Below are 240,288 nucleotides of genomic sequence, written 5' to 3'. Positions count from 1 at the left end.
ATATTTTTGTACAAACTTAAGCTGAGTAAGGACAAACCCCAAAATCGTTGTGTTCATTTTGAAATAGTTTCTGCCAACAAAAATTTTAAAATAAGCCTTTTAAAGGGGATATATGTAGTTGGAACTTGTACTTTATTAAGTTATTCTTTGTCTCACAGTTTATATTTTCTGTGATTTTTTTTTTTCTTGGTAGCTTAAAAACCCTTTATGGGTGCTTCTTGCTCTAAATATCAAAAGTCTTACATGGTCTGTCCCCTACCTTCTTTTCCACAGGCCTCAGAATGGGCTTTCCTGTGTTTTCCTCCCAGTCTCTTAGGCATATGAGTTCTTTGAAAGCCCTACGGTTATTTTTGCCTTAAGGCTTCCCCCACTTTCCACATACACACCCTTGCTTCATACTAGGTCCCCAAGTTATATTCCTTTATTGTAATATTCTATATGGAGCCTTCATAAGTGTTTTTCACAGTTTGTATATGTCTCCTACCAAACAACCCTATGAGGGCAGAAATTGGGTCTATTTTGCTTACTACTGCATCTAGAATCCAACACAACATCTAGCACATTAGTAAGGCACTGAAATACTTGAATAGACTTCTTGTGATAAGTACCTCAAACTACAGTACTTAGTTGAAGCGTGAGTTTTGCAAATAATTTAAATGAACTTGTACAATTCTAATTAGGACTATTTTCACATTAGTAGAAATAGTTTAGGATCACTAGATTAGGATTCTTGTGCTCTTAGGTTTGCTACCTTCTAACGTGACTACAGAGAAAACATTGGAACCTCTTGAGATGTCAATTTGTTCATTTGTACGTGAACTCCATAGTAACCATACCTTCCTAACATTAGCTTTGGGAACCTCAAAGGATTACAAAAATTTAGAAATTTGTAAAATACAAATGTGAGGGATGATTAATACCTGTGTTCTCTAGAAGAGTCAAATCCAGAATAATTAAGCCTTGCCAGAGGGGAAAAATGCTTAAAGGCTACAACAGGACTTTTATTTTTATTTATTTATTTTTTAAAGATTTTATTTCTTTATTTGACAGAGACACAGAGAGAGACGGAACACGAGCAGGGGGAGTGGGAGAGGGAGAAGCAGGCTTCCCGCGGAGCAGGGAGCCCGATGTGGGGCTCGATCCCAGGACCCTGGGACCATGACCTGAGCCAAAGGCAGACGCTCAACCAGCTGAGCCACCCAGGCGCCCCTACAACAGGACTTTTAAAATATGCTGTGGGTGCCTGGGTGGCTCAGTTGGTTGTCTGCCTTCAGCTCAGGTCATGATCTTGGGGTCCTGCTTTGGGCTCTCTGCTCAGTGGGGAGCCTCCTCCCTCTCACTCTCCCTCTAAATAGCCCTCTCTCTCAAATAAAATCTTAAAATATGCTTCTAGCAAGATCAAGGATGGAAAAAATGCAAAGAATCAAGTATTTAATACTTTATCTCTCTCTTTTTTTTTAAGATTTATTTATTTATTTGAGACAGAGAGCACCTGAGAGGGGGGAGGGTCAGAGGGAGAAGCAGACTCTCTCGCTGAGCGGGGAGCCCGATGTGGGACTCGATCCAGGGACTCCTGCATCATGACCTGAGCCGAAGGCAGTCGCTTAACCAACTGAGCCACCCAGGCGCCCTCTATCTCCTTTCTCTCCTAACCTACTCCCAACTAAAAAAGCCAGCTTGAAGGGTCTTAAAGCTCTAAAGTGTAAAATAACTTGTCTATGATGAAATTAAAATCTGAGATAGTTAACTGACTTAAAGGATTTAAAGGTGCCAGGTCCAAATGAGTTACAACCTTGGTGCTAAAAGAACTTCTAGATAATGATTTCAGAAATACTGTAGAAAACTAGAAGATGCCAGAGGAGTGGAAATGTGCAACTTCCCCGGTTTTTTATTTTAAAAAAAGTTAGAAACTACTAACAAATTTACCTCACTTTTATGACAAGATCTTTAGAAACCAGCATAGTTTTACTAAAGCACTGTTTTAATAGACTACTATAAACTAGTTATGAGATACAAACCTTTGACCTTTAGCCCTAGTCTACTGAGAAACATACTTGTATATACATAATTAGTACCATGAGCCTTCTAGAGTGATATGAATAATAGTGTAGTACATATACAAGAGAGAATAGAATAGTTGAAATCAAACTCCACATTTCATTTTGACAGCATTAACAAACTGATAGAGTATAGAGATGCATATTCAGGTTATTTAATAAGGTCTCATGAGATCATTACACTTAAATCATTAATTCAAACCAGTATTAAGTACCATACTGTGCCAAGGGCAAAGAAATAAAATATAGGTCCTGCCCTCCAACAAGGGGTTTTTGTTTTTTTGGTTGGTTGGTTGGTGTTTTTTTGTTTAGGGGAGACAAGTTTTAACAGTGTAGTGCAATATGTGAAGTACTATGATGGAAGGAAGTAAAGGGTGTCTTGGGAGCATCAATGAGACATACTTAAATCTAATGAAGATACAGGTGGTTTGTCAAGGAAAGATTTCTTAGCAAGGAAACACTGGAAGTGAGACTTAAAGTATACATAGGTACTACATAAAGAGAATAAAGGAATTCAGACAGAAGGAACGGGGGGTGGGGGTGGAGAAGGCCCATGAGTAGCATGAAGGATTTGGAAACAAGCAGTTCCAACAGACTAAAACAGAGGTGCTTATGGTGGGATAGATAATGCAGGAGTTCAAGACAGAATTAAGAAGTCAGACCATGAAAAACTCTTAATTTTGAGTGCCACCTTAGGGAAAATGAACTTTATCCTAAAGCAGGGAAGTGTTACAGTAGTTGGGATTATTCATAATTAATTGAACAATCATACCAAAAAAGTCTTGATTAATAGGGCTATATCAACCCGGAGGGGTGTCTCTAATCTTGTGCTATAGAATCTTGGCTGGACCCAATTCTATTCAATATTTTATCCATAAAATTAATGAAGATAGATCTTCAGATAGAAATGGTCATGAGCCTCAGTACCACGTTGGTCTTAAAAGGGGGTTATTCCCTCAAACATTTTATATCACAAAGGGTACACCATAATTATATAAGATACTCCTTTAATAAAGTTTTGTGGTTTATACTCCTTTAATAATCAAAGTTTTTTGTGGTTTATAGGCAACTAAATGTTAGGACTACTTTACCCTTCTGTAAGTTCTTAATCTGTCTAAACACCAGAGCTGCAAAGTCTTTAAAAATTGATTTTAGTATGTTTGGGAATGAGCCTCAGAGGAAGCTGATCTAAAACTCAGAAGTTCATGAGTAAATCTTTTTTCACTAAGTTCTATATGATTGTCAAAATGACTTCACTGGCAAACATTACAATGTAGATTTGAAATACTCTGACTACATGGATATGAGTGGGGAGAGGCTGGAGTTTGGGATGACTTCCAGGTTTCTGGCTCTGAGCAATTCCGGGTAGTGGATGACACTCACTGAGATAAGAACTGGAGGAGAAGAACAGGATGCCTGGGTGGCTCAGTTGGCTAACTGCTTCTGCAGCATCACAATTCTGGACCTCAAGCTCTATTAGAAAGCTGTAATCATCAAGACAGTATGGTACTGGCACAAAAACAGACACATAGATCAATGGAACAGAATAGAGAGCCCAGAAATGGACCCTCAACTAATCTTAGGCAAAGCAGGAAAGAATATCCAATGGAAAAAAGTCACTTCAACCAATGGTGTTGGGAAAATTGATCTGCTGATCATAGACTGAGATGTATCTGCATGTTGTTTCTCCATTAATGATTACAGGATCATAAACTAGAGTTGGAAGAGATCTTAAAAATCACTTAGTTCACAACCCCTTTCTCCTCTTTCACCCCTCAAAACAGTCTTTGATTTCTCTTCATTCTCCCCCTGTGAAATGATCATCCAGGGAGATTAAATTGTTAAACCGCTCTCAGTCTTAATTTCCCCACAATTATAAAATAGAGACTATTACCTACCTCAGAGAATTAAATCAGATAAGAGATATAAAATACTAGTGCCTAGCAACTGTCCAATAAATGTTCTTATTAAATATCTGCTTAAAAATGACAATTTACAATTTGTAAGTCTCTTGACTATGAAATCAGTTTTAGTGTGTAGTGACCAGCAATTAAAAAAAATTTTTTTTAGGGGCGCCTGGGTGGCTCAGTTGGTTAAGCATCTGCCTTGGGCTCAGGTCATGATCCCAGGGTCCTGGGATCTAGCCCTGTGTTGGGCTCCCTGTACAGCCCTGTGTTGGGGAGTCTGCTTCTCCCTCTCCCTCTGCCTCTCCCCCTGCTCATGCTGTCACTCTCAGATAAATAAATAAAATCTTAAAAAGAAAAAGAAATAGAACATGTAACATGTGGAATGTGTATTATTCCATAAAAATTTTGTTCCATTTAAATGTGGGTATAGGGGTGCCTGGCTGGCTCAGTTGGTGAAGCATGCAACTCTTGACCTCGGGATTGTGAGTTCAGACCCCGTGTTGGGTGTAGAGATTACTTAAGAAAATAAAATCTTGGGGCACCTGGGTGGCTCAGATCATGATCCCATGGTCCTGGGATCGAGCCCCACATCGGGCTCCCTGCTTGGCGGGAAGCCTGCTTCTCCTGCTTGGGTTCCCTCTCTCACTGTGTCTCTCTCTGTGTCTCTCACTGTGTCTCTCTCTGTCAAATAAATAAATAAAATCTTAAAAAAATAAAATCTTAAAAAAAATGTGGGTATATATGCACATGTGTGACCTGGGTCACAATAGGAAATGTATTACTGTAGGTCAGGTGGAAAAAAGTTTGAGAAACACTGCAACACACATTAATTCTTTTCTTCCTTTGCTGATTTATTTTTAATGTTGAAAGCAGACTTTATTAGATTATCACTCTATGCAAGCCTTGGAAACTATACAGTATGAAGTTGCAGCTCTGTAAAATATTTTTGCTTCCAGCTTGTAGCACAATAGCTGGTAAAGAGAAGGTGCTAAATGCACGCTGCTTGTACCAGGAACTAGAAATAGTATGAAAATATATAGAGATTAGTAGTTCTTAATCTTTTCTGGGTGCTTAGACTCCCTTTGAGAGGTTGTTGAACGTTTTGGACTCTCCTTCCAGAAATGCCAAGCACTCACAATTTTGCAGATTCTAGGGAATTCCTGAAACTCCATCCATCACTTTCTAAGGATCTATGGACCCTAAGTTTTTGGTTTTTGTTTTTAAAATGGAAGTAAAGTTGACATACAATGTTACATTAGTTTCAGGTGTACAATATAGTGATTGGACAACTCTATGTTATGCTATATGCTCACGACAAGTGTAGCTACCATCTGATAGGTATTACAATACCACTGACTATAATTTCTATGTTGTGAGGGAGTTACTCATCCATAACTAGAAGCCTGTACCTCCCACTCCCCCCTCACCCATTTTTCCCATCCCCTAACCCTTGACCATAAAGTACAGAACCCTGAAAGTAAGATGTTTAACTCCCGACCTTGAGGGTGTGAGGTCAAGAGCGGAAGAAAGCTCAGGAAAATATTAGTTTTTAAATTCACCCAGAAATCCTAGGATTCTAGAACTTTGGTGCTAGGAGGGCAGAGGCAGAGATGGAGATAGTACTGTCTGATTCCATTAAGTGTTCCGGTCAAAGAATAGTGGAAACAACTTTAACATTTCTTTTACATACGTTACTTCATTCAAGCGCCACAAAAATCCTGTGACGATGAAACTGTAGCTCGGAGAGGCTTAAGGACTTAATCCAAAAGGACACAGGTACTAAGTACCCTCTGGAGAAGCACCATTCTAAATCTCCGAGTCGAGGGTGGTGTAGTTAGGCTGGGCAACTGCGGGGAGGAAGGGGTGGGGCCGCGCACGCGCACCGTTGCATCAACGCCGACGTCTCTGGGTTTCCTTTCGCAGCCTGCCGTCCTCTCAGTTCAGTACGGTGGCCGACGGGAGCCAGAGGCTGGGGATGAATGAAGGTGCTGGCTGCAGGTTGAAACAGCCCCCTCCGCTTTCCCCTCCCTTCAGCGCGGGTTCTTCCTTTGTGCTTGTGCGGTGTCCCCATACAGTCTATCGCACTGCCAACCCCATTGGTCCCGGCGTCTGGGTTTTTGGTGCCTGGGACGACTCAAGGCATAGCTAGGGTTGGCGAATCGGGATTTTTCGCCTAGGCCCAACTTCGGATCGCGCTCTAGATTTCTACCGCGTCCCGCCTCTAGGGCGTGGAATCCGTGTTGGGTCCCGGGAGGTTGGAGGGCAAATCTTAAGGTATGAAGCTTCCGCCTCTCAGGCTTTAGCGCGTTTCCCGGTCCACGTCGGTCACTGGCTTTACATTTCTCTGCCAGAGGGACTGGTTGGTTCTCGTTAGGCTGAGGGCGAAATCTGCGAGCACACACAGGCTTGGTGCCTCCGCTCCCTCAGCCCGCCCCTCTGTTAAAAGGCCAGCGCCTCTTGCTGAAAAACAAAGTAACGTTTCTGACCACGACTCTGTTAACCCACGATTTTGTTAGTCTGTGGGTTTTAGAGGGGATGGCTTTGCCACCTACTCCCTGCCTTTTTTTTTTTTTTTTTTTTTTGGAGGGGGTGGCTTCTGAATACTAGTGAAGACAAATGCTCAAGCGGAATTCATCTTTCTCCCATAGCTAATTGCACCTCCACAGCTGTTTTTCTTTTTCCCCAAGCAACACAAGGGACATTAGGATAGTGTTATGGCCTCCAGAACGTTGATTCTGGCATTGCTTTTGGTTAGTGAGGAGATTTTAGCGTCCATTGACTCGTGGAGGGTGGGAAAGAGAAACCTAACAATTCTTTACATTTGTTGAGTAGGCATAAAAAACTAAAGAGGTGCGGAAGAAGAACATTCTTTACTACTCATTTTTATTTGCATTTTGGTGCTCAGATGATTGATGCAGTGGAGAAAGTCTTGGACTGAGATTAAGCAGATGGGGATTCAGCGTTGGATTTTGCCACTAGCTAGTCATCACTATATGCCTCTTATTTAATCTCTCTGAGCTTCATATTTCTTTGCAAAATAAGTATTAGAATAGAAGATCCCTAGGGCTGGAGGAGATATTAATGTACTCTGTTTTCTTTCTCAATTTTTAGGTGGGAGTAAAAACACAGGGAGCCTTTAATTGTGCCAGAAACCTAGCCAGCATAGGGGCCTATTAAAGATAAACCACGTTTCTCTGAGTTTTTAAAAAGAGGGGCGTTCATACATGTAGGAATTATACCTGCTTTCTTTTTTTTTTTTTTTATCATTAGGATCAACAGTGATAATGGCTGAGTGTACAAGTCTTCAGTTTGTCAGCCCTTTTGCTTTTGAGGCAATGCAGAAGGTGGATGTTGTTCGGTTAGCATCTTTAAGTGATCCGGAATTAAGACTTCTCCTGCCCTGCTTGGTGCGGATGGCGCTCTGTGCGCCTGCTGACCAGAGCCAGAGCTGGGCTCAGGATAAAAAACTGATCCTTCGTCTTCTCTCTGGAGTGGAAGCTGTCAATTCCATTGTTGCGTTGTTGTCTGTGGACTTTCATGCCTTAGAACAGGATGCCAGCAAAGAACAGCAGCTTAGGTAATGTGTTATATAATATGTGGATTGGGATTTACTTAGATTTATCAAAGAACAGGGAATCAAATATTTCTTTGGAGCTTTTAGGACTTTTTATTGGATGCACTTTCCCAGAAAAGACTGAGAATCTAAACTTTGGAGAGCATTTTACCTAGTTCTTTTCTATTTATAGTTAAAATTTTAGGATCTTTTGAGTTCTGTATTCTAAAATGTGTAGAGAGAAGTTTGGCTACATATACTGTTGTATTCATGCTAAACTGATTAGATCAATTACTCTCAGTGGGAAGTGGGTAGGGTAAGTTCCCCTAGAATAGAAGTATTTATTGGAATCACCCGGCAGGCTTTTTGAGCTTACATTGATTTCCCAAAAATCTGGAGAGTTGTTTGGTTCTTCCCTACCCATTGTGAATCCCAATAGCAAGCCATTGTTGTTCATCGAAGTAGGTGTTAACTATCAGTTGGAGTCTTTATATAGGTTGTGAATCCCTGAAATAGGCAAACTAAATAGTATTTCAGAAGTATTACATTCATGAAATGTATGAAAAGAATTCACACATTCTTTTGTAGATTATTTCAACAAAAGATAATTTTATTTCTGTGTCAGTGTTCTCATGATAGTTGTTTTACACATTTGTACTTTATTAGGCATAAACTTGGAGGAGGCAGTGGAGAGAGCATCCTGGTATCACAGCTTCAGCATGGATTGACGTTGGAGTTTGAACACAGTGATTCGCCTCGTCGATTGCGTCTTGTGCTTAGTGAACTGCTGGCAATTATGAACAAGGTGCATTTATTTTAATCACACATCAGAATATGCATGATTTGTTGTCTGCACATAGAAAGTAGAAACAGGGGACGCCGGGGTGACTCAGTGTGTTAAGCACTTGCCTTCGCCTCAGGTCATGATCCCCGGGAGCTGGGATCGAGTTCTGCATGGGGCTCCTTGCTCAGTGGGGAGCCTGCTTCTCCCTCTGCCTGCCACTCCCCCTGCTTGTCCTCTGTCTCTGACAAATAAATACATAAAATCTTAAGAAAAAAAAAAAAGAAAGTAGAAACAGGCTAGAAGGCAGGCAAGTTGCATCCTCCTTTACACGTATTTCTATTCGTTTTGAACGTATTTTCTGTGAAAGGCTTAAAAGGCTGTTAAATGCCTGTCTTTCTCTACTATTTTCTCTCATTTATACCTATTCTGCATTTTCTACTGTAGAGATTTTTTTTCTGCATGGACTCCATACAATGGCTTTTTGATATTTAGAAGGGTATATAGCTCAAGACTTCTACAAATTACCAAATTTGATAATATCTTTATAGGGTATGATTTTCCTCATAAAATATTATAAAACATAACTGAAAAATGTATGTGATTCCTTTAGACACTGAATGAGCATTCATTATCTCACATAATCAATGAATAGGGAATATCAAAGCTAAATTGGATGTGGGATCATTGGCTAGGCTTACTCACTATATGACTGAATTGCAGCTATACACTATTGAAAACTATTCAACTTTGAATGTCAGCAAAATGATAGATTACTTAGTTCATGGACTTTTGGGTAATTATGATTAATTGAAACTCTGAATTTTAATTTGTGCATGTCGGGGTTCTACTATAAAAATAATTAAGCTGGATCTTCATATTAAGATGGCTTATATATTAAGCCCAGAGTTTCAGAGGCAAAAATTATTTACTCTTAGAATTTCAAGGTCAGTTACTTTATAATAAATAAAGTTTAGTTTTATAAACTGCAGACTGAACAACTCTAAATTCTGTTTCCAAGGAAAATACTGGTGGTGGTTGGGGGGTGCAGTTGGTGCAGTCTTTAAGATATGTTAGAAATCTTTATTTTTAAAAATTTATTTATTTATTTATTTTAAAGATTTTATTTTTTTATTAGAGAGAGAGACAGCGAGAGAGGGAACACAAGCAGGGGTAGTGGAAGAGGGAGACGCAGGCTTCCCGCTGAGCAGGGAGCCTGATGCGGGGCATGATCTGAGCCGAAGGCAGTTGCTTAACCGACTGAACCACTCAGTCGCCCCTATTTATTTGTTTTTTTTAATTCAAATATATATGTTAATATCTTTTAGAAAATGTTTTTGTATTACAAACAGTTATTTCTTTCTATTCTTTTCTACTATATTGATAGCCTTAATTTCAGTCAATATTTTTCCTACACCTTTTTCTTAATATCTAACTTGATGGATCTTGTAAAATAAGTGACCTTTCTCCCCTGGGAGGTTTCCAGTATTTTGGTTCAGAACTCTTCAAATGGGAAGTGTGATGAAGCTGCTGTAGGAAATTTTTAAAAAAGTTAGTAGCTACTTCTGTTGATCTACATGTTTAGTTTTTGTTTTTCCTACAGTTCATTTGCAATTGAACATAATTTATATCTGTTATACTGCTTTAAGTTTACCATTTCTTGCCTTTTTTTGAGCTATAACTTTAAAAAAAAATTTTTTTTTAATTTTAATTTATTTGTGAGAGAGAGAGAGAGAGTACAAGCAAAGGGGGGGGGCAGGGAGATGGAGAAGCAGACTCCTTGCTGAGCAGGGACCCTGATGTGGGACTTGATCCCAGGACCCTGAGATTATGACCTGAGCCGAAGGCAGACACTTAACCCGACTGAGCCACCCGGGCATCCCGAGCTGTAAGTTTTGTAGGTAGCATTCCTGGTTCATTTGTTTGGTTTGTCTTATCTTTAATTCCAGATATCTCCAAATATTTATATAGAAATAAATTATTGAGACCCATATTGCCATGTCTGAATAATAATTAATGTGACTGTGATTAAAGCGGCTCAAATTTATGAAATACTGCATATTCTGCTGCAGTATATTAATAACATATTTAGAAACGTCTGTAAGCTCAATAAATAATTATAAAAATAGTAAGGGATTTAGTACATTATCTGAAATTAATAGAGTTCATCATTTCTTTTTTCTTTTTCTTTTTTTCTTTTTTAAGGTGTCTGAGTCCAGTGGAGAATTTTTTTTTAAGTCATCTGAGCTGTTTGAGAGTCCAGTGTATTTGGAGGAAGCTGCAGATGTACTTTGTATTTTACAAGCAGGTACTGTAATGACTGCTAAGATACATTACCTTCATAGTTTCTTGTTAAATGGTACTGTGTAACTTCTTAACTTGGAAATTGTGTTATTTTATGTAAATATATATTTTATAAAAATGCACCTTAAAATGTTAAGACAAAAATGGCTAGTAGTATGACAATGATTAAGTGAATTGTACTATTTCCATAGTATGGCATGTTAAATAGCCATTAACATAGTGTGTTTGAAGGAATTTAATGATCTTTTGGAAAATGGTCATAATCTGTAAGTGAAAAAAACAAAAGGTAAAATGATAAGTAGAATATAATCCCAATTTTGTTTAAAGTTAAGACAAAACCTGTGAGGGGATTGAAATATTTCAAATTATTAACTTTGAATGATTGGATTAGAAAGAGGACATAAAAATGCAAAGATTTTCATGAAAATCCCTCTTGCCCACACTGTCCAGTGTCACAGTGGCAGTGGTGCGTGTTGTGCTTTCCAGTGTAGTAGTAGCCACTAGCCACATGTGGTTACGGATTGCTTGAAATATGGCTAGTGGGATTGACTATTTTTTTTTAATTTAATTTGAATTAATTTAAAGATTTTATTTTTTTAAATTTTATTTTTTTTAAAGATTTTATTTATTCATGAGAGACAGAGAGAGAGAGAAGCAGAGGGAGAAGCAGAGGGAGAAGCAGGCTCCCCACTGAGCAGGGAGCCCGATGTGGGACTCGATCCCAGGACCCTGGGATCATGACCTGAGCCAAAGGCAGACGCTTAACCATCTGAGCCACCCAGGCGCCCAAAAGATTTTATTTTTAAGTTATCTCGGGGCACCTGGGTGGCTCAGTTGTTAAGCGTCTGCCTTCGGCTCAGATCATGAACCGGGGTCCTGGGATCGAGTCCTGCATTGGGTTCCCTGCCCCTCGGGAAGCCTGCTTCTCCCTCCCTCTCCCACTCCCCCTGCTTGGATTCCCTCTCTCGCTGTGTGTCTCTCTCTCTGTCAAATAAATTAAAAAAAAAAAAAATCTTTAAGTTATCTCTACACCCAGGGTGGGGCTCGAATTTGAATTTACAACCCTTAAGACCAGGAGTTGCATGCTCCATCCACTGTGCCAGCCAGGCACCCCAGTTAGTTTAAATAGCCACATGTGGCTGGTGGCTATCCTACTGGACAATTCAGCTCTAGACTATGAAAAGAAAGTACCTTAATTGCTTTTAGATGACATCTGTGAAATGTCCAAAAAATGCTTATGTATAATACAATGAAATATCACTCCTTAGTAGTAACATTGACTTTATTTTCTTGTAGAGCTCCCTTCCCTGCTTCCTATAGTAGATGTAGCTGAAGCCTTGCTACATGTTAGAAATGGTGCCTGGTTCTTATGTCTGTTGGTGGCCAATGTTCCTGATAGTTTTAATGAAGGTAAATATTACTTTAAAATAGGATATTGAAGAAATTTTTTTGGGCAGATACAGGACCTGCTTTTTGAGCTAAGAAGAAATATTTATGTGCTTTTATTTGAGGTTTTATCTTTGGAAAATTTATTAGTGATTATTCATTGTAGAAATGTTGAGAAGATTTCAAAATTGTTTTGAGATTACAAATTTAAGTACGGTGAGTGTGCAAGAAAATTTTTTTGTCACTAGACACCAGTACTATAATAGGAGAGTAAAAATATTAAAGAACTAGAAGCTATAACCCTATGTTCATGGAGCAAAGGGAAGAAGACATATATCTGTGAAACATCCAGAGTGCAATGCAAGATAGCATGTAATCAGAAATAGCAGCAATCAAACCCTTTGTGTTTTAGCCTTATTGCTGTCAGTTTGCAGAAAAGTTGAAATTGAGAAAAATCAACTAAAATTTTCACCTCTATTTCAAACTACTACTGATTGGAGATTGTTGTTTGGGTCTGTGTGATATAAAAATAAAAGCATTTTTGAGCAAGGTTGTGAATTGGGAGCTAAAGAGGAAAAAAAACACTGGATGTGGCAGTCATAATTTCTAGTTTTGTCACTTCCTTTTTGGGTAATCATCAAGATACTTATCATATATAAAATGAGATATTAATAATAACGTTTCCCTTACATTTCTAAGAGATTTATTGAATATCACAAGATATATAAAAGTCTTTTGTAAAAACTGTGCTAGTGCTGATTTTCTGTCTATGTGTTTTGTCAGTTACTGAGAGAGGAGTGTTGATGTCTCCAAACAATTTCCTCCAAACAAAATCTCCTTTCATTTTGTCAGTTTTTGCTTCATTAATTTTGGAGCTGTGTTTGGGTCCATGTACATTTAGGATTGTTATATCTTTATGATGAGTTGAGCCTTTTTCTTTTTCATTATGATATGTCCTTCCTTATCCCTGGTAATATACCTTCTTTTGAAGTCTGCTTTATTAATACAGCCATAGCAGCTTACAATTACTGTTTGCATGGTATATATCCATCTCTTTGAAAAATCTGTATCTTTAAGGTGGGTTTCCTGTAGACAAGTATAGTTGAATCTTTTTTTTAAATTTAGTTATAGTCTCTGCTTTTTAATTGGAGAGTTTAGACCCTTTACATAGACCATTTAATGTGATTATTGTGGTGGTTGGATTTAAGTATATCATATTGCTATTTGTTTTCTATTTGTTTCCTTTTCCTTTCTTCATTTGGATTGAAATTTTTAGGATTCCATTTTATCTCCACTATTGTCATATTAGCTATACGTCTTTGCTTAATTTTTTCTTTTCATTTTTATTTCTTCATTTGTTGTTGTCAGGTTTAAAGTCTGCATCTTTGGGGCACCTGGGTGGCTCAGTCAGTTAAGTGTCTGACTTTTTTTTTTTTTTAAGATTATTTATTTATTTGAGAGAGAGAGTGTGAGTGGGGAGAGGAGCAGAGGGAGAGGGACAAGCAGACTCTGAGCTGAGTGTGGAGCCCAAGGTGGGGTTTGATCCCATAACCCTGAGATCATGCCTGAGCTGAAATCAAGAGCCGGTCACTCAATTGACTGACCCACTCAGGTGCCCCAAGCGACCGACTCTTGACCTCAGTTCAGGTCTTGATCTCAGGCTCATGAGTTTAAGCCTTGTGTTGAGCTCCACGCTGGACATGGAGCCTACTTAAGAAAAAATAAATAAAAAAAAAAAAGTATGCATCTTTAATTTATGGCAGTCTACTTTCAGTGATTTTCTACCTCTTTACATATAATGTAATATACTTCTATTTCCCCCTCCTGTCCTTTATGCTACTGTTGTCATAGATTTTACTTTGACCTGTGTTACAAGACTCAGAATACATAGTTACTACTTTTGCTTTAGCGATTAATTATATATATGTATAAAATTTTATTTTAGAGTGAGAGTGTGAGTGAGGGGAAAAGGACAGAGGGAGAGTGAGAGTGAGAAGGAGAGAGAGAATCCTAAGTAGGCTCCACGCTCAATGAGGAACCTGACATGGGGCTCAGTGTCATGACCCTGAGATCACGAACTGAGCCAAAATCAGGTCTGACGCTTCATAGACTGAGCCACCCAAGTGCCCCACTTCCTTCCTTTTTATAGCTTCACATTTCCATCTGGTATAATTTCCCTTTAACATGTCTTGCAGGTCAGGTTTGTTGGCAACAAATTTTTCCAGCTTTTCAAGTTTTATTTTTACTTTTTAAAAGATTTTATTTTTAAGTAATCTCTACACCCAATGAGGGGCTTGAACTTAACCTGGAAATTTTTTTTTTTCTTAAAGATTTTATTTATTTATTTGAGAGAGAGAGAGAGAGCGCACATGAGAGGGGGGAGGGTCAGAGGGAGAAGCAGACTCCCTGCTGAGCAGGGAACCTGATGCGGGACTCCAGGATCATGACCTGAGCCGAAGGCAGTCGCCTAACCAACTGAGCCACCCAGGTGCCCCTTAACCTGGAAATTAAGAGTCATGCTTTACTGGTTGAGCCAGCCAGGTGCTGCTTTCCAGTTTTTTTTTAATCTGAAAAAAACAAACCTGATTTTGTCTTCATTCTTCAAAGATATTTTTCACTGGGTATAAAATTTTAGGTTGACATTTTCTTTTAGCTCTTTAAAGATGTCATTCTGTTGTCTGTGGTAGTTTTGATTTCTGCTCCTCTGTGTATGTTTGTTTTTTTCTCTGGCTGCTTTTATTTATTTTTTCTTTCTGCTACTTTTAAGATTTTCTCTTTTCCACTGATTTTCAGAATTTTGATTATGATTGGTCTCAATATGATTTTCTTTGTATTTATCCTGCTTGAGCTTCTGTGATTATAGTTTTCATCAAATTTGAAAAAAATTTCTTCAAATATATTTTTGTCCTCCATTTTCTTTTTCTTTGAGACTGTAATTATATTTGACTACTTGATATTGCCCCATAGGTCACTGTTCATTTTTTAAGTCTCTTTTCATTCTGTGCTTTATTTTAGCCAGTTTCTATTGCTGTGCTTTCAAATTCCCTGATCATTTTCTTCTATAGTGTCTATTCCACATAAATGATTAATTCAAAGGCTGAAGAAATTGTTTCTAACATCTTACTTGAAAGCTTAAAGTAATAGTGGCTATTAAATGTTCAGTTTGCAGGGGTCTGATAAAAAATGGAGAACGACAAGATGAAGAAAGTCTTGGAGGAAGGCGCAGGACAGATGCACTACGCTTCTTATGTAAAATGAATCCCTCTCAGGCCCTCAAAGTTCGAGGGATGGTGGTAGGAGATCTTATTATTTTTATGACACAAAAGCCTTTGTATTATGATCAGAAACTTTCCCAGGGTGGTTTTAGAATCTTGTAGCAATTTGGAATTATATACTGGATATATTATTACCATCCTCTCTGGGTTTTTATGTTTTGGGATATGCCTTCTTCTAAACTTTAGAAGCTTTAAAACATCTAAACACTGAAGTGTCCTGGCCCCTTTCCTTATGATTCTCAGTTCAGTTTGTTTTCTTTGCTGTGTTAGGTGGAAGAATGTCACTTGCCAGGGCTTGGAGTGGCTTTGACGTTGGATCATACTAAAAATGAAGCTAGTGAAGATGGAGTGAGTGACTTGGTTTGTTTTGTTAGCGGTTTGCTTCTTGGAATAAATGCGAAAGTCCGGACTTGGTTTGGAACTTTTATCCGAAATGGACAGCAGGTGAGGGTTTAAAGATCTTATAGGCTAAGAATCAGGATATTTTGGCAACTAGTAAAAGAGAAAGAAACACCTTTAGAATGATGTCATTAGAGCAGTGGTTCTCAATACTTCTAGTCTCAGGAACTCCTGACTTTTTAAATCCTGGGGGTTACTAAAGAGCTTTTGTTTATGTGCTTTTATCTGTTGATATTTAACATATTAGGAACGAAAACTGAGGGCGCCTGGGTGGCTCAGTCATTAGGCATCTGCCTTCAGCTCGGGTCATGGTCCCAGGGTCCTGGGATCGAGCCCCACATGGGGCTCCCTGCTTAGCGGGAAGCCTGCTTCTCCCTCTCCCACTTCCCCTGCTTGTGTTCCCTCTCTCACTGTGTCTCTGTCAAATAAATAAATAAAAATCTTAAAAAAAAAAAAGAAACGAAAACTGAAAACTTTGAAATATTTACTTAATTCACTTATTTTTATTTTTTTATTTTTAAAGATTTTATTTATTTGAAAGAGAGAGAGAGTGAGAAGGAGCAGGGAGGAGGGAGAGGGAGAAGCAGACTCTCTGCTGAGCAGGGAGCCCGATGTGGGGCTTGACCCCAGGACTCCGGGATCATGACCTGAGCCAAAGGCAGACACTTAACCGACTGAACCACCCAGGCACCTCTACTTAATTCATTTAAAAATAATAACTGTATTAAATATGAACATATTTTTAATGAAAAATAACCATATTTTCCAAAAATTTAGTGAGAAGAGTAGTATTGTTTTACATTTTTGCAAATCTCTTTAATGTCTGGCTTAATAGAACCTTTGGAAAGCTTTATTGTACGCTTGTGAGAAAATGAGAATAGAAGCGGCCAATAATGTTTAAGGAAATGTTTTTGACCTCTGGACCCTCTGAAAGAGTTTTGGGAATCTCTAGGGTTCTGGGTTAGATTTGTCATCAGAATAAGTTATTATAGTCTGTAATTTTAATATATATTTTTTATTGTAAAATACACATGACATGAAATTTACTGTTTTAATCCTTTCTAAGTCTGTGGTTCAGTGGCATTCACAATATCTTGCAACCATCATCACTCTTCATTTTCAGAACTTTTTCATCATCTCAAACAGAAACTCTGTACCCATTGAATAATAATTCCCCATTCCTACTTCCTTCCAGCCCCTGGTAACTTTTTTCTACTTTCTATCTCTATGAATTTGACTGTTCTAGGTACCTCATATAAGTGGAATCACACAGTATTTCTCTTTTTGAGTTTGGCTTGTTTTAGTTATCATAATGTTTTCTTTTTTTTTTAAATTTTATTTACTTATTTGACAGAGAGAGACACAGCGAGAAAGGGAACACAAGCAGGGGGAGTGGGAGAGGGAGAACCAGGCTTCCCCACAGAGCAGGGAGCCCGATGCGGGCCTCGATCTCAGGACCCTGGGATCATGACCCGGGCTGAAGGCAGACGCTTAACTGACTGAGCCACCCAGGCACCCTATCATAATGTTTTCAAAGTCCATGCATGTTGTACCATATATCAGAATTTCTTTCTTTTTCAAGGCTGAATATTATTCCATTGTATGTATATACAAGTATTATTTGTTTATTCATCTATTGATGAATATGTATTATATTTTGCAACAGTTTTTAAATTATAAGAAATTTTACTTTTTCAAAGAACATTTCGTGGTGGAGCACCTGGGTGGCTCAGTTAGTTAAGCGTCTGCCTTTGGCTCAGGTCATGATCTCAGGGTCCTAGGATCGAGCCCCACATTGGACTCCCAGCTTAGCAGGGTGTCTGCTTCTCCGTCTCCCTCTGTCCCTCTGTCTCAAAATAAACAAATAAAATCTTAAAAAAAAAAAAAGAACATTTCATGGTAACTCTGTAAATAGAGTTCCTATGAAGGACTCTGTGCAGACTGATTTTTATCTTGTTGAAATCAATGAATTAGACAGTACTGCCTGGTCCTCCAATCATTTTTTTATGCTACTGGCTCACCATACTTTTCTATATTCCAAATTCTACTTTATTTCTAGCCCATTTGAGAACAATTTTTTTTTTTTGAGAACTAATTTAAGCTTTGCTTAAGGGAAGTGAACATTTATTGTACGCTTTCTATATGTCAGGCACTGTGTTAAGCACTTTGGTATGTTCATCTTGTTTGTAATTGTCCTTTGTGTGCAGTAAATTTCTCTTATTTATACCTAATCCTATTAAAAATGCAGGCTTATTATATTTTACTTAGAAACATTCTAAAAATGACTAACGTTTGCCTGGTTTTTTACAGTTTAGAACTGCTTTCATATGTATTTTTTTGTTCATTCATCAGTATAAAAGATACTGAGTGCTTGCTATGTGTAAGGCACAGTGGTAGGCCCTGCCAAGTAATAGATGACTAAGACATCCTTGCTTGAAGAACTGTGAGGGTGATAGATTTGTAAACTCCTAATTACAACACCCTTGGGAGTTAAATATTATTAATAAAATACTCACTTCCTTGTCATTAAGGAAAGTGGGGTTCAGAGAGGTAAGCATACATAATCAATGACTAAGTTATTGTTTAAACCCAAGATGTTCTGTCTCCAAAATCTGAGCACTTTCTACTGTATCAGAGATGACTCCTTTAGTCATTATGTATTTGCAAGTTTAATGTTTAACCATTTAAATGATAGTTTACAGTTCAAATTGTCATTAATTTAGTGTTTTCTGTGCAGCCAATCCAGATTAAGGTGAGTATTCTTCAAAGGAATCAGTGAATTTTGAGTTTGCTCATTTGGTTAAAATGAGATTCTGCAGTTCTGACAGCCTCTTCAAATGGGTCGGTTTTAAATGTTTAACGGGGGAGTTTCGTTTGAGCATCCTTAAGTGCTCCATGCTTCCTTCCTTTTGTGGTCCATATTTTTACAGAGAAAAAGAGAGACCAGTAGTTCTGTCCTTTGGCAAATGAGAAGGCAGCTTCTTCTGGAGTTGATGGGCATTCTTCCCACAGTAAGAAGTACCCGCATTGTGGAAGAAGCTGATGTGGAGATGGAGCCCAGTGTGTCTGTGTATTCGGGGCTGAAAGAAGAGCATGTTGTGAAAGCCAGTGCGCTCTTACGTCTGTACTGTGCTTTGATGGGGATCGCTGGACTCAAGTATTCAATAATTTGATATTTTACCTTTTTATCATTTTACTTTCTTGTTTCTAATCCCAAGAAAGTGAGCCAAAGGCCTTTTATTCTGAGGATTTGGGTTTTCTGTTGGGCTTAGGCAGTGGGCTGGCCTATATTAAGAATAAAGTCCTAAGGCAAAAACGTTCCCGGGGGGATGTATCCATCTATTTTTGTCGGATTGTAAATAGAATTATGTGGATATGGGAGGGGCCAGAGCAGTTTAAGAAAACCTGTGACTTTACCACAGCTTGACATGACTAAAGTGAATGATATGTGAGTGATACTTTATTGAGCCCATGCAGCTAGTTGAAGTAAATCTCTCCTGTTTCCTTTCACAACTGAGATCACAGATTATTTAAAATTGATATGTAGTGATTATTAAGCACAAGGTTTCTTATGGAGTCACTGCACTACATCCTTTTGAATAATGACCTCAACCGTTATACATACAGTCCTCACTTTGCATGTCTCTGAATTTCACTAACTTAAACTTAGCGTTGGCTTAGTTAAATAACACTGTTCCCTCAACAGCTAATATATCAGTTACCGTGATACATTGACCAAATAATTGTATGATATACAAATTTTGCCGAGAGCCCTTCAAGCCACAAGACGCTCTGTGAATAGCAGACGCACCTCATTTCTTTTAAAGTTGTTGGGGACCAGTCACTGCCAATCTATTACTCAGCTGATGAACAGACAGGAAAGTGCAGAGTTGTACTGTTGCCTTGTCTCAGTGATAGATCCATGTGTCATTTGACAAAAATAATTGAAAGAAGAAATTGGCCAAGAAAGATGAATGTGTAGCAAAGAAACGATGGTACGGTGGTAACACTGGAAGTGGCATTTGAACCAAACATAAATGGAATAGCTGATCATGACAATGTCGATGCAGCTGCCATTTGAGAAACCCTAGATACATAGCAGAAGAACTTAGTGAAGGTGCCCTTGTCAACATGATTGAGGAAAGTCATTGTGAAAAAAAGGATGAAGCCCCAGAGGAGGTGATTCTGGCAAAAATCTTCACATGAAAGGAACTCTTAGATATTCCATGACTGAACATAACAAAGGATAAAATGTTGGAATTAGATCTGAACTTAGAAAGGGAGATGACAGTTCATCAAGGCGTGAGAAAGAGGTTCACTCCACATTATAAGATATACAATGAGAGGGGCGCCTGGGTGGCTCAGTCAGTTAGGTGGCTGCCTTCGGCTCAGGTCATGATCCCAGGGTCCTGGGATTGAGCCCCGCATCGGGCTCCCTGCTTAGCAGAAAGCCTGCTTCTCCCTTTCCCTCTGCCTGCCCCTCTGCCTACCTGTGCTCTCTGTCTTTCTGTCAAATAAATAAATAAAAAATATCTTAAAAAAAAAAAGATATACAATGAGAATAAAGCAAGGGCTTTTCAAACTATTCTTGATAAATTAAAAAAAAAAACCACTTTAATTCCCAGTGTTTGTAATATTTTCAACTATAGAGCACTATATAAATATTTGCTGTTTTTTTTTCACTTCCCTATGCCTTATGACTGACAGAGTTTTTGACGTTTTGGCAAATTTTAAAGGTCATGAACATTTAACTTTCCCCATTGGTTATTTCAATCAAGATGCATAGTTTCAGGTTGCATGGTTATTTTTATGGTCCCACACTACTGTGCCAAGTGAGGATTGCGTGTATTTGTGTCTGAGGAAAAGCCCTCATTGTAAGCTCAACAGTTCTGCTTTTAATGATTTAAGGTATTAAAGATTTTATAAATAGGAAGGTATCATTATAAAGCTCAGAATTTATATCTGAAAAGTTAAACTCTTGGGAAGTTCCTTTTTCTCCCTTCCTCTCTCAACTAACAAAAGTAAAGCCTAATAATATATCCCTTTTTTAGACCAACTGAAGAAGAAGCTGAGCAATTGCTGCAGTTGATGACAAGCCGTCCTCCTGCTACGCCAGCTGGAGTTCGCTTTGTTTCGCTTTCCTTTTGTATGCTGCTGGCCTTTTCTACACTTGTCAGGTACCTTTCTATATAGGTTGCTCTGTTTTCTGAGGGTCTGCTTTTGTTTATTGAAATGCACGTATAGCATTAATTGAGAGCTTACTAGAAAAATTGGTCTAGGAATGGTAGGTGGTATTATCTTTTAGTAAATGGCCTCAGTAGCATCTGCTGTATGCCAGTTGAAGGAGTCATTCTAGTTCTTCAAGATTTGGTAATGCGAGGAGCAGTCCCTATTCCCTTCCATCCTGTTGCCCTTCCCTCAAGGCGACTTCAACTTTCTTCAGTTCTTTTAGCTGATTCTTTTGGTTTTTATTTCCACATCTTTAAATAACATGTTCATATTTGCCATGGTTTTGATTTTTCGATTTTAGGAGTAATCGTTGATTTCCTACAATGAGAGATGAGGAATTAGTTGTCTCCTTCTTGTCTTCCCCCCAGAGTATCTACATATCCTTCCCATCTTCCCGTTGTCCCAGTACGGTTATATTGCAAGTTTGCTTTGACAAATATATAGTTGTTCAGATTGTCTCTCCTGGGGGCTCAGCCACGCAGTAGATGATAACTTTTCTTCTGCAAAACTTGTTTTTTGTCTTAATAATTATCCTGTGTTTTGTTTGTTTGGTTTTCATTTGCTCTTTATTCTATGTACTTACTTTGATGCAACTTCAAGCTCTGCCAGTCTGAACCTCCTCTCAAGATATTCAGGCTCCTTCTCTTTTTTTTTTTTTTAAGATTTTATTTATTTGACAGAGAGAGACACAGCAAGAGAGGGAACACAAGCAGGGGGAGTGGGAGAGGGAGAAGCAGGCTTCCCGCGGAGCAGGAAGCCCGATGGGGGGCTCGATCCCAGGACCCTGGGATCATGACCTGAGCCGAAGGCAGCCGCTCAACCGACTGAGCCACCCAGGGGCCCCTCCAAAACCATCTCTTACTTGGATATTGGACTTTCTGAAATGATTATCTTATTTTCTTACCCTTTCCTCTTTTCCTTATCTTTGTCTTGTTCTACTTTTTAAGAAACAGCTTACTTGAGAGACCATTTACATACCATACAATTTGCCCATTTTAAAATGTACAATTCAGTAGTTTTAAGTATATCTACAAAGTTGTACAACCATTACCACAATCTGATTTTAGAACATTTTTATCACTCTGAAAAGATACTGCTCATTCTACCTTCAAGGATTTGTTTTCAACTTCTAATCCTCTGTCACTTCTGATATCTAAGAGCTCTTTTTTGTTTTCTGGTTATTTCTTCTGTACGGTAGCTGTTGCTTCATGGTGGCATGATTTTTCTGATATTAATCATGATGATTGAAGTTTTATTAGTATTGTTGCTTTTCTCTAAGTTTTTTTTTTTTCCTGCTTTTTTTGGTCTCTATTTTTCAAGTTAGAAATTTTTTTTCAGGGCTTTGATCATTCTTGATTGTTTATATTTAAGAGTAGGAGGGGTGCCTGGGTGGCTCAGGCAGTTGAGGGTCCGGCTCTTGATTTCAGCTCAGGTCATGATCTCAGGGTTGTGAAATACAGCCTCACATCAGGCTTTGCGCTCAGCGGGGAGTCAGCTTGAGATTCTTTCCCCTGCGCCTCCCCCTCATTCCTGTGTGCTTTCTCTCTCTCAAATAAATAAATAAATCTTAAAAAAAAAAAAAGAGTAAGGAACTAAAAAGCAGATTGAATCTTTTAATGCATAGGTGGCTCTTTCGGAAACTCTTGGGCTTATCACATTCTTAGAGAAGACTTTTGTCTTGCCTGGGGAGTAAAGTCCTGAAAAGAAACCCATAAGCAAAGTTAAAAAGTGAGGGTTAAGGGCTAGGGATCTAAACCTGCAGTATAATCATTCACTTAATTCTACTTTTAGAATGGTGTCCCAGATATCCCTGGTTGATCCTCAGTTCAGAGACATCCTCTTTCACCATCTCCAGAGCACAAATCTCCAGTCTTCTCTCTGCTGGGGGATGGGGATTCATCTAATTGTGTCAAATGGAGGAGGTGATCTGGAGGTCTACTCCTATATAGACTGTTGATCTTTTTAATTTAGTCTGTTTTCACTCTCCCTCCCAGAAATGCCTGGAGCTGTCAGTTCCTGAGCTCTCTGGGGATGCTGTGGTATAAAGTGGATTAGCTTTTCCCTCATGTTAGTTTAGTATTCTGCTTTCTTGAGTCTGCTGAGTTAGTTACCACTCTTCAGAATGTGCTGTCGCTCCTAGTAGTTTGTGTTGTCCTCCCTCAGTATCATCTTATGCATTTATGCCTTTTGGGAAAATCCCTTTAATGTAGTTTGGAGTTTTAGGAGGGTGTGAAATTAGGTAATAGAATCAAGTGCTTTCCTTTCTCTTTACCTGAAGTAATTGCTAAACATTATCTTTAATCTTCATTACTTCTAGAAGGTGGGTATTTCTATCTGTATTTTTGGATAGGAGAGTTAAAGTTTAGAAGGATCATTTAAATTTTTTGTTTGAGATCTCATTACCAATAATTAATAGAGTTAGGATTCCTCCTGAGCTCTGCCATGCTCTAAAGGCTGTTATCTTTCTATTATGTAATGCTGTCTTTTATTAGTGGAATGGTTTAGCTATAGTTGAGAATGACCTTTTAAATTTTCTTAGCATGGGATAGCAGGCTTTTCAGTTACTTTTTGTTTTACCCATTTACACTGCAGTAAAGTAGAAGAAAATCAAAATTATTTTCACAAGTCAAAGTTGACTTGTACCTTTTAATGTAAGTCTTGGAATTCCTTTTAAAAACATTGTTAATCATTTTTTATGTCTCATGAACCCATAGATCTTTTTTCTTGTTCTTTGAATAGTGATCACTTACTTCTCTATAATTTTGAGTTCTGCTCAAAATGTTTCTGTAAGGGGCTCCCGGGTGGCTCAGTTGTTAAGCATCTGCCTTCGGCTCAGGTCATGATCCCAGGGTCCTGGGATCAAGCCCCGCATCAGGCTCCCTGCTCAGCGGGTGCTCAGCGGGAAGCCTGCTTCTCCCTCTCCCACTCCCCCTGCTTGGGTTCCCTCTCCCGCTGTGTCTCTCTGTCAAATAAATTAAAAAAAAAAAACTTAAAAAAATGTTTCTGTATATTAAATTTTATTTTCCTTGGGTGCCTGGGTGTCTCAGATGGTTAAGCCTCTGCCTTCAGCTCAGGTCATGATCCCAGAGTCCTGGGATTGAGTCCCACATCTGGCTCCCTTCTCAGCGGAGAGCCTGCTTCTCCTCTCCCTCTGCAACTCCCCCTGCTCATGCTCTCTCTCTCTATCTCTCTGTCTCAAATGAATAAAAAAAAAATTTTTTTTTTAATTTATTTTCCTTGGAACTGCTCTACTACTCAGTTTGTGACTTCTTGATGACTGCTTTAACTCTAGATTTTTTTCATATGAAATATTAACCGTTAATACAGTTGTTCTACCATTTTAATCCCAGAAGGTCTTTTCTAAAAAATGAGAGGAATTTCACTCCAACTTGCAGATGCAGTAATTAAGCCTTTGAGAGGGTTTTACTGTTCACATTCATAAAGAAAAGCAAAAGGCCCTTATTCTTCATCTCTGGAACTACTTCATATTTCATTGACAGTTAATGGCCACTTCAACAAGCAATTAATTTGAATTGATATTTCAAAATAGGAAGGAAAAAATAATTTCTGCTAAAAATAATTCCAGAATGTTTTCTCATTCTTATGCTAGTATACCTGGTTTAAGCCAGTGACTTTCTTGTATGTTTTATATAGTACACCTGAACAGGAGCAGCTAATGGTAGTGTGGCTAAGTTGGATGATAAAAGAAGAAGCATATTTTGAAAGGTAAGATGACTTAATTTGTTGCAGTTAGTGTTTCTTATCCTCTTTGGAAATTCATATTTTCTTTTTTGTTTCAACAGTACTTCTGGTGTCTCTGCTTCTTTTGGGGAGATGTTGTTATTGGTTGCTATGTACTTTCATAGCAACCAACTTAGTGCTATCATTGACTTGGTCTGTTCCACTTTGGGGATGAAGGTAATTTTCTTTTATCTTCTTTCTAAGGAAGGTAGTTCTAAGCTGGGTGTTTTTTTTTTGTAGTGTATAGTACATTTTGTTTCCATTTTGAAGTAATTTTAGTTTAACAGTTTAAAATTTTGTCAGGAGCTCTTAGAAAAAATATATATTATGAAAACATTTATTTACAAGAATAAAAGATGTTCAATATAGAAAGTTGTGAAAACCCAAAATATAGAAAGCTTGGATAACACAAAAGAAAGGAAGAATATTATTTCATTGTTCATTGTTCCAGATATCAAGTATACTACTGTTAACATTCTTGTGTCTGTTCTTCCTTTACACTGGTATATATATTTTGTATATATTTAAAGAACTTAACTAATATATGATGACATTTCCTCAGTAAATGTTCTTTAAAGATTTTTATTTATTTGGAGAAAGAGAGCAAGAGAGAGAGAGAGCACGAGCAGGGTGAGGGGCAGAGGGAGAAGCAGACTCAGCACGGAGCAGGGAGCCTGATTAAATGTTCTAATACAATATAATTCTCATTGATTGTATCGTAGTCCATCTTATGCACCAATCATGACTTTCTTAATGGATCCTTTCTTATTTGCTATGTAAATTTTCTAGTTTTTGAATGGTGCTTAGATGGTTATCCTTATTTACATAAATATATACAGAGGCACTCACATATGTTTATCTTTAAACAGGTTTTTTTTTTTTTTTTTTTTTTTAAGTAATCTCTACACCCAACGTAGGCCTTGAACTCAGGACCCCGAGATCAAGAGTTGCATGCTCTACCGACTGAGCCAGGCGGGCGCTTCCTTTAAACAGTTTTTGGATTAGCTCCCTAGGAAAAAGTTCTAGAAGGCAGTTACTAAGTAAAAAAAAAATATAATAATATTAAGGTGTTTAATGAGTATTGCCATATACCTTTAAGAAAGATTATACCAGTTTAACTGTTCTCATCAGTGAATGAGAGTGCCAGTTAACTGGACTCTCACCATCACTGGGCATTACCATTCTTTTTAATCTTTACAATTTTGATTGATGAAAGATGATCTCACTTATTTTGCATTTCATCCATTACTAGTGAAACTGTAGTTTTAATTATTATTCTTTTTTAGTTATAGTTTATAGTGGGGTTTTTTTGGTAGTTTTCAAAATCTGTTTTGGCTGTTTTTTTTTTTTTAAGATTTTTTATTTATTTATTTGAGAGAGAGAGAGCATGAGCAGGGGGAGGAGCAGAGGGAGAGGGAGAAGTAGACTCCCTGCTGAGCAGGGAGCCCACTGTGGGGCTTGATCCCAGATCATATTTCATTGATTTCAAGACACACATTTTATCCAATATTGAAATGGGGCTTTATTTTATAGTTGACTTATAATGTAATATGGTTGTATTCCCTCCCCCTGATTTTTTTTCTTGAAAAGTTACTATTTTTTTTTAAGATTTTATTTATTTATTTGAGAGAGAGAGTATGAGCAAGAGAGCATAAATGGGGGGAGCAGCAGACTTCCCACTGAGCAGGGAGCCTGATACTGGGCTCGATCTCAGGACCCTGACTGAGATCATGACCTGAGCCGAAGGCAGCCGCTTAACCAACCGAGCCACCGAGGCGCCTCTTGAAATGTTACTATTAAATCAGCATATATTATAGTCCTTAGTGTCTTTAAAAGTGAGAAGTATACAAATGTTGCAGTTGATTCCTCTGAGTCTTTTTGGCTATGTGGAAATTATTTTTATGTGTATTTAGTATTTCCTTTATGGTTCCTACTTTGCTGTTACACTTAGAAATGTTTATTTTAAAAAAAAAAAGTGGTACCTGGCTGGCTCAGTTGGTAGAGCATATGACTCTGGATCTCGGGGTGGTGAGTTTGAGCCCCATGTTGGACATAGAGATTACTTTTTTTTTTAAGATTTTATTTATTTATTTGACAGAGAGAGACACAGCGAGAGAGGGAACACAAGCAGGGGGAGTGGGAGAGGGAGAAGCAGGCTTCCCACGGAGCAGGGAGCCCGATGCAGGGCTGGATCCCAGGACTCTGGGATCATGACCTGAGCCGAAGGCGGACGCTTAACGACTGAGCCACCCAGGCGCCCCTAGAGATTACTTTAAAAAAAAATTTTTTTTAAATGAAAAAATGTTTTTCTTCAGGTTTAAAGAAACAGTTACCTATATTTTCCTCCAATGTTTTTGTGGCTTCGTGTTTCACATTTAAATCTTCAGTACGCTTAGAGTTCATTTTGGATATAGTATCATGTGTGCAGGTATATATATATATCTGTATGTATATATTTGTTTATTTATTTATTCCCCAGAAAGGTAGCTATTTCACCTTCATTTATTGAATAATCCACTTCTTCCCACTGACTTGAAAGGCTGATAGTAATATTTACTAAGTACTTTTGTATGTTGGTTCACTGTCTGAGCAAAAGCACACTTAAATGTTGGGTTTGAGAAGCTACTTTTGAAATAGAGTATTTGAACATTAATGTTACATATCACAGTCCTGTTAGATAATACATTTATCAGAGAAAAATGTGCTTCATATATTTTTACATGCTGTTAGAATTTTTTTGGTTGTTTTAGATTGTAATTAAGCCAAGCTCCTTGAGCAGGATGAAGACTATCTTCACACAGGAAATTTTTACTGAGCAGGTACTTCTTTTCACGTTATTCTTAGGTATTTCTTTAACTTTCTTTTACAACATTCTTTGGGGGAAAACTTGTATATCTCAGTTTAAGAGAATACTATGGTCTTTTTCTATTCCTTTTTAGTTTCCAGTGATGGTTTCTTTAATCTTTATTTTTTATTAAATATTATTTTATTTTAAAGATTTTATTTACTTATCTGAGGAAGAGAGAGAGAGTGCCCAAGTAGAAGGAGAGGGACAAGGAGACTCCTCACTGAGCAGGGAGCCTGATGCGGGGGGCCGATCCCAGGACCCCGAGATCATGACCTGAGCCCAAGGCAGACGTTTAACTGACTGAGCCACCCAGGCGCCCCAGTTTTTTAATCTTTAATATATCTGTAAAGAATAATCCCATGTACTTACTACATACAAACGCATGTTTTAAATTTATATATTTTGGAGATGTTAAATAAATGCTTAAGAATATGGTCTTCAGTACTGATGGTAGGGATCTCACATGGGGTGATCATTTGGGTTTGTCAGGAGAAAAATAAAATTGAGACCTGTTAAAACTTTTAGGCTGTAACATTCATTTCTAACTAAATTATAAGCTACAGTCTAAATTTTTTATTCTTTAAAAAAGTTTTTTTAAGTAGGCTGGGCATGAAGCCTAACCAGGGGCTTGAACTCATGACCCTGAGATCAAGACCTGAGCTGAGATCAAGAGTTGGATGCTTAACCGACTGAGCCACCTAGGCACGCCTAAATTCTGTATTCTTGTATTTACATGTTCTTATTTGGCCCCAGCACTTCTGTCCATAGGTAAACCTAAGGATATTTTATTTTTTCAGCCAAAGAGACAATTCTGAAATTTAAGATTAATTCCCAGATTAATTTGTCAATTTAAACTTCAGATTAAAAAAACAATTATTTCTGAAAAAATGACATATTTGAAAATGCTCATGGATGCATAATTGTTGCTTCTTTTAGGATAATATTCTCATCCCTTTACCACGCTCTCCTTTCTCCCCTCAATATACATACACTCCCACAAAACAGACACAAATAGTACATAGGAGACTTGTAAGTTATTTTTTATGTTTTTATTTGAACTCACTGGACAACTTTGGGGAGGGTCTTTGAAAACCATTAGAAGTCTATGCATGACACAATGAGAATCACAATAAAAATTCTCTATCACATAGAGAATTTATGTCACATATAAAGATTTGATACTTTATAATTCACATATGTTTTTCAAACATATTTTTCAGTTTTTTTCCCCTCACAGAAACCTTTTGAGGCAGATAAGACTGTATTGTCCCATTTTGTAAATGTGAAAATAGGCCCAGAAGATAAAGTGACTTATCTAAAATCACTGAGTCCAGATTTTATGATTCCAAATTTTATATTTTTTTACCTTACTACATTACTGTCAACATATCTATGTTTAAAAAACAAATTTAAAAAATTAGAGTGTTTTACAAATCCCTAAATGTATGCTGCCTTATCATCTAGAAAAAATTAAATCATGTAATAATTAGTTTTTCTCATTCATTCCTAAGGACTACATTTGTATTAAGTATTGACACTACCTGCTAATCCTCTTTCTTTCAGAATAATTTTATATTTGGTTCTATCATATGTATTCATACTATTTTTCCCTTTTAGGTTGTCACAGCTCATGCTGTTCGGGTCCCTGTCACCAGCAACCTGAGTGCCAACATTACTGGATTTTTGCCTATTCATTGTATTTACCAGCTTCTCAGGAGTCGTTCCTTTACCAAGCACAAAGTGTCAATAAAAGTATGATCTTACATTTATATTTCAAGCTACAACCCAAGTTTGTTTTTTTTTCTAGTTCTGTTTCAGTTTATAGGCTTCTACTATGGATTTTGTGTATGAAATATGTCTAATTACTAATCATTGATATATAGTAACTAGGACTATAATTAATTTCAGATTTTTTTAAACAATATAACTCTTAAGTTATTGACAAAATGTACAGTATTACTAATCCATTTAAAATTTCAGTAATATCATGGGGCTATTTCATTAAAACTTGGTAAGAAATTGCCATTTTCTATACTTTGGTTTTGTTCACCAAACTGAGAAAGTTGCTTGTCAGCCATGACCAGTATTTGTACTTTTGTCACAAGGACAGCTAACACTTATATACATATTTTGACATATTTTCCATTAGTTATAGTTGGCTATATCAAACAGTTAAAAGGCCTTCTAAAGAGAAAGATAAGTCCTGGAAGGTAGAGAGATATGAGCCTTTTCTAGAGGCTCTTCTATTTATAAAGAACAATGAACAATATATGCATTGATATATCACCTTTAACAATCCTTGTTTTCATGATTTAGTGAAGTTATTTTCCAGGTAGATTGTATCTTCTACTTCTTTATGTTTTTAGTAAGTGAAATAGATAAGAGTTCAGAGTCTGAATGCACACCCAATGTATCCACATATCCTCTATCCATGTATAGTTAAGTGATGGTCTCCCATAAGAGGTTGCTAAGGCCACTTTCTTAATCTATCTGAGGATTTGCTGTGAAGAACTATCCCTCTCCCTCAATTCCTCTGTGCTGTGGGGTCTTCTACAACACAGATGGTACTCTAAATAGAGATACAGTAGGGACTTAAAATATTTTTCCCTACCCCTTAAAAACTAAGAGATTAAAAACCCAAAGTCCAAATTCAAAACCCAAATTCATCATTATAGATTTATCTTCCACTGGACAATAGTCTTGATTAGGATATAAAAGTAATCATATATTTTTAGATCAAAGACAGTTGTGAAACAGGGTAATGTATTTGTAGCGGCTAGAAGTTAATAGTTTCACTGATTCATAAATTATGTAAATTTTATGTTTTTACTAAATTTCACTTTTTCTTACTGCCATAATTGACTTAGTGCCTATAACTGTCTTTTTTAGGACTGGATTTATAGACAGCTGTGTGAGACCTCTACTCCACTTCATCCTCAATTGCTTCCTCTGATTGATGTGTACATAAATTCCATACTTACTCCTGCATCTAAATCTAATCCAGAAGCCACAAATCAACCAGTCACAGAACAGGAGATTCTCAGTATTTTCCAAGGAGTCATTGGGGTAAAATAGTAGTTCCTGTACATTTATTAGCTGATTTTTATTTTATTCTTCTGACTTGTTCCATATTTTTTCTTTGATTATTAGAGGGCTTCTAGGTGGTTCTGAATCTGAAATGGGATTACATTTCTTCAGATCACTTACGAAATTTACAAGTATGGTATTAGTTCCAAGTAGTTTGCTGAAGAGGCACTTTCTGAGGAATTCTTTAAAAGAGCTCCATTTTAAAGTCTAAAGAGTGCCCCGGAGAGTGTGTGCTTAACAAAGGATTATGTGACATTTCAACACGGTCAACAGAGCTTTGTTTAGCTTCTTGAGAATCTAAGGTATACTTAGATTCAAATGGGAAATTTGAAGAAAATCTTTCTCTCTCCACCTTTTAAGAAGGAAAAAATGGTTGTATTTTTCACAAATGTATTCAAATGTACACTGTTTTTTTTAGGAGTTATTTTCTTCATTCCAGGTAATACTTGAGACTCCTGTAAACCTTTTTCAGAAGCAGCCTGATGGAATTGCTGTTAAGGAACAGCTGAAGTCTTTTTTTTAATCATAAGGACTGTTAAGCATGTTGCCTTTGATCTCCCATGCCATCTCAAATTTAAACTTCAAGTTGTCTCTTTGAGTTTAATGCAAACATGGCAGTGTTTCTCCCATTTTATCTGAGCTTGGGAACAGTGACACTGAATAGTCTAATTTAAGTGCATTTACCATCAAGAAAGCACTCATGAAATTTAACAGTATTTTAAAGTATTTATAATATTACTTCCAGGGTGATAACATCCGCCTTAATCAACGGTTCAGTATCACAGCACAGCTTTTGGTGCTTTATTATATACTGTCTTATGAGGAAGCTCTCCTAGCAAACACAAAGACTTTAGGTAAGTTGTACATATACATGGGGGAGTGTTTCTAGTGATAGTTCATTTTATTTGTTTACATTTTGTTACTTTCCAAGCTGTCATGTGAGAAAATAAGGTCAGATATTCTAACAAGCTCCAGTATCATTCTGTAATCTTTGTAGTCTAGGCATTATATACTCTGTTGTGTAAATACATATATGTGTGGGCACATAACCACCCCTTGAGGCTCTCAGCCCTTTTCTTAGTAGGCTAAATTAATAACTGAATTGTCTGTATTTTAATAATTTTAGGGACCTTACTAAGTGCTGATAAATTAAGAGATAAACCTGAAGGAAGTATAACTGAAAATTGTTTTGCTTGATTTCATTCTTTGCCCTGCCTCCCTTCCATTAGGTAAAGAATGACAATCTAGTCAAAAACAGTAGAAAAAAATAACAGAGTTTCATTTTGACATTAAAATTATCATTGAACTGGGCTTTCAAACACAGCTACTTTCTATAATATCAGAAGGTCATGGGCGCCTGGGTGGCTCAGTTGTTAAGCGTCTGCCTTCGGCTCAGGTCATGATCCCAGGGTCCTGGGATTGAGCCCCGCGTCGGGCTCCCTGCTTGAGGGGAAGCCTGCTTCTCCCTCTCCCACTCCCCCTGCTTGTGTTCCCTCTCTCTCTGTGTCTCTCTCTCTCTGTCAAATAAATAAAATCTTTTAAAAATAATAAAAATAAAATGTAATATCAGAAGATCAGATTTAACATAGAAGATATCAGTATAAAGCAGTGTGTTTTTCTATATTTGGAAAAGAAAACTCACTTGTCTTTTAGGCTTGCTAAATGCATGTAGTTCCGTATTTGAACAAAAACGTCATTAGAAAGCTGTAGGCACTGAGTATGTACATGCAGGAAAAATTCTTCAAAGGGTTGTTATTTTGCCACAGCTGAGTTATTTTACTTCTTGAAAGCTATAAATCAGAAGTTACTTTTCAGTGTTTGGCAGATCAGTTTCTTTTATTGATCTGAAGTATTATGTTTTAAATATACTGTGAATTTCTCAGCTGCTTTCTTTTCTGACTATAATTGTTAGAGTTATACAGATGATATCTCATAACTATAATTATAGTCTTTGTCGTATTAGCCAAAAGATGGGCTAATAATAAGCATTAGATAATAGTCTCTCACTTTTATCCTCTTGTAATGAATTCTGTTAAAGAATATGACACAGATAGTGGAAGAATAAATTACAAGGAGGTGTTCTGGGGAAGAATTCAGACCATGAATACTGTAGCAGGGACCAAGATACACCCTTATTTTTTTACATACCTGAATATCTAGCAAAATTTGTTTTTTAACACAGGAAAGTACAAAGAGTAGTATAGCCAACCCTTGTGTCTATACCATGAGGAAATAACAAGGACTCAGAGTTTTTTAGGGCTGGAAGAGTCTTTAAAGATTATGTTTTCCAGTCCCCAATGACATGCTTAGTTCAACCCAGTGTTCCTGGTTGCTGCTGTCCTTTTTATTTTTTTTTATTTTTTATTTTTTAAGATTTTATTTATTTATTTGAGAGAGCGAGAGAGAGAGCGCATGAGCAGGCAGAGGGGCAGAGGCAGAGGCAGAGGGAGAAGCAGACTCCCCGCTGAGCAGGGAGCCTGCTGTGGGGACTTGATCCCAGGACCCTGAGGCCATGACCTGAGCAGAAGGCAGACCCTTAACTGACTGAGCCACCTGGATGCCCCTCCTGTGAAGCTGCTGTTCTTTATGTAACAGTCTGATGGATCTCAAGTGGGAAAGTTAAAGATTTTAGGTTAGGAGTACAACTCAGCCTAGATCGAATCTTGGGAAAAGAACTGAGGGGTTAGAGGAAGTAGTTAGTAGGTTTTTGTAAGATTCTAGGCGAAAGGAGGTGGTGGTTTGGACTGGTAGCAGGGTATATGCGTTTTGAAGGTAGAGTTGAGAGGTTTGCTAATGGACTCATGAGGTTTGAGAGACATGAGCCAAGGTTGATGTGGAGGCTTTTGGCCTGAGCCTAAGGACAGAATGGCTGTCAACTAAAATAAAAGAGCCTGGGGAAGGAGCAGACTTGTGGGGGATCAGGAGCTCAGTTTTAGACATGTTAAGTTTGAGATGTCTGAAAGACTTTCAAGTGGCAATGTTAAAGCGACAGTTATATATATCTATATACATATATACACTGTTATATACATATATATACTGGCCTGGAATTCAGGGGAGATACCTGGACTGAAACTTTGAGATTCTTTAGTATATAATAGTATATATATATATATATATTTAAAATCACGACATTAATTTGGATCACCAAGGACGGGCGTTTGGGAGAATCAGGAGAATATGATGTTTGGATGCCAAGGGAAGAAGAATGTTTCGGAGGATACAGTGATCACCTATGTCAAATGATGTTGCTAGATCAGTTAAGGTTAGGACAGGCTTAGCTGATGACTGCATATTGCTTGCTGGAGGTCATTTGACCTTTACAGTTTTACTAGTAAAGTGGTAGGAGAAAGCTCGATTGTAGTGAATTGAAAAAATTAGAGGAGATATACTGAAGACAATGAGTAGAGACAGCTCTTTGGAGGAGTTGTAAAGAAAGGAAAGCAATGAATGTGGTAATCTGAGAGGGAAATGAGGTCAGGAGAGGGCTTTTTTTTTTTTTAAGTGAAATAGCTGAGAGAATATGTGTTGTTGGGAGTAACTTACTGGAGAGGTAAGGTTGGTAATGCTTAAGGGAGACTCCCTGAACTGATGTCCTTGGGAGGCAATGGGATGTAGAAGACAAATGGAGAGATTGGCCTTCCCTTGGAGAATTTTTTCCCCTGGTTGAGGAGACCTTTTCCTAGTCTAGTTTCTCATCCCCAAGGAGAATAAATGACTGCAGAATATGTCACAACATGAGAGAACTTTGCTCTTTCACAGTCAAAAAAGGTGATTATTCTGCCTCACATTTGTTCTTATATGTGAAATTGTGTTGTAGTTTCGGTACATTGTTAACTATTCTGTGGTTTTGGCCTTAGAATAAAAATTATTAGCAGCCACCAGGTAGCTGTAGATGCTCACATATGGAATTCTAAAATTTGAGTTAGAGCCAAGTATTAGAATGTCATAGTCATTTAAAAAAAAAAGTGTGTATTTGTTTACATATATGTATTTTCATATGCACATATATTTTTGGTTTAAAAATATTTATATTTATTTATATTTATATTATGTCAATTTTAGTTAAATATTATATTGATCCAAAAGAATATGTATAAGAAATAGAGTACTATAATAAATTCTAGTGTACTAATACCAATTAAAATGTGAGCATTACCATTATATTTCCAGTGTTTAGACTTAAAACGTGTTGCCTGTTTATTACATCTGAAGATTTTATTATTAGGTATAACAGTTTATTTTTAGATAGTTTTGAAGATAAAGACAGTAGTAATTAATATTGAACATATGAGTAAACTATTTATCTGTTCCTAAAGGAGCCAATGGATTCTAAATGCAATCTCATTCTGAAATAGCTGAAAGTACTACTTGCTTAACTCTTTCCCTCAAGCTTAACTTCATTTAAAAACAGTTTGGCCTTTTTTTTCTGCTTTTGTCTGTTACATGTAAAATTTCCTAAATTTCCTTCTTGGTCACCTGTAGATGACACATCCCATGGTACTTGGGAAACTGTAATGTTCTCTGGCTTTAAATTCCTTGAGCTTGAAATTTTTCTTTGCACTTTACAGTTAATTATTTTCTTTCCAGAAGAAAGTTAACTCCGTCTGCCTCTTTCAAAATGCAGTAACTTTTAAGTAAACATTGACCAATGTTATTTTTTGGCAGCTTCAAGTTTCAGAGCTTTAAAATAAAGTTTTGACGAAAAGCGATTCTAATAGTTTTATGACCATATTTTAGAGTAACACTATAAGAATTTTAAAAACTTATTTCATTATTTACCTAATTATATCTTGCTTAATCCAAAGGAACTGGTTTTTAAGATAAAAACATGTATTAGAAGGTGTGTTTACTGGAAAAATATCTAGGAAATGAGAAAAGTAAAAAGATCGAAGTATAAACCACCCATAATTCTACTGCTAATCACCATTAGAATTTTGCTAGAAAACCCTTCAATCTTTGAACAGATGATAGCTTTTACAAAGTCAGAATCATAATACCTTTTTTAAAAGATTTTATTTTTATTTATTTTTTTAAAAGATTTATTTAATTATTTTAGAGATTGAGAGCACGTGCGCTACCGGGGGAAGTGGCAGAGGGAGAGAATCTTCAAACAGACTCCCCATTGAGCACTAGCCTGACACAGGGCTCGATCTCGTGACCAATGAGATCATGACCTAAGTGGAAACTAGGAGTCAGGTGCTCAACGGAGTGAGTCACCCAGGTGCCCCAAGATTTTATTTTTAAGTAATCTCTACATCCAATGTGGGGCTCGAATTCACAACCCCGAGTTCAAGAGTCACCTGTTCTATCTACTGAGCAAGCCAGGCACTCCCAGAATACATGTTTTTAATCTACCCTTTCTCCTTAATAGCACATTTTAAACATTTGCCTATTATAGTAAATTTTTAAAGACATCTCTAAATAGCTGTATAATATTTCTTTATAAATATGTCTACTTAATGTATTATGTCCTTATTGTTGGACATTGAAATTATTTCCAAATTTTGCTGTTATAAACAGTGGAGGAATGAATATCCTTAGGGCGAACTTTGTATATAGGTATGATTATTTCTGTCCTTAGGAGAGATTCCTGGATATAGAAATACTAAGTCTAAGATTTTGAAAAATTACAAGATTTAAAAAATGAATTGCCATATTGCTTTCCAGATAGGTTATACCATTATAGACTCCCACATTTGTATAAGATGTGAGTGCCTTTTTATAATATTGACTGTTATCATTTATTTATGGTGTTTTTTAATTATAGAATTTTATGGGGAGGAAAATCTTCCAAAGCAAGGTACTAACGTTAATATAACTCATCACCTATATATTATTTTAGGACATTATTATTTTATTTTTAAAATTTAAGTATGCCTTTAATTTTGCTGTAAAGTATGGAGTACAGATCCAGTTTTATTTTTTTATAATTGGTTATTTGTCAACATCACAAAGTGAATAATCTATTATTTTCCTATTATTTTGGAAAGTTGCTTTGATGTATACTGAAGTTTTATTACAAACCTATGTCTGATTTTGGATTTTCTTTCTTAAGTCAGACATTTCCAGTGCCTTCATCATAACCATTCTTATTCAGTATTTCTGTCTATTCTCATATATTTAATCTTTCACATGAACTTAATAATTTTGTCAAATTTCAAAGAAGATTATCAAATTAGGATTTTGATCAGAATTATGTTAAACAAAGATTTGAGACAATTTACATCTTTACAGTATTAAACCTTCCCATCTAGATACATGAAATAATTTTTTAAAATTATTAAAATGTAAGCTTTGGGGCATCTAGGTGGTACAGTTGGTTGAACGTCTGGCTCTTGGTTTTAGCACTGGTCATGATCTCAGTAAATATTTTTTTTTTTGGCAATTATTGAGATGATTTTGTTTGGTCTATTTATATAATTAGTTATATAATTAATATCTTTCTATTCCTGGAATGGGTCCTACTTGCTGAGCACAGAGCCCCCTGGGGGGCTCAGTCCCACGACCCTGAGATCATGACCCGAGCTGAAACCAAGAGTCAGATTCTTTACCAACTGAGCCACCCAGGTGCCCCTACCTTTTCATTTTGTTGATGGTTTTCTTTCCAGTGCAGAAGCTTTTTAGTTTGATGTAGTCTCACTTGTTTATTTTTGCTTTTGTTTTTGGTGTCAGATTAAAAAAAAAAATCACTGCCAAGACCTAATCAAGGAGTTACCATCTATGTTTTCTTTCTTTTTTTTTTTTTTTTAAGATTTTATTTATTTATTTGACAGAGAGAGACACAGCGAGAGAGGGAACACAAGCAGGGGGAGTGGCAGAGGGAGAAGCAGGCTTCCCGCAGAGCAGGGAGCCAGATGAGGGGCTCGATCCCAGGACCCTGGGATCATGACCTGAGCCGAAGGCAGACGCTTAACGACTGAGCCACCCAGGCGCCCCTATGTTTTCTTTTAATAGTCATATAGTTTTAGGTCTTGTGTTCAAGTCTTTAATCCATTTTGAGTTAATCATTGTGTGTTGTGTTAGATAGTGGTTGAGTTTCATTCTTTTGCATGTGGCTGTCAAGTTTTTTTAACACTGTTGAAACTTTTTCAACACTGTCCTTTTACTCTTTATATATTCTTGGCTCCTTTGTTGTGGATCAGTCGACCATGCAGGGATTTATTTCTGGGCTTTCTCCTTTGTTCCATTGATGTGTCTGTTTTTATGCTAATACCATACTGTTTTAATCACTATAGCTTTGTATTATAGTTTGAAATCAGGGACCATAATGCCTCTAGCTTTGTTTTTCTTTCTCATGGTTGCTTTGGAGTCTTTTGTAGTTTCATACAAATTTTAGTATTATTTGTTCTAGTTCTGTGATAAATGCCATTGGATTTTTGATAAGGATTGCATTGAATCTGTAGATTGCTTTGGGTGGTATGGGCATTTTAACAATATTGATTCTAACAATCCATGAACATGAAATATTAGTTTGTGTCGTCTTCAATTTCCTTCATTAATGTCTTATAGTTTTCAGTATTCTGGTCTTTCACCTCCTTGGTTTAATTTATTCTTAGGTATTTTATTTTTGATGTAATTATAAATGGGATTGTTTTCTTAATTTCTCTTTCTCATAGTTCATAATTAGTGTATATAAATGCAACAGGTTTTTGTGTATTGATTTTATATCCTGCATTTTTACTGAATTCGTTTATTCTAACAGTTTTTTGATGGAGTCTTTAGGGTTTTCTACATATGTCATCTGTAGAGTGTGACACTTTTACTTCTTCCTTTCCAATTTGGATGCCTTTTATTTCTTTTTCTTTCCTAGTTACTCTAAGACTATTTCCCTCAGTAGTAAGTGTTGGAACCAGGATTTGACTATCATTGGAACCTATTTTGTTTAACTGCCTTCTGAAACATGTTCTTACAGAATTCATACAAAATTGGTGTGGAAAACTAGGATGCTAATTTATTAATTTTCAAGAGGGGGTTATGTTTAGTCAAAAGGTATATGGTCTTTGGGGCGCCTGGGTGGCTCTGTCATTTAATTCCTGCCTTCGGCTCAGGTTATGATCCCAGGGTCCTGGGACCGAGCCCCATGTCAGGCTCCCTGCTTAGCAGAGAGTCTGCTTCTCCCCCTCCCTCTGCTCCTTCCCCCTGCTTGTGCTTGACTCTCACTCTCTCTCTCTCAAATAAATAATAAATCTTTTAAAAAAAAAAAGGTATATGGTCTGTATAGGCAATGATTCTCAACCTTTATTTATTTATTTTAGATTTTATTTATTAGAGAGAGAGAGAGCATGAGCAGGGGGAGGGGCAGAGGGAGAGGGAAAAGCAGACTCCTCGCTGAGCAGGGAGCCTGCCATGGGGCTCTGTCCCAGGACCCTGAGATCATGACCTGAGCCGAAGGCAGATGCTTAACCGACTGAGCCACCCAGGCACCCCAGTTCTCAACCTTTATTTTAACACTTGCACTTATGTACTTCTTGTCTTCAACCAAAGAAAAAAAATTGAGTCATTTTATGGTTTGTATTTGAAAAAGAATAAGTATATTGCATATGCTTTTTCAAACTATGAACATCCTTGTTGAAATTCTCATATAGTCCTATGGTATACAAATAAAATACCTTGGAATGAGATGAAGGTGCCATGCATATAGACTGTGATGGAGGTGAGGGACTCCTGGGTGGCTCAGTTGGTTAAGCTTCTGCCTTCGGCTCAGGTCATGATTCCGGGGTCCTGGAAAAGAGTCCCGCATCGGGCTCCCTGCTCAGCGGAGAGCCTGCTTCTCCCTCTGCCTGCCGCTCCCCCTGCTTGTGTGCTCTCTCTCTCTCTCTGAAAAATAAATAAAATCTTGAAGAAAAGAATATGATGGAGATGAGACAGAGAGAGATAGTGTTGATTGGCATCTACCTTTACTCTGTAGGATATAGGAATCTACTGAAGGTTTTTGAACATGAGGTTTTTTTATTTTTAAGTAATCTCTACAGCCAATGTGGGGCTCAGACTTCTGAGATCAAGAGTTGCATGCTCCACCAACTGAGCGAGCCAGGCGCCCATAAGATGGACTTGTCTTTTTAAAAAAGGAATTGTTTGCTGGCTGAAGATGGAAGTTGTGAGAGAAGGGAGTCAAATTCATATTGCCCAACTTCCTTTAAAAAGAGTCACCACTATAACATGTAATTAAATTAAGACTGTTGGAGTCATGAAGCTTTAAGCCATATGGCCATGACTGAATTTAGTCTTCTAATTAGATTTGGGAGAGTCTTGACTTACTTATCAGGGGTTTTGTTTCATTTTGTTTTGTTTGTTTTTGTGTTTTAGTGTAGGGCACGTCTGCAGATGGCTTCTCTCACTTACGATATTTCTCCTCACTAGTTTCAATTTGGGGGCATTTTCCAGATCCTGCCTTTAGATATGTTCTTGCTTTTCCTGTGTATCCACTATTTCTTCATTTTTTTGTGAAGTATATTCACAGGTTAAGTGAATTAAAAGTCACCTAATGTTGTTTTTGTTCCATTTAGGTTGAAGGTTAAGATTTCTGTTGTTCATTACCCTGTTCTTACCTTACACTTTGTATCTTTGACAGCCGCCATGCAAAGAAAGCCCAAGTCCTATTCGTCATCTTTAATGGATCAGATTCCTATCAAATTCCTTATTCGACAGGCTCAAGGGCTGCAGCAGGAGTTGGGAGGTATGTTTTCCTTGTTTTTTATTGCTAGCGTTTATTGTTAAAAAATACCTTACTTTATAGTGTTATGAAGTGTAATATGTGCTCAGTGGTTAAAAAAAAAAAAAAATCAAACCATTCAGGTGTGAAATTCCTCTTTATCCCCCTCACTATCTTACTACTTGCATTCCTCCTTCCCCAAAACCCAGTTTTATTTTGGTATGGAATTTTAGACTTTTTTTCTATTAAGTTGAACCATATGAAATTGCAGGTATTCAACTTTTTTTGACCCACAAAAATATAGTTTCATATGGTTGAAGCTAATAGATACACACATGAGTAAAAAATTGTTTTTTTAAACTATGAATGGCATTATACCCTATTTCTTCTGAGGCTTGTTTTTTCCTCTTCAAGTCTTAGAAATCTTTTTATGCCAGTACGTGTAGATCTACCTTACTGCTTTTAATTCCTCCACAGTATTCCATAGCGTGGAATTACTATATTTTTTACTGTAAAATTGTCAAGTAGATATATAGTAATATTTTTTGGAAATTAAGTTTTCTTAATTTGACAGCTCTTTTTATGATGTTTGAGTATGGGTTTTTTGTTTGTTTCTATGAAGTTGGAGTTTTTGTTTTCTTTCTTTGTTACGGTTGATTTCAAGCAGGAACAAAGATGACCTTCTTTGGTCACCTTTAATCGGTTGTATGCATTTATTTACTTATGTCTTTGCATAAACTAATGTTATATTTGGCAACGTTTGGCAACTAACATTTTACTGAAGAGATTATGAAATGTAGATTAGTTTTCACTATGGTAAGGAGTCATTTTGTGACTGTTTTGAGATAGTCTTAACTATACATGTAGTTGCTGCTTTTAGATATTTAAATGTGTAATACTACTTTTGCTTGTTGCAGCATTTTTTCAAACAGAAATATTAGTTTTAATCAGTTTCTATGACAAAGGAAGTAGATACTCTCCCTACTGGGACTAAGTGGTATGATTTGATCTAAGTTGCATAATAAGGAGATTTTTGGATGAAAAGTACTTTTATTACAACTAATACTGTTACTACTACTCTTACAACTCTGATGAGGATGATAATATAGTAACAACAATATTTATTAGGTATTTATGTGCTAAACACTTAGCATAGTGGTACTTCATATATCTAAGTAGACATTTTTTACAGAACCATTTATCATTAAAAATAATAGTCATGAATAGTCAAACTGTGCTAAAAGCACTGTCTTGTAGGTAACATCCATACTTGCTTTGGTTGGTTGACATACTTAGCTGTGTGACTGGGAAATTTAATAAATGCCTTTCAGTCTGTTTCCTTGGAGTAGAATGGAGACAATATTGCTTACTTTGAAGGGATGTTAGGGAGAAATGGAAAGCTGTACATAGAGTGCCTGAGATCTTTTTAAGCACTCAAGGTGGCAACTTTGATTTTCCCCGTCTGTAGCAGTGATTCTGAACTGGGTTGGAAGGGAACACGTGTTCTTTTGTAGAAGCCTATCAGAATTTCTGAGTAAGGCCTTTCTCAGACCATATATGATCTCTCTCAAATGGACATTCTTTTCTCCTTTTTTTCTTTCCTCCCCAGTCAACTCTTGAACTACTGCTATGTAAAACAACGTTTCCCGATTGGAGACTTTTATGTTGGGATAGGGTGGAAGAAAGTTTGAGAACTTTTGATAAAACTAGCAGTTTCCACCTATTTGTGTATCAAATCATTTGAGGATCTTTATTTAAGCAGATTCTCTGGCTGAATTACCAAACAGAAATCCTCAAAGTGTCGTGTGCATGCACAAGATGCGCACGTTCCTTTGGTTTGCTGTAAATGAAAGGGACAAGGGAGAGGGGAAGTGAGGAGAGAAGATTTTGGTATTTGAGAATGAAGAATCCAGTTGACTTCTTATAAATTTTCAAGGGCTGCATTCTGCTTTACTACGTCTCCTTGCAACTAACTACCCACATTTATGCATTGTGGATGATTGGATCTGTGAAGAAGAAATCACAGGGACTGATGCCCTGTTAAGGCGAATGCTACTGACTAATAATGCCAAAAACCACTCTCCTAAACAACTCCAAGAAGGTATAGTAAATTGGATACTCCTTTTACCCCTTTAGTAGTACAAAGAGATGTTAGGCTCATTGAAGTCTTAAAAACATGTGGAATTTTCCTGGGTATGTAACAATGTTTGGTCAATATATTGAAATCTTAAAATCATGTGGAATTTTCCTGGGTATGTAACAGTGTTTGGTCAATATATTTTAAGTAATTTTCTTTGAGTTTAAGGAGTTTTAACCTTTTCAAAAAAATTATTTTATTTATTTGAGAGAGAGAGAAAGCGCATGTGTCGGGGAAGGAGCAGAGGGAGAGGGACAAGCAGACTATGCACTGAGGCAGGGGAGGGGAGTCCTACTCGGGGCTTGATCTCACGACCCTGAAATTGTGACCTGAGTGGAAATCAAAAGTTGGACACTTAACTGACTGAGCCACCCAGGTGCCCAGGAATTTTAACCTTTTCTTTCTGACTTGATTGTGTCTGTTTTATCATAATTTCTGCATTATATGGTCATGTAGTTTTAGGAAGGTCCTAAACTGGTCAGAAATAAATGCTGTGGAATAGAGCAATGTACTTGCGTTAATGGATAAAGTTCAAGCCCTATCAAATAGAAATATGATACGAGACACACATAAAATTTTAAACTTTTTATAGCCACATTAAAAAAGTAAAATCGGGGCACCTGGATGGCTCAGATGGTTGGGCATCTGCCTTCGGCTCAGGTCATGATCTCCAGGTCCTGGGATCGAGTCCCACGTCCGGCTCCCAGCTCAGCGGGGAGTCTGCTACTTCCTCTCCCTCTGTCTTTGCTTCTCCCCATGCTTGTACTCTTCTCTGTCTCTGTCTCTCTCAAATAAATAAATAAATCTTTAAAAAAACATTATTTAAAAAAAAGTAAAACACAGGCAAAAGTAGTTTTAATTATTTTATTTAACCCAATATATCAATATATTATCATTTCATGTAATTAATATAAAAATATTACTGAGATATTTTGTTTTTCCACAGAAAGTCTTTGCAATCTGGTATATATTTTATCCTCACAGCGCATCTCAGTTTGCACTAGCTACATTTCTTAAGTGTTCAGTAGCCAGATGTGGTTAGTGACTATTCTATTGAAAATCACAGTTCTAGAAATTTTTTACTAACAGCAGTCTGCTGGATACTTACATGCTATAAAGGGGGCCACCCAGACAGAAAATATCAAGAAGTTTGAATCTTATTGAATGTTACTACTAAAAGCATTACTTGGGTATATTTTCATGTTTCAGTCAATTTTTAAAATTAGTCTGAATCACCAAGGAAATGACATTTGTCTTTGGGTCACTAATGTGTTTTTTAAAATGGGATTTTTATTACTTTGATCTTTATGATTATTCTTATCTTTATAATATAAGTATGCTTAACATGAATTTTTCTTAGGTCCTTATTTTAAGTGTAGCCAAAACTTGTGGCCAGGATTGAAAGTTTTACTCTTTTTCAGCAACAATGTTTCCTTGATTTGTGTGGTATGTAGTCTGATAGGAAAGTATTACCAAATATTATTTGGTAAGTTGTATAGAATTTAGATCATGACTGCTAAGTTTTCCTTTTAGCATTTTCAGCCGTCCCAGTAAGTCACACACAAGTGATGCAGATTCTAGAACACTTGACTCTACTCTCTGCCAGTGAACTTATACCTTATGCAGAAGTATTAACATCCAATATGAACCAGCTATTGAATTCAGGGGTTCCACGGCGAATTCTTCAAACTGTCAATAAACTGTGGATGGTTCTTAATACTGTGATGCCTAGAAGGTAATTTCAGTGTATTGTTTCATGTAATAAATAAGCATATAGCAGTGATTGTATACAATAACCTAAACTTAAATGTTGAAAAAATTGTTGATTATCTGACAATATAAGGCAATTCTGAAGACCACTAATTAAAGAGCTGTTATAACTCTAAGGAAAAGAATAAACTTTAAGAAGCAGAGAAACCTTAAAGTATTTCCAACTTGAGAAAGTTCTTTAAAAATGAGTTCTCACATAAGTCATTTGTGTCTAATTGTGACTTAGATCACCATGTGTCTTGCAATCCTTGCGGTGGCTTCAAATTTTGCTGCACATTAAAATCACCTGGAGAGCTTTTAAAACTCCTGATCTGCAAGTTGTAACCCATGCTAATTAAATCAGAATGTCTGTTGGTGGGAGTTAGCCATTAGTTTTTTTTTTTTGTTTTTTTTAAGGATTTCCTGAGTGGTTCTAGTACACATAAAATTTAGAGAACACTGGGTTAATTATTTTGCCTTTAGGAAGATGAGTCTCTCCTGTTCCCATATATTGCATCAAAAACACCTGTTCTAAATAGGTGATGGATTAAGGAGTATACTTGTGATGAGCACAGGGAGTTGTATGTAAGGGGTGAGTCACTAAATTGTACACCTGAAACTAGTATTACACAGTATGTTAACTAACTGGAATTTAAATAAAAATAACAAAAAAACCCTTTAAATAGAAAAACAAACAAAAAACACCAGTCTGCTCTAAAAAAACCCAGAATACTGGGCTGGACTTAACTGAGATTTTGATTCAATAAGTCTGGGAATATTTATGCTTTTTATTTTTATTTTTAAAAATTTTTTTACAGATTTTATTTATTTATTTGAGAGAGACAGAGCTGCACAAGTGGGGGAGGGGGAAAGGGGCAGAGGGAGAGGGAGAAGCGGACTTCCTGCGAGCAGGGAGCCTGATGCGAGGCTCAGTCCCAGGACCCTGGGATTATGACCTGAGCTGAAGGCAGACCCTTAACTGACTGAGCCACCCAGGCTTCCCATATTTATGCTTTTTAAATTTAATTTTTACTTATATCAAATAAATTAATGCATATAACTTAAGAACTTAAATAGTATATTCCTTTCCATTTTAAGATTGTTGCTCCCCAGAGACAGCTGTTTTCAGCTCTTTAACCTTTTTATTCTGGCATTTATATCCCCCCGTCTATCTCAGTAACATACCTATAATGACTGTGATTTCCTGACTTTCCAGTTTAGAAATCGTCTGTGACTTTGCACTATACAAGATGAAGTGGTGGCCCTCTTACCGGTTTTCCTCCCCTGTGAGTCCCTCTTCCCCCAGCACACACTTTCCATTCCTCCCTTTCTCCCAACAGAGTAATACCACAATTTTTGGTCCAAGCATATTCAGTGTGCCTATTATTATGACTACAACAGTGCTGTTTTTATAGTTGACACATGCAATATCCTTTGATTACAATTTCTTTCTTATACAGCTGCCTTCCTTCCTGCCTCACACACAAACCCTGAGTTCATACTTCCCTCTTCCATTTACTTTGGGGTTTTTTTGGTTGTTGTTCTGTTTTTGTGTTCATTTGGTATCAATAACTAATTCATCCCTAAACTCTGTTATTGAGGGGACATTTATGTTATAATTGTTACAACACATCAGGTAACATATCAGTAACATTTTTTTCTTGGAAACATTCCTTTCATAGCTTTCCGTCCTCATGTTTTAATTTGGGACATGCGCAGTAGCCATCCTGGAGTTGGTTTTGTCTCTCTTCTTTGTTGAATTCCATGTTTTTCTCTGTCTTAGTGTAGTTCCTCATTTTAGTGAGTGGAACTCACACTTAAGTTGCTTCCTGAGAAAGGGTGTTTAGGGAACTTATTTATTTGTCATTCTACTGAATGATTTAAGCTTCCCTTGTTGCTATTAATTAATCCAATGATATGTCAATTCCCACTCCTTGGTATGTGACCATTGTTTTTTCTCTCTTAAATTGTAGGGTTTTTTCCTTTCACTGTTTTCTGGAATTTCATGATGTTGTATTTTGGTGTGGTTTTTTTTTTATTCATAGTGTTGAGTGCTTGGCCTTTTTTTAGTCTGGGCACCAATGCCTTAATTTCTGAGAACATTTTCTTATGTTTTTTTTTTTTCTTCAGTGATCTCTTTCCCTTTGTTTTCTGTAATTTTTTGTAATTTAGCTTTTAAACCTCTTATTTAAAAACCCCAGATTTTCCAATTTTTTCTCTTCTTTTTAAATTTGTCTTTTGAATATACTTTGAGTATTCTTCAATGTTATCTTCTGATCTTTCTTTTGAATTTAAAAGTTTATTATATTCTTAATCTCTAAGAGTTCTTTCTTAACTGATATTTTTAGTTTTCTTTTTTCTTTTTTTTAAATTTTATTTTATTTTATTTATTTATTTGAGAGAGAAAGAGAGGGCACAGAGGGAGAGTGAGAGGGAGAAGCAGACTCCCTGCTGGGCAGAGAGCCCAATGTGGGGCTTGATTCCAGGATCCCGAGATCATGACCTGAGCTGAAGGCAGATACTGAACCGACTGAGCCACCCAGGCGCCCCATCTTTTTTTTTTTTTAAGTAGGCTCCATGCCAGCATGGAACCCAACATGGAGCTTGAACTCATGACCCTGAGATAAAGAGTTAGACGCTTAACTGACTGAGCTACCCAAGTGTCCCTTACCTGAATATTTTTAAATGCCTCCTGTTCTTGTTTCATATGTACAATATTCTATCCTTTAAGGATATTAATTATAGACTTTAAAAAAGTTTCTCATCCCTACATTCTCTGTTTCTTTAAAGTTTCTATTTGCATATTTTAATCTTTTTCAAACTAGATGCTTTCCTTAAATGTCTGATGACTCTTGGCTGACCACTCATATTTAAAGAGTGGGCAAGCTCTGTGTGCAAGTGGGGCTGATGGACTCCTGGGCTTCACTGAAAGAGATCAGGTACCCTTCCTGTTGGCATGTCCCTTAGTAATTCTGATGTGCAGTCAGGTTAATAATCACTTTTAGAGTTTATTGATGTCTAATCTCAAAGTGGCTTCTCACATTGAGATTTTGTGATGATAACAGATCCATGGCTTATTTATGGGGCCAGATACAGTTTCAAAGTGCTAAGGTTTTAATTCATACTTTCATTTTATATGCCATGACTATTCCATTACAACTGTGAGGATTTTTTTTTCTTTTTTTTTAATTTTTTATTGTTATGTTAATCACCATATATTACATCATTAGTTTTTGATGCAGTGTTCCATGATTCATTGTTTGTTCATAACACCCAGTGCACCATGCAAAACGTGCCCTCCTCAATACCCATCACCAGGCTAACCCATCCCCCCACCCCCCAACTGTGAGGATTTTTGAAACTACTTTGTGTTTACAGTTTTATCTTCATTTGTTTTAGAGACATCATAATAAGTTAGATTTCTATAATTCTTAATTTTTCCAAGTTCATTCACACCTGTTTTTTAATTTTTTTCTGAATATATCCTTCTGAGTTAGGACTGGATGGCTGCAGGTTTCAACTATAATATAGCTGTTTTTGAACATGTGATTATTTTCTCGTCAGGCTGTGGGTAATGACAGTTAATGCACTTCAGCCTTCAATAAAGTTTGTACGACAACAAAAGTATACTCAGAATGACCTGATGATAGATCCTCTCATTGTCCTAAGATGTGATCAGAGGGTACACAGGTATGTGTCATTTGAGTTTCATTTTTATTCTGGAGTTATACTTTGGCGAGCCAAAAGAAATTGAAGAAATTCAGTTTAAACATCTGTCTTAGTGTTCTTGCAGGTGATTGGTAGTGTGTGCTCTGAGGTTTTTTGTTTTTGTTTTGTCTACATCCAAGAACTCTTCAGTTTAATATTTAATATGTGATTAGTAAAATCTAGCCTTGTTGCTAGCATTTTTTAAAAAGGCTTTTAAAAATTAGCTTATTATGAACCATTACATGCATTAAAACTGTGTTCTTTTCTGCATCCTCAGTTGTGATATTAGCTTCATTGATTTCACATTTGTCTGTAATTCCTTGCCAATTGCTGAACTTAATCAATTGCTTTGAAGTGGCTTCACCTCAAGAGGCTGATTTAATTAATTCACATCATTAATATTTGAATTTCCTATTGCTGTGCTAAGTAATGTCAATGATACATAGGTTAAAGTGATTATCACCTGTATGGAGAAATAAGGCAAATACATGAAAAGTTAAATAATATGGTCATATGCAGATGAATGGTTTAGTAAGTGGATGCTATTAAAGGTTCAGGAAAGATATAGAGGAAGTGGGGACCTGAGTAGTTTTTAAAGGATAGAAATGGGGTTTGGATGAACAGACACTATAATGATGGGGGTAAGGGGTTAAGGAAGGCATTGTGGGGGGAAAGGAAGTGTGAGCAAAAGTATAGAAGCACAAATGAAAAAGGCTTGGAATGGAGGGATAATTTGTTGAGAGGAGCACACTTTAGAATTGGAATCTCAAGGTAGGGGTCAGACTATGGAGGGCCTTGAATGTTAGGCTGAAGAGGTCATTTAGGTGGTAACTTAAGAGAAGCTTTGCATTAGATGGCTTAGGGGAGAAAGAAATTGGAATTAAAGAAGACTTAACTAGGATACACACTCTATGAATGTAGTCATCTGTCCTCAACCCAAGGGATGACATTCATGAAGTGACAAAATTTGCAGAATCAGCTATGTATGGTTTGGTGAGATCAAGGTCTCATAGGAAATAGGAGTCAGGAGAATGAACAGTTTAAATGACATTAAGTATCTAGTAAAAGAAAAATAACATTAAGTAACACTTCCAGAAAAGAGCAACTTCTAAAACAATTTATCAGTGTTAAAAATCTGTTTAAGTAAGTAACCTTTCACCTGAATTGCCTCCAGTTATTCAGGAAGTTGTTAAATTTTGCTATCATAATGTATGTTTTCGTAGCCTGGCTTTTCTCTTAACTTGCCAACTTTTCCCCTCAGTAATAGATATTCTGATATTAATTGGCTGCATAGTATTCCACATAGATATCTTTGCTTAGCCCAATCCCTATTGTTGGACATTTTGTTTATTTCTGTTTTTTGTTATTATCAATAGTACTGTGGTGACTATTCTATGTACTATTTCCTTAGAACAGATTCTTTTTTTTTAAATATATTTTTTTAAGTTTATTTATTGAAGTAATCTCTACACCCAACGTGGGGCTCGAACTCAGGACCCTGAAATCAAAAGTTGCATGATCTTCCAACTGAGCCAGCCAGGTGCCCCAGAGCAGATTCTTAAAAATGGAATTATGGGGGCAAAAGTAACATGCTCATTTTTTAAGACTTTTGATGCATATTTTTCATATTGATATTTTGATTCATATTCATTTTTTTCATTCTGCCATCTAGAAAGGCTGAACCAGTTTACATTCCCAAAGCAATGTTTGATATTGTACTTCACTACTTTATATAATATTTTCCAATTTGATAAGTGAAAATTTGATTCTCAGTTTAATTTCTATTTTAGATTGAATATTAATATGCTTATTCACTATTGATATCTCTTCTTTATATTTTAGTTTAGTTTTCTATTGAAATGTTTATCTTTTTGATTTGGAAAGAGTTCTTCATAAAGGACATTAGCTCTTTATATTACAGTTTTTTCCTTTGTTCTGTTTTGCCTTTTAATTTTGTTAATTTTTTTTTTAAAGATTTTATTTATTTATTTGAGAGACAGAGAGAATGAGAGAGAAAGCACATGAGATGGGGGGAGGGTCAGAGGGAGAAGCAGACTCCCTGGTGAGCAGGGAGCCCGATGCGGGACTCGATCCCAGGACTCCAGGATCATGACCTGAGCCGAAGGCAGTCGCTTAACCAACTGAGCCACCCAGGTGCCCTAATTTTGTTAATTTTTTAAAATTTAGTTTTTTTACCAAGTGATCATCCACATGATTTTTAAAAATATCAAACAATATAAGAAGATATACACATATATAATGTTTAGGATTTGCTTTGAATTAACCCATTGGTGGTGATGGGAAAGTGGATGGGGGTGTAGAGGAAATGACTGGCCATGTGTCGATAACTGTTGAAGGTAGGTGATAATTTCTTGGAGATCCAATATCGTATTTCCTTTGTTATGTATGTATGAAAGTTTTCATTATATACATTAGTAAGTGAAAAAACAAGAAGATCAACAGTAAGAAAAAGGTGTACAGTGAAAAGTCTTGTTGTTCTCTCTCATATCTATCATGTTGCTATGGGTAAAGCAAAGTTGCTCTGTGACCTCTTGACCAATCCCTGTTCCATCTCCAGAGGAAACTTTGTTGTCATACTAGTGTGTATGTAGCTTTACTTTCTATGTATTTACAAATTTATAAATAGAAATACTTACTTTTTCTTTCAGTGGTTTAAAAAAACATAAGTAGCATTATATTGTAGGCATTATTTTCTTTTTTTTTAAGATTTTATTTATTTGTTTGACAGAGACACAGCGAGAGAGGGAACACAAGCAGGGGGAGTGGGAGAGGAAGAAGCAGGCTTCCTGCTGAGCAAGGAGCCTGATGTGGGGCTCGATCCCAGGACCCTGGGATCATGACCTGAGTCGAAGGCAGACACTTAATGACTGAGCCACCCAGGCGCCCCTATTTTGTTCTTTTTTTAAAAAACTTACTGTTGTTCATATGTTTTCCGTATGATATGCATAATTCTAACTCATTTTTTTTTAACTGGTGCATAGTAACACATATGTAAATTACTAGGCTTATCATCCAGAGACTCTGATTCAGAATTTGGAGTGGAGCTTGAGATTTTTGGAAACATTGCCAGTTTTTTAATACTGACACATATTTTTTTTTCACTATAAATACATAGATGTTTATCGTAGAAAATATGGACATTTCAGAAAAACCATTGATGAACATTTAAGCTCTTTCCATCGTTACATGGTTATAAACACAGCTATACTGCCTGTTCATGCATGCTAGTTCCTTCTGTGATAGACTGAGACGTGGCATTATCAGGTTATTCTAAGGGCTTGGCTTTTTTTAAAAGATTTTATTTATTTATTAAAGAGTGTGCACGTGCACACACACGCAGAAGTTCAGGGAGGGGCAGAGGGAGAAACAGACTCCCCACTGAGCCCAGAGTGCAGTGGGGCTGGATCCCAGGACCCCGAGATCGTGACTTGAGTCAAAGGCAGATGCTTAAATGACTGAGCCACCCAGTCGCCCCAGGGCTTGGCTTTTTAAATTTTAGTGGTTACTAATTTATCATTTTTTTCCTTTTTTATATTTAATTCTTATATTTGTTCTTATCTCATTTAATCTGTAACAGTCTTTGACGTATGAAAAACTACTCTTTTTATAGATGAGGAAACTGAGGCTCAGTAAATAACTTATCCCAGATCAAGTGGATGAAGCACTTTTGGAATAGCAAGTTGTCTTGCTCCAAAGAAGAAACAGGAGTAGAAAGAATAAATATTCTGTTCTAGTCTCCTTCATCTTATCAGTAATAGAATATTTCTCTTCTTAGGACAGCTGCTTTGCAGGTTCCTATTTAAGAGACTTCCTGGTAGTGCCATTTTTTTTGCAAAAAAGGAATCTTTTCCCTAGGGCATTCATTATATTTGGTTTTAGCTGATAAGATGATATAGATAATATTTAATATATATTCAATATTCAATATAATCTTGAAATATAGAGGATAAGACAAATATTAAACTTTTATTTTTAGAATAAATATTTCAGTGGAAGAGTGTTACTACTCTTAGGTTTTTCAGGTACTGTTCAGGACTGATTGATCATATTCTGACTAATTTATAAATATATATTCTTTCTCATGTATTTTTCTTCTTTCTGTGTTAGATGCCCCCCACTGATGGATATTACTCTACACATGTTGAATGGATACCTTCTTGCATCCAAAGCCTACCTTAGTGCTCATCTGAAGGAAACGGCAGAGCAAGATAGGCCTTCCCAGAATAATACAATAGGTTTAGTCGGGCAAACTGATGGCCCAGAAGTTACCAGAGAAGAATTGAAAAATGCATTACTGGCTGCTCAGGTAATAAAATTTAGTCAAGAAATGCATGGGTTTCCCTGTTAATATAATTAGTTACATAGATGGCATATGATAGCCCTTTATGTACATTGGTGACATATTGTGCGTCTTTCATTACAGCATGTATTATAATGCTGTTTCCTTTGCTTCTGAAGATCAGATGGACTATATTACTTAAATTAGGAATAATCTTCATGATATTAGTTTAATAGCCATTTAAATGAGATTTATATTTTAACAAAATATAAAACTTTTGTTTTTTAAAATCAAATGGTGGAGACAAACAGAACAAGAAGTGTATATAATAAAATGTCAGGTAGTGGTAAGTAGTACGGCAACATAAAGTGTTCACTTCTATATTTAGAAAAGTTTTATAACAATGTAGAATTTTACTGAAGCCTTTAGTAATTTTTGAATAAGGCAGGAGATGTGAGATGATTAAATGTTAAGCAGTTTGAGGTCTTCAAAGTAGAAATGTTTTCTTAATTTGAAATATACCTTTTGAAATATTTTCATTGGCAATAAGGGGAATTAGAGCAATTATATATATCCACAATCCCTTATCTGTGATACAGAGATCAAAAATGAAAACTGAAGCATTTTTTTGGTAATTCAGTTGGCAGAAAGACCTGACCTGATGTGATCTCATTTGTGACAAAACTTGACCTGAATTGATACGAAGCTATTTATGGCCTTATCCCACTTATTGTGAATGTTGTTTTGCTGTAGAAATGTGAATATGTTTGACTGTACTGTGTGCTATCCTAGTCTCTGCTGGAGATATTATATAATATTACATGAAAAAAGACTTCTGAGTTCTAAATAAGTCTGGCCCTGAGAATTTCAGATCATAATAGCTACCATTTATATAATGCTTACTGTATGCTGAGTGCTATTGTAAGTTCTTTATATACATTAACTCATTTATTCTTTACAGCCAACTGATGAGGTAGGGAGTATTATCATCCATTTTTACAGATTAGGAAAATGAGACTTAGGGAGGTTAAGTCACTTGCTCAAGGCTACGCATTAATAAGTGGCAGAGCTAGTATTCAAGCCTGGGTAGCCTGGCGCCAGAGTCTACAAACAAAAACAACAAATCAACAACCCCAAACCAAAAACCCTTTGACCCAAGAATGATAATTATAAAATAAAGCTAACCTTACTTTATAATCAAATCCATCAAACAATTAGATGAAGTAATTGTTTTCTTCTATTCCAGGCAGTGGCTGTCTTCCAGAGATACATGTCATATATTCATTTTTTTGTTACCTTTTCCTGCTAGATAAGAGTGATTACAGCTCTCCTTTAAATGTAGGAGCTGCTACATTTAAAGGTGGATCACCCCTCAGGAAATTACTGTTCTATGAAATGACACTCAAGCTTGTAGACTGAACAACAATGAGTTGTACAGGTGGAATAGATGGTAAGGCAGAATTTTTCTTTGCAAAACCAGGGCCATAAAGAGCCCATCTTCAAATTAAAAAGGGAAAAAAAGCTTTAGGAAGTGACGTTTAGGCATTAATTATTAATCACCATCTTCAGAGGAATTAGTTAATTGGTGAGAAAAAAAAGCCAGGTGAGAAAAAGAGGAGAATACAGGAAAGGATCTTGGGAGATGTAGGAATTTAAGAGGAAAGAAAGAAGATTCTGGTAGAAGTCATTTTTTTGCTTAGGCCCTGTTTAGGATGTCACTGAATCAGAATACTCTTCTAGTACATGATTTTAAACTGGATCTGCTTTAGTGATATGTGACTACCCTGAAATTATGCAATATATTTGTTTGTATGTTAATTTTTGTACGGAGAAGGTATGTAGTTTTCTTTAGAGACTTAAAAGTTTTCATGACCCTAAACAAGGTAAGAACCACTGCCCTATAGATTGCTCACATTTGCTCTTAAAAGTACCTCCTTTTTTTTTAATTTAAGAAACAGTTATTTTACCACTTTTGTTCATGTGAGAACAAAATTAGATTTGGTTTTCAAACAAAATTCTCAGAAACTTCTTAAATTTACTGTTTTATTTGCTTGTAGGATAGTGCAGCTGTCCAAATTCTCTTGGAGATTTGCTTACCTACTGAAGAAGAGAAAGCAAAGGGTGTCAATCCAGACAGCTTGCTAAGGAATGTTCAAAGTGTTATTACTACCAGTGCTTCAAATAAGGGAATGGAGGAAGGAGAAGACAATTTGCTCTGTAACCTTCGAGAAGTTCAGTGCCTTATCTGTTGTCTGTTGCACCAGATGTACATTGCTGATCCCAACATTGCTAAACTTGTTCACTTTCAGGTGTGTTTTCAAAGAACAATGCTTATATGGTTGACCTTGGTTTTTGAGAGGGGGAGTGCTTTGATTACTATATTAATGGGGATCAGTTAGCAATCAGAGATCACACAAATGATCATAGTCCTTTGCAATATGGCCCCAAATCCAGAGTTTTTAGATTTTATTTCACACTAATAGATTCAGATAATTTACTTTTATTCTGGTGCACCAGAAAGGTGAAATGCCAGGAAACATGTAGGGCACTGTAGCCTTCTGAGCAACTTTTACATAAAGGAAGAAAATCTCGGGGTGCCTGGGTGGCTCAGTTGTTAAGCGTCTGCCTTCGGCTCAGGTCATGATCCCAGGGTCCAGGGATTGAACCCTGCATCGGGCTCCCTGCTTGGCGGGAAGCCTGCTTCTCCCTCTCCCACTCCCCCTGCTTGTGTTCCCTCTCTCGCTGTCTCTCTCTCTGTCAAATAAATAAATAAAATCTTAAAAAAAAAAAAAAAAGGGAAGAAAATCTCCCTGTGTATTTTTGTCTGTATTTGACTTACAGTTGTTTTTTTTTTTTTTTCTAACTCTTCCCCCCCTTTTCTTGTTGAGATAGGGTTATCCATGTGAGCTTTTACCTCTGACCGTCGCAGGTATTCCATCTATGCACATCTGTCTGGATTTCATACCTGAGCTTATTGCACAGCCAGAACTTGAAAAACAGGTAATGAGCATTTTGGAGGTTTAGGAAAATTTTAATCTCCCTCCAGTCTTGCTAGTTATCAAATATTTAAAAAAATTTAATACTTAAGGATTCTTCAGAAACATGTAACATTTTGATTTTGTATTGCAGATATTTGCTATCCAGTTGCTTTCTCATTTGTGTATCCAGTATGCATTACCAAAGTCACTCAGTGTGGCTCGCTTAGCTGTGAATGTCATGGGAACTTTGCTAACAGGTGTGTAGCCAACCAACATCAGTAACAAAAACTTCTAACATAAAGTAGTACATATTTTTACTGAATTTAGGAGTATGATGTTTCTGTGTCACTAATAGTTTAATTTACACCATCTTTTCAATTATTCTTTTGAAAATTTTTTTATTACAAATGTGATTTATAGTGTAGAGGAGATGAATAGGTAGGCAAATTGTATCTTTCATTTTGTGAATAATTATATATAGATTTAAGTAAATATAATAAGCTTTCCAGGGGGGCTTGGATGGCTCAGTTGGTTGAGCATCCGACTCTTGACTTTGGCTCAGGTCAAGATATCATGGTCGTGGGATTGAGCCCCACATTGGGCTCTGTGCTCATGCAGAGTCTGCTCCAGATTCTCTCTCCCTCTGCCCTTTCCCCTGCTCGCACACGTGCATGCTCGCTCTCTCTAAATAAATAAATAAAATTTTAAGGGAAAAAAAAAGCTTTCCATATTTTACAAATGAAAATCACATCTGCTTTCTGAATGTCATTAGGTCAGTAGAAGGCAAATTACAATTTATTACAAGGGCTTAGAGTTCCAGAAAAATCATGATGTGTAAATAAGAGATAAATATATTAGTTGTTTCCTTAAGTTCTAAAACATACCCTAATGTTTTAATCGCTCTCTGGTTTGTAGAGTAAAACAGTATGAAAATAAACTACTTTAAAAGATAGAACTATAATTCATTCTTTTAAAGTTATGACTTAATTTCATATTCTTTCATTGTGCTCCCATAATGCTTTGCTCATTTTTCTTTTCATCATATATAGATCATGTTATTATTTTTAGTGGTTAAGAGCTTTAACTGCCTGAGTTCAATCCCATCTCTACTACTAACTGGCTGTGTAGCCTTGAACAAGTTTCTTTCTTTCTTTCTTTTTTTTTTTTTTTAAAGATTTCATTTATTCATTTGAGAGAGAGAGAATGAGCGGGGCAGGGGAGAGAGAAAGGGAGAAGCAGACTCCCCTCTGAGCAGGGAGCCCGATGCAGGGATGCAGGACTCGATCCCAGGACTCTGGGATCATGTCCTGAGCCAAAGGCAGATGCTTAACTGACTGAGCCACCCTGGCGCCCCCTTGAACAAGTTTCTTAATGTATGGTTTATTTAAGAGTTTTTCTCCTCTATAGAAGAGGTGTCATAATAATACTTTCCTCATTTATAAAACTGTGAGAATTAATTAAATTAAATAATGCATGTAATACACTTACCACAGTGCTTCAGAATAAGAATTTATAGGTTGAATGATGGCTGACTATTAGATTGTAAACTCCCTGAAGGCAGGGATCAGATATATCAGACAACTTAGTAATCTCAGCACAGAGCATAGTGCTTAATATATTTAATAGGCCATGTATGTTGAATTTATATCTGTAAAGTAAAAAATTGTTTAACTTCTTTCCAACAGTTTTAACACAGGCTAAGCGGTATGCTTTTTTCATGCCAACTCTGCCGAGTTTGGTCTCTTTCTGTCGAGCCTTTCCTCCACTGTATGAGGATATTATGTCTTTGCTTATCCAGATCGGGCAAGTCTGTGCCTCTGATGTTGCTACTCAGACAAGAGACATCGATCCAATTATCACACGTAAGTAGGAACTGATTTTCAAACTTGCTTTAATATCTCAAACATAAAGGCCAAACTCCTTTCCAGATTCCTTGCCTTATTTTTTTTCCTTATGTTTTTAGGTCTTCAACAAATAAAGGAGAAACCAAGTGGATGGTCTGGTATCTGTAAAGATCCATCTTATAAAAATGGGTCTGGGGACACTGGAAGTACGGATCCTGATGTGCAGCTCTGTCATTGTATTGAAAGCACAATAATTGAAATAATAAACATGAGTGTTAGTGGAATTTAAAAAAAATGAAGCTGTTTGCTGCATATACTCAATACGAATCTGCATCTTAAAACAACTCTAAATTGAATGGGAACAGTAACATCTTGGAATCATTAAACAATTCAGTTCAACATGAATATAATTTAGAACTCTCTTTAAGAATTATGCTTGCTTGAATTTGATTGATAGTTCTTTGAATCTGCTTTGCTGGTATGTTTATAGTATAGCAGCAGAGCTTTGTTTTTTTCCTATTGGGAGCACATTTAAGAAACTCATTACTAGAAAGTGAATTTGGCCTTGTATTTAGTTTTTGCAATGAAGAAACAGTGCCATGCTTTTAATTTCTTATAAAAATGCATCTGTCGGTAGCCCTACTGTTTAATGTCAGCTAGTAACAGTGTGACAATGAAGCAATGATAAGAGGGAGAAAAAGGGAAGGGAGAATTCAGGAAAAATTAAGAGTTTAAGTACCCAATAGAAATCGCTAAAACTTGCAATGCAAGTAATAGTAATGCAAGTTGGAATTCTGCTTCTCAAGAAATAGTATTGAGAAGGCTTTAAAAACGGCAGGTAGCTTTTTGTAAATGATTTCCATGGAATTACAGATGAGAATTTTAAGATTTTACATATTTGCTTCAATTTTTACTAATATGGAGACATGTTTAAAGAGATACTTGAATAATTTGGAATTTTAAGATAATAATTTAGAAGTGTTTACAGAAACATCTTTGTGCAGAGAAGAACCTGAAAGGAGATCTCATTTATTTTTTTTTTAAGATTTATTTTTATAATATTTTACTGACTTACCTAATGGTCAGTGGAAGGAAATGCATTGGTATCTAATTAAAGTTTAGAGCAGTGAAACACACCAGATTAAAGAGCCCTTGCTGTGCCATCAGAATTATAATTCATGTCATAATTTTAGAAGATCTCTGAGTAAGAAAATATATACAGTGTTTGGACCTCAGGAAAAATTAAAAAGCATAAAGTACCATGTTGCTGAAGGATTTTGCAGTCCTCTGTTAGTAACTTCCATTGATTAGGTGGATGCATTCAGGTAAACCGTAGTCCTTATTTTTTCCCTTCAATTAAGTATCTAACATAGAAGTTACTTCTCCTTGCTTTCTGAGATATACCTGAATGACACACTCCTCCCAACCCCTTCAGTCCCCTGCCTTGAAACAGACCACTTGTAAAAGAAATTAGGTAGGCATAAGGAAGTGTGGTTTTTAAGAAAAGGAATTTTTCAATCTTCTCACTAGCATATAGGCACATGTCATTTTCCTCCTTTGTAAAATGGGATTACTACTGGCCCTACCTCATAAGGGTATTATATAAGAACTAATTTGTAGCTGTTTCAAATCATGAAGTACACAGTATCCTAGATGATAGAATATTTATAACTTTTATTAGATGCTTACTGTTCAATTAACTAATTTTGATGCAAAAAGTAAAAGCATCCACTTAAAAAAATACCATAAGAATTTTCATATTTTTAAACAAGGCAGTTTTATAAGTCTTTTAAGATTAAATACAACTGCTCCTGTTTTGTCTTGTTTAGTTTTTAAACTGAGACTTTGGAATATTTTGTGTGAGTAGGTAACCTCTAGGAAATCAGAAAAGGTTGAAATATGTTTTCTAACTAAAGGCAGTGCACATTCCTGGATCACTTTTCAAAGACTGGTCAAAACCTGCTGTGTTAAAATAACATATGCTGTTTTTCATCAGATTTGTTGATGATGTAAATGAAATGTAAATATATTAGTAAATGTTAATATTCATGTATTTTAAGTTAAGCTTATAAGATTTGTCACAATGTGATTTTTTTTATTCAAGTGAAAACAGATGTGTGCAGCTATTTTGAATATTGGTTTATAAACATTCATATTCTTTATTCAAATGAACTTGTAGTTTTTTGTGTTTTATTTCACTGCTACTAACTTGAAAGGGACATTTCAAGGGACTGGTATCCAGGACTGGCTCCAGAGTCTGTGTCCCTTTCTGTTGTTATGCCACATACATCAAATGGCAATACAAGGTTAGAGTCAGTTGAGAGCCTTAGGAATTTAGGAGAGGAAAATCAGAATAGTTACCCTGGAGCAGTTACTTAAAAGATTAGATATTTAAAAAATTTATAAATGCAGAATAACAATTTGGAAGGTGTTTTTGAGGACTTTTATAAATTACCCTTCACTGTCTAAAAAGTTACATTTTTAGTACTTTCTCTTCATCTTTGCTTATGCACACATATTGTCACATAATGGAATTCATAGTATCCATTTGGAGTCTGCTTTTTTTCATTTAATTTCATATGAAATTGTTTTTGCAAGTTGTTTAATTTTTATAATTATAGTTTATAGTAATTTATTTTTTATAATTTTATTATAAAATCATCAATCATCATGGCTTCATGATGATTGAATTAATATAACCATCTCCCCTGTTACTATACTGGGAAGTTTTTTTTTTTTCCAATATTAGGCACCCTTAAAAATTGAGGTATTACTACTTTTCTTTTTCTTTCTTTTAGATTACTTATTTAGGATAAATTTCTGAGTCTGAGATGAGTAAAGGGCAGAACTTATTTTCATGACTATGTTTTATCATTTGGGGACAATGTAGTAAAATTAAAGTGAGGCAAACAAATCAGCTCCCCTCCTGCTGCATCCTCTTGCCACAAACCTCTCTCCCAAACCAGTTTCTCGAATCTGAGAAAATGTCTCAGGACACTAGTATTTTAGCCAAGTTTAGGCTATACGGAACTCTTTAAAAATAACAATTCAGCGAGATCACGATTAACCTAGTTTTGAGGAAATTTAAGTGTACTTCTTGGCAAAGAATGAACTTGTCTCGGGAGGGACAGAGGTGGCTGAGCCTTAAGAGAGGTAGAAGTCATCTGGTGCTGGAAGACCTCGCGAGCGTTTGTCTGGTTTAATTTGGTATCTGGGAAAGACTTAAATATTATGAGGTCCTGTAGACGGTTGTCATCGAACCTTTTCGCCTGGTTTGGCTCATTCTGGCAATTCCCGCCTCAATCTTTTCGATAGCCTGCCTACTTGTAAGTTCGAATTTGAATTGAGTGGTACTGATGAATGCTCGGAGAACTCGGCAAGGCTTCTACAGACTTTACGAATAGAGACTTCGAATTTCCAAGAAATCTATGCACGGGTTAAATAACCGGTTGCAAGAAGTCAAACGGAGAGAACTCTCCCTTTAAACCCCTAAGATTTGGACGACTTTTTCCCTCTTCGGCGGTTCGCCTTCCGGTGCCGCCAAGTACCTCGGGCCCATTCTTATTACGAAGGCTTCCATTGGGTGCCAGAGTTCTCGTCCCCTAGCCTTGCGCCAGGATTGGTTGCTTGATATCTGGTCTTGGCAGGTGATTGGTTGTCTGAGCTCGTCCGGCGATTGGATGCCGGAGTCGAAGGGGTGGGAGGCGGGAATTCATCCGGGAGAGCGTTGTTGAGAGGACTGATGAGAACTGGAGGGGGAAGGCTCAGCACCCGCGACCCTGCGACCAGGCCCGGGTAGTAGCAGCCCGCTGAAGAAGAGAGAGGCCTGTGACCCTCTTTGCCAGAGCTCCACTGCATTTGCTTGCGGATATGTTTTCTTTTCTCCCGTGAGTCGGAGCCCAGTCCGCGGTGCTTCAGTTTTCCTCAGGACAGGCAAGTCTGTCTCCCCGGGGGAGAGCGCGAAGCCTGCGGGAAGACTGCTTTCTGCTTTCGCCCAAGCTCCCCGCTGGCCCCTCGGTGTGGACTGGATCACTAGGGACTCTGGGATCTCCACGGGCTGCGGGAGGAGGGAAGTGTGAGGACGAAAACCTGGGGAGAAGGGAGCCTGCTCTTCCCCGCCCCGGGAGCGGAGGCCTGTTAATATAGCCCGGGGCCTGGCGCTAACTCTTGGCGGCTGTGGGCGACGGCGGGAGGCAGATAACCGTGGTGTGTTTTTGTTTTTGTTTGCTTTATTCCATTGTAAGGGGGAAGCTACCCCATTTTGAGATGCCTGTTGCCACAACTGGGGCTGGGGTTGGATTGATTTCCGGGTTATATCCGAGTAACTAGGCCAGCGTTGAGTTGTTGGTTTAGATTAAAGGGTTGGATTCCACCAAATCTCATTCTCAGAGCTTCACAGAATCACAAAATATTAGAACTGGAAAATACGTTAGAATAGTGTTTCTTTTGGAACACATAGACTATGGTTAAGGTTATTACTGGCTTTCTAATCAGTTGCATTGGTATTTCAACCATCCCTGCATCCCCAGATTGAGTTTACAATTTTTTTTCACTTTTGCAGTGATACCAGTGTATATCATTTACCCCCCCCTTTTCAGTTTTTTTCTTTAGTGTATATTTCTGGGAATGAGAAATCTATGGACTCTCTTTTCAGAAGAATGCAGTCATGCACAGAAACTTCCACATGCAATAACAAGAGATCACAGTTGCTGAATTATATCTATGTATCTTAGGTTAAGAAAAGGTGGTTTAGAAGGGTGGGGGGATTAAAGTAGATGACTTCTGTTTTAGATCCTGGAGTTTTTCGCACATTTCTGTACAGAGGGAGAAACAGGGTCCCAGCTGAGCAAGGAGCCAGATAAGGGGCTCCATCCCTGAGCCCTGGGATCATGGCCTGAGCTGAAGGCAGACTCTTAACCAGCTGAGCCACCCAGGTGCCCCTCTACTTTATTGTTTTTTAAAGATTTTATTTATTAGAGAGTGAGCACTAGCGGAGGGAGGGTAGAGGCAGAGGGACAAGCAGACTCCCTGCTGAGCCGGGAGCCCATGCGGGGCTTGATCCCAGGACTCTGAGATCTTGACCTGTGGAGAAGTGAGAAGTTTTTTGTTTTTTTTTTACGATTTTATTTATTTATTTGACAGAGAGAGACACAGCGAGAGAGGGAACACAAGCAGGGGGAGTGGGAGAGGGAGAAGCAGGCTTCCTGCTGAGCAGGGAGCCTGATGCAGGGCTTGATCCCAGACCCTGGGATCATGACCTGAGCCAAAGGCAGATGCCTAATGACTGAGCCACCCAGGCGCCCCCCCACTGATCTTTAAATTAGAATTATTGGGCACCTACTTAGTGCCAAGGCATTTTCTCTCTCATAACAGTTTTTAAGTTAGGGGTTACTACAGATAAGGATCTTAGTTTAGAGAAGTGATAACATATATGAGTTGTTTTCAGAACCTGGTCTAGAGCTTATACTGTCTCACTTCTAGTCCACAGCTTTGGCACAGCAGGAATACAAATCCACATTTGTCAGATTCCAAGACATGCTGTCAACCACTGTGATTTATAAGACTAGGAAATTCTTTTACTTTCCCATTTGTTTTGCTTAAACACTTGTTCCAGTTTTTATTTCCAGACATCTGTCCTAGTGTTGGATATCTGGTTTTCTTTGGTATTGTTTCAATATTGATTTTCATTTCTGTTGCAGTTAGGAATCTGAAGTAAATAGTAAAGTATGATGTCTTCAGTTTGGTCTGAATATACAATTGGTGGGGTGAAGATTACCTTTCCTTATAAAGCTTACCCATCACAGCTTGCTATGATGAATTCTGTAAGTATTTTTCAATAGTTATTTTAAATCTTTATTAAGATACAGGTGCTTATAATTCATGAGACTGCATTCACTTTTCCAGATAGTAAATGGATTGAAAATATTTGCTGGGTTCATTGAAGAACATCTAAACTTGGAAAAATAATACTGATCACTGCTAAACTGTATCTGTCCATTGTTATAATGGAGACAAAGGAGAACATTCTGAAAAATGTTCTCATCTCAGTTGGAACTTCTATTTACTTTGCAGAATTAGTGCTTTCTACAAAATATTTGCTGTACATTACACAGAACAGTATATTTCTCACCATAATTTTTTGAGATAGTTGTCATATAGAAAATTAATATACAAACTTAAGTAAGCCAACTTTCCAACTTTGTTAAATCTGAATATTTTACCATATTTACTTTATATCTTGTTTGTGAGCAAGAGTATTTCACATAATTTAAATGTTGCATAATGATATGATACTATACCTACCTGCAGAAGTTGACTTTTTTTCGCTTAAAATTTTTAAGAGGCCTGTTGATTGTTAATCCATTTTACTTGCCGTATAGTATTCCATTATATGAATGTACCAGAATTTTTTTGTCCATTTTCTTTTGTTAGACTTTTAAGTAGTTTACATTCTTTAGCAGTTATAAACAATGCTGCTATGGACTTTCTTATACAGGTTTCCTTGTGTTCATGTGGGAAAAGTTTGGAGTATATACATAGGACTGGACTTGTTAGAGTTGGGGATCTTCACCTTTCCTAGGAATTGTTAATTTCTGTACAGAGTGGTTTTAACAGTTTACACTCCAATGAGCAGTATCCTCCGTTAAGTTTTCATCAGAGATATTCATGTGGCTACATTCTAGTTTTACAGAAATGATTAAGGCACAAATTACTTTTTTCATTTCTTTTTTGCTTGATATGCTTTTAAGGCCATAATAATTTTAGGGAGAGGTATAAAGGAATAAAGTTTAGGTTTAGCTAAATACTGGTTCTCCCTTCTGCTATTGCTGTGCTCCTGGAAGTGCAACCTTACTTCTCATTCTGTTTGTACTTCTGATGGAGAGAGACCCTAATGAAGTAAATTGTTTATTGATATTTTTATTGTTTTTGTGTCCATAGATTGTCAGAGGATTAAATAGTAAGCAACATTGTTTGTTGGAGAGCCCTACAGGAAGTGGGAAAAGCTTAGCCTTACTTTGTTCTGCTTTAGCATGGCAACAGTCTCTTAGTGGTAAGTAGTTGGTTGATACCTTCAGGTTCCTTAGTGGGACCAGAAAAAAATATTTTAATAAACTACTTTTTATCCAAAATGACTCAACCATGTTCTAGCTAGCTAATTTAAGTACAGATTCTCTTTTAAGGTATTTCTTTATAAGTTGTATATCTTCCTTTTTTTATTTTATATTATTTTATTTATTTATTTGAGAGAGAGTGAGTGAGCAAGGGAGCAGGGAGAAGAGCAGAGGGAGAGGGAGAAGCACAAACTCCCCGCTTGAACAGGGAGCCCGATGCGGGGCTTGATCTCAGGACCCTGAGATCATGACCTGAGCAGAAGGCAGATGCTTAACCAACTGAGCGATCCAGTTGCCCCAAGTTACAGAGCAAAATATGTTGTTAATTCTAAAACAGTTTTGAACATAATATCGTCCTTTATTTGATGATTCAGAGTCTAATAAGAATCTTGGATGCTTAGTTATTATGAAAATGATTATGATATTTTGTATGTAAAAGATGCAAGAGATGGGCCTGTCATGATTCTATAACATACACAAATAATTGCTTTGAATAAATCCTTTAATATATTTCCTTATCTGTCCCTTCTTTATAACATCAGACCATAAGATATATAAAGAAAATATTCTAATTGATTTTTCTACTTGATTGGATGCCGGATAAGGAAAAGTTTATTATAATATTGTTTTCATAAATACATATTATTTTGTATTACTTTTACTTTATTTGCTAACAAAGGCCTAGTAACATTCACTTTTATGAAAGACTAGCTAACATACCTAATGAATCTGAAATACAGTATTGGATATATTTTAGTTACATAATTAGATGGATTTGACCTAAAGTTTTAGGAGAATTTAAAGTTAACTGTGAGTGTATGTAGGTATGTACATATGTATTTTTATGTGAGTGTGTGTATATATATATATGTTTTTTAAAAGGAAATGTGCTACTGATAAGACTATTAAAAAGTAAATATTTTATAACTTTTGTTCATTTTGATTGTTAATGATGTTACTTTTTGGGGAAAAGTGAGATAATCTGTTAATAACTTAACAATTTAATGGGAGACTGAAAAATAGAATTAGTAGTATTCATGTAGTACAGATGGGAAAATAATGTCAATACTGTTCATAGAAAATAGATTATTCACTTTTTTTAGTATCTGTGAACTGTGTATTTATACATGTAGGCCATTGCTTCTTGGCCTTTTGGCTAAGATCAAGTGTAGTGTACATGTAGGCACACAATATAGACCTCTATTAAAGTTATGTAGTCTATTTAAGTATTAAAAATTATCTGTTTTATTTGAATATTGACCTTAAAATGTATTTTGATACGTGTATCAGAACTGATTAATCATGAAACATGTTTCTATTTGAAATAGTTACATAAAGTGGGAATGATTTAACCCTTATATATTTACATTATTTAATGTATTGAGCTTTGTTTCTTCAGGAAAATAGTAGTAATTAAGAATATACTTTAGGTCTTTATTTTAATCTTCCCTCCTTGATATTTTAATAAAAATATAAATGAATACCCAAGTGGTTAACATTATTATTCTTTGACTGTTATCAGATTTTTACAAATTATGTAAATTGATGATAATTTCTCTATAAGTGTTTCTGGTATAAGTGTTTCTCTCTTGTGATTTGTTGCTGGAGATAGGGTGACCGACTTGCTTATATCTGCCAGGTACTTTTCCAGTTTTCCTCCAGTTTTAGCACTGAAAATCTTGTATCTTAGGAAACCTCCCAATCTCGTGCAAACTGGGTGGTCGCTCACCGTAGTTGCAGAGGAAGATTAATGTTTTTTAAAGAGAAATATTACAACTTGGGTTCTTTCATTTTTTTTAGGGAAGCCAGTGGATGAAAGCTTAAATAAAAAAGCTGAAGTACCATCATCATGTTGTTGTGTATGCCATTCAAAGAATTTTATAAACATTGACTTGAGCCAAGGAACTTCACATCATTTCAACAGTCCAAGTACACCACCTTCTGAAAGAAATGACACTTCATCAACTTGTCAAGGTAGTTTATATTTTGCCTGGCTCTGTTGGTATCTGTAGTAGCCTTAATTATTGCTGTTGTGAGACTTAAATTTGTTTAGCATAATTGACTATCTCCACCTAATTTCTCTGGAATTATGTTTAGATAACACATAGGATAGTCAGATATCCTTGGACTGTTTTATTGGCTTGACTTTTAATTTATTCAGACACTTTGCTAGCTTAAATCATTTTTTGAAGAAGGCAATGCACAATAAATGATATTTAGAAATTGATCTTATTTGTAGGCAGTATTGTTAATTATATGTTAGAATTTTTGGGGCGCCTGAATGGCTTAGTCAGTTGGGCATCCAACTCTTGGTTTCCACTCAGGTGGTGATCTCGGGGTTGTGGGATTGAGCCCCTGGTTGGGCTCTGCACTAGGTGGGGGGACTGCTGGCTGGGGAGACTGCTTAGAATTCACCCTTTCCTCTCCCTCTGTTCCTCCCTCCATTTGCATGCACCCGTGCCTCCCTCTCTCTCTCAAATAAATAAATAAAATCTTAAAAAAAAAAATTATGTTAGAATTTAAAAACACACTGTTTTTTTTTTAATGAAGTATAGTTGACATACTGTATTACATACATTAGTTTCAGGTGTACAACATAGTGATTCAACAAGTCTAGGTGTTATTCTGTGCTCACCACAAGTGTTGTCTACCATCCATCACCTTATGCTATTACAGTGCTATTGACTGTATTCCCTATGCTGTACCTTTTATCCCTGTGACTTACTTATTCTGTAACTGGAAGCATGTATCTTCCATTTCTTTCTGGCAACCATCACTTTGTTCTCTGTATTTATGGGTCTATTTCTGCTTTTTGTTTGTTTATTCATTTGTTTTTTAGATTCCCCACATAAGTGAAATCATGGTATTTGTCTTTCTCTGACTTACTTTACTTAGCATAATACCCCCTAGGTCCATCCATGTTGTCACAAATGCCAATATTTCATCCTTTTTTATGGCTGAGTAGAGAATCAGGTATGTTTTAAATATGATCCTTAAACAGTTCTTACTAGATTTTTTAAAGAGAAGTGTACTAAGAATATCACAAGATTATTAATTTTTAAAAATATTTCTTTGGCTTTGAGTATATGGAAAGGATTAACAACCATTATTTACCTAAGCCAAAAACTGAGGAGACATCCTGTACACTTTGTTCTTCCTTATTTCTCCATGCAAACCTCTATCTCCATTGATACCTCCTTAGTCCAAAGTGCCATCTCTTGGTTAGAGCATGTGATAACTTGTTTTCCTGCTTTTACTCATGCCATCCTTTAATCACTGGCAGGAAGAAAAGAGGTTGCCATGATTGACTTAAGTCTAAAGAGTATCCACTTCTTTTTATTTATTTATTTATTTATTTATTTGGTTGGTTGGTTGGTTGGTTGGTTGCGGGGAGAGAGAGGGAAGAGTAGAGGGAGAGGGAGAAAATCTCAAGAAGACTCCTGATGAGCATGGAGCCCCATGTGGGGCTCCATCTCATGACCCTGAGATCACGACCTGAGCCGAAATCAAAAGTCAGGCACTTAACCAACTGAGCCACCCTGGTGCCCCTAAATAGTATCCACTTCTAAAACGAAGGATGGAGTTATCTTCTAAAACACATGACCATGTGTGGAGGAGGGTAGCTGCTTGAACTAAAGTATGATTCTGTTAGGAATGAGGAAGAGGTGGTTGAATATATGCTGGAGAGGTGACCAGTAGTGTTGTCTATACTGTTTCGACGCTTAGCCCTTTTGGCTTTCTTTCCGTTCCTTAAGAGGATCATGCTTTCGCCTGCCTCAGAGCCTTTGTTTATGTTAGTGTTTCTTCTGAGGAAAGGCCCATCTTCCATTTGTTATCCTGCATTTCCTTTAAGTCTCAGCTTAAATGTCATTTCCTTGAAGGAGCCATACTGACCTTTCTGTCAGATTAGATTTGGTTTCCCTATTATACTCTGTCCTCTCACTGTGCCTCTCCTTCATAGCACTTGTCACAGTTTGTATTATCCATATGCCTGTGTACATCATTTATCAAGCTCTGCTTCCTGTAGCAGACTATATACTCCTTGAGGTCAGGGACCATGTCAGTTTGCTTATCATTGTATTTTTATTTTTTTTAAAGCATTTTTTTTTTTTAAAGATTTTATTTATTTGAGAGAGAGAATGAGAGAGAGAGAGAGAGCACATGAAAGGGGGGAGGGTCAGAGGGAGAAGCAGACTCCCTGCAGAGCAGGGAGCCCGATGCGGGACTCGATCCTGGGACTCCAGGATCATGACCTGAGCTGAAGGCAGTCGCTTAACCAACTGAGCCACCCAGGCGCCCTAAAGCATTTTTTTTTTTAAGATTTTATTTATTCATTTGAGACACAGAGATACAGAGAGAGAGAGAGAGAGAGAGAGCATGAGGAGGGGGAGAGGCAGAGGGGAGAGGGAGAAGCAGGCTCCCTGCTCAGCCAGGAGCCCGATGTGGGGCTCGATCCCAGGACCCTGGGATTATGACCTTTGCCAAAGGCAGACGCTTAACCATCTGGGCCTCCCAGGCGCCCCTTATCATTGTATTTTTAGTACCTAACAGAGTGCCTGGCATATGGTAGGTGCTAGATAAATATTTGTTGTATGAATGAATGGAATTGACTTTGAGATAATTAAAGGAATTCTGGTTTATGTTTATATACAAACTGGTCTTTTTTAAGATTTTATTTATTTATTTGAAAGAGAGAGAGCACAAGCAGGGGGAGCAGCAGAGGGAGAGGGAGAAGCAGGCTCACCACCAAGCAGGGACCCCAACTGGGGGTCTGATCCCAGGACTCTGGGATCATGACCCGAGCCAAAGGCAGACGCTTAACTGACTAAGCCACCCAGGTGCCCCTACAACCTGTATTTTTTTTTTTAAACAGCCTTATTGAAATATACTTGACATAACTATACATATAAATGGTACACTTTGATAAGTTTTGACATAGGTGTACCTCCATTAAAGCATCAAGATAGTGAACATGTCCATCACTTTCAAAAGTTTTCTGTTGCCCCTTTGTTATCCCTCCTTCCCATGCCTCCATGACTCACTCTTTCCAAACAACCACTGATTTGCTTTAGATTAGTTTGCATTTTTTAAGAGTTTATTTACATGGAATCGTAGTTTGTACACTTATTTGTCTAGCTTCTTTCACTTAACATAATTCTTTTGTTGTGTTTGTTGTGAAACATAATTCTTCTGAAATTTATCCATGTTGCATGTATCGACAGTTTGCAGTTAATTTTTATTGTTGAGTAATATTCTATCGTATGGATATACTACAAATTGTTTATCCAGTCACCAACTGATGTATATTTGAATTGTTTCTAGTTTTAAGCTACTACATATAAAGCTACTGTGAATATCTCTGTATGAGTCTTTGTGATGGACATATGCTTTCATTTTTTTAGAGTAAATACTAGAAATAACCAGATCACTTATGTTTAACTTTGTAAGAAACTTCCAAACTGTTTCCCAAAGTGGTTTTACCATTTTACATTACCACCAGCAATGGTTGGGAGTTCCCATTTCTTTATATCCTTGTCAATACTTTGTATGGTCAGTCTTTTACCATTCTAATAGGTATGTAGTGGTATCTCATTGTGGTTTTAATATGCATTTCCCTAGTCACTTATGACAGTTGAGCATCTTTTCATGTGCTTATTAGCCGTCTGTATCTTTGATGAAGTGTCTGTTCAAATCTTCTGCTTGTTTTTTTGTTTTTTTTTTCTTCCTGTTAAGTTTTGAGAGTTCTTTATATATTTTGAGTACAAATTTTTTTTATCAAATATGATTTTAGCTTTTACTTTTAGTTTGAGATCTATTTCAAGTTAATTTTGTAGATCGTGTGAGGTATAGATCCAAGTTCATTTATTTTGCATATGGATATTTAATTGTTTGGCACCATTTATTGAAAAAGCTATTTTATCCACTGCTTTGCCTTTGTGCCTTTGTAAAAAATCAGTTGTCAATATATATGCAACCTGCATTTTAATGTGACTGTGAGTTGAAGTTGTTTAGAATAGTCTCTTGAAGAATCAGATGGAATCAGGGTTATATTTTGATACTCTGTATTTTTAAGTAAGTTCTTTAATATGATATAACCTAAATACAGAAAAGTTCAGGGATTGTAAATGTATAAGCTTGATGAATTTTCACAAAGTAAACAGTCATGTAACTACCACCTAGATGAAAAACATGGGACATAACCTATATCTTAGTAGAGGCCCTCCCTAATTGCTATCCTCCCGTCACCATTGATGATTTTTACATCCAAAGAAATGGAATTACATGTGTACTCTTGCACATTGTGCTGCCTGTCTGCTTTTGCTTAACATTGTATTTCTGAGATTCATTGGTGTTGTTGCATATAGTACTAGTTTTTGTATATTATTTCTACCATTTATTAATCTGCTCTACAGCTGTTAGGCATTTGAGTGGTTTTTATTTTTGGTCATTAATGCTATTATCAACATTCTTTTTTGGGGGGATTATAGAGATTTTATTTTTTTAATTTTTTAAATTTATTGTTATGTTAATCACCATACATTACATCATTAGTTTTTCATGTAGTGTTCCATGATTCATTGTTTGCATATAACACCCAGTGCTCCATGCAGAACGTGCCCTCTTTAATACCCATCACCAGGCTAACCCATCCCCCCACCCCCTCCCCTCTAGAACCCTCAGTTTCTCAGAGTCCATAGTGTTCCCCTCCGATTTCCCCCCCTTCATTCTTCCCCTCCTGCTATCTTCTTTTTCTTTTTTAACATAAAATGAATTTGTTTCAGAGGTACAGGTCTGTGATTCAACAGTCTTATATTATCAACATTCTTGTTCATTCTAGTGCAAATGGATATTTTTTACTAGATATATACCTAGAAATGGAATTGCTGGTCATAGTGTGTGCTTATGTTCAGCTATAATAGATATTGCTAACATTTTCCAAAGTGGTTGAACCAATTTATTTACCCTTCTGCCCTACATCTAACAGTATTTGAAAGTTACATCGTTCAACATTCCTGTTAACACTTAATATTTCCAGTTGTTTAAAATTTTAGCTGTTCGAGTGCATCTGTGGTGTTCTCCCGAGTTTTAATTGGTATTTCTCTGGTGACTGATGAGGTTGAGCATCTTTTTTTTTTAAATTTTTTATTGTTATGTTAATCACCATATATTACATCATTAGTTTTTGATGCAGTGTTCCATGATTCATTGTTTGTTCATAACACCCAGTGCTCCATGCAGAACGTGCCCTCTTTAATACCCATCACCAGGCTAACCCATCCCCCTGCCCCCCTCCCCTCTAGAACCCTCAGTTTGTTTTTCAGAGTCCATCATCTCTCATGGTTCGTCTCCCCCTCTGACATACTCCCCTTTTCTTCCTCTCCTGTTATCTTCTTCTTTTTCTTTTTTCTTAAAATATGTTGCGTTATTTGTTTCAGAAGTACAGATCTGTGATTCAACAGTCTTGCACAATTCACAGCGGAGGTTGAGCATCTTTTTATATGTTTATTGGTTATTTGAATATCCCCTTTAGTGAATTGCCTATTTAAGTTGTTTGTCCATTTTTCTATTAGGTTGTTTCTTAACTAATTTCTAGGAGGTTTTTTTTTTAATATATTCTAGATAGATCTTGTTTCTTTATACATTATATTTTAAAGACTTTGATAAACTTCCTACAAACTCCCCTGCTGTAAATATAAAGAACAAGAAGATAAGCCAGCCTTTTTTTATATGCATATAATGTGATTTTTTTTTAAGATTTTATTTATTTATTTGAGAGAGAGAGAGAGAGAGAGAATGAGAGATAGAAAGCACGAGAGGGAAAGAGGGTCGGAGGGAGAAGCAGACTCCCTGCTTAGCAGGAAGCCCGATGTGGGACTCGATCCCGGGACTCCAGGATCATGACCTGAGCCGAAGGCAGTCGCTTAACCAACTGAGCCACCCAGGCGCCCCTCTAATGTGATTTTTAAAAAATGATTTGGGATTAATCTAATTTTGGCACATGGCAATTCAGTTTTTCTAAAACTAAATTATTGTTTTGAGTGGATATTTCTTACCCTTTAGTGGGCCCATACAAATTTGCCCCTTGATTTATTTGGAGCAGAGTTTCTCAACAAAGACACTATTATATTTTGAATGGTATAATTCTTTGTTATGGGGGCTGTCCTATGCATTGTGGGATGTTTAGCTGCATCTCCTAGGTCTCAACCCACTAGATGCCAGTAGTATTCCTGTCTTTCTTGACAAACAGAAATGTCTATGCCCAATGTCCCTTGGGTTGGGACTTGGGGTGTTAAAAGTGCCCCAGTTGAGAACCAAGATCTAGATTCATTTTGTGGGTATTTTACCAGTTTGACAAAAAAATCACAGAGCTCAAAGTTACATGTCTTTTCTAAAATATATATGGAAACGCAAAGGACTAAGACATTCTTCAGGAACCAGGTCAAGGTGAGAGGACTTGATCTATGAGATATCCTGATTTTTTATGTATAAAGCTATAGTAATTAGAACAGTTTTATATTAGCACAGTGTTAGACCAGTGGAAAACAATAGAGAACCCAAATTCAGTTCCACATCTATCTAGAAACTTGATTATTTATAGAAGTAATGTCTAGGGGTGCCCGGGTGGCTCAGTTGGGTAAGTGTCTGACTCTTGATCTCAGCTCAGGTCTTGATCTCAGGGTTGTGAGTTTAAGCTCTGCATTGGGCTCCATGCTGGTGTGGAGCCTACTTTAAAACAAAACAAAAAAAAGCATGTTTATGAGCAGAGGACTGAGTAGGGACTTTTTTTTTTTTATAAGCGGTACTTAGATATCCTTATGAAAAAATTTAAGTTGGAGTCCTACTTTATGCCATACACAAAAATTCATTCCAGGCAGATTAAAGATTGAGGTATGAAAGGCCTTTTGTGGTTCCATACAAATTTTAGGATTGTTTGTTCTAGTTCTGTGAAAAATGCTGTTGGTATTTTGATAGGGATTGCATTAAATCTGTAGATTGCTTTCAGTAGTTTAGGCATTTTTAACAATCTTTGTTCTTCCAGCCCATGAGCATGGAATGTCTTTCCATTTCTTTGAGTTGCTTTGAATTTCTTTCATCAGTGTTTTATAGTTTTCAGAGTACAGGTCTTTCACCTCTTTGTTTAAGTTTATTCCTAGGTATTTTATTGTTTTTGGTACAGTTGTAAATGGGATCATTTTCTTATTTTCTCTTTTTGCTGCTTCATTATAAGTGTATAGGAATGCGACAGATTTCTGTACCTTGATATTGTATCCTGAAAATTTACCAAATTCATTTATCAGCTCTAGTAGTTTTTTGGTGGAGTGTTTAGGGTTTTCTGTATATAGTATCATGTCATCTACAAATAGGGAAAGTTTTACTTCTTCCTTACCAATTTGGATGCCTTTTATTTCTTTAGGTTGTCTAATCGCTGTGGCTAGGTCTTCCAGTACTATATGGATTAAAGTGATGAGAGTGGACATCCTTGTCTTGTTCTTGACCTTAGGCTCTCAGTTTTTCACCATTAAATATAATGTTGGTTGTGGGTTTTTCATATAAGGCCTTTATTATGTTGAGATATGTTCCCTTAGACCTGCACTGCAGAGGGTTTTTATCATGAATGGATGTTGTACTTTGTCAAATGCTTTTTTTGCATCTATTGAAATGATCATATGGCTTTTATCCTTTCTCTTATTGATGTGACATATGACTTTGATTGTTTTGCTTCAATAGCCAAAGCAGTCTTGAAAAAGAAAAACAAAACTAGAGGTACCACAATTCCACAGTTCAAATTATAGTGTAAAGCAGTAGTAATTAAAATAGTATGATACTGGCCAAAAACAGACCCACATATCAAGATCCACATATCAAGAAAACCCAGAAATAAACCCACAATTACATGGCCAATTAGTCTTTGACAAAGGAGGAATGAGTATACAATGGAGAAAAGAATATCTTAAAAAAAATGGTGTTGGGAAAACTGGACAGCCACATGCCAAAGAATGAAACTGGGCCACTTTCTTTCACCATACATAAAAATAAACTCAAAATGGATCAAAGACCTAAATGTAAGACCTGAAACCATAAAAATCCTTGAAGAAAGCACAGGCAGTAATCTCTGACATTGGCTATAGCAACATTTTTCTAGATACGTCTTCTAAGGCAAGGGAAATAAAAGCAAAAACAAATTACTGTGAATACATCAAAATAAAAAGCTTCTGTGCAGCAAAGAAAGCAACCAACAAAACTAAAGGGCAACCTCCTGAATGGGAAAAGATATTTGCAAATGAAATATCTGAAAAGGTTAGTATCCAAAATGTGTAAAGAACTGATACAACTCAATACCCAAAAAAATAATTCAGTTAAAAAATGGACAGAAGACATGAGCAGATATTTCTCTGAAGAAGACATACAGATGGCCAACACACATGAAAAGATGGTCAACATCACTCATCATCAAGGAACTGCAAATCAAAACCACACAAGATACTACCTCATACCTGTTAGAATGGCTAAAATCAAAAACATAAGAAAACAAGGATGTGGAGATAAAGGAACCCTCTTGCACTGTTGGTGGGAATGCAAACTGGTATAGCCACTGTAGAAAATAGTATGCAGGTTCCTCAAAAAATTAAACATAGGACTACCCTGGGGTACCTGGGTGACTCAGTCAGTTATATGTTTGAGTTCAGCTCAGGTCATAATCTTGGGGTCCTGGGATTGAGCCCTGCATTGGGCTCCCCGCTCAGTGGGGTCTGCTTGTCCCTCTCCCTCTGCCCCTTCACCCCTGCTTATACTCTCTTTCTGTCTGTCAAATAAATAAATAAAATCTTTAAAAACAAAGGAAGAAAAAAAACAACTACCCTACAATCTAGGAATTGCACTATTGGGTATTTACCCCCCAAAATACAAAAACACTAATTCAAAGGGATACATGCACTCTTATATTTATTGCAGCATTAATTGAATAGCTAAACTATGACTTTGTATCCATTGATAGCAGCCCAAGTATCCACTGATAGATGAATGGATAAGGAAGATGTGATATATATATATATATACAACGGAATATTATTCAGTCATAAAAAGAATGAAATCTTGTCATTTCCAACAACATAGAACTAGAAAGTATAATGTTAGGCCAGTCAGAGAAAGACAAATACCATATGATTTCACTCATGTGTGGGATTTAAGAAACAAAACAAATGAGCCAAGGGAAAAAAAGCAGAGACAAACCAAGAAACAGACTCTTAACTATAGAGAACAAACTGATGGTTATCAGAGGGGAAGTGAGTGGGGGATGGGGGATTTATAGGATGGCGATAAAAGAGTACACTTATGATGATGAAAAAAAGAAAGTCATCTGGAAGGATTCATTCTGAAAGATAAGTAGTGATTAGTTCAGAGAGGAAGAATTCGAAATGAGCAAGTTGGGGAGGGAGGGAGGGAAGTGGATGGCATTTTACTATTTCTTATTTATACTTCTAATTTGCTTAAATCTTTTTTTTTAAAGATTTATTTATTCATGAGAGACAGGGGGAGAGAGAGGGAGAGAGAGAGAGAAAGAAGCAGAGGGAGAAGCAGGCTCCCGAGGAGCAGGGAGCCCGATGCGGGACTCAATCCCAGGACCCTGGGATCATGACCTGAGCCGAAGGCAGACACTTAACCATCTGAGCCACCCAGGCACCCTAATTTGCTTAAATCTTTTACAGTGAGCTTATATTAGTTGGTAACTTTTTAAAACTTAAAGCTATTGAGGGCACCTGTCTGGCTCAGTGGGTAGAGCATGGAACTCTTGGTCTCAGGGTTGTGAGTTCAAGCCCCATGTTGGGCATAGGGCTTACTTTAAAAAAAAAAAAAAGTTAAAAAGGAGCATCTGGCTGGGTTAGTCAGTAGAGCATGCGATTCTTGATCTCTGGGTTATGAGTTCTGGCCCTATGTTTGGTGTAGAGATTACTTAAAAATAAAGTCTTAACAAAAAGGTTTTGGATTATGTTGGAAACAGGTTTGAAATCAATTCCATTGTTTACCTTGGGCACTTATTCCATTTTTCTATGTACTGTAAAATAGTAATTGCTACTTCATGGGATAGTAGAAGGAGCTGATCTGTGTAAAACTTTTAGCCCACTGCCTGATACTAATAAAATTGAATTGTATAGGTCAAAAAAAGAAAAAAACCCTAAGTATGAAAGACAAGACCATTAAGATTTTAGAATATAGTGATATTTGTTTATGTATTTATTTAGAGCACTCGAGTGTGAGTGGTGGGTGGGGGGGTGCAGAGTAGAGAGAATCTTTTTTTTTTTTAAGATTTTATTTACTTTGAGAGAGAGAGCGAGCATGAGTGGGTGAGGGGCAGAAGGAGAGGGAGAAGCAGACTCCCTGCTGAGCAGGGAGCTGGATGTGGGGCTCTATTCCAGGACCCTGGCACCATGACCTGAGCTGAAGACCGATGCTTAACCGACTGAGCCACCCAGGCACCCCTGAGAGAGAATCTTATGCAGGCTCCATGCCCAGCACAGAGCCTGATGCAGGGCTTGATCTCATGACCCTGAGATCATGACCTGAGCTGAAATCAAGAGTCGGTCACCCAACTGACTGAGTCACCCAGGTGCCCCTAGAATACAGTGGTATTTAAACTATGTTCCTAAGAGTCATAGGAAAAAAATATGGCCTGTGGGGGTGGGGGGCAATGAGTCAGGGAAGTTCTGGGTCTTTTATTATACTTTGGAAATTTTAAGCATTATTTCTTTAAGATATATAGTCCTCTCGGAAAAAACTTGAAAATCAATGCTGTGTGGCATAGATTTACGTGTGTTTTTACAGACTCAAACTTGGTTTTTGAAAATAGTATTGGACCTGCTTTCAGGGCTTTCTTCCCTAATAGTCTGTAAATCTATTAAGGCCAGAGGCTGTTTCTTTTTCACCGTTTTCCATGATGTCTGGAATTGTATGGACTCAGTAAAAGCTTGTTAAATGAATTCAAGCCCTTGGGAGTGGAGGGAATGTATAGAGAAGAGCTGAGAGGAAGGAAGGTACTTTTAAGAGCACTCACATTTAGGGAAAGGAGAAACCCATGTATAGGAACAGTTAAGAAAAGTGTTACAGAAATTAAGGAAAAAGGAAATGTGTGTGTTGTATTTCAAGAAGACAGTGTTATGTTTGGCTGTATCCCTAGAAGTTATGCTGATGGATTTTGGAGTCAGACAGTAGGAGTCACTCATATCCATGCTCTGCCTCTTACTAGCTATATGATATTGGGCATATTAACTTGACTTCTTAAAAACCTAGTGTTCACATTTATTAAGTGGGTTAATATTAGGTGATTAAGAGGTCACTGATGACCTTCAAGGTAGTGGGATTAAAGGACAGATTTTAGGAGCTTGATTCTGCTGTATTTTGAAGCCTAAAGAACATATAGAAGCTTAGTGGGGAAAAACATTGAGACACTGTAAAGAAAGATTTTTGTATAAATGAAATATGTTTTCTTGTGAGACCCTTACAGTTATATTTTTTAAACCACATTATCTGGAGTCATTTACAAAAACATAAACCTATTAAATCAGAATTGGACTTTCCTATTGAAAGCATATTTCTCAAAATGTTACATCTTTTTTAAGTAAACTCAGTGGTAAAGAAATGCTTTTAAACATGTTGAGCTTTTCATGTTTTAAAGTATGTTTTGAAATTTTGAGAAGTCTTAACATCTTGATTCTGATTTTTCCTAGAAAAATTGCCTAAGTTTTTTATGCTAATTTTTTATGACTTCTTATATAAGACTCTCCTGAAAAAACTACGCTGGCTGCAAAGCTATCTGCCAAGAAACAGGCTTCCATAAAAAGAGATGAAAATGATGATTTTCAAGTAGAGAAGAAAAGAATTCGACCCTTAGAAACCACACAGCAGGTAAACAGTTTATTGGCAGTGAAATAATACCGTTATTGCTGTACACGGGAGTCAAGTATCAATCAAGTTTTCAGTGGCACTTGTACAATTTAATTGGGTTGTATCATAGACATAAATGGTAAATTATTGTAAGTTCATTTTGTATAGTTATTCATTACAAAGGAGTTTGTTATTATAGTAGATTACTCATAACATGTCTTTAAAGTGAAACAGCATGGTGCTTTTCTATATATGAAGAATTTGATGGTAAAATATTTACTTAAGGCATATATTGGTAATACAGATACTTTGTACTTTTTAAGTCCTCTGTTGTTTTTACCTAATGATGGCATTTTCTTTTGGCCAAAGTATCTTTGATATGAATATTTTTGTTGATAGTTTTAGCATAATGACAAGGTTTAGTCTTATTTATTGAGTTTTAATATCAATACATGATAAATTTTTTTTTTTAAGATTTTATTTATTCACTTGACAGCGAGAGAGGGAATACAAGCAGGGGGAGTAGGAGAGGGAGAAGCAGGCTTCCCGCTGAGCAGGGAGCCCGATGCCGGGCTCGATCCCAGGACTCTGGGATCATGACCTGAGCTAAATGCAGACAATTAATGACTGAGCCACCCAGGTGCCTCGATAAAATGTTTATTTCTAAAAATTGCTGAAAGACCTGAATTACTAAATATTTTATATGAAATGTGTTTTTCATACATGAATACAATGTTTTTGTTTTTGTTTTTAAGATTTTATTTATTTATTTGACAGAGACACAGTGAGAGAGGGAACACAAGCAGTGGGGAGTGGGAGAGGGAGAAGCAGGCTTCCCGCGGTGCAGGGAACCCGATGTGGGCCTCGATCCCAGGACCCTGGGACCATGGCCTGAGCCAAAGGCAGACGCTTAACGACTGAGCCACCCAGCCGCCTGTGAATACAATGTTTTGTCATAGAGTTGATGGCAGTGAGGTAGGGAGATAGGCTGGGACTTTGATAGACTTAGTTACAAATAAAGAGATTATTATAATTAATTAGCATGTCCTTTGTAGATAATTACATATTTCTAATTGAATATACTCAAAAAGTGTTTGCATTCTTCTGTAGTTTATCTTCTCTTCTTACAATCTTTATTAACTTCCATAGTTAAACCTTGATTTTAGAAATAGAATGAACTAGTTTATTTTTGGAAAAGTAGTGATTACAAATGAAGTATGAATCTGTATAGATATTCTTCTTCACAATGTGTACATAGAGTTGGATATTGTGTGATAGGGCTCAACAAATAACGTTTATTCTCTGACTTAATTGACTCTCTTTTTTGGTAGGAATGGGATTATCAATAGAAATGCTTTTTTTTTCCCCTTCATAATTTAAGTAAATGGTTTTTGGCAAGTAGGAAAAGGCATAGACAGTTTGGAAAGAAAACTTAGCGGTATTTATAGAAGAAATTTAGTCAAGTACAATTTGAATTATCAAATATCTAGTAAGTAATAATACTAATAGTCAAATAATTTATTTTATCATGTAGGAAATCATAACTATTTACATTTAAAATTTTCTGAGTTTTTTCAAATTATTTTTTAAAGATTTATTTAGTTGAGAAAGATATAGAGTTTGGGGGCGGGGAAGGGTAAAGAGAGAGGGAGAGAGAGAATCCCAAGCAGACCAGTGTGGAGCCCCACACAGGGCTCTATCCCACAACCCCGAGATCATGACCCAAGCCAAAACCAAGAGTTGGACACTCAACCAAATGAGCCCCCACCAGCCGCCCCTGAGTTTTTGTAATTTAGAATGAAGTTTTATTTTTATTTACTTTTACTATCCAATTAGATATGTAATTGAACTTTGCTATAATACTATACTTGATATTCATATGGTAGGACTCTTTATGGGAAGATCATTTTAGAATACTATAGTTTTGACACATGACTAATTAAAGCTATTTTGGTTAGGATTTGAGAGATATAAGGTGCTCATTTGTGGGGCGCCTGGGTGGCTCAGTCGTTAAATGTCTGCCTTAGGCTCAGGTCATGATCCCAGGGTCCTGGGATCGAGCCCTGCATCGGGCTCCCTGCTCAGCGGGAAGCCTGCTTTTCCCTCTCCCACTCCCCCTGCTTGTGTTCCCTCTCTCACTGTGTCTGTCTCTGTCAAATAAATAAAATCTTTTTTTAAAAAAAAAGGTGCTCATCTGTATTTTTAAAAATTATTTGATTAGAGCGCCTGGGTGGCTCAGTTGGTTAAGCGACTGCCTTCGGCTCAGGTCATGATCCCTGAGTCCTGAGATCAAGTCCCACATGGGGGGGGGGTCCCAGTTCAGCGGGGGGCCTGCTTCTCCCTCTGACCTTCTCCCCTCTCATGCTGTTTCTCTCTCTCTCTCTCTCAAATAAATAAATAACAAATCTTTAACAAAAATAAAAATAAAAATTGATTATTGCCAGTTAGAAAAAGTCATCTTTTTTTTAATGCTGAAAACATATGGGAAACTATTTTGACCCTCAAGAATAACTGGCCTGCTCAGACTTTTGTTTACATTAAACTTCATTTTGGTTCTGTGTTTACAGATCAGAAAGCGTCATTGTTTTGAAAAGGAGGTACATCATTTGGATTCAAAAGTTGCTTCAGGAAAGACCACAAAACTCAACTCTCCATTAGGAAAGATAAACTCCTTTTCTCCACAAAATGTATGTATTTATGCCATTGTTCAGTTTAAAGAAGGAAAATGTGGAATTTGCTAAACTTAATAAAAAAAAAAAAGGAATAGTATAATGCAAAGAATAGTAGAAAACAATTCAGAAGTCCTCTAGGTGCTATCACATCTCTGCTACTAATATGTGAGATGGGAAATGCTAGTTTCTTTGAGCTCCAGTTTCCTCATTTATAAAATGAAAGGAATTGGGCTAGAAAGAAATCTGAAATGTTTTTTCCTCTTGTACATTCTAATGTTGTGGACTCTTCTTTCCTACAGTTCTTTTCAGTGTCCTTAGAGCAAATAGTTTTCAAGGAGTAGTCCAGGGAGCTCTAGAGATTACTGGTATTTTTTTCTCAGGCAAGTGTGTCTGCTCAAAAGTATTTTTATAGTAATAATAAGATGTTATTTGCCTTTTTAAAAACTGTCTTGACTTTTTCATTGATGGTGCAAAAGCAACAATGGGTAAAATTGTCAGTGCCTTAGCACAATCAAGATAGTGGTACCAACCTGTTTTAATAGTGGTTTTCTTCACAATGCAGTTAAAAAAAGCCAGTTTCACTTAAGAATGTCCTTGATGAAGTAGTAAAAATTACTAATTTTATTAAATCTCAGCCCTTAAGCTGTTTTAACATTCTGTGTGAAGGAGTGAGTAGTACTCAAAATGTTTTGCATAGGAATAGGATGATTGTCTTGAGGAAAAGCACTTATAAGATAGTTTGGATTGTTAGCTGAACTAGCCACTTTTTTTCACGGAACATCATTTTTACTTGAAAGAATGACTGTCAGATGAACTATGGTAATTCTTAAAGTAAGCCTGATAAAATTTGAGTGAAAATCAGAATTTTGAAAAACTATATGCCACTGTGAGCTTGGCAGTTTTATGATACTTAAAGACTTTCCTGACGACAGTGGTGGTAATATTATAGAATGTGACTTTTTTGATATTATATAATGAACTGTGTTAACATTTATAAGATCTGTAAAATCAGGGAACCAAATATTTTCTGAATGGTTTGTACATGATATTACAAGATAATGCCTGGAAAAGATCCATCCTAAGTGCCAGATAGACGAGTGGATTTTTTTTCTTTTGCCCTATCCCCCCATCCCCAGGCATCCTTAGACTTTTTTTTTCAGTCACTATAGTGACTGATGAAACTATAGTTTTCATTTCTATAGTTTTATATAAATGGAATCATGCCTGGTTTTTTAAAATTAAATTTCAGATTTTGTGAATTTTAATTGCTTGGTGTTGAATGTTGTTATATATATATTTTAAGATTTTACTTATTTATTTGAGAGGGAGAGTGAGAGCATGAGCTGGGGGAGGAGCAGAGGGAGAGAGAGAAGCAGACTCCCCGCTGAGCACGGAGCCTGATGCAAGGCTTGATCCCAAGACCCCGGGATCATGACCTTAGCCGAAGGCAGACACTTAACCGACTGAGCCACTGAGGCACCCTGGATGTTATTATATTTCTATAAATACTTGAGTTTTGTTCTGAGATGCAGTTAATTTAATTGGAATCAACTTGATCTTTTTGGGTCTGCTTTTAGAATTTGTTAGATGGGACCTGAGCTTAATATAGTTGTAGGTTACTTTAATAGAGGCTAACTCCTTCTGAGTCCTCTAATGCTCTATGAATTGTTAGGTTTTCCAGTCGGGCTGGTGGGAACAGGCACTATTCCATGCCCTGTATGAGTGTCTCATCATTTCAGGTGGTTCTTTACATTATCTTGGATTGTTAACTCACATATGTTGATCAATACTCGGCTAGATATTTGAGAGGTTCCTCTACAGATCTGTGAAATTCATTCTTTGTACAGCTCTTTCTACTTTCATATTCTTCCCTGTGAACTTTAGTCTTCTCTGACTTCCTGGACTGAAGAGCAATGTCTCTTCAGCTCAGGTTTACTGGGCTGTATCTGTGTTCCCCTTCCCCATGGCACAACCTAGAAACTCTCAAGACAGTAAGCCTAGGCAATCATAGGGCCTATCTCATTTATATCCTATCTCTCAGGGATCACTCTTACCTGATATCCCATATCTTTAAAAACTATTGCTTCATATATTCTGTCTATACTTTTAGTTTTTCAGGTGGGAGATGAACAAACTCATTGACTATGGAGACAATTGTTTATCTGTACAGTCATAAGACCTTTATAAACTTACTGTTTTCTTTTGCCCTTTCTGCTCCTCCTCCCTCTTCTTCTTTTTTTTTTTTTTTGATAAACTTCTGCTAATTCTTCAGAAAGCCTTTCTTGACATCCCCAATTTTGAGTTAGATTCCCATCTGGAATGTTCCTTCTACTAGAATTTTAACATTTACCCTTATTATCTTCTCTGCAAGGCTCTTAAGTTCCATTAAGGAAACACCAGGTTCTCTAGTATATTGAGACCTCCTTGAAGGCTGTGACTGTTTTACTCATTTTTATGTTCCAGGCACCTAGCATTGTGCTAGGAGCCTAGTAAAGGCTGAGTGAATGAAAACTATATTCCCTGCCCTCAAAGAGTCTTCCTTTAAATTCTTAAAAATGCTAAATGGGGGGAAAGTTGTTGGTTATCTTCATAGAAGGCATATAGTTGGAGAAGTCATTTTAGGAGCTTTTAATATTAAATTGTCAGTAATAATATATGCTATATGTTTGCCTCTGCCAGTGTTTTCTCCCTCATTTCCCTTAACAGTGCCTTATTTTAATAGCCCTTAGTATTTGAATTTATCTACCTTTTTATTATCTATCTGCTTTGTTAGAATAGAACGTCAGTCTTTTTCACATGTATCTCTAGTACCTAGAATAACATATAGTGTATATTAGTTGCCCAATAAATATTTGTTAGTAGAATCTTCTTGAATTCTTACAATGACATAGGCAGGTAATATTGTTGTTCCCATTTTACAGATAAGGATACTCTGAGAAGTAAGTAATTTGCTTAAGGTCACAAAGCTGGCAGATATCAGAGCTAAATCTTACCTAAGTAGTATGATGCTCTGGCAAATGCTCTAATCACTTTATTGTACATTATCTCTAAAATGCCTCTCAAATCCTGGAGTCATCTAAGCAGGATTCTCATACCAACATAAAGGAAAGAAATACTATGTAGAAGCCTCCAGAATAAAGAAATAAAGCATAGAATAAGCTGTGATTAATAATAGCTAAAATAAGAGAAGTAGATTTTTTTTTAAATAAGTGGAACCCAGATAAATTTTATGTATTTATGTATTTATTTATTTAGAGCATGTGCATGCAAGCCAGTGAGTAGGGGGAGAGGCAGGGGGAGAGGGGGAGAGAGAATCCTAAGCAGGCTTCACCTGGGGCTTGATCTCATGACCGTGAGATTATGACATGAGCCAAAATCAAGAGTCAGATGCTGAACTGACTGAGCCACCCAGGCACCCCTAGAGAAGTGGATTTTTAAATTTTGTTTTGTTTTTATTGGTTAAGAGAATGAACTTGAATCAGAATGCCTGGGTTTTAATCATAGCTCTGCTCTTTACTAACTGTGTAACCTCTATGAAGTTTTTAAACTATTGCTACTTCAGTTTCCCCGTTTGTTAAGTGGGGATAGTAATAGTACCTATCTCACAGGGCTGTTATGAAGATTAAGCAGGTTAATATTTATAAAGTGATTAGAGTATACCTGGCATATTTTAGGGCATATTAAGTGGTAAGTGGTAGTAGAAGTAGCAGCAGTAGTGATAGGAGTAACAGCAAATGGTTGTTACATTTGTGTGCTGCTAATAAAGATATTATATTAATATTGATTAATATTACATATATGTAGTTATCTTTAAATGCTGCTAAAATGTATTCTGTGGTATTGATACTAATTTTGAGGAATTAGGTTTATAATTAACAAATTTTAATATCTGTTAAAGATGTCTATGGCTGAACCTGTTTAGAGTCTAGACCACTTGTAAGCAGAGTTCCTCACTAGGTACCTTAATTTTAAGCCAAGTGCTTTGATTGATTTCTCCTTTTGGTTATGTACTATGTTAATTATTTATTATGGTCTTCTTATTGGTTAGGTATAATTGTATTTATAACTGTATATCCATATCTTTATATTGGTTATATTTTTAAACCAGAATTTATAAGTTTTGTTTCCTTGGCTGTAGGTGGTATAACAATATTGCTGTAGAAATGCAGTATTTGGGTGGGTGATTTATTATTTATAATATTAAAGGCATTGGTTTCTGATAATTTCCTCATAAGTTTGAAGATTGTTAAACTAAATTTCTCAATTCAACCTAGTAACTCAAATGATAACATTTCACTAGTGTGACATAGAGCTTTTATTTATAAAAAGATGTAAGTGGTATATGCCATACTAATTCAACATATATAAAGTACATTTATCATCCCCAAAGTACTTCTTTTGCAATGACAGAAAAACCATATGGTTGAGCTCTAATATTTGTTTTTTTTTTTTTTTTTTTTGTAGTCTGTAGTCAAAAACATGAATATATGAAGTACTTTTAGGTACTTTCTGAATGGTTAGGGAAAAACTCACAAATAGGTAAAGTGATGTATATTTTCAATGTTATTTTTTTCTTCCATACCAAATTAGAATAAGCAGTTAAAATAGAAACATGATCAGTACAAAATATAAAATTGTAGTTAATATTTTCATATTTTAGTAAATTGGTAAATTTTAGTAAATTGTTAAGAAAACCTATAGATTTGTGTGTGTGTATTTTAAAGATTTAATTTATTTATTTAAAGAATTTATTTATTTGTCAGAGCACGCACACACACAAGCGGGGGAGTGGCAGGCAGAGGGAGAAGGAGATTCTCCGCTGAGTGGGGAGACTGACATGGGACTCAATCCCAGAACCTTGGAATCATGACCTGAGCTGAAGGCAGATGCTTAACGACGAAGCCACCCAGGCATCCCAGATTTTATTTATTTATTTTAGAGAGAGAGCATGCTTGTGAGAGCAGGGGGAGGGGCAGGGGGAGATGGGGAGAGAGAATCCCAAGCAGACGCTAAGCTGAGCATGGAGCCTGATACGGGATTCTATCTTATGATCCTGAGATCATGACCAGAGTCAAAACCGAGAGTCAGACATTTAACTGACTGAGCCACCTAGGTGCCCCAGTGTAGATTTGTGTGTTTTGACTGTCATCTTAATTTTAAAAGTGGATAGTGGCATTTTTAGTGTAAATTTCGTGGACATTTAGCACTAGGTAATACCTCTAGTTTTTCAAAGAACCAGGACTGATCATTTCCATGGATATAAGAAAGAATAATGGGGATATGAGTAGAGGTAATTTATTTAAAGAAAGGAATCTTTGAGTATAGAACTATTTTTTCACCACTAGAAACTCACTTTGCTACTGGTATAACATTTTTCTTCTATCTTTTTTTTTTCTTTTGAATAGAGGTGTAATTGCCATTTTCAAGTGTATAACATAATGATTTGATATTTGTATACATTTTGAAATGATCACCTTTTATAGTTACAGAGCTTTTTTTTCTTGTGGTGAGAACTTTCAAGATTTACTCCCTTAGCAACTTTCAAATATAAAATATAGTGTTAACTGTGGTCACCATGCTGTGCATTACATCTTCATGACTTACTTATTTTATAACTGGAAGTTTGTGCCTTTTACTCCCTTCACCCGTGTCTCCCACCCCACCCCCCTGCCTCTGGCAACTACCAATCTGTTCTCTATGAGCTTTTTTGTGTGTATGTTTTTGTTTTTTTAGATTTTATGTATAAGCAAGATCATGCCATATTTATCTTTCTCTGTCAGACTTACTAACTTAGCATAATGTCCTTGAAGTCTATCTATACATGTTGTTGCAGATGGCAAGATTTCATTCTTATTTATGGCTGAATAATATTCCGTTGTATATATATACATTTTCTTTATTCATCCATTGATGGACACTTAGATTGTTTCCATATCTCAGCTATTGTTATTTTATTTCATTTATTTGAGAGAGTGAGCATGAGCAGCGGGAGGGGCAGAGGGACAAGGAGACTCCCCGCTGAGCACAGAGCCTGATGCAAGGCTCCATCCCAGCACCTGGGATCATAACCTAAACTTTTTCTTTCTTTTTTTTTTTTTTTTAAATCCTATCTATTTATTTGATAGAGAGAGCACAAGCAGGGGGTGCAGCAAGCAGAGGGGGATGGAGAAACAGGCTCCCAGTTGAGCAGGGAGCCCAGTGCAGGGCTTGATCCCAGAACCCTGGGATTATGACCTGAACCGAAGGTAGCCATTTAACCGACTGAGCCACCCAGCCACCCCTGTATTTTGGTTCTTATAAGATGATAGAGGGAAGATAGAATTTATTTTTGGAAGAATAGTTATTTGGATTAATAAATTAATGGTTTAGTTCTCTTATTCCTACAAAAATACAAATGTTGCAATCTTTATACATTTAAAATCCATAGTTGTATTATGTCTTCTGAAAAACTTTCCTTCGTAAAGGAAAAGATAAATTAGTGTAATGATTTCTCTTTTCCTCTAAATTCAACATTAAACTTTTTAAGTTTTTCTTTATAATTTTCTTAGTTTTCATTAAAATAGTTTCCAGCCTGTCAATTGGAGAATTGGATAGTTGTCTTTTTACCATCCTATCATCTCAAATGTTCTTGCTGTCTCTTCAAGTCAGAAAATATTGTCAGTACCTCCTCCTTACATAATTACCTTCCTTGTCCATGCTATTCTCTTTCTTTACATTTTAGATTCTCCTTTTCACTGATAATTCAAATGTCAAAGATCTAGTAAGGCATTAGTCTCCATGTCAAAATATAGTTAAGAGAAACATTGTTTTTTCATAGTGTTACCATTCTGATTTTACTTTGTTCCTCTGTGCATAATCATTTTCTCTAGAATTTATTTCTATTCTTTTCACTCTTTTAGTAAATCTTCAGAACAGGTGAGGTGTTGTTATAGACTCATTCTTATGCTTATACCTGATTTTTATTCATTCATTAGATGAGTTCTAACATTGACTATATACTTTTGTAAAAGTAGTTCTATTTTTTTTGATTTAGTACGGCAGGGGCCTTCATTACTTTTGCCTAGTGTGTAGAAGAGATGTGGGTCCAGTAGAGTGCGCTGTTGACCTTCGATAAAGTGTTGATGTTGGGCAAACCTTGGGGTTTTTCTCCCTTTTCTTCCTCTTACATGTCCCTTTCTTTCTTTTCTTTGTCTTTCCCTCTTTCTCTTCCCCTTTCTTCCTCTCCCTCCCATCAATATTTAAGATGTTCTCTAGGATTTCAAGAGAAAATGATGAGTTTTCTCTGAAATTATTTTGTAAGTGATTTTCTCATAGTTTAATTTACTTGCATTTAATATTACTGCTTGTATAGTGATATGATGCTTACTATGTGCCAGAAACTCTTCTAAATATTCTAGAAACATTAATTCATCTGGTAAATACAGGTTCTTAGGAGTTAACACCTATTGCAAGTTCTTTTAACTTTTCTGTGGATTTGACAGTTTTCCAAATAAAATGAAAGAATTTAACTCAATCCTATTATAGCCCGTTGAGAAAGGTATTAGTATTTTCCCCAATGACATATGTGGAAATTGAGGCACGAGAATTTAAGTGGCTTGTTCATTTGACAAAACTGGTAAGTAGAGGCTAGTTTAAAACCCAGGCAATCTGGCTCTAGAATTGATTCTCTCAACCACCTTACTATTCTGCCTGTGAATAAACTCTTCCAGATGACCTTGGATGAAAGTTCTTTTTTGTACTGTTACAGGCCATATTATATTCAGTACCATATAGATAATTAAGATTCGTTCCTCTTTTAGTCTTTCTCTCAACACCCTGTTCTTTACAATGCTTACCAAAGTTTATAATTATATATTTATTTGTAGGTTTTTTAAAAATTTTTATTTATTTATTGAGAGAGAGAGAATGGTAGAGAGAGAGCATGAGAGGGAAGAAGGTCAGAGGGAGAAGCAGACTCCCCACTGAGCAGGAAGCCCGATGCGGGACTCAATCCCGGGACTCCAGGATCATGACCTGAGCCAAAGGCAGTTGCCTAACCAACTGAGCCACCCAGGCACCCCTTATTTGTAGGTTTAACTGTTTTGTTTGACTCCTTGTCAGGCTGTCCATAAGGACAAGTGTTATGTCTCTCTCATTGCCTTTTTTTTTGTTTTTTTTTAATTTTATTTATTTATTTGACAGAGAGATAGCACAAGTAGGCAGAGCGGCAGGCAGAGGGAGAGGGAGAAGCAGGCTCTCCGCTGAGCAGGGAGCCCGATGCGGGGCTTGATCTCAGGATCCCGGGATCATGACCTGAGCCACCCAGGCGCTCCTCTTGTTGCCTTTTTAATAACCAGCATCTGGCACAGGACCTGCACCTAGTAAGGCACTGACATATTTGCTTAATAAATGAATGAGAAAATGGCCAAAGTTGAGAAAATGCAGGATTTACTATTGTAGCTTACAACTTTTACTCAGATCCTTATTCTAAAGGAGGTGTAACAGTACTGTTAAATAGAGGAGACTTAAAGCAGGTTTAAAATTTTTTTTCTTTTGCAGTACATTTTGGAAGTAGTTTTTATTTGGTGGCACACAGAAATAAAATACCAAACAATGATTTCAGGGGGTAAGAGGTAAATTGATGTTTAATATAAACAAAAGATTAGAAACACCTTTTGATTTCTGTAGTCACTATAGGAATAGGTTGTTAAATAATTTTACCAACTAATTGAAGTATAATTTATTCAAGGCAGCAAAATTTTTGAAGCCTATTACATGCCAGACACTTAAAAACAATAACATATATTTCTTAAAGGGTTAATAATGATATGATGATAGCTTTTTAGAATATATACTTGTGCCAGGCAGTTTATATGTTCTCTTATTTAATCCCTGTATCAGCACTGTGAAGAAAATTGAGCACTCTTTAGACTCATTTTACAAGTAAGAAAATTGAAGTCCAAAGATAATAGATTATTTGACTATGATCATACTACAAGTAAATGGTGGAACCACAATTTGAGCCTAGCTCTAAAATTGAGTGCATATAGATTCATGGATTATAAATGGGGAGAAAGGAGAGAAAGGAATGGCTGGGAAACTTTTTTTTTCTCTTGTTGGCTGGTGAGGAAAAAACCAAATCACTATGCTAGAGAAAATAGATTTTATTATTCAGTATATGTGGCATTAAAGAACTACTTTATTTTATTTTACTTATTTTTTTAATATCTACTTTTAAACAGTTAATGTGTAGTTGGGGAAAGATTAAATTATCTTAAACATTTTGTGTATTTTATCTACTAAAGAGTTTTAAACTAAAATTTAAAAATTATGAGTAATACACATCGTTTGAAAAACCTTTACTAGTGTAAAAGTGTACAGAGTAAAAATTAAAATATTCTCCCTTAAAACATTATTCCCATCCCCCTTTCTGCTTCCCAAAAGTAAGCAAGATGAACACTTCCATGAAAATCTTTCTGGATCCTTTTGTAGAAATTTGCAACAGATATTTTTCATAGTTCAGTATAGTTAAAAAAAATTTTTTTAAACATTTAACCCTTTTATTTAAAGGATTTATTTTAGTATATGTATGAGTTCAGGCTCTGATTGTATGCCTTTCCAAGTAGATAATTAGTTGTCCCAGTGTCAGAGGATAATTTTTCCTGATTTGAAGTTTTGCTATTTTCATACACTAAATTGTTATATATATTTGGGTTGGTTCCTAGACTGTTTATCTTTTAAAATTTTTATTATTTTCAAAGTATATATGTAAATAGTCAGAGTCAGAGAATTCTACATGGCTTTGAACAAACATCAGTAGACCTTTGCCCTAGTTCCATTCTCCAATTCCTATTATCTGAAGTCAATAATTTTTAATCATTTTACTTATTTATTTTGGTATTTATTTATTCAGGAGTAACGTATACATATTGCTTTGCTCTTGAATTTTTGGTTTTATTTTTTTATTTTTAGTTTTTTAGATTTTATTTGACAGAGAGAGACAGAGAGAGCACAAGCAGGGGGAGTAGGAGAGGGAGAAACAGGCTCCCGCTGAGCAGGGGGAGCCCGATGCGAGGCTCGATCCCAGAACCCTGGGATCATGACCTGAGCCAAAGGCAGACACTTAACTGATTGAGCCACCCAGGCACCCATTGAATTTTTGGTTTTAGATACCTTCTCTTGCCTTCCTAGTATCCTTTCTAATTGTCCCATTACTTCTCTGTCTTAAACCTCACAACATTTGGTGTTTACATTATTATAATTATATAAATATCATTAAAAACAGAGCTAAATATTCTGTCATTATGTTCTTTCCCCAAACCAGGTTTTATTCATTTGTTTAGTTTTCTTTCTTTTTTTTTTTTTTTTTAGATTTTCTTTATTTAAGAGAGAGAGAGTACGCATGTGAGTGGGGGAAGGGGCAGAAGGAGAGAGAACATCTTAAGCGGACTCCGTGCTGAGTGAAGAGCCTGCCTTGGGGCTCAGTCTCAGGACACTGAGATCATGACCTGAGCTGAAGTCAGTAGTCCTGCACTCAACCAAATGAGCCATCCGGGCACCCCTGTTTAGTTTTCTATATAACTGTAACTATCCTCAAACTTTGATAGAATGTAAAATCTTTCAGCTCATTCAAATGCATCAGGTCAAGAATGTCCATATTTTTAGACTCGGTATTTCACTAAATTAATGAAAAATACTTTTTAATATTGAATTATGTGTTTTTTGATGATGTTGAGGTTTTTTTTTTGTTTTTTCTTTTTAGAGAGCTAGAGTGTGCGCAAGTTGGGGGGAGGGGGATAGGGAGAATCCCAAGCAGGCTCCACACCCAGCGCAGAGCCTGATGTGGGGCTTGATCCCATAACCCCAAGATCATGACCTCAGCCGAAGTCAAGAGTTGGATGTTCAACTGACTGAGCCACCTAGGCGCCCCTGACATTGAATTTTTTGGATACAAAGGCATTATCTGTCTTTTAGTGAAAATTTGGAAAGCACCAAAATGTGTACTTAAGTTACTAATATTAATCTTTAATTCAACTATTTTCCTTCGTATCAACCCTGATATTTTGCTTGCTGTCTGTTCTTAACACACACGCACACATACACAATTACCCATTACTGTGTAACAAACCAACCATTTATTTAGCTTACTATTCTGGGGATCAGCAATTTAGGCTGGGCTCAGCTGGGCAATTCTTCTGCTGATCTCAACTGGGCCACTCATGTGTCTATGGTCAGCTGCAGGTCAACAAAGCGGCTGTGTTTCAGGGGCTTGGTTGGCAATTGGCTGGAACTGGTGGGTATTTCTCATCATCTAATCCTAGCATATATTATATATAGTGACTGAGGGTTCAAGCAGCAACAAGAGAGCAGACCCCAATGTGCAAATACCTTTGAGCCTCTGATTGTGTCACATTTGCTAATGTCTTAGTCACCAAAGCAAGTCACATGGCCAAACCCAGATTCAAGTGTTAAAGCTCACTTTTTGGTGGGAAGACCTACAAAATGACCTTGCAAAGGGGCTTACATATAGAGATGGGAAGAATTTGTGGCCATATTTGTTATATCACATATATGTAGAAAACACACATATAATATGTACTATGGATATATTGCATTTTTAATTTTTGTTAAAAATTTGGATTATAGTGTATATAGCTTTTACTTTTCACCTAATATATCATGGTCATAGAAAAGGCTTTTAAAAATCCAAATGATAACTGGTCTATTTTGATACATACTTTTTTTTTTTTAAAGATTTTATTTATTTATTTGACAGAGAGAGATATAGCAAGAGAGGGAATATAAGCAGGGGGAGTGGGAGAGAGAGAAGCAGGCTCCCTGCTGAGCAGGGAGCCCGATGCAGGGCTCAATCCCAGGACCCTGGGATCATGACCTGAGCTGAAGAGAGACACTTAATGACTGAGCCACCCAGGTGCCCTGATACATACTTTTTTGATGCAACATTTTTTCTATGCCAGGAATTGGCAAACTATAACTCATGGGCTGAATATGACCTGCTGCTTGTTTTTATAAATTTGGGGGAACATAGTTTACATTCATTTCATATTGTCTGTGGCTGCTTTTTTGGTACAGCTTTAGAGTTGAGTGGTTGGAGAGCAATCATATGGCTCATAAAACCTAAAATACCTACTCTCTGACCCTTTAAAGATAGTTTACTAACCTTTGTCCTATGCTATTTTAATCTTGGTAAGTGAGGCCAGAAGTTAGGGGAATTAGTGTGAATTTGTTGCTTTATCTGCAAATTTACCTAAGGACAGGATGGTAGAATTGATTAGTAATTGCTTGAATGAATTTGATTCAGCTCCAATAATTATGATTTTTTTGAACATTTATAGAAAACATAAAAACATAGTGACCTCTATAGTGGAAATACAACGGAAAAGTCAAAAATTTCAAATCTTTTTTATCATGTTGAGTGAACTTGGTGCATGTTTTAGAAAGATTGACAATTATTTTTCTTGATATGTATACTTAATGAAATATCTATACCAGTCCAGCCTACATGTGTATGTGTTTAGTGACAATAGAATCTACAATTGCCATACAGAAACTTTTCACTCATGGATAGTGGGTATAGAAAGATTACTTTAGAACACTGCTTTGTTAATTGACATATTTTTCTGGCCAGTAGATTTACTTATTTGTTTCTTTATTTTAGCTTTTTTAAGATCTGACATAGCTACAACATTCTCCAAAAATTGGAAGTACAATACAAATATATCTTTTTTTTCTCTGGAACCATTTGTGAGTAAGTTGATGACCTGATACTCCATCACTCTGGAATACTTATGTCTCTATTTTCTATAAGCAAAGACATTCTTCTATATACCTACAATAAAACCATAAAAATCAGGAAATTAAAACTAATTCATTTCTATTATTTAATACTCAGAACCAGGTCAGATTTTGTCAGTTATCTCCATAAAGCTTTTATAGCAGGAGGATCCAGTTCAGAATCATGCATTGCATTTAGTTGTCATTTTGCTGTCTTCAGTCTGGAACAGTTCCTTAGTCTTTCCTTGACTTTCATGACCTTGATACTTCAGAAGAATACAGCCTTTGTAGAATGTCTCTCAATTTTGGGTTTTATCATAATTAGATTAAGGTTATATATCTTTGGCAGGAATGTCACAGAAGCGGTGCTTCCCATTCTGCCATTCTACCCATTGCATTCTGTGAGGTGGCAAATAGTTTCATGTTGTTTCATTAGTGGCGATTACTTTGATAATTTGATTAATGTGATGACTGGTAGGCATCATTGTAAAGTTATTTTTTTCCTTTTATAATTAAAGAGGACTTTGTGGAGAGGAACTCTGAAACTTTATAAACAGCATGTCCTCACTAAACATTCACTTTATTTGTATTATATCTTTATGGACTCCTGATTTCCCATTTTATTCAGTGAGTGCTAATCCATTATATGATTTGTTTACATATTCAAGTGGGAGTTTATTTAAAGTTGCTTTTGTATTTCTGACACATATCCATTATTCTTGGAGCATTTCCTTACTTTCTGGCACAAGATGTTCCAGGCTTCTATTATCTTTTCTGTGCCCCTGTCCTGGATTCAGCCATTTTTCCAGAGAGCCCTGGTTCCTTTTGGCAAATAATATTTAGAAGCCAAGTTCTGGGTGTTAGCTTTCTTCATTGCTGTTGGGATTGCTGTTCCAGGTCCTTTCAGCAGATAGAGCTAGGAATTACGTGTGTGTGTGCAAATACACACTCATATGTATTTGTATTTTTTCTACCTGTATGTTGAAAATTGCATGTTCCTATCAGTACATCTAATTCCATTTCAACACCAGAGGGTTCATTCTAAGTTTCTCCCTTTTCATATTTTTAACGGAAAAACCTTGTTCCCATTTTTCAAAAAGTTGAAAATGGAATTACCATATGTTCCAACAGTTTCATTTCTTGGTATATATCCAAAAGAATTGAAAGCAGATACTGAAATATATACTTGTACACCAATATTCATAGCAGCATTATTCATAATAGCCAAATAGTAGAAACAACTTAGGTGTCCTTTGAGAGATGAATGGATAAACAAATGTGGTATATGCATACTATGGAATATTTAGCCTTAAAAAGGAAGGAATTTCTGACATGTGCTGCCACATAGATGAACACTGAAGAGATTATGCTAAGAGAAACAAGCCAGACACAAAAGAACAAATATTGTATGATTCCACTTTGAATTTATTTTCCAGTTATGTGTTTTTATTATAGAAATAGAGTTCATTTTTGTGTATTGACCATGTAACCTACAACTTTGCTAGATGACTTTTTGGTTCTACTTGATGTTGGAAATTTTGTGGGACTTTGTAAGTACACAGAATTGTACATTTATATTCTCTGGTAAATATTTTACTTTTATAATGTTTGGCTCTTAATATATTTTCTATATATAGTACAAAGTTGAATTGGAGTATTGAGAGTGGATATCGTTGCCTTGTTCACATCTTGGAGGGAAAGCATTCATTCACTCTCACCATTAAATAGGACATTTGTCATTGATGTTTTATATACATCTTTTATCAGGTTAAGAAAGTTTTTTTCTATGGGGATGCCTGGGTGGCTCATTCGTTAAGCGTATGCCTTCAGCTCCGGTCATGATCCCAGGGTCCTGGGATTGAGCCCTGCGTTGGGCTCCCTGCTTGGCGGGAAGCCTGTTTCTCCCTCTCCCACTTCTCCTGCTTGTGTACCCTCTCTCGCTGTGTCTCTCTCGCTGTCAAGTAAATAAAAAATTTTTATTTTAAAGAGCCAGGGAGAGAAGAGGAGTGGGGGTTGGGGGGAGGGGGAGGGGCAGAGGGAGAAGGAGAGAGAGAATCCTAAGCAGGCTCCACACTGAGCATGGAGCCTGAAGCAGAACTCGATCCCAGGACCCTGAGATCATGACCTGAGCTGAAATCAAGAGTCGAACACTTAACTGACTGAGCCACCCAGGCTCAGTTTTTTTTAAAAAAACTATTTAATTCTTTTACACATTTAATTCTTAAAATAAATATTCAGATTTTCTCTTGCTTCTTGAATTGGTAATTAGTATTTTTCAAGAAATTTGTCTATTTCATTCAAGTTTTTTAGTTTATTGGCATACTGCTCAAAATATTCTCTTTAAAAAATGTTTGCAGGATCTGTAGTGATATGCCTCTTCCTTTCTGATATTCATAATTTGTGTTTCTCTTTTATGATCAACATAGGCAGACATTATAAGTTTTATTATCTAAAACACAACTTTGTCTTTTCCATTTTCTCTGTTTTTCCATCTTCTACTAGGTTGATTTCTGCTTTTATCTTTATTTCCTTTGTTTTATTTTGGATTTAGTTTGCCCTTTTTCTAATTTCTTGAGGTTTAAGCTTAATTGATCTTGGACCTTTTTTTTTTTTCCCTTCTAAGGCAGCCATTGAAAGTTATACATTTCCCTCTAAGCACTACCTTATCTGTGTCACACAGATTTTGATGTTAGGTTACTTTTTTTTTTTTTCTTATTTTCCTTGTGATTTCTTCTCTGACCCGAGATTCATTTACAAGTCTAAATAAACATACTAAGTTGGTGTTTTTTCCACAGATATTTTTCTCTTATTGATTTCTAATTTAATTTTGTGGGTTTAGAGAACATATTCTATATGTTTTTAGTTTTAATGATCTATTGGTAAATGCTCTGAGTTCTTGGTGAGAGTATGTATTCATTTATAGACTACTGCTCACTTATTCATTGTAGTCATCTATAAATGTCAGGTCAGTCTGGCTGATTATGTTTATGTCTTCTGTGTTCCTGATTTTTTTGGTCTATTTGTAAATTAGAGAAGAGTGCTGAAGGCCTTATAATTGTGTATTTGCTGCTGGTTTCAATTCTATCAATTCTTACGTCTTAGATTTTAAGTTTTGTTATTAGTGGTATATACATTTAAGATTATGTCTTCCTGGGGCTCCTGGGTGGCTCAGTTGGTTAAGTGACTGCCTTCGGCTCAGGTCATGATCCTGGAGTCCCTGGATCGAGTTCCACATCGGATTCCCTGCTCAGCAGGGAGTCTGCTTCTCCCTCTGACCCTCCCTCCTCTCATTCTCTCTCTCTCAGATAAATAAATAAATAAATAAAAATCTTAAAAAAGAAAGATTATGTCTTCCTGATGAGTTAACCCATCTGTCATTAGGAAAGTCTGTTCTGAAATCTACTTTGTTTAATATTAATATAGCCACTCTAGCTTTTTTTTTTTTTTTAAAGATTTTATTTATTTGACAGAGAGACACAGCGAGAGAGGGAACACAAGCAGGGGGAGTGGGAGAGAGAGAAGCAGGCTTCCTGCGGAGCAGGGAGCCCGATGTGGGGCTCGATCCCAGGACTCTGAGATCATCACCCAAGCTGAAGGCAGACGCTTAAGGACTGAGCCACCCAGGCGCCCTGCCACTCTAGTTTTTCATGCTTAAGTATTTTTTCATCCTTCTATTTTTAACCCATGTGTGTCTTTACATTTCAAATGGATTTCTTATACACAGTTGAATTTTCCTTTTTTTCCCCAATTTGACAACCTCTGCCTTTTAATTGGAATGTTTACATGATTTACATTTAATGTAATTATCAGTATGGTTACTGTATGTTTTCTATTTGCCCCATCTGTTTTTTATTCTCCTTTTCTTTCTTTTCTGCTTTCTTTTTAACTAATTGAACATGTTTTAGGATTCCATCTTTTCTCTACCATTGCTTTCTTAACTATATCTGTTTTGGTGTTACTCTCAGGTTTATAATTTACATCTTAAATTTATCAATGTACTTTAAAATTTTTATTTCACATATAATGTATAAGAACCTTCTACCACTATACTTTCATTTCCACCCTCATCTTTTTTGTAACTTTTGTTATATATTTTACTTGAACCACACAGTATTTTATTACTTTTTTCAAATCATCAGTTATATTTTTAAAATATTTATTTATTAATTTTAGAGAGAGAGAGAGAGCATAAGCGGGAGGGACAGAGGGGGAGGGAGGGAGAATCTCAAGTAGACTCCACACTGAGCACAGAGCCTGACATGGGGCTTGATCTCACAACTCTGCAATCACAACCTGAGCTGAAACCAAGAGACGGATGTTTAACTGTGCCACCCAGGCACCCCCAGTTATATTTTTTAAATTTTAGTATTTTTATTGAGAATTTGTTTTTGTAGGGCAGTTTAAGGATCACAGCAAAATTGAAGAGAAAATACAGAAATTTCCCATATATGCCCTACCCCTGCCAACATGCATGGCCACCCCTTTATCAACATCCCCCACCAGAATGGTGCATTTATTACAGTTAATGAAACTACATCAGCACATCCTAATCACCCAAAGTCCATAGTTTATTTACAGTTCACTCTTGGTGTTGTATATTAAGTGGGTTTGGACAAATGTATTAACATGTATCCGTCATTATGAGGTCATACTGAGTATTTTTACAGTCTTTTGTGGTCCACCTATTCATCACTTCCTATCTTCCCTGAAAACTCCTGGCAACCCCTGATTTTTTTCCTGTCTCCATAGTTTTACCTTTCCCAGAATGTTATATATAGTTGGAATCATATAGTATGTAGCCTTTGGTTTGGCTTCTTCTTAGTAATACGCTTTTAAGGTTCTTCTGTTTTTTCATGGCCTGAAAGCTCATTTCTTTTTAGTGCTGAATGATGTTCCATTGTCTGGATGTGCCACAGTTTGCTTATTCATTCACCTGCTGAAGGATATCTTGGTTGCTTCCAAGTTTTGTATGAATAAAGTGGCTATAAACATCTTTGTGCAGGTTTTGTGTGGACATGTTTTCAGCTCTTCCAGGTAAATACCAGGGAGTATGATGGCTGGATCTTATGGTAAGAGTATGTTTAGCTTTGTAAGAAATTGCCAAATTGTCTTCCATTGTGGCTATACCATTTTGTATTTCATCAGCAATAAATGAGAGTACCTATTGCTCCATATTCTCATCAGCATTTGGTATTGGCAGTGTTCTGGATTTGGCCATTCTAATTATGTGTGTAGTGCTATCTCATTTTAATTTGCATTTCCCTGATATATGATGTCAAGCATATCTTCATGTCCTTATTTTCCATCTGTATATTTTCTTTGGTGAAGTGTCTAATGAGGTCTAAAGGGTTAGGGGCACCTGGGTGACTCATTCGGTTAAGCGTCTCCCTTCTGTCTCAGGTTATAATCTTGGGGTCCTGGGATTTAGCCCCTCATCAGGCTCCCTGCTCAATGGGGAGTCTGCTTCTCCCTCTCCCACTGCCCCTCCCCTCTGCTTGTGCTCTCTCTCTCTCTCTCAAATAAATAAAATCTTTAAAAAAAAAAAAAGGTTAAAAAAACTCATTTTTAATTGGGTTGTTTGCCTTTTTCTTAAGTTTTAAGAGTTGTTTGTATATTTTGACTAATAGTTGTTTATCAGATGTATCTTTTGCAAATATTTCTCCTAGTCCAGCTTATCAGTTATTTCTTTAATGGATTGTGCTGTTGGTGTTGTATCTAAAGCCATACCCAAGATATTGACAGAGGGAATCATAAAACTATATGTTGTGTACAAGAAGCTCAACTTTAAATATAAAGATACATATAGACTAAGAGTAAATGGATAGGGGAAAATATGCCATGCTAATAACTAATCAAAAGTAAGCAGGAGTAGCTATATTAATATCAGACAAAGGAGACTTTAAAGAAAGGAAAGTTATCAGAGATAAAGAAGGGCATTGCATAGTGATAAAGCGTCCAGTTCTCCGAGAAGAAATAATAGCATCAAACTATATGAGGCAAAAACTAATAGAATTGCAAGGAGAAATAGTGAATAATAATATAGTTGGAAACCATTCTCTTTGGTAGTCTCTCTGCTCAGTATTTTTTTTCTTTTATGTGTATTTTTCAAAAATCTTTTTGTAAAAATGATATTTATTCATTATAAACAATTCAAGAAACACCAGAGAGTATAAAGAAGCAAGGGGAAAAAAATCAGACTGCTATTATCATAGTCTAGTTGTTAATTAATAATATTTCTTCTGTTACTATCTTTTCTTTTCTTTTAAAGATTTTATTTATTTGACAGAGAGATACACAGCGAGAGAGGGAACACAAGCAGGGGGAGTGGGAGAGGGAGAAGCAGGCTTCCCGCAGAGCAGGGAGCCCAATGCGGGGCTCGATCCCAGGACCCTGGGATCATGACCCGAGCCGAAGGCAGACGCTTAACGACTGAGCCACCCAGGCGCCCCTGATTTTCTTTTTTTTATAATTTACTATTTTAAATGTTTACGGGGGAAGACATTTCATTCATCAAATTTTTTTCAGCTTTGTCAACTTTTTATTGATTATGGCTTCTGCCACTTAGTTCCTTTTTTTAGGCTGTTGATTTCTAACATATTCAGTATTTATAGGTGATGTTTAGCTAGTCATAATTTTGTAAAATAATTGCTTCTTAAGTTTTAGTCAATAGTAAGTTTTATCTTGTGCTGTTTTAGCCAGCGTGAGATGTTTTGTTGTTGTTATTTCTACAAGTAATGATCATTAAGTCTTCATTCTCTGTTAAGAGTGAAATGGTGATGTCAGTATATCCCACTTCTCTATACATTGTTTCAACATTATAGGGAGGAGGTGTGTCTGTAGTGCCAGAGGAAGACAATTTGGTATTTTAATTTTTTAATTTACATTTTATTTATCTATCCTCGAGAAGCATATATGCCTATGGTATAAAATTGAAGAAGAACAAAAGGGTGTATATTAAAAAGTCTCCCACACCCGATTTCTCAGCCATTTTGTTTCCCACCCCAGAGGCAGTTGTTACTGTTTTTTTATGAATCCTACCAGAATACTAAAAGCAAATATATATATATGTAATATATATTTTAGTATTATAAAAGTATATATATTTATGTAGTGTGTGTATATATATATATTATAAAGGTAAATTACACATAATACTCATGCACATACGTATACATGTTAACCACTCTTCCAAATGAGTTATGAGTGAGGTTGAGTATCTTTTTTTATACCAAATTATTCCTTTTGTCAGTTAGGTTTTTCGTCTTTTTCTTACTATTTTACAGGGTTCTTCAGTATTAAATTAGACCTTTGTGTTTTGAATTGCAAAGATCTTTTTTTTTAGTAGTTATTGGTCTTTTGACTTTTTTATAATGATTTTTATCATGCAGGAAATTTTTATTTTATGTAGTTGAATTTATCAGTCTTTTATGGTCTTTGGGTTTTGGTCGCACTTAGACCTTTCTCACTCAGGTGATTAAACATTTTTTGGGGCGCCTGGGTGGCTCAGTCGTTAAGCGTCTGCCTTTGGCTCAGGTCAGGATCCCAGGGTCCTGGGATCGAGCCCCACATCGGGCTACCTGCTCGGCGGGAAGCCTGCTTCTCCCTCTCTCACTCCCGCTGCTTGTGTTCCTGCTCTCGCTGTCTCTCTTCTGTGAAATAAATAAAATCTTAAAAAAAATTTTTTTTTTTCAAAAAAAATTATTTAAATCTGAAGTTTATCTGGTGAATAGTATGGGATATGAACACAACTTTTTCTTTCCCTTGGATTGCTACCCAGTTATTCCAACATCATTTATTGATAGTCTTTTCCCTACTAATTTGAAATGCAACTTATATGACTTTATGATGTTCTAGATTCCTTAATGTATCTGGTTCTGCTTCTGGACTTTCTATTTTCTTTTCCATCCCTCCACACTGTTTTGATTATTGTACTCATTAATATTTTATGTGTCTAGTTCCTCCTTATTACCTATTTATCTATTCTTGTTTATAATTACAGATGTATTTTGGAATTAGACTGTCTATAGCTAACAATAAATTTTTGGTATATTTTATAGGTTATTTGGAAGAGAGTTGTGTTCTTTATGATGTTGTCTTTCTATTTAAGACCATGCTCTGTATCCATTTGCTTTGTTGGTTTTTTTTTTTTAATTCCCTTCAATAGTGTTTAAAGTTTTCTTAATAACTTTTTTTTTCAGGTTTAATGAGGTGTAATTGATAAATAAAATTCTAAGGTAAAGTATACATCTTGATTTGATAAACATACAGGTTGTGAAAGATTTGCCCCATCTAATTAATACATCCTGTTACTACTTCGATATATTTTTAAGTTGATTCCTGGGGAATTTATCTTTTATTTCTATATAATTGGGATTTTGTTCTTCAGTTACATTTTCTAATTTGTTATGGTTTTATATGAAGATTGCTGATTTCTGTCTTTCTTTTTACTGAACTACATTTACTATGTTTTTTTACCAAGCCACATCAATGAATTCTTTTAATAGTTGCAATAAATTTTCTCGGGTTTTCCAACTATATAATCCTATTTTCTTTGTGATCATTTTATTTCCTTTGCAATTTTATATAATATTCCCAATGTTAAGTGTAATAGTAGTAACAGAAGAATCATATTTATTGTCCAGAATAGGACACTTTTGGGAATCAAGGTGGTGGGGGGCATTATTAATAATGAAGCTGAAACAACAGATATAAACTGAGATTGTCCCAGGTACAATGGGAAGTAATGGTCATCATTGTCTTCTTTGAGACATTAATGGGAATGCTTCTAGAGTTGCTTCATTAAGCATGAAAGTGGCTTTTGAAAATTATATGTAAGTCATATCTGTAAATATATAAATATGTTAAATTATACAAATTATATATTTATATGTAAATTATAGATTTAATTATATATTAATTTTACATATAATTTTTGTTATAGTTGAGAAGAATCATTTTATTCCTATTTTATTCAGCATTTTCATCAAGAATGAATATTAAGGGGCGCCTGGGTGGCTCAGTGGGTTGGGCGGCTGCCTTCAGCTCAGGTCATGATCCCAGGGTCCTGGGATCGAGCCCTGCATTGGGTTCCCTGCTCAGCAGAGAGCCTGCTTCTCCCTCTCCCTCTGCCTGCCTCTCTGCCTGCTTGTACTCTCTCTCTATCTCTCTGTCAAATAAATAAAATCTGAAAAAAATGAATATTAAACTATGGATATGAATATAATTTTTCACATTTTATTTTTTAATATGTTAACTACATTAATAGATCTTAACACTGAATTATCCTTTTGTTCTTGGCTTTTTGGTGTTTGTGTGTGTGTGTGTGTGTATACACGTATAAGAATCATAAGAATCCTATTTCCTATTGCATTTAGAATTCATTGTTAACAATATTCATGTATCAATGATCTTGATCTCTTCATATTTTCGGTTAGAAAAGTTTATCCAGATTTGCTTTAGGATCAATGTTGTACTTGTTTTATAAAAAGGAATTTGTAGGGGCACCTGGGTGGCTCAGTCAGTTAAATGTCTGCCTTCAGCTCAGGTCATGATTCCAGGGTCCTGGGATTGAGCCCCGTGTCAGGCTCCCTGCTCAGCTGGGAGCTGAGCTGGGAGCTCTCCCCCCTGTTCATCCTCTCTGTCGCCTTCTCTCTCTCTCAAATAAATAAATCTTAAAGAAAAAGAATTTGTAAATTTTCCTTACTTTAAAAATATTATGGAAATTTCATACGCAAAGCAGAGGACCTTATAATGAACCTCCTTGTGCCCATTACTCAGCTTTTATAATTATCAGTATTTTGCCATTTTACCTCCCCTATTTGTTTTATTTACCCTTTGCCTTTTTTTTTTTTTTTTTTTGAGAGGGATGAGAAGAGGAAAGAGTGAGGAACTGGAACTTTTTTTTTAAAGTTTTATTTTTAAGTAATCTCTGCATCTAACATGGGGCTTGAACTTACAACCCCAAGATCAAAAGTTACATGCTCTACCAACGGAACCAGCCAGGGGCCCCAAAAGGGGCTGCTTTCATTTTATTTTTTTAATTAATTAATTATTTTTTTAATTTAATTTTTTAAAATTTTATTATGTTATGTTAATCGCCATCCATTACATTGTTACTTTTTGATGTAGTGTTCCATGATTCATTGTTTGCATATAACACCCAGTGCTCCATGTAATACATGCCCTCTTTAATACCCATCACCAGGCTAACCCATCCCCTTACCCCCTTCCCCTCTAGAACCCTCAGTTTGTTTCTGAGTCCATAGTCTCTCATGGTTTGTCTCCCCCTCCAATTTTCCCCCCTTCATTTTTCCCTTCCTACTATCTTCTTCATTTTTTTTTCTAAACATATAATGTATTATTTATTTCAGAGGTACAGGTCTGTGATTCAACAGTCTTACACAATTCACAGTGCTCACCACAGCACATGCCCTCCCCAATGTCTATCACCCAGCCACCCCATCCCTCCCACCCCCACCACTCCAGCAACATTATTTTTAAAAATAATCTCTATACCCAATTTGGGGCTGAGGGACTGAGGGACTGGAATATTTTAAAGCAACGATTAGACTTTACATATATTTACCCATGCATAATTTACCTTTTATTTCTAACAGCTATTGACTTTTAAAAATATAGCAATGACATTTTAAAGATAATATTACTATGGTTTAGAAAATTAACAGTAATTGTTTGTCTAATACCCAGTCTGTTAACAATTGTTTTTCATAGTTTAAAAAATGTTTTAGAATTGGCTTTTTTAAAAATGAGAATCTAAACAAGGAAGTTGCATGACATTTCTTTTAAGACAGATGCCATTTATTTGTTGAAAAAAACTGCATCATTTGTCTTGTAGGATTTCTTATATTCAGGATTTGTTTGAATTTATCCTCATGGTATCATTTAACATAGTGCTTTATCCCCAGATTTCTAGTAATGGTAGTTAGATTTAGAGGTTGAATTAGATTCAGGTTTGATTTTGCCCATGTATTTTGTTTTTCAAGACTAACACAAAGTGATATATGCTTACTGTTACATCCTTCAGGAGACAAATAGTGTCCAATTATTTCTTTCTCTTTTTTAAAAGATTTATTTATTTATTTATTTATTTATTTAGGGAGAGAGAGAGCACGTGCGAGTGTGTGAGTAGGAGGAGGGGCAGAAGAAGAGGGAGAGAGAGAGAGAGAGAGAATTCTCAAGCATACTCCCCACTTAGTGCAGAGCCCAAAGTGGGGCTTGATCTCAGGACCCTGAGATCATGACCTGAGCTGAAACCAAGAGTCAGTCACTTAACCGACTGAGTTACCCAGGCATCCTCAATTATCTTTCTTTATAATAATGGATCAGGATCATGTTTTCATGTCACTTAATATTCTTCTGCATCACTTTTAATGACTACATTGCATTTTGTTGAGTGGCTGGTCTATAATTTATGTTTATAGTCTGTGTCTGGATATTTAGGTGAGAGTCATTGTCTTTATGCTAGTTATTAGTGGGTTTTATTATATTGAAGACTCAGAGACTTCTTTAACTTAGGGAAAGTCTTGTGTTATTACTTTGATCATTTCAACCGTCAATCAAGAATAATTTCTTTTGAGGGGCGCCTGGGTGGCTCAGTCGTTAAGCATCTGCCTTCGGCTCAGGTCATGATCCCACGGTCCCGGGATCGAGCCCCACATCGGGCTCCCTGCTTGGCGGGAGGCCTGCTTCTCCCTCTCCCACTCCCCTGCTTGTGTTCCCTCTCTCGCTGTGTCTCTCTCTGTCAAATAATAAATAAATAAATCTTTAAAAAAAAATAAAAAGAATGATTTCTTTTGAAGAAGAGGAAGCCCATTCAAAATAAGGTCAAGCAAGAAATACAGTTGCCCTTAATGGAACTCAAAAGTTCTTAGGTTCTCTTTGGGGCCTCAAGTTTGTCTTCTCTGCCTTTCTCTGCAGAATTCTCTCAGTTTTTTCCTCTGTCATATGAATTTACCATGACGTCTCAGAATGGAAACCTTGAAGTCTTACGAAATGTTCTTGTCTATTCTCGTTAATCTAAATGCCCCAAATACAAGTTCTTGGAAAATGAATCTTACTGGTCTTGCTATGCCTGGGAGTATTTTGGGTGTGGTCATGTGTTATTAGGTCCACCTTTTTAGCAGGGGCTATAGATGATAAACTCTTTTAAGAATATAGGGTTGGGGCACCTGGGTGGCTCAGTTGGTTAAGTGTCTGACTCTTAAGTGTCTGACTCCTGATTTTGGCTGGGGTTGTAAGATGGAGCCCCCGTCAGCTGAGCACTCAGTGCAGTCCGCTTGTCACTCTCCCTCCCCCTGCCTGCCCTCTCTCTCTTTCAAATAAATAAATAAAATCTAAAAAAAGAAAAAAAAGAATATAGGGTTGGACACATGTCTAAAGAGGTGCCTAGCACAACATCTTTATCACGTATACTAAATTCTTACATATATAAAAATACCATTCTTGCCTATCTTCCTTTCCAGATACTTTTTGGTTATTCTCACTAGTTTATTTTTCAGATTAAATTTAGGACCTGTTGTAGTATTTTAAATCTACATTGATATGGTAGCCGCTAGCCACATGTAACTATTTCAGTTAATTAAAATGTAGTTCCTTAGTTGCACTAAGCACATTTCAAGTACTCACTAGCCCTGTATAGTAGTTAGTGGCAAGTGTACTGAATAGTGCAGATACAGAGCATTCTGTCATCGTAGAAAATTCTATCGGGTACTGCTGCTTTAGAGGTTTGTATAATGATAATAAGTTATCCCTTTTTTAATGCTCATGAAAGAGTCAAAAATCTCTATTTTGTGTGGGTTTTGCTTGTAACATTTTGGTCAATTATGTAGGAGAAGGTGATGTCACAGGATAGCTTTGTTTTCTCATTTTAAAAAGTTCATTGAAGGAAGTTTGAAAAATATGTAAGTGTGCAGTTGGATTAATTTTCACCAACCAAATAATACATCTTTTTACCACATTTCCTTTATTCCTGGGTTCTATTTGATTCATGTCTGATTATTTGGATTTCATAATCATGTAGTTTTGTTCAAGAAGAGCAGATAAGTATTTTTCTAATACCACATCAAGAGGTACTTTGATACCAGTTTGTCTGACCACTGTATCGTTTGACCATTTGGTTAAACTGGTGTCCATGATAAAGGCACATTTTTCTTTTGCCATTAATAAGTAATCTGTGGGGTGATATTTGGAGGCTGTGTGAATATCTTGTTCCCCAACAACTTTACACTCAATGATTTTAGCATCCATTTAGGTAGCTTTCAGGAATTAGTTATTACATGAGAGTTGCAAAATGGTGATTTTAAAAATTCTTTCTGTTTACATACAATTTTTAGCTGATATTCTTTAAGGAAGAGCTTTCCCTTTTCCCCTCATATTCTTTGATTTATTTTTTCTTTTCTTTTTTTTTTTTGTTATAAACACCCTAGGTATGTCTCATGAAGTTGGCCAGTGTGACTTACTATACTTTGAGACTTGTTGCTATAGGCACTTCTGTGTAAAGTGCTGTTAAACCAAGAGAATTTTTGCTTTATAGGTTTGGTCATTTTTAACATGTGTTTATTCTTAAAATGAGAATTTTTATAGAATATAATTGTTATGAATTAGGTAAAAAGTTATACTGCTTTGGATCTTTTTTTATTAATTCTACTGAAACATAAACTTTTCAGAAACTGGGGCAACTGTGTTAAGGAATTCCCATTTACACCAGGCAAGAAAGTAAACAGTAAGTGAAGAGTAGGGTAACAAACACTTATGGTATCAAAAAACAACCGTGAAAAGGATCTGTCTTAATGTGCTAGCCCATTGCAGTTTAACATATTGCTTACAACCTTCACAATAGAATTTGAGTGACTTCAGTTACACATTCCAGGAGACTGGCAGTCTGTTACAATCAGAGTCTGAACTTTAGAGCAGGCTAATTTACAGCGATGGGATGAAGAAAGTTGTGGATTTGTATTACACACTCTCACCTGACACTGTATCTGATCCCTTACCTGCTGATTGACATCTTGAATGAGCTCTTTGAAGCAAGTTCCAGCTTAATTAAAACGTTTGCTTGGTTAGCAGTGATCTGTGAAAGCCTGTGATAAATATTGAATCAGGTTCACCTGCTGGTTGCTGTGAGTGGATAAACAGCTGCTTTGTGCAGTTTAATCATGAAACTGGCAGTAGAGTACTACTGTTTGAATTTTTTAAAAAGAACAGTTGAGAAGGTATAGTTATGTCACTTTTGCTATCGTACTAGAGTGTGTGCTTATGTGAGATTTTGCACAACAGGCATTCAGTACCTGTTTAGATGGCTTAGACAACAGCACTTGGTTGATAAAGATTAACAATAAACCCTCTTTTTTATGTCTCAAAGATCAGAGTATAATTCTACCTTCATTGGCTTTTTACCACTAGCTTTTTATGTACATGACATTCTGAAATTAAAAAGGGTAATATTTTGCTTTTTTGCCAAATTAAATGGTAGATGAAAATGAGCCTGTTAAGCAGTCTTTGTTTTGAGGTTTAAGTTTATGAATTCCAACTTTTCCACAAAGTTATCATGTATTTTATAACAACTTGAGGAACTCTTTTAGATTTTATTTTTTTATCTGTAAAATGGAGTTAAAAATAAACAATGGCAATAAACTAGGTGTTTTAGAATTATGTTAATATTAGGTAATTAACAAAAAGAGAAATGAATTTATAAGCAGTGGAGGAACTTTATAAAATTGTCTTCTTTGGATTCTGAACTTGTTTATTCCTCTACAGAACAAATGTGTCTGGCCAAGTTGGTTGTAAAGAAAATACTGTTTCTATTTGATTTTCGTTATAAAATCAGACATAAATTCTGGAAGAAAGCCCTCACCCAGTAAGTCACAGTCCAGTCTTCTCGAGCACCTGAGGAAAGTTTGGACTTACTTTCTGGAAATGCACACAAAATTGTGTCTGTAGATTCTGGGTGATCTCAAACCCTCTCTTCTGTAACAGTTCATGGACCCTAAATTAAGAACATATTTCCTAATAAATTAGGTTGAAACATTTTGGTCAAGAGGTATTAAGATGAAAGCTATCTGCTTTCATAAGCAGCTGAGGAAGAACCGGAATAGACTGTATTTGCTGTGCTAGGTTTCTTTTGAAGTACTTTTTAGCATTTTTCAGATATATTGTCCACTACAATCCTTAGCTCCAAAGATTATCTGCTACAGTGGGCGTTCCTATTTCTGTACCTAAAGTTTTATAGTTTTATTCGTATCATCAGTTTGTTTGGAATTTTATGGGGAGAATAAAATTTTATTTAAGTTACACTCGGTCTGCTCAACATTGTTTTTTTGATGTTTATGTTAATGCATGCAACTCCGGTTTTTATTTTTTTCATTATGGGTAGCATTCTCTTGATTGAGAAAACACCCCACAATTTATTTCTCCATTCTTTTTTTGATACATTTAGCTTGTTTTCCTCACTATTAAAACAGTGCTACCAAGAACATCCCTATTGTATCTGTCTTAATGTGCAAGAGTTTCTTTGGTACGTATACTTTACAGAGTCACGCTGGGTCAGAATGTCTACGTATCTTTGATTCACTAGATCGACAGTTTCCTCTATGAAGTGGATGTGCCACTTTCTACTTGGGTTAGCAGTGTGTGAGAGTTGCTTCATATCTTCTCTGACACCCTGTCTGATGGATGGGAAACAGAATTGAATTATGATTTTACATTTGCATTTTCCTACTTAGTAATGAGGTTGAGCATTAAATTATATATCTTTTCTGATGTTTATTGGCTTTTCAGCTTTTCTCTTCTGTGATTTTCTTGTTCTGGGCCATCTATTGGATTTGTCTTTTAAAATTGATTTGTTGGAATTCTTCATATGTTACAGATACTGGTCTTTGGTTATATGCTATCTTCACTTAGTCTGTGCTGCTGCCTTTTTCCTTTTTTCCTTTTTTTTTCTGTTTTAAATGAAGGGGAGTGCCATTTTAAATAGAAATTTTATGTCTTTAACAAGATTGTGTTTTCAGTCATTGTGTTTTTGGTGTATTGTTTAAGAAATCCTTCCCCACATTGGAATCATAAACATATTTTCCTAATAAGTGCCAGAGACCTTATTTATCACAAAACATAAAATATTTACTTTCTGGCCCTTTACAGAAAAAGTTCGTTGATGTGTGCTTTAACAGTCTCTTAATTGAGAGTTTTGGGTTTTTTTTTTTCTTGAGGAACATAATGTAAATCTTGTTAGAAAATATTTGATTTAAATATCAGCTAATAATAAGTTAAAATAGTTTTTTTGAACTAAATTTTATACTTTACCTTTAGGAATATTTTGTAATTGCATTCAGTAAATAATGTACTTAGAGTACTAACTTTAAACAGTTCTGTAACTCATGAGTGAAACTGGTATTGATAAGCTCCAAAAACTGCTTTGTAGAACAAGAGTGAAGCATTGTCAATGAGATAAGGTGACACTTGTCATTATCTTCTGCTTGGCTTGATCTATCAGGAATTCTAATATTTCTTGAATGAATGAATGGGATAGAACATACAAAGTGTTTAGAACAGGGACAGTCTTAATAAATGATCACTATAATTAACAATGACTATATCAGGACATGTGTTTGTTGCTCACAACTATAAAGTGGCCCAGATATTAGCATAACAAGATGATTTTTCTTCTTGGCCTTGAAAATAACAGATTGCCCTGCACTTTTTCTTTTAAAAGCTAACCTCTTTATTTTGAAGTAACTTTTTGATATGTGAAGAACTTCAAATTAGGACATCAATTATGCATCTGTTGGATAAATACAATGTTGTACATGTACAGTACTTGGCTTGGAGACATAAGTCACAGTCCTTCAGTTAAAAAAAGTTTAAGTTATAGTCATGTGCAAAACACCATGTTTCTGAATGAGTTATATAAAGAAATGTAAGACATAGTTTCTGTCCTCAAGGAATTTGCAGTGTGGTTGAAAGACAGTACATGCACATGTGGAAAGTTTCAGAAAAGTATGTAATTATTTCATGGACCTAGTTTACCCTTTATTTCCTACAAATTAACTTCTTTTGGTCTTTTTTCCTCTTTACTTTTTTATATACTTACTTTTCACATAAATATACCCTTTTATGTCTGTGTGTAGAATTCAATTCAGAGCCTCCTTTTAGAAGGTTACCTGATTTTTGACTTAGCAAAATAACTTCTCTGACGATACAACAACATCCTTTGTTATTTTCCATTTTTAAATGTATTTAGTCACCATGCTCATTTTTATTTTTCAACTATTTAGGCATAGTAATTTTTTAATGTATTTTTTAAAGATTTTATTTATTTATTTGAGAGAGAGAGCGAGCGAGTGGGGTGAGGGGCGTGGCAGGGCTCGATGCAGGGCTCGATCTCTGGACTCCAGGATCATGACCCGAACAGAAGGCAGGCGCTTAGCCAACTGAGCCATCCAGGCGCCCCTAGGCATAGAAATTTTTAGGTTGTTGTTTTTGTGGGGAAAGGTTGGAGAAAATTATGAAACTTTAGACCTTGACATTTTATCTTATTCTACTTGAACTTATAACTTTCTGAAAGAACTATTTCTCAAAATAGTGACAAGGACTCAGAATTTGGTCTTTCTTTCAAGATCAAATCTTAAAATCTTTCTTCATTCTTTCAGAAATTTAGATATATATTTCTATATCATAGGACAAGAGGGAGAATAGATAGAAATTGTTAGACATGAAGAGAATTTTCTAAAATCCTTGGTTGCTGACCTAAGAACAGTTTGACTATTGTAGATTTGAAATGTATTTTAAACAATTGACTCCTACATATGGAAAGAATATAGTGTCACGCCGACATGCATCTCTTGTGTTTCTTCTTATGTATGTAGGCTCCATGCCCAACTCATGACCCTGAAATCCAGTCACATGCTCCACTGATTGAACCAGCTAGGCGCCCTTATAGTTTTTTTTGTTTGTTTGTTTGGTTTGTTTTTTCTCTTTAAATGATAATGGAATTTTGGTGTTAAAATTTGGGTTGATTTGGTGTTATTTCTTGTCTTTTGTTGAAGTAAAAGGACTCTAGGCAGTTTCTATAGGAAAAGCAGCCATCTCTTAAAGGGCTTGGCTCTGCCACCCAGTGTAGCTACTTTCAGGTCTTAGAGATTACAGGTTTTGGGGAGCCTATATGTTTTATCTTTCTTGACATGCAGATACGTTGGATGAAAGTGAACACTTTTTTAAATTTATTTTCCATTTCCTAATGCAATCTCTGTAAATTCAAAGGTCAAGAGCAAAAGGAAAATATCCCTTTGAAAGACAAACCTGATAGCTTGTTAGCAGGAGAAATACTTAATGAAAGGTACAACATTATTTTATTTTGTTCATTTATTGTTTCAAGACGGCTAGGTCAAAGTGTTTTCAGAGAGAGGCCATAAAGTGTTAGCCTATTAATTGGATTGGAGGATATTATGACTTCCTGCCATGACTGTTTTTAGTATTCTTTCTCTGGTTTTCTTACAGAATTGGAAGTAGGTGATTTGGGTACAAATAATTCTCTTTTGTTGCTAAATAAATGTCTTTTTGAAGCCTCTGTTCTCCTGCCACATTCTGTTTTTTTCTATATTAAATATGATTGTACCAAATCCATTAAATGGAAACTTCAATAGAAGATCACTTCTGAAGAAATAATTCTTCTTTAATATTGCAAAGGAAAAAGAAACAGCTTTCTTTCTTAATTTCCATCTTCTACAATACTTGCTCAACCACCCACTGAAAAACCATATTCTTGAGAGTCGGCCTCAAATTCGTAGATGATATAATTACTTCAGACCACTATAAAACATAATGAACAAAAATATGTTTAATATAAAATTAGCCATAGTTTATAATTTTATCAGTTATGGAGTGAAAAACAGATTTAAGGTACCTAAATAAAGCTGCTCTAATGGGAAAAGTTTTTTTTTTTTAAGATTTTATTTTATTTATTTATTTGAGAGAGAGAGCACAAGAGGGGGTAGGGTCAGAGGGAGAAGCAGACTCCCTGCCGAGCAAGGAGCCTGATGGGGGACTCGATTCCAGGACTCCAGGATCATGACCTGAGCCGAAGGCAGTTGCTTAACCAACTGCGTCACGCAGGCGCCTGGGAAAAGTTTTCTGAAACTAGTTCTCGATCTTTTATTTTTATTAGTTACAGCTACTATCATAGCATTTTAAGATAGGGAGATCCTTTTTTAAAATTATTAATGCCAAATTCGTCCCTTTTAAAAAGTAAAAAGTTTTAATACAGAACAGCAAGTTATAAAACTATATAATAGCATCCCTTTTTATTTGGAAAAATATGGGAGATATATATATGAAGGTATTTAAGTTATATATTAAATTATTTGTCAGAGGTGGTTGACTTATTTTTATTTCAGTATTGTTTGGACTTTTGGTTAGAAAAAAGTGGAATTAAAATAAAAGGTGTAGGTGATAAAGCTTTAACTGAAATTGATGTTGAAAGTGTTTCATCAAAAAGGAGGTTTTCTAAGCCTTGAGAGAAGACCACTTTATTGGATTACTTTTATGCTTGGACATAATATAGCCATATGGTATATAACATTTCAGTATTCAATTTAATATTCAGTATTTAATTTATTGTATCAAAGGAAGAGAAATAGTATAATGAGTGAAAAGATTAAAGGTACAGAAAAGTAAACTAATTCTACCTAGAGTTATCTTAATTCATTTACCAGGTTAATTAATGTGATCATTGCAAAGGCCAAAAAAGAATTCAGTCAGAAATACCATGATATAATTTGCATTCCATTTTCTGTGTGACCATAAATTGTTAGATATTGCAACATATGTAACATAAACCACATGTCAGCTGTTTCCGCCCCACTGTTGACAAGAGCCCCATTCATAACTCTTCTTTTTATCCTTTCAGTGAATAAGTAATTATTCAATATAGAAGGCAGGATATTTGGAACTGGCTATTTAATGTGGCAGCACTCTGTAATGAAATCTGCTGCTACTGGCAACCTGAGAGGGGAATGTAACAATTCCAGCATGGCTGTAACTTTATCTGCTTTGACTGACTGTTTATTTGGCACATCAGTGAACCTTTTATCCCAGTGAGTGACAGCTCCAGAAGGGTCACATTTACATCCATTCTATCATGTATTGTAATATTTAATGGCGGACAAGGTTGAGCGAGACTGGGAGTAATTTGAACTTCTTTTCCACTGAGTTGAGGCTAAAAGACAGCTTGATCCCCAGTATTGTGGTGTAACATGCTATGACTTAGCATTTGTTTATGAAGGCTACTCTTACTGATTATAATTAAAAAAAAAACAAGAAAAAACTTCAGTTAAAAGGTGTCTTTGTTCTATTGAACAAATTCTCTTAACCTACTGTGCTATTTAGCTTTTTTTCCCCATCAGTGACCACTTCTATAACCATTTCACAGTATTTCTCTTAAATGAGGCTGCATTTTGTCTCATTTGTATAGTAATTGAAGTTGAGGAGGGAATAGTTATTAACAACTCATGGTTCTAATATAGAGCATTGAACTTTTTATTTTATTTTTGAGTTTGGAAACAAGAGAAAAATCAGGTAAATAACAGACTATATTCCTGCTCTTCCATATGTTGTGTTTAGGAGACATTTATCTAATTATTTTAATTGTGGAACTGAATTATGAGTAAAATTGTCCAGAAAAAGCTATCCTGAAAAATTTTACTGATGGATTTGAATTCCATGACAGGTAATCGAATTTCAGATGTATTTGTTCCACACAAGCAACCTGCCTCATTATTAAATATTGATAATTTGCATTCATTTGCATCCCTTTGCTAGAGAATAGTTTTCTTGTTTTTAATGCTATTTTAGATTCAACTTGATATTTCTATTTTTTTGTAAGCTATATTTAAAATGCTCTTTAAAGTGTTGGTATAGAATATTTGAATGGGCTACACTGTGAGCAAAAATAGCACTATCAACTCTAAACTGTATTATTACGAGTTCACTTGAAGCCTAAGCAAAAATGAAAATTGTCCTCCATTTTGTCTTATTTTTATAATTAAAACCTCTTAAAACATTTGGAATTTGAGAGTCGGAATGATATGTTAGAAAGCCATGCAAATATGGAAACATTGTAACTTTTAAGAGTGCAAGAAAAGCAATTTGAAGTGGAATTTGTAGTTTTTTCTTTAATGGCAAGTTTTAGATGATGTAATATTTTGACATTTCTCTTTATTTGACAGTTGTGATTTATTACTTATAGATTCTGATTCTCTGAGGGGTTTAATAACATTTTTTGTGGTAACCAGGCATAAGTTCTCTTTTCTTTCCTTTGTTATAGCCCCCTGGTCACTGTTCCAGGTGTTGTTGTTCTACTAAACAAGGAAGCAGTCAAGATTCCTCCAGTACGACTAAGAAGGATCATGGGGGGAAATCCAAGATACCCAAAATATATTTTGGGACACGCACACACAAACAGATAGCTCAGATTACTAGAGAGCTCCGGAGGACAGCGTACTCAGGGGTCCCAATGACTATTCTTTCCAGCAGGGATCATACTTGTGTCCATCCTGAAGTAGTAGGTAACTTCAACAGAAATGAAAAGTGCATGGAATTGCGGGATGGAAGAAACGTGAGTAAAGTTATTTTGTTTTAGAGAAAAAAATAAGCTGAAAAGATTCAATTTACTCAATTTTTTACATGTTCATTTTCTATTTTATATGTATATTTCTAGTGATAATCAAATAACTTATGAAAACCAAATGAATTGCTAGTATTGCTATTTTTTTTAAAGATTTTTATTTATTTATTTGACATAGAGAGAGACAGCGAGAGAGGGAACACAAGCAGAGGGAGTAGGAGAGGGAGAAGCAGGCTTCCCACGGAGCAGGGAGCCTGATGCGGGGCTTGATCCCAGGACCCTGGGATCATGATCTGAGCCGAAGGCAGACACTTAACCACTGAGCCACCCAGGTGTCCCTAGTATTGCTATTTTTTGAAAAATAATTTTACCATAAAATCTTTCTTCAAGTTTAAAATGATAGGTTTTGGTTCTAAAGCTTGGGGATATTTAATTCCTTGAAATTAATTTCCTAGTACCTCTTTGAAATCCCGCTACCAAAAGTAGTCAAATATGGATGATGTCATAGGAGGAGATAAAAGTATTTAAATAATTTAGCCTAATTTGATCTAATTAATATATTTTGTATATTTTAAAACTTCATGAGAAGATAGTTTATTTAGGCTCTCTGAGTAAATTTTTTTTTTTTTTAATTTCTCTGAGTAAATTTTTAAATGCTTTTTAATTGAAAGAAATATAATGATTATCCTATCTTGTAATTCTGATTAGTACAAACTTCTCTTTCAAAAAAAGTTAAATTATTAACTTTAAAAATATGTCATTGGTGGTTTTGAAGTTTTCAAGGGAGATCTTGAATAATATGAATTTGGTCAAGGTGGAATTGAGAAGTCTTCTTTAGTAAAACCAATAATTTTTTTGGCAGTATTAGTTTGATAGTCTGTGTACAGTTTAATAACTCATTTAGTCTGAAACTGAAGTTACAAGTCTGGAATATACTCAGAAATTATTCATGAACCATAAATTGATAGTCTGAAATGACCAGTGGTAAATTAATATATTTTGAAAGTTGTTCTATCTTTCACTAGTATTTTGTCGAACAGAGTTGGTTCTACACAAAAGGCTATGAGCCATAGACCCTAGAGTTTCATTTAATTGATATATCACCTTCTACCATGTAATGTGAATATATTATTTTATATTATGCATTTCTTTCTCATTGGTTATAAATAATTGAAGATACCTGCTTTTGGTTGTCTGGACCTAATTCTGCCTCAGAATGCTTAGCTCATAGCCATACATGAACATTCTTTTTCTTGTTCTCAAGTCCTTAGGGTAATTTGGTATTGTAATGATGGCCAATTACAAAGTCACTATAGGTGTCTATGTTTACTATGGCCGAATTACCAAAGCGAAATGATAAATAGATAACTGACAGTTTGAGTGAAAAAGAGCTTAAAGTGTGATAACACTTCAATTGACAGACTCCCCTCAGGGTTGTGTTACACGGCTAAAATGGATGAGCCATTCTAGTTTTGCTATCAGCCTGCACAGGAGTGTCATTCTAAGTGCCCTTAAAGTCTAAACTTTCCGATTTTTTGGCTTGATCCAAAGGCACATGTGTTTTTGTTCACTGTTTCTTTTACGGTAGTCCTCCTATCCTGGAAAAGCAATGCACTTACCTGCTAAAAGTTAATTTTTGTTTCAAGTAAGAAAAACTAATCTTAACTAGCCCCGGAAATAATTCTAAGAAATTATTTTAGATTTGGAAGAATTTTTTGTGAAGATGAGATTTAACAGTTAATAATCATGTTCTCATTATTTTAATATTGGGTCACATTTTAGAGATGTATCCATATGTACATAGTTATAGAAGAAGTATAAATGAAATACATCAAAATGTTACTAGTACATTCTTTCTGTGATAGAATTATAGATAATTTAGTGGGATTTTTGGTACTCCATTGTATCTTCCAGATATTTTATAGTGAACACTTCTATTTTTTTCCCCTAAGACATCCATTTCTCCCTTTCTCCTTTCTTCCTTTCGTTTTACTTCTTTATATTTGATTAAGTAATACTGTCTCATGGCTCAAGCTGTACAAAAATGTAAAAAGTGTTTATAGAGAAAATCTCTCTCACTCCTGTCCCCAAGTCACTTAGTTGTCATCTTTGAAAGCAACCATTTTCTTGTGTATCCTTCAAGAAATGTTTTTGCCTAATATCACTTTAACCAGAACAATAGCACAACAAACATAATTAAAAACATTTTTTTCAGGTTAGTTTAGAGTATTAGAGCTATACTGATCTGGAGCTCTATCTGAGTCAACTAATAGAGTTTCTTTAAAATGGCTGTGATTATGGTTATGGTATAATTTCTCTCCTGTAAAATCTTTGCCTTATGGTTTTAATGATGTTCTGAAAATTATGAGATAAACTTGTTTTATTCCTTTGTTGATTCACATTTCAGTAACGCATGTTTGTTTTTAGGGCAAATCCTGCTATTTTTATCATGGTTTACATAAAATTAGTGATCAACACACATTACAGACTCTTCAAGGAATGTGCAAAGCCTGGGATATAGAAGAACTTGTCAGTTTGGGAAAAAAACTAAAGGCATGTCCATATTACACAGCACGAGAACTAATAGAAGATGCTCACATAATATTTTGTCCTTACAACTATCTTCTAGATGCACAAATAAGGGAAAGTGTGAGTAACTATGTGAAAATTAGAACTTTTCTCCTACTTACTGGAATGTAAATGATCAATGTGAAAGCTTTTAGATGTTTTACTTTTTACTTTATTTTTTGCTTTATATTTAATTTATGTAAATGTATAAGCAGATTAGAGTCCTGAAAACATATACTGAGGAGTGTGTATTAAAAACTGAATTTTAGATCTTATCACCTTAATGTCCAAAGTAATTAATACTTTTAAGGACCTAGTACTGAGTGGGATTTTTTTTTTTAAAGATTTTATTTATTTATTCATGAGAGACAGAGGGAGAGAGAGAGAGAGAGAAGCAGAGGGAGAAGCAGTCTCCCAAGGAGCAAGGAGCCCGACGTGGGACTCGATCCCAGGACCCTGGGATCATGACCTGAGCCGAAGGCAGACGCTTAACCATCTGAGCCACCCAGGCATCTGCCCTGAGTGGGATTTTGATGGGGTTTTTTCAGCCTATAATAATGACATTTTGGGCTTGATAATTCTTTGTTGTGGTGATATCTTGTGTACTGTAGGATGCTGAGCAGCATCTCTGGTTTTATCCACTAGACACCAGTAGCACCCTTACAGCTGTCACAATCAAAAATGTCTCCAGACATTGCCAAATATAACCTGGGGGTGCAAAATTACCCCCAGTTGAGACCTAGTAGTAAGTATCACTCCTTCTACTTATGAATGGTCAGAATTATTTTAAAACATTCATCTGAAGAATCTATAGTTTGAAGAACTTTGTGGGGAGAATATACTATGCAAATTATGCTTTGTGAGATTTTGAGAAATGAAGTTTGGATATAGCATTTGTGTTTATTTGCATGGTTCGTCTTAAAACCATCCAGTTGTTACAGCATAAGAGAAAAAATGAATAACTTGGGGGAGCCTGGGTGGCTCATTCAGTTAGTCGTCCGACTCTTGATCTCTGCTCAGGTCTTGATCTCAGGGTTATGAGTTTGGGCTCCATTTTGGGCCCCCCACTGGGCGTGGAGCTTACTTAAAAAAAAAAAAGCGAATAACTTGGTATATTCACCTCTTATTCCTCTCTTTAGATCTTACTGCACAACTCTCATTAGCTTTCTATTTAAACTTGAAATTAATAGGCATTATTATGTTTACTCTTTCTACTGTCCTACCTCTTATTTGGTTGCCTCTTAGCTAGGCCCCTTTGATTTGAGCCACTGTACATATTAATGCCAGGTCAGTCTTCCTAATATTACTTTTATTACAGCTTTCATCTGCTTCAAAATCTATTGCACTCTTGGCTCATGGGATAAAGTCCATATTTCTTTTTTATTTTATCTAATTTTTTAAATTTTTTAAAATTCAAATTCAATTAACATAGTGTATTATTAATTTCAGAGGTAGGGTTCAGCGAATCATCAGTCTTATATAATACCCAGTGCTCATTACATCACGTGCTATCCTTAATGTGCTATCCTTAATGTCCATAACCCAGTTACCCCATCCCCCCTACTCCCCTCCCCTCCCCTCCCGCAACCCTGTTTGTTTCCTATGACTGAGTCTCTTATGGTTTGTCTCCCTCTCTGACTTCGTCTTCTTTTATTCCTCCCTCCCTTCCCACATGGTCCTCTGTTCGGTCTCTTAAATTCCACATATGAGTGAGATCATATGATAACTTTCTTTTTCTGATTGGCTTATTTTGCTTAGTATAAGACTCTAGTTCCATCGATGTCATTGCAAATGGCAAGATTTCATTTTTTTGATGGCTGAGTAGTATTCCATTGTGTATATATATACCACATCTTCTTTATCAATTCATCTGTCGCTTAAAGTCCATGTCTCTTAAGCTTACTTTCAAGATGCTCAATAGTCTGGCTTGAATCTACCTTTTCTGATATCTCTGCCTCAAACTCCCAACTTGGACCCTTCAAAAATTACCTCATAGTCCGCTGAGGATACCTTGTTCTTAACTATATCTCTGCTTCTGAGGATGCCTATATTGAAATGCCCCGACTCCCTTTGCTATCCAAATCCAAATTCTACTCACCTTTTATTTATTTATTTTTGAAGTGGGGGGGACAGAGGGAGAGAGAGAGAGAGAATCTTAAGCAGGCTCCGTACCCTGTGCGGAGCCTGACTTAGGGCTTGATCTCACGACCCTGGGATCATGATTCTAGCTGAAATGAAGAGTTGGACGCTTAACTAAGCCACCCAGGCAACCCTCTACTCATCTTTTAAACCCCAATATATTTCCTATTCTTCCATGGTTCTTTTTCAGTCATTGTCAACTCTCTGTATATTTTTTCCTCAGAATAACTCACTGGCAATTGCTTTGTTACATTACTTTGTATAAGCCAGGACTCTTTCAATTGCAAGTGACAGAAACCCAGCTTCATTAGAGCTTAAGAAAAAATACTTGGCTGACTTCATTGTGAAGGCTTTATTCTCAGGCAGTTTCTTTCCAGTGGGAACAAAGATAACCACAAGCAGCCACCTAACCTGGAAAAAAGAACATGATCTTATATTCAGCACCCAAATTTCTCTGATTGGCCTACCTTGAATCTCATCTCCTTTCTTGAACCTGTGACCACAGAGGGATGGAATACTTTAACTGACAAGCCTGGGTTCTGAGTCTATGGTGTGAGAGTGGTGATGTCCCTTAATTAACAGATTAACAGTTCTGTCAACATCACATGGCAGCTGGGGAAGAACAGTTCTCAGAATGAAGGGTTGTAGCAACAACTAAAATGAAACAGATACATGCTTTATTTATATTAGTATTTTGAGAGTCTTTTGAATCTTGTATAATTATTTTAGTTTTAAAGTTTTTTTTTTAAACTCCTCTTTTAAAATTATGTTGGAGATTGCATAGTGAGATTTTTATACCCTTTTGTGTGGCCAGCTGTACCTTAATCCAGACTCAGTTAACTCATATTTTGGTTGATAGATTCGCAAAGTATTTTGAGAGTGAAAAATGGGAAACTATAATGTTGATATTTGTTAGCCTTAGTGCTTTAAAAGTTTTAGACCTAGAATCAGTTACTTAGATAATAATCCTTGCCATGTTGGCTTATAGTGTGAAGTTTTAAATGCAATATCTTGCCTACTGCTGTTAAGTCCATTTTACTGAATGTTTTACAGGAAAATTCTTTTGTCTTATAGATGGATATCAATCTAAAAGAACAGATTGTCATTTTAGATGAAGCTCATAACATTGAAGACTGTGCTCGGGAATCAGCAAGTTACAGTGTAACAGAAGTTCAGCTTCGGTTTGCTCGAGATGAACTAGATAGTATGGTCAATAATAATATAAGGAAGAAAGACCATGAACCTCTACGAGCTGTGTGCTATAGCCTAATTAAGTAAGAACATTTGTCTAACAGTGTCATTTGTGCTGCCTTTGTATTAAAATCATGTTCTATTATGCCATAGTATTTTAATTAGTAAACTTTGATCAGACAACTTGGGAAATGGATTATTCCTTGCCTGTTAAACTTTTAGAAATGGGCCAGTCCAAACTTTTGTCTTGTTCAAAAGAATATAATAAATGATCGACTTTTAAATTGGTAATTGTGAATCTTATTTCTAATTTAACAGCCCATGTATGATGTATATAGGACATTGGGCTGAACATAAACTAAAGATGATTTTAAGTAACATTTTGAAATTTTGAATTATGGCTTTAACTTATTGCTTTATCTTTCAGTTTGAGTAGGATTCTGGTTTGATGAGTTTTAATCAAGATTTCACTACTTTAGTAGATTTAGTAATAGTTTTATTAAAGTTTACATTGAATTCCTTTTTACTAGACATTAGGTTGTTGATCTAGAATCTCTTTATCTTAGATCTTGACCCTACATCCTATTCCATTTACTGTAGCAGTTTACTGTTTCCTTCATAGTGTACTTAGTTTTTTTTGAATGTTATATAGTCACATGTTTGAACATAAAAGATATACAAATTTATGTTGTAAAAACTCCTTTCCACCCCATTCCCCATCTGCTTAGTTTCCCCTCCTTCTGAATAAGTTTATCCTTCAGTGCATATTTATGAGCAATTCAGTACATATATGAGCCAATATAGATACTTTCCCTATTCCTCCTTTTTTACCCAAATGATGGCATACTATACTTTCATTTTTTTTGTCTTCTCCATTTTTTTTTTTTTTTAAGATTTATTTTAGAGAGAGTGTGTATGCATGTGAGGGAGAAGGGCAGAAGGAGAGGGGGAGAGAGAATCTCTAGCAGACTCCCTGCTGAGCATGGAGCCTGACAATACAAGGCTTGATTTCACAACCCTGAGATTATGACCTGAGTCAAAATCAAGAGTCAGACGCTTAACTGACTGAGCCACCCCGGTGCTCCATTGTCATCTTATTTTAAGCATAAAAATGTTATTTTTAAAGCCATTTTATTGAGGTATGATTGACATACACAAAACTGTAAATATTTAATGTATACAACTTAATGAGTTTGTGGATAAGTATACATCCATGAAACTATCATCACAATCTATGCCATAAACATCACCTCTGAAAGTTTCCTTCTGCCCTCTATATTATTTTTTTATAAGAACACTTAATGTAAGATCTACCCTCTTTGCAAATTTTTAAGTATACTGTACAGTATTGTTAATTATTGGCACTGTACTTTTACCTACATTTTCCTGTATCTTGCCTTTTTTCACTTAATATATTTTGGAGATGTTTCCATATCAAGATTTAAAAAGCTTTCTCAGTTTTAAAAAAAGTTGCCTGGAATTCTGTTACATGGATGTACAATAATTTAACTAGCTTCTAATTAATAGGTATTGAGGTTTACAATCTTTGCTGTTACATTGCTGTAATGAATAACTTTGAACATAAATTATTTCATATGTATGGGAGTATATAGGAAAATTCCTAGAAATGGGATTGTTGTGTCAAAGCATAGATCTACCTGTAATTCTGACAAGGATTTCTAAAATTTACACAATAAGTGAGCAGGTGGAGGACTAATTTATACTCTTGTGAGCAATGTATGAGAGAATGAACGTTGTTTTTTTCTAGCCTGATGGGTGAAAAGTGGTATTCCAGTGCAGTTTTTACTTACATTTCTCTTAATATGATTGGTATTAAGCATTTTTTTTAAAGATTTATTTGTTTTAGAGGGAGAGCGGGGTGGGCGGGGGGAGAGGCAGAAGGAGAGGAAGACAGAGTCCCAGGCAGACTCCGCACTGAGCGTGGAATCCAACGTGGGGCTCATCTCACAACCCTGAGATCACGACCTGAGCTGAAACCAAGAGTAGGACACTTAACTGACTGGGCCACCCAAGTGCCCCAATATTAAGTATTTTAAAAGGCCACTTATATTTCCTTTTCTGTCAACTGTCTGTTGACATCTCTGTCCTTTCTTTGGTTTTGTTATGGTTGTTACTGATTTGTAGAAGCTCTTTGCAAATTAACCCTTTTCCTGTCTGTGATAAAAGTTGCAAATACATTTTCCCCTATTTTGCCATGTGCTTTGTGCCTTTCCTAGTGGTATTTTTGTCATGTAGCAGTTTTTCATTTTTATTTCACAGCATAATTTGTTGAAAGAGTTGTCTATAGTTGCTAATTCTATTTTCTCACTTCCCAGTCTTTCCTCACTGAAGTCAGTTGTGTTGTCTGCAGAATTCTACTAAAACTGTTCTTATCAAGGTCACCAGTGATCCATATGTTGCCAAATCCAAAGGTTAATTTTCTGTTATCTTACTCAGCCTCTCAACAGTGTTGTTTGGGCATTGTGGACCCTCACTCTATGAAAAATGTTTTTGGCTTACCTTCTGTGAAATAATGGAAAATATATACACATTGCTCTGTGTTCCTGGTTCCTGGCACAGAGTTCCTAAAACCTTTGTAATTTCCTAAGTGATAAGAGCACTAAGAGCATGTTTGACTCCAGTTCCTGACAGAACTCCTAAATCCTTTGGGATTTCCTGGGTGCTAGGGCTGTCTTTTGTTCTAATGCGGTGATGCTTAGTGGGCTCCTGGATGGGGGTGGTCACTAGAAAGACTAAACCATGATTAGAAGCTTAGAACTTTCAGGGGCGCCTGGGTGGCTCAGTCGTTAAGTATCTGCCTTCGGCTCAGGTCATGATCCCGGGGTCCTGGGATCGAGCCCCACATCAGGCTCCCTGCTCTGCAAGAAGCCTGCTTCTCCCTCTTGCACTCCCCCTGCTTGTGTTCTCTCTCTCTGTCTCTCTCTCTGTCAAATAAATAAATAAAATCTTTTAAAAAAAGAAGAAAAGCTTAGAACTTTCAGCCCCCCCTCCCTCTGGAAAGGGGAGAGGGAGTGGAGATTGGGAGTGGAGATTCATCATGCCTCCGTGATGAAACCAGGATTCAGAGAGCTTCCAGATTAGCAAACATATTTATGTGCTTGGAGCATCCCACCTTTCCAGGGGCAGAAGCTCCTGTGCTCAGACCCTTCCAGACCTCTCCCCATTTATCTCTTCATCTGGCTATTTATCTGTATCCTTTATTATATAATAAATTGGTAAACATAGGTGTTTCCTGGAGTTCTGTGGGTTGTTCTAGTAAGTGATCACACCTGAGGAGGGGTCATGGGAACCTCTGATTTATAATTGCTTGCTCAGAAGCACAGATGACATTTTGGACTTAAATGCTGGCCTCTGAGGTGAAGAGGTGGGGAGGGCAGTCTGGTGATATCTGAATGCTTAGCCTGTGGAGTTTATGCTAACTCCAGTTAGTGTCAGAATTGAATTGAATCATAGGACACCCAGTTAGTGTCTTGGAGAATTGCTTAGTGCAAGGAAAAAAAAAACCCACATATATTTAGTGACCAAATATGTCAGAAGTGAACTAGTGAGACAAGAGGACACATATAGGAGTCCTTTTTCCTAGACAGCCTCTATGAGAACTGATTTTCCTCTTCCTCACAGTTCATTCTTTCTCAGTTTCTTTTGATAGTTCTTATTCTGTTTGATGTTTAAATGTTGAAGTGCCTCAGGACTTGGTCCTGGGACCTCATTTCTTCTCTATCTCTGTACTTTGCCTAAATTACATAACTGAGTACCATAGTGGTACTAGTAAGGCCTGAATCTCTGTCTAGCCCAATCAATAATAAATCTAGATTCTAATCTGTCTCTGGAATGCTATTTTCATATATCCAATTGTACTTTATATATGTCTGTTTGGATTTTATTTTCAACTTTACAAAACAAATTCCTTCCCTTCCCCTACTTACTCCGCCCAGATGCTCTGTCTTCCTTATCTAAGCAAACAGTACCAGCCAGTTCCTCAAATCAGAAATCTATTATCCTTGATTACTGCCTCACAATGCCACCTGTATAGTATATCCCAAATCCTTCAATCTCATATCTATTATCCCAGAATCATCTCTCAACTAGAATTCTGTAACAGCCTCCAGCAGGTCTCTGCTTTCATTCTTGCCTTTCTTCTATAATCCATTCTGGCTTAGAAACTGGAATCATCTTTTAAAACTTAAAATGGATTTTCTCTCTCTCTCTCTTTCTTTTTAAGATTGTATTTATTTAGAGAGAGAGTGCACTAGTTGGGGAAAGGGTAGAGGGAAAGGAAGAGAGAGAATCTCAAACAGACTCTGCAAGCGCAGAGCCAGACCCAGGGGTTGATCTCACAACCCTGAGAGAGTCAAACGCTCAACAGACTTAGCCACCCAGGCGCCCCAGATTGTCTCTCTCTTATTTAAAATACTGCATTTAAGGGGTTCCTGGGTGGCTCAGTCAGTTAAGCATCTGACTTGACTTGGGCTTAGGTCATGATTTCAGGGTCATGGGATTGAGCCCCACATCAGGCTCTATGCTGGGTGTGGAGCCTGCTCAAGATTCCCTCTCCCTCTCCCTATGATCCTACCCACCCCTCTGCTCACAGGCTCACGTTCTCTCAATCAGTCCTCCATTTAAAATCTTCCCCTTTGCATTTTGAGTAGAATCCAGATTCCTTACCTTGGCTCAACATGATCTGATTCCTGCTTAACACTAATATTGTTCTAACATTGTTCATAATGTTATTCCTTATTGCCCATTGTGTTGCAACGACAGTTGCTTTCTGTCAGGTCTTTAAATAAGCAAAATTTGTTTACTATTTCAGAATCTTTGCACTAGCTGTTGTTTCTGCTTTGAATTTTTTTTTTTCCTGATCCTTTCATGACGGGGTACTTTTTGCATTCAATTGTTAGAATAAATGTCACCTCACAGAGAACTTCCTTGACATTCAAATTAAAATAGCAAGTAGACTACATTAAGCTAATTTATTTTCATTATATGACTTTTCATTACCTGATATTTTCTTGCTTCATATATGTGTTTCTAAGTTTATTTTTCCCTTTAGTAGAATGTAATTTCCATGAGAATAAGGATCTTGCCTATTTTACTTATTGCTGTATTTCCAGTACCCAGTCCCAGTAGTGTCTGACATAATATAGGCATTTAAGTACTTACTGAATGTAAAAATGTATATGTATACATAAAAATGAATATATTTTCTAGTAACTTTTTTGTCTTAATATGTAACACCTTAATTTCTATATTAGATTGTTTTATATTTCCTTTATGTGCATTTGGGATCAGCTCCTATACCTGGTTCTCAGTTGGAAAGATAAAACAGTGTGAATCTAAAAAAACACAACTGGGAAATCACATGCATGTTTCTCTTTTCTGAATAAAAGCTTACTTTTTAGCTATATAAGTATTTATTGTGCAATATGAAACATGCATGCATTTTAAAATGTCTTAATTCACATTTGGATCCTAAGAGCTTCAAGGAATATGATCAATGTATCACAGTTCTCTTTGTTTTGTTGAAATAGTGCATGTAAGGATGATACTGGTTGATGGAATTGTTTTATTTTAGTTGGTTAGAAGCAAATTCTGAACATCTTATGGAAAGGGATTATGAATCATCCTGTAAAATATGGAGTGGAAGTGAAATGCTCTTAAATTTACACAAAATGGGCATCACCACTGCTACTTTTCCCATTTTGCAGGTAAGATTTTTTTTCTACCTGTGACATTTATTTAGTGGATCAGAGATGGTTTAACAGTGAATAAATTAGTGCAGACTTAAAAAAATGACAATTTAATTATTTTAAAATTTTATTATCTAAGTTTGGTAATCTTTTTAAAAAAATTTTTTATTGGTAATGTTAATCACCATACATTACATCATTAGTTTTTAATGTAGTGTTGCATGATTCATTGTTTGTGCATAATACCCAGTGTAAGTTTGGTAATCTTTAACTAATGGTGTAAATTATGGATTTAAAAAGTAGCATTATTTAGTTTGAAAGAAATACAGCTTAAAGGAATGAATTGCTTTGTTCAAATCTAAAAGAAGTCAATATTTTTAGGTTGTAAAATTATTTTGTCAGTTATAAAATTAAAAATTTGAAGATAAAAAGATAAGGAGAACAAAAAATAATTTTGTTCTCCTTAACTTAGAGGTTATAAACCTGGGTGGATAGAAATCATGAGTGGGCTGGAGGTTATTATGAATCTCATGAAATTGTATGTAAAATTTTATATGAGTATGTACTTTTGTACCTTTTTCTGAATAGAGGCTTTCTGACTTATATTGTGAAAGGTTTTTTTTTCCCTTCCTTCAGATGAATGTTTTTCTTTTCTTTTCTTATTATTTTTTACTTAAATTCAATTAGCCAACATATAGTATATCATTAGTTTCAGATGTAGTGTTCAGTGATTCATCAGTTGTGTATAACACCCAGTGCTCATTACATCACATGCCCTTCTTAATGCCCATCACCCAGTTACCCCATCCCCCCACCCACCTCCCCTTCTGCAACCTTCGTTTTGTTCCCCAGAGTCAAGAGTCTCTCATGGTTTGTCTCCCTCTCTGATTTCTTCCTATTCAGTTTTCCCTCCCTTCCCCTGATCCTCTTTGCTATTTCTTATATTCCACATATGAGTGAAACCATATGATAATTGTCTTTTTCTGATTGACGTACTTCACTTAGCATAATACCCTCCAGTTCCATCCACATCGATGTAAATGGTAGGTATTTATTCTTTTTGATGGCTATGTAATATTCCATTGTATATCTAAGCCACATCTTCTTTATCCATTCATCTGTTGAATGACATCTCGGCTCCTTCCACAATTTCGCTATTGTGGACATTGCTGCTATGAACACTGGGGCACGTGCCCCTTCGTTTCACCACATCTGTATCCTTGGGGTAAATACCCAGTAGTGCAATTGCTGAGTTATACAGTAGCTCTATTTTTAACTTCTTGTGGAACCTCCAAACTGTTTTCCAGAGTGGCTATCCCAACTTGCATTCCCACCAGCAGTGTAAGAAGGGTTCCCCTTTCTCCACATCCTCGCCAACATTTGTTGTTTCCTGTCTTGTTAATTTTAGCCATTCTAACTGGTGCAAGTGGTTTCTCATTGTGATATTGATTTGTATTTTCCAGATGACAAGTGATGTGGAGCATTTTTTCATGTGTCTGTTGGCCATTTGTACGTCGTCTTTGAAGAAATGTCTGTTCATGGCTTCTACCCATTTCTTGATAATTTGTTTTTTTGGGTGTTGAGTTTGATAAGTTCTTTATAGATCTTGGATACCAGTCCTTTCTCTGATATGTCATTGCAAATATCTTCTCCCATTCCATAGGTTGCCTTTTAGTTTTGTTGACTGTTTCCTTTGCTGTGCAGAAGCTTTTTATCTTGATGAGGTCCCAATAGTTCATTTTTTATTTTGTTTCCCTTGCCTTTAGAGACGTGTCTTGCAAGAAGTTGCTGTGGCTGAGGTTGAAGAGGTTGCTGCCTATGTTCTCCTCTAGGATTTTGATGGATTCCTGTCTCACATTTAGGTCTTTTGTCCATTTTGAGTTTATCTTGGTGTGTGATGTAAGAGAATGGTCCAGTTTTATTCTTCTGCATGTGTCTGTCCAGTTTTCCCAGCACCATTTATTGAAGAGACTGTTCTTTTTCCATTGGATATTCTTTCCTTCTTTGTTGAAGATTAGTTGACCATAGAGTTGAGGGTCCATTTCTGGGCTCTCTATTCTGTTCCATTGATCTATGTGTCTGTTTTTATGCCAGTACCATGTCTTAATCACAGTTTGTAATGTAGCTTGAAATCAGGCATTGTGATGCCCCCCAGCTTTGGTTTTCTTTTTCAACATTTTCTGGTGATTTAGGGTCTTTTCTGGTTCCTTGCAAATTGTAGGATTATTTGTTTCAGCTCTGTGAAAAACGTCGATGGTTATTTTGATAGGGAGTACATTGAATGTGTAGATTGCTCTGGGAGGCATAGACATTTTAACAACATTTATTCTTTCAATCCATGAGCATGGAATGTTTTTCTATCTCTCTGTGTCTTCCTCAATTTCTTTCATAAATGTTATATAGTTTTTAGAGTACAGGTCCTTTACATCTTTGGTTAGGTTTATTCCTAGGTATCTTATAGTTTTTGGTGTAATTGTAAATGGGATCTACTCCTTAATTTCTCTTTATTCAGTCACATTGTTAGTGTATAGAAATGCAACTGATTTCTCTGCATTGATTTTGTATCCTGCCATATTGCTGAATTAATGTATGAGTTCTAGCAATTTTGGGGTGGAATCTTTTGGGTTTTTCATGTAAAGTATCATGTTATCTGCGAAGAGTGAGAGTTTGACTTCTTTGCCAATTTGAATGCCTTTTATTTCTTTTTGTTGTCTGATTGCTGAGGCTAGGACGTCTAGTACTATATTGAACAACAGTGGTGATAGTGAACATCCCTGCTGTGTTCCTGATCTTAGGGGAAAAGCTTGCAGGTTTTCCCCATTGAGAATGATATTTGCTGTGGGCTTTTCATAAATGGCTTTTATGATAGTGAGGTATGTTCCCTTTATCCCTACATTGTGAAGAGTTTTAATCAAGAAAGGATGCTGTATTTTGTCAAATGCTTTTTCTGCATCAATTGAGAGGATCATGTGGTTCTTGTCTTTTATTAATGTGATCTATCACGTTGATTTATTTGCGAGTGTTGAACCACCTTTGCAATCCAGGAATAAAACCCACTTGGTCGTGGTGAATAATCCTTTTAATGTACTGTTGGATCCTGTTGGCTATATCTTGGTGAGTATTTGGCATCCATGTTCATCAAGGATATTGGTCTGTAATTCTTTCTGATGGGGTCTTTGTCCTGTTTGGGGATCAAGGTAATGCTAGCCTCATAGAATGAGTTTGGAAGTTTTCCTTCCATTTCTATTTTTTGAAACAGCTTCAGCAGAATAGGTATTATTTCTCTTTTAAATGTTTAGTAGCATTCCCCGGGAAGCCATCTGGCCCTGCAGTCTTGTTTTTTGGGAGGTTTTTTGGTTACTGCTTCAGTTTCCTTACTGGTTATTGGTCTGTTCATATTTTCTGTTTCTTCCTGTTTCAATTTTGGTAGTTTATGAGTTTCCAGGAATGCATCCATTTCTTCCAGATTGCCTAATTTGTTGGCATATAGTTGCTCATAATATGTTCTTAAAATTGTCTGTATTTCCTTGGTGTTGGTCATGATCTCTCCCCTTTCATTCATGACTTTATTAATTTGGGTCTTTTCTCTTTTCTTTTGGATAAGTCTGGCTAGTGGATTATCAATCTTACTAATTCTTTCAAAGAACCAGCTTCTAGTTTCATTGATCTGTTCTGCTCTTTTGGTTTCTGTTTCGTTGATTTCTGCTCTAATCTTTATTATTTGTCTTCACCTGCTGGGTTTAGGCTTTATTTGTTTTTCTTTCTCCAGCTCCTTTAGGTGTAAGGTTAGCTTGTGTATTTGAGATTTTTCTAATTCTTTGAGAGGGGCTTGTATTGCAATGTACTTCCCTCTGAGGACTGCCTTTGCTATATCCCAAAGGTTTTGAACAGATGTGTTTTCATTCTCATTAGTTCCATGAATTTTTAAAATTCTTCCTAAATTTCCTGGTTGACCCATTCATTCTTTAGTAGGATGCTCTTTAACCTCCAAGTGTTTGAGTTCCTTCCAAATTTCCTCTTGTGATTGAATTCAAGTTTCAAAGCATTGTGGTCTGAAAATATGCAGGGGATAATCCCAATCTTTTGGTATCAGCTGAGACCTGATTTGTGACTCAGTATGTGATCTATTCTGGAGAAAGTTCCATGTGCACATGAGAAGAATGAGTATTCTGTTGTTTTAGAATGGAATGTTCTGTACACATCTATGAAGTCCATCTGGTCCAGTGTGTCATTCAAAGCCCTTGTTTTTTTGTTGATCTTCTGCTTAGATGATCTGTCCATTGCTGTGAGTGGGGGGCGTTGAAGTCCCCTACTATTAATATATTATTATCAATGTGTTTCTTTACTTTGGTTATTAATTGGTATATATAATTGGCTGCTCCCATTGGGTTGGGGGCATAAATATTTACAACTGTTAGATCTTCTTGTTGGATAGACCCTTTAAGTATGATATAGGGTCCTTCTTCATCTCTTACTACAGTCTTTGGTTTAAAATCTAATTTGTCTGATATGAGGATTGCTACCCCAGCTTTCTTTTGAGGTCCATTAGCGTGGTAAATGGTTCCCCACCCCCTCACTTTCAGGTTAGTGGTGTCTTTAGATCTAAAATGGGTCTCTTGTTGACAGCATATGGATGGGTCTTGCTTTTTTATCCAGTCTGATACCCTGTGTCTTTTGATTGGAGTATTTAGTCCATTTACATTCAGAGTAACTATTGAAAGACATGGATTTAGTGCCATTGTATTGTGTGTAAAGTCCCTGTTTCTGCAGATTTTTTAAAAAAGATTTTATTTATTTATTTATTTATTTATTTATTTATTTATTTATTTATGTATTGGAAAGAGAGTGATAGTGAGAGAGCACAAGCAGGAGGGTAGCGACAGAGGGAGAGAGAGAGAGAAGCAAACTCCCCACTGAGCAGGGAGCCCGACGCGGGGCTCAGTTCCAGGACCCTGAGATCATGACCTGAGCTGACAGACGCTTAACCAACTGAGCCACCCAGGCACCCCCCCTTTTCTGTAGATTGTCTCTGTTTCTTTCTACTCTATGTTATTCTTGGCTTCTCTCTTCGCTTACAAAATCCCCCTTAATATTTGTTACAGGGCTGGCTTGGTGGTCACATATTCTTTCAGTTTCTGTCTGTCCTGGAAGCTCTTTATCTCTCCTTCCATTCTGCTTTTTTTTTTTTTTTTAAAGATTTTATTTATTCATTTGAGACACAGAGATACAGAGAGAGAGAGAGAGAGAGCATGAGCAGTGGGAGAGGCAGAGGGAGAGGAAGAAGCAGACTCCCCGCTGAGTCAGGAGTCCAATGTGGGGTTTGATCCTAGGACCCTGGGATCATGACCTGAGCCAAAGGCAGATGCTTAACCATCTGAGCCACCCAGCTGCCCCTCTCCTTCCATTCTGAGTGACAGCCTTGCTGGATAAAGTATTCTTAGGTGCATGTTCTTCTCATTTGGTACCCTGAATATATCATGCCAGCCCTTTCTGGCCTGCCAGGTTTCTGTGGATAGGTGTGATGTTCCCCCCTCTGTAGGTAAGGAGCCTCTTGTCTCAAGCTGCTCTCGGGATTCTCTCTTTTTCTCTAAAATTTGCATGCTTCACTATTATATGTCAGGATGTTGATCTATTTTTATTGATTTTGGGAGGAGTCCTCTCTGCCTCTTGGACATGAATGCTTGTTTTCCCAGATTAGGGAAGTTCTCTCTCTCTCTCTTCCCGCTTGGGCACCCCAATAATTCTGACTTTGGTACCTTTCATGGCATCATTAATTTCTCGAAGCCTTTGTTTATGGGCTATTAGTTGTTTTTCTCTTTTTTTCAGCTTCCTTCTTTTCCATCAGCCTGGCTTATAGATCACTTACTCTCTCTTCTGTCTCATTCACCCTGGCTGTTAGTGCATCCAATTTAGACTGCATCTCAGTTATAGTATTTTTATGTTCGACCTGATTAGATCTTACTTCTGCACCGAGAGATTCTCTGCTGTCTTTATGCTTTTTTCAAGCCCAGCTATTGACTTTATAATTGTTATCCTGAATTCCATCTCTGACATCTTATATCCCTATCAGTTAGATCTGTGGCAAAGAATATTACCTCTGGTTCTTTCTTTTGTTGTGAATTCCTCCTTCTAAGTCATTTTGCCCAGAGAAGAATGGGTGAGTGAGTGAGCAGAATCAAAAATACCAACCATGACCCAAGCTAAATACACACTAGACAAATCCGAAGTGGTCAGAAATCAAAACAGAAAAGCAAATAAAAACAAAACAAAAAAGAAAAAGGAAGAAAAGGGGGTGGGGGAAGAGAGACTATATATAATCTCACAGCGTGGACGAAGCATGGTGATCCACTTGTTCCTGAGTGAATTTTGGTCTGTGTGTTAGAAGGCACTAAATCCTAAAATTGCAAAGAAAGCAAAACTTATATGTATACAAAATAAAATTGAATAGAGTGAAAAAAGGCCAAAAATGAAGCATATATCTATAAAATGTAGATGTAAAAAATAGTTAAAAAGCGACTTAAAACCAAAGAATTGATAAAAGAAGAAACTAGTTGAAATGGGGAAAATAAAAAGAAATGGAAAATTTTAGACAGAAAGATAAACAAATCATGAGAAAAAAACCTCAGGTTTTATATACTATTTTCCTCTAGTGCTGGAGTTTTACAGTCGTGTGGGATCCATAAACTAGTTGTGCACCTGTTCTTCCTGTTGGTCTTCTGGGGGAGGGGCCTGCTGTGCTGCTTCTCAGGTGTCTTTGCCTGGGCAGAGTTGCACTGCCCCTTGCCAGGGGGCTGGGCTTAGTGTAAGCTGGTCCTGATTGTGGTTTTTGTTCCCTGAAGGTTTTCTGTGCCTCTTTAGAGGATCAGAATAAAAATGGCCCTGCCCTGATCTCCAGCCCCAGAGCCAAAAGATCACGGTCCCCCCTCTTCAATAAACCCTCTGAGACAAACAGTCTTCAATTTTGTGTGTGCCAAACTCCACAGACTCCTGTGGTGCATGCCCACAGCAATCCTCCTGGGCAGGGAGGGGAGTCCAAGTGACCTGCATTATTGCCCTTTGTGTGTCCTGGGGCTGAGACCAGTTGTGGGCTGCCCTGAGAGCCGTTGCCCAGTCATGGGCACCCGTTTCACCCCTCCCAGGGATGGCAGATGGTCCCTGCATTCAAGTCCTTTTCAGGGTGCACTGGTGGAGAGTGGTCACCTGATCGGCCCAGCTCACGGTTTATGGCCACCTGAGCTGAGAGTTCTCTCCTGGGCTTGCTGACTGTAACCAGTTTTCCTGCTCCACTGCTTGGGCAACTCTATTGACTCAGGCTCTCCCGTTAGTTCTGTGGCTCTTGGGATCCTGAGACCACACTGAATTCTGCCCTTTTCATCCCCTGAGCCTCTTTCAGATAGGGATGTCTCTCACTGGAGCAGAAGGGTTCCAAGTTTGCCCTCTGGGGCTATATCACTTTCTGACAGTGGGCTTGTGGAGGCTCCCTCCCCCCTCCGTTTATCTTCTGATATCTCCCCTCAGACTCATGTCTCTGCACCTCGTACCTTGCAAAAAGCAGCTGCTTTTCTACTTGCAGAGTTCTAAATATATTTTCTTACATCTCAGGTTGAATTCATGGGTGTTCAGAATGGTTTGATAGTTATCCAGCTAAATTCAAGGGACCAGATGAAACGAGGGCCCCTACTCTTCTGCCCTCTTGCCTCCTCCTATCCTCTTTTCTTTTTTGTTCTTAATTATTTAAATCAATAGACTTTGCTTTTAAGAGTGGTTGTTTTAGGTTTACAGAAAAATTGAGCAGAAAGGACAGAATTCTCATATACCCTCAACCCTAGCTACACACACACACACACACACACACACACACACACTACAGTTTCTCCAGTTAATAACATTTTACAGTAATATAGTACATTTGTTATATTTGATACAATATCATTATATTATTGTTTACTAAAGTCCATAGTTTACATTAAGGTTCACTCTCTATTTTGTACAATTCTGTGAGTTTTGATAGAAACAAAGTCATGTATTTACCATTACAGTGTCATACAGAATATTTTCACTGCCTTAAAAATCTTCTGTGCTACACTTAACTAATTCATCCCTTTATCATACTTCATTTCCCCTGCTGAACCTCTGGTAACCAGTGATTTTTTTTTTTTCCTGACTCCATAATTTTGCCTTTTCCAAAATACCATTTAGTTGGAATCATACTAAGCTTCCCTCATGTCTTTTTATGGCTTGATGGCTTGTTTCTTTTTACTGCTAAACAATATTCATTGTATGTATGCACACCATTTTTTTATCCTTTCACCTACTGTAGGACATACTGGTGGCTTCCAAGTTTGGGCAATTCTGAATAAATTTGTTATAAACATTTGTGTGCATATTTTTGTGTGGTTGTGCTTTCTTCTTATTTGGGTAAATACTTAGTACAATTATTATATTGTATGGTAAGACTGTTTTTAGCTGTGCAAGAAACTGCTGTCTTCCAAAGTGGCTGTGCTGTTTTACATTCCCATCATCAGTGAATGAGGGTTCCTGTTATTATCCATCCTTGCCAACGTTTGGAATTGTCAGGGTTTTGAATACCAGCCATTCTAATAGATATGTAGTAGTATCTTATTATTGTTTTAATTTACAATTCCCTAATGACATTTGATGTGGAACATCTTTTCACATGCTCTTTTGCCATCTGTATATCTTATTTGTGAGATGTGTCTTCAGATCTTTTGCCTACTCTTCAGTTGGGTTCTTTGTCTTCCTGTTGTTGAGGTTTAAGTGTTCCCTGTATATTTGGTATACAAGTCCTTCATCAGATACGTGTTTGCAGATATATTCTTCCAGTCTGTGGCTTTTCATTTCATTCTATTAACAATGTATTTTATGGAACATAAGTTTTTAGTTTTGACAAAGTTCAGCTTACCAATTTTTTTTTTTGATGGACCATGCTTTAGGTGTTGTGTCTAAAAACTCACCACCAAATCTGAAGTCACTTAGATTTTCTTCTGTCTTTTCTTCTAAAAGTGTTAGAGTTTTCATTTTACATTTTTAGTTAATTTTTGTGAAAGATAGAAGGTCTGTATCCAGATTCATTTCTTTGCATGTAGATGTCCAATTATTCTATCACCATTTGTCGAAAAAAACCATCCTTCTCCATTGGATTGTCTTTGCTCCTTTGTTAAAGATAGTTGACTATATCCTTGTGGGTCCATTTTTAGGCTCTTTGTTCTTTTCCATTGATTGATTTTTTTTTAATTTAAAGATTTTATTTATTTATTTGAGAGAGAGAGAATGAGAGAGAGCACGAGAGGGAAGAGGGTCAGAGGGAGAAGCAGACTCCCTGCTGAGCAGGGAGCCCAATGCGGGACTCGATCCTGGGACTCCAGGATCATGACCTGAGCCGAAGGCAGTCGCTTAACCAACTGAGCCACCCAGGCGCCTTTCCATTGATTGATTTTCCTGTTCCTTTATTAATACCACACTATCTTGATTACTATAGATTTGTAGTAAGTCTTGAAGTTGGGTAGTATCAGTTCTCTTTCTTCTGTATTGTGTTGATTATTCTGGTTTGTTTCCTTCCAAATTAACTTTAGACTCTGTCAGTATCCACAAAGTAACTTTCTGGAATTTTGATTGAGATGGCATTAAATCTATAGATCAAACTAGGAAGAACTAACAACTGGACAATATTGAATCTTCCTATCTATGAACAGAGAGTATCTCTCCATTTGTTTGGATCTTTGATTTCTTTTATCAGAGTTTTGTAATTTTCCTCATGTGGACTTAAAGAGGTTTTTGAACCAAAACAGATAGGAACTATGGCTACCATGATCACTGCTATCATTCTGGGCATATGAATATAAAAAATGTGTTTTAATCAGTTTATGCTTATAATTTTTGCCCTGCATTTTTTTTAAAATGCAATATAGTATTGTAAGTATTGTCCGTATTATGACATCTTTCCATGATTTTTTGCATAAACTTTACATTTGAAAGGTGAGCTGTATACTTTAGTACATTATATATAATTTAATAAAAATGTACAAATAAATACATGTCAAAGGAAAAAACTTAGAAAATACGAAAGATACAAAGGAAAAAACTCATAAACTTAAAGATGATCGTTATTAACTTTTGGATTTATATCCATCTATCTTATTTTATGCATATATTTACTTGACATAGATTTCTGATATGATACATATTTCTTTGCAACCTCTTTTCATTTAATGTTATGAGTACTTTTTTTTAAGATTTATTTATTTCAGAGAGAGCACATGCGCAAGCGGTGGGGAAGGGCAGAGGGAGAGGGAGAGAATTTCAAGCAGACTCCCCACTGATCATGAAGCCTGTCAGGGGCTTGATCACAGGACCCTGAGATCAAGAGTGGGATGCTTAAATGACTAAACCACCCCGGTGCCCCTACAAGTACTATTTTAATGGATTCTTTCACATGATTTTTATTCTTCTAAGTATTTATTTATTAGAATGGGGACTGGCGGGGGAGAGAGCAGAGGGAGAAAGAATCTTAAGCAGATTGTGCACTGAGCGTGGAGCCCATGCAGGACTCCCAAATTACGACCCTGAGATCACAACCTGAGCCAAAACCAAGAATTGGAGCCTTAACTGACTGAGCCACCCAGATTCCCCTTTCACATGATTTTTAATTGCAGTGTAGCATTTTTGTGAGTGCACATATTCTAAATTACTTGATTAATCTGGCATTTGAAATGTGGGTTGTTGCCAGCTTTCCCAGAATAAGAAACAATTCTGTTATGAACATCCTTGAAAATATATCTTTGTATATTTCACTCTTTCCTTTATGTATTCTAAATACTAACTCTTTGTTGCTTATTGCATTGCATATATATTCTTGTGTTTTGTGGCTTATTTATGGAGTATTTTTCTGAAAGTTTATTTTAGTGCATTCAAAGTTATTAAGTGTTTTTTCTTTTATGAATTGTGTTTGAGTTTAAGCAGTCTTTCCTTATCTTGTGCTATATTTTCTAAAAGTGTTATTTTTTCTTAATAAAATCAGCTGAAGATTCATTTTTGTTTACATTGTGAGGTTGGGAATCCATTTTATTTCCTGCATGGATCATTTTCTCAGCATCATTTACTAAATAGTTCATTTCTTTCTGATTTGTAATGACACTTCTGCCACATACCTGATTTTCATTTATTTTTGAACTTTTGGACTTTGTTCTGTGACCTAAACTCATATTTTTTAATTACTCTAGCATTAGAAAAATGCTGATATATGGTAGTGCATATCTCCTTACTTTGTTCTTTTCCTTTGGGATGATCTTGGCTGAATTTTAGAATTAGCTTGTAAATTTCCATGAAAAATTCTGTTGGAATTTTGGTTGGAATTTCACTGAATTTAGGAAGAATTGATGTATTTATAATACAGGAGTTTCCCCATTCACAAACAAGATGTATAAAGTTCTTCATTTATTATATCCTATATCTGTTAATAAAATTTTATGATTTTATTTTTAAAAGTCTTAGGTGTTTTGGATAGATTTATTCCTAAGTAAGTTAAAGTTTCTGTTTCTTTTTCAAATGGTACCTTTAAAAAATTGCATTTTCTAGTTGTTATTGCTGTATAAAAACGGTAGTGGATTTTTATTTATCTTGTAACCAACCACTTTGCTGAACTATCTTATAGCTTTGTCTATGGATTCTTAAATTTTCTGTGTAATTATACTGTTTATAAGTAATGACTATTTTCTTTCTTTCCAACTCCATCACATTCTGTTTATTTCTTTGTTAGCTTAAACTTCCAGTGCATTGTTTATCACAGGCAGAAACAGGCATCCTGGTCTTATTGCTACTTAAAAGAGACTATATTACTAGTCTTGCATCATTTAGTAATGTCTGTTGTTTTAAAATTCTTTATTTTTTTATTAACAGCTTGATTGAAATAATCACATGCCATAAAATTTACCCTCTTAAAGTATACAATTCTGTAGTTTTTAGTGTAGTCACAGAATTATGCAACTGTCACTGCTATCTGACTTTAGAATATTTATTAAAACTTATGAGCCACATGAAAACAAATGAGCCAGTTAGTATACATTTTGTATTTAGCATGTATTGTTTCCTTGAGTCATTTAAAATTTTTTACTTGTCATACAGTCATACTATTCTCATCATTGGAATACTACCTGGAAGTAATTCAGGCATTTAGGTGGCATATCAACCCTTGTAAGCTCTTTGGAAAAACCATTTGTTGCATTTTTATTTAGTCCTTTTTACTGTTTTTTGTTTATTTTTTAAAAGTAAGCTCCATGCCCAACATAGGGCTTGAACTCACAACCTTGAGATCAAAGGTTGCAGGCTGTACCAACTGAGGAGCCAGCCAGGCGTGCCTAGTTCATTACTTTTGAAGGGCACTAAATGATACCCTGATTGCCTGAAGAAGTAATGAACCTCCTAAATGTATAACTTACTGTTAAAGTGTTTTTGATTCTGAAGAGAATTTGGGAATATATGGGAATTTGTCTATCTATCTATCTATCTATCATTTTTAACAAGTGATAATTTATTAAAAAGGTTCATTTAAGCATAAACACTAGGAAAAAGTAAATAAAAAGTAAATGTTACAAAAGAAAGGAAGTATAGTATACTATATATGGGTTAGCTATAACAAGGTATGTATAATTACAATTTTGTTAAAAATAAATATTGATTTAGTAAAAATTATGATATAACTATTGTGAGAATGGGTAAGTAAAATGTATGGTGGTTTAAGAGACTTAAAGATGTACTTTTGTGTAGGGTGCTAGGGACTATGTGGGAATTTAAAACATAGTTAGCTCTTGTATATTAATAGTGTTTGCCTAAAATTTCAGTGTATATTTCATTTGGGTTTTATAATTTTAAGAAGTTTGTTTTCCCCTTCTTCCCATTTCCTGCAATGTACTTAATAATGGTAATTTCTTATAGGGACATTTTTCTGCTGTCCTTCAAAAAGAAGAAAAAGTCTTACCAATGCATGGTAAAGAGGAGGCAAGAGTAGTACCGATTATTAGTGCTTCAACTCAAATAATGCTCAAAGGACTTTTTATGGTGTTTGACTATCTTTTTAGGCAAAATAGCAGGTTAGTAAATATATATGATTTGTCTTTTCCCTCTTAAAAATATTAGTTTTATTGGGTGCTAGCATGTGTTTAAGTTGTGTGAGTACCTAGGTTCATTGTAAAGAAGTGGTATAAATATTGTTCTTACTTGTTGGTACAGACTTAGATCGATTGAAATAGTCTTTATTAATGAAAATGAGTATTGAAATAAAAAAAGTAGATATATTTTAAATACATTTTATTAGTTGATGCAGTATTAAATTTGTAAAAATTTATTTTTATAATTTATATTGTGTAATTTATACAACGTATTATACGTTATAATTATACATTAAATTGTATATGACTGAACTTAAACATTTAGGTTTTAAGGACAGTTTTAGATATGTTTCTTCCAGTGTCAGAAAGTCTCTTATTGCATAAAGCCTCTATTTAGTGAAATGTGGAAAATGAGAAACAGTTAACTCCCCTCACTCAATCCCTTATTAAATTATAGTACTATCTGGTTCCAATTTTTTTATGGTAAAACATACATACATAACATAAAATTTACTCTTTTTAACCATTTTGTACATTTAGTAGCATTAAGTATATTCACATCACTACTATCCATTCCCAGAACTTTTTCAGGAGCTCTATACCCATGAAACAATAGTTCCCATTTCCCTCTTCTCACAATCTCTGGTAACCTCTTTTCTTTCATCTCCATGGATTTGCCCCTTTTAGGTATCTCCTATAAAGTGGAATCATATAATATTTGTTCTTTTGCATCTGGCTTATTTAACTTAGTATAATGTTTTCAAGGTTTATCCATGTTGTAATATATATCAGAATGCCATTCTGTTTTATGGCCGAATATTATCAGATTCCATTGTATGTATATACGATAGTTTGTTTATCCTTTGTTATGTGTTGATGGACGTTTGAATTATTTTCACCTTTTGTCTATTGTGAATAATGCTACAGTGTACATTGATATACAAGTATCTGTTTGAGGGGCGCCTGGGTGGCTCAGTCATTAAGCGTCTGCCTTCGGCTCAGGTCATGATCCCAGGGTCCTGGGATCGAGCCCTGCATCAGGCTCCCTCCTTGGCGGGAAGCCTGCTCTCCCTCTCCCACTCCCGCTGCTTGTGTTCCTGCTCTCGCTGTCTCTGTCTCTGTCAAATAAATAAAATCCTTTAAAAAAAAAAAAACAAAAATACAAATATCTGTTTGAGTCCCTGCTTTCAATTCCTCCATGTAAATACCTGGAGTGTGGAATTTCAGGGTCATATGGTAATTCTGTATTTAACTTTTTGAGGAATCAACATACTATTTTCCCATTTTAAATTCCCATAGTTATGCACAACATTTCTAGTTGCTTGACATCCTTGCCAGTACTTGTTGTTTCTCACTTTTGGGATAATAGCTATCCTAATGGGTATAAAGTGGTATTTGCTTATAGTTTTTATTTACTCCATCCTCCACTAATGGCTAATGATGTTGAGCATCTTTTCATGTTCTTATTGTCCATTTGCATGTCTTCATTGGAGTAATGTCTATTCACGTCCTTTGCTCATTTTTGAATTGGGTTGTTTTTTGTTGTTGTTGAGTTGTAAAAGTTGCCTATATATTCTGCATATTAATCCTATATCAGATGTATGTTTTACACATATATCCCATTCTGTGGGTTGTCTTCTCACTCTCTGATAGTGTCCTTGGATGCACAAAAGTTTTTTAATTTTGATGAAGTCCAGTTTATTTTTTCTTTGTTGCTTGTGCTTTTGGTATATACAAGAAATATGGCCAAATCTGGTATCATTAGGATTTTCCCCTATGTTTTCCTCTAACTGTTTTATAGTTTATAGCTCTCAGTACTTTTATAAAATTCTCTCCAAGGATTGTAGGGTAATCCTTGAACTTTGAGATCTGATCTCTCTAGGGGTGAAATTAACAATCAATATTATTATGAGGACATGGTGGAGACTACCATATTTTCTTCTCTTTAAGCTGAAGTGTGCATAGCCTTTTTTTTATGTGTGTGTGCATAGCCTCTTATTGAAAGAAATTATAAGTTGGATGGGATCACAGAGATCAATACCTTCATTAAAAGTTAATGAAGACTGAAACCCATATTTTAAAGGAACTTAAAATTTATAATTCGTTTTCTAAACTTTTAAAACTTTCAGTAAAAATTCTTTCCATTTTCTCGTATAATAAAAAAGTATAGTGCACTGTTTAGCTTCTTTAAGGAAAACTGTTACTATTTTGTGACTGATAATGTAACACAGAGTGCAAAGAGCTCTAGACTAGGAGTTAGGAGACCTGGATTTTAATTCTGGTTTTGCCATGATTTATATATTGTTCGAACATAGGGATGGGAAATGGTAAGGGATGGATATTTAGATAATATCTAACCTCTGTAAGAGGAAGTTGATTGTAAGATTTAATGGCTCATTTTCTATCAGAATTACTGAATTTAATTAGCAGTGGGGGGTGTTGGTGGGGAAGATGGTATCTTTGAGTGGGAAGATACCAGGACTCTCGATTTAGTTTTAGTTTAATCAGTTTTTATATTGTATGTAGCTGGGACATTATGTGTTTCATAAAGTTTTGCCATTTAATTAACATTTAATTTTCATCCAGATTTGCCGATGATTATAAAGTTGCTATTCAACAGACTTATTCTTGGATAAATCAGATTGATACTTCAGATAAAAATGGATTCTTTGCTCTGGCAAAAAATAAGAAACGTTCAAGACAGAAAATTGCAGTTCATGTGCTAAACTTTTGGTGCTTAAATCCAGCTGTGGTAAGTCTGTCATGTTGTAAATGAAAATTCATCTTGCTCAATACCAACAATTAAATAAATATGTTTTACTCTTGTAAAGATGTATCTAATATTGTTTCCTTTTAGGCCTTTTCAGATATTAATGGCAAAGTTTGGACAATTGTTTTGACATCTGGGACATTATCACCAATGAAATCCTTTTCATCAGAACTTGGTGTTACATTCACTGTCCAACTGGAGGCTAATCATGTCATTAATAACTCACAGGTTAGTATGTTTTTTGAAGGCTCTCAGTCTTTTTACCTCAATTTAATTTTATATGAAGAAAATTAGAAGGTACCTGAAATACTAACAGATCCTGATAGGAAATTCAGCATTTTAGCTTTAGAATAAAAGAAAAATCTGTCAGCTGTTTGGTAGTGTCAACAAAAGGAAATACTGATAAATAGCATTCCTTCAGTTCATTGAGTAAAAATATACACTTTAGATGCAAAGTTTATATTGCAGTTTCTTCATTTAAGTATGTTTTAGGTTTTTAAAAATGAGAAAAACAAAACAAAAATTTAATGTCTTTACCATAGTTCCTGTTGCATAATTATTTGTTCATGTGTTTCTCTTTTCCAACAGACAGTAGTATATCGTTATTCTTTTTATGTCCCCGTTCTTCCAGTGGACCTGGATTAATACTGGGCATTAGTTAATTAGCAAGGGTTCAGCATGTGTTTGAATATCTGAAACGAATTAAAAGTACTGTCATGGGCGCCTGGATGGCTCAGTTGGTTAAGCGACTGCCTTCGGTTCAGGTCATGATCCTGGAGTCCCGGGATCGGGTCCTGCATTGGGCTCCCTGCTCAGTGGGAAGCCTGCTTCTCTCTCTGCTGCTCCCCCTGCATGTGTGTGCGTGCTCTCTCTCTCTCTCTGACAAATAAATAAAATCTTTTAAAAAAATAAAAATAAAAGTACCCTCATGAGTCCTATAACTTAAGTTTTTAATGTTTTATAATAATACCATATAAATGTTATTTAATTTCCTAGGAACATTTGAATTGTCATTTGTCATTCTACCTTCTGCTTCTTTTTATGAAGTAATTTAAAGTGGCTAGCTACATACTTAGCATCACCTGTGCACCTAACACAGTTCTAGTTCTTTATAAAACTGTTTTCTTTTTTTTTTTTAAGATTTTATTTATTTATTTGAGAGAGAGCATGAGTGGGGGAAGGGGCAGAGGGAGAGGGAGAGGGACAAGCTGACTCCCTACTGAGCGCAGAGCCTGATGCTGGGCTTGATTCCAGGACCCTGAGATCATGACCTGAGCTGAAGTCAGATGCTCAACTGACTGGGCCACCCAGGCACCCCATAAAGCTGTTGTTTTCAACCAAGGTGTATGTGTAGGGACATTTTTAGTTTTCACAATTACTTGGGAGGAACTACTGATATTTAGTAGGTGGGGGCCTTGAATATTAAGCTCCTGTATAACTTAAGAATTGTGCTTTCTATAGTGCCAGAGTGCTCCTGTTTAGAGACATTGCTATAAACAATAGTAAAGGAAAAATATATGTTCCACATTTTTAAAAAGTTTTTATTTAAATTCCATTTAGTTAACATACAGTGTAATATTTGTTTAAGGTGTACAATTTAGTGATTCAGGACTTAATAGAATACCTGGTGCTCACCACAAGTGCACTCTATGTTCTGTAGTTTTTTTTTTTTTTAAGATTTTATTTATTCATTTGAGACACAGAGATACAGAGAGAGAGAGAGAGAAAGCATGAGCAGGGAGAGAGGCAGAGGGAGAGGAGAAGCAAGCTCCTCGCTGAGCCAGGAACCCGATGCGGGGCTTGGTCCCAGGACCCTGGGATCATGACCTGAGCCGAAGGCTCAGGTTAAGCAGTCGCTTAACCATCTGAGCTACCCAGGCGCCTATGTGTTCTGTAGTTTTAAGTTACCTTTTTTAGAGGTTCAAATAAATATGGGAAGTTATTAATAAATTTAACATATTTTCTCATAAGAATGTTGTTATGAACTCTATATTCTCAGTCTAGTACACAAAAGCCCATTTAACCTGTAATGTCAATGGATTATAATAGTAAAAATGCTAATTGTTCAGTTGAATTCTATTTCAATATTTGCCCCCAACTTTAAAAATTTATTTTTTATTGTGAAGTGTTTTATTATCTTTTTAACATCTGTGAGCTCTGTAGTTGTGTTCTTATCCCTACCTGATATTGTCAATTTGTATTTTCTGGTTTTGTGTTTTTTTTATCAGTGTCGGTTTGAGTTTATTGCTTTTATTAATCTTTTTAAAGAGTAAACTCTTGGCTTTTGAGTTTTTCTGTTATAAAAAAATATTTTTATTTTTATTTTTTTTAGAGAGGGAGTGGGGAGGAGCAGAGGGAAAGGAAGAGAGAGAATCCCAAGCAGGCTTCCACACACCAGTGCGGAGCCCTATGTGAAGCTTGCCTTGGGGATTCTTTCCCTCTCTCTCTGCCTCTCCGCCCCCACCTTTCTTAAATAAATAATCGTTTAAAAAAAGAACAAGTACATAATCCTACATAACTACAGTACCATGATCATACCCAAGAAATGTAATATTGGTACAATAGTGTCAATATTTATATTTTTCCAGTTATTTCCAAAATTGGTAATAACTGGAGAAATATAATGTCTTTATCCTGTTTATTTTTATTCTTGATCCAAGATCCAATCAAGTATTACATGTTACACTTGACTTTCATATTTCTAGTCTTAAAACTTTTTTTTGACTTTTTTTTCTCTTTGTTTATCTTTCATGACATTTTTATAGAATTCGAGTCACCAGTTATCTTGAGGAATGTCTTATAATCTGGATTTTATATGGTTGTTTCTTCTTGATAGATTCAGGTTAAAAGGTTTGGTAACATTACTATATAGGTGATATTGTTACTTTCCATTGCCTCATGTCAGGAAACACTTAATATCAGTTTGTCTTATTACTAGTTAATCATTTAGTTAAAAGTTGGTTAAATTGGTGTCCATCAGATGTCATCTTGGAAAATATACCTCAATCTCATATATCATTTGAAAATATAGGGCTATTACATTTTTCAACAATCTGAAGTCTTTATTGTCTTAAGATGACTAATAAAGTTTTTTCTTTCTCTTAGTCAAATTAACTATACTAAAACTAGGTCTTTATGAATGTAGAGCAATTGCAAATAACTAAAATTTGGTGGGTCTGATATTTTAGGACTATAGATCTTTGACCATCAGTGAATTTGTAAATTTGTTAAGTATATTCATATTGAATGTACTTAGCTGTTGTCATAGTTGAGTCTCAGAGGCTTATCTACAGCAGATTGTATAAGCCTTCATCTCTAAGAGTTTGGAATCATTTCTGATTTACTCATTTCATTTGTTCGCATCCCACAAAATTTTACTACATGTTTAATTTTGCAAAGCTGTTGGTCTGCTTAAAGTAAAATTTCTATAAATTAGATTTATATATAATTAATTAATGATAATAGAAAAACACCACCAATTTAAAAATAAATTTCCTCTAAACTTGTTGCTTGGTCTTCTTTTGACATACATATAATTAAAGTTCTCAACTAAATGCTAATTTGCCTGTGTAGTTTAAGCATGACTCTAATATGACATATTTATATTCTAGGTTTGGGTGGGCACCATTGGGTCAGGCCCCAAGGGTCGTAATCTCTGTGCTACCTTCCAGCACACAGAAACATTTGAGTTCCAGGATGAAGTAGGCGAACTTTTGTTGTCTGTGTGTCAGACTGTGAGCCAAGGAATTTTGTGTTTCTTGCCATCTTACAAGGTAAGACAATATTTGTTGTTTCTTTTGCCTTTAAAGAATCACATGGGATTACCGTGATAAGCTTCCAGAGTTCAGACGCAACAGAGGAATTAACAGTTTTCTAAACATCATATATAATTCTACTTATTTATTGATTAAGATATTGATTGTTCAATCACTGTTTTACTTGAAACTATAAGAGATTAAAAGTCTTCAAGCAATGTTATATAAGGACTGTTAATATGTACGTTATTTTTATTCTTGGGGACAGCTTGATTTTTTTCATAGTTGAAGGAAAACATTCTTCACTTTCATAAATTACACTTTTGAATGTTTCGTTAATCTGAATCTAAAGTCAGACTTCCTTTGTTACTCATCTTTTTTACTTCATGTATTTGGCTAGATATTTTTCTTGCTTTTAAAGTCATTCTGATTTTTAATAATATTTTCTTGTGTAAAATTGAGTTATATAGTGTATTTTAGTCCTAATATTCAAAGCATTAAAACCACATATAATTCCTGAGAGTAAAATCGTACTTTATCAAAACCCAAGCTAAATTCCAATGTAGAGAAGTGGTATTCCCTTTTCTTTTCTCATAGGAAATTATATATGTAGCATAAATAAGTAATATATTTGAATGGTAATACTGATAACTTTTGGCTCTTCTACTATCTTTTCGTTTATATACATACTGCTGTGTATGAATGTGTCCTCCAAAATTTCATATGTTGAAATCCTAACCCCTAAAGATGGTGCTCTTAGGAGTGGGGCCTTTGGGAGATGCTTAAGTCATGAGGTCAGAATTGTTATGAATAGGATTAATGTTTGTAAAAGAGGACCTGAGAGAAACCTTGCCTCTTCCACCATGTGAGGACATAGAGAAAAGGTGCCAGCTATGAACCAGGAAGAGGGCCCTCATCAGATGGGACCACGCTGGTGCCTGATCTGATCTTGGATTTTCCAGCCTCCAGGACTGTATGCGATAAATTTCTTATGTTTAAAAGCTGTCCAGCTCGAGGTATTTTGTTATAGCAGCCCGAAGGGGGATGAAGACGTACTTTGTTAGCAGAGACAGTAAGTTAGTCTTCCTATAGATAAATTGAAAGAATTGCTTTCAGAAGAAATTTAATCAGATAGGTTTTTTTTTTTTCACAAGAACATCTGAAAATAAAATGGACATAAACATCTTAAAAATTCTTAATAAAAAGCATTATTTATCCCAGAATGTGTACATTTACACCAAACAGCTATGTTAAGGAAAACTAATAATTAAGCTTGGAACTAAAGAAAAGTAATATCTCAGTCACAATCCCAGAAAGTGAGCCAGCAATGTCCAGTTGAGTAAATGAAAAATTTCATATTCTGCTAAGCTTCAAAGACATGGTAAGAATGATTCTTTATATGCTAGGAAGCAATCTGGTATGTTTTTTTTTTTTCTGTTTTTTGTGTATATAGAGGAAAACCAAATCTAATATAAAGTTATTAAAATTGACAATAATATAATTGCCATTGAAAAAGTTACAGTGAAAAAACAGACTGTTGAATAATGAACCATGTCTTTTGGTACCAGTTTTCTCAAATAGTAAAATTTTCGTTAGCCAGTCTCAGTAGTTTAAAAATATATTCTAATTCTTAATAAATTTAGGTAAAATATATCACTTGGTAGAAGAAAAGTAACTACTCTAAATGTAGAAGTAATGTTACCTCCTAAATTTAATTTCTGGAATAAATTTAGCACAGTATTAATTTTATAGTTACTGAAACTGATGATTGATTATTGGGTGACTACGGAGACAAACATTTAACTATACTTTTTAGCAGATTTATAAATTGGCATAACAAATGGATTATTTTTCTTCTACCTTTTCAACTAAAAAGGAATGGGAAGATACAGAAAATAATCTTTCAAAAGTATTTTGTTTCAGTTTTAGTTTATTTCTTTTATTAAGAGTGGGATTGATAGTTCTCTGGGTTTTTTTTTTTTTAAAGATTTAATTTATTTATTTGAGAGAGAGAGAGAATGAGAGATAGAGAGCATGAGAGGGAAGAGGGTCAGAGGGAGAAGCAGACTCCCTGCTGAGCAGGGAGCCTGATGCGGGACTCGATCCCGGGACTCCAGGATCATGACCTGAGCCGAAGGCAGTTGCTTAACCAACTGAGCCACCCAGGCGCCCATCTTTGGGGGTTTTGCTTATTTCTTATTTTCTAATTTATTGTCTTTATACTGTATTTATTTTCTTTATTGATTTGTATGGACTTTTAATAGATCACGTGGATATTAATTCTCTATAAAACATATCAAAAAATTACCCAGTTTTTCATTTTTGAATTATTATAATTTTTTAGGCTTTAAAAATTTAATTTGTTATCAATTCTTATACATAATTAAATAATAAAAGATGATTATAATGACAAACATTGGTCCCCTGTCTCATTTCTCACTTTTCAGTTCTATACCTCAGAGGCTTCTCAAATCTTTGACCTATTCCTCTGATATTTATTGTTATTTCTTTTTTAAAAATTGTGGTGAAACATGCATAACATCAAATTTATCATTTTAACCATATATTCACAATTTATGCAACCATAAACACTGTCCGTTTCTACAACTTTTGCATCATCCCAAACAGGAAATCTCTGACTATGAAATAGTAGCTCCCCAGATCCCCTCCCTGGTAATTTCTATTCTACTTTCTGTCTGTAAGAATTTGTCTGTCCTAGGTACCTCATGTAAATGGAATCATACAATATTTGTCCCCAATATTTGTTACCAGAATTTTATTTTTTTTGCATGTGGATACCCAGTTTTCCCAGCATCAGTTTTTGAAAAGATTCTCTTTTCTCCATGGAATGGTCTTGGTACCCTTGTTGAAAACCCACTAACCACGTATGCAAGGACTTATGTGTGGACTTTCTATTCTGTTTCCTTAGTATATAAATCTGTCCCTATGCCATTACTGTTTCAGTTACTTTAACTTTGCAATAAGTTTTAAAATCAGGAAGCGTAGGTCCTCTAATTTTGTTCTTTTTCAAGATTGTTTTGGCTATTTGGAGTTCCTCAGGATTCCTAATGCATTTTAGGATGGATTTTTTTCTTTTTCTGCAAAAGAATGCTGTTGGGATTTTCATAGGGATTGCATTGAATCTGTTCTGCTAGTATTTCTAATAATTGTCTTCCAACCTATGAACATGGGATGTCTTTCTATTTATTTATGTCTTCTTTAATTGTTTTCAGCAATGTTTAGTAGTTTCAGGGTACAACTATTTAACCTTCTTGTTTAAATTTATTTCTAAGTATTTTTTTAATGCTGTTGCAAATGGATTGTTTTCTTAACTTCCTTTTCCAGTTGTTTGTTGCTGCTGTATGGAAAGGGAATTGATTTTTCTGTATTGATTTTGTATCCTGAAACTTTTCTGAATTTATTTGCTTTATATTTGGTGGGGGTGGGTGGTGGGAAATCTTTCACTTTCTATTTAATAAAGATCATGTCATCTGCAAACAGAGATCATTTTAGTTCCTCCTTTCCAATTTGGATGTCTTTTATTTCCTTTTTTTGCCTCATTATTCTGGCTAAGAACTTAAACTACTATGTTGAATAGAAGTGGTACAAACTGGCATCCCTGACTTGTTCCATTGAGTGTGATGTTAGCTGTGGGTTTTCCATATATTGCTTTATAATGTTGAAGAAGTTTCCTTCTATTTCTAGTTTATTGACTGTTTTTTGTCATTGATGCTTTTTCTGTATCAATTTAGAATAATCATGTGTTTTTTGGTCCTTCATTCTATTAATGCTGTGTATTACAGTGATTTTTTTTTTTTAAGATTTTATTTATTTATCTGACAGAGAGCTATAGCGAGAGAGGGAACACAAGCAGGGGGAGTGGGAGAAGGAGAAGCAGGCCTCCCGCGGATCAGGGAGCCCGATGTGGGGCTTGATGACCTGGGATCATGACCTGAGCCGAAGGCAGACGCTTAATAACTGAGTTACCCAGGCGCCCCACGTTGATTTTCATATGATGAACCATTCTTTAATTTTGGGAATAAATCCCACTTGGTCATGGTTTATAATCCTTTCAGTATGTTGCTGAATTTGGTTTGCTTATATTTGTTGAAGATTCTTGCATCAATATTTGTAAGAGATATTTGTAGTTTCTTTTGCTTCTGTCTTTGTCTTTGCTCTTAGGATAATACTAGGCTCATAAAATAAGTTAGTAAATATTCTGTACTCTTCAGTTTTTTGGAAGAGTTTGAGTAGGATTGGTGTTAATTCATCTTTAAGTGATTTGTAATATTCACCAGTGAAGCCACTAGATTCAGGGATTTTCTTTGTTGGAAGGGTTTTGATTACTGATTCAATCTCCTTACTAGTTTTAAGTCTATTCAGATTTTCTATTTCTTAATGATTCAGTATTTGTAGATTGTGTGTTCTTCAAATTTGCCCATTTTATCTAGGTTATCCAGTTCGGTGGCATACAGTTGTTTATAATATTCTTTTATAATCCTCGTTTCTGTAAAATTGGTAGTGATGTCCCCTCTTTCTTTTGTGGTTTTAGTAATTTGAGTCTTTTTTTCCCCCCAAAGTCAATCTAGCTAAATGTTTGTAAATTTTATTGATCTTTTCAAAGAATCAACTTTTGATTTTATTGATTTTCTCTACTGTTTTCTATCTCTTCTATAATCTTTCTTATTTCCTTCTCTCTGCTAGTTTTGGATTTAGTATGCTCTTATTTTTCTAGTTCCTGAATGCATAAAATTAGATTACTAATTTGAGATCTTTTTATAAGTGTGTCATTAAAGCTATAAATTTCCCTCTTAGCACTGCTTTCTTTGCATCCTATAAGTTTTGGTATGTTGTGTTTTCATTTTCATATTTCTCAAGGTATTTTCTAATTTCTCTTGTGATTTCTTCTTTGACCTATGTGTTGTTTAAAATATGTGTTGTTTAATTTCCTTATATTTGTGAGTTTTCTAGTTTTCCTTCTTTTATTGTTAGAAATTCTAGTTTTATTCTATTGTGACCAGAAAAGATATTATGTATGATTACAGTCTTTCTAAATTTATTAAGACTTGTGTTGTGGACTGACATGGTCTCTCTGGGAAATTGTTCCGTGTCCATTTTGGAAAAATGTGTATTGTCTGTTGTGATTGAAATTTTATAAATGCCTATTAGGTCCAGCAGGCTTTTAGTGTTGTTCCAGTTATCTGTTTCCTTTCTTATCTCTATCCAACTTCTAGTCATTATTGAAAGTGGGTAACTGATATCTCCAACTATTGTATAGTTTATCTTTTCTCCCTTCAATTCTGCCATTGTTTGCTTAATAGATTTTGGGTCTCCGATTTTGGTGCATGTGTTTACAGTTGTTAGATGTTTTTCATGAAATGACCTTTTTATCATCAATACATAGTATCCTTTGGCCCTTGTAACAGTTTTTGACTTAAAGTCTATTCTGTCTGATATTAGTTATGGCACCCTACCTCTCTTTTGATTACCATTTGTGTGGAATAGCTTTTCCATCCTTTCACTTTCAGCCTTCATGTCTTTAGATCTAAAGTGAATCTCTTGTAGTCAATATATAGTTGAACCATCTTTTTAAATCCATTTTGCCATTTATTTGTTTTCTGTATGTTTTACAAAACTTCTATGTTCCTCATTTTCTCCATCACCACCTCTTTTTTGTTTAGTTGATTTCTTATAGTTATACATTTTGCTTTCTTGTTTTGTGTATATTTTATAGATACTTTCTTTGTGCTTACAATGTGGATTACCTATTAGCATCCTAAAGTTGTAACTATCTGATTTGAATTGTTATCAACTTCATTTATGTACAAAAACTTCACATTTAAACAGCTCCATCTCTCCTTTGTGTTATTGATGTCACAGAGTGCTCCTTTATACATTGTGTCCAACAACAAAAATTTATACTAAATTTTTATGCATTTACCTTTTAAATCCTGTAGAAAATTAAAAATAGAGTCACAAACCAAAATTACAAGACTAGTGGCTTTATCTTTTTTCATGTTTTTACCTTTACTAGAGATCTTTATATCATTATACCATTTTAAGTTACTGTTTTATATCCATTCATTTCAAAAGGCCTAATAAACTCTTTCAGCTTTTGTTTATTTGATATGTCATAACTTCTCCCTCGTTTTTGAAGGACAGTTTTGCCAGATATAGAATTCCTGGCTGATAGTTTTTTCTTTAGCAGAGGCCACTGCTTTCTGGCCTCTCATAAGAGTTTTCTGATGAGAACTGAGCTTATGATCTTATTTAGAATCCTTTGGTGAGATGAGTTGCTTCTCTCTTGCATCTGTTTATTCATTTATTTATTTATTTTGCTCTTCATCTTTTGACAGTTTAATTATAAAGTATCTTTGTATAGGTCACTTTGGATTTATTCTGATTGAACACGTTAGGTTTCATGGATTTGTAGATTCATTTCTTCCATTACATTTGGGAAAATTTCAGCCATTATTTCATGAAATATTTGAATTGAGAGATAAGGGAAATACAAAACATCACAATTTATATAGTAGAGCTAAAGTTATACTTAGAGGGAAATTCATAGCTTTTAATGCTTATTAGAAAAAAGAGAAAGGTCTTAAAATCATAATCTGAATTTCTGAGGAAAATAGACACAAACTAAATAGAGGAAAGGAAATAATGAAGGACAAAAATCTAAAATAGAAAACCAAAAAATAATAGAAACAAATCAATGAAACCAAGAGCTGTAGGGGTGCCTGGGTGGCTCAGTCGTTGAGCATCTGCCTTCGGCTCAGGTCATGATCCCAGGATCCTGGGATCGAGGCCCGCATTGGACTCCCTGCTCGGCAGGAAGCCTGCTTCTCCCTCTCCCACTCCTCCTGCTTGTGTTCGCTCTCTCGCTGTCTCTCTCTCTGTCAAATAAATATATAAAATCTTTAAAAAAAAAAAATAAAATGACAGTTTTAACATGGTTTCATAGTAAAGGTATATATTTTTTTAAAGATTTTATTTATTTATTTGAGAGAGAGAATGAGAGAGAGAGAGAGCACATGAGAGGAGGGAGGGTTAGAGGGAGAAGCAGACTCCCTGCTGAGCAGGGAGCCCAATGCGGGACTTGATCCTGGAACTCCAGGATCATGACCTGAGCCGAAGGCAGTCGCTTAACCAGCTGAGCCACCCAGGCGCCCTAAAGGTATAATTTCTAAATAAATGAAAATTTAAGTAAAATTAAAAAAGCTTTGGTTTTATTATGATAAAGATTACATACTTAAATGTTACCTTGGTATAGAGTTTTTATATCATATAATTATGCTATATGGATCTAAAAAGATACACAATATGTGGGTTACAGGTTTTTTTTTTTTCTATGTAGAATGTATCATAATAAAAATTCATTCATCATGAAGCATATGAACTTAAAGACATGAAATGTTTTGAAAATTTGAGAGCAATTACTTCTTCACAATTAAAAAAAAAGTATGTTTAAAACAGAGAAGGTTCTGAAGAATCAATATTCTAGCACAGAGGAGAAAAGTTTTCTTTATTCATAATTTTCAGCTAATTCTTATTATAATTAATTACCAATTGATTCCTATTATAATTTTTCAAAATCTAGAATTTTTGAAAATTCAGAAGCCTAATTGTTTTTTCTTTCTTTAACATTTTTTCTTAATATGAAGTTGGTTTCCTTCCTTTTTGTTTTTATAAAAAACTTTTTTTCGAGATATAATTAACATACCATATGATTCACCCTTTTAAAGTATAGAATTCAGTAGTTTTGAGCATTTTTACAAAGTTGTACAGCCATCACCACTAATGGTCTAATTCCAGAACATTTTCTTCACTTCAAAAAGAAACCTCTTATCCAGTAGTAGTCAATTCCCGTTCTTACCTCCCCTTACTCCTAGTAACCACTACTCTTTGTGTTTTTGTGGATTTGCCTTTCCTGGACATTCATATAAATGGAATCATATAATATGTGGCCTTTTGTGTGTGGCTCCTTCACTTAGCATGTTTTCAAGGTTTATCTGTATTGTAGGATGAATCAATACTTTATTCCTTTTTATGATTAAATAATATTCCTTTTACTTTCAATATTTGTATCTCTGAACTTAAAGTGTATCTTTTTTAGACAAAATATAGTTGGGTCATTTTTTAAAAACCCATTTTTTATTTCATTTACATTTAATGTAATTATTGATAAGGTAGTTTTTATGTCTGCCACCTTGGTATTTGTTTTCTGTATGTCATCTTTTTCCCCCCTTCTTTTCCTCCATTACTGCCATTTAAATTTTTCTATTATGGCATTTTAATTCCCTTGGTGTTTCTTTTATTGTATATTTTTTAGTTATTTTCTTAATGGTTGTCCTGGGAATTATAATAGCCATCTTAATTTATAACAATATAATTTGGATTGATAGTTAATTTCAATAGTATATAAAAATTTTGATTCTAGATAGCTGTTTTATGTCCCACTTTCCTTGTGCTTTTATTGTCATCGACATAAATGTACATGTATGCCTATCAACACAGATTTATAATTAGTGCATTTGTAGTTGTCTTTTAAATCAAATAGATAAAAAATGTTACAAAGAGAAAATACATTTATACTGTCTCTTATATTTACTTATGTTACTTAAGTTACTTTTATTAGTACCCTTTAATTCTTCATGTGGTTTTGAGTTATTGTCTAGTGTCCCTAAAAACTCATTCTTAGGGTTTGAGATTACAGCTCTCTCAGTTGTAATACACGGTCATTATCCTGGAGCCCTGCCGATATGATGGTAAGGTATGGGGAAAGGGGACGCATCCTCTAATTCTATGATTAAGTCTCAGTCTTTTAGTGGTACTGTGTCCTTGGGCTGTGACCTTCACATATGTTTCCCAGGTCTTTATTCATCTCCTTAGACAGGAAGTCTAGAGGGAGCTGGAGTTCAGGTAGTGTTCCTTCCCCACAGTTCAGAACGCTTACTGGGAGACTGGCCTTTATTTTGGGGAATGTTTTGATTCTATTTCAAAATGGTTACTTTTCTCCTCCCCGTCAGAAACCTTGCTCTTTACTGTGAGAACCTGATGGGGTTCCTGAAGGCAATATATCCAGAAATGTGGGGGACCCCGAAGACTACAGCCCTGGGAGTTTCTCACTTTTGCATTAGTATACACTGTGCCTCCAGCAATTCATCAGAATGATCATACCAGTTTATGGTTTTAGTAGCTTCTGCTGTAAGTAAGCAGATATAGACTATGAGTCTCCGTATTCACCTGTCTCTCCAGAATTTAGGGTGGCAGTTTGCCTTTTGATATCAATTCTCTATGTGTCCAGGAAAAGTGACTGATTTTCAGTTTGCTCCACTTTTTTCTCGGTGTAAGGTGGGTATGATGACTCCCAAGTTCTTTACATGTTGGAGCTGAATGTGGAAGTTTTAACTTTATCTTTAAAAATGTATTTCAACTGTGTTTTGCAATGTAGGTGTAATTTACTTAAAATGTCAAACTAACACATTATAATCTTTTGTCAGTATTATTGTCAACTGTTGCACAGTACAATAACTGGAGTTATTAAATATATCATATCATCTATTTTTCATTTTGAATGGGCTTGACATTGGACATGAAGAAGATGTGAGAGCTTACTTTAGAATTTATTTCAGGGGGATATTTGGGACTAAGATTGAAATATATATAGAAGGGTTTTATTTTCTATTGTTGCATTGTAAATGCCACAAACTCAGCACCTTAAAACAACATACATTTATTATTTCAGTGGGTGAGGAGTCTGGGCATGCCTTAGGTTTTTTTCCCTTAGGATTTCACAGGGTTTTTCCCCAGGATCTCACAGGCCTATCAGGGGTCACTTGGTGCTGCAGTCTCCTTGGAGGCCTGATTAGGGAAAGATTAGCTTCCCAGTGCCCTCAGTTTATTGACAGAATTTATCTCCTTGTGGTTGTAAGACCGAGGCACCCAGTTTCTTATTGGCTTTTGGCTGGAGATGGCTCTTAACTCTTAGAGGCAGCATTGAGGTCTAGCCATGTGGTTCTCTCAACCACATGTCAGCTTCTTCAAATCCAAAAAGTGTGTCGCTTTTCAGAATGGGGGTAATCTGTCTTTTAAGGATTTTACCTGATCAAATCTACCCATGATAATCTCCCCTTTGTTTAACTCAGAACCAGTTGACGTGGATTTTAATCACATCTGCAAAGTCCTTCCACCTTTGCGCCATAATATAACCTAATCATGAGAGTGAAACCTTATTATTTACATTTACCCCACTCACAGTCAAGGGGAGAAGTTTATACAGGGTGTGTACAGAGGACAGAAATCTTGAGAGCTTTCTTAGACTTCTTCCTACACAGGGTTAAATCATCAGGGTAAGAAAAGGGTTAAGAAGAACCATTTGGATCAGGTTTTGCTTCTTTGGCATATGCAGAGAAGATTGACTAAAGTGAAATGAGATTTTTGAAATGCAGTCAGGTAGCAAAGGCATCATGACTGGCGCATAGTAAATTCTCCATAGATGCTTGTTCAATGAACACATAAATGGATGGGTATTAATTCTCCTTGGTTCAAGTGTTTCTTATTGTGTCTAATATCAGAGATATTTTAGAACTACAAGCTTAACATCTCTGTGATTTGCACCATAGATCAATACATTCTAATCCCTGCATATTAACATTGTTTCTATATTGAGAAGGAACTTTTAATATTCTTTTTTTTTTTAATTTTATTTATTTATTTCAGAGAGAGAGAGAATGAGAGATAGAAAGCACGAGAGGGAAGAGGGTCAGAGGGAGAAGCAGACTCCCCGCCAAGCAGGGAGCCTGATGTGGGACTCGATCCCAGGACTCCAGGATCATGACCTGAGCCGAAGGCAGTCGCTTAACCAACTGAGCCACCCAGGCGCCCGGAACTTTTAATATTCTTAATTAAATTTTTTAAAATACCAAAATTATTTACATTGAAAAACGTGCTCATATTACATTTAAGATCTTTCTGGGAAATCTAGTAACTTTATTCACATTTATTTTTATTTACTTGATCCATTGAGGAAATAATTACTGAATGTGTACTTCATGCAAAGGACTGTGCTAAGTCCTATTGAAGGTTCAAAAATGAATAAGATCTCTTGTTCTCTTATCCCTTTAAGATGATTTCAGTTTCGGTAGTGGTATAAAATATGTTGTGTACAAATCTCTATGGTAGTTGACAAAGTCTTTAATCATTAGGAAGATAAAAGTGATATGGAGTTAAGAGTAGGAAGAGACCACATTTGATTCAATGAATCAGTGACACTTCTTAGAGGAGATGCTATTTCAGTGGGTGTTAAAAAAAGGTGGGTAGATGTGCAGTGGTAGATATGGGAGTGGGGATAAGATTTTAGACTGAGGGGATAGCATTAGCAAAGTCAGAAAAAAATAGTAGTTTTATGTTCTTAAATTTCTTTTTAGAAAATATTTGTATAATCACAATTTCAGCTTACCTGTGTGAAAGAATTTAATGGAAAGACTGCACATACAGGAAGTTACAAGTTTTCACAGAAGAAACGTAGGATAGCAGTCTAAAGTTCTCAAACAACACATTTCAGTGGTAGTTTTTCCCTGTATGTCTGGATGATTAGGATGAGTGATTTACTCAAAACTTTACTCTTTCACTGGGAGAAATAAAACGAATTTCCTTTTGTTATAAACTGCAGGATGGATGAAAGTGAGGTTGTCATTCTACATCTTTTCCCCTGCATTTCTTTCAGTCTTCTCAAGTTACTAAAAATTGTAATAGTTTTGTGAAGAGTATCATTCCTCCAATAAGATAAATTTTATTTTTAACTATTGTCATTTAACTAGTAGCACCACTGCTTTAGGACTTCATGAGATCATTTTTATAGGTAAAAGACTTTCTAAACTTTTTTTTATGACTAGAAAAGTTTCCATTAAGTCATTTGGAAAAGAGATACTCTGGTGCAAAAGTAGCAACTTGAATCTTTTTATTCATTTCAGTCTGGTTTTCTTTTATATCTTTATGAGTAAAATGCATGAACCATTTTCCCTGAGTGAACATTTTTGCATTGACCACTGATTGTCAGATAAGGAATAAAGTGCAAGTGTTTCTGTTCAGTCTCTAGTTATAATTTTTATAAGTATTACTTAAATTTGTTGAGAGAAATTTACAATGCTGATAGTTTGATATTTTTCTCATTTCTCATTAAGCTATATTGCATTTAATTTGAAGGAGAAACCAAATTGTCCCATTTAAAATATTTTTTTTCTTATTTAGATACTTGAAGTTTCTATAGATTATGGGTTTGCCTTATTTTAAGTAATCAACTGAGCCTTTTTAAGGAACATTTCTTCCACAGTGTTAAGTAGAAGGAATCTTCATGGTGTTGAGGCCTTTGGGATTGTGAGAGGTTACATGTAGTTCTTAAGAATTTCTCTTTTGGGGGTGCCTGGGTGGCTCAGTCGGTTAAGCATCTGCCTTCGGCTCAGGTCATGATACCAGGGTCCTGGCTTCGAGTCCCTCATCAGGTTCCCTGCTCAGTGGAGAGTTGCTTCTCCCTCTCCCCTGCTTATTTCTCTCTCTCTCTCAAAATTAAATCTTTAAAAAAAAATAATTTCTCTTTTTAATTAAACAATATTCCTTCATTTGTTCATACCTTCGATTTTTTTTATTTAACAAACATTTATTGGGCACATACTATATTCTGAGTAGATGACTCAAATTACTTGGCCAAGGTCATATGTTTAATTAATGAAAGCACTTGCCCTAGGACTCTTGATTTTCTGGCCCAGTGCTATCTTCATAATAGCATTCTAGAGTTTGATATATGAAATAAAGCTGATCTGATAAACATTAATCTGATCTATTTTTATTTAGAATAATATGCAGATTTATATGAATACATATTGGTATGTCAGTATTTATATTTGCTCTTCACATTTAGCTTTGCTTGTGAGGTAAACTGTTATCCTTGGAAAGTAGACAAAGAGCTACTCTGAAGGGGTATGCTGAAAAGTGGCTTTAATGAGTGAGTGATCAAATATTCTGAAAAAAGAGGATATCATTTGGAAAGTAGCTACTTAAATAACCAGGTTTTTTGCTTTGTGTGTGTGTGTGTGTGTGTGTGTGTGTATGCATGCATATAATCATTCATGCCATTTGTCTGTAAATAATATGTGTACATTTGTGCCATGTCTGGCTTCAGTAGACCTTTATAAAAATATACTGATTATAATTTTTAAGTGAAAAATCTAGGGAAAATAAGAGCAAGGAAGTTAAGTTTAATTAGAGTCAAGGATGGCCAAATAACCTAGGTCGAAGAGGCAGGGGTCAAGCAATAAATCTAGAAGCTGCATTCATTCCAACTGCTTGTGTATCCCCCACGCTCTAACCTTGGTTCTAAACGACATTTTCCGGGCGCCTGGGTGGCTCGGATGGTTAAGCGTCTGCCTTCAGCTCAGGTCATGATCCCGGGGTCCTGGGATCGAGTCCCACATCGGGCTCCCTGCTCCTTGGGAGCCTGCTTCTCCCTCTGCTTCTCTCTCTCTCTCTGTCTCTCATGAATAAATAAATAAAATCTTTAAAAAAAAAAAAAACTACATTTTCCATGGATAAAAGCATAGATATAAAAGCACTTTTGGTGAAATGATGGGCAAATTGGTTAAGTTTAATTCATTATTAATTTACTATACATGTCCATATTAAAGTGATTTATTTGAATTTTATATGGGCTAGAAAAATTTGGAGGCCGCAGGCATTTTTCTTCGTTATAATCTTTAATATCCATCTACAGTTAATCTTCATAATAGTAACCATTGGATTTTTCTTTTTGGCTGACAGTTTCAGATTGGTAGCTTTTGAATTTAGATGATTTGGGTGTTGACAGGTAGGAAATTACCTTGATGCAGTCGTAGCCGCCAAATACTGCCTATTAGATAGGCTGTCCCAGTGGGAATGGGACAGAGAAGCTGACAGACCACATTAAAATGCTTAAATCACATAGTTTATTAAACAAATTTAAAACCACAGTTAGAAGCAAAGGGAAAGAGTTGAGAGTTAATACATTTAGGATAAAGTACAAGTGGATGGAACGGACTACATTACCTAAATCCTGGGTTATACAGTGTTCATATGTCTTGTCTTTCTCTCTCTGCTATTTCAGCTTTCCTTACGGATGGTATGGTTACAAAGACTAGAGATGAGGTTTGAGCAAGGTGCCACAATAATGGAAAGTACTCAAAGCTAATGCTCACGCTTATTTTATTAGAGAAAAGTAGGGGTGAGTGCACTTGGCCATAGCTGTAGTCCACCAGTTAGCCTGCTGAGCAACCATGTATTTTATTTACTTTTCTTGGGCAGAAGATATGTGCGGCCAGGATGGGTGTCAACAATGGATGGCTTAATTAAGAGTTCTTGAATATTGAGTGTTTCATATGACTCAGATATATTTAGTATATTTGGAATATTTAGTATCTACTTGATCCGTCCATTCCTTTTCATCTGTGTTTACACACACACATGCTATGCTTATCTGTTTAATGTGTTTTACAGGTTTCCAGCTTCTATCTATGGCTTAAACATCTTGTGAATTTCACCCATCCATTTGGTTTCTTGCCTTTTGTATTAGAATTGAATATTCTCAAGTAATAAAACAAATGCAAACTACAGATGTGAATTCTCTTGGTCTCTTGACTTCAATTTTAAGGTGCCAGATACTCAAGGGTTACCACATTTTAAAACTCTTTCAAAAGACATGGCACTTTCTACAGGACATGGTGAATGAATGGTTAGAATTCATACCAGTTCATTGGTATTTGCCTTGGAACAAATGACTATTTCTGAATTTTTTGAAATACAATTTGCCTCACTTGCCTGTTTTAGATAACATTAGCTTAAAGGTGGTATAACTAGGAAGTCATGGTATCATGACAGATTTTGAAGTGAAAAATATCAAAAAAAAGATGGAACAGGGGCGCCTTGGTGACTCGGTTAAGCGACTGCCTTCAGCTCAGGGCATGATCCTGGAGTCCCAGGATCGAGTCCCACATTGGGCTCCCTGCTCAGCGGGGAGTCTGCTTCTCCCTCTGACCCTCCCCCCTCTCATGCTGTCTATCTTATTCTCTCTCTCAAATAAATAAATAAAATCTTAAAAAAAAAAAGATGGAACAGATAGCAGCTCAATGTAGAAAAGTCTGTAGGTCATGTAATCTTTTTTTTTCTTTTTAATAGATTTTATTTTTTTTAAAGCAGTTCACAGCAAAACTGAGTGGAGAGTGCAGAGAGCTCCTATTCCCACACATGCATAGCCTCCAGTGTTATTAACATCCCTCAGCAGAGTGGTATATTTATCATACTTGATGAATGTATATTGACACATCATTGTCATGCAAAATTCATAGTGTACGTTAGTGTCTTCTTGGTATTATACATTCTATGAGTTTTTATAAATATATAATATGTATCTATCATTATAATATGCATAAGTAGTTTCATTGCCCTAAAAATCCTCTGTGTTCCACCTATTCATTCCTCCTTCCCCAATCCTTAACAACCATTGATTTCTTTGTCTTCATAGTTTTGCCTTTTCCAGACTGTCCTATAGTTGGAATTATATAATATGTAGCCTATTTCACTTACTAATAGGCATTTAAGTTTCCTCCATGTCTTATCATGCCTTGCCAGCTCATTTCTTTTGGGCATTTAATACTATTCATTGTCTGGATGTACCAGTTTATCCAGTTACCTACTGAAGGACATCTTGGTTGCTCCCATGTTTTTGGCAATTATAAAGAAAGCTGCTTTAAACATCGGTATGCAGGTTTTTGTGTGGACATAAGTTTTCAATTCATTTGGGTAAATACCAAGGAGTACAATTGCTAGATTATATTTACTTTTGTAAGAAACTGCCAGATTATCTTTCAAAGTGGCTGTACCATTTCCTGTTCATACCATATCCTTGTCAGCATTTGGTGTTGTCAGTGTTTTGGATTTTGACCATTCTTACAGGAGTTTAGTGGTATCTTGTTTTGATTCGCAGTTCCCCGATGTCATAAGATGTGAAGTGTCTTTTCATATGCTCATTGGCCATCTGTATATTTTCTTTTGGCGAAATGAGCGTTCCGGTCTTTGGCCCATTTTTTAATTGGGTTGTTTTCTTATTGTTGAATTCTGGTAGTTCTTTGTATGTTTTGGATAATAGTCCTTTATCAGATGTGTTTTGCAAATATTTTCTCCCAGTTTGTGGCTGCCTTCCCGTTCATTTATTGAATGTTACAGTATTTCCACCGTCACTGTGTTAGTTTGATCCTCATTTCTAAACTCAGTTATTGTTAAGTGGTCTTTCTCCCTTCAGTCTTTCATTCATCAGTTTTTCTCCACACTGATCATGTTACTCTCTTGTTTAACCCTCAATATACCAAGAAAAGTAGTTATAGCTTTTAAATTTTTTAATTATTATTATTTTTTTTTGGTTTAAAAAGAGTGGGAGCAAAGAGAGCCTTAGTATAACTATATTTAATACAATTCACTGTATGTACTGTGTACATTATAGTTTATATACAGCATGAACAAGGTCAACTTCATATATTTATCTTTTTTTTTCTTCTTCTGCAGATTGCACACCAGGGAAGGAGGCTTCTTGGTTTTATAGTCCACTTTTCTGGATATGCTCTCCTTTGATGTTTTATATATATATTTTAAGTCATTGTAGGAATAATTTATAGAAGAATAAAGGAATAGTTAAAAATTATTAGGGACTTTAACAAGAGTATAGATATAACAAAATCTCTGTTTCAAGTAAATTTTGGTGTACAAATATGTCATGTGTTTTCAGCTACAATGAGATGGGAAGGGATGGTCAATGTTGTTGTCACAAAATATTGTGTGATGAAGTCCTTCCTGCCGAATAATTAACTTGGTGAGAATACCATGATTCCTTCTTGTCCTCGAATATGTGTTGATCACACATTAATTCTTGAGTTTAGGAACTTTTATCTAGGATATTGTTATCTGAAGAGTCATAGGGGTTTTATTTACACCATCCAATTTCATCATCGTCATTAGAGTTGGGGTGCTGCTCTCTGTCTCTTGATTCATCTTCTCCTCATCTGGTAATTATGAAACATCTTCCTTTGTTAATTTCCTTTTTTGCCATTTTGGGCAGAAAATGAAAAATTTTTGTTTCTCAACACTGTTCAATGAAAGCTAAAAACAACTACAAATCCTCAATTTTCTTTTATACTTTCTGAAAAGATGATGCAATACTTTGAGCAACACAGTAAGAAGAAAGAATGGCAGTTTATTATTGCATCATCCTACATGATACTGTCATTATTTTCTTATTTTAATTGTTTTTTAACATTACTAGAAATAATTGATGAGTAATAATGGGTAGTGATGGGATAATTTGCAGGATAATGAAATAGCTGAATGTTTCAAGATGTAGGAAAAATAATATCAGTAAGATCCCATAATATATCTTAGAATTATAAAAGAGTTCAGTTAACCCATATGGTAATTGCAAGATACAGTTTTTCTTTTTTTAGAAACCTTTGCTCTATTTATTTGTAGAGTTATAGTAATCACTAAGTATATGTCAGCTTTTTCTCTTTATTAGAATTTTTCTTTTTTTTATTTTATTATGTTATGTTAATCACCATATATTACATCATTAGTTTTTGATGTAGTGTTCCATGATTCATTGTTTTTCAAGTAAATTTTCTTTTGGTAGTCCTCTAAGAAAAAATAGTGATGAAATTGATTATTTGAAATTTATTATCTTACAAATAGTTAGAAATGTTCAGAAATGAAAAATGGGCCCGTTGGACCATAATAGTATATCAAGGCTTAAAAAACCTTTAGTAATTCCCTATTTTCTGAAAAATAAAGCCTAAAATCCTTTGCATTACCTAGAAGCCTTGGCTGTTTTTCAGCCTTGCTCCTCCACTCCCCCATCCTATATATACCTTTTTTTGGGTTACATTGTATTATTAGAAGTGCCTTCAGCTGCCATACATTTTCATACTTATATATTTGTGGTAGGCAGAATTCTAAAATAGTCCCATTAAGATTCCTGGCTCCTAATGTGCATACTCCTCCTGTTTATTCAATGAAATACTAATCTAGGTACTGGTGTGAAGGGATTTGCATAGGAAATCAGTAGACCTTAAGATAGGGGGATTATCTAGATGGCCCTTATCTAATCATACAAGCCTTCTAAAAACAGTTTTCTGCAACTGGTTGCAGACAAGGAAGTCAGAGAGACCTGATCTAGCCCGGAAGAAAGCAGACACCCATGTTGTAAACTGATTGGCGGGAGAGGTGGGGCATGTGGCACAGTATTGCAGGTGGCCTCTAGCTGCTGAGAGACATCCTGGCCCATAACTAGCAGGAAAATGGGAACAGTAGTCTTATAGCCAGTAGAAAATAAATTCTGCTAACAACTAGTGACCTTGGAAGAAAACCCAAGTTTCAGATGAGAACTGCAGCCCTGGTGGACACCTTAGTTTTAACCTAGTGAGACCCTAAGCAAGAATCTAGTTGTACTGTGATTTGTACTGTGCTTGGACTTCGTCATCGTCGTCTTTTTTTTTTTTTTTTAAGATTTTATTTATTTGAGAGAAAGAGTGAGAGAGAGAGCACACAAGCAGGGGAAGAGGGAGGGGAGAAGTGGACTCCCCACTGAGCAGGGAGCCTGATGCTGTACTCGATCCCAGGACCCTTGGATCATGGCCTGAGCTGAAGGCAGATGCTTAACTGACTGAGCCACCTAGGCATCCCGCTGGACTTCTGATTTACAGAAACTGAGATAATAAATGATGGTGTTTTAATGCTGCAACATGAATGAAACTGGAACACATTATGCCAAGTAAAATAAGGCAGTCACAAAAAGACAAATACTGTATGATTCCCTTTATATGAAGTACCTAGAGTGGTCAAATTTATAGAGACAGAAAGTAGAAGCGTAGTTGCCAGGGGCTGGGGGAGGAAGGGAAAGTGGGGAATGAGGAGTTGTTTAAGGGGTATAGTTTCAGTTTTGCAGGGTAAGTAGAATTTTGGAGATTGGTTGTACAATAATGTGAATGTACTTAACACTACTGAACTATACACTTAAAAATGGTTAAGATGGTAAATTTTATGTTATGTACATTTTACCATAATTTAAAGAATTATTTTAAAAAGTGGGTATTGTTTTAAGTCACTAAGTTTGTGAGTAATTTGTTATGCAGCAGTTGTGTTCATAGTTTTGTGCTTGCTTGAAATCCACTCTCTGGCTTTTTTATTATCCAGAGAGGTTATGCTCTATATCCACCTCAAAGGTTTACTCTATTAAACCATCCTTAACCCTCGGGCAAAGTTAGTCACTCTTTCCTCTGCTTAGCCACATATACGTATACTAGCACTTACCACATTATATTTTAAGCATTAGGGGAGGGGGGGTTCTCCACTAGATTGTGAGGTAGTGTTTTTTTCCAGAGCGTTTCATCTTCAGGTTTTACAGCAACAGGTTTACAACAGATTCAGGTTGGCAGTACCTGAAAGCACTTAGTAGCGGTTGCTTCTTAACTCACTTTTTTCTCTCAGCCTAGATTCTACCAAGATTCTAATAGTACAAGTGCACTGACCACATTATAGTTTACTTTAATTATTAGCCTTTTAACAGAGGGATAGTCGTCTTTCTCCCTCCTACCCCGTACCCCCGCCCCCCCCCCACCTTTTTAGCCTGAAGTTAATCTTGTCAGGTAAGGAGTGAAACATATAGATAAATAGATTTATTCATTTTGATTTCAGCCAACACTAAGTCAATACTTCCTGACTCTAAAGTAGCAAAACTGGTCAAATATATACATTTTAACCATATGGTTATTTCAGACACTGATGAACCATGTAGATCAGTCAGTAGAAATTCAGAATTCATGTTTTAGAGAATTAGTAATTTGTTCCATAAATAAATAAATATTGTTTTCTTTTCAAGATATTTATATTTTTGGTTTTCTCATATTTTACATTTGAATACAGCAAGAATTAAGGATATGCCCATTTTTACTATAATTTTCAAGAGTTGTAAAAAACCACTACCACTTTATTTTTCTTCTTTATTACTATTTAAAAGGAACTGTACTTTATTCCTAACATGTGCCACCTACAGATAAACACATATCAGCTGACTGAAAGAAAGTAAATATTTAACATCAGTACCTCATGAAATGAATAGTGAAGAATCATCTTCAGATGGAAAATATGACAGGTTTTACCTATGAAATTATGTGAAAAAGATTACAAAACATGGTAGTCTGTTTAGGCAAGCCTATTAAAAGCATTAAGACTTGAGTACTGGCTATTAAAGTGAGTAAATGGCAATATTATAAAGTTAAACACATGCCAAAAAACATTTTCCAGAGAACCAGCATTGTAACAATACCATTAATGAGGGCAAAGAGGTCTTAATGCAATTTTCACTTTCTAAAGTTTCAAAAAGAGACTTTGAGTTAGAGCATTATTAATGTACTGAACATCTGGAACTGTGTAAAAGCTATAGACCTTGAGCAAATGCAGAAATTCCCCACTAGGTTGCATTCTAACTTACTGCCTCCCTAGTGAGATACGGTTTTAAGAAGTTTGAAAAAAGTAAAATAACAATATCCAGATAAAGCATAAATATTCCAAAATGTCTTTTAATTTGTGAGATCTGACCAAAAAAAAGTATTTGAGGTTACCAAGTCCAAGTGATGTGAACTTCAATTAATAGATTAAATCATCTATATATTACTATATATGAGCTAGTTTCTGTGTATGTGGATAGTATTTGCTCTTTATGAGCTAAGTAAACTATTTTATAACAGGTTTACCTCACATTTTTCATGTATGTAAGTCGTAAAATTTGAGAGATGGCTCTGTGTTAATGCACTTTCCTCTAAGTTATTTTGATTTTTAGGTGCCTAGTTGGGGTACTTAAGAAATTTAAAAAACGACTGAGTTATGTGTGTCTTTAATTATCTGTATGATTTCTCTGGCAAGGGGGGGAGTAATTAAGATGTATAAATATGTAATTTGAGTGTCACCTGCAATGAGAATGGAAAAGCTGTATATCTGAATATTCTGTTAATCTAAAACTGAAAATTTGCTATAGACCATTTTCACCAAAATAATCAGTATGTCTCTGCTATAGAGCTACAGTCCAAATTTGCATAGTCACTGTATAATCTTTAACAGAAGGCTTTTAAGATACTTTTTAAAAACTTCCACTGAAGTGCACACTTCGGCAGCACATATACTAAAAACTTCCACTGAAGAGATTAAAATAAACACACTGTGTTCTGTGAAAATGTTGTCTCGCAATTACCAAATTCTCCCTTTTTCATAGTGTTCCTTGTACTTCCTTATCTGAATTGAAATCTGCATATAACTAGAGGATATGTCATTTCTTCATTAACTCATGTTATGGCTGTTTTCTTTGTAGTAACTCGGGTTTGGTATCCTATTTACTCTTCAGTGCTCTTTCTAAATCTTTACCTCCATTTTTCCTGAAGGAGGGATGGGAAGGGGAGAAGGAGGGGAAGAGGGTTGGGCGAGAGAGAGAGAGAGAGAGAGAGAGAGAGAGAGAGAAAACTCACCAACAGAAGTTCTAGTCTCTGAGTTCATGTCTTTTAATTGATATATATCATCCTTTCCCCTTCATCTTTATTGACATCTTACAAATGACTTGAATACTCTTTTATTAAGGACTTTTGGTACCAATTGTACAAAAATTTTTCCCCCCTTCTTACTCTCCTCTCTGACCTTCCATTATTTTGGCCCTTCCTTTTTCATTCATTTATGAAATTCATTCAACAAATATTTATTGAGTACTTTCTATGTGTCAGGTACTATTCTAGGTACTGGACAGTCAGCAGTGAGCAAAACAAAAAATCATTGTCCTGGGGCGCCTGGGTAGCTCAGTGGGTTAAGTGTCTGCCTTTGGCTCAGGTCACAGTCTCAGGGTCCTGGGCAGCAGGGAGTCTGCTTCTCAGTCTCTCCCTCTGCCCCTCCCTCATGCTCATGTGCACTCCCTCTCTCTCAAATAAATAAATAAAATCTTAAAAAAAAAATCATTGTTTTTACAGACGTTATATTCCAGGGATATGAGACAGAAAGAGAATAAACCAGACACATAGAAAGATAGTAGTATATTAGATGGTGTCATGGACTGGATGTTTGGGTCTATCCCCTCCAACTCCCACCCCCCCAAATTCATATATTGAAGCCCTACCCTCCTGTATTTGGAAATAGGGTCTCTAAGGAAGTAATTATGGTTAAATGAGGTCATAAGGGTGGGGCCCTGACCCAATAGTATTAGTGTCTTTATAAGAAGAGATACCAGAAATCTTGCTGTCTTCTGTGCAGTGTGAGCACCGAGGAAAAGTGATGGGGTGACTCATTGAGAAGATGTCTGCCTGCAAGCCTAGAAGAGAGCCTCACCAGGAACTATGTCAGGCAGCACCTTGATCTTGAACCTCGCAGCAACCAGAACTGAGAAATCAATTTCTCTTTTTTTTCCAAGATTTTATTATTTATTTAACAGAGAGAGAGAACATAAGCAGGGGGAGCAGGAGAGGGAGAGGGAAAAACAGGCTTCCCACTGAACAGGGAGCCCAACATGGGGCTTGATCCCAGGACCCTGAGATTATGACCTGAGCCAAAGGCAGACGCTTAACTGACTGAGCCACCCAGGCGCCCGAGAAATAAATTTCTGTTTAAGCCACCCTGTCTGTGGTATTTTTTTCCAGCTTTGTTGAGATATTGTTGACATAACATGTAAATGTGATTTGATTCTACATATCTATTGCAGAATGATTATGGGGTATTTTCTTATAGTAGCCTGAGTGGACCAGTACAGATAATGGTAAGTGCTATGTAGAAAAATAATGCAAAGAAGTGGGAGATGAGACTCCTAGGAGAGTGGGGGGAAATGGTTTAGAATTTTATTTTATTTATTTTTAAGATTTTATTTGCTTACTTGATAGAGAGATCGCGAGAGAGGGAACACAAGCAGGGGGAGTGGGAGAGGGAGAAGCAGCCTTCCCGCTGAGCAGGGAGCCCAATGCGGGGCTCCATCCCAGGACCCTGGGATCATGACCTGAGCTGAAGGCAGATGCTTAACGACTGGGCCACCCAGGCGCCCCTTGTTTAGAATTTTAATTGGGTGGTTCTGTTTGGCCTGTCAGAGGTGACATCGAGTGAAGGCCTAAAAGGAGAGGAAGCCAACCATTGTGATCTGGGGGAAGAATGTTTAGACAGAGGGAACCTTGAGGTAGAGAACCCAGAAGGCTACTGTGGTTGAAGCAGAGTTGGGGTGAGGTGAGAGGAGGAGTTGGATGAGGTCAGAGAAGTAGCTGCAGTAAAATCATGCCACAGTAAGGATTTAGGTTTTATTCTAAATGCAATAGGAAGCCATTGGAATAGGCTTTAGACTTAATTTTTAAAGGATTATACTGGCTGCTGTATAGAAAATGGACTGTAGAGAGCATAGGAAGAAGCAAGGTGGCTGTGTAGGAGTCTACTGTAATAACATATGATGGATAGTGGCTTGGACCACTGTGGTAGCAGTGTTTGGAGTCTAGATATGATTGAAAGTAGTGCCGGCAGGATTTGCTAATGAATTGGATATGCAGTATGATCGGGAGGGAGGAAGATTTTCTTGCTGGGCTATTTTCTTTATCTGTACTGTACTGCTAGTCAATCACATCTGTGTTCGCTCTTCTAGTTACATTTGTTGTCTTGGTTTCCCAATTTCTCATTCAATTCAGTTTTCCTCTAAGTACCACACTCCAAAGAAAAAACTTCTTGTGTGCCTCCTCTCAGTAATATGCCACAATACACCTTTACTTTTGACACCAGGTGTGTGGTTGTCCTGTAGTTTATCTTAATACTGACACTGTCTGCCTAGAGATAGAGCATCAGATCCCACAGATTAAAGGTTCAATCCCACAAGATTGCCCCCATTCTGACACCAGTCTCAGGTCCAGATTGTTTACCTGTGTTTCTGAATGACTGGCTGTAAATTGGAGGTACCCACCACCCCCTCCTCAGGTTTGATTAATTTGCTAGAGTGGTTCACTGAACTCAGAGAAACATTTACTTAGGTTTGCCAGTTTATTATAAAGGATAAGATGAATAGACAGATGAAAAGGTATATGAGGTGAGATCTAGAAAGGTCTGAAGCACAGGAGTGTCTCTTCGCCTGGAACTGGGGTATACCACCCTGCAGCATTTGGATGCATTCACCAGCCTAGAAGCTCTCTGAACTCTATCCTTTTGGGTTTTTATGCAGGCTTTATTAATATCAGCGTGGTTGATTAAAAGATTCACTACTGGCAGTTGATTCAACTTCTAGCCCCTTCCTAGAGGTTGGGGGTGTACGCTGAAAGTACCAACCCTCTCCCCCTTGCAACCAGCCACCATCCTTAGGTTACCTGGGGGCTGTCCAAAAGTCACCTAATTAATATATACTCGGGTGTGGTTGAAGTGGCTTGTTATGAATAAATAATTTTCACTTTTACAGCTCGAGCTATTTCAGGAACTGGAACAAAAGATGCCCCTATAGTTCTTATTACTCAGGAAATTCCAAGGATTTTAGGAGCTCTGTGCCAGGAACAGGGATAAAGACCAAATGTATGTTTCTTATAAATCACAACATCACACATAACCATATCAATATGAGTATCTCAAAGGCAACAAACTTGTGATCTTTCCCCCCAATCTTGGTGCTTTTTTAGTGTTGTCATTATGAGTGAATGATACCACAATCTATATTTGGACTAATCATATAATCGGGGTTATCTATGAACCTTTCCCCCTTCCCTGTCATATCTAATCTTACATTTCATTTAAAATTTTAAATATTCATTTTAAATCTTAAATATTTTTATTTTTATTCATTTTAAATTTTATTTGAAAATTTAAATATTTTTATGATTTGCTCACTTTTCTTTCTCTACAGTGTAATTTTCAAAAAGGTGAAATCATGACTCAATGTAAATATAAAGTGAAAACCTACTGAAGAGTTTATTCAATTTATTTTGATTAATGAGGGAATGAGTATGATGTTAGGCTGATTCAGAGAGCATTTAAGGAGCTATAAATGTATAGGCCATTTAATAAAGAATACTGCAGTTGATTTCTGTAAAGTCATTTCCCTGTATAATCCTTGGCTGGGCCTTTGCCTTCATGCGAAGTATATAAAACTAATGTGCGCATCTTAAGTAATAAAATTGACATTGACATATCCACCACCAACTTAAGAAAGAGAACATTACTCTTACATTAGAAGAACCCACATACTCCTTCACAATCATATACTTCCATCTTAAGAGATAATAGTTTTGCATTTTAAATAGCATATATATGTGTATAAATATGCTTAAATAATACAGTTTTTGAGCTTTATGAATGAAATCATTTGTTATCTGTCTGTTTTTTATTATTTAGAGAGAGAGAGTGTGTATGTATGTGAGCAGGGGGAGGGGGTAAAGGGGAGAGGGAGAGAGAGAATCTCAAGCAGACTGCCTGTTAAGTGTAGAGCTGGATGTGGGGCTCAGTCTCATCACCCTGAGATCATTACCTGAGCCAAAATCAAGAGTCAGACACTTAACTGACTGAGCCACCCAAGCAGCCCAGTAATTTGCTTTTTTAAACTCAGCATCTATAGATTTATGTTCATCCTTGTTGACAACGTGTTACTAATTTATTCATTTACACTACTGTATAGTATTTGTTTTTGTGCGTGTGTGGGTTTATTTTTTTCAATTTTTAAGATGGTAGTAAAAAAATAACATAAAATTTGCTGTTTAACCATTTTTAAAGTATACAATTCCATGTCATTAAGTACATTTACAATATCGTACAGCTGTCACTACTATTTCCAAAATGTTTTCACCCCAAATCTAGAAATTCTATATCTGTTAAACTATAACTCTTCATTTTCTTTTCTCCCCAGGCCCTGGCAAATCCTACTTACTTTCTCTATGAATTTGTCTATTCTGGGTATCTCATAAAAATGAAATCATAGGGGCGCCTGGGTGGCTCAGTCGTTAAGCATCTGCCTTTGGCTCAGGTCGTGATCCTAGGGTCCTGGGATTGAGCTCCACATCAGGCTCCCTGCTCAGCGGGGGAGTCTGCTTCTCCCTCTGCCTCTGCCCCTTCCCCCTGCTCATGCTCTCTGTGTGTCTCTCTCTCTCAAATAAATAAAATCTTAAAAAAAAAAAAAGGAATCATAATATATTTGTCCTTTTGCCTTTGCCTTATTTCACTTTCCATGTTTTCAAGCTTTATCTACATTGTAACATGTATCACAGTTTCATTCCTTTTTATGACTGAATATTCCATTGCATGTATATACTACTTTGTTCATCCATTCATCTATTGATGGATGTTTGGGTTGTTTCTCCCTTAAAACTATTGTGAATAATGCTGCTATGAACATTGATGTACAACTGTCCATTTGAGTTTTTGCCTTCACTTCTTTTGGTGATATACCGAGGAGTGGAATTGCTGAATCATATGGTAATTTTATGTTTATAAATTTTTTGAGGAACTGCCAAATTTTTCCACAGTGGCTATATCACTTTACATTCCCACCAGTAATGTACAAAGATAACAGTTTCTCTGCAGCCTTGCCAACACCTATTTTGTGAGGTGTTTGTTTTATAGTAGCCATCCTAATGGATGTGAGGTAGTGTCTCATTGTAGTTCTGATTTGCATTTCCCTAATGATTAGTGAAGTTGCGCATCTTTTCATGGGCTTATTCGTCCTTTGTGTATCTTCTTTGGAGAAATGTCTATTCAAATTCTTTGCCCATTTTTGAATTGGATTGTTTTTGAGTTATAGGAGTTCTTTATATTGTCTGGATATTAATCTCATCAAATAAATGAATTGCAAATATTTTCTCCTATTTGTGGATTACCTTTTTACTTTCTTGATGGTATCCTTTGATGCACAAAAGTTTTAAATTTAGAGAAGTTCAGTTCCTCTCCTATTTTTCTTTTGTTACCTATGCTTTTGACGTCATATCTAAGAAATCATTGTTAAATCCAATATTGGAAGATTTTGCCCTATGTTTTCATGTAATAGTTTTATAATTTTAGGTCTCACATTTAGGCTTTTGGTAATTTTCAGTTACCTAAATGGTGTAGGCAAGTCCTAACTTCATTTTTTTGTATGTGGATATCCAGTTTTCCCATCATCATTTGTTGAGAAGACGTCCATTCCCCTTTGAATGGTCTTAGTATCCTGATTGGAAATCAGTTGACAGTGGTCTTAGTATCCTGATTGGAAAAAAAAAAAAAAATCAATGCAAGGGCTTATTTCTGGGCTCTCTTTCCTATTCCATTGGTTTATATATCTGTCCTTAGGCCAGTATCATACTGTTTGATTGCTGTTGCTTTGTATTTAGTTTTGAAATCAGGAAATTTGAGTCCTCCATTGTTCTTCCTCACCCCCCCCCCCCGCCGCCCCAAGATTGTTTGGCTATCCAAGGCTCCTTCTGATTCCATATGAATTTTAGGATGGGTTTTTCTATTTCTGGAAAAAAAATAGGATTTTGGTAGGTATTTCACTGAATATAAATCATTTTGGGGGTAGTATTGTCATGTTAACAATATTAAGTCTTCCAATCCATGAACATGGCATGTTTTTTCATATATTTATGTTTCTTTAATTTCAGCAGTGCTTTGTAGTTTTCGGTATACAAGTCTTTCACCCTTTGGTTAAATTTATCCCTAAGTGTTTTTTCTTTTTGATGCTATTATGTATGTGTTGCTGAAGTGAGCACTCTTTCTGATACTATTGTGAATGAAATTATTTTCTTCATTTCCTTTTATGGTTGTTTATTGCTAGTGTATAGAAATGAAACCAAATTTTGCATGTTGATTTTATATCGTGCAACTTTGCTCATTTCATTTATTAGCTGTAACAGGGCTTTTTTGGAGGAGGGAGTTGATGTGTATTCTTTAGGGTTTTCTAGATATAAGACCATGTTATCTGTGAACAAAAGATAGTTTTACTTCTTTTTTTCCAATTTGAATACCTTTTCTTTCTTTTTCTTGCCTAATTGCTCTGTTTAAGTGAAGTGGTAAAGTTGGACATCCTTATCTTGTTTCTGTTTTAGAGGGACAGTTTTGTGTTGTTCACCATTGAGTATCATGTTAGGTGTGAGCGTTTCATAAAAGACCTTTAATATGCTTAGGAAATTTTCTTCCTCCCTAGTTTGAGTGTTTTTATCATGAAAAGGTATTAAATTTTGTCAAATGCTTTTCTGCCTCAATTGAGAAGATCAGGTGCATTTTGTTCCTCCATTCTATTAATGTAGTGAATTATACTGACTGTTTTTTATGTGTTAAACAACCTTGTGTTCCAGGGGTAAATCCCAGTTGATCATGATATATAATACTTTTATCTTATTCTGTTTTATTTTTTAAGAATTTTTTAAGTTTTTTTTTTTAAGATTTTATTTATTTGACAGAAAGAGAGACCGTGAGAGAGGGAACACAGCAGGGGGAGCGGGAGAGGGAGAAGCAGGCTTCCCTCTGAGCAGGAAGCCCGATGCAGGGCTCGATTCCAGGACCCCAGGACCACAACCTGAGCCAAAGGCAGATGCTTAACGACTGAGCCGTCACTCAGGCGCCCAAGAATTTTTTAAGTTTCTATTTATTTGAGAGAGAGAGAAAATGAGACAAAGCAAGAGTGGGGAGAGGGAGCAGACTTCCCACTGAGTAGGGAGCCCAACGTGGGGCTCAGCCTCAGGACCCAGAGATCATGACCTGAGCTGAAGGCAGACGCTTAACCGAATGAGCCACTGAGGCGCCTCTATAATACTTTAGTATGTTGCTGAATTTTATTTGCTAGTATTTGTTGAGGATTTTTGCATCAATATTTACAAGGGATATTTGTCTGTAGCTGTCTTTGCTTGTGATATCTTTGTCTACCTTTGGTATCAAAGTAATGCAGGAAGTGTTCTTTCCTTTTCACTTTTTTGGGAGAGTAGGAGGATTGATATTCTTTTTTTTATATATTAATTCTTCTTTAAGTGGTGGAATTCACCAGTAAAGATGCCTGATCCAGAGCTTTTTTTTTGTTGGAGGTTTTTGATTATTGATTCAATCTCCTTACTTATTATAGGTTTATTTAGATTTTATTCATGATTCAGTTTTTGTAGATTATGTGTTTCTAAACATTTATTCATTCCATCCAGATTATCTAATTTGGTGGTATACAATTGTTCATAGTATTGTCTTATAATCCTTTTTATTTCCAGAGTTGGTAGTTATGTCTCCATTTTCTTTTGTGGTTTTAATCATTCATTGAGTCTTCATTTTTCCCTTAGTCAGTCTATCAAAGATTTGTCAATTTTGTTGATCTTCAAAGAACTTTCATTTCTCTATTTTTTCTATTCTCTATTTTGTGTGTTTTTGCTCTATTCTTTATTTTTTCTTTCCTACTGCTAGTTTTTGGTTTAATTTGCTATTTTCCAGTTTCTTAACATGTACAGTTAAGATTAATTTGAGGGCGCCTGGGTGGCTCAGTCATTAAGTGTGTGCCTTCAGCTCAGGTCATGATCCCAAGGTCCTGGGATCGAGTCCTGCATTGGGCTCCCTGCTCCGTGGGAAGCCTCCCTCTCCCACTCCCCCTGCTTGTGTTCCCTCTCTTGCTGTGTCTATCTCTGTCAAATAAATAAATAAAATCTTTTAAAAAAGGTTAATTTGAGCTCTTTTTAATGCATGCATTTATAGCTATAAATATCTTTTGTAGCACTGTTGCTATATCATAAGTTTTGATATGTTTGTATTTTTGTTTTCATGTGTCTGAAGATATTTTCTAATTTCCTTTGTGATTTCTAGTTTGATCTAGTGGTTGTTTAAGAGTGAATTATTCAGTCTCCACTTTTGTGTGTATTTTTCAATTTCCTTCTGTTACTGATTTCTAGTTTGATTCCATGGTTGTCAGAAAAACTACCCAATCCTTTTAAAATTTGTTATGACTTGTATTGTGGTCTAATCTGTGGTCTATTCTAGAGGATGTTCCATGTGTACTTGAGAAGAACATGTGTTCTACTTTGTTGGGTTGAGTGTTGCATATATATCTGTTAGGTCAGTCTTTCTTTTTCTTTTTTTTTTTAAGATTGATTTAGAGAGAGAGAACGTGCAGTGGGGAGGGGCAGAGGGAGAGGGAAAGCAAGAATCCCAAGCAGACTCCCCGCTGAGCACAGAGCCCAATGTGTGGGGCTCGATCTCTCAAGCCTGAGATTGTGACCTGAGCCGAATTCAGGAGTCAGATACTTAACCTACTGAGCCACTCAGGTGCCCGATAGTGTTTTTCAAATCATCTTTTTTCTTTATTGAACTTCTGTATGGTTGTTTTGTTCATTATTGAAATTGGGGTATTGAAGTCTCTTACTGTTATTATAGAACTGTTTATTTCTCTATTTTGTCCATTTTTGTTTCATATGTTTTGGGGCTCTCTTCTTAGATATTTATGTTTATAATCACATCTTCATGAGTTAACATTTTTTCAGTATATAATATCTTTGTCTCTTTAACAGTTATTCACTGAAAATTCATTTTTTATGGTTTTGTGTTATTGTCTGCACCTTTATTTCAACTGGATCCTTCCAGTTTCTCCTTAACATTTCTTATAAGGCAGGTCTAGTGGCAATGAACTCCCTCAGTTTTGCTTATTCTAGGGAAGTCTTTAGCTCATCTTCATTTTTTACTGAATATAGTATTCTTGGTTGGTAGTTTTCTTTTCTTTCAGCACTTCATATATAGCATTCTACTGGCCTGGAAGATTTCTGCTGAGAAATTCACTAATCATTTTATGGGGGTTCTTGCTTTGCTTTTGCTGCTTTCAAAATTCTCTTTGTCTCTGACTCTTGACACATTTATTTATAATGTGTATCAGTGTGACCTCCTTTGGTTTCATCCTATTTGGTGTCTGTTGGCTTCTTGAAGCTGGGTGTCTGTTCTCCACCTCCACCTCTGATTTGGGAAGTTTTTGGCTATTCTTTATTTTTTAAATTTTTTAAAAAAGATTTTATTTATTTATTTGAAAGAGAGAAAGAGCACAAGCAGGGGGAGCAGCAGCAGGAGAGGGAGAAGCAGGTTTCCCACTGAGCAGGGAGCCTGATGCGGGGCTTGATCCCAGGACCCTGGGATCATGACCTCAGCTGAAAGCAGACGCTTAACGACTGAGCCACCCAGGTTGCCCGTTGGCTATTCTTTAAATAAACTTTGTGCCCCCTTCTCACTTTTTTCTCCTTCTGGGAGCCCCATATGTGTATACTTACTTATCTGCTTGTTGGTGTCCTATAAATACCCTAGGCCTTTTTCACTCTTTTTCATTCTTTTTCCTTTTTACTTCTCTGGATAATTTTTAATAACCTGTCTTCAAGTTCGTGGATTCTTTATTTTGGTTAAGTCTGCTATTGAATCTCTTAAGTGAATTTTTCAGTTCAGTTATTATTTTATTCAGCTCCAAAATTTGTTTGGTTCTCTTTTATATTTTCTCTCTTAAAATTCTCATTTTGCTTATGTTCATTTTCCTGAGCTTGTGGAATCTTTATGATGGTTATTTTGAATTCTTTGTCAGGTAATTCGTATACCTCCATTTCTTTATAGTTGATTCTTGGAGTTTATTTTGTTCCTTTTTATCTACCCATATTGAAAAAAAAAAAACACAGCCTTTTATGGACTGGCTTTGTAGCTACAGATTCTGGGGACCTCCAAAACCTTTCCTGTGGATGTGTCTTCTCTAGACTCCTATGTGTAAATTCCTAATTCGAGGGATTTTCCAATTTTTTTTTTTAAGAGTTCGTAATCACTTGCTCCCTCTGGTTTTTGTCTGTGGTACTATAGGTTCTCTGGAGTGCTATAAGCCATCTAGCTCTCTTTTGTTTTCAGCAGCTCCCAGGCCTTTAGAGTATGTCAGATCCCATCAACTCTCTGAGTCAGGCAAGACAGAAACCAGTCCCTCAGTCAGTGCCAAGCTGGAATGTTGTTCACTCTTCTCCCCATCCAGGGTAGAGACCACCAAGCTATATTGGTTTGTCTGCTATACCACTAGTCCTCTGTAGTACCAAGCTACCTAGCTGTCTTTTGTTCTCAGTGGCCCCCTGGCATCTAGGGTATGCTGGGTCTGTCAGTGCTCTGAGACAGGTGACACAGAAACCACCAGTCCTTCAGGCAGCTTCCTGAAAAAGTGCAACATTGGATACACAGTCCAACAGTTTCCTTTCCCTGGAGAAATTGGGAGTTGGGGATTTTCTCCCCCTAATTAAGACCTGAGCCAGGGGGAAAGACTACGGTGAGTGAATGCATTCTAGTCTTAACTTTATCCTTTGTGCTCAGTAGCCCCCATTTCAGCACCATTTCCTGTCAGTGCTTAGATTTAGGCAAGACAGAAACCAGTCCCCTAGGTACGTCCCCAAATAGTCTGTAGATTGGACATATGTTTCAGTCTTCTCTTTCCCTCCTCAGGGAAAAGCCAGGGGTTGGAAATTTTCCCTGAGTCATACCATGCTGAGCTGGGGAGAGGGACTAAGGCAAGTGGTGCCACGAATTTTCCTGCCTTCTATGCAGCTGGTTTCATACTCATCTAGGGACAGGAGCCTCTTAACTGTTTTCCAGATTTCTCACAAAAGTAATTGCTCCATGTATTGTTGGTGAATCAGTGTTTCCATGAGGGAAAGGAGGGTTTGCTGATGCACACTTACTGAATTTTTAAAGTGGAGATGTGAGTGGATGATGTGGTAAAATTAGTGTTTTGAAGATATTCTGTGGCTGAAATGTAAAGATGTAAGAGTGATAGATGAGAAACAGGGAATCCAGTTAGGAGATTATTGGAGTAGTTTTTCAAGAGATTTTAATAGCTTGGACTGGGGTGGTGGCTTTGGATATGGAAAGACAGTTGGAAGACCAAAAGTTAAGGGTTGGTAATAGATTGTACATGGGCAGTGAGGGGGAGAGGGAATTGTTAAGGATAACTCAGTGTTCTAGCAAAGGCAACTCAGTGAATGATGATATCCTTTATTGAAATAACAAACACTAGAATGTTATAAATTTGGTCTCATATGAGACATTTCAGGTGCCTTTAGATATCTAACTGGTGAATTTGACTAGGCTTACAAATATAGCACATAAAGGAGCAAACTGGGCTGTAGATACAAATTTTGGAGTTTCAGGCCATATTTATTCTGCATCTTTAGGAATATAATGTTCCCTATTTAGAATGTTAAATGCCACGAAGGCAGGTATCTTTTCTATGATGTTCCCTGCTTTATCCTTAGATTTTTTGATGTTTCTGGCACTTTGTATGAGCTAAATATGTTTATTGTTGTTTTACTATCTCCACCCTCCATCCCCACTGCCCTGATATTACTAAAAACATTCAAAAGAAATACACCCTACTCCATTTTCACAATCATTATGTAATATTTCATACTTACATAAGAGCACATGTAATATATATGTGAGTTATGAAGTATTAATATTAATAAACCAATATTAATAAACTAATAAAATGAAAACATCAAAACTGTCACTTAAGAACCAAATATTACTTTTAAAGCTACGTGGATGGTGTTAATTATTGTCCTGGAGTCATTCATTTTTTTAAAAAATTTACCATATGCATACATATTCCCTAATACATATATATTCCTAACAATGTTACTTGCTTTTGCTTTTTTTTTTGAGTTTTTTAAAATGCCATGATATATCATTTTTTGCCATTTGCTTTTTTCAATAATCCATGGTAGAAGTTATTTTTATTGCTTATCATAATCCATTGTATGAATATGAGACAATTGACATATTACCTTTAGTAAATATTTTTGGTTGTTTCTAGTCTTTTTATGTTCTATTTAAATAATGCTGCTATTGACATTTTTGTAGAAATTGAGACGCTGATTTAAAATTTATACAGAAAAGAGGGATGCCTGGGTGGCTCAGTTGGTTAAGCAGCTGCCTTCAGCTCAGGTCATGATCTCAGAGGGTCCTGGGATCAAGTCCCGCATCAGGCTCCTTGCTCAGCAGGGAGCCTGCTTCTCCCTTTGCCTGCCGCTCCCCCTGCTTGGCTCTCTCTCTCTCTCTCTCTCTTGCTCTGACAAATAAAGTCTTTAAAAAAAATAAAATTTATACAGAAAAGACCTAGCATGGCCAAAATGTTTTTAAGTAATTCTTTTCCATTTTATTTCCTTCTTGAACCTAGAAATTGTTCCCCCCAAAATTGGAAAATATTTTTCCTATTTCTGTGTAAATCTTTTTTTGTTCTGGTATAGAAGGCCTTTCTGTTAATATTCATTCCCGTTGAATCTGTATGATTCCAAACTTAAAAAATTTATTGATATGTTTTTATGTATATTTTTCCGTATTTGGAAAGAATCATTATTTTCCATTCAACACCAAGTTCCCTACATATTAGAGCAAGGTTGATGATTTTTTTTTGTTTGAGAGAGGGAGTGAGCGAGCAGCAGAGGGGCAGATGGAGAGGGAGAGAGAAAATCTTGAGCTTCGTCCCACGACACTGAGATCATGACCTGAGCTGAAGTGACACACTTAACTGACTGAGCCACTCAGGCGCCCCTAGAGCAAGGTTGATGAACTTATAAACTCCAATCTTCTTTATCCTTACTAATTTTGTCCAATTTATCTATAGGTAGCTAAGAGAGGTACATCGAAATCCTCTGTAGTATTTAGGGAATTGATCAGTTTATCTTTGTATTTCTTGTCAGCTTTTCTTTTATATATTTTGAAACTATGTTTTATGCATAAAGATTCATGACTGTTACATCTTTTTAAAGATTCATGACTGTTACATCTTTTTAGTGGATGTACTTTTTAAGTATATGGAATATCTATCTGTTTCTTATAAAACTTTTTGCTTTGAAGTCTATTTTTTATGACTGTGATATACCTAATTGCTTTTGGTATATGCCTTGCATTTCTTTTTTTATAAGTTCATCTTCAAGATTTCTGTGTGGTTTAAGTGTCTCTATTGAACAACAACATATAGATGATTATTTCTTTTTCTCTCCCCACCTCTTGCCTCCCTCCCTACCTCTCTTCCTTTTTATTCAAACAATCTGAGTGTCTCAGTTTTAATAAATGAGTTAAATTCATTTGTATTTGCTTTAATTCTAGACATATTTTGACTTATTTTCTACCACCTTATTTTGGGCTTTCTTTTACCTCTTTTCCCCTTTTGTTTGTCTTATTCAATTGATATGTGTTTTTGTCCTTTTTCCCCCGTACTGGTTTGGAAGTTCTGTATCCCATTTATCATTTTCTCAATATAACATCTTTATTGTGATATAATTTGCATACAGCTCACTCATTTAAAGTGCAAATTCATTGGTTTTTATTTGATTCACAAAGTTCTGCAACTTTACTTGAACATTTTCACCACTCCATACCCATTAGAATCACTCCCCATCATTCGCCTGCTTTCTCCCTTCCCCAGCCCTAGGCAACTTCTAATTTACTTTATCTCTCTAAGCATTAGCCTAATCTGGAACTTACATATAAATGGAGTTATGCAATATGTGGTCTTTTGTGTCCGACTTCTTTTACTTGGTATAATTGACCCTTAAAAAATGCACTAATCCCCTATGCAGTCAAAAGTCTGTGTGTGTGTAACTTTTGGCTCCCCCAAAACTTAACTACTGATAGCCTACTGTTGACCAGAAGCCTTATTGATAACATAAACAGTTGATTAACATGTATTTTGTATGTTATATGTATTATATACTGCATTCTTAACAATAAGCTAGAGAAAATCATAAGGAGAAAATACATACATGGTACTGTACTGTATTGAAAAAAGTCTGTTTATAAGTGGACCCACACAGTTAAAACCTGTGTTGCTCAAGGGTCAACTGTATATTGTTTTTGGGTTCATCCATGTTACAGCATGTATCAGTACTTGATTTTTATGACCAAATAATATTCCACTGCATGAATATACCATGTTTTACTTATCCATCAATCAATTGAAAGATATTTGGGTTGTTTCTACTTAGGGATATTATGAATAAGGCTGCTATGAACATTTATGTACAAGTTTTTGTATAGACATGTTTTCATTTCTCTTGGGTATTAGGAGTATAATTGCTGGGTCAAATGGTAGCTCTGTGTTTAACCTTTTAAAGAACTGTCTGACTTCTTTCCAAAGCACCTGCACCATTTTATATTTTCACTGCAGTGTATGAGAGTTCCGATTCTCTGTATTCTTACCAACACTTATTAAAAATAGATAAAACTGAAGAGCAAATTTTTTTCTTTTTTTCTAATTTCTGACTAAGAGCTCTCCTAGTTATGATCAATTATTTGTCTCTTATCTGCCTCAGTACCTGGGTAGCTCAGTTGTTAAGCAACCAACTCGATTTCAGTTCAGGTCTGTTCTCAGGTCATGAGTTCAAGCCCCGCGTTGGGCTCCACACCGGCATGGAGCCAGTAAATGAATGAATGAATGTTGGCCAGGGAGCCTACTTATAAATGAATGAATGGTATGGTATGGCAATTTGGAAAGGCTGATAGGTGTCAAAGTGCAAAAATTTTTCTGGAAAAAATAGTTCAATAACTTCTTAGCTATGATTGGGTAATTAAAATAATTCTTCCTTTTCAATTAAAGCAGATTTGAATGGTTTCTATTTGGGGAAAAAATTTTGTTCTAGTTATAAAATTTGCATTAACAATGAAGTTTTTCAGCTCTAATGCAAACCTAGAAAAAAATAGCCTGTCTTTTAGTGTCCCACCTTTCTCCTTTTTGTTCTCTCCTGTTCTCTGAATTATAATCTTATATGTAAATATTATATACTAGCCATTCAGTTTTTTTTTTTTTAAGATTTTATTTATCTATTTGTCAGAGAGAGAGCACAAGCAGGGGAAGCAGCAGGCAGAGGGAGAAGCAGGCTCCCCTCTGAGCAAGGAGCCCAAAGCAAGACTTGATCCCAAGACCCTGGAATCATGACCTGAGCCAAAGGCAACCACTTAACTGAGCCACCCAAGCATCCCAACAATTCAGTTTTAAAAATTTAATAGAATTAAAGAGTTTTAGAGCTTAAAGTTCTTTCAGATATATCAACAAACTTTAACAGCCTTATTTTGCAGATTATTTTTTTTAATTTCTATTTTTTTGTTTTAATCTTTTTTATTCAGTAAAGATCATACACTTATTGAGTACAAATAGACATAAATTAGTACATTTGAATTCATTAGGGTTTATTGTGATTCTAATCACAATAATTATTGATCTTGGCTCATTTCTTTTTTTTTTTGGTTGTTGCAGATAATTTTTTAAAGACCTATTAATATATAACAGTTTGTTTTGTATTTGCCATAAGAGTTGCCTGAAGTGATTGGTATAATGCATATTCTACTTTTTAATTGTAATAGTCATGATTTATTTACAAATCTGTGGCTATTTTCATTGTCCATAAGTTTTTGAAGTTCTTAGAATCTAAAATGTCAGTAGATAGACTGACTGAATTCTTTTCTATATAATGAGAATTTCTTTGAGGGTAAGTGTATGTTGAACCAATTTCTTTGTTATTTCTCAAACCTGCCTTCTTAAATAGATTTTATGGAATATATTTTGGAATGACCAACTTAATGATCTTCCTCAAGTAGTGAGAGGTATCCATCCAGATTTTTTTTTTTAAAGATTTCATTTATTTATTTGAGAGAGAATGAGAGAGAGCATGGGGGGGTCAGAGAGAGAAGCAGGCTCCCCACTGAGCAGGGAGCCCCATGCGGCACTCGATCCCGGGACTCCAGGATCATGACCTGAGCCGAAAGCAGTCGCTTAACCAACTGAGCCACCCAGGTGCCCCAAGATTTTAAATATTAAAAACATATTGTACTGGCAGTTGGTATTTCAAGATCAAGGAAACAAAGATGAAATGCTGTTTTCAGATGACAGAAAACTATATCATTGGATTAAATTGCATTAAGTATCAGCAATTGTGCAAATTCATGACACATTTTACCTGGTTTTACATCCTTAGGATATTTATATCTTCTTCTAAACTGCTTATTCAGTAGAAAAATTTAAAGAGATTAATATACTATTCTGAACATTGTCAACTTTATAATAGTCCTTTCTTATCTCTGAATACTTGTTAGAAGGCTTTCATACTTCCTAGCACTGGTGAGAGACTGTTTTTCAAAAAGCAAATTTTAATAGCCAACCCTTGAGGCACTCAAAGTGAAAAAGACTTTAGATTAATGATGGCCCTACTTTTTTTCTTTTTAACCTAATAACATGGTGTTACAGAGAATTTTTCTTTTTATTGATCAGGGTACCTTGATCACTGTATAATACACAGTGAGGTATTTTACCAATTAGTGATTTTCTTAATCTTTTACAGCTGCTGTAACAAAATACCACAGACTTTGTAGTTTATAAACAACAAAAATTTGTTTCTCACAGTGCTGGAGCCTGGAAGTCCCAAGATTAGGTTGGATGACAGCCCTCTTCCTGGTTAGTAGGCAGGGTCTTCTGGCTGTGTCTCATATGGTGGAAGGAGCAAGGTGGCTCTGTGGGACCCCTTTTATAAGAGCACTCATCTCATTCATGAAAGCTCCATGCTCATGACCGAATCACCTCCCAAAGGGCCCATTTCATAATACCATCATCTTTGGGGATTAGGAGTTCAACATATGAGTTTTGAGGGAGCGCAAACATTTACACCATAGCTGTGATAAAAATTTTATCTTATGATCTTAATTAAGTTTATTTCTAAAAAAGGTAAGGGTGATGGGGCGCCTGGGTGGCTCAGTTGGTTAAGTGTGGGACTCTTGATTTCCGCTCCGGTCACGGTCTCAGGGTCCTGGGATCAGCCTCTGTCCAGCTCTGAGCTCAGCAGGGAGTCTCCTCTCCCTCTCTCTTCTGCCTTTCCCCCACCCTTGTGTGTGCATTCTCTCTTTCAAATAAATAAAATCTTTATTAAAAAATCAGATAAGGTTGAAATTCTGAGGAAATAAACCATCTTCCAAAAATTAGTTTCTGTTCTCTAGAGAATTTGGGGTAATGTCCTGTTGCTTGCCTACATTATAATAACTGGTCCACATTGCACAGAACTCTGCATGGAACAAGTGGGTAAAACAGGTCAATTTAAATCATAATAATCTCTAGTACTGGCTTTTGTCCTTTTATTTCAGTTCTTATGTTAATTGTTAACTTCTTTCTTTGCATTTACTATTTGATTTTCTAGCTTCTTAAAAAATGCTTCATTCAATTTCATGTTTTTAAAATAAATATATCTTAAACTCTTAAGTATCTATTTGTTGCCTTTACTGAATCCCCTGCTTTGCATTGTGGGTGCTTTTCTTACCATTCATATCTAAAGATTTCATGAATTCTACTGCGTTTTTTCTCTTTTAGCTATATGTTCTTTGTTTTTTCTAGTTTTATTGAGATGTAATTGACATGAAATCCACATGTTCTTTAAGAATATAATCTTCAGTGTGGAGTTTGTTTGCTGGTTTTTTTTTTACCCCACTAACTTTGTATTGTTTTTTAATCTAAAGTTATGTTGTTGTTAGGATATGTGGTTAATCTGATATTCTTTGAAATTTGTTGAAAATCCTTTTATAATCCAGCACATGGTTATTTTTGTAAATGTTCTCTTGTGCTTCTATATTTTCTACTTGTTAGCTCCCTGAGTCTCTGTTTATATATGTATTTGATTCAGTTTTATCAGTGATGATCAAATTTTTAAATGGCTTAGCTGCGTATAGACTAGGTAAAATGGTCTTAAAGAATCTTCGATAAAGAATCTTTAGTTGGGGCGCCCGGGTGGCTCAGTCAGTTAAGTGTCCGACTCTTGATCTCAGCTCAGGTCTTGATCTCAGGGTTGTGAGTTCAAGCCCTGCATTGGGCTCCACTCTGGGCATGGAGCCTACTTAAAAAAAAAAAAAAAGTAAAGAATCTTTAGGTGAGGATATTAAGGAATTTCACTTTAGGTTTAAGGAGACAACTTAAAATTTATCAACTTTGACAGAAGTCACTTTTTTCTGCTTTTGAAACCCCAAGATAGCGATCACAGGAGTCGTAGCAGCCCCAGTGGCAGCCGTAGTGTTAGCAGTACTGGAAATGCTAACAGCAGCAGTGGCGGTTCGCTTTTATGGAGCTCTTACTATCTGCCAGGCATCATGCAGAGCTATCTAAATCGGTTAATGAATTTAACCCAGTAACGACTCTGTGACATATTCTTGTTTTTCTCCACTTGATCTTAGCCAAAAGGCCGAGAAGCGATCTTGTTTTTCTCATTTTATAGATGAGAAAAGTAAAATGCAGAAAGGTTAATTTGCTTGCCATAGTCACATTGTCGTCACATTCTCTTTCAACAAACCAAGGTAAGTTTGGTTCATTTGGACACATAACAAGTTCATTTTTTTCTTTCTCCTTTTCAGTTATTAGAAAAGTTAAAAGAACGTTGGCTCTACACTGGTTTATGGCATAATCTAGAGTTGGTGAAGACAGTCATTGTAGAACCTCAGGGAGGAGAAAAAACTGATTTTGATGAATTACTGCAGGTGTACTATGATGCAATCAAGTACAAAGGAGAGAAAGGTAAATGGAAGTTATTTGATGGTCAATGAAAAAATTTTTATCATAATGTAAGAAGTTGGTGCTGTCAGAATTTTGTTTATGTTTTCTTTTTAAATGAATTGCACTTGAGAGAAAAATTATACTTTATAATCTGGATGTAAAGAAAATAAGTTGAAGAAATTCTTTTATTTGGAGCTGTTCTCCTATGAATATTTTCATTTGGAGATGCCAGTTCAACTTTAACAAACAGCATATATTCAGGTAAGGAAGACGTTTAGTATAGTCTTCCTTATACTACCTAAAATGTTTTGTGAAAGAGGGTGGATGGAGTATGCACAAATATCTTCCTTACTAGCCAGATGAACCCTACATTTTGATGCAAATAATGTACTTTATGCTTACATTCTATTACATAAGGTAAATTTGAGTTTTCAAAACACAGCTAAAATCTCAATTTCAAATTTAGAGAATGTCCATCAAAAGTTTGACAGGAAGAGCTAATAGTAATAACTTACGAACAGTGTACCGTCTTAAAGATGCTATAACGTAATTGTCAATATTGTCTGTATGATAGGATTATACACAGAGTGTTCTGTATGTTTTAAATATTTTCCAATATAATATTGATTCAATATGATATATAGTACAAACTAGAATTGTTTAAATCCATTCTAAGAACTTTACATTCTGGTGGTAAAAGTAGTGATTGTAATTTCACTTTTTTAAAGATAAAACAGTTGGTGCACAATTGCTTAGTTCATCTGTACATAAATAATACTCTGATGTGGCTTTTCTGTGTTTTAAGTTATCTGGGAGATACACAGTTTGTAAATTGGTTTGGTACCACAGAAATGTAATTTTTTGTCTGTTTTAAAACTTTATCTCGCCATAGTTTTTTATTTTGATTCTTTTAAATTTGCTATGATTACTTAATTAGATCTTTTCAAAATGACAACAATAAGCAGTTTCAGGGAATTTTGGGTGTGCTTTTTAAAATCTTTATTTTTTGGGGTGCCTGGGTGGCTCAGTCGTTAAGCGTCTGCCTTCGGCTCAGGTCATGATTCCAGGGTCCTGGGATTGAGTCCCACATCGGGCTCCTTGCTCAGCGGGAAGCCTGCTTCTCCCTCTCCCACTCCCCGTTTGTGTTCCTGCTCTCGCTATGTCTCTCTCTGTCAAATAACTAAATAAAATCTTTAAAAAAATAAAATAAAATAAAAAATAAAATCTTTATTTTTTATTGTTTAAGATGGAGCCCTCTTGGTAGCAGTTTGTCGTGGTAAAGTGAGTGAGGGCCTGGATTTCTCAGATGACAATGCCCGTGCTGTCATAACAATAGGGATTCCTTTTCCAAACGTGAAAGATCTACAGGTAGGCCATCAAAGCCTTAAGTTTTGTTTATCACAGAAGTTGTTGATTTTAAGTTTTTATTTAAATTCCAGTTAGTTAACGTACAGTGTAATATTAGTTTCAGGTGCTGAAGTTCTTGATCATTATGTAAAGTTAATCATGTTTTTTTGTTTGTTTGTTTGTTTCTTTTTTGGTATCCTTAGATATTTTAATGCTTTGGTGACTCAGAATGAATGAGAAAGTTTTCGTAGACGTCGATTTATTTTATTTTTAACTTATATTGTCTTTTGCTCAATAAGAGTGATTTTCAAAGTGATCCAAGACCAGGAGTATCAGTATCACCTGGGAACTTGATAGAAATATACATTTAACAGGCTCCATCCAGACCAACTGAATCAGAAACTATGGAGGTGGAACCCAGCAATTTGTGTTTTATCAAGCTCTTAGCCCTAGACTTACAAAGGTCCCCCAGAGAATTCTAGACTTCTAGGGCTCTTTCTCTATTTCCTTTCTCTCAATACCATACCCTGCCCTGCTGATTTCCGTGATTTTAGCTGCTCCAAAATCTGATCTCTTGCACCTCAGCTCAGCGGGACCACCATACTTCAGTGTTCTAGATACGGTTGTCAGGAAATTATACATAGGAAAAGAGCTGAGAATCATGGGGTTCATCTAATGGATTTCCCTTATCTCTGAGATTATGGTTTTATGCTGCCTGATATCTACTCCGTGAAAATAGTTGCTTTATCACACTTAGTGCAGTTTTACATTTACTTACAGTGGGAGAGATATTCCCAAACTAGTTATTCTATGTTGGCCAAAAACAGGAGTTTTGCTTCATTATCACTGATTATTTACTAAACATTATATTTGAAAAATTATCTGTAGCAATAATTTGAAGCCTAAGGTGATGTTATTTTTCATCAGGAAGGATTTTCTTTTACTTCCTACTGGAATTTGAAGGTGCCAGCAATCTGAGACCAAGACTTTAGGTTTTCTGGCCATTTAGCTGACTAGTTAGATCCTTCCTCCTAGGATACAACCTGTTAGGGTCTCATACCAGAGCAAGAATTCTTTCCCTAGGCAGTTATTTATTGTTAATACTTTAGTAGACACTGTGAATTATGTAATATTAACAGTAATAAGTAGTATTTCTCTGGTTAGCTCCTACTCTTCCCTAAGCTCTAGATTTCTTAAAAATTTCTGAAAGTCCTCAGGAGGTATCTAATCCTTTCAGCCTGCACTAACTTTGGTGGCTTCCACTACCTTTCTTCAGCCCACTAAGGGCTCCCATTGAGAGTGCTGATGACCATACCCAGTGCTCCTATTCTAAAATGGTTAATACTGCCTCTCACTACAGCTACTGATGAAATAGTTGACATCTACTCAAGAAAACTGTTATGTTCACTATCAGTAGCTTTTGTTGCCACATTCCACTGAAGCTGAGGGCTGCTGCTGATACTGCTATTGGCCGTATTACTGTCTCTCGTTGATGTCTTATCATTTTACCATGGTCCTATATCATTGCACTAATGCTCCTTTGTTAGAGTGGAGAGAATCCCTTTTCCCTCTTTGTACCACACATTCTCCCAGTGTCTTAAATATATATTTTTTCCCCTAGAACTAGCTCTTTCAATTTATGCTTATATCTTCTCTTTTTCTTGGACCTATATATGAGTCCTTGAGGACCACAGAATATGATTACTTCTTGGCTAATACTATGTTGTACTAAATATTATACTCACAAAATAGCAAGGCCTGAAAAGATTCATTCACATAAAACTCATACTAGTGATTATGCCTGAGAAGAGAAAGGAATGATATTGGGGGTGGTTATCAAATGGGACTTTAGCTTTTTCTATAATATTTGTTGTTTTAGTAGAAAACAAATTTTAAGAAAATGTGGTGAGAATAAAGATATTTGTTATGTCATTCTTAGAAAAAATTTAAATAAAATGTTACTTGTGAAGAAAAAAAATTACATTTACCTTCTACTTTCTCTACCCTCACTCCCAGCAACTCTGATTATAGGCATTGTTATTGCACTAGTGCTGAGTTCTTAATGCTCTCTTTCCTCAGAATTAGTTCCTCTCAGGCACCTTCTCATTTTGTCATACAAAAAAGGCAGCTGATAGCCATCAAAAGGAATGAAATCTTGCCATTTGCAACGACATGGATGGAACTGGAGGGTGTTATGCTGCGTGAAATAAGTCAATCAGAGAAAGACATGTATCATATAACCTCACTGATATGAGGAATTCTTAATCTCAGGAAACAAACTGAGTGTTGCTGGAGTGGTGGGGGGTGGGAGGGATGGGGTGGCTGGGTGATAGACATTGGGGAAGGTATGTGCTATGGTGAGCGCTGTGAATTGTGCAAGACTGTTGAATCACAGATCTGTACTTCTGAAACAAATAATGCAACATATATTAAGAAAAAAGAAAAAGAAGAAGATAGCAGGAGGGGAAGAATGAAGGGGAGTAAGTCAGAGGGGGAGACGAACTATGAGAGACGATGGACTCTGAAAAACAAACTGAGGTTTCTAGAGGGGAGGTGGTAGGGGGATGGGTTAGCCTGGTGATGGGTATTAAAGAGGGCACATTCTACATGGAGCACTGGGTGTTATGCACAAACAATGAATCATGGAACACTAAATCAAAAACTAATGATGTAATATATGGTGATTAACATAACAATAAAAAAATTTTTTTAAAAAGGCAGCTGATGACCTTCTCTGACATTCCTCAGTAATGGTCTTGCTTGTCACAGTTCTGCTTATCTGGATTGCAATGGCTATAGTTATATAAAATAGCAAAATAACAGAAGCTTCAATGAGATCTGGGTGCAGAGGAGGAGGGTGGTTCTAAAGAAGTTTCCCTAGTGTTTCATGAAAGGGGCAAGTAGAGTAGACCCAAGAGTAGTCCAAACTGCAGAGACAAGGGATAGATAAAGAGGAAAATTCTTTATGGGCAATATCAGATGTAAGGGAATTGTATTTCTTGTTACCTTACGTCTAGATCAACACTTCTTGTGTAACAAACAGTTGTAAAAACATTTATTAGGAATCACACATCAATTGATGGGGAGTAGGAGCTGGGCTTGGCTGAGCAGCTCTGCCGATTTCTACTGGGCTCAGTCACCTTGCTATGGTTTCACCAATGTAGGTTTGGCCCAACTGGGTCAGCTCTGCTCTACATGTATCTCATCCTTTGTGTACCAGCAGACCAGCCAGAACATGTTACCATATTTTATACTTTGGCAGAGATATAAGAGGGCAGGCTTGATTGAGCAAGCACTTTTCAAATACCTACTTATATCATATCTACTAACCTTTTGGCCAAAGCATGTCATGTGCCTAAGCCCAAAGTCAGGAGCAATAGGAGAGGTGTGGGTTTCTGCGACACATGGCAAAGGGCTTAGAGTCAAGATTCTAAAAAGGAGTTTTGGCTTTTTTCATAACTAAACGATATTTGTAAAGCATCCATTCAAAAGACTGATGTTCATAAGCTTTTAAGAGTATAGGTATGTAATTTTTATAATAATCAGGAAGGCCTTTTATCATTTGGAAATGACCAGAATATAGCCATCAATACCTAAAATACTTGAAATAAATCAGAGCACTATTATGGCTGATTTCTTAAAATTCATAAATTATCCAATAAGTTATTGAAAGTATTTGGGATAAAAAAATACAATCAAATTTATAAATATATTAAATTTATGTATTAATTTAATTTATAAATATAAATTAAAATATAAAAGAAATAAAAAGTTTGATAATGAAGTCCACTTTATTTTTTTTGTTTTTGCCTGTGCTTTTGGTGTCATATTTAGGAAACTATTGCCAAATCCAGGCCTTGCAGATTTGCCCATTTTCTTCAAAGAGTTTCATAGTTTGAGCTCTTAAATTTAGATATTTGGTTCCATTTTGAGTAAATTTTGGTGTATGATATAAAATAAGGGTCCATCTTCCTTATATCTGAAATGAGTCTCTTGTTCACACCATATAGTTAGAGCATGTTTTTTTAATTCATTCAGCCAAATTCTCCCTTATAGTTGGAGAGTTTAATCTATTTACCAAGTAGTTACTGATAAGGAGGAGCTTAGTTCTACTATTTAGCTGTTTTCTGTGTGTTTTCTGTGCTTTTTGTTCCTCAGTTGCTTCATTATTGTTTTTTTGTATTGTTTTTTCATTAAGTACTATTTTGATCACCTTTTCTTTTGTGTACATTGTTAGTTATTTTCTTAATGTTACCCTGGGGATTACAAGTAACATCCTTAATTTCTGTCCTTCCCTTTTTATATTGTTACTGTCTGGATTGCATTTTTATACATTGTATGCCCACTAACATAGTTTATAATTATTGTTTTATACATTTGCCTTTAAATCATGTAGGGAAAAAATAATTACAAACTAAAAGTATAATAATACTGGCTTTTATATTTACCTACATAGTCCTCTTTACCAGTGTCCTTTATTACTTATACTTAGTAAGGCATATACTATACTGCTTTCATTATATTTTAGTGCTTATAAATATGTTCTATAATGTGTTAGATGGTGTATGTCAAGGATTAGGATAGTTTCTTTGTGTCTCTATAATTAAAATAATGTCTTGGAATATAGTAGGTGTTCAATAAATGTTGATCTTTTAAAAAATAAAAATAAATGTTGATTTAATTAATGACTAAATATAAACATTACTTAATATTGCCATATTCTTGTTTTCTGTAAAATGAGATGATGTTAATACTCAGTCTATTTTACAGAAATAAGTAGAAGTTATTTATATTGAAAACCTTAAATATTCTAGCTTTTGGAAGTGAAACAATCTATTTCTACATGGTTTTCTCTGTTGTTTCATTTGAATTCATATTTTAAGGTTAAGATCAGTGTCCGAGTTAGAAAAGTGATTTGAGTGGGGAAAAAGAGCAATGGCATTAATTTTATGATACTAAAAGTTTTTTTCTTAAATTTGAGACACAGATTATGGAAGTAAAAGTTAAAATACAGTTTAAAATACTAACTTAAGACTCTTGTAGTCTCAACTGCAGAATTTGGCTTTTAGAGAAGCAGGAAAATGTATGTTAGAGCCAAAAATATGACTTCTTTGGCTGTGACCAGGATTTCCTCTTCCCACCTTGGGGACTAGAAAGTAGAGGTAGGAAAATTTCATTTTGGAGCCAAGTGTGACTTGTTTAGTTCAAGTCATAATTTATTGCACATACCTCAGGGACCTGAAAATAAAGAAACCCACTATGAAATGTTGATAATGGGCCACTCTGAAGGGCAAGCATTAAGCTAACTTTCCCGGTGAGGGTTTTTTTCACTTCCACCTTTCCCAGATGCTTCTGATCATTCTATAAGGACATACTTAATCGTGTAATAGTTAAAAAGAAAACTTTCTGTGCACTAAAGCATAGTATTTGAGGGAGAGGAAAGTGAACCAAGGCCTTTATATGATTAGATGTTGGTGAAAAAGTATAACTAAAAGAAAAGTTGTTTTCTTTTAATGGATTTAAGTCACACTATAACAAGGCTGCCATTTAATGGATATCTAAAGCAAATCCTTTGGCCAATTAGTATGACCTACAAACTACAAAAGCCTTCAACTTTATAATTCAGGCATCTACATCTTAGATTGGTGGCATGGTCATAATTTGTGAGACATTATAAGGTACAATATTAAATTTTAAAATTGCATCTTATTTATATTCCCTAGTATAGCTTGGTAATATATAAGAAATATTTTCTTTTCATGGGTATTGTGCCTTTACTCCCCTGTGAAAAAATCATAAAAATGGCAAATGGCTAAAAATTTTTGTACTTTAAAGATGTTCAGATAGTATGTTAGATTTTTATAATTGGTTTCATAAAATTTGATGGTAATATTCGTAACAGAAGCGCTCTTATAGTGATTAAAATAACTTAAGATAATAAATTTTATATTTTGTATTTTTTTCTTTATTAATGTAGTATGTTGAGTTACTAAAATAGATTTTATTTGGAAACTTTAAAATTCAGAGGGTGATCTGATTAGTTATCTTAGTACTGACATACATTATTTTTGTTTGTTTAGGAAACTTCTCTTAGCTTTGAAGGTACTGAATTATTTGAGTATATTTAATCGATTTTGGAAAATTACATTCATGATTGAAAAATACAAGCATGTTAAATTATGTTACTGACTTTATAACAGACATACATAAATTTATAGCCTTCTCATGCATTCTTATATTTTATAAATTTCAGAAAAGGCCTGTTATCTTTGCTTACCCCAGAAGATAACAGCATTAATAAGACAGAGTGCACATTAAACCACATTCAACCAGTGTTTTCAAGTGTCAGAATATTATTAGATGATGGCCATATATGAATTCTTAAATCTGACATTTCTTTTTAAGGAGAATGATATTGATTCTTCATTATTGTTGCTTTGACAGCAGTGTGTGTATATTCATCAGTAGATAAATGAAGGCAGGAATGCAAGGGGCTATAGTATATCAAGACGAACTTGATTTCAGAAACAGAAACCATTCTTAATAATTTTAAGTAGACTTATATATTCCTTTTGTATCACTTTCATAATTGTGTTGATCTTAAGTGTTGTAGCATTCATTCATTCGTATAATATGCTTTTACTAAGAGCCTAATTTGTACTAAATACAGTAGGTCAAAAATAAACACAATGCTATCTCTACACTACTGAAGTCTATAATTTAGTAAAGGACCTGAATGTGTAACAGAATGTTTTGGTGGGATTGAATCTGCGTATTCAGATGCTTAGAGAAAGTGAAATTGAGCAACACTTTTCACCTCTCATCCAGATATCCATTTACTTTGATTTGCCTAAAATAGATGAAGGAGGCAGAGAGATGAGATTTGAATCTTGTCTACACCAAGATTGAAACATACAAACATTTGATAAAGTGGGTTGGCCTCGGCAAAGGCCAGATTACAAGACTATTCAGATCATTAAGACTTCAGGATAATGAAACAACCATTTTTTGAATATCTGCCTTGAGTACCAAGTACTTTAATAGACTGGTGACACAGTGATCCACTACACAGATTATAGTCCCTGTCTCATGGAACTTACAGTCTAGCAAGGAAGAGTGACGTTAAAGTAATAAACAGTTGATTACAGTTGTGATAAAGGCTGTAAGAAAAAGTCACAAGAACTATGAGAATGTAGAACAAACAGGATCCTGACCTAGTCCTTGGGGGTAAAGAAAGACTTCGTGAGGAAGTGATATTTAAGCTGACATAAGAAAGAAGGCTGGGAGTTATATAGGTGAGCAGAATGGTTAAGAATATTCTCAGAAGAGAGAATAGACTATGCTAAGGCCCTAAAATTGTGAAAGAAGATAAGCAGTTTCCAGGAATTGAAAGAAGCTGAGGTAGTGAGTGAGTTGGGGAGAATGGCATGTGAATAGAGGCTGGGAGAGGTATTAAGGAGCCAAATCATTTAGGACCCTGTATGCCATTTTAAGGATTTGAGACTGTTCTAAGCCAAGGGAAATTCTAAACTATCCTGTGGGAAACCAGATCCGGGAATAGAGCCTGAGGTCAGAATGTGGTGGAGCTCTAGTTATAGTGTAGCATCTGATACAGAAACCCACCTGGATCTAGCCCCGATAATAACATGTGGTTACCCGGGGAAATGGCTGTGTATATAAACTTAAAGGTCTGTAATACTAAACTCCCAACATTTAGGAGTCCAGCAACTTGCTGTCGGAATTTTTGGAAACACTTAGGCCAAAGCACAGATATGGAAGAAAAACCATGTCACCTCTAAAGGTCTAGAATGGGTTTATCCTCAGTTACTTAAACATTTTTTTCCTCCTCAGAACACTTTTTTTTCCAGCTTTTTTTTAAAAAGATAGTTTGGCCAAAAGTATTATTAAGTAGGTTGTAAGTATATCTTGAAATAACAAAATGAAAATCTAGTTTAAATCTAATTACGCCATCTAGGTTGACAATTTATAATTTGCCTTGGACAGTAAAAACTGAGATAACCAAACCCTTGCTCCCACCCCTCCTGAGAAACAAACATAAAACACAAAAATAAATGGCTGAGGTATTTTTAATTCTTAAATTAAAAAAAAAATTCCCTATTTCTTAAAGGAATGTTTTGGGATCAGGGGAGGAAACATTTAAAAATCACAAAATTGTAAGCAAGTTTCATTAGCCTTTTTCCTTCTTTTTCTCCCAATAGTCATGTCATTCTCTTTCCATAGAGAAAAAAGCCATGCCTGAATATGGCTACAAATAAAACCTTTGGATATTTAATAAAACAAAAACTTGGTTTATGAAAAATTTTTAAATTATTTTCTTGTGTTCATCTTGTTTTTGGCAAGAACAAGAACTTTATTGACCTTTGTATTTTACTTTTGTTCTCATAGCAGATTCAAGGCTTTAAAAGTGAAATTATCACCCTGGGGACCCATAAGGTTGATTGACATATTACTTCTGTTGGCCCAGACATAATCAGCAACACTACCTCAAGGGAAATGGTGGAATTGATTTTTAACTTCTCTGAAAATAACTTTGTGTTTTTCTTCAGAGTAGAATTTTTTTTTTAAGGTTTTATTTATTTATTTGACAGAGAGAGACACAGCAAGAGAGGGAACACAAGCAGGGGGAGTGGGGGAGGGAGAAGCAGGCTCCCTGCTGAGTAGAGAACCCGATGCGGGGCTCGATCCCAGGACTCTGGGATCATGACCTGAGCCAAAGGCAGACGCCTAATGACTGAGCCACCCAGGCACCCCAAGAGTAGAATTTTTTCTGGTGAATTTTAGCCTATTTATATTTACTTAGTCAAATCCCCTTAAAGCCTACAAGGTACAGATACGTAGGTAGGCCTAGGTGAGTTTGTTACTTGATATTTTCTCCAACTGTAAAGCCTTAAGGTCTCAGATAACATAAACTGTAGTAGACAGCACTGTTTATTTAGTGTGTTTACATGTCAGTCTTTCCTCTTTCCTATTTTTTACTGAGACTAAAGGCTTGATAATTTGGAAATAAGTTCAGTTTATTTTTTCTAACTGTGGGACAAAATAATGTGTCAGGGAGTATAAGCTATACAACACCTCATAGTGTATTTTCCTATTGCATCAAAATTACCAGATTTGTAGATTAAAATTCCTTAAAGCAGGTTTTCTCAAGCTTGGCACTAATGACATTTTGGGCAGTTTAATTCTTTGTTGTGAGCAATGTTCTGTGCATTGTGGGATGTTTGGCAGCATCTCTGGCCTTTAGTTATAGATGCCAGTAGCAAACCCTTCTCTCCCCACTAGTTGTGACAACCAGAAATATCTCCAGACATTGCCAAAATCTTCTGGTAGGCAAAAATCAATCTCAGTTGAGCATCACTGGTTTATATGGTAAGACATATAAGTAAGTTTATGTCATGAATTAAAATGAGCAATCTGCATTTATTTTTTAATTATTTCTTATCAAGTTGAAAAAAGTCCAGTAAAGCTTTTCCAAAGGTCTAATTTATACAAAATACAGTACACAGTTTCTTGTATTAACAGCTTCTTGGATTCTGCCCCTCTCCCAGCCCCTGCTTCTGAGAGGCTGTGACTTTCACTTCTTTTAGCCATTTTATATGGTATTTACTGCCATATTTATTTTTATTTAATCAATTTTAAACCTGTTTACTTCCTATATGAGATAAAGATTTTAGTTCACTACACTTTCTCCTTTTTCCTCCTAATGTAGTTATATCACATTTTAAAAATTAAGTCCATAATGAATATTCAAATCATGATCGGGGTCGGGGTGCCTGGGTGGCTCAGTCAGTCAAGCATCTGCCTTCGGCTCAGGCATGATTCCAGGGTCCTGGGATTGAGCCCTGCATCAGGCTCCCTGCTCAGTGGGAAGCCTGCTTCTCCCTCTCCTCCCAGCTCTCGCTCTCTGTCACTATCTCTGTCTTTCTCTCTCAAATAAATAGAATCTTTAAAAAAAAATCCAGATCATGACTATGAAAATATTGTTCACTGTGGTCAAATGATTTCCTTCCTTTCTTGAACTTTTTATCTTCCCGTTAATAATGCCCTCTGCCCTTTTTCCTTTTTTTAAAAGATCTTTTTTTAAAAAAAGATTTTATTTATTTATTAGAGAGAGCATGAGTGGGGAGAGGGGCAGAAGGAGAGGGAGAAGCAGACTCCCTGCTGAGCTGGGAGCCCTATGTGGGGCTCTATTCCAGGACCCCAGGATTACAACCTCAGCCAAAGGCAGACACTCAACCGACTGAGCTACCCAGGTACCCCTCCTTTTTAAAATATCTTTACATTAATCTTCTGTCACCCTTCACTGAATCTGTACACCACCTCTTCAATTATCCTATCACACCTGTCAGATAATAGGTCAGTCCTTTTCATACCACTGAAGACATCACTTCTCGAGCCTCCTGATCTCCTACTTCAATCAGAACCAAGTTGTTCTTTAGCCCACTTAACTGCCAAAATCCTGAGATTTCCCTTTGCTGTCGTCCTAGGAATTTGATTTGCCTGTCTTCTATGTTGGATCCCAAGTTTCCTGGGTCTCAAATCTTCCTCTTGTTTCTTGTTTACTGTTTCATCTTCATAGTACACATCCTCCAGCAGTTTACCTATACATTCATTTCCTGAACTTTTTTGGACTCCTGCGGGCCTAACTGGCTTATTTCCCATCAGTAGCTCTGTGGGTACTTTGGTTTGAACTTTCACCTCTCTGCTTAATCATACACCATTTGTCCATCTGCTTTTCACATTCATGTATTGGGTTTTGAGGTTGCAGATTTCTTAGTTTAATTGAAGATAAAGACTGTGTTTTTCTTATTTGTCTTTTAAGTTTGGGGCAGTTTTTGAGAGGCAAAGAAAGAGGAAATGTCTTTTTTCCTTTCTGAAACTGGAAGTCTTCATTACTTTCTAGGATAAAGTATGAGATTTTAAAATGCTGTGATCCCATATCCCTTATTCCCACACTCACACATTCACATTTGAGAAGCTCTAAATCAAATATTCCTAACAATAATATTGTAAAGATAAAAAGTAATAGTTTTTTTAAGTCAAGCATATACTTAATGTTTGAAAGATAAATTTGGACATAATAAAATCTAGATGGAGAAAGTATCAGAATTCACTTGTTGGGCTATGGAGGCAATAAACAGTTTTAAAGTTTTAAGTATATTTCAGTATTTTTCAGTACTTAGGTAATCTTTTTGTTATGTGGACACTTTCTCTTGACCATGTTTGTTTTTAAATGTCACAGTGTTTAATCAGGTGAAATTTGAGTCTGAGCCTCCTCTTAACTGTGATTACCTCTACTTTCGATGCCTACCCTTGCCACCAAACTTTTATGCAACACTCCCACACCCACCCCAGGACCAAAGGGCTTTGTGTTTTATTTTCTAACATCCACAAGCCTCTTGCATGAGAGATCTTGCCCTTCTTCCAGAGTTATGTAGGAGTAGGTACAGGTCTCTGTCACTTGCTAAATGCAGCTGCTCATTCCCCTTAAAAAAGTCTCTTGATATTAGCTCATTCCTTTAAGAGCCTGGGGTTCCATTTATAGCCCCACATTTTTTTATGTATGATAGTATTTCATTTTGTTGACTGTTATTGCTAGAAGTGTTTATTCATAGTTATTTGGCTCTCCTATGTGACTTTAACAAGGGAAGCTCTAGATTATAAGATATGCGAATGAGATAATATTCAGACTAATAAAGGACCAGTCATGCACTCATTCCATAGATTACACCACTAACATATTTTATATAGTTCAAATACAGCTAATGGGTTGCATAGTGATAAAAAATATTATGAAGTACATTAAAAAGTGCTTATTTATCAGAAAATTTAAGATCAGTTGCAGAAATTATTTATCAAAAATTACATTTCAAAACTGAATACTGTTCTCTTTGTCCTGCCAATGTACATATTTTCATTCATATTTGATGAAGAAGTAGCCACTTTACAAACTGAAGAAACTTACTTTATGTTACCTAAAACAGTTTGCCTATACATTGAATAGAATCAGTTAAGCGCCTTCATAGGGAGTTGATCCAGCTGTTAAAACACTGATTTGAGGTGACCAGCCTAAGAGATGGCCCCCATTGTCTCTGTCAGTCCTAACAGGCTTTCACAAATGTGCAGCAATATAGTACGACAAAATGTAAAGCCTACCCAAACCTACATTGGGTTTTAGAAATATAGGATAAACAATGACTCCAGCCCACTTACCTCCAATATATGATGCTTTTCTGTTTTGTGCTAATTGTCATTTATTTCTTCAACCAACTCTGTGAGGTAAGGTCAGAATTATTTTCTTCCATTTACACAAAGGAGGAAACTGAGAAAGGAAACTAAATTGAGGGAGTACTGGTGACTTGCCCAAGGTCAAGCAACTAGTTAATGTCAAAGCCTTGAATCCAGGCTGTATACTTTTACCTCCTTCCCTCAAAACGTACTATAGCATTTAAAAAAAAATATATATATATATGTATATATGTAAAACTTTTTCTGGAGATGATAATTTAAGCATTTTCAGGTTTACCTAGACAATATTTTGTTATGGCTAGCCTAACTAAATTGCCACAAAGCTTATTCTTTTAAAAAAATAACTTTGCCCTTTATAGAATAAGGGTATTCATTTTAAGGTATCTAGCATGTCTTAAAGTATTAACTGCCTTTTTTTTCTTTTAATAGAAAAATATTAATTTCTGCTTTTTTCTGGGCTCATTTTCTTAACAAATTATTTTCTTAAAAAACTCCAAAGATCTAATGCTCCATACTGACAGAATGTTTTTGCATTATTACCTAAAGCATTTATTTAGGATTATTTTTTTTAAGATTTTATTTATTTAAGAGAGAGACAGTGTATGGGGGGGAGGGGCAGAAGGAGAGGGAGAAGCAGACTCCCCACTCCCCACTGAGCAGAGAGCCAGTGTGGGGCTCCATCCCAGGATCCTGGGATAATGACCTGAGCTGAAGGTGAACACTTAACCAACTGAATCACCCAGGCACCCCCAGGATTATTTAAATGTTACTGAGTTACCAATAAACTATTCTGGATAGTAGCTAAATTATAATAACAAATTAAGGTAAAATATGTTGAATATATTGAGAATAAGAGATGCCTGGTTTGAGGTTCTCCATTTTTTTCTTATATGTGAAATTTCTAGGCTATTTTTTTAGCAATGATAATTTATAACAGTTTAATACAGATTTTCTCTGTAGAAAGTATGTTATCCAAAGCAGCCTTAAAGCATATGTGAGATAAGTTATGTTACTGTTACTGTGTCTTGATTCTTATTTCTTGGTAGATTATTTTGGTTAGTCCTAATATAACAAGAAAAGTAAGTAACAGTTGAAAACCATCTCGTGTATATGTGTGTGTGTGTGTGTGTGTGTGTGTGTGTGTGTGTTTTGTTTTGTTTTAAAATCTAAAAGGGAGCGTGGCTTCCTAAGTCTTGGCAGAAACCCATTTGTCCCCATTTAAGAAAATACATATACTATATTTGGTTAACTTGGTGTTTAGAAATCTTGAAAATATGCCAGATGAAATAAAACCAGCTATATTCCTTTTATCTGGCTAAATTATTTTACATACAAGATCTTACGCTGAGTTTAGAACTCTAGCCATTGGAATTTATATTGTGATACCCTGATAAAAGTGTTTATACTGTGGTGATATAGAGCAGTAAATGTCTCTAATGCACAGTCTCTGTCTTCCAGATTTGGCTTGCTATAAATGTTTATGTTTTAGGTCCTGTACCTTGGCGAAAGATAAAACTATTCTCCTTGAGTGTTTGCTAGACAAATGTGCTTATTTTTCTGAAGCAAAGTTTTAAAATATTTTAATTAAGTTTAGCTGATTATATGGTCTCAGTCTTGTTTACAACTTCTGTTGTAAAGCTTACATATGAGGGAAAAAAATATATGCTGCCTATATTGATTGCTTTTAGAAGGGCATTTATTACTAAAATCATAATGCATATTTATATGAGTTGGGATAAATTCCCCTGTCTTTCATATGAGGCAGTAAAGTGAGGAGATACATTTATGGTTCCAGCTCATATTTATCACACGACTTATTTCTTATCAGACGCTACTTATGAAAGGCTACTCTTGTACAGAGCTACTTGTGGCCAACACTGTTGTTTTGACTAAGTTGAAAAAATAATCTAATGTTCAAAATTGTGACTTAACTTCTTGTTGACATATACAGTATAATCCTTTTGGTTATTTTAATATATACTGTGCCCATCAGCAGTGTACTACCTATACCGTCTCCAGGAAAAATGAGTCATTGAAGGACTTAAGGAACTTACTGTTTGATCCCAAGTATACAATAATGTAATAGTAAAATCAGAATCCAAAACCATGTAACTTCTGCTTGAAAGCTATATGGGTATTTTTACATAATTCTGTAAGTACCACTTCCGTCTTGATTTATCTATCTTTGGCATTCAGGATCTCATCTTTGCTTATGTCAGGTTAGCTTTTGATGCAGAGATATTTTTGGTTGTCTAGAAACTACTATATTAAGAGTGTTTTTTTTCATTTTGTGTGAACTTGAACTCATTATGGAGAAAAAAATGTATGGTGAATCAATGTAGCATCTGAACCAGTGGGTTGCAAACTCAAGCCACTAAAGGAGTTAAACAGATTATTTAAATGAGTGAGCTAGTTGAGGGTTGGCAAATAGCTCAAATTATTTTAAGCAACAGTAAGGGGGGTCACAATAAACACAACTTTGGGCCCTCGGTTTGCAACGTTTGGTAAAATAGTTTCATTTCTCTCTGCTGTTCACACATCCCTCCAAAATTACACATACACTAATTTATTGGGGGTGGGGACCAAGTGATTTGAACTCCTTCTAGAGTATACAATTAAATATAGCTTTCTATTCTGGGAAAGCCTTGTAAAATGTATTTGAAAAGTAATGTTAACTGATCTACAAGATCATTTTTCCAAATCACACTTAAGCTTAGTTTATGGTGTTCACTTTCTGTCAAAACTCAGAAAAAACATTCACAGTTAACTTCCATAATATAAAATGTCTGTCTCATTAGGCATTGAAGAAGGATTGGTCAACAGGTATAATGTTGTTAAGACTGTATTGCTAATGTGAATGTGGACATGACCTCCCAAATAGATCAAAGACTAATCTCTTTGACAGTTACAAGATGGTAGAGCTTGCCTTAGGCCTTTTGCTGCTGCACATTGAAACTGTTTGGAAAGCATTCCTGAGGGATGAGAATGTGTTTATAAGGATGAGCAGGTAAAAGTAAAAGGTTGTCTTTTGACATTTCAACTAATCCCTTCCAGCCTTTGGTTTACTTAACATTTAGGCTATTTGCTGGCAGGAGAAACTGGCTTTTTCACATATGCTTTATGTCATTTTAAATTGGGCATTGATTTTCGTGACTGATAATCCCCAAGTGTATGATGAAATAGATTCTGATGTCATTAAAATGAGGTATACTAGCTTCCTACTTTTTCTAAACCCTTAGTTTTGCTTTCCCTAATTAAATGTGTTCCCCAAGACAATTTTTATTTTTTATTGATTTTTTTAAAAGTCTGTTTCTTTATATAATAAAAAAAATTAATGTTAACTGGCATATATATTTACTTTCAGAAGTTTTTTGTTTTTTCTTTTCATCTAAAATACTTTCCCTAGGTAAAATACTGGCTCTCTTTTAAAGGCCATTTGCATTGTATAATGTATTTGAAAACTTATAAGAAATTGAATTCATGTTGTCATACATAAAAACTAGTTCGTTTTAATGAAAACTAAAAGACCAAAGGGAGATAATTTTGTTTATTTAATCTAATAGTTGCTACATTATCTCTATTTCGTTTATAACTAGTACATCCTAGAACAACTGTTACCATAGGCAGAGTGATCATTATAAAGTATTTGTCTGGAACAGGGTGTAGGAAAATTTGAAAACCCTTAAGCTATTATGTCTGACAAAGGATAAATGCTACAATTTGATGGGGGCTGGAGGGTATAGCATATAGGATATAGAAAAACTACATAGTTACATTTTGAGAGATAGGAAATGTATATTTTTCCCAGTTGGATAGAATTTTTAAAGCATATTCTCTTTTATTTTTTTTTTAATATTTTATTTATTTATTTGACAGAGAGACAGCGAGAGAGGGAACACAAGCGGGGGAGTGGGAGAGGGAGAAGCAGGCTTCCTGCGAAGGAGGGAGCCCGATGCGGGGCTTGATCCCAGGACCCTGGGACCATGACATGAGCCGAAGGCAGACGCTAAATGACTGAGCCACCCAGGAGCCCCAAGCATATTCTCTTTTAATCTCTACATATTATAATATACTTTATCTCCAAATTATTAGAAATTTTTACATGCTATTATCTATTTCCTGTGATGCCATCTTATTTATTATATATGTATTTAAAACATACCCTATAACACTTAAAGGAAAGTTTATTTCCTTTGTATTCTAGTTATAAAGCTAATATAGAAATTTGACAGATTATTTTGAGGGGATATAAAATACAATGTATTTCCTAACAATTTGAAAGCTACTTGTCAGGAGTGTACCCTTCTGATTTCTCATCTAACACATGTCCTTTTATTTTAAAAGGCTCATAGTATGATAGACTGTATTGAAGAGACTTTGTTTTCTTTTGTGTAGTTTTAAAACGTCTTAAAACTAATTTGTTAATTTATCTTGAAAGTCCAGAATTTTTCCAAGAAAGTAACTCTTTATATCTTTGATTAGGCATATACTACAAAAAATATACTATATACTTGCCCAGGAATAGTACAAAGGAGATCTTTTAAAGTTGACTAAGTGAAAAAAGCAATTCCTACTCGTTCACATTAGATAACTAGTTGCTAGGTATCAATGTCAATTTCTATGAGCTTCCAATACTAGCAGATGGTTATAGGTGATTAAATTGTTGTTGTATTTGAGAACCATTTTAAATTTTATTTTAATTAGATTTTCTTACTCATTCCTTTTCTAATTAGGAAAAGTAAGCCACAACAGAATTGACTTACCTCAGATCACTCATAGGAGCTATACTGTAGTGTTTTGGCTCTAGAGTTTTCACTCATGACCCCCAGATCAAGATGCTCTACCAACCAAGCCAGCCAGGTGCCCCAGAAATTATCATGAATTAAGCCAAGTTTATCTTCTTCCTTAAACATACTTTTCTTGTCTTCTCTCGGTGGATTACTAGATTGCTTCTCTCTGGTGGTTGGAAACTTTGTGGAGTCATTTTTTACTTTTCTTTCTTTAGTAAGCCCTCCATCTACTTTGTCACTAAAGTTCTATAGCTCCACAATGTGTTAAAAACTTGGGCCTCTTTTCCATTCCCTTTACCTTTCCTGGTAAGGCCCTCATTACTTTTGCACCAAATTCATATCATGTCTTCATGTCTCAATTCTTCTTACTTAAAACTTATATTTACTTGATGGCCATTTGTACTCATATTCTTTTCTGTTCCTTATAAGCTCTTGCTAGGCAGAACGTATTTTTAATTCATCTTTATTTTTAAGTTTTATTTTTTTATTTGAGAGAGAATGCATGCAAGCATGAGGAGGGGAGGGGCAGAGGGAAAGGGAGAGAGAGAATCTCAAGCAGACTCCCCACTGAGTGTGGAGCCAACACGGCGCTCAGTCTCACTACCCTGAGATCGTGACCTGAGCCAAAATCAAGAATCAGGCACTTAACTGACTGAGCCAACCAGGTGCCCCTAACTCATCTTTGTATTTCTACTGCCTATCACAGATGCTTTGTACTAAGTGAAACTAAATATTAGTTAAATTCAGTGTTTCTTTAAGCTACCAAAAACTTCTTCCTCCCATTATATCAATTTTTCTACTTTAAGTGTTCTATTTTTGATGTTTCTACAGCATTCTTTCTTATTTAGGTTCTTTTTTTTTTTTTTTTTAGCTTTATTGAGACATAATTGACTCTATAGCATTCTTGAGAACTACCTAAAACATAACCCCTTTGGGGTGCCTGGGTGGCTCAGTTGGTTGGGTGTCCAACTCTTGATTTCCATGCCCAGCGCAGAATCTGTTTAAGATTCTCTGTCTCCCTCTCCCTTTATCCCTCCCCTGCCTCCTTTCTCTCTCTCTCTCTCAAAAAACAAAACAAAACAACAACAAAACCCACAACTCTTTTCATTCAATTAGTTTATAAAAATATAAAATCATAATGCATAATTTCCTTTTACTCAGAACTTGAATCTTTTTAGAGGAGAGCTTTTACAGGAAAAAGCTCATTATCTTATATATTTAAGTAGGTCAGTCTGAATTGTGTATACCATACACTCTGACCTTGTATAAAAGTAGTCCACTCTCAGGATGATGTAATTTTAACAATTTTTATGAAGACCAGATGAAGGCTGGGTATGTGGTAACCTTTGGTGTGACATAGCTTTTAATAGAATGCAGTTTTATGTCCTATAATTAATTCTGAGTCTCTTTGAAAAGGGATATAATTATACTATCAAGTTCAATTGACTAGATAGCAGAATTTATTGTGCTTTCTTTTCCAGCAAAGATTAACACAGTTTCTGTGTGTTAGTACTGTGTGTTAGTACCTAGATAGGAAAATGAATGTAGATTCAGTCACTCAGAAACATAAAGAGATTCTTGATATCTTATAATAGTGGAGTCTTTGAGGCACTAAATATTGTCTCAAATGCATTAGTACTGTGTTAGCTCTGAATTTTAAATTGGTTTAGATCATCACTGAGTGCTTTCATATGCTTGGATTCTTTTACACCTATATTTTTGGTGTGCGGGAAGTTATTTTGCTCTAGTTGATGTTTTTCATTGCTTCTGTGGATCTGTCTTAAGACTTACTAGTTCTTTTATCTTCTCCAAAATGCTGTTAAACCCATCCAATGGATTTTTATTTCAGTTAACTGTATTTTTCAGGTGTAGAATTTCCATTTGGGTCTTTTTTATAGTTTTTGCTTCCCTGTGGAGATTCCCTAAAGTCCATTCATTAAACTGTATGTTTCTAAGTTATTTAAATATATCCGTAATAGCTACAGTAAAGTCTTTGCTAATTCCAACAGCTGGGGCCTTGCTAGATTGGTTTCTGTTGACTGTCTTTTTTTTTTTTCTCTTTGATTATGGATCACACTTTTTAGTAATTTTTATTGTACACTAGACCTTGTAGATGGTACATTATAGAGATTCTGGACTCCATTATTCTCTGAAAAATATTGATTTTTGTTTTTTGTAGGTCAGTTAGTAGCTGATCATCTTGAACTTGTAGGAGCATGATTTGACAGTTTTCTAGGGGAGATATTGGAAAAGCTCAAAAGTACATAATCTTTAAACTCTGTCTCTCCTGTGGTTCTTGTCAGAGTTTTGGTTTAAGTCTTTTTGTTTAGAATTGGTATTGCTCTAAATTGTGGTCCTATTTAAAAACTTGATACCTGGTTCTGTGTGTGTGTGCGTGTGTGTGTGTGTGTGTGCGTGTGTGCGTTTTACTTGATTTTTACTTACAAAATATATTCTGGTTAAATTTCCATGTCAAAATGTATAAATATTTTAATCCAATATTTATCTCAGAATAAATGTAATATAACATAATTAATCCACTTAATAGGTTGTTACTTGTTTTCAATGCAGAGATACAGTGAATATCCTTGTATAATTCTATTTGTACTTGTAGAAAAATATAAACACTTTTGGTAAATATTTGTCAATATTCTTCAGATAAAAGCAATGGGATGGGCGCCTGGGTGGCTCAGTCATTGAGCGTCTGCCTTTGGCCCAGGTCATGATCCCAGGGTCCTGGGATCGAGCCCCACATCGGGCTCCCTGCTCCACGGGAAGCCTGCTTCTCCCTCTGCCACTCCCCCTGCTTGTGTTCCCTCTCTCATGGTCTCTCTCTCTCTCTCTGTCAAATAAATAAATAAATAAATAAAAAGCAATGGGATTATTAAATTTGCATTTCTTCATTAGACTAGTAAAATTAAGCATCTTTTCGTGTGGGTTGCCAGCCAGTCATCATTCATCTAGTTCTGTAAAAGATGGCTTTTGGATTTTGATGGGGATTGCATTGAATCTGTAGATCACTTTGGGTGGTAAGGACATCTTAACAATGTTAATTATTTCAATGCATAAGCATAGGATCTTTCCATTTATTTGTGTTTCTTCAATTTCTTTCATCAGTGTCTTACAGTTTCCAGTGTAAAGATTTTTCATGTCCTTGGCTTAATTTATCCCAAAGTATTTTATTCTTTTTGATGCTATTGTAAATGGGACTGTTTTCCTAATTTCTTTTTTTGGATAGTTTGTTGTTAGTGTATGGAAATACAGCTGATTTTTATATGTTGGTTTTATATCCTCCAACTTTACTAAGTTTGCTTATTAGTGCTGACAGTTTTTTGGTAGAGTCTATAGCGTTTTCTACATAAAAGATCATGTCATATGCAAACAAAGATAGTTTTACTTTTTCCTTTCTGGTTTGGATGCCTTTTATTTCTTGCCTAATTGTTCTGGCTAGGACTTTTAGTACTTTGTTGAATAGAAGTGGTTAGAGTGGGAAACTTTGTCTTGTTCCTAATACTAGAAGAAAAGTTTTCAACTCTTCACTACTGAGTATGATATTAGCTGTGGGCTTGTTATATATAGCCTTTATTATGTTGAGATACATTCCTTTTATATTTAATCATGAAAGGATGTTGAATTTTCTCAGATGCTTTTTCTGCTTCTTCTGTTAATGTGGTGTATCACATTTGTTGATTTGTGTGTAGTTAAACCAGTCTTGCATTCCAGGGATAAATCCCACTTGATCATGTGTCTAATTCTTTTAATATGCTGTTGAATTCAGTTGCTGATATTTTGTTGAGGATTTTTGCAACAATGTTTATCATATAGGGGTATAGGCCTGTAATTTTCTCTTGTAGCATCCTTATCTGGCTTTGGTATGTGAGTAGTGTTGGCCTCTTAAAATGATTTTGGAAGTTTTCCCTTCTCTTCAATATTTTGGAAGCATTTGAGAAGGAACATTGTTAATTCTATCTTAAATGCTCAATAGAATTCATCAATGAAGCCATCTGGCCCTGGGATTGTTTTTATTCAGAGATTTTTGATTACTGCTTTATTTTTCTTGTTACAGATCTGTTCAGATTTTTTATCTCTTCATAATTTAATCTTGGTAGCTTGTATATTTGTAGGAATCTATCCATTTCTTCTAGGTTATCTAATTTTTTGGCATATAATTGTTCACAGTGGTCTCTTATGATCCTTTGTATTTCTGTAGTATCACTTGTACTCTTTCATTTATAATTTGTTGACCCTTCCTTTTGCTTAGTTAGCAAAAAGTTTATCAGTTTTATGTTTTAAAAAAACTAACTCTTAGTTTCAACCATTTTTTTCTTTTGTTTTCTAGCCTTAATTTTATTTCTGCTCTCATCTTAGTTTCCATCCTTAAGCTAACTTTGAGACTGTTTGTTCTTTTTCTAGTTTCTTAAAATGGAAAGTTAGGTTGTTTATCTGAGATCTTTGTTTTTTTTCTCACTGTAGATGTTTATCACTATAAACTTTTCTCCTAGAACTGCTTTTGCTGCATCTGATATTTTTGGTTTGTTGTATTTCCATTCTCATTTGTATCAAGATATTTTTTGAGTTCTCTTATTCCTTCTTTGATCCATTGATTGTTCAGTTGTGATATTTATTTCCACATATTTGTGAATGTTCCAGTTTTCCTCATGTTATTGATTTCTAATTTCACACCATTGTTGTTGGAAAAGATACATTATATGATTTCAATCTTCTTAAATTTCTTAAGACATATTTTGTGGTCAACATATAATCTATCCTGGAGAATATTCCATGTGTACTTGAGAAGAATGTGTATTCTGCTGCTGTAGATATAAAGCCAAATCATAGCAATATTTATATTAAATGTGAATGGTCTAAACATCCTAATTAAAAAGCAGAGATTATCAGTCAGAAAAACATTAAAAAATGAACCTTTGATATATATTTCAACGTGAACGAATTCCAAAATCATTATGCTAAATGAAAAAGACAAACGATTACATACTGTGTAATAACCTTTATAAGAAATTCTAGAAGAGGCAAAACAGAAAGCCAGTCATTGGTTGACAAAGTCAGCAATGAAGGAGAGAGACTGAAAAGGAATAGAAAGGAGATTTAGGGAGTGCTGAAAATATTCTATATTAAAGTTATGGTGGTGGTTGCATGACAATACATTTGTCAAGATTTCTGTATGTATACATTGAAAATTTGTGAATTTTATTCTATGTAAACTATTTCTTAATAAAACTTTTGATTTAATCAAACAGCTAATTAATGAGTTGCATGGAGGAATTCAGGAAAAGTAAGGATGAATGGGCATTTTTTTTAGTTTTTAATTTATTTTTTAAAGATTTTATTTGTCAGAGAGAGAGAGAGCACAATTGGGGGGGGCGGTGGCAGAGGGAGAAGCAGGCTCCCCACTGAGCAGGGAGTCCAGTGCGGGACTTGATCCCAGGACCCTGGGATCATGACCTGAGCTGAAAGCAGATGCTTAATTGACTGAACTACCCAGGCGTCCCTGAATAGACATATTTTAAAAGAATTGAGTAAAATTCAATACTGATATACTGAAAAACAAAATCTCTCTACCTTAATAAAATGGTGTTCAGAATGTTAGAACTTAATATGATTTTTAAAATGAGCCTTAATTTATCTACTATATTTTTAATATTTCTTAAATTATTAGGTTGAACTAAAGCGACAATACAATGATCAGCACTCAAAATTGAGAGGTCTTTTACCTGGCCGTCAGTGGTATGATATTCAAGCATATAGGGCCTTAAACCAGGCCCTAGGTAGGTAAGTGAAATTTAATGTAATGTTACTGTAATATTATCTGTGGCCAGGGCTATAGAAAAGATAGTCTTGCTACTTCTTAGGATAAATTTGATAGCATTTTCTTTTCTTTTTTTTTTTTTTAAGTTTTTTTTTATTTTTTTGAGAGAGAGAAAGAGAGAGAGAGCACATGAGAGGAGGGAGGGTCAGAGGGAGAAGCAGACTCCCTGCTGAGCAGGGAGCCCGATGCGGGACTTGATCCCGGAACTCCAGGATCATGACCTGAGCCGAAGGCAGTCTCTTAACCAACTGAGCCACCCAGGCGCCCTGATAGCATTTTCTTTTACTAGAACCTTAGGAACTGATAAATTTTTAATGATAGATGTCACAAGTGAAAGCTGAAAAGAGTAAATGAAACCCTAAAACCTCAAAATTTGCTAAAGTTTAAGAAGATTTATGATTGATCAAACAATGAATGTCACACAGAAGGGTACTCAGTAAATGTTTAGAGAAGTTCACCACCAAACAGTAAAAGTTTTATCTTGTGAACATCAGAACCTAGATGATGGTTTTATGGGTATAAAGCAAACCATTCAAGAAGAGTTAAAAGAAACCATGCTTTTAGGGGCAGCTGGGTTGCTCAGTTCGTTGAACAACTGTCTCTTGGTATCAGCTCAGGTCATGATGTCAGGGTTGTGAGATCAAGCCCCACTTCAGGCTTCAAGCTCAGCCAGGAGTCAGTTTGAGATTCTCTCTCACCCTTGTCCGTCCCCCTGTGTGCACTCTCTCTCTCTCTCACTCTCAAATAAATAAATCTTTGAAAAAATAAAATTAAAAAAAAATTTTTAAAGCTAAGGAATTAATGCCAACTAATAACATTTAGTTATAATACTTCTTTTCCTAAGTATTCTGGTCCATTAAGGATTGTGCTTTGTGGAGCTAGTTATTAAGTTACCATTTTATAACATAATTTTCATGTTGTAGAACATAGCATTTAATTTATAAACACTTTAATCCTTAGACTTTTAATAACCTAATATTTTATATTCTCTATCCATGAAATTGTAACTAGTTAAAACCATGTAATAATTTTTTCTTGTGGAAGCTGTAAGGCACTCATATAATCAAAATAAAAGAACACAGGTTAAGAATAAAATCATGAAAACATGACCATTTGACATATTTTCTTTTCAGCCAAAAGACCCACACCTAACTGTAATCTGACCTAACCAAATCCAGAATTTAAATTTTTCTCATCTTGTTCACTCACATTAGCCTATTTACACATACTAGATTTCATTTGAGTTCAGATTTACAGATAGCTAATGACGGGACTACAACAGCTGGACTTAAGTCCCAGAACACATCACCCACTCCCTAACCCATCATTTAAAAATGATATTCTGCAGGTATTTCCCTTCAAATTGAATGATTCGGTTCTATGGTTAATCTACTGGTATGGTTAAGCTGCTGCCCTTCTCTGCCTAGAAATTTCATTGGTACTTGGCATCATGTTGCACTATAAATTGTTCTTGAAGTATTTCATCTGCTTACTTGGTGTCTCCCTGTTGTTGACCTGTTTTGTGTTCTTGTATTTGTATTTTAATATTCAGCAAATAGTTTCTAGGGGAACCTGAATATTATTTAAAATTCTTGACTTTTAGTCACTATACTTAATTTCAGGACAGTAAATATTCTTACCTCAGTTATTATTTTTTCCTTTTAATATAGGCAATGCACTGAATTTTAAGAAATCGTTTGAAGCAAAAATATATCTGTATCCTACTTTGTCATTTATAAACATTGTCTACATATATTAAACAGGTTGTAAGAGATGAAATTACTTGTCTGATATCACATAATTACTAAATGGGCCTTTATATCTTGTCCCCACCTACTTTTAAAACCTCAGGACCTGCTTTTTCATCTTTAGACCCTACCTTTATCCTCTAAAGCTCTCACTGTTAAACATAAAACGTCTTATTATTAAACATACCGTATCCTTTCACTACTCTCTGCTTTGGCATAACAAGCTATCGGACAATTCATTTGGCAAGTTTACCAATCAAAACCTAGTTGAAGGTCATGTCCTTTATGAAGATTTCTTTTTACTTTTCCAACTAGTTATTTACACCTTAGGAAACCCATAGTAGTTTATACATTATCTCTATTACACATATTATCTATTACACATATCTCTATTATACATATATCTCATTATATTGTAATAACCTGTTTATATATCTGTCTGCTTCCCTAAACATGTATTTTACATTCTCAGCAACCAACTATGCCTCAGCTTGGGGCATAGATGCTCAATAAATACTTGTTGAATTCATGAAAAATGGTCCACTATACCATGTTGGCCAGAGAGCATCTGGAGCTTCAAAACATACTTTTCTAGAATTTCATAAAAAGACATGTGTTTGTAACATTGATATATAATACTGTAGTTTTCATATTTTATTATTAATTAAAAAATTGATAGCCTGTCATTGTATTGATTTTCAGGGAAACAGTATCAACAAGTAGCAACTTTTTATTACAAAGAAATACTCATTTAAAAATCAAGTGAATGTTTTACATCACTTGATAAAACTCATAATGTGTATTGATAGACATAAAGGTACTTATAACCAGGCACTCTTCTTATAAGGGATAAGTCTAGAAGGTCTAAAGTAAGCAGAAACAAATTGAGTTTAAAAAAAAAATTTTTTTTTAAGCCCACATGGGACTGTTAGAGTATTTGAAGTAATATAAGTCCATGAAATGTAATAACAGCCTTTGGGAATGTACCAGATGGTTTTGTGACCAGGTTACAACTGCACTATGAGTTTCCTAACGGGTCTGCTTTACTGAAAGTATAATCTTTGTCTCAAGTGGGCATAATTCATTTGAACGAGGCAGAATGAAAACAATGGAAAAAAGAAAAGGTGAAATTCTTTTCTCTGAACTGTTTTTGGTAACTTAAATGCCTTTCTACCTTAGAACACTTTAAAATAAACCAAAATGGAATAAAAAATAGAGTGGCACCCCAACTTTCCATTAATTTTCAACACTGGTCTATAATATTGGCAATATCCATCTTCCTGTCCTGCCTAATTTTGTGGTCTGATGCCTCAGAACCTGCTTTAAAATATTTTTAAAAAGTCATATAAAATTTAGATTGTTTTAAATCTCTGGAAAAATCAAGCATTTATATTAATCTTCACCCCTCTCAAAACTAAAGGAATAAAAATGATAAAAATGCCAAAACTACAAAGTTAAAAAGAGTGGGAGAGGGAACACTACCAGAGGAGATGTAAGCAAATTTTGAACACTGAAGAACAGATGAATGATTGAGTGACTTAGCAGGCAAAAGTAGGCTGTTGTGAAAGTCAGCAAGATTCTTCAGATTCAGGCATGGAAGAACTTGGGATGTGGGGGCACTCTAAAGTATCATTTAAAGTAGGATTAATCACAAAATAATTGATTGCAAGTTACTGTAAGTAGACAGCCCCTTTCCCCACTCAAATTTACTCTCTGGAGAGATTGTATTAGAGAGTTTATATGTTCTTCAACTCCAGGTATAGCTAAGGATGTACTAAAGATGGGGGTTAAGAAAAGTCTGTTTATGGAATGTGAGAACTCTACCCCCCTTTTCTTCTCAGCTCTGAATAGGCTTATAATCAATCTTATATCTCCAAGGCAGGAACGTACAGTATTCCTGTCTAGGGATACTAATTACCTCGTGAGTAAAGACCTACAGATAGTAGTAAAGTGGTCCTCTTCCTACCAAAGTACCTTACTCTGGCACAGCTTCCCGGGATATAAGCCATACCCATGTAGGCAGAGCTACCAATCAACGTTTTCATACTTTACTCTTATGTAAGTGCAAAGAGTGATCACTAGATAATAAAAAAAAGTCTGTAACATGAAAAATACAGACCAAAACAATATCAAAACTATACCAACAAAACAAAAACAGGGTGGAAGAACTGGTAGAAAACAAACAGTGCATTAGAACAGAGGTTGGCTGTTCTTTTTGGTCAGGTCTCTACAATAGAACAGAGGTTGGTCAAACTTTTTCTGTAAAGTGGACAATACATATTTTAGGTTTTTTGGGCCATGTCCAATCCACCCATATTCTTTATTTTTTCTCTAACCATCTGAAAATGTGAATATCATTCCTGCCTTGCAGGCTGTACAAAAACAAAATATGGACCAGATTTCCTGTGTGGGCTTAGTTAGCCAACCCCTTATCCAGAGAGGGTAAAATATTTCCTCCATGAAATAAGAACAGATTTATTTTAAGAAAAGTTTCCAGGCATTAACATGATAGCAGACTTTAAATGCAGAATTAAGCTCAGAAGATAAAATTGAAATTTCCTAGGTCAAAATAACAGAGAAAATTTAAAGATCAGTATGCAAGAGGCAATTTCTGATAAAAAGGAGATCTGTAGGAAGAGACCGAAGAAAATATAGAAGAAAGGAAATATGGAAGAACTTAAACCAATCAGAGAAATAATTCAAGAAAAATGCTCAGAATTGAAGGGCATAATTTCCTGATTAAGGGGCCCACCCAAGCACCAGTAAAGGGAGAAAAGCTACAAAGTACCTCACTGTGCAGTTTCAAAGTACCTGAGATAAAGAAAAAGTCCTAGAACGTTCCAGAGAGAAGAAAACAGGTCTCATACAAAAGACATGAAATCACAATTGAGAGACTCCTTAAAAATCAACATTAGAAGATAGAAGACAGTTTTAAATTATCTTCAAATTTTTCAGGGAAATTTTGACTTGCAATTTAAGTTTATACAACTCAAACGATCAATAAGCTATAAGATAGAATAAAGCCTTCAATATGCAAAGGACCTAAAACATTAGGGACACCTGGGTGGCTCAGTCGGTTAAGCATCTGCCTTCGGCTCAGGTCATGATCCCAGGATCCTGGGATCGAGTCCCGCATCAGGCTCCTTGCTCAGCAGGGAACCTGCCGCTCCCTCTGCCTGCCACTGCCCCTGTTCGTGCTCACTCTCTCTCCCTCCCTCTTTCTCTCTGATCAATCAATAAATAAATCTTTAAAAAAAAAAAAGGACCTAAAATATTAGCTTTAAATGCAGGATACTGCATTTATTTTTTTTTAATATTTAATTATTTATTTGACATAGAGTGAGCACAAGCAGGGGGAGTGGCAGGCAGAGACAGAGGGAGAAGCAGGCTCCCCACAGAGAAGGGGGAGCCCGATGTGGGACTCGATCCCGGGACTCCGGGATCATGACCTGAGCCGAAGGCAGTGGCTTAACCAACTGAGCCACCCAGGCGCCCGCAGGATACTGCATTTAAATGCATTTAAATACTTTCTCAGGATGCTACTGGAAGATATGCTTCATCAAATAAGAGAAAATTCAGACAGAGGAATATCAAAGTTGCAGGAAACTGGAGTTCCAACCCAGAATAGAGGAAAAGAGAATTCTCAAATTAGGAAGGGAAGCTCTGGGATGACAGGTGTGCAGCAGTCCCATAGTAGTCAGTCTAGATTGGTTTCTGAAGATGGATTTTGACCATACTTAGAAGAATTTTTACAGCTGTGGCAAAGTTTGGGAATTAATGATAGAATACATAGAAAAGCAAAAAAGGAGAGAGACAGTTAATAACTCTAGGGCAGAACAAAAAGTCTTGTGTGAGAAAGAAAATGTAATCATAGTGTACAATATAACACCTGTAAATGGTTATCCACTGAATATTGATTACATAAGAATTGTGGTATAACTATCAGGAAAATGAAGAGGTGATGGAGTATCAGTGGTATAAGAGAAGAAACGTCTTCTATAGGAAGAATCCATACATAATGTGTAAAGGTTAAAAATCAAGAAGTAGTAGAAGTAGTTCTAAAAGTTATTTAGAACATGGAGGTAAATGAGTAGAACTATAATAAATTTAAGGGAATTGTTTCTGAGGTTTGGGAATTGGAGATAGAGTGTACATAGGTAAAAGAATTCTATTTTTTTTAATTATAGCTACTGTATTACTATTGGATTTTTAAACTATGCTTGTGTATTTAAAAATTAAAATTTACAAAGTTAAAATTAACTTTTAAAAAATAGGTTTCAACTCTAGATAAGATGAAATAAGCATACTACTGTCTTAAAAACCTAGACAGAATGCTAGGTACAGCTAGCATTCTCAATAGGAACAGCTATTTGAGTACTGTGAAAAGTAAATAGTGGCAGACAGATTTGGGAAGAAGACTAGAATTCAAAGTACAAGTGAACTTTCTGGAGTAACTTTATTAATATCAGACAAAGTGAGTTCAGAGCAAAGAGTATTAGTGGAGTATTAAAAATGAAAATTATAAAATGATGAAAAGGTCAGTTTACCAATAAGATACAACAATCCTTAATGTGTATGCACCTAAAAACAGAGCTTCAAAATATATGATGCAATAACAAATCTGAATAGAGAAATAGATAAGTCCTCAAGTATAGTTGAAGATTTCATTTCCTCTCTCATTAATAGATAGAAGGAGTAGACAGAAAACAAAGATACAGAAGACTTGAACAGTGTTATTAACCAGCTGGATTGAATTGACGTAGAGCACTCCATGCAACAATGTTAGAATAAGCATTTTTCCAAGTGCATAAGGAACATTTATCAATATAGACCATATCCTGGATGATAGACTTTACATTTTTTTTAAGATTTTGGTTATTTATTTGACAGAGAGAGACAGCAAGAGAGGGAACACAAGCAGGGGGAGTGGGAGAGGGAGAAGCAGGCTTCCCGCTGAGCAGGGAGCCCAATGTGGGGCTTTGATCCCAGGACCCTGGGATCATGACCTGAGCCGAAGGCAGACGTTTAACAACTGAGCCACCCAGGCGCCCAAACTTTACATTTTTTAAAAGAATTGAAATCCTAATGTGTTCTCTGACCAAAATGTAATTAAACAATTAAATTAGAAATCAGTAATATTTGACAGAAAAAAATATTTGGAAATTAAAAACATATGTTTTTATAGTAAATGTCTAGTAATTTTAATTTTTTTAATTTAAATTATAATTATAATTAATTGACCTACGGTTCAATATTGGCTTCAGGATTAAAGTTTAGAGGTTATCATATATATCACCCATCACATATAACACCCAGTGCTCATCATAACAAGTGCCCTCCTTAATACCCATCATCCATCTATCCCATCCCCCACCCTCCTCCCTCCATTAACCCTCAGTCCTCTACAGTTAAGAGTCTCTCATGATTTGTTTCCTCCTCTCTCTATTTCCCCCTCCCATATGTTCATCCATTTTCTTAAATTCCACATATGAGTAAAATCATATTAAAAGCCTACTTCTAGTGGCACCTGGGTGGCAGTCAGTTGAGCATCTGACTCTTGGTTTCAGCTCAGGTTATGATCTCAGGGTCGTCAGATCAAGCCCTGTGTCCGACCCCACATTCAGTGCAGAGTCTGCTTAAGACTCTTTCTCCCTCTTCCTATGCCCCTCCCCCTCTCTAAAATTAATAAATCTTTTAAAAAAACTATACTTCTAAATAATCCACAGATAAAGCAGAAAGTCTTGGGAAAATTAGAAAATATTTTGAGCTAATCAAAAATGAAAATGTATCTAAATATGTGAGCTGCATCTATAGCAGTGCCCAGTAGGAAATTTCAATCATTAAATGCTTATTTTCAAAAAGAAGAAAGGTCTCAAATCAATAAGCTTCTACCTTAAGGTCGGAAAAGAAAAGCAAAATAAATATAAAGCAAACAAAAAAAGGAAATAATAAAGATAAGAGTATAAATGAATTTGAAAACAAATCAGTGAAACTAAGAATTAAAAAATTGCTTTTATTTTTTTAGAAGATTTATTTATTTGAGAGAGAGAGCAAGTACAAGTGGGAGGGGCTGAGGGAGAAAGAGAGAATCTCAAGCAGACTCCCTACTGACTGGAGCCCAGCGCAGGGCTTGATCTCATGTCCCTGAGATCACGACCTGAGCCGAAACCAAGAGCCTAGATGCTCAACTGACTGCACCATCCAGGTGCCCTTAAAAAATTGAGTTTAAAAAGATAAATAGAATTGGTAAATCTCTAGGTAACTGACAAAGAAAAAAGGGAAGCCACAAATTATCAATCTCTGGAATAAAAGGAGTCATATTACTATATAACCTGCAAATGTTAAAAAGATAATATGGAAAAAACTATACTATATGCATACATTCAACAACTTGGGTGAGATAGACTAATTCCCTCAAACCCACAAAGTACCAAACTCACGGAAGATGAAAAAGATAACCTGAATAGTCAGTCCTCTGTCTAGTAAAGAAAATTTGTAGTTTGAAAAAAATCACCTAGATGGGTTCACTGGCAAATATTACCAAACATTTAAAGAAGAAATAGCGGGGCGCCTGGGTGGCTCATTCATTAAAGAGTCTGCCTTCAGCTCAGGTCATGATCCCAGAGTCCTGGGATTGAGCCCCACATCGGGCTCCCTGCTCGGCGGGAAACCTGCTTCTCCCTCTCCCACTACCCCTACTTGTGTTCCTGCTCTCACTATCTCTCTCTCTCTGTCAAATAAATAAATAAAATCTTTAAAAAAATGAAGAAATAGCACAAATTCCATTTGATCTCTTCTAGAAAATTGTTATATGAGGCACCTGGGTGGCTCAGTTGTTTAAGCGTCTGCCTTTGGCTCAGGTCATGATCTCAGAGTCCTGGGATCGAGCCCTTCCTTGGGCTCCCTGCTAAGTGGGGAGTCTGTTTCTCCCTCTTCCTCTACCCCCCATTTCTCTCTCTCCCTCTCTCTCTCAAATAAATAAATAAAATCTTTAAAAAAAAATAGATGATAGAACCCTTCCCAATTCATTTTATGAGGCCAGCACTATCCTACCAAAACTAAATGAAGACAATATAAAAACAAAGAAAACTACAGACTAATATCTGTCAAAAACATAGGTGAAAATAATCTTAACAAAGTATTAACAAATTGGGTGAGATGCACAAAAATGACAGAGTAAAGACCTCTGAAAATTCTCTAACAAAGGAATGAGAATCGCTTCTTGGCCTTTTGGCTAAGATCAAGTGCAAAGGAATGAGAAAACAGACTAAATAATTAGAATCAACTTTTTCAGAACTGTAAATTAACCAGTTTACAACGTTACAGGAAATATTTATTCATGAAAATTGCTGAATCTCATTAAGAACAGTGAATGTTGTGGGATTTTCACTTGCCCAATTCCCATTCCCTCTCTTCAAGTTCACATTTAAATTATGGTGAAAGCCAGTAATCTGTCGGCCACCCGAAGGGCTGGAACTTACTCCTTGAGAATTGTCATTATGGAACCTGTCTGGTGATTTCCTAGACCCTATTCACAAGGCTATCTTTATATGACCTGACTAGGAGCTCACCCAGGCAAGTAATTGTTTAATTTCACAACCTCCTAAGATGATGACTAAATTTGGGCCAAATAATAAGCTAACTAAATAGCTTACTGGAAAAAGCTGGGAAATGAGATATACATAGAGGGCTTTAAAAGTTCTGACATATTCCTAGGACTTTCGTGGGCCGTGCCTGTATGTACAATGGTGCATATAACCAGGGATGTGCACATGCTCAGGAAAGACCTGAGAAGCCCCTAAGTTCTCACCTCTGGTTGACCTTGAGGCTCTGTTGAAGCAGGAAGAGAAGACTATGGCAGAGTTGTTTGTTACCTGCCTGGCTGAGGATCGAAAGCATGTTGAAAAACATGTGGAAAGCCTCTTGGCAAATGAGACATATATTGGTTACAGATGTTTGCCTAGTCATTAACTGGCTACTAAGCTGATCTAGCAATGGTCACACATGACAGAAAACAGACTTTAAAAGAATTATCTTTAGAAAGTCACACCAGCAACAACAAAAATCCTTGAGCAGAGGGAAGAATCTGAATTCTACAGTTGCCACATTGTATTATTTATTTATTTATAAATAATTTTTATTGTTATGTTAATCACCATACATTACATCATTAGTTTTTGATGTAGTGTTCCATGACTCATTGTTTGTGCATAACACCCAGTGCTCCACGCAGAATGTCCACATTGTATTATTTAAAATGTACTTTTTTCCACAAAAATTATGACATCAAAGAAAGAAGAATGGATGTCCCATACACATGGGAAAAAGCAATCGATACAAAGTGTCCCTAAGGTAGTCCAGATATTGTAGTTAGTGTATAAAGTTATTTTAAATATAGCCAAAGAACTAAGGAAAATATGTTTAAAGAAATATAGGAAACTATGAAAATGATATCTCACCAAATAGAAATTTTTAAAAGAAGATAGAATCAATAATAAGAATTTTTTAAAAGAACTTAATGGAAATTCCGGATTTGAAAATTCCAGTAACTGAAATGAAAAATTCATTAGAGTGACTCAACAGCAGTTTTGAGCAGGAAGAAGAATCAGTTCACTTAAAGGTAACTCAACTGAGATTATCCAGTCTGAGGAATAGAAAGGAAAAGAAAGAAGAATAATGAACATAGCTTCAGGGACCTATAGGACCCCATCAAGCTCATATAATGGGAGTCTTAGAAGGAGAGATGAGAAAGAAAGGAACAGAAAGATTAGTTGAAGAAATAAAGGCTGGAAACTTCACAAATTTGATGAAAAACATTAATCTGCACATCTAAGAAAACCAGCAAATTCAAAGTAATTTAAAATCAAAGATATGTAGACATGTCATAATCAAACTGCTAAAAGACAAAGAGAATCTAGAAAACAGCAAGAGAAAAACAACTCCTCATAAGACATCCTCAATAATTTTAGCATATTTCTTACTGAAAACTATGGAGAGCAGAAGGCAATGAACTGACATATTTAAAGAAAAAGGCTGTCAACAAAGTCTATTATATCTAACAAAACTATCCTTCAAAAATGAAGGAGAAAGTAAGACATTCCCAAATAAACAAAAACAGAGAATTAATGTCTAGAGAACTTGTTCTACTTCCAAATCAAAAAAAAAGAAAAGAAAAGAAATACTACACGTGATCCTTTTTGGGTTGAAATGAAAAAACACATATCCATAGGCAGTCACATATCCATATGAAGAGATAAAGAGCATCCGAAAGGGATTTTCATAGATAAATATAAAAAACAATATAAATGTATTTTATACTTTTTATCCTATTTGATTTTTAAAGCAACTGCATAAAGCAATCATTTTAAATATGTGGTGATAAGCATTGTCTTGGGGGTGCCCTAAACCACCACAGGTTCAGTAATTCACTAGGAGCAGGAATACATTCATCATATAGTTGTATGCACATATAGGATTTATTGCATTGAAAGAATACAGCAAAATCAGCAAAGAGAATAGGCACATGAGCAAAGTCTAGGGGAAAGCAGGCAAAAGCTTCTAAGCCTCCTCTCTCAGTGGAGTCATATGGAACACACTTAATTCCCCAGCAACGATTGTGGTAACATGTTCAAGATATTGCCAATTAGGGGAGCTTATAAAGACTCAGGACTCAGTGTTTTTATTTGGGGCTGTTCAGATAGACAGCCTCTGCCTAGCACTTCCCCAAAGCCCAACCTCTTAGAAACAAAGCAGTTGTTCAGCATTAATCATTGTTTGCACAAACATTTTAAACACAGGGAGCATCTTTTATAAGTCAATGATTGGAACCCTCCTGACATCTAAGTTCCTAAACACCAAGTCTACCTTGTATGCAGGCCTCTGTGGGGATAAGCAGTTTGGCATGCTGTTACCTCTTTTCTGTACAGGCATACAATGTATAAAGAGGTAATTTATATTATAGTAATAACACAAAGATGAGGGGGGAAGGAACAGAATTATATAGGAGCAACATTTTTGTATACTATTGAAATTAAGTTGGTATTAATCCACATAAGATTGTTGTAAGTACGAGTGTTAATTAAAGCAGCCACAAAGAAAATAACTCAAAATAGTAAGAAATGACAAGAAATTAACATGATACATAAAAATACCTATTATGCACAAGGGGTGCCAGAGTGGCTCAGTCGGTTAAGCATCTCTTGATTTCGGCTCAGGTCATCATCTCGGGGTCCTGGGACAGAGCCCTACGTCAGGCTCTGCGCTCAGCGAGGAGTCTGCTTGAGGATTCTCCCTCTCTCTGATAAATAAATCTTTATTTATTTATTTATTTATTTTAGAGAGAGAGCACAAGCAGGAAGGGCTGGGAGAGGGGGAGAGAATCCCAAGCAGACTCTGCACTGAGGGCAGAACCTGACATGGGGCTCCATCCCACATCCCCGATATTTTAAAAAAACATGACCCATCTATATGCTGTCTCTAAGAGAAATACTCTAGTTAAGCGTGTGCGCGCACACACAAACAGATTAAGGTACACAGATAGGAAAAGACTTACTATGCAAACAGTAAACAAAAGCAAGCTGGTTGATTATTCTGGTATCAGACAAAATAGACTTTAAGACAAAAATTGTTAATAGAGACAATAAATATTCCTTTTTTAAAAGATTTTATTTGTCAGAGAGAGGCAGAGGGAGAATCAGGCTCCCCGCTGAGCAAGGAGCCTGATGCAGGCCTTGATCCCAGGACCCTGAGATCATGACCTGAGCGAAAGGCAGATGCTTCACTAACTGAGCCACCCAGACATCCTGAGACAATAAATATTCTATAATAAATTTTTACTTCATCAAGAATATGTAACTTCAACTATGCAACATATACACATATATGCAACTGACAAAAGGACCCTAAATCGTATGTAGCAAAAACTGTCAGAAATAGACAATTCAACAGTTAATAGTTGGATACTTTGTTACCCTACTTTCAATAATAGAACAATTAGGAAGAAAATCAATCAAAAATGTGAGTCTTGAACACTATAATCCAGCAGTTATAAACCTAACACATCTATTACACTCCACCCTCCTAAGGTGCATGTGGCATATTCTTCAGGATAGACTACATGTTAGTCTACAAAATCAGTCTTCCAAGAAATTTTAAATGGCTAAAATCATAGAAAGTATTTTTCCTGATCTCAGTGGAATGAAACTGGGAATCTATAACAGGAGAAAAAATGGGAAACTCATAAATATGTGGAAATTAAAGAACACATTCTTAACCAGTGGATCCAAGAAGAAATCATAAGAGAAACTAGAAAATACCTTGTGATGAGTGAAAATGAAAACACTGTGTACCAAAATTTTGAAGAGACAATGAAAGCATTGCTCATAGAGAAATTTATAGTTGTAAATGCCTATATATATGTGTATATATATATATATATATATGTATATATTTTTTTAAGAAAAATCTGAAATCAATAACCTCCTACCTTCAGGAATTAGAAAAAGAAGGGCAAGGGGTGCCTGGGTGGCTCAGTTGGTTAAGTGACTGCCTTCAGCTCAGGTCATGATCCCAGGGTCCTGGGATCAAGTCCCACATTGGGCTCCCTGCTCTATGGGGAGCCTGCTTCTCCCTCTGCCTCTCTCTCTCTCTCTCTCTCTCTCTTTCTCTCTCTATTTCTCTGTCTCTCATGAATAAATAAAATAAATTTTTAAAAAATTAAAAAAGAAAAAGGGCAAGCCAAGCACAAGGCAAGCAGATCAAAGTGATAACAGATACCTAAATGGAAATAAAGGAGAGAGAATAGAAGATTCAGTAGAGGGGCACCTGGGTGGCTCAGATGGTTAAGTGTCTGCCTTTGGCTCAGGTCATGATCTCCAGGTCCTGGGATTGAGCCCCACGTCAGGCTCCCAGCTCAGCGGGGAGTCTGCTTCTCCCTCTGTCTCTCCCCCCCAGTTGTGCTCTCTCTCAAATGAATAAATAAAATCTTAAAAAAAAAAAAATGATGTTCAGTAGAAAAAAAAGTAAGGATAAAAAAAGTTAGTTCTTTGAGAAGATAAAGAAAATTGACAACCTTTAACTAGACTGACCAAGAGAAAATACAAAAAGGATTTAAATTACTAAAATTAGGAATGAAAGAGGGGATGTTGCTTCCAACCTTATAGAAATATAAAGCATTATAAGAGAATGCTTTGAACAATTGTTCGACAGCAAATTGCATAACTTAGATAGGATGGACAAATTCATAGAAAAACACAAGCTACTGAAACTGACACAGCAAGAAAAAGATCTGAATAGATCTATAAAAGTAAAGAGATAGAAGAATTAGTAATCAGAAAATTTCCCACAAAGGAAAGCTCAGGACCAAATGCCTTCACTGATGAGTTCTAGCAAATATTTAAAGAAGAATTAACACCAGTCCTTTACAAACATGAAAAATAGAAGGTCAAACATGTATCATCGTGTTCTATGAGGCCAGCATTGCCTGTTACCAAAACCAATCAAAGACATCACAAGAAAGGAAAATTACACAGCAATATTTCTTATGAGTATAGATGCAAAAATTCTCAACAGAAGAGTAGAAAACTGAATCCAGCAACTTACTAAAGGATTATACACAATGACCAAGTAGGATTTATCCTGGGATTGCAAGGTTGGTTCAACATCCAACCAATTTTGTTGGTCCAACTAAAATCAATGTAATATGCCATATTAATAGAATAAAATATAAAAACCATGTGATTTCAAGAGGAGAAAAAAGCATTTGACAATATCTAACACATTTTCATGATAAAATAAGTTCAGTAAGTTACAAGAAACATTCAGTATACAAAAATCAATCACTTTGTGTACAGAGGGAATAAACAATCCAAAAATGAAATTAAGAAATCCATTTACATATTGTAATAGTGTTGTATGGTGACAAAAAGTAGCTACATTTGTCGTAAGCATAGTATAGCATATAGACTTGTTAAATCACTTATGTTGTAAACCTGAAACTAATGTAAAATTGTGTATCAACTATATTTCAATAAAAATAAATTTAAAAATTTTCATTTGCAATAACATCAAAAAGAATAAGTTACTTAGGAGTAACTTTAACAAAAGAATTGCAAGATTTGTACACTGAAAGCTACAAAATATTGTTGAAAGAAATTTTTAAATAAATGGAAGAATTTCATGGATTGGAAGACTTATTGTTAAGATAACATTTCCCCCAAATTGATCTGCAGAGATTTACTGCAATCCCAAACTACCAGCTGGATTTCTTGCAGAAATTGAGAAGCTGATCCTAAAATTTATATGGAAATTGAAGGAAATTAAGAATAATCACAAAAATCTTGAAAAAGAACAAAATTGGAGAACTGGCATTTCTCAACTTCAGACTTATTGCAGTGCTACAATAACCGAGATTGTGTTGTACTGGCATAATATAGACATATAGAACAAGGGGTAGAATTGAAGGTCCAGAAACAAACTCCCCATATTTACAGTGAGTTGATTTTTGACAAAAGTGCCAAGACAGAGGGAGAAGAAGATGGTGGAGGGAGGAGTAGGAGGACCCTAGCTAGGCTTATCTCATCTCATGAAGACAACTAGATAACTACCAAATCATCTTAAATACCCAAGAAATCAACCTGAGGACTGACAGAACAAAGTCCACAACTAAAGGGAGAGAAGAGGCCATACTGAAGAAGGTATACTGTGCTTCTTGGTGTTCTCTGACTATGTCAGGTAAGCTCTTTCTCCAGGGTCTTTGCACTTGCATTTCTCTCTGCTGGAATATTTCCCTTCCACATATATACACAGCTCATTCCCTTACCTGTGAAGAATCTTTATTCAAATGATGTTTTCTCAGTGCTCAATATCGCCGTGTTTAAAATTCAGTACCCCCTACCAATGTTCTCTATTCTCTTTCCCTTTTTATTTTTTTCCTTAATACTTAGTACCTTCTCATATACTATATAATTTTCTTATTCCCTGCCATGGACTGAATTGTGCCTCTCTCAAATTCATATGTTAAAGCCCTAATCCCCAAGGTAATGCTATTTGGAGATGAGGCCTTTGGAAGGTAATTAGGTTTAGATGAGGTTATGCAGTTGGGGCTCTCATGATGGGATTAGTGCCCTTATCAGAAGAGACACCAGAGAACTTGTCTCTCTCTTCCTCTCCCTCTTCTCACCCCCACCCACGTGAGGACACAGTGAGATGGCTAACATCTGCAAGCCAGGAGGAGAGCCTTACCAGGGAACTAAATCATTTCACCCCTCTTTCTTGTACTTCCCAGCCTCAAGAAATGTGAGAAATAAATTCCTATTGTTTAAGCCTCCTCACCCCCAAAAATGTGCCAAGGCAATTCGATAGGGAAAAAAATCTTTTTTAACAGATGGTGTTGGGATAACTGGATATCCACATGCAAAAGAATGAAGGTAGTCCCCTTCTTCACACCATATACAAAAGTTAATTCAAAATGGCTCAAAGACTAACAAGGTGTAAATCTTCTTGTCTTTGGATTAGGCAATAGTTTCTTAAATCTGACATCAATAGCACAACTAAAAAAATTAGATAAATTGGGCTTTGTCAAAGTTAAAACTTTTGTTCTTCAAAGAACACTACTAAAAAATGGAAAAGAATTCACACATGGGAGAAAATATTTGCAAAAAGTGTGTCTGATAAGGGTGTAGTATCCAGAATATATAAAGAACTCTTATAATTCAACAATAAGAAGACAAATAATGCAATTTAAAAATGGACCAATAATTTGAATAAGTATTTCTCCAAAAGAGATCTATAAGTGACACATGAAAAGATGCTCAATATCACTACTTAATAAGGAAATGCAAATTAAAACACAGTGAAATAACACTTCACACTTCCTAGAGTAAATATAATGAAAAAGATGGATAATAACAAGTGTTGATGAGGGTATGGAGAAATAGGAAATCTCACACAAAACTGGCAGAAATGTATAATTGTGCACATGCTTGGGGAAAAAAGTGTGGCAGTTCCTCAAAAAGTTAAACATTGAACTAATGATGTAATATATGGTGATTAACATAACAATAAAAAAAAAGAATGAATTTTGTACAACTCAGCAATACCAATCCTAATTGGATTCATATGAGAATTTGACGCAAATGTTCATAGCAGCATTATTCACAATAGCCAAAAGGTGGAAACAACCCAAATGCCTATTAACTTATGAATGGATAAATACGATGGAATATTATTCAGCTGTAAAAAGGAATGAAGTACTGATACACAATGGAAGTAGCCTTGAAAGCATCATGCTAAATGAAAGAAGCCAGACACAATATGCCATATGTTGCATGATTCCAGTTACATGAAATTTCCAAAACAGGCAAATTAAAGAGACAGAAAATATATTCATGATTGCCAGAGAATAGGGGAGTAATTGGATAATTGGGAGTGACTAGTGGACACTGGGTTTCTTTTTGGTAACATAAAAATGTGTGCTAGGTAGTGGTGTAGGTTGCACAACTTTGTAAACATACTAAAAATCAGCAAATTGTACACTTAAAATTTTTTTAAATAATTTTTAAAGCTTTATTATTTTAGAGAGAGAACATGGGGAAGAGAGGCAGAAGGAGAGGGAAGTCTCAAGGAAGAGAATCCCAAGCCGACTCCCCACTGAGCACAGAGCCTGTCGCAGGTCTGTCTCCCAACCCTGAGATCATGGTCTGAGCTGAAATTAAGAGTCAGACACTTAACCAACTGAACCACCCAGGCACCCCTTGAATAATTTTTAAAATTAAAAAATTTCTTAGCAAACCAAATCCAACAACCTATAAAAGGAATAATGCACCATAAGAACATATGGTTTATCTTAGGAATGAAAGAGGGAGAAAGACTATCAAGCAGATTCCACACTGAGGGTAGAGCCTGGTATGGGGCTCGATATCACGACCCTGAGATCACGAACTGAGCCGAAACCAAGAGCCAATCAACTGTGCCACCAAGGCACCCTGTTGGCTTTTATTTTCGAAGTCATTTTTGTTTGATTTTTCTCCCTATTTTTTTTATAGGTGTATTCGACACAAAAATGATTGGGGAGCTCTTATTCTAGTGGATGATCGTTTCAGGAGTAATCCCAGTCGATATATATCTGGTAAGATTCTCAGCTGGGCTTAGAGTAAAAACAATCTTTGGTATTTAATAACTGGTAGTTTTAAAGAAAAATTTTGGACAGAATTTGAATTATTAGGTCAGACATGGAAAAATTCACATTGATGGGAAATCTAGCCTTTAAATGCTTATGTGTTTACAAAAAAATCTTTATAGAGGAGAATCTGGTTAGTTACTAACATAGTATTAATCAGTTAGGATCCTTCAATTTCATAGAATGTGGGATTTAATTAAGCAACAGAATAATAATTTATTTAGCATTGTCAGGGAAAAGGCTGTTCACAGGAATTAATTTTCCAAGAAATAAGTTTTTACATTTAAGCACGTAAGCACATCTCCTTTGGATGCTTAGGATTCTTCATTCTTTCATTCTGGATTATACTGAAGTTTGGTGATTGTTTGTTTAGAAATGCTTCAGCTGTTCTACAGTTCGTGTTAGAGCTAGTATTTTCTAAAAGAAAAAAAACACAAACACCACTGTTGGCCTCAAGATGAAGTAGATGGTCATTTTTTCCCCACTCAGATGAACAAATACTATGTGCCTGTAGTTTTTATTCAGCTGTGACACAGTCTCTTTAGAGTCAATACCAGGAATCCATCTGTTATTAAGGAACTGTTGGAAATACTTGCATCTTTATTATCTTTAAAACTAAAAAGTTCCAACCATACTATGATAAAGAGATACAAAATTTTAAGTTTCTTTCAGATTAGCCATCTGTGGGTATGGACTCTTTCTATTTCAGAGCCTTATATTTGGTTTGGTATTAAAATGTATCCACCTGGATTAAAGCACTCTTTTCTGCCCTTTCCATGTAAAGCAAGCCATTGAGCTTAGGTCCAGACATAACTAAAAGCAAAATGTTAAGTGCTTATGTTTAGTCAGCAGGTGGAGCTCAGATTCTTTGAGTTTTCAAAAGCAATCTGACATTTTACACTGAAAAAGCTTTCTTTGATTACAGAAAGTTCCAAACATGAAAGAAGTGACTATAACACTACAGTTTTTCAATTTTAGAAAGTTTCATGTTTAATCCATATAATTATTTTCCCCAAGCAAACAAAAATAAAGAACTTTAAGGGAAATGCTTATTTAAAATGTTCTTCTAGGGGCACCTGGCTGACTCAGTAGATAGAACATAGGACTCTTGATCTTGGGATTGTAAGTTTGAGCACCACGTTGGGTGTAAAGATTACTTGAAAATAAAATCTTTAAAAAATTAAAATGTTCTTCTTGTCAACTGTACTTCAACAAAAAAAAATACAAAATCTGAAAACAAGTTTTTCTTATTTTAAAATCTTGAAGTTAAATTTTTACCTGATAGTTAAGATTTGTTGAGAGATTTTTTTTTCTTTTTAAGATTTTATTTTTAAGTAGTCTCTACACCCAATGTAGGGCTTGAATTTACAATCCCAAGACCAAGAGTCTCATGCTCCACCTACTGAGCCAGCCAGGCGCCCCTGAGAGATTTTTTAAATTAAGAATTTTTCATTATTTCTGTATGGGTTTTATTTATTTTTTTCTGAGATTCATAAAAGTGTGAATTCTTATCTCAATAATAGTACAACATACAAATTCCTTTTGATGGCTAGTCTTTGTTTAAATTCAATTTGCATTAACTATAGAACTCAATTCGATTTGCATTAAATATAGAAAAGCTCCATTAAAAAAAAAGTAAATATAGAAAAGCTCCATTAAAAAAAGAATCCATTTTGAAATGAGTGTATTGCAACTTGAAGCCCTGTCTTATTTTTTAACTTAAAATAACATAGTGACTTTTTAACTACTTCAGAAGATGATGATAGTTCTAGTAACACCAGCAGAGTTTATTTTCTAAAAGTCCAAATATCTGATTTTGAATTTCATTCTGTAATGAAACAAAACACCTTATACTGTCAATATGGTTCAAGGTTATACAGTTTTCACATATCACAGGTCAAATCATATCCCTTACAACTTCATTATTTATATATTAAAAAATAATTATATAATAGTCAAACAGGACATGATTTGTCCCAAATACCATTGTTATTCCTTTCATTCCTAGGATAGTTTAAGACATATTTGGAATTGAGGGAGAAAGGCAACAAAAAAACCTATGAGATTGGTATCTTGAATTTATTTTCATGAAAGAAATCAAAGTTAGAAAGTTGGAATGGAAGACTGTGTTGTTTATACTTCTAGCTTCCCTAAAATTAAAATATAAGCAATATTTGTTGGGAATTATGATGAAATTAAATTTGCCTTATTTCCCCAGTTATTCTACATTTCTCCCTTTCCACTCTACTCCACTGCCTCTTCCCTCCCTCCAGTTGATAATCAGTGCATATAAAGAAAAATGTTACTGATGCATGAGCATAGTGTACATGTGAAGATGTTTAGGCAGGGAAAATATTGAGAATCATTCTATATATCCTAAATTGATGTAGATTACTTCATTAAAAAAATTATCTAAGTGGATTCTTAATGCATAATACCTTCCTGGGGTTTACTTTTTTCCTTAGGACTTTCTAAATGGGTACGGCAGCAGATTCAGCACCATTCAACCTTTGAAAGTGCACTGGAGTCCTTGGCTGAATTTTCCAAAAAACACCAGAAGGTCATTGATGTATCCAAAGAGGACAGAAAGTTTATACAGGACAGTGAGTCTACACTTGAAGTGACCCATTTGAAGGACAGTAGTTTAACTTATTTATCAGAAGTGGCAAGTCATCTAGCACCAGAAAATCCTGGGAAAGGTGAAGCAAAAATGTGTGTCCAAGAACGACAGTGTCCTACGATAACTAAAAGTCCATCTCTACCAAGAGGTATCATTTCTAGAAAGGAAAGAGGTTTGAGAAGTTCTGTCTATTTACATTTGATGGAGAAGTCTTTTGTTATATCTAGTGAAATTATATTTATTGTGCTATAGATTAATTTCCTTAAACATGTTGGTCTGAAATAGAAGGTGTTATCATGAAATAATGAAAAAATATGGTGTATTAGAATGGGAACAGACTTCTGTCAAGAGACCTAAGCATATTTTCCAGTTTTCCACTTGCCAGGTTTGCCACCACCTAGCTTTGTGACCTTGAGCAAGTCACATAACTTTTTTGAATCTTAATAGAAAAAGGAATCTCTGCATACCTATCCCTGAGGTTGGGCTGTAAAGATCTAATAAGATGATAAATATCATAGCATGGTAAAATACTGTACAAATGGTACATGTTTTCCTAAAGGCTATATTAAAAATTGGTCTAATTTATAGATTCTTCCCTTACATGAATTTCTTAGTTTAGGGAAGTGAGAGTCATTTATTCTAAATGTTAAAAAAATAATTTTTAAAAATATATTAGAGGGGTGCCTGGGTGGCTCAGTTGGTTGAGCATCCGACTCTTGGTTTTGGCTCAGGTCATGATCTCAGGATCTTGAGATCAAGCCCTACGTAGGGCTCCATGCTCAGCAAGGAGTCTGCTTGAGATTCTTTCACCTCCCTCTGCCCCTCCCCCCACTTGTGTATGCACTCTCTCTCGTGTAAATAAATAAATAAATCTTAAAAATATATATATATATTAGAATATAATACTCTGTGTCAGGGATTGGCACACTGTGGCTTATGGACCAAATTTGGCCATCTGTTTTTGTAAATCAAGTTTAATGGAACATGGTCACGTCCATCCAGTTACATATGGTACACAACAGGAGAGTTTAGTCATAGTATGTTTTGCACTAGAACAGCATAATTGAGAACATATATACCTCAGAGATATTGCGAGTTTGGTTCCAGACCACCACAATAAAGCAAATATCACAATAAAGCAAGTCAAATGAATTTTTGGGTTTCATAGCACATATAAAAGTTATGTTTACATTATACTGTAGTCTCTTAAGTGTGCAATAACTTTATGTCTTAAAAATAATGTATATACCCTAATTTAAAAATACTTTATTGCTAAAAAATACTAATCATCTGAGCTTTCAACAAATCATAATCTTTTTGCTGGTGGAGGGTCATGCCTCATTGTCGATGGCTGCTAACTGATCAGGGTGGTGTTTGCTGAAGGCTGGGGTGGCTGTAGCAATTCCTTAAAAAAGACCACAGTGAAGTTTGCCACATCAATTGACTGTTCCTTTAACGAATGCTCTTTCTATAGCATACAATACTATTTTATTCAAAAGTAGAACTTCTTTCAAAATTGGAGTCAGTCCTCTCAAACCCTGCTGCTACTTTATTAGCTAAGTTTATGTAATATTCTAAATTTTTGTAGTCATTTCAACAATTTTCACAGCATCTTCACTGGGAGTAGATTTCATCTCAAGAAACCACTTTCTTTGTTCATGCATAAGAAGCAGTTCCTCTTCCATTGAAGTTTTGTTATGAGATGGCAGAAATTCAATCACATTTTCAGGCTTCCCTTCTAATTCTAATTCTCTTGCTATTTCTACCACATCTCCACTGAAATCTTGAATCCCTCAAAGTCACCCATGAGGGTGACTTCCAAATTCCTCTTAATGTTAATATTTTGACCTCTTCCCGTGAATCATGAATGTTCTTAATGGCATCTAGAATGGTGAATGCTCTCCAGAAGGTTTTCAGGGGTTTTATGCCCAGATTCATCAAAGAAATCCTAACTATAGCAGCTGTTGCCTTACAAAAATGTATTTTTTTTTAAAGATGTATTTATTTTAGAGAGACAGAGAACACGAGCAGGAGGAGCAGAGGGAGAGAGAGAATCCCAAGCAGACTTTGTAGTTGAGCACAGAGCCCAATGTGGTGTTTGATCTCATGACCCTGAGATCATAACCTAAGCTGAAACCAAGAGTCAGACACTTAACTGACTGTGCCACTTAGGTGCCCCCCAAAATGTATTTCTTTCTTTTTTTTTTTTTAAAGATTTTATTTATTTATTTGAGAGAGAGAGTGAGAGAGAGCACATGAGAGCGGGGAGGGTCAGAGGGAGAAGGAGACTTCCCGCTGAGCAGGGAGCCCGATGCGGGACTCGATCCTAGGACTCCAGGATCATGACCTGAGCCAAAGGCAGTCGCTTAACGAACTGAGCCACCCAGGCTCCCCAAAAATGTATTTCTTAAATAATAAAACTTGAAAATCAAAATTACTCTTTGATCTATCTTGGTTTCAACATGTCTTCCTCACTAACCATATTATTTCTAACTTTGATTTAAAGTGAGAGACAAAAATAAATAAAGTGAGAAACGTGTGACTCTTTTGCTTGGACACTTAGAGGCCATTGTAGGATTATTAATTGGCCTAATTTTAATATTGCTGTGTCTCAGGAAATAGGGGGCCTGAGGAAAGGGCAAGAGATGGGGGAACAGCTGGTCAGTGGAGCAGTCAGAACACACACATTTGTCTGTTAAGTTCATTATCTTACATGGGTGTGATTTACAGCCCCAAAACAATTACAATAGTAACATCAAAGATCACTGATCACAGATGACCATAACAAATATAATAATAATGAAAATGTTTTAAATACTGTGAAAATTACCAAAATGTGACACAGAGACATGAAGTGAGCAAATGCTTGTAGAAAAATGTTGCTTGTAGGCTTGCTTGATTCAGGGTTGCCACAAACTTTGAATCTGTAAAAAATGCAGTATTAACAAAGTACAATAAAAAGAGCTATGCCAATAGTTGCAATAGATACAATAGGACCCACAAAGCCTAAAATCTTTACTGTCTGGCCAGTTATAGAGAAAGTTTGCCAAACTGTGGTCTATATCAATGGATATCATTTTAATTGTTTTAACTAATATATGATAATTTAATATATCAAATATTAAATATTTTGTAGTATCTGGTGGCTTTTTAAAAAATAAATGTCATAGTGAATTCAAGGCCATTAGACTGGTAATCAGGGAACCTAAGTTCTAGTTTGGATCTGAGTACTAACCAGTTTTACAACTTTAAACGAATAATTTAGTCTTTGTGGTTGCCCGTTTCCTTTAGGGAATTAATCTAGGTCAATTTTTCCCAATACTTGGCTAGTGGATTTTCAAGACAGATTTTTATAGTGTGTTTCTCCCGTTACTCAGCCCTCTTCCTATTCCTTTTTACTCCTTTTTTCATTCACTGCTGAGGTCCCTCGTGTGGAATTTGATAGTTTACCAGACAGCATTATAACTTGGGCTCAGAATCACTGGAGACCTAGGATTCCTTTCAGAGTTCACATTTTGTGCTTTATGTTCTAAGATGGAAGTCTTGCTACTATTAGTTGTGGGCTTTAAATTATGATCCTATACAGTTATTTCAGTATTTTTAACAAAAATTACATTAATGTAACAATTATTATATTAGTTAGGAGCAGAAAATTAACACTCTTAAATTTTTGTATTCATAGATGATCCTGTATTATTGGAAGAGTCCGCCCAGGCAGTGAAAGCAGAAAAAATTGTGATTTCCAGATCCACAAGCCCAACCTTCAACAAACAGACAAAGAGAGCTAACTGGTCTAGCTTTAATTCTTTGGGACATTATCTTACTGGTGAAATTCTGACTGCAGCACCTAAGTTCGGGTCACCAGAGGACTATACCTCCAGTGTCTCCACTTTCAAAACAGAAAAGGGATGTAAAACAGTTTTGCCACTCACTGATAAATGTGAGTCCTCATCTCTGACGGTAAATGCATCATTTGTACCATGCCCTCAATCAGAAAGTACTATTTCATCAATAAAGATTGATTCTAATCTTCTTAAAAAAAATGATTCCAAACAGCTGTCCTGCTGTGAAGAAGCCCTGGATCCGGACATTGAATTGTCTCTAGTTGGTGAAGAAGCTGAACTTTCCACTTCACACAGAGCTTCTGAAACAGAAGCAGGGGATGAATCTATCTATTTTTCACCTGAGCTATATGATCCTATGGATACAAATGAAGAAAAGAATGATCTAGTTGAAAGTGATAGAGACAATAGATTGGCTAATCATTCCAATTGCATTTTAGTTGAAGATCTTTTTGAAATTAGAACTATGAAAGGAGTGGATTCAGTCCAAGAAATGAAAGCTGAGGATTGCACAGACACAAAGTTGAATAGACTCATGCATATTAAAGAAAGTAAAATCGATAACATCGGTAGTAATGTAATGTAAAAACAACTCATATAAACAAATTGGAACTGGGGAAAAGTTGTGAAACAGATATAAAGAATTTTAAACAGTCTCCTTCCAAAAATAAAGGTGTGTTCCCTGGTGTTAGGTAATAATACTTAACTGTAACACTATAAATATATGTTGTCATGCTTATATTAAATGCTATCATAAATGACAGTTTCTACATTGGATAAATGGTATGTTTTTTTTATTTTAAAAATATTTTTCACTTTAATTCTTTGGTATTAGAGTTTTAAAAAGTCTTATGTTCAGAATGTAAGTTTTATTGTTTTTGAGTTTTGACAAAAGTGATTCATACAAAATATTTTCCTCTAACGAGTTTTTTTTACCTATATACAATTTAAAATTAATCTGAAAGATATGTAGTTTCCTTTAAATTTCACATAAATATTTGTATTTTGTGGTCCTCTTCTTCCATTTATTTTCATACTGATACATAAAAATGAATAGCAGTCTAATCCAGTCACACCTCAGTCATGTTTCACTATATATTTACCTCAAATCAGTATATTATTTTAGAAATCAAAGTTTTCTTAAAAAGTTTATTCCCATATTAAACTGCCTACTTATAAGCAATTAAGGATTCAGAAGAAAACTTTTTATTTGATATTGCTTTACATTTTTCTGTTTTTGATGAACCAAAATCAAGCACATTTTAAGCAAATTATGTAAAGTTACAAAATGCCAAATGAATGACTCCAAATTTTCAATTCTGATTATTTAGCTTCATCATCATTGTGGAAAAAAGTGACATGTTCTAGCATGAAGGCTATAATTATGAAACAGGATAGAAAACTTCATATATAAATTTTATAAGTAAAGCCAAACATGTAACTGCAGCCGAAAAATGTTCTCTTGTTGTTCACTAATTTTTCTGTAAATTTTGACTCTCTTAATGTATTTGTGAATGAAGCTATACTTCTGATCAATAATGGTTATAAAAGATGCACTTCTCTGTCATCATTCCAAAAATATATTCACTCATCTTTTTCTAAGAAACATCGTTATTCAATAGACATTTAGGCTTCGTGTGCGTGATTTGAATTGAAATGTTATGAGTTGTCAAGTTGTGGATGTGGTTTATTATTTTCAAGTCAAAATTCCTAGCAGTCAAGTATTTTATATATTCATTTGGATGAATGAATTATTATATATGTATATATTTGCTTTTATTTTGAAGGTGTTTAGATTGAATACAGCTTGTTTCTATAGCATTAGATGGTACAACTGTAAGCATAGTTCAAAGAAATTTGAATTGATAACTTACCAGTTAAAGAATTCATCTATAGATTAGGATATATTAGATCCCTAGTATTATATATTTTCTTTAGTTGATCAGTGAGTAATAAGTTACAAACACTAGAATAGAAGATAATTTCTAAGTTGTTTTGAAAGAGTAAAACCATTTATCCTTTCTGGTATAGTTCCTAATCCACAGATAAGGGTAGTGGGGTAGTAGAAAGAATACCAGGTGGAAGACAAGAGACTTGGGGTCTATTCCTGGCCCTGCCACTAATTTGCTAAGTCATATTGGCAATCACCATGCCTTCTGAGAAATTAGTTTTATCTGTTAAATGTGGAATTTAGTACTATAAAATCATGTAAATCCCTTTCAGCTTTAAAAATCCATAGTTTAAAGAAATATATGTTGATATGTTATTGAGTCAATTTTCATTTGCTTTTGTTCCGGAATGCTTAAAATAAAGTAAACCATTTTGTAGAAAAGGTGAAGTGACACTTATCGACCTTTAAGGAATAACTATGAATATGCTACTTAGTAACTTGAGAAGCAAGATATTTATTTTTAACAGTGCTTCAATTAAAATATTTTTTGACCCTTAAAATTGCCTTTAGAATAATTGGTAAACTACATGAGAAAAATTAAGCACAATATTTTTTAGTCATAGCTTGATGTATTATCCAAATTAACCTCCAATTTATTCTCTCCAAAATCTAATTCTCTCTGACGCTAAAAATTTCCATTAACTGAGAATTACGTAGAGATGTGACACTAGCATTTAGGGATTCCAAAAGGTATTTCAAAAATTTTGTGCAGTGATCTTACTATTGAAACAGGTATAGAGTATCCAAAGATAGCAACTATGACCAAGATAATATTGCAAGAATATAAGTACCAGCCTTTATGGGGCACCTGGGTGCCTCAGTCAGTTAAGTGTCCAACTCTTGATTTCAGTTCAGGTCATGATTTCAGGGTTGTGGGATCAAGCCCCAAGTCAGGCTCAGCATGGAGTCTGTCCCTCTCTGCTCCTCTCTCTGCTCGCTCACACACTCTAAAATAAGTAAGTAGGATCTTTAAAAGATTTTTTAAAAAAGTAAGTACCAGCCTTGGGGCACCTGAGTGGTTCAGTTGGTTAAGTGTCTGACTCGATTTCGGCTCAGGTCATGATCTCAGGGTCATGAGATCCAGCCCCACATCGGGCTCTGTGCTCAGCAAGGAGTCTGCTTGGGATTCTCTCCCTGTCCCTCTGCCCCTGCCCCCTTCCTTCTTTCTCTCTCAAATAAATCAATCTTTAAAAAAATAACGAAGCACCAGTCTTTATAATAGAGTAGGAGGTAGAACATTTTAATTAGTAATAATGTACTTTTAAAAGAGATGTTTTGGAGACTTTAAAACATGTGAAAGCATTTAAAGATTTTTATTTGAGAGAGCGAGAGCACATGAGTGGGGTGAGGGGCAGAGGGAAAGGGGGAGAGATCTTCAAGCAGACTCTGCACTGAGCGTGGAGTCCAACTCCACGGGCTTCTTCCCATGACCCAAAGTGAAATCGAGAGTCTGCTGCCCAATTGACTAAGCCACCCAGGTGCCCCTAAAACATGAAGTTAAGAGTATTTTGCACATGGCAGACCCTCAAATATTAGCTAGTGAATCAATCATATATCTGAAGTACACACACCCTTGCTTTATGTGAAGCTTTCCCTGATGATGATAGATGATAGATAGATAGAGGGCGCCTGGGTGGCTCGGTTAAGCGACTGTCTTCGGCTCAGGTCATGATCCCAGGGTACTGGGATTGAGTCCCACATCCAGCTCCCTGCTCTGCAGGAAGCCTGCTTCTCCCTCTTCCTCTGACTGCCATTCCCCCTGCTTGTGTGCTCTCTCTCTGTCAAATAAATAAATAAAATCTTAAAAAAAAGATAAACTGACAATAAAGAATTATAGGAAGGAGAAATTATTTGGCTAGTTTATTTCTTGAGGCTTTGGAAATATGTAAGTTAGAAATTGTTTATCAGGTAATTTGCCCTACCCATTCAATGGATATGAAATAATTATCTTATACCAAATTTATTTAAGGCCTGAAAGTATATAGAGCATACCGGCCAGGAACCAGGAAAACTTCCAGTTGGAGAAAGAGATTTATTGATGGAAGAAAGGTACAACATAAAGAGTAGATGTTTCATGACTTGACTTTTGAAATTTAGATAAGTCATTTAAAACTTTTTATAATGGTATTGGAAATTAATGACTTCTTACTATGCACTTAATTATTAAATGATTTTTCATTTGCTACTGTAAGTTCACATGAGGCTTTGTATTAATATTTTTAAAAATTTTTAATATTTTTCTGCAGTGACTGTCATTTTTCTGAAGTAAAATACATTCAAAATATTTAATTCTTTAGGATTGCTTATTAAAACTTCATGAAATCAAAGTCCCTCTTGTAAAATCACTTGAAAGACTGGTTATTGTAGTTATTTAATCTCTAAGTGATGGCATATTTTTGTGTTTGATTACAACACAATTATTCTTGCTCGGACCTCAGATTTATCAGTGAGCTGCACAAGATTTTACTTTAACCTTTATGAATTCTTGGTAGTTTCTTATCTATTCCATAGACAAATGCAGTCAATCTTTTATAAATAGAAAGGCAGTATTAATACTGGACTTTTTCATAATAAAAAATAAATTTAAGACCTCATCAGACAATGAATGTCTTACACTAAAACCGTAACATGAAGTATATGCACAGCTATTAAATATACAATAAAGAACATCACTTCAGGAAATGGAAATTTAGACAGATGACCTAGGCTTATGATTCTCTGGACTTAAACGATTTTCATGTCTACCCCCAAAAAAGAATTTTGTTTCTTAAGGTTTCATTTGATAGAACATTAGCTGCCCAGCTTCCTGAACTCTACAATGGAGCTTTGTTATAATATCCATGGGATCTGAGCCAGTGGATCACCTTATTGGTGAAACCACCTTATAATGAAGTG

The 240,288-nt window shown here is 35.7% G+C and overlaps 2 protein-coding genes across 11 annotated transcripts; both read left to right on the top strand.

The window, feature by feature from the left end:
- The first annotated feature begins 5,865 nt into the window (after positions 1–5,865).
- Positions 5,866–59,106, top strand: INTS2 (integrator complex subunit 2). 5 transcript variants are annotated; one of them, XM_025851380.2, is made up of 25 exons: positions 5,866–5,949; positions 7,235–7,541; positions 8,184–8,322; positions 10,504–10,606; positions 11,899–12,012; positions 15,151–15,281; positions 15,534–15,707; positions 18,593–18,819; positions 20,714–20,839; positions 24,546–24,617; positions 24,695–24,809; positions 27,383–27,451; positions 29,098–29,232; positions 30,370–30,546; positions 31,313–31,421; positions 40,142–40,246; positions 42,159–42,323; positions 43,893–44,094; positions 47,673–47,798; positions 51,945–52,143; positions 54,174–54,425; positions 55,009–55,116; positions 55,246–55,351; positions 56,780–56,956; positions 57,058–59,106. In XM_025851380.2, exons 1-25 carry the CDS (start codon positions 5,940–5,942, stop codon positions 57,225–57,227), a joined length of 3,618 nt encoding a protein of 1,205 aa, XP_025707165.1. In that variant the 5' UTR covers positions 5,866–5,939; the 3' UTR covers positions 57,228–59,106. The 5 variants fall into 5 exon arrangements, with proteins under 5 accessions (XP_025707165.1, XP_025707164.1, XP_073735627.1 ...); XM_025851379.2 differs by having other exon boundaries at positions 5,887–5,962; XM_025851381.2 differs by lacking the exon at positions 5,866–5,949 and adding an exon at positions 6,040–6,238.
- A 1,558-nt stretch (positions 59,107–60,664) lies between these two features.
- On the top strand, positions 60,665–236,205 carry BRIP1 (BRCA1 interacting DNA helicase 1). 6 transcript variants are annotated; one of them, XM_073879521.1, is made up of 20 exons: positions 60,665–60,871; positions 62,642–62,760; positions 63,878–63,989; positions 65,851–66,024; positions 77,825–77,952; positions 80,499–80,618; positions 114,712–115,002; positions 117,439–117,660; positions 120,793–120,992; positions 126,503–126,635; positions 139,569–139,723; positions 142,328–142,493; positions 142,599–142,739; positions 146,123–146,284; positions 186,686–186,845; positions 188,071–188,192; positions 210,906–211,018; positions 228,847–228,929; positions 231,446–231,772; positions 235,283–236,205. In XM_073879521.1, exons 2-20 carry the CDS (start codon positions 62,665–62,667, stop codon positions 236,026–236,028), a joined length of 3,651 nt encoding a protein of 1,216 aa, XP_073735622.1. In that variant the 5' UTR covers positions 60,665–60,871; positions 62,642–62,664; the 3' UTR covers positions 236,029–236,205. The 6 variants fall into 6 exon arrangements, with proteins under 6 accessions (XP_073735622.1, XP_025707274.1, XP_025707273.1 ...); XM_025851489.2 differs by having other exon boundaries at positions 62,638–62,760; positions 146,183–146,284; XM_025851488.2 differs by having other exon boundaries at positions 62,638–62,760; positions 231,446–231,748.
- The last annotated feature ends 4,083 nt before the right edge of the window (positions 236,206–240,288 follow it).

This window comes from Callorhinus ursinus, unplaced genomic scaffold (assembly GCF_003265705.2).
Source record: "Callorhinus ursinus isolate GAN/ISIS: 27379988/994484 unplaced genomic scaffold, GSC_fseal_2.0 scaffold34, whole genome shotgun sequence".
Lineage (NCBI taxonomy): Eukaryota > Metazoa > Chordata > Mammalia > Carnivora > Otariidae > Callorhinus > Callorhinus ursinus.
Note: the sequence above shows the minus strand (reverse complement) of the source record. Positions and strands in the feature narration are given on the sequence as shown.

Excerpts from the sequence above, each read along its gene's own strand:
- INTS2 (XM_025851379.2), top strand. Across the intron at positions 47,799-51,944 it reads TGTGATCAGAGGGTACACAG|ATGCCCCCCACTGATGGATA; the intron begins GTATGTGTCATT and ends TTTCTGTGTTAG. Across the intron at positions 52,144-54,173 it reads ATGCATTACTGGCTGCTCAG|GATAGTGCAGCTGTCCAAAT; the intron begins GTAATAAAATTT and ends ATTTGCTTGTAG.
- BRIP1 (XM_073879521.1), top strand. The coding sequence starts at position 62,665 with ATGATGTCTTCAGTTTGGTCTGAATATACAATTGGTGGGGTGAAGATT. Across the intron at positions 77,953-80,498 it reads CCTTAGAAACCACACAGCAG|ATCAGAAAGCGTCATTGTTT; the intron begins GTAAACAGTTTA and ends CTGTGTTTACAG. Across the intron at positions 117,661-120,792 it reads ATGCACAAATAAGGGAAAGT|ATGGATATCAATCTAAAAGA; the intron begins GTGAGTAACTAT and ends TTTGTCTTATAG.